We start from the raw sequence: 288,358 nt of genomic DNA on the forward strand, positions 1-288,358 counted from the left end.
GGTGAAAGGCACATGCTCGCAGTTTTTTGGGCAGTACACTATTTTATGTACATAACCGGACTGAACCCCATCACAATCCTCACAGAACACACCCCCACCCAACTTTTACTGGACGGACGACTCAAGGACGGTACAGTCAGTCAGATTAGAGCAGCTGGATGGACCCTTCTTTTGCAGGGATGGGACATCACTGTTAAAAGGACAAAGACCCACACTTTTTTAGCCGACAACTTACAGTATCCCGGAACCCCCCATGAATGTGAAATTATCTCTCCACACCACAACACAGGCCCCTTTATTGCTAAAACACCGCCCAGAAAGATAGGTAGTTCACCCCAGAGCCCCAACCAAGCACACAGACACGTGCGAACCCATAAAGATATATGTAGATGGATCTTCCACAATATTAGAAGGGAAGCGCATAACAGGATGCGGTATTTACGTCGAGGACGCGCCCTAGAAGAAATAGCAATAAAACTTCCAGGACATTGAGGCGTGCAGGCGGCAGAACGTGCGGCCATCACATACATAGTGGAACACCCAGATTCCTTCCCCAGCCCAGCAGACATACATTCGCACAGCCTCTATGTCTGCAACAGCCTTACAGAATTCCTACCCCTGTGGAAAGCAAGAGGATTTGTTTCCGCAGATGGAAAACCCCTCCCCTCAACCCCATTGCTCAGTCACATCTTAGAGAGAGCACAGAACAGGACTTTTGGAATAGTCAAAGTTCGAAGTCACCATCGTTCCTCACCCCCTGGAAATGTGAAAGCCGACGCACTGGCTAAAGCAGGTTCCAGACACGGATATTTTTGGACACCCCGCGAAAGCGCACCAGTGAATGCAGTTCAGGTCTCGCAGACTAATATCGAGGATTTAGTGCAGGCCCAGAAGCAGGACAGCAATCTCAGGGAGATTTTGAAAGGAAACTATCCAGCACCCTATGAGAGGTTTAAAAATGCTCTGACCACACATGACGGTGTGGTGTTAAAAGACACACTTTATGTGGTTCCTGAACAGGACAGGAATCAACTGATTTGTTTATTCCATGACAGTCATGGACATCAGGGAATTGATCCCACTACAGCCCACCTCAGGCAGCTCTTCTGGTGGCCGAGTTTAAAGGATGATGTAAATCACTACATTGAGAATTGCCTTATCTGTGCCCAGAACAACCCGGACAGGTACGCAAAAAAGGCTCAGCTCAGTCACACCCGACCCGTTAATGGCCCCTGGACTAACCTCCAGATTAATTATATAGGACCATTGCCCCCTTGCAGGAATGGTTATAAATATGTACTCGTGGTGAGAGGCACGTTTACAAAATGGGTGGAAGCATTCCCATCCAGAACAAACACGGCAAAGACCACAGCCAAAATTTTAACCCACCACATCTTTATGAGATAGGGACTCCCCCGCAGCATTGAATCCGACCAAGGTTCCCATTTTACGGGACGTGTCATGAAGAACGTCCTCACGATATTTGGCATTACCCAAAAATTCCACATTGCATACCACCCCCAGTCGAGTGGTATCGTGGAGCGCATGAATCGGACCCTAAAACCAACCCTCAGAAAAATGGTCCAGCAAAACAACACCACTTGGGACTCAGTCCTCCCTTTTGCGCTGATGTTTTTGCAAAACACGGTTTCCACATCCACAGGTTACACCCCAAACACCCTCATGACCGGACGCCCCATGAAAGGCCCAGAATTTTTATTAGGCTTAGACTTGACCAGCCCCGAAGTGACGGCCCTCACACACAAGAACGCAGTCAAACAATTAGTGGAGAATGTTAAAACGGCTCAGCTAGCAGCCACAGTGAAATTGGGCACAAGAAAGAAACAGAGCAAGGCCTGCATTCGACTGAGTTCAGTGTAGGACAGCAAGTCATGCTCTCCGTATACAACCCCAGCACATTCCTGTCACCAAAGTATTCGGGTCCGTACTCCATTGCGGACAAAGCCCTTCCATCTACAAAATAAAGTACCCCAATGGAAAGACTGCGTGGTTCCATAGCGACCAGCTGAAGGCATATGGAACACAGTCGAACCACGCACATCACGTCATGCTCGACGCAGCAGACCACGCCCTGCTCACAGCCAACGTAACCCTACCCTCCCCCAACACGTCCAGCCCAGCCACGGACTCAACCCCGACTCCACCCCTGAAATATACACTCCGCCCCGGAATGCCCACAGACAGCAGCAGCAGTGACAGCGACTGGGACTCTGACAATAGCCACAGCACGCCTCCCTACTATCCCCATGCAACAGGACCCTCACCCACCAAATCTGAGCACGATTCGAGTGATCCCTTCATGATCACTTTCCTAAACAAACCCCACCACCGACCACCAATGACGACCCCGATTCCGTCCCCACAGAACTAGACACCACCGATTGGCACACAGATCATTCGTACAGACTCGTCCGGAACGACGAGAGCGATCCCAGATCACACCAGGGCCCTATCAGCCCTGATACACTCGAGAGTTTGGCATCCGGGAGAAGATGACGACTTTCAGTCTGACTCCCAAAACGTGAACCCCTTTGCGACCCTGTTCGCAACCAATAACTGAGGTGTCCAGATGATGTTTTAAAAGGAACCACTTGGGCGAAACGGTGTCCTTTCTGATGGAACCTGCAGCATGTTTGATGTTGTTTGTTCTTGTACTGTTAAATGTTGTATGTTAGGCCGGAAAAAAAATTTCTCCACAGCCCCACGCTCTTTCAGCCAAAACCTCTGAGAACTTGTCCGCAGAGACTTGTTAATGTCCCAGACGCCAGTTCAGCGGAACTCATCTGTCAACAGATACACAGAACCCCGTTCGTAACTGCCCTTCTGGTTCGAAGGTAGAACCAATAGGGCAACCCCCCATGATGACTACATTTCTTGCCCGTTCTTGTCGGTTGCTCAGGCAGTGGAGAAACGGCATTGGGACCCGCCCTGCCTGGGAACCCCCCCTCTGGTCAGCTACGCTCGGGTAGGGCACACACGGCATTGTTCGCCGTCCTACCCGGGGACTCCATCCAAATCGTACCCGTCGCGGCCCATACGCACCTCATTTCGGCAAGTTTTGTTCAAAAAGTTTTGTTTTGTTTTCAGGTAACCCTTAGGTTGCCAACCCCCTGCTATTTACATCCTCAAACATTTGGTTGGTAAACCGCACAGTCTGCGAGACGGCTCGCACTGGTTCAGTATTTGTAAGTGTGTCTTGTCCTGAAATTCAGTTTTTGAAAAAAAAAATGAGGGAGTCACACATAGGGACTAATTATAAAGGGAGTAATTGGCACTAAAGGACAGACAGGCTATCATACGAGATATTAAACCAAGATAGTAACAGACACTATGCTTGATCTCACAGAACTCCAGAACCAAAGAGAAGTGTGGAAGAAGAAGAACCATGAGGACATCCCCTGCGTGGCTCATAACCCGAATGGACATTTGGTTGCACGCGAATGCGAACCCCCTGACCTCAACTCCCCCAGCCATTAATGATTCACTCCCCCACAGTACCCAGAGCCCAGTCACAAGCGACACCACACCATCTTGGTGTGACAGGTTTATAACCTGGTACTCCCTGTCCTACGTGATAGAATCCCTATTGGTATTGGCGATACTCTGCTGCATTGTGCAGACTATTCGTCTGAGAAAATGGAGAAGGAGAGCCTACCGCGTTCACACCCCGGTATATAGAATAAGATCCACTATTTTCGGATAACGCCAGACCCCTGACCCCCGCGATCTATAATAAAGAGCATTTGTTTGCGATTTGTTGTAAATAAAGAATGTTCATGAGCAATTGTACAATCCTGAGCTTGACTGCCAAGCCAGAAAATGTGTATAAAACTGCTATGATTTTGTTTGTATGGTTTAGGAAGTTAGTGTGATGAAATGTTTGAGTGAGTGTAGTATATTAAGGATAGTTAGAGGTTCCGATTTTCTCGTTTTGTAATGCATGTCCCTGTTTGACATAGCGCCCCTCAGAATTGTCAGTTAAACTTTTTTTGTATAGTTATGGTCAGTGTAGATGCCATAGAAGAGTACTCGACGGGTCAGGGAATGAAAACCAACACAGTTATGTGATCCTTCATGCTTCGCGTTAGGATCACAAGGAGGGAGTCTAGCCACCTGGGTTGGCCAACTCCCAATGTAAAATGGAGATCAGCAAAGGATGCAGGGAAATTCAGCCAACACAGGCAGAAACCAGCAGGTGCAAGTTTACTGTGTAGTAAACTCTGCAAAAGCTCAGACAGCATCGATACAAGCAGCCATCTGCATAATAATGTAGCAGCCATCTAATAAGCGATCCCCGGGAACAATCACAACATTTGGGACAAACAAAGCTAAGCCAGACTCCGGCGCCAGCAGGAGCCAACACAAAAGAGGTTAACGGACACCTCAAGACCGCCCATCGATCAGGGAACCGCTGCAGTATTGGAGAAATCGAACCAAGCGATTGGAACAAAGTCCATTCACTTGGAACCAGGCACAGGGTCCGCCCCGAAAGGCGGGAAGCCCCTGGGGACTATAAAGTTAAGCCCCCAAGTCCAAATCGTTCTTCTTGACCGGGTCACTCAGCAACGCGAACCGACCTTGACCGTGACCGGTTCAACTGCCGCTGATATCCAGTAAGTCTTAAGTCAACGCTCGCTACGAGATAGGCGCTCCTAGCTACCAATCCGTACCAACTTCGAATCCCGCAGACTCAGAACCCGAACGAAAGGCTATTTGTTCCCCTGATCTGGTGGGCCAGTCCGAAGCCAAGTATAGGCCTATTAGTCGTAGAAGTAGCTTAGACGTAGAATTTGTGCATGAGTAGCGCTTACTGTGTATAATAAATGTGCTTTGATTTGAATCTTACTAATCGGTGTATTGAGTTATTGATCATTACTTGGACTTGAACCTCGTGGCGGTATCATAAAGATACCTGGCGACTCGAGAGCAAAGGTTATAAAACAGAGCCAATTGAACCAACCAAAAGTTAGCTACAAACATTGTCGCTCATTTCCGTGAGCGGTATCCCGTGCCTGGCGAACGTTTCTTTGCAGGCTTTGATGACCGCCTTCGATGCGAGGTCGGACAGTTTCACCACTTCTGGGTAACTGGAGAAGTAGTCGACCAGGAGTACGTAGTCACGCCCCTTGGTGTCAAAAAGGTCTACACCTACTTGGACCACGGAGAGGTCACTATCTCGTGCCATTGCAGTGTTTCCTTGGGTTGAGCTGGTTGAAACTTCTGACAGGTGGGGCAGTTGAGGACCGTGTTGTCAATATCCTGGTTAATGCCCGGCCAGTAAAACGCCTCCCGAGTTCTGCGTCGGCATTTCTCAATTCCAAGATGACCCTCATGGAGTTGACCCAGCACCATAGGCTGCATGCTTTGAGGAATAACGATCCTGTCGAGTTTCAGAAGGATTCCCTCCACAACCGTCAGCTCGTCTTTAACATTAAAGAATTGGGGACATTGTGCCTTCTGCCAGCCATGGATAAGGTGCTGCATCACACGCTGCAGTAAAGGCTCCTTGGCCGTTTCCTCATGGATTTGGACCACCCATTCGTCAGAGGCTGGGAGGTTGGTGGCACACAATTGCACTTGCTCTTCTATGTGGCAGATGAAGTCACCTTGTTCACACAGTGTGGTGATGGACCGGGATAGGGCATCTGCAATGATCAGCTCTTTGCCTGGCGTGTAGACAAGTTTGAAGCCATAGCGGCGGAGTCGAAGAAGAATTCGCTGTAACCGAGGTGTCATGTCATTTAAATCCTTCTGGATTATGTGGACTAGAGGCCTGTGGTCTGTTTCCACCGTGAATTTCGACAATAAACGTAGTCCTGAAACTTGACTATTCCTGTCAGGAGACCCATACACTCCTTTTCGATCTGGGCACACCGTTGCTCAGTGGGCATCATGGCCCTGGAGGCATATGCCACTGGAGCCCAGGACGAGGAGTCATCTCGCTGGAGGAGCACCGCCCCAATGCTGCCCTGGCTTCCATCAGTTGATATCTTGGTTTCCTTGGTTGGTTCGAAGAACACTAGAATTCGTGCTGTGGTGCCTTCAGCTCATACTATTCAGCTCATACTATTCCGCTTCATGTGTGGGCAGCCACTGGAATTCCGTTGACTTCTTGACGAGATGGCGGAGGGCCGTGGTGTGGGATGCCATATTGAGAATGAATTTTCCGAGAAAGTTGACCATCTCGAGGAAACAGAGGACCGCCTTCTGGTCCTCCGGGGTCTTCATGGCATTGATCCCCAAGACCTTGTCGGTGTCTGGCCGCACACCCTGCCGCGAGATGTGGTCGTCCAGAAAATTTATATCAGATTGACCAAATGAGCACTTGGCCCTGTTGAGCTGAAGACCATGTTCATGAATTCATTGGAGGACCTGCTTGAGGCGAGCGATGTGTTCCTGGGGCGTTGTGGGCCAAATGATCGTACTCCCTCGATGCCCTCCATCATCTGCTCCATGATGCGATGAAACACTTCGGAGGCAGATATGATACCGAAAGGCATGCGGTTGTAACAGTAGCGGCCGAACGGGGTGTTGAACGTGCACAGCTTGCGACTGGACGTGTCCAGTTGTATTTGCCAAAAACCCCGGGAGGCGTCCAGCTTAGTGAAGAATTTGGCATGAGCCATCTCACTGGTTAACTCTTCACGCTTTGGGATCGGGTAGTGCTCCCGCATGATGTTGCGATTTAGATCCTTGGGATCAATGCAAATGCGGAGCTCCCCTGATGGCTTCTTTACGCAGACCATGGAGCTGACCCAGTCTGTTGGCTCTGTGACCTTCGAGATGATGCCCTGGTCTTGGAGGTCCTGGAGTTGCTTTTTTTAGACGATCCTTGAGGGGCGCCGGCATGAATTACAGGGATGGCATTCGGCTTGAGCAGTATTTCGTATTGGTACGGGAGCGTGCCCATTCCATCAAATACACTGTGGTACTGCGTGATAATGTCGTCTATGTCGGCTTGCAAATTTCCATCGGGCGAGGCCATCGCTGGTGACGATGACATGGTGTGGATTCGCTGAACCAGCTTCAGGAGCTTGCAGACGCGAGCACCGAGCAGGGACGCCATGTCAGCCCCGACGATTTCAAATCGTAACGTTGCCTTGATCGCCTTGTTAGATACCCCTAGTTGACATGAACCACTGGCAGCTGTGGCATTGCCATTGTAGTCAAGGAGCTGGCAGGCGGGTGGAAGAATGCTTGGTCGGGCCCGGATGGTGTCAAGGTCGGATTGCGAGTTGAGGTTCGCAGACGTGCCGGTGTCCAGTTTAAATCGGATACGAGCCTTGTTAACTGTGAGGACAGCACACCACTCATCGTCGGGATCCACACTGAGGATTGAGAGGCGTTGCGCAGGTGTGGTGGAGGCCAGCATATGTGTGGTTATGATGTCCACCCGATATGGAGACTTGAGGCAGTCAGCATCAGGGTCCGTTGGGCTGTCGGGGTCAGAATCTGGCATGCCTTGTTGTATTGAGCGGATACTTATGCGCCGCAGCTGGAATCGCTGACTGCTGAGCGGTGGAGCGGATCTGCAGAGGGCTGCGTAGTGGCCAGGCTTGCCACACTGGAGACATCGGCGTCCTTTTGCCAGACAGTGCCGCTTTCAGTGGGCGGAGCCACAATTCGGACACGTAATGACACTGACGTCAGCGCGATCCGTGCGCCATCGCGCATGCGCAGTGTGGTCGGTCGACGAATGCACCTGCGCAGTCGGGTTTTCGGTCTCGTCGTCCGCTCGGTCGTGGCGCTCATGCGCAGGGATCCGAGAAAAGCGCGCGAAACGGTCACTCTCCTCGATGCTCAGGTCCTGCATCTGTGCAATGGCCTGCACCCTTTCTGCCTCGTGGGAAGCCAGCTTTGCTGTTACTGCCGCCCTGATGTGGGAGTAATGATGCTTGGCATGCTCATGGACAACGCATGTCTCGATAGCGACAGAGAGGGTCAACTGTTTGATTTTAAGGAGCTGCTGCCGCAGGGAGTCGGAGTGGACCCCGAAAACGATCTGATCCCGGATCATGGAATCAGCCATCGAGTCATAGTTACATAGCGCTAGGATGCGGAGATGGGTCAAGAAGGACTGAAAAGGTTTGTCCTTACCCTGAAGCCTCTGCTGGAAGATGTACCGTTCAAAGCTCTCATTCACCTCAATGGCGCAATGGCTGTCGAACTTCAGCAGGACGGTTTTGAATTTTGTTTTGTGTTCGCCGTCGGCGAACGTAAGCAAATTGTAGATATGGATGGCATGGTCCCTCGCAGTGGAGAGAAATAGCGTGATCTTCCTGGCATCCGATGCTGCCTCGAGGTCGGAGACCTCGATGTACAAGAGGAACTTTTGCTTGAAGATTTTCCAGTTGGCACCGAGGTTGCCTGGGATGCGGAGTTGCGGAGAAGGCTGGATGTTTTCCATTTCGCTGGATGGCTGCCTGCTGGTCGATGCGGATTCACTCGAGGTAGGTCCGTCAAGATCAATATCACTGGTACCATGATGTGTTAGGCAGGTTGGTTCGATGTGGACTGCACTCGATGCAGGGAAGTTAGAAACAGACGTCTAACACTGGAGAAGATCCAACACTGTTTTATTCAACTAGATGAACTGCTGTACATATTCAGCTGTAGATCGACACTGTACTGATCTGACTAGTGACCTTGTAGTAGCCTGACCAGACTTACGAGCGACCGCATGGTGTTTGTGCTTGCTCGCTCCTGTACTCTGTCTCAGTGGCTGGGTTCCGAGGGAGCGGGAAACCTAGTGCCCTCTGGCTTTATAGTGGTAGTGTCCTGTCTGGTGATTGGCTGTGCTGTGTTGTATGCTTACTGGTCATCCTATGTGTCAATCACTGCCTGTCTGCATCTCATTATATACATGAGTGGATATTATGACATGTTGATAAACCTATATAGAGGCCGATAATATTTCTTCATTTGTATATTAAGCCTTGTGGGTAACAAAAACAAAGCGGACTAAAACAAACAGCTAGAATATTACTCCTGTGGTCAGAAGAACATTTAAGATTGTTTACCAGCTAGCAACTTTGGTTGAGGAAGGTGATTGTTTGCGCGCCAGGCATGCTCTGCAAAGCGCTCGAAGGATGATAGTATTACTACTGTAGTAGCACAGTAATATAGATTGTGCAGTTCAGCTAAAGCATGAAAAAGTAATTAGGCTCATAAGTGCTCGTTCCACTTTTCTCTGGGCTCATCTCCATGTATTTCTTCTCCCTGCACCAGCTGAGTAAGGCAAAAAACAGAAACCTGTGTCCAACTTAGGAAACTTGTCTCTAAAAGTACTTCAAATCCTAAAAAGCAATCAGACAAGTCCCAAGAGATGCCAAACGTGTTTGAAAAATCCATCTCCTTTTTCTTCTGCTGTAGTCATATTGCTTTTCAAAAAGATATGGCAGATGCCTCCTTGAAGGGGTGCAGAGCCACTCCTCACTGCTACCTGTGGAATCTAGCTCCACAGGCCCATTAAACTCAGAAAAAAAGTGAACATTTTGAACCTCACTCCCTGCTTTCCTGGTGTAAATGAGTGGCCCCTTGTTCCTTCCGACCCCATTACTTTGCACAACTTATTTTCATGCTGTGATGCCTTTAACCGTAACTATACAGTTGCTTAACAGCTCCAGGCCCATGTTCAATTCCCGGCTTGGGTCACTCTCTGTGCTAAGTCTGCACATTCTCCCCGTTTCTGACTGAGTTTCCTCCGGGTGCTCCGGTTTACTCCCGCAGTCCAAAGATGTGCAGGTTAGGTGGCTTGGCCATGTTAAATAGCCCTTAGTGTCCAGAAAGGTTAGATGGGGTTACTGGGTCATGGGGAGAGGGTGGAGGTGTGGGCTTAAGTAGGGTGATCTTTCCTTGGGCCGATGCAGACTCGATGGGCCGAATGGTCCCCTTCTGCACTGTAAATTCTATGACCTTTCCACCGGCTGGAGCCAGTGGCTACCCCAACTTAGCCATTCTGGACCTCCTCACTCTGATTTAATGTCAATCAGAAACTAATCTGGTTGATCAAAGGTTCTTTAGCATCTTTAGGGTAGATATTCAGGTTGTCACTGCCGGTACTGTAGTAGGCCCAGGTTGTAGATCATCACTGGAGCCTTGAAGGAATGGTAGGTGAGGCAGGAGATCATGGTGTCGGGTGGAGGCAGTCTGGGGCTTCACTCATGTGCAGCCTTTGCCACTGACAGGTCTCTCCATTGGAGACCCCCCCCTCCACCAGGCACAAGGTTTAATAGCAGCGGCAGAGTGATGAGGCCCTAAGTGGCCATTTGATGGCCTCAAATAACTTCTGGGCAGGAAGGCCGTCGTTGACCTTTCTCACCCCGAACTATATCGTGGGAGTCAGGAGGGCATCCTTGTGGAAATTCCCGTCCCAAATGAGGCTCAGCAGTGATGTGCACCTTGGTCAAGCAGCCTTGTGAACACTCAGCGCTGAGCTTCAAAATGGGAAGATCATCAATTTACTTGTGATACAGTGAAGCATGATGAATTTGCAAGTATAACCCATCACCGCTTAGTCCATGTATAGTCCATACAATCTTTGATAAACCTGGAGTAAAAATTATTTTTGGGGGTGAAACATAAAAGTATAATTTTCCTTTTTACATTTGTCTAAGCCAAAATGAACCTCTTATTAAATTGCTAAATTGGCTGATATCAATTAAATAAAATTAATATAAACATTACTTGTACCAATGTGAAAAATGTGAAACTGAAATATTTTCAGTTAACATAGGCTATTAACCTAATTTGCGTTCATGTATATTCAATAATTAAAACAATACCAACTTCTGTAAATCTCTTGTATTTTTATAAGCAGATGTACAGTCAAAAAGAGCAGTAAAACATTTTTATTCCAAGATATTCACATACAAATAAAACCTGGATAAAATTTACAACGTTCAAGAACAACTATATCCCAGTTACATCAGCCCAACAATACTTTAAGCAGCTCATATTCTACTTCATATTGCATTGAGCAGAGAGATCTGCTAGGAAAGTCTGTAATATAATTGCAACATAACTCTATCTTTATGCAATAAATGACAAAAATCATTTAAAAAATATCAGAAATGTTTTTAAACAATTGAGCCTTCATTCATATTGCAAGTATTGTGCATCTAGTTAACTACCATTGATACATCAATGAGTTATTTACAATACAGTAAGAATTATGAAGTTTGAAGAGGATTGTAGACAATTTATTTTATAATTTAATTAGTGTGCCTTTGTGAGCTGAACTTACCTAGTACCCTGGTTGGAATATTAGTGAGGAAGATCATAGTAAAGTTATGCAATGTGCATTTCTCATTGCTGTATGAAACCATAAAACATGCACAGTATTTATAAAACATGGAGTTGACCCGGTGTATGGTGCTTTGATGAACTACAATTGGAAATGCTTCAAAAGTACTACCAATGATGGAGATATATTGGACTGCTTTCACAGAATGCAAGGATACAATTTATATAGATTGTGAATGATAAAAAGATAAAAACAGTCGGTACTGGAAAAACTCAGCAGGTCTGGCAGCATTCCATAGAATTTACAGTGCTGAAGGAGGCCATTCGGCCCATCGAGTCTGCACCGGCTCTTGGAACGAGCACCCTACCCAAGGTCAACACCTTCACCCTATCCCCATAACCCAGTGACCCCACCCAACATTAAGGGCAATTGTGGTTACTAAGGGCAATTTATCATGGCCAATCCACCTAACCCGCACATCTTTGGACTGTGGGAGGAAACCGGAGCACCCAGAGGAAACCCACGCACACATGGGGAGGATGTGCAGACTCCGCACAGACAGTGACCCAAGCTGGAATCGAACCTGGGACCCTGGAGCTGTGAAGCAATTGTGCTATCCACAATGCTACCGTACTGCCCCCTACTTTGCAGCATCTGCAAAGACAAACAGTGTTGACATTTCAAGTCTAATATGACGTTTCTTCAGATGAAGATCAATATAAACTCTCAGTAACAGATAAGTTCCATTATCAGTGGAAGGGAGAGTGGGAAAGGAAACAAAAATACAAACAGTACTGACTTAGAAAATTACAGGCATCTGCTCTAATATCTATATTAACGTAAAGTAGGGAAAATTATTCTAATAGGTTACATTCTAAGACTTCCCTTTGAAATTCCATTCTAAATGACCACAGCTCTTTCAGAAGAACTCAAAGTCAATGAAGACCTCGCTTACTGAACACCACCGTTAGCAGACGATGGTAATTCATACACAAAACTGAAAACATATTTTCTTTGGCCCTGCTGGACTGCTCCATCTCACTAGGGCAGGGTATATAAGCTAATGCTCGCCCCAGGAAAGCAAATTGTCTGCCCCTAGGATTCAGTGCGGGATCTTGGCCTAGGGTAAGACGAGTGAAAGTTCTGATCTGTCACATTTACCCCAGCAGATGCAATTTCAAGACCATAGCATTAGGCTAGGAAAGAAAGGAGTGTTGGGAAGAGACCCTGTTCTTGAATCCTGCTTCTAAAATATATTAATTAACCTAAATGTGTTTTCCAAAAATAAAACCAATATTAACAGGCTGCATATGAAGATTTGCAGAAAGATGGAGAAATGAAATTTAACACTAACAAATATATAGTGCGCACTGGTTAAGTAAAGGTGGTTTTTAAGTATACTATGTGCTCATTTGCATGGGGTTCATTTCTCAACTGCTGAAATTTAAATGTTTAGACATTCAGATGGCAACTTTCACGCACTGTAAACATTTAACATGAAGATGATTTAGAAATGCCCCAAGAATTGAAATTATACACACAGTGAGACTGCTTCCTTCAGGAGCTCTAACACTTAATTAGACCAAGATGCCAGCTTTAGTGTGAAACCTCAGCATCGCAGTTCGGCAAAACCTGCCATATAAATGGATTCTTAGAAAAAGACCTTGCAACGAAAGTGGTCATCACTTTTAAAGGTTAGATTACAAACATTTTTTAAATGTTAATATAATGCAAAGACACACTGACAGAACAGTAGAGTACAGGTCTATAAGTAATTACCTTAGGACTTTATAATGTACGGTCTCAGATCACACTTTAATGTTGCAGTTAATTCTGGTCATGCCACAAAATGTCTATGTCGAAAGCAGACAGGCAGATAGATACACACACACACAAACATACAGGTGAGGATGCAAAGGTCAGCAACATGCTTGATTCCCAAGTGTAAAAGGAAAGGGCTATAAAGAAAAACTTAAATCAAAACTCTGGAAAGAAAATGATTAAGGAGAACCCCATACAGGTACCTAAAATATTAAACGGCATAGGTAAACTATGCAAGGAATTTGACTTGAGGCTATGAGAATATTAAATTCAAATTGCTAAAAGCAAATTTAATCACCTTACCAAAAGAGTGACAAATGTATGGAATAATCAGTCAGGCAAATAGTAAAGCCGAAAATATTCAGGGCATTCAAGAAGCATTTGGATGATGTAGGAGAGTAAATGTACAAGAGAGCTGCGCTTCAATGAGCCAAATTAATTTTCATGAGCGTGACTCTTTTTCTTAAGTAGATTTTAAGTAAGATTCAGGTCCTCAGAGCAATCTGCTGCACAGCCCACATTTTTTGTTAAACAAAATTACAATTAAAGTTGCTTGTTTTTCCAGATCAATACAACGTTGCCTTTTGTTATTTTAAGTGAACTTGCCGTTTCTGTCAATGCTGAATTACATTTAAACACACTGCTCTATAAATTAGACTTTTGATAGTTGTGAAGTACATATCTGATTCAGTTGCACCATCATTTTAAACAAAATGGTGAATATCCTCTCATAACTCAATTCTGAAAATCATACTCAAATGTGTGGTCCAACCTCTTGGATCTCTGCAGTCGACAGTGGCTGCCTTGTTTCTCAGCATACGGTAATGCAGTCAGTCCGTGAAGTCTTTTACTGTGTTGCTGAGATGGTTGCTGTCAAAACGAAGTTCCTGAGAAAGAATGGGCCTGTGTGAACGAAGCAGGATTGCCAAATGTACTAATATGGGGATGTGACGGGATCACTGAACTGCACACATTGAACTTCTCGGAGGGTTCACAGTTCTCACCACAGGCTCCTGGCTGTAATTCACAATATCTGCCTTCACTACACGCTGTCAGAAAATAAGAAGTAGAGATGTTATGGATCATTCTGCAAATTCAGCATAAAATACAAGTCAAAATAGATTTATTCGAGAGGGGATAAGTATGCTAATACAAGTCCAGTAAAACGTTCAATTACATATGAAGTAGATAATGTATTATTGCATTGCTGAGCATTGAGGCAATAAAGCAGAATTAGCTTAATACCCTATAAAAATAAATGTACAAGCTTTAATAAACTGTCTCTTACTATGCGTGAGTTAAGTTTCAACAAACAAATGACTGAAGGGGATCTACTATAATATGACAACCACATGTTAGGGTTTTTTATTTCTTTAAAGGCACAATACTGATGCAAGAATTGCTATACAGAATGGGGGTGAATATGCATGAAATTATAAAATCAATATTTAATATTTCAAATAACTGTCTAAATGAGCTACATTTTTGCCCTTCATTTTATGAAAATTTGCTAAAAAGAAACTGATGGGTTCAAGTTTCTGTTGCAGTACCTGAATTATTGTATGGCACATACTTTACTCCGGCATGGTGCAGAGCTCCGTGATAGATTCGCATCATGTGGGTAATTTACCAACTCGGCCCTGACAATATGCTGCCAACAAAAAGATACCAGGACAACAAAAGAGTGAGGAAATAGAGGGAAAAAATGAAAGGAGAATGAAGACAGAGTTGAAATGTTTCACATTTTAAACGAGTAATGACGAAAGTGAACTTAAAATATAGCAAAGTAAAAAAAAACCCACAGATTTCTCAATTTACTTTATTTTAACACCACCAGCAACCCATTCTTCAAATAAATTATCAATGTTAAAATAATGTCGATCAGTATAATGTCGATCCGTAAATTCAAGCAATGAGGAAAACGTACAGAGCAGGACAGGAGGTAAATTAAGCCAAAGGACATAGCTTTCCTTTGTAGAATAAAGATCAAATTTAACCCTATATCTACAAACAAAGTCGAATTGCAATAGTTTATAAAGTATTAAAAAGCACATAGCTAAAGAGCGGTATAAAATTTTTAAAGAAGTTTTAAAAAGTGATATCTGGATGGAAAAAAAACATTAATTATGCACAGAAAATGTTTGAACATAAAGTATAGAGAATAACTGTACTCGACTAGACCAAGGAAAAGTAACATATTGCAGGTTTGCCTCCAGAGTTAATCCTTTAAAAAATGACATTGGTGGGATTCCCATCCCTGCCTTCTGGGCTTCACTGGGATGAGATTGAAGGAAACCTCAGACAGCTTTCAGTTAAGTGATCAAAATATTCAAGTAACGCCTTGATCCCGGGTGAGCTCACTTAAGTAGGTTTAAATCCTACTTAAGCGAGTGCAGTTTGGTCACGCCTATTGTGGGTAGAATCCCGATCTCGACACCTTGTGAGATCTGCGTAGATCTCCTGTGGGAGGCTTCACCTGGCAGGCATCTACCAGCCGCGCCACACTCTTGTTCGACCGTGATGCCGCTGGTAGATCAGGCCCCATCACATTTCACCAGCCTCTCTAACTTTACATAATGGAATACTACTCACTTCACCATTAATTCCACATATTACCACCTTTTCTGGCTATGCTCCTTCTGATCTACATATCTCCTTATCTCTTGCCATTAAATATTGACTTGCTCTTGTATCCCTTAAGATTTTAACCTCCTTACCTACTCCGCCTTGTACATGAGTAAACCTTACCCTCAAAAATGAAATCTTAAAAAAATTTGACACCTGTTTGTCAACCAACCTCTGAACAGACTATACACACTTTTGCACCTCTTTAGCTGTAACCATGGTTTCCTGTGCCACTATAATAAACCCCACTGGCTTATCCTGTTTTAAAGAGCCTGTATTCCCAGTACTTTTCTTAAGCAACCGACACTGAGACTTTGCATGTCCAACTTTATGACAATGAAAACATCAGAGTTTTCTTATCTCTCTTTCACTCTCATGTTTCTTTTTTAACTGGAGGCAAAATCTCCTTTGCCTTGACCACCTGTGGATTTTATATTATCACAGTTTCTATCCTTCACAGACTGAAAATGTTAAAAACCAAACCTTGATTGATGAACATATTCAAAATCACCTGCCATTTTGCAGCCTGTCTTACAGTCTTAATCCTTTGTTCTTCCACAAGAGTTCTCACTACTGCGGAAGTGAATCTTTAAATTCCTCCAGAATAATAATTTTCCCAAGAGCTTCATATGTTTGGTCCATTTTTAATGCTCTTATTCACATTGCAAAATTATTTTGCTTGATTCTTTCAAATTCTACATAGGCTGGACCGGTTTCTTTCCTTAGATTCTAAACTTCAGTCTATAGACTTCTGGCACTAGTTCGTACACACTTAAAATGGCTTTTCTCACCTCATCATAATCCTTCGATACCTCCTCTGACAGTGACACAAGCACTTCAATAGCTCTACTTACTAATTTTGATTAACCCAATAATACCCACTAGGCTTTTGGCCAATTTTATTGTTTAGCTACTTTCTTAAGACATTTTTAAAAAATGCTTCTGCATCCTTCTCGTCAAACCTTGGCAATGCTTGAACATATTTAAACTTATCCCCACTAGGATTTGGACTGGGAAGGGTTAGTCCTTCCTCTGGACTTGCCTCAGCTTCTGCCTTTCACTCCAACCTTTTAAGTTGATATTCTCTATGCCTTTTCACTTCCCTCTCCTTCAGGTCTATTTTCTGAAGTTCAAATTCTTTCTTCTGCTTCTAATTAAAGCTGTTTAATTTCTTTATCATGTTACAATTGTTTCATTTGTGATTGAATTTTAGCCAATTTCAATGATTCTTGCTACGACCCAAGCTGTGTCTCTGGCATTCCTTACAAATTTAAATTTGGAATAATCGCTTCAATTATCTCGACCTTCCTTGCCCCGACAGATAAATTCAACTGCAGCCTGCCCACCAATTCCAAAAGTTGTCTTTTAACCGCCTTTTGTAAACCAGCCCAAGTTACTTCTTCAAAACCCAAGAAATTCTTAGCCTCTGAAAGAGCTATTTGACAATCACTCCCTATTAAACTGACAGAGTAACACCACTTGAAAGCAACAGCGCCTCGCACTCGCTGTATTTAAATTCAACAATCTTAGACAAGGAATTATACTTTTTAAAAGACTCCAAAGGGCCCCTAATTGTTATGGGTCTGGACTGGAACACCAATTTTGGTTAAGATCCTGGATTTGAATTTGCATTTAGTAAAACTGTGAGGAAATGTTACTACACCACAGGCATGATAACACTGACCAGTAGACAGCTTTTATATTAATAATAATCTTTATTACTGTTACAAGTAGGCTTACATTAACAGTCAATGACGTTACTGTGAAAATTCCCTTGTCGCCACACTCCCGCATCTGTTCGGGTACAAAGAGGGAGAATTCAGAATGTCCAATTCACCTTAACAAGCAAGTCTTTTGGGACTTGTGGGAGGAAACGGAGCACCAGGAGAAAACCCACACAGACACAGGGAGAATGTGCAGACTACGCACAGACAGTGACCCAAGCGGGAATCGAACCTGGGACCCTGGCGCCGTGAAGTAACAGCGCTAACCATTGTGCTACCGTGGCACCCTATATTAAAACAAACTTTAATTTAAACACAGTATTAAGCACATTAGCAACAAAGAAATAGCTTGATAGTTAACAGTTACAACATCTTAACTTGCTTCCTGAAAACTGCCGTTACTTTCCAATTAAGCAAACCCATATATGCCACTTATGTATAAAGTTGACAAACAGGTTCTATTTGCTTTTCTTGGTGCAGAGTTCTTAGGACAGAGAAACTTTTTTTTTTAACCAAGCTGAAAATCTTCTGTTCAGTTAGGAGCCCTCGAAACAACTCCTCTGCCCAGGTAGAACTGGCCCCTCCCATTAGATACACCAGCTGCACTCAAAAGCACACAGGATTCCTTTTTCTCTTGTTACAAGATGTGACTCGAGTTGTTTGGCCAAGCTCAAACTGTCACAACATTATATTATCTACAAACAGGTAAAATGTTTTTTTAATCACAGCTCCAGCAGACATACTGACTGTAAGCATTTTTAAACTAGGCTTTTAAAGTAATTGTCTTAAATTCATCACAAATATCATTGTCCCTTTAATTAGAAACATTTATTGGAACAAAATGATTGCGTCAACCTGCTCACCGCGACCCCCCCAATAGGCAGGGAGCCAGAGATGAGATGCGAATGCCATGGCTTGGCAAAACAGCCTCAGCAGAGGCCATTTCTTCATCATTTGGATTCCCAACCTGAAAATGGTCCCGTTGTTCTGGCAGTGGCCACATCTAAACAAATTCCACCTGCTATTTCCAGCATTTTTTATTTCCGACTTAACACACCTATAATATTTTGCTTTTGAAGTAGATACCTTATTTGAAGTTTTAGGATTGAAAACCCACTTGAGCTAACTGAGATCTTGGTCCTGCTCTAGATCAAGCCGGATGAACTCCATTAGTGGCTCCATGTTCCTAAACTATTCATACCTCAGAGCGAGAGCATGATGCTAGCCACCCTCCCAAAACCTCTAGTTACCCACATCTGTGCGCCTTGCAATACTGCTATCTTTTTCCCATCCTTAAAAACTACCAAGAATATAATTGGCAGGGTATAAAACAGGCAAACAATCTGATCCTATTTGTTTCCCCGTGTGATTGTCCAGGACAGAGAGCAAGAGAATGAGAGAGTGCCCTTTGAGTTGGAATTACTTTCTTTTCCTTTCCTAATGCCAACAAATCCTTCTGCCCAAACCAACTCTTGGTTGGAGCAAAAGTAAAGCATCAATCTGGGCAAAAAAGTTCCATTGACTGCAGCTCTGAACCAAAGAAATGTTTGGACAATATTGCAGTGGGGTGTGGAATCAAACTTGAACTTTTCAAAAAATAAATTCCAAACAGCACATCAGTGACCTTTGGCTCCTTCAAGAGAGCAAGTCCTTAAGTAAATCTGAATAGTAGTTATATATTCACTAAGTAACTGAAATAAACAGAGCTTGGACTGAAATTGCAACTCTTGAGCTTTGGTTACACTGGAGAGGTGGGTGGGTTGGCTAGAATCTGTTATGGTCGTGGAAACAGAGAACTTTGATAATCAGAATAGGATTATGGAGTCAACACTGTTTAATGAAACAAAAAAATGTGTTTGACAAATCTATTCGGGTTTTTGAGATTGGTAGATAAGGGGAAAACACAAACGTAGTGTACAATTATTTTCAAAATGCATTCAAAAAGGTGCTACGGAGGATATTATACAAAATGTGTGTTGTGCATTTGGAAGTAATAGCATGAACTGAGGACTGGTTAAGGATCAGAGCAGAAGTGGTAATAAATAGTAATTTTCAGGTTGGGAATGTATAACTAGCAGGGTACTACAAGCAGCAGTGCTTGGGCCTCAGCTGTTTAAAATTTATAACAATGAGGTTGATGAGGAGAGGGAGTATAATTCATCCAAACTGCAGACAACACATAGCTGTGAAAGCAAGCTGTGGTGAGGATGCAAAAGGAAAAAGACTGGTTAAATAAGTGAGCAAGAATAGGGGGCGGGATTCTCCCTTCTGGGGACTAAATCCCCATGCCCGCCGGAGAACGGGCGGGAATCACTCCGGACTTGTTCCTAGAAAGTCCGGGGTGTTTCTCCATCTTCAAGGGGCCAGGAGAGCCCCGGCGTGCGTCCCGCAGCTCCGGCTGCCGGTGGCCCTGCAGTTACGCCCGCGCATGCGCACCGCAGCCGGCCGCCGGCGCAATATGGCAGCGCCCTACAGGGGCCAGGTACGGAGGAACATAGGCCCTCCCCGAATGAGCGCGCCCACCAATCAGTAGCCACCGATCGCAAGCCTGCCCACCGTGGAGGCCCCCTCCAGAGTCGGATCCCCCCCCTTCCCCCACCAGGACGGTCCCCGCAGCCAGAAAGCCGAGGTCCCGCCGGGTGGGACCACATGTGAACCACGCTGGCGGGAATCAGCGGGCACTCAGCCCGTCGAGCGCGGAGAATCGCCGAGGGGGCCGCTTTCAACAGCCCCGACCGGCGCCGTGTTGATCGCGCGCAACTGGCAGCGATTCTCCGGTCGCCGGAGAATCACGTGCCGGCATGGGAGCGTATTTTGGGTAATTCTCCGCCCCTGCGCTGAGTGCGATTTGGCGCGGAGGGTTGGAGAATCCCGCCCATGGTCAATGGAATATAATCTCGGTGGGAGAGGAGATGTCACTGGATTAGTAATACCAAAGCCCAGGCTAATACCTTGGGGACATGGGTTTAAATCCAACCGCAGCAGCTGGTGAAATTTAATTAAATTAATAAATCTGGAATACAAAGCTAGTCTCGGTAATGGTGACCATAACAAAGATCATCGATTGTTGCCGTCTGATCTGCTAATGTCCTTTAGAGAAGTAAATCTGCTATCCTTACCTGTTCTGGCCTACTTGTGACTCCTTGACTTTTAGCTGCCTCCTGAGATGGCCTAGCAATCCACTCAGTTCAAGGCCAATTAAGGCTGGACAGCAAATGCTGATCTTGTTGTCCCTTTAATTTGAAAAACTTCCTTTGACAAAATGGACATGTCATCCCACTCACCCACCCTGAATGATTCAGAACAAGAGTGAAGAAGTCTAACTACAATTGTACAAGGCCTTGTTGAAACCACACCTAGAATACATATATACAGTTTTGGTGTCCTTACCTACAAAAGGATATATTAGTTTTGGTGGAAATGCAATGAAGGTTCACCAGACGGATTCCTGGGATGCACGTATGACCTAGAGGACAAAATATGGACTAGGCCTATAATCCCTACAGTTTAGGAGGATGAGGGGTAATTTCATTGGAATTTATTAAATTCTTAACAGGTTTAACAGTGTAGATGCTCAATGGAGTCTGGAACTGAGTCACAATCTCAGAATAAGAGACAGCAATGAGGAAGGATTTCTTCACTCCCAAAGTGTTGTGGATATCTGAAATTCTCTACCCCAGAGACCTGCCAATGAATATATTCCAGACAGACACACAGAGATTTTTGGATACGCAGGGAATTAAGGAATATGAGGATAGTGTGGGAAGGTTGAGGTTGATCATTCGTGATCTTATTGAATGGTAGTGCAGCCATGAAAGGTCTAATCTTTGTTTTTTAATACTTTCATGAGATGTGGGCGTCACAGGCTGGGCCAGCATTTATTGCCCATCCCTAACTACCCTTGAGAGGGCAGTTAAGAGTCAACCACATTGTTGCCATATGTAGGCTAGACCAGTTAAGGACGGAAGATCTTCTTCACCAAAGGGCATTAGTGCACCAGGTGGGTTTTTACGACAATTGACAATGGTTTCATAGTCTTCATTAGTCTTTTAATTTCAGATTTTTACTGAATTCAAATTTCACCATCTGCAGTGGCGGGATTTGAACCTGGATCCCCAGAGCATTACCCTGGGTTTCTGGTTTACTAGTCCAGTGACAATACCACTATGGCATCCCCTCCTACTTCTTATTCTTATTTCTTATGTACTTGTGCATGTGGGACATACTGTGAATGCCAAAGTGCAAACCCTCCATCCTTCCTATTCAGCCCCCTACAGAGTTGCTCATAGCGGACCCAAATATATAAATCTTTTACTTTGGAAAACTCCTGGGGAATTTGGGAAGGTTTGCATGAGAAAACAGTTCCATCATCTAGGGACTGTCACAATGTGATAATGAGCGTCTTAACATCTCATTGAAACTTACAGAATACTGGGAGGCCTAGATAGAGTGAACGTGGAGAGGATGTTTCCACTAGGAGAGACGAGAACCTGACAGCACAGCCTCAGACTGAAGGGAAGATTCTTTAAAACAGAGATGAGGAGGAATTTCTTCAGCCAGAGGGTGGTGAATCTGTGGAACCCATTGCCACAGAAGGCTGTGGAGGCCATGTCAGTGAGTGCCTTTAATATAGAGATAAACAGGGCAGCACGGTGGCACAGTGGTTAACACTGCTGCCTCATGGCGCCGAGGTCCCAGGTTCAATCCCGGCTCTGGGTCACTGTCCGTGTGGAGTTTGCACATTCTCCCAGTGTTTGCGTGGGTTTCGCCTCCACAATCCAAAGATGTGTAAACTGGGTGAATTGGCCACGCTAAATTGCCCCTTAATTGGAAAAAATGAATTGGCTACTCTAAATTTATTTTAAAAAAGAAAGAAAAGAAAAAAAAAGGATATAGATAGGTTCTTGATTAATAAGAGGATCAAGGTTTATGAGAAGAAGGCTGGAGAATGGAGATGAGAATGGGGCAGCACGGTACATTGTGGATAGCACAATTGCTTCACAGCTCCAGGGTCCCAGGTTCGATTCCGGCTTGGGTCACTGTCTGTGCGGAGTCTGCACATCCTCCCCGTGTGTGCGTGGGTTTCCTCCGGGTGCTCCGGTTTCTTCCCACAGTCCAAAGATGTGCAGGTTAGGCGGATTGGCCATGATAAATTGCCCTTCGTGTCCAAAATTGCCCTTAGTGTTGGGTGGGGTTACTGGGTTATGGGGAGAGGGTGGAGGTGTTGACCTTGGGTAGGGTGCTCTTTCCAAGAGCCGGTGCAGACTCGATGGGCCGAATGGCCTCCTTCTGCACCATAAATTCTATGAAACATATCAGCCATGATTGAGTGGCAGAGCAGACTCAATGGGCCAAATGGCCTAATTCTGCTCCTATGTCTTATGGTCTTGTGGTCTAACATCAGATACTCTTTTTAAAAACTGAACAAACAGGGATGAAGATTGTCTCATAAGCCATCTGTAAAGAGTCATTTCATTGACTGATTCAAATTCAATTGTCTAACCTGTGAAGCCATAATATCTCCACCTAGATTGATTACATTTTGACAAAGTGCCAAGCGAACAAAGTCTTGTTTGACTTTCGAAAAAGCCAATAAAAATAATCACTTCTTTGAAATGGCTGAAACTAACTGACAGTTCCCACAGAGCTGAAACTCCACCTGCAAACACTGCTGTTCTCAGGCCACAATAAGAAGCTCGCTGTAGACTTGACAGTGCCCAGTTTATTCCACAGATCTTGGCATTTTTTAATACAAGTACTTCACAAGAAAAACATTAGGTTCTTGTTAAACATCAAAGGGGTCAATTTCTTCAGCGGTTCTGTGGCTGTTTTGCAAGAACAATGGAAACTTTGTTTACATTGGGAAAAGGGTTTCTGCCCAACTTCCACTTAAATTACCATGACTAGTGGGAAAAGCCCCAAGAAAACCACCCCTTCATCCATCTGCAGAAACATAGGGTTGAATCATTAAAAAAATACAGGTAGTTTGGGGCTGAACGGGTTTTCCTGCACAAAACTACATCCAAATTGCCCATTTTGGTTTTAAGTGAAGCCGGAAGGTGGAATGCCGACTAATCTAATCCAAGGAGTTGGATTGCAACTTTAAATATGATAACGAGTCTGGTGTAGGGAGGGAATTTCAGTGCTTCGTGCCTCGGTGACTGATGCCACAGCCACCAATGGTGCTTTAATGATGATTGGGAGTCACAAGAGGCCCGAATTAAGAGTAGCACAGATATCTTGGAGGGTTGAGGTTCAAGGAGAGAACAGGGGCAGCACGGTGGCACAAAGTCACATGTTGCCTCGCAGTGCCAGGAACCCAGATTCCATTCTGACCTTGGATGACTGTCTGTGTGTAGTTTGCACTTTTCCCCCCATGTGTGCATGGGTTTCCAATGGGTGTTCCGGTTTCCTCCCACAGTCCAAAGATGTGCAGGTTAGGTGGATTGGCCATGCTAAATTGCCCCTTAAGTGTCCAAAGATGTGCAGGTTAGATGGGGTTACAGGATTACAGGGATAGGGTGGGGGAAGTGGGCCTAGGTAGGGTGCTCTTTCAGAGCGTTGGTGCAGATGTGGTGGGCCGAATGGCCTCCTTCTGCACTGTAGGAATTCTATGGTTCCCAATGATAGAGAAGGGCATGAGGATTTTCTAATCAAAACGTTGCTTGACCAGTGAGCACAGGGTTATTAGGAGAATGGGACTCACTCAAGCTTTGGACATAAAAGTAATTTTTCTACTTTGAAATTATATTTTGTGTTCTTCCATGGTTGAAATAAAGCTGCTCCATCTCACCCAAAACTGCTTCAATCTCCCCCTTGAATCTTCCAAATGCAATTACACAATAGGATCCTACAACACTTTATTTTCATAGAATTTACAGTGCAGAAGGAGGTAATTTGGCGCATCGAGTCTGCACCGGCCCATGGAAAGATCATCCTACCTAAGCCCACACCTCCACCCTATCCCTGTAACCCAGTAACCTTTTTAGACACCAAGGACAATTTTATGGCCAATCTACCTAACCTGCATATCTTTGGACTGTGGGGGGGAAACCAGAGCACCTGAAGGAAACCCACGCACACACGGGGAGAACGTGCAGACTCCACACAGACAGTGACCAAGCCGAGAATCGAACCTGGGACCCTGGAGCTGTGAAGCAACTGTGCTAACCACTGTGCTACCGTACCGCCCGTGGGCACAATCTGTTTGCCCTGCATAATGCAATGCTAATCCAACCTTTCACCTCTTGACCCGTGCAACCTTGCCTTTTTTCCCAATCTAAGATGCCACCTGCAGATCAGCCAAAAACAAATGGTCCATCATATAGTGGTCAGTCTCCCTTCTATCTATTCCCAATTCACAATTTCCAGTTTGAAACCTGCCACTTGCAAAACCACAGGATAAGCCTACATATTTTCCCATTATTCTGGGGATATGGGCGATGCTAGCAAAGCTGCATTTATTGCCCACCGTTTGTCATTATTTGTACAATCGAGTGGATTATTAGGTCACAAGATGTAGTGATGGCTAAAGATAGATGTAAGCCATATGGATTCATTAATGTTTGTAATAACAATGCACACATATACATATAAAAACATACATGCATGTATGTATATGCACACATGTACACATACATTTATAGGAATATATATAATAAGAACATTTGCGGGATAAATACATAGACAAATATTGCCACAGTTAAGGAGGCTATAAAACAAATTACAAAAAAAATTCAATTTACTTAAATTCCAATATTTAAACATTCATTTCTTTGAATCAACTTTTTGTTTCTGTCTTACCCAATTTTGTGTTTTGCAAAAGGCACTTATGATTTAAGTTCAGCAAAATAGTAGTATAAGATTAAAAAGTAGTACCCCGACATTTCTACTGGCTAAACACAGTAATGCCGAACATGCGTCCCCATTTTGCCACCTCAAACATAAGAGCTGCAGCTGAAATAATGCCACAAAAACAGAGAAATTGGTTTCAGTAGAGGCCTCAATTGACTGATACAAGTTTAAAAACCCCTGAACCAGCAGACTCAACCATTAAGTAGACTTAGGTTTGTCTAAACGGTATACAAACTGGCTTTATCAAAAATGTGGACCACTGTTGTATATACGGCCGTACCGCAGTGCAGTGTTTAGAATCTTAAAAGAAACCAAAGCTTACCATAGGGAGCCAAACCTCAACCAAAAAGTGTGTCAGCAAGACTGTGTGCCTCTTTATATGTATTTACATAAGAACATAAGAACTAGGAACAGGAGTAGGCCATCTGGCCCCTCGAGCCTGCTCCGCCATTTAATGAGATCATGGCTGATCTTTGCGGACTCAGCTCCACTCTCCGGCCCTTACACCATATCCCCGAATCCCTTTATTCTTTAGAAAGGCATCTATATTTTTCTTAAAAACGTTTAAAGAAGGAGCCTCAACTGCTTCACTGGGCAAGGAATTCCAGAGATTCACAACCCTTTGGGTGAAGATGTTCCTCCTACACTCCGTCCTAAATCTACCTCCCCTTATTTTGAGGCTATGCCCCCTAGTTCTGCTTTCCCCGACCAGTGGAAACAACCTGCCCGCATCTATCCTATCTATTCCCTTCATAATTTTATTTGTCTCAATAAGATCCCCCCACATCCTTCTAAACTCCAATGAGTACAGTCCCAGTCTACTCAACCTCTCGTCATAATCTAATCCCCTCAACTCTGGGATCAACCTAGTGAATCTCCTCTGCACTCCCTCCAGTGCCAATATGTCCTTTCTCAGGTAAGGAGACCAAAACTGAACACAATACTCCAGATGCGGCCTCACCAACACCCTATACAATTGCAGCATAACCTCACTAGTCTTGAACTCCATCCCTCTAGCAATGAAAGACAAAACTAGATTAGCCATCTTAATCACTTGTTGCACCTGCACACCAACTTTTTGCGACTCGTGCACCAGCACACCCAGGTCCCTCTGCACAGCAGCATGTTTTAACATCTTACCGTTTAAATAATAATCCATTCTGCTGTTATTCCTCCCAAAATGGATAGCCTCACACTTGGCAACATTGAATTCCATCTGCCAGACCCTAGCCCATTCACCTAACCTATCCAAATCCTTCTGCAGACTTCCGGTATCCTCTGCCCTTTTTGCTTTACCACTCATCTTAGTGTCGTCTGCAAACTTTGACACATTGCACTTGGTCCCCAACTCCAAATCGTCTATGTAAATTGTGAATAACTGCGGGCCCAACACTGATCCTTAAGGGATCCCACTAGTTACAGGTTGCCAACCAGAGAAACACCCATTTATCCCCACTCTCTGCTTTCTGTTAGTTAACCAATCCTCTACCCATGCTACCACTTTACCCTCAATGCCATGCATCTTTAGTTTATGCAGCAACCTTTTGTGTGGCACCTTGTCAAAAGCTTTCTGGAAATCCAGATATACCACATCCATTGGCTCCCCGTTATCTACTGCACTGGTAACGTCCTCAAAAAATTCTACCAAATTAGTCAGACACGACCTACCCTTTGTGAACCCATGCTGCGTCTGCCCAATGGGACAATTTCCCTCCAGGTGCCCCGCTATTTCCTCCTTAATGATAGATTCCAGAATTTTCCCTACAATCGAAGTTAAGCTTACCGGCCTATAATTACCCGCTTTCTGCCGACCTCCTTTTTTTAAACAGTGGTGTCACGTTTGCTACTTTCCAATCCTCTGGGACCACCCCAGAGTCTAGTGAATTTTGATAAATTATCACTAGTGCGTTTACAATTTCCCTAGCCATCTCTTTTAACACTCTGGGATGCATCCCATCAGGGCCAGGAGACTTGTCTACCTTTAGCCCCATTAGCTTGCCCAATGCTGCCTCCTTAGTGATTACAATCATCTCAAGGTCCTCACCTATCATATCCTTATTTCCATAAGTCACTGGCATGTTATTTGTGTCCTCTACTGTGGAGACTGACCCAAAAAACCTGTTCAGCTCCTCAGCCATTTCCCCGTCTCCTATTATTAAATCTCCCTTCTCATCTTCCAAAGGACCAATATTTACCTTAGCCACTCTTTTTGTCTTATATATTTGTAGAAGCTTTTACTATCTGCTTTTATGTTCTGAGCCAGTTTACTTTCATAGTCTACCTTACTCTTCTTTATGGCTTTTTTATCATATCAACACTTGCACAAGTCTGACATAAAATTGCTTTAAAAATTGTTCCTTATAGACAGTTCTAAGACTGTACACTACAATGGAAAGGAAATAAGAGTCTCCGAAAGTTCTCTTTTTCAGTGCAACTGCTCCATAAGTTGTTGATTGCATGCACTACACGTATTAGTATTCAATCCAAATTATGTTTTTGTTCAAATAGTCATCAGTTCAAGTGGTGTAATGCTAAACCAGAAAATAGCTTTAGACTGCAGAGATGAGTTCAGTACCATAAAAGGCAGACTTTGCCCGTGATGCTTAATAATGAGTGCTCTGCTCAGGTTTCAATTGATCACCATCACTTCATCTTATCTAAAAATCTAAATTAATTAAAGCTTCCCTTCTGATGCGATCACAAAATAGGTCACTAACTTTCACCTAAGATCATACAGGCTGAAGACTTTTCAGCAGTCTTATCTAATCTCAAAATTTCTGGCCTCTTCATCCAGCAATCCATGCAATCCACCCCAATTAACTTCCAAAATGTTTGTTTAAATTGCAAGATCCAATCATACACAATATTTAACAAAAGAAGAAGAATCCTTTTTAAGTTAATATATTTAATTAATTAGAATGAGATGAATTCAAAATGCACGTCAGATACAAATCACATTAATACGATCATACACCAGTCAGGGGCATGCTGCCGATCTCCCATAATAAGCCACTTCCTAGAGTTTCCACCAATCCTATGGCAAAATTACGGTGGTACATCAGGAACTGTTTAGAGAATTACTACACTATTGTGTCCATTTGGATTTCAATTACAATCTTTAAACTTTATATCCTAGCTGAAATTCAAATGGACACCGTGCTTATGTGAAAACCATGTCTATTTATATAATTTGAGCTCATAGTTTTAAACTGCAGCAAATTTGGAAGAAGTGAATGAAGCATTCCACTTTCCGTTATCATATTTGAACATTAATGATAACAAAGAACATTGACCCCAAAATGTTAATCCATCTTGTCCCTTTTTGTTGGAATGTCATTGAACGAGTAATCCAGAGAGCCAACATAATGCTCTGGGGAAATGTGTTCAAATCCCACTACAGCAGCAGTTTAATTTGAATTAAATTAATAAATCTGGGATGTAAAGCTAGTCTCAGTAATGGTGACTACGAAATTATCATCGACTGTCGTAAACTTCCATCTGGTTCACTTATGTCCTTTGGGGAAGGAAATCTGTTCTTACCCAGTCTGGCCTACATCTGACTCCAGACCAACCGCAAGATGGTTGACTCTTGAACTGAACTTTTCAGAGTTAAGGACAATGAGGGATAGCAATTAGCGACGCCTACATTTTATGAATGAATAAAGAACCTCTGTCAGTTCAGGGAACTGGAGGTCGACTGGAAATTTCCAAAATAGATAGCTTCTAGAAACTGGCATCAGATGGCACCAAAGACGTTCAGACTCTGTCCACCACCATTCCTGCCCTTGGTGGACCTGAAATTCAGCTTTATGAAAGATAGATCTTTCTGTTCCCAAATAGACATCCATTTCACTGGGTGCAAAGATTTGGTTGTATTTTAGGTGGATCACTTATTCTTTTTACATTTCCTTGAGATTTGCCGTGTCTGAGGTGGCAAAGCTATACCCAGGCACATTACAGCTTTGTAAATGTGACAGTGTGGGTCTGCTCCCAGCACCCATCATTTCTTTGCTGGGGACTACTGAATTCAAAATCCAGTGCATGGGCACCAAGTGAAATGTGACTTGATGGCTTATCTCTCAGTACAGTCTGTCAAATGTCATATGATAGCTCTTTATTCTTACTTACAGGTGGAACTCCATGTTAAGCTCCAATGATAACTATATAATAAGAACTAGGAAGCAAATCTGGATTTCTTAGACTCCAATTTTATTTTCTTCATTAATCACTTCTCCATTAACAAAACAGTGCCACCTATATCCCCTTTATATACTGGTGTAGTCTATTAAACAATTAAAACTCCAGTTCTAACTTGAAATTATTAGGGAACATTAGCTCTTTCTTAACAGATTCCCCTCTTAAAAGACAAAAAATCATTAAGTTTGATGTAAATTACAATATACAATAACATAAATGTTTATATATATATATATATATATATATAAATAATTTTCTTCTGCAAAAAATGCATCCTTTTCCCAACTTTTTCCACTCGCATATCTCTTGCTTATAGGGAAAGACCCCCCTTTAAATATTGCTTTGTTTAAACATTACTTTCTTCAGGAGGAATCAGGAAGTAGAATTGGCAATTTTTATTAAGTGTTAAAACACGGAATTCCAATTTTATTAAAGTTGGAGCTCTAAAACAGAATAAAACATTAAATAAGACAGACCCAAAATTCTTCATCTCAGCAAGTAGCTTTCAGTCAGTTTCTATTTGCAGATATTGAATGTGAAAATATGCAGTTATTTTTAAGCTCTTCTGATATTATTTGCAATCAGAGATTAATCTAATAATATTACTGCAAGGTAAAAGGTACAACAATTAAAATTATGAAATGAAAAACCAATTTGAAGAAATTTGGAATCAGCTTAAAATTGTCATATTGAGAAGTAATTAAGAGTTCATACCCATCAAATAAAACACTGATGCAACTTGGTGCTCCAAAGCACTGGGGAAGGAACTGAGCAACACAGTGTTTAAGCAGTGCAAATGATTCTTTTAAACAGTGGGCAACAAATAAAAAATATTAGCTGATGTCACCTAGGCATTTCACATGCATCTCTTTGCAGCTGGCTCAAGGCCATCACTGTCAGAGACCTGGGAGCAGATTGTCTGCCCACCCACTTAGCTGGGAAATACTGCATGACAGGCAGAGATGTTGAGGGAGTGGGTGGAGGTTGAGACAAATTAGATATGACAGGGTATGGAAAAGGAATCTCTCAATAGAGGTTATTAGCAGAAAAATGTATTACCCGTTGATAACTAATCAAACTTTCAGTGCCAAGGTAACTGTTTAACTGAAATAAAACTAGATACTTCATCATCCAAAAATAAGGTGCTGAATCTGCCATATCACCCTAGTACACTTTGGGGGTGTGAAGAGGTCAGGCTGGATGACAACATACTGAATGACCCCCACATTTTCCAGAGCCAACATGTCTCCACCAAAACAATCCCAGAAAAAGACTAATGGATTCTTAGGAAGCTAGGGAAACATATCATTAAGGCCCCAGACTTCCCGGATAACATATCTATTTGGGAGTAAATGCTTGTCACTGCAGCACATACCTAAAATCAACATCCCAAAGTATTAGAATGTTCTTGCTGTCTACTGAAACTACATTTTTGTGAAAAATGCATTCATAAGTGATAGTCTATATTTATTTTTTCTTAGTATCACCTCTTTCAGTCAACAAAGGAATGTGCATTGCTAATTTACAGAACCACCTTCTTTTGAATAACTACATTTTCGTTATTTTTCTTACACCTGAAAACTTTTTTTAAACACTACGGTATAATTGTCAATTGCCCTTTCCAACTACACTCAATAAATCCTGACCATGGTAAGTTTATTTTCAAAAAAATCTTCCTCTCTCCCATGATTGATAGCTAATACTGGGCATGGTTACTGAAGCAGCCTTCTGTACCTTGTCTAAACAACTTCAGTATTCTTCATAGGTGAGCCTATAAATTGTATGTCAGCAGGTTTTTATTTACAGGGGAGAGAACATGACAACAAACTGCATCCTGACCAACAAAACAGAGCTGAGCAGCAGAAATCAATCAGCAATTAATAGGACAAAACTCCTGCTCCCCACTCCCACCGCCCCCTCATCTAACACTGTAATGAATCACCTCTCCCCTAGCTAAAGTAAGTTAATTCAGCAGAGTCCATGGATCAAAACTGGACCTGTCTACTCAGAAACATTCAAAACTAAAGTGACTTTACAAATTTTAGGTTACCACTCAATAATCTTTCAGGTTTGATGTCCCCCATTTTTCCTATAAGCTGATCCTTATGATCACAAATTGCTCTGTAGCCCAATATCTGGTCACATGATTGCATTACCCAAGGATCATAACCATAGAATTACAGAGAATAGACACCACAGAAGCAGGCCACTTGGCCTAACAAGTTTGTGTAGGTGTTTATACTTCACTTGAGTCCCATCCAGTCTATCCACCTTATCTCAGCCTTTCAGCGGATCCCATTATTCCCTTTACTCTCTGGTTTCCATTTTGAAATGATCATTTCTTGTGTGATACAGTGACATCCCACGGCAGCCATCATTGCTGGCTGCCCTGTGGGAGAGATCTTGCAGTTTGTCGTAAAGCCTTCCACTTCACCAAGGGAAGAGAAATGTCATGGGTGAGTAGATGACATTGGTTGCATTGTCTCTGTGCCTCGGTCTGGGGCTCCCTCAGTAGGGTCAGTAGCCATTGCTTCAAAAGATTTTCCGTATTTCCAAGGATCCACCCTCACACTTTAGGGGTGGAAATGAAGATTGGAGGCAGCCTGAACGAACTGAGGATGAAGAGGTCATGGCAGCAGCCAGGGTAATGCTCGCACACATGGAGGAAGCATTTGTTGTGGTCAGAGATTGGTCGACGATTGAGGGAATGCAAGTCTTTACTGTAGATTGGTCCCACTGGCCGGTTATTGAGTGCCTTGATGGGCACATAGGTTTCATTCTGCTGCACCTAAGGGAACCTAGCAATGGAGGCAAGGCTCTGCAGCTGATCCTTAGAAATACCCGGAAGTGAAGAAATCCAAGGCCCAATGACTTTTATGGCCACTGACAGGGCATGGTAACCAATTCTGTGAGGTGCAAGGTCTTCGGCTTTGGGAGCACAGGAATCTATGATCATCTGCCGGAAAAGTCACAGGCTCTGCCGCAACATTTTTCAATCACCTGTGTTGAGGATTTGGCTCCATTGCCTTGCTGCCCTCCTTTCCTCTCCTGTGTCCTCTTGATGCCCAATGCCCTTCCTGCAGGGAGCATTGTCCCTCATCGTCACTGTGCCCAAAATGAGAGAGCTGTGCCCCCGTTGTTGGCTAAAGCCTTCCTTGAGGCAGGTGGCCACAAAATTGTCCTTGACATTCTTGCTCTCTTTTCCAACAATGGGGGAAGGGGGAGGTGATTAGGGAGCTGGAGTGATACCCTGGGACAGTCATGACTGGCTCTCCATTGATTTTAAACTATTCTAATTGACCTGAATTGGAAAGAGAGCAGGATTCCTGCCCCACTCATCCCCCCATGCAGCTCATTATTCCTGGCAGTGATTGATACCGTGACATTGACATTGTTGAAAGGAAAAATGGCTAACATTGTGTCGTGAGGGATGATAGTAAAAGAGGCTAACAGTGAGGCATGATGGTAAATGAGGCTAACAGTGAGGCATGATGGTAAAAGAGGCCAACACACAGTGAAAACTGCAACTCAGCATAATGAGTTTTGTGAGAAACAACTTGTACATCTGGACACTTCACGGATCACATTTTGTGTTGAAACAGCGAAAACAAGACTCCCCAAAGACAACTGGGGCGGGATTCTCCCATCCCGCGGCAGAGTGTCCACGCCGTCGTAAACGGCGTCGCATTTTACCCCAGTTCACGCCGCTCCATCTGCTGATCCTGGCGTGACCTGGGCGCCGCGGGATCCGCACTAGCGCAGTAGCACCGGCGCCAATGCGCGGTGGCCTCCTTCAATGCGCCGGCCCCGACGCAACATGGCGCAGGACTACAGGGGCCGGCATGTAGGAAAAGAGGCCGGGGGACAGAGAGGCCGGCCCGCTGATCGGTGGGCCCCGATCGGGGGCCGGGCTGCATCGGAGGCCCCCCCTGGGGTCGGAGCCTCACTACACCCCGCCCCGCGGGCGGGCTCTGCGGAGAATCTCGTGCCGCCGTCGGGGAGGGGGGGGGGGCGTGGCCCGGTCGCAGGGATTCTCCGGCCCGGCCCAGGGCTGAGTGTATCCCGCCCCTGATGCCTACGTGGCAAAGGATTGTTTGTAAGAAAGAACTATAAATGAAAAACTTACAAAAATAATCTTCCGAGATGTAAGCAGTGATAACCCTGCAAGCAACATTCGCAAAAAGGGACCTTGAGTTTGGAAACTCAGAACTGAGCACACCTCCAGAGCAGGCTTGGTCAGTTCTCTCTATTGGGCAGCATTTTGAGTTCAAGTTGTGAGTCTTGAAACTTATGTAACTGTTCAAATAAGCACATAACTAAAGTCTTAGTGAACTGAATAAAGTTTGTATTGAGTATAATCCCCATTATGACTGATTTGTCTGTCTCGTCAGCTGAAGCTAGTAGAGGGCGACAATAACATGCTACCGAGTGCCAGTATTTTCAGCACCATCCCCGCTTCCGTTCCCATGTTCAGCGTCTATGAAAATTCAGCAACTAGTTTTGGATTCGATCACAAGTAAAAACAGTTTGTGCACATATATTCTGAATGACCCATACACAAAAGGCTTTTTATCCAGTCACCACTCCTCTAAGTCTTACATTTTCTGCAGAAATAAGTCCCAACCTGTTCAATCTTTTTCAAACCTGTAATCTCTTGTAAATAGCACACTTTCTCCGGTGCTTTCAAGTCCTTTTTATTTAAAGTTGGCAGAGCTGCACAGTACTTCAAATGCTGCCTCACCAACTCTGATATAACGTCATTACTTTTGAATCATTCCCAATGCATTGTTAGCATGGCTGAGGTTGCCCACTCACTGGCTGAGGTGGCACAGACAGAGAGTGATGTGGTGCAGTCCCAGACAGAGATGGCCCACTTCCTGTGTTCCATGGCCGCGAACGTTCAGACCCTTGTCGATACCAGAGAGAGCCTTCAGGACTGGCAGCGGCAGGTGTCGGGGGGGCCTCAGGGGGTGGCTCCGCTCGCACCCCCGTCCCATGGAGAAGCCCAGGGGCCATCGGGCACCCCAACGGAGGAGGAGATGCTGAGGCCCGTGCTGGTGACTCCTGCAGGGGTGGTGTCGGAACACCGGAGCACCTTGAACGCCCCCCCACACCTCCTGTCCCTGGTGCATCTGGTGGACAGTGGGCATAACAGGGCGACACCACGCTACCCAGGATGCCCGAGGAGAAGCTGGGCCCATCCAGGCCGGGCTATCCCAGGAGACGGGACGCCAACGGGAACCCTCGACGCAAGGCAGGAGTCACAGCAGTCCGCCTCCACTCCTGCTATACACTTCCTGTCTGGGGAACCACCTAGGCATAGTGTTGGGAGCCCGTAAGGCCAGAAAGTTAAACAGTTAAGTTGGCACGGGTGCAGGGCACAGTTTAGTTACAGGGGCAGGCTGTCTATATTTGTTCGCAATAAACGCATGTTCATACCATTCAAATCTGCCTTGGTGCTCTCTCTGATGGGTATGGGTGCGGGGATGGGGGCGGTCAGTGCTGGCCAGTGTGAGTGGGGGATGGGGGACGAGTGAGGCCCAGTGGGTGGACCGTGTAGCACTCTGACCGTCCCCAGCATCCCCTCCCCAAACGTTCATCGAATAGTAGCCCTTTCTGTTTGCGAACAACGACCTGTTATCCGCCAGTAGGCGTAGGGTGACATGCATCCAGTCTATCCTGGTGACGTCAACGAACCCCGCCAGCAAGAAGGCCGCCGTAATGGCGGTCGGTGCCTGGATACTGCCCCTGTCCTGTTGGGGGCTCCCCGGCTGCTCGGCCTATCACCCCCGACCCCCCCCAGCAGAAATCATGGCCGGTGTCCGATCCGGAAGCCCGCGGTCACCCCACGCCACTTCCTACCTCCTCTCTCTGCCGCCGCAGCCAGCACGCCAGGTTCACATATTTTTATAACACATTAGAAACACGCCGTCGCAAATTCGGCCCATCTGAAGCGCTGAATTGTGGAGGCCCTGGAGAATCGGTCATCAGGACCACTAATGACATGCCCTACTGTACTTTCAGGTTCGCGGCGGGTGTCGCGATTTCGACGTTTTTCAGGGGGCTGCAGAATCCCGATTTGGCATGAAACCGGCGTCTGCCTCGATTTCACCGTCGGAATCTATTCTCCGCCCGATCGCATTTTGCGATATCGGAGTCAGCTAACGGAGAATCCAGCCCCATAATTTTACTTTGAGACATAAGGGGCGTCATTCTCTGACCCCCCAGAGGGTCGGAGAATGGCCGTTGGCCGCCGTGAATCCCGCCCCCGCCGGTTGCCGAAGTCTCCGAAGGGAGAAAAGTCGGCGGGGCGTTAATGTCGCCGCTGCCGCGGAGAATGTCACGGGTCTGCGCAAGGCAGCCGATTTTCGGCCTGCCGATATTCTCCCTTCCGGATGGGCCGAAGTCCCGTCGACTTGATGACCGTTCACGGCGACGTAAATTAAACCTCCTTAATTTAGCGTGGAGGTGCATAACGGCCTGGGAGGTTGGCTCTGGGCAGGCGATGGCGTGGCCGCAGTCTGAAGGCGTGAGGAGAGGTGTGTCTCGGCTTGTGTGCGGCGGGGGGGTTAGAATAGGCTGGGCTCAGGGGGAGCGCCGGGAGGGGGTCCGTGCCGGGGAGGGGGATGGGGGGGGTCCGTGCCGGGGTGGAGCGGGTCCGTGCCGGGGAGGGGGATGGGGGGGGGGGGGGGGGTCCGTGCCGGGGAGGGGGATGGAAGGGTCCGTGCGGGTGGAGGTTGGGGGGGGGGGTCCGTGCAGGGGAGGGGGATGGGGGGTCCGTGCCGGGGTGGAGGTTGGGGGGGGGGGGGTCCGTGCCGGGAGGGGGATGGGGGGGGTCCGTGCCGGGGTGGAGGTTGGGGGGGGGGTCCGTGCCGGGGAGGGGGATGGGGGTGTCCGTGCCGGGGTGGAGGTTGGGGGTGTCCGTGCCGGGGTGGAGGTTGGGGGGGTCCGTGCCGGGGAGGGGGATGGGGGTGTCCGTGCCGGGGTGGAGGTTGGGGGGGGGGGGGTCCGTGCCGGGGAGGGGGTTGGGGGGTCCGTGCCGGGGTGGAGTTTGGGGGGGGGGGGGTCCGTGCCGGGGAGGGGGATGGGGGGGGTCCGTGCCGGGGTGGAGGTTGGGGGGGTGGGTCCATGCCGGGGAGGGGGATCCGTGCCGGGGTGGAGGTTGGGGGGGGGGGGGGGGTCCGTGCCGGGGGTGGTCCCTGCTGGGGAGGGGGATGGGAGTGCAAGTGAGTTGGTCCACCTGGCCAGGTGCCAGCCTCCAACAGTTGGACCCATGCGGTCCATGCCACCTGGCTGGGGGGAGGAGGGGACATGGGCAATGATGACATGTTGTCGTTCCCCTCCCCCCACCAGGCCGTCATGTTTTCAGATCATCCAGCGATGTTGGCCGCCGTGGCGGCAGCCGCTCATGTCTATGTTGCCCTGGATGAGGAGGAGGAGGAGGAGGAGGAGCGTGCCAGAGAGGAGGCGCAGGCTGCTGCAGAGGGGCAGGCGGCAGGGCGGAGTGGAGGAGCAGCAGGAAGAGGCGCAGTCCTCCCCAGATGAGGGGGATGGGGGTAATGGTCAGGGCAGACGGGGTAGACACAGGCGGGTGGCTGTCCACCGTTACTGGCTGGCCCAGCGGGCACGGGACAGACTGATAGACGCCCGCTTCACTGACTAGATGGGCGTGGGAATTGGGTAGTATGGCCACAGACCGCACACCATGGCAACAGCCGACCACCCCCACCCCCCACCCATCCACCCATCCAGCACCCTCACCCCCCTCCCCAACCCCACCCACCCCACCCGCATGCACACCACCACCCCCCCCATTGCCGATCCACCTGCGGCACAACGGGCTGGGCTCACACAGTTGCGGGTGGACGCGTGTCTATCGCAGGCCATGGAGGATGATGACAACCCGCCTGCGGTGAGCTCCTGGCTCTACATCGTTGGACTATGTCTGACCCATGGCCACAGTACCACCATCCACCCGGACCATCCCTGCATGCGGCTGTGACACTGCAGCGCACGGTCCCGTCCTCTGCCCGGGGGGATGTTGATGAAGGCCCAGGGGGAAGGGGGCAGACTCACCTGGGGCTGAAGTAAGACCACCCCTCACACACACACTTGCGCTCAACGTACATGACACCCCCGCACACTTTGGACAGAGCACAAAGGCAGCTTCTGTAGGTGTAACATTGACTTTAATAACCAAAGGAGTTCATGCACGTACCCTAGCCCCTAAAACTCATCTGTGCCCTGCAACTGTGCCAACTTACTCAGTGTCTCATTGTTTGGCCTTACGGGCCCTTTGACTACGTCTACGTGGTTCCCCAGACGGTACAGCAGAACTGGAAATGGACTCCTGTGATTCCTGCCCTCTGACACTGGATCCCTTTGGCGGCCGTTTCCTGGGGCGTCCTGGCCTAGATGGGCCAGGCTGCGGCCCGGGCGACTGGGATGGCGAGCTGCCAGCCTGTCCTGCCCGTTGCCCACCCGATGCACCTGGGACGGAAGGGGGGGGGGGGGGGGGGGGGGAGTCCGAGGTGTCGCGGTGTACCGGGACCTCCCCTACAGAGGGAGCCGGGACGGACCACACCACCTCCTCCTCCCTCGGGGTGCCCGATGTCCCCCAGGCCTCTACATGGGTGGGGGATGCGAACGGACTGGCCATCCGACGCCCCCCCCCCGACATCTGGGGCTGCCAGTCCTGGAGGCCCATGCTGGTATCGACAGGGGTCTGCAGGTTTGCAGCCATGGAGCCCAGGGGGTTGGCAAACCCTGTCTGTGACAGTGCGACGCCGGCTCGCACATGGCCACTGGCGCCGTGCCCTCAGCAATGGCCTGCAGAGACTGGGCCATGGCCTGCTGAGACTGGGCCATTGCCTGCTCAGACTGGGCCATTGCCTGCTGAGACTGGGCCATGGCCTGCTGAGACTGGGCTATGGTGTTGAGCGCCTCTGCCATCTGGCGCTGGCACTGGCTCATGGCCTCCTGTGAGAGGGCAGCCATTTCCTGGGCCACAGCCTCCGCCTGCACGGAAAGCCCCAGGCCTCGCAAACCGTTCCCCATGTCTGACACCGTCGCACCCATTGCCTCCACCGCGGACGCCACCCGTGCGGTGGCGGCCTGGGTGGCACGCATGACCGGCACCACTCCCAGCTCCTGGACGCGGGTGGACTCCTCCACCTGCGACCGCAGCCGCCGCAAGCCGCCCGTCACCCTCTTCGCTTGTCTCCGGGTCGGTGGTTGCATCGGATCTATGTGTGGGTGTGGTAACTCCAGGAACCCGGGATCCATCTGGGCGGCAGATGTTCACTTGGGCTGGGCTGCTCTCCGACCGCCCGGCCCCTCTGCTGCTCCTACCTCCACCTGCTGTACCGGGACGGCTGTGTTGTGCGCACCAGTGAGTGTAACAGACGCCTCATCACTAAAGTGCCCAACCGAGGTGAGTGTTTCTGCGATGGTGGAGGGTGTTGGTGACAGCAGTGGCGTTGTGTCGTGCTCTTCGTCCCACTCTGAGTCCATGGCACTTTGGGGTGGGGGTTCGTCTCCACCCATCCACTCTGAGTCACTGTCCGGTATTTCGTCGCCCTGGGTAGTGCTGTCCCGGGTAGTGGTGTCCCGGGTAGTGGTGTCCCGGGTAGTGGTGTCCCGGGTAGTGGTGTCCCGGGTAGTGGTGTCCCGGGTAGTGGTGTCCCGGGTAGTGGTGTCCCGGGTAGTGGTGTCCCGGGTAGTGGTGTCCCGGGTAGTGGTGTCCCGGGTAGTGGTGTCCCGGGTAGTGGTGTCCCGGGTAGTGGTGTCCCGGGTAGTGGTGTCCCGGGTAGTGGTGTCCCGGGTAGTGGTGTCCTGGCTCGGATGTGACGGGGGCCTGTGGCTGCCCCCCTCATCGCTGGGTGGTCGCTCCCGCACGTGACGGGGGTGTCGTCTCCCTGTTGCTCCAGGTCTCTCCATCTCCCGTGGTGTGCGAGGAGCATCCTGCGGGCGTTGCATGCCGGAGGGTCCGGGTCTCTCCGTCTCCCGTGGCCTCCGAGGGGCATCCTGCGGGCGGTGTGCATCTGCGGGGATGGGTGCCTCGACGTTTGGTCCTGCGATACACAATTAAGCATGCATGTTTAGATATCAGGCAGTGATCAGGTGATACGGGGGAGGGGGATATAGGGGAGGGGGGATATGGGGACGGGCTGTCGGTGGCTCACTTGCTACTACGCCCCCGACCTCTGCATCAGCAACCTCCCGGTCCTCAGGTCCACCAGCCAGTTCCAGGGCCCTTTCCTGGTGTTCGGTCAGTGGCCTCTCATCAGCGGGGCCTCCTCCAGTCCTCACATGCTCCCTATTGTTGTGTGCGCGCTTCTCCTGTGGTTGGGGAGGGGGGGGGGGTGGCAGGGGTAAAAGGCAACACTGTTAGGCAGGTATATGAATGCACGCCATCGGTTGCGCGTGCATTGCAGAGGTTAAGGTTAGGGCTGGATTCACTTGGGGATATGGGGGAGGGGGGGATATGGGGGAGGGGGGGATATGGGGGAGGGGGGATATGGGGGAGGGGGATATGGGGGAGGGGGGATATGGGGGAAGGGGGATATGGGGGAAGGGGGATATGGGGGAGGGGGGATATGGGGGAGGGGGGATATGGGGGAGGGGGGATATGGGGGAGGGGGGATATGGGGAGGGGGGATATGGGGGAGGGGGATATGGGGGAGGGGGGATATGGGGGAGGGGGATATGGGGGAGGGGGGATATGGGGGAGGGGGGATATGGGGGAGGGGGGGAGGGGGGGATATGGGGGAGGGGGGGATATGGGGGAGGGGGGATATGGGGAGGGGGGATATGGGGGAGGGGGGGATATGGGGGAGGGGGGATATGGGGGAGGGGGGATATGGGGGAGGGGGGATATGGGGGAGGGGGGATATGGGGGAGGGGGGGATATGGGGGAGGGGGGGATATGGGGGAGGGGGGGATATGGGGGAGGCTCAGCCTGCCTGCTCTGACGAGGTCGTTCACTTCTTGTGGCACTGGGTGCCTGTCCGTGGTGTCAGGGCCACAGTGGTGACAGCCTCTGCCACTTCCCTCCACAGACGGCAGCTGTGGCGTGGGGCAACTCTGCGGCCGTGCCCGGGATACAGGGCGTCCCTCCTCTGCTCCACCGCGTCCAGGAGCGCCTCCACATCGCGTGACTCGAATCTCGGGGCTGAGCGACGGCCAGCCATCCAGTCGGGTGTTGCGGTCGGGTGTTCCGGTCGGGTGGGGGGGGAGCAGCGCGGCCTTATGAGCCGTCACGCCGTGCAGCGCGTATGACGCTGCACGGCGTGAACCACTGCGCAAGCGCGGATCCCGTTACGTCGCTGCTAGCCCATTTCGGGCCGGAGACTATCGACCCATTTTCCCGACGTGACGCAAGTCGGATTTGCCCCGTTTTTTGCGCCGATCGGCGGACTTTCCGCCGATAACGGAGAATTTTGCCCAAGATTTCAATCATGAGAATTGCCTCATGCAGTGAAAATAGAAAATGATAAGTGGGTAATGTAAACATGGACTGGAGTTCAAGGTGATCAAATGTTTCTGTCACTGAAAGGCATGCTTCAAATAAAATAGAAGATCTAAAATCTGAGAGGTTTACAATGTGGTAGCAATTATGGAAACCGGGCTGTAGCTTGAACAAAACCTGGAACTAAATATAACTGGACTCTCCTGTCCATCTCTCCAACTTAAGTTTTACAAAAAATATTAATTATGAATATAATAAATGCTTTAAAAAGCTGACTTCAAACATTGAAATAAACTCTGAATTTTAATTGAACACAGTAATGTTTGGAAGACATATACCAGAAAAATGGGAAATATTTAAGAACAAGCTGCAATCAGGTGCTGGTTTTATAGGCCAGTTGAGTTGGCAATTTCCAGGCATGAAGCCTTGCGGTCAGATCAGAGGTCAAGCTTTTAATTTCAAACTCATTTAAGAAATGATGTGGAGATGCCGGCGTTGGACTGGGGTGAGCACAGTAAGTAGTCTTACAACACCAGGTTAAAGCCCAACAGGTTTGTTTCGATGTCACTAGCTTTCGGAGCGCTGCTCCTTCCTCACTTGAGGAAGGAGCAGCGCTCCGAAAGCTAGTGACATCGAAACAAACCGGTTGGACTTTAACCTGGTGTTGTAAGACTTCTTACTGTGCTCATTTAAGAAAGAATAAGTGGGAAATTGTCATAGTCTGCTGACAGCTGATAATCAAACTTTAAGCTTCAAAGTGGGCAGTTTGGGGAAAATTAGAGGTTAAATAACAGATTTAGCTTGATAACAGTGCTAGTATATTTTGATTTGTTTTGCAAAATAAATTAAAATTCACTACAAATTCACAAATTATTTGTAAAGTAAATCTGCCGATTGATATTTAATTGCCTCAATAAAATATTCGTCAGTCCACCATCCCGAAAAAGTACATGGCAACATTTATTAAATTGTAACATCCTGATGAAATTTAACGTGCATAAATGTGAGGCTGAGAAATAGAAACATCACCTGATCTGACCCCAAGGCTTCATGCCTGGAAATTGCCAACTCAACTGGCCTATAAAACCAGAAGGCAAGATGGCGGTGTCTTGATAATGTCACCGGACAAGTAAGCCAGGCGCCTATCTCTGGGGACATGGGTTCAAACCTTCTCACCATGGCAGCCGGTGGAATTTTAATTGAATTAACTAAATCTGTGATTGAAAGCTATTCTTGGTAATGGTGGCCATGAAACTATCAATGTAGAGACTCCAAACCCACAGGAATGTGGTTGGCTTTTAACTGTCTTCTGAAATGACCTTGTAAGCCACTTAGTTCAATAAGGGATGGACAACAAATGCTGGCTTTCCCAGTGATGCCCACATCCCTCAAAGAATAAAAAATAGTCAAGAAATTGAAAGAGATAAACAGATCATTTAAAGCAGCTGGTTAGCAAGGCAGGTTTGAACGGTATGAACATGCGTTTATTGCGAACAAATATAGACAGCCTGCGCTCGAGCCCTTGTAACTAAACTGTGCCCTGCACCCGTGCCACCTTAACTGTTGTCTAACTTTCTGGCCTTATGGGCTCCAACACTATGCCTATGTAGACGGAAAGTGTACAGCAGGAGTGGAGGCGGACTGCTGTGACTCCTGCCTTGCGACGAGGGTTCCCGTTGGCGTACGTCTCCTGGGACGGCCCGGCCTGTGAGTGGGCCACCTCAGCCCGTGAGTGGGCCACCTCAGCCCGTGAGTGGGCCACCTCAGCCCGTGAGTGGGCCACCTCAGCCCGTGAGTGGGCCACCTCAGCCCGTGAGTGGGCCACCTCAGCCCGTGAGTGGGCCACCTCAGCCCGTGAGTGGGCCACCTCAGCCCGTGAGTGGGCCACCTCAGCCCGTGAGTGGGCCACCTCAGCCCGTGAGTGGGCCACCTCAGCCCGTGAGTGGGCCACCTCAGCCCGTGAGTGGGCCACCTCAGCCCGTGAGTGGGCCACCTCAGCCCGTGAGTGGGCCACCTCAGCCCGTGAGTGGGCCACCTCAGCCCGTGAGTGGGCCACCTCAGCCCGTGAGTGGGCCACCTCAGCCCGTGAGTGGGCCACCTCAGCCCGTGAGTGGGCCACCTCAGCCCGTGAGTGGGCCACCTCAGCCCGTGAGTGGGCCACCTCAGCCCGTGAGTGGGCCACCTCAGCCCGTGAGTGGGCCACCTCAGCCCGTGAGTGGGCCACCTCAGCCCGTGAGTGGGCCACCTCAGCCCGTGAGTGGGCCACCTCAGCCCGTGAATGGGCCACCTCAGCCCGTGAGTGGGCCACCTCAGCCCGTGAGTGGGCCACCTCAGCCCGTGAGTGGGCCACCTCAGCCCGTGAGTGGGCCACCTCAGCCCGTGAGTGGGCCACCTAAGCCCGTGAGTGGGCCACCTCAGCCCGTGAGTGGGCCACCTCAGCCCGTGAGTGGGCCACCTCAGCCCGTGAGTGGGCCACCTCAGCCCGTGAGTTGGCCACCTCAGCCCGTGAGTAGGCCACCTCAGCCCGTGAGTAGGCCACCTCAACCCGTGAGTAGGCCACCTCAACCCGTGAGTAGGCCACCTCAGCCCGTGAGTAGGCCACCTCAGCCCGTGAGTAGGCCACCTCAGCCCGTGAGTAGGCCACCTCAGCCCGTGAGTAGGCCACCTCAGCCCGTGAGTAGGCCACCTCAGCCCGTGAGTAGGCCACCTCAGCCCGTGAGTGGGCCACCTCAGCCCGTGAGTGGGCCACCTCAGCCCGTGAGTGGGCCACCTCAGCCCGTGAGTGGGCCACCTCAGCCCGTGAGTGGGCCACCTCAGCCCGTGAGTGGGCCACCTCAGCCCGTGAGTGGGCCACCTCAGCCCGTGAATGGGCCACCTCAGCCAGTGAATGGGCCACCTCAGCCAGTGAATGGGCCACCTCAGCCAGTGAATGGGCCACCTCAGCCAGTGAGTGGGCCACCTCAGCCAGTGAGTGGGCCACCTCAGCCAGTGAGTGGGCCACCTCAGCCAGTGAGTGGGCCACCTCAGCCAGTGAGTGGGCCACCTCAGCCAGTGAGTGGGCCACCTCAGCCAGTGAGTGGGCCACCTCAGCCAGTGAGTGGGCCACCTCAGCCAGTGAGTGGGCCACCTCAGCCAGTGAGTGGGCCACCTCAGCCAGTGAGTGGGCCACCTCCCTCTGGGAGTGGACCATCTCAGCAAAGGTTAATTGGATGGATTCCTGAAATGAAAGAGTTCTTCAATGATGATAGGCAGAGTAATTTGAGCCTTTACTCCTTCATGTTTAGATGAAAAATGATTGCTAGATTCAGTAGGGGCTTACCAGCATTGCTGCTAAGAGGTTGTTCCCTTGGTTGGGGAATCTAGAACACAAGGGTACAGCCACATGACAGGGGTCCATTATTGTGGGTTGAGATGAAGACAAATTTCTTCAGAGTTGTGAACCTTTGGAATGCTCTATTCCAGAGAGTTGTGGACGCTCCATCCTCTTGAGTGTGCATCAAGGCTGGGATAGATAGATTTTTGGGGCAGGATTCTCCCTTCTGGGGACTAAGCCCCACGCCGGCGGGAAAATCAGCGCCAATCACTCCAGAGTCAACGAAAGTGAGGAATTCTCCGAATTTTCGGGGGCTAGGTGGACGCCGGAGGGGTTGGCGCCAGTCCAGCCGGCGCGGGTTCTGCATGCGCGGAATGGCCAGTTTGATCTCGTGCATGCGCGGACCGGCCGGCGTATTTTCACGCATGTGCAGACAGGCCGGCGTATTTCAGCGCATGCGCAGACCGGCCGGCGTACTTCCGCGCATGCACGGGGGTTCTCTTCCCCGCTGTGTCCCCCAGGCAATATGGCGGAGCCCTACAGGGGCCCGGCGCGGAGGAAAGAAGTCCCCCCACGGAACAAGCCCACCCGCAGGTCGGTAGGCCCTGATCGTGGGCCAGACCACCATGGGGGGCCCCTTTGGGGTTGGATCCCCCCGCCCCCGCACACTTACCTTCCAGGTCCCGCCATGTGGGATCTGAGTAACACACGCCAGCGGGACTGGCCAAAACTGGATGGCCGCACGGCCCATCGGGGCCCGGGGAATCGCCTGGGGGGCCGCTGTCAACGGCCCCCGACTGACGTGGCGGGAATCCGGCTGCCACCTGAAAAACGGCGCCGGAGAATAGGGCAGCCGGCGTCGGGACGGGATACGCGCCTCCCCCCCAGGGATTCTCCGACCCGGCGGGGGATCGGAGAATCCCGGCCCATATCTCTCAGCGAAACAAGAAAGTGGAGCGAGTCAGATCAGTCATGATCTTATTGAATGCCGATACATGCTCGAGGGGGTATATGGTCTATTCATGCTCCTATTTTGTACAATTTCATTAAAAGGCAGCGGCAGATAACACAAGGTTTACAAACATAAATTAACTCCTGGTGCAAGATTAACAGTGCGAGCTTTACTCAATCCAGAGATGTTCTACAGCTTTGAAAAGTGTATGTTATAGTAGGCAATAAACGCAACTTGCTTGTATCCCGAAAACTAATGTGCAGAAGTACAATGATTTGCATGGTTTCTAAATTTAATTTACTACAGTTTTGAATTTTTTTTCATTGCTTTTGGATGGCAAAGGGAATGTTTAGCTCCAATTTGTGCACTGTTAGCTTAAAAAAGTGATATCACCATTTATTTTGGTGGACATAAGGCAAAAAAGATAATTTTATGCCAACCTAAATGGATATTAACGGATTCATAAACACGTCACTCGTGACTGAAATTATGTTTCTCATAGATGGACTTCAGCCTTGACCAAATCAATTCTGGGATAGCCCCACAAATTATATATTAATTTATTTATTTGTTAAATCCTGACAAAAACCCTTAGGGAAAGTGAAAATATTGAGTAAAGTGAAAGAATTTAACAAATAAACATTAGGTTTATGTTACAATTCATTCATCAGTGTCTTTACAATACCTGTGACTGTTCGATTTCTGCTTTATTTAGCTTGATACCAATTATGTCAGCTGCAAACCTTTGAAAACAGAGGAAGACCTGCAAAAAAGAACAGATTAAATTATCAGAAATAAGCAAACAGATACAGCAGGCAAAATACCAGATTCATCCCTTTTATCCCCCAATCAGTAGACATTTATAAGACCATAAAATGTAAGAGCAGAATTAGCCTATTCAGCCCATCGAGTCTGCACCAGCATTCGATCATGATAGATATGAAGGGGTAGCACGGTGGCGCAGTGGTTAGCACTGCTGCCTCATGGGGCTGAGGACCCAGGCTACTGTCCTTGTGGAGTTTGCACATTCTCCCCATGTCTGCGTGGGTTTCTTCTCCACAACCCCAAAAAATGGTTGATATGTTCCTCATCCCCATTCTCTTGCCTTTTCCCCAGTACCCCTTATTAATCAAAAACACCAGATTTGTGCTTGAGGTGCTGTTACCCACAAGCAGACAGACCAAGAGCTGGAAGGTGGAATTTGACAGAATAGTTATCTCTTAGAACACAAGAACAAGACGCAGGGGTAAGAAATTTAGCGACTTGAGCCTGCTCCACTGCTCAATAAGATCATGGCTGATCTCATCATGGCCTCTTCTCCACCATCTTACTGTTCTCCGGAACCCTTCAACCTATTACTAATTAACAATGTGACTAACTCTTCCTTAAATTTACTCACTGTCCCAGCATTCACCACACTCTGGGGTAGCGAATTCCACAGACTCACGAACCTTTGAGAGAAGTCGTTTCTCATCTCGGTTTAAAATTTTCTACCACTTATCCTGAGACTATGTCCTGAGATTTTGTTTATGATCCTGAGACTACGACCACTCATTCTAGAAAGCCGCACAAGAGGAACCATTTGCTCCACGTCTACTTTATCCATACCTTTTACCGTCTTATATACCTCAATTCGATCTCCCCTCATTCTTCCAAACTCGAGAGAGTATAGAGCTAAACTGCTCAATTTCTCTTCGTAAGACCCCTCATGGAATCCCTACAGTGCAGAAGGAGGCCATTCGGCCCATCGGGTCTACACCAATCCTCTGAAAGAGCATCTTATCCATGCCCACTCCCTGCCCTCCCAGCTGAAGGTGGTTATATACGTCACCCAGCCAGGTCGCTACCCCCAGTGGTGTTACTGACCGCCCCTCCAATAAGATTTGTCGCCGGGCAATCAGAGAGGCGAAGGTCACAACATCGGCCTTCCTCCCCTTCATCAGCTCCGGTTTCTCAGATATCTCAAATATCGCCACGAAAGGGTCCGGCTCCACTTCCTCCCCCACTATCCTTGCTAGCGCCGCAAACACTCCCGCCCAGAATCTCTTCAACTTTTCGTAGCCTCAGAACATGTGTGTGTGATTCGCTGGTCCCCGCCCGCACTTCTCGCACTCATCTGCCACCCGCTGAAAGAACCCACTCATTCTTGCCCAAGTCATATGTACCCTGTGTACCACCTTGAAAACTATTAGGCTCATCCTTGCACACGAGAAGGTTGCATTTACCATTCCGAGCGTCTCACTCCATACTCCCCAGTTTATCTCCCAACCCAGCTCCCGTTCCTATAGTTCCTTAATCTTCATCACCTGCTCACCTCCCTGTTCTCCCAGCCACCTCTAAATGTCTCCTATCTTACCCTTCCCTTCCCTTGTGAGCAGCACGGTAGCACAGAGGTTAGCACAGTTGCTTCACAGCTCCAGGGTCGATTCCCGCCTTGGGTCACTGTCTGTGTGGAGTCTGCATGTTCTCCGTGTGTCTGTGTGGGTTTCTTCCGGGTGCTCCGGTTTCCTCCCACAATCCAAAGATGTGCAGGTTAGGTGGATTGGCCATGCTAAATTGCCCTTAGTGTCCAAAAAGGTTAAGTGGGGTTACGGGAATAGGGTGCTCTTTCCAAGGGCCGGTGCAGACTCGGTGGGCGGAATGGCCTCCTTCTACACTGTAAATTCTATGACTATGACTGTCCCTGTAACCCCATAAGCCCACCTAACCTTTTGGACACGACAGGCAATTTAGCATAACCAATCCACCTAACCCGCACATCTTTGGGTTGTGGAAGAAACTGGAGCACCCGGAGGAAACCCATGCTGACAGGGGGAGAATGTGCAAACTCCACACAGTCATTTGGGGCTGGAACCCAGGTCCCTAGCGCTGTGAGGCAGCAGTGCTAACCATTGTGCCACTGTGCCGCTCTCTCTGTAATCAATCTCGTGAAACTTCTCTGAACTGCCTCCAATGCCACTACATCTTTCCCCAAATAAGGGGAGCAAAATTGTGCACAATATTCCAGGTACAGTCTCACCAATGCCTTGTATAGTTGCATCAACACTTTCTCACCTTTATACTCTATTCCTTTAGCTATAAATGCTAACATTCCATTTGCTTTCTTTATTACCTACTGCACCTGTATGCTAATTTTCTGCGACTCCTGCACAAGAACATCCAGATCCCTCTGCAGCGGAGCGCTCCAAGTCTCTCCCAATTTAGATAATAAGTTGCCTTTCCATTTTTCCGAACAAAATGGATGATACTTATCCACATTAAACTCCATCTTCCACATTTTGGCCCACTCTACTAACCTATTCCTCCTAACCTATCTATCATCATTTGTAAGGTTCTTATTTCCTCATTGCAACTTACTGTCCAACCTATTTAAATTAGACCTAGACATATTGGAAGTTTATGATGCGCAGTATTTTACATATCAAGTACTTTCTCCGCATCCTAAATGTCAAGCCTCTGAGTATCCTAATATGTCACAATAAGGTTGCCTTTGCTTCTTCTAAACTCCAATCAGCAAAGGCCCAAACAATACAACTTCTCATCATAAGAAAATCTCACCATGCTCAGGATCAACCTAGTGAACCTTCGTTGGACTGCCTCCAATAACAGTATGTCTTTCCTTAGATAAGGAGATCCAAACTGTTCACATATGCCAAATCCAAAAAAAGTTGATTGATATGAAGTGTGTTCAACCACCATTAAGACCCAATGTAACATGGAAAGGTTGAGGAAGGAATGACCTGCAGAAATTACTTTGTTTTCTAATGCAGCATAATGCAAGTCAATTTTGTTACATGTATTTTCTTATAAGCGAAATATAATTTGGATCCCAATATCCCATAATGAGTCATTCATTGCTACAGCTGATTCTGCCACAACATATTGACAGAGTTGTTATTTGAACCCGGTGCTGATTCTAAACAGACCCAACTTTTACTGCAGCAAGGGTCTTATCCCACAGTAGGGGAGGTACAATTCTTTGGAAAGGTTGTAAATACACTTGAAGGGCGGATAAGGTGTGTAAAACTGTCAAGCTACCAAGTTATTTAAATGGCCAGCCCTTGAAAAAATTGAAAAAAAGGCTGTCATGTGTTAGAAAGAATTAACAAAACTGTTCTAGAAGTTTTAATAGCTGTTCGTTGATATAACTTCAAGTATTTCCACTAGAAAATTATTAATGCTTGGCCACTTTCTTTAACCTACCATCATCATAGTGGAGGGTTAGAAGTTCGGAGTATGATTGACAGCTCAGAGGGTTTTAAAGGATCACTAACTTTGATATGACGTTATGAATGCAAATAAGGGAATAAGCACTTGAGAGGATTTAAATTAATTAAATGGGCATTTTGTTCAACTTTATAATAGACATTGAGAACTTTATTTAATCTCAGAATAGCTCTCGAGGTCTACCTATGGTGGTGAACTTTCCATATTCAAGCTACCCGATTCAGTAGCAAAAGTTCAGTTCACAGTAACCATTTAATGTAGGATATTTGCTAATTCATATTCAACAATCCCAACAGTAACGTAAAACCTGGAGTGGGGCTGGACCCCAAAGCCTTGTGACACATAATGTAATAATAAACATCATTTTAGTTAACCTTGAATTGTTCTGAAAGTATGAAGAATGAAAAATGCAAAGCTTCAATGTAACATTCAGAACTTGTATGATAATAAGCATGATAAGTATGATAATAAGTGAACTAAAATGCATTCTAGCTTAATAGAAACTAGCTCAAATTATAATATTCTACCGAAAAATAAATTCTGACTTTTGAGAGGCAGTATCAACATGTGTTGTGGAATGTGTCCTTCAACTCCCTGACTAAAATCCAAGCCCAAATTGGTGAGGGTCATTTTTTTTTTTTTTACAAAATATGCTTCAGGCCCCTTAAATAAGTAACTGAGGCGTCTATTACCTATTTTGGACTCCCTGACAGAAATTGCTTTGGGATGAGGAGCCAGGCCTGTTCTGCTCAGAACATATTAGTAGCTGCTGTGGCCAAAAGAGTGGCTATTGCCAAAACAATAAGTTTAAAAAAGTCTAATCAAAATCATTCCCATGGAATCAGTAGGAGCAGGAATGCTCCCCCAAATCCATAATAGACGAATTGATTCCACCCCTTGTTGGCCTCAGGACTTACCTTTGAGTTGCTGTTGGCATGAGAGTCGCTGGCAGCTGTGTTAGATAATGGCCACGAGACCAGAGGCCTAACTTCAAGCTGGCCCTGAACCTCCTAGTTGGTAAGCATGACACACACCAAATGGGCCAAAATGAATTTCTACCCCATGTTGCCTTGTACCAATGAAGCAAACATTTAATAGAAACATAGCAAATAGGAGCTTAAGGTGGCCATTCGAGCCTGCTCCGCCATTCATTATGATCATGGTTAATTATCCAATTCAATAGCCTAATCCCGCTCCCCCCCCGCCCCCCCCCCCCCACCCCCCCATTATCCTTTGATCCCCTTTGAGGAATTGAACTAAAGAAAAGAGCATTAGACTGGGATGACCAGTTAGAATAGTGCATCATGGACATTAATTCAGGTTGCAGGGAGTGAACAAAGAGATGGGCAAAGCATGGCGAGAGGGGGAGGGGTGGCTATCAGGACTGGCTCTTTGCACAAAGGATGCTACAAAGGATGCTGGGAGGTAGAGTCCCAGAGGAAGGAAAGGAATGTGTAATGAGCCTGTCAGAATCAGTGGCAGTTAGATTATATGACCAGGTCAGGGAAAGGGCCTATCGGAATCTTGTATTCGTGTATGTGGAACTTGATACTGCATGAATGTACATGAGACCACATGTGTTGCCTCCCTTTGTCTCACTCGCTCTGGGAGTTTCAAGAGACATGGATCTCCTGCCTTCATCAGAGGGAGTGTAAGCTTGCAAGCTATTTGAAATAAATTAAAGGACTTTCTAAATCCGAACTCAGCCTTTTGATTGAGACCAGACTGGACAGAAAGAACTCAATTTCTTCATTTGGTGGCAGCGGTGGGATTTCTACAGTCGACCACCGGTCATCTGTGAAATTAGAATTAAACTGATCTCGGACAGAGAGAGGAAATGGGCCCATGACGTGAGTAGCTGTAAAATGACCATGTCGGTTTTCCTCTGTCTCGTAGTCTGATGAAGTTTAATCACTCGCACATGGTCAGGTAAGGTCGTCTCGACGAAATCAAAGGTCAGTCTGGCGGATTAGAAAACTAATTTCAATCGATATAAGAACGATTGAGGGCTATTTAACTGAGGGAATTCAAGGGGACATTTCAGCTAGGGCTTGAGGGAATGTGCCTCGGAATTCAGTTTGCATGTTGAAAATTAAAATTGGTTTTATTGAATTACACTTTAATTTGGTTAAGAACTTTAATGGGTTGAGGGAATGTTACAGACAATTCAGTTAAGACCATTGAGGGAATGTTCTGGAGACAATTCAATGCCGTACAATTAGAATTGATTAAAGTTGAATTTTGTTAGGGGAGATATGTCTTATGAGTGGAAAAGTTGGGAGATGAATGGCCACTAGGGGAAACCAGGGACTTGGAAAATTCAGAACAGTATCCGAAAAAAGGAGGTTTCAGGAATGTTTAAATTTACTTTACAGTTTTGAAGGGGAAAAAACATGCAAAGTCAAAGTTTTATTGTCCAGTTGGTTGAGATGAATGAAAGTATGATGCTTTGAATTCCTTTCGTTTGAGTGGAGATCTTGGTGAATGAATGAGTGTGTGTGTTTAATAAGAATTTGTTAACTTCCTCTGGTATTCCTAGTTTTTAAAATGTTGTGTTTTGCAAAACGAAGTTGTACATCAATTAGGAGGTATACAGGGGCAGTTAAAAGTGAGATTTAAAATAGGGTAAGAATTTGAAAGGTCTTTAGAAAATCAGTAATAATGATTAACATTGTGGAAGTTATTTAGAACACAATTCTCAGGAAGTAAACAAAAAGCAAAATCAAAATGTATAAATTGGGATTTGTAAATGATTAGTTGAACTCGGCATAGTCTTGGTCGGTTAAAAAAGAAAAAGAGGAGAGAACAAAGGAATCTAAAATTGAAATGCGAAGACTAGGCATTCGGTGAATTGAGGCCATGTGCTCCTTTATTAGAGGCAGCCATGATGTATCTACATTTAAACATTTTGCTCCATGAGTTCCAAATTGTAGAGATTTCCGTATTTTCTCTGTAAACTTACTACATATCAAATTTAAGATTTGGGGATTTTCATATAGCAAAGACTATGGATTTTTAAAACTTTATTTTAAGATTACACGGGGAAAGGAAGATCCCAGTAGAAAGGAAGGCGGCCATTTTAGAGATTCCCCAAACCCCAAATCAGTTAAAGAGGGGTTAGGCAAGTACTGGGGACTATTCGACTACTGTAGGGCCTTGGTGTATAAGCACTCAGAACTTGAGGGGACGCTGCAAGCACTGACCCCAGGGGGTAGGCAGTCCCGAGAGCAGGTAGAATGGGGACTGTAGCAGGATATCGCTTTCAAGAAAAAATTAATTAAAACATGCCCTCGCGTTATATTGGGATAGTGGAGAGCAGCATTGTGGCAGTAAGGGGCTAGAAACACGGGGACCAATGAGACCAGTATTAGGAGGTAGTCGGTGGAAGTGATATGGCACAGCTCCACTGGATCCTAGTGCCCGCTGAGTTGCAAGAAAGTCACTAGCAGAAGAAATGAAATTTAGAATGTTAACTACATTGCAGGCAGAGCTTTAGGGAATAAAGATATGGGACCGGAGCTTAGATTAGGAATATTACTTGCAGTATCAGGAAATGAGAATCTGATGGCAGGGAAAGATTAATAAAAATAGATGCAAACATTTTTTTAAATTAAGGTATTAAAACCAGTTGATAACGTAAAGGAAATAAGGAAAGCAAACCTAGCAATAGAAAGAATGACACAGTGTTAATCAGCACACAATTCCAGCACACAATCCAGGGACACAATACAGGCCGTAAAATAAATAGCTCTTGACCCGAGGTGCCAAATGCGAGCTGGAGATAATGATCAAAGAGTTAGAACAGCAAGGAATCATTCAAGAAGTCACATATGCATCGACAAATAGCCCACTTCAGGTAGTTAACAAGCCTGCTGGTACATTTAGAATGGTAACGAATTACAAAGCATTAAATAAGGTTACAAAAAGAAAAAAAGAGAAGGATAAACGATATTTAATAAATCCACAAACTATATTGGAGAAGGTGGCAGGCAAAACTTATTTAACTAGTATAGATTTAGCCAACGGATTCAGGAGTGTTCCGTTAGACCCAGACAGCAGGGAAAAGACAGCATTTACCTTTGGCACTAAACATGACATATACTGTAAATTGCCACAAGGATATGTTAATTCCCCAGACCACTTTCAGGCAATAGTAAGGGAGTTGATTAAAGATGATTTGGCTTTAGTATATATTGATGATGTGTTAATTGGAGATGATGATCAGGGGGACACATGTTGAAAGAGTGACCAAAATTATTAAAACACTTAATGAAAAGCAGGGTTTAAGATAGGGCTAGAGAAATGCCAGATTGGCAGGAGCGAAGTCGATTATCCAGGGTAGTCAGTGTCCAGGGCAGGTGGGGAAGCCAGTGTTGGGATGACAGAGAAAGTTTCTAGAATCGCAGCGCCCGTTTCACGAAACGGGGATGAGCAGAACTAAGAAAATTACAGCACAGGAACAGGCCCTTCGGCCCTCCCAGCCTGCGCCGATCCAGATCCTTTATCTAAACCGGTCACCTATTTTCCAAGGATCTACTTCCCTCTGTTCCCCGCTGTTATATATCTGTCTAGATGCATCTTAAATGATGCGACCATGCCCGCCTCTACTACCTCCGCTGGCAAAGTGTTCCAGGCACCCACCACCCTCTGCGTAAAAACTTTCCACGCACATCTCCCTTAAACTTTCCCCCTCTCACCTTGAAATCGCGACCCCTTGTGATTGACACCCCCACTCTTGGAAAAAGTTTGTTGCTATCCACCCTGTCCATATCTCTTGAGATTTGTCCTACTTTCCCGATATTACTCTGAGAGTTTGGCTCAAGATAGAATAGAGCTCTATGGGAAAATAAAATGTCAAATAGAGCTTTGTGTCAACTGGAAATTCAAGGCTTTGTAATCGCTTCTGCTTTTGCACCAGACAGTTTGCAGTAACAGCCTTGGGAATGGTTCCTAATTTTAAAGATAACTATAACTAAGCTGAAAGCAACAGAATGCTGTAATTTAGGCCTCCTATAAGGGGGCTGTCCTCAGAAAAGAAACAGTGTCATATATTGTATATAAGTTACCGTCGGATGTATTAACTTTGGCTTGCTGCTGTACCTCCCCGAGATACAGTGGTGCAGCTCCGGCCGTGAATAAACGTATGTTAAAGTGACTTGGTGTTCGATTGATCATTTCATCCGGACTGAAAGGAAACAAATTCTCAGCTCCAAAGCTTCATCAGTTTTAAGTCGCCTAGATCTTATGTATGCTTCCTTTTTCATCTTAGCTAGTCTCACAATTCCACCCGTCATCCATGGTTCACTAACCTTGCCACTTCTATCCCTGATTTTCTCAGGGACACGCCTATCCTGCACTCTAATCAACCTTTCCTTAAAAGACTCCCACATTTCAAATGTGGATTTACCCTTAAACAGCTGCTCCCAATCCACATTCCCTAGCTCCTGCCGAAGAGACCAGTTAAAAACAGCTGTAGCAACATCCGGGTCATTTCAGGAGACATGAAGAGGACGACTTGAGCATTAAATTTGATTTGTACGCAAATGGATATGGTATGGTGCTTGTTAATCAAAGTACTCAGACACCTATCAAACATTGACAGGAAAGTGGTCAAGGGCTGAACAAAAGTTTTTGGACATTGCAAAATGTTTGGCAGCCATAACAAAAAGGATAGCAGAGATTGAAAGTTCATCAGCCGGAAAGAAAATTTATGTCACAAATGAATTTTTAGAATTGACAGAGTTGACCAAGAGACAGGGTTGCCAGCAAGGCGCAAATACAGTTCGATGGGAAAGATGGGAAACCATTCTTTTAAACCCTGCCTTAATGTTTATTTGTAACATTAAAAAGGGACAGAAACTTGATAAATCAGTTAGCAGAACAGAGTTGGTAAATGCTTGGGTGATATATATGGATGGTAGTAAAGTTAAGGAGGATGAGGGACAAGCCAGGGGGGCATCCATTTTTTAAAAAAAATTCAGGAAAGAAAATGGAGGAGAAACAGGGAGTATAGAAACAGGGAGTAATCATATGAAACCTAGGAGAATGGCAGATAGAGCATTCAGGTGAGTTGATATTGCATTTAGAACGACAGAAATGGCTTCAGCTCCCAGAGAAATTTGGGGAATTCAGTTGTCATGATGGTTTTGTGAAACATCAGGCAACACTGATGATCGAAGGTTGTGACCACATGATAGCTTTTGACCATGGGATGGTGTGATAATGATAAATTGTAATTACTGCAGAGAAAACCAAGCTGACGACAGAGTGATTGGGAAAGGATGTGTAGGATTGTGAAGAAGTGATAAACTTGTGGTACCAATTAGTGAGGGAGTACGTAGTTTAAGAGGTGTTGGGATGACACGGGGGTGTAAATTTAGCCTAACAGTGTTTAGAGACTGTATCACTGCAATGATGCCGTGCCACAGGATAGATCATATCCCCAAACCGCTCGGACAAGGGAAAAGGAATGTTTGGTTGTGAGTGGCAGGGGATAACTGCACTTACTAGTATAATGAAATCAGTGGAGCTGGATGCCAGGGAATTGAAACCTGTTAACAGCATCGATAGGACAGATGATAAAGTGAAAAATGTCGTGGTTGGAAATTACTTTCATAGAAATCCGGTCGTAATCAAAATGAAAGGAATTAAAGTACATGCAGTAGCAATATCCGACATATATCAGGGAAAGTTTCAACCCGCTTGGATCACTGAGTTAGTAAAAGAGGCGTTTGAGATTCTTTGAGTCTCACTCAGGGGTGCAACGATAGGAGGAGACGGCTTAACAGGCCTTAATTGTATGATGTACGTCAAGGATGAGAAGGGAATTAAATGGAAATTCGGACGTCCTGGAGAGGGCACTTCTGGAACATCGAAACAAGAATAGAAAGATACATATTAAGGAATAGTGCCCTCTCCGCCTTTGACCTGTTCATTTGGTTTTCAGATGAAGCAAAAATAACACAGACAAAGAACGAGAACTACACACCAGAGAAGAATGTTTTAGACAGTATGGGGGGGAAAACTAATGATACAATTGGCGACATATTTGAGGGAATTAAATGACAGAGCCCAGAACGAAAACCTTCCGGATTAGAAACAAATCAAAATACTAAATTATTCCTCAATAGTGAAACCTCCGGTCAGGCATCTCGAACTGCACGTTAGCTGATGGATGATCTGTGGTCTCCACGGGGTATGTACTACGTGGTGGAGTTATTCAGGGTCTTGGCAGACGGCTGCGACTGATGAGGAACCCCCGCATTTTGAATGACAATAGTTTAGGAATTTTGGCAGTTTGATGCCACTGCGGGAAATTTGTAACCAATGCAGCAAACAATATTGCACTGGAGAGTGTAATAGTTATTACGGATGAAATGTCCTGTAAGTTGTTAGAGACTGTTATGTATGGATTCAATTGGGCTGTAACCCCAAAAGTTGACTGTATTAAATGTGCAAGTGGTGTTATTGCAAAGTAGAAAAACAAGCAAACAAATAATGGCACGTATACACTCCATGCTGTAAGGAAAATGATAATGGACAAAAGGGATTTGAAGAAAACTGAGTATTGTCTCATGTAAACCGGGGCTGGCAGACTACATGGTTCAGTACAATGTTAGACGTTAGTGTGAGGAAGTCAGGAATAAAAACAGGACTGATTGAAGCTTCTGCAATTCATAAAGCGAGATAATCAGTGGATAGTACGTGATATCATAATTTACCATTCCAATGTGAAACGGAAAGCACTTCCTTAAAAAAAAATAATAATAAAATACCAGTGAGGGATGAAAACCTTTTTGGTCGCTGATGGACTGAGTTGTGTGCTGTTTCTACGGGACATGAGGAAGCTTTTACGGTGCTGCTACCCCAGGGTAATCAGATGCCTTGGAGGAAGTGGAACACACGGATATAGCTATTGCGTTACCTTCCTGAGTAGCGACAGACATGGTTCACAGTGATTGGACTTGAGGCAAGAACAATACGAAGAGTCTATCGCCACTGGTCTGCGGGATGGATGAATTTACAGTTGATTTCCGTACACAGTTTACAAATCACGACATGTATACACACACATGACAAGGATTGGGGATAGCTGCTAGTCAGTATGACTAGAAGGGGGATATAAACCCTACAGTAGGATTCAGCTCAGAGTCAGCTCCCATAGCTCGGTCATGGGGTTTTACCTGATGTATGGATTGATAATACTTGTTATTATAATTGTATACTGTATAATCATTGGATGCCTTAATATGTGTTGTAAGATGACTATGGCTCGGATGATGCCGATAGACTCGGCCCATCACTACTCACCAAGATGACATCCCGTTACTGGCGACCATCAAACCAGACGGAACCCGGACGGAGAGCCAGTGGCTGTAAAAATGTGATGAGGTGTTTATGTACGGAATGTAATGAATTGCAGGATGGTCTTTCAGACCAGACATTGATGCAGGTTGTTAACCCGGGGATGTTTATAATGGACACTGGGAGTTGTATGCCTAACCAAACTCCAAATTTGGACCGAGACAGCAACAGGACTATTGTTGGTCTGGCAAATTGTTAGCACACTTTTTGATCATTAGGGAGAATACCTACCCACACCTTTCTCTAGCGATAGAGACCCTCGTGGCAGAGGTGACAAAAAATATAACATGTTTGTTCTCCACCTGCACGGAACGGAGGTGTAGCGTAACCCAGACGTCAGGCCAATGCACCTGCCACAACGCCACCGGTGTCCCGTTGTCGGCGGGTAGCGGAAGGAAATGTTGGTTAGGAGGTGGCATAGTACTTATCATAGAATGATAAAAGGAGAGAATGAGGAATTGAACTAAAGAAAAGTGCATTAGACTGGGATGACCAGTTAGAATAGTGCATTATGGACATTAATTCGGGTTGCAGGGAGTGAACAAAGAGATGGGCAAAGCATGGCGAGAGGGGGAGGGGTGGCTATCAGGACTGGCTCTTTGCACAAAGGATGCTGGGAGGCAGAGGCACAGAGGAAGGAAATGAATGAGTAATTAGCCTATCAGAATCAGTGGCAGTTAGATTATATGACCAGGTCAGGGAAAGGGCCTATCGGAATCTTGTATTCGTGTATGTGGAACTTGATACTGCATGAATGTATATGAGACCACATGTGTTGCCTCCCTTTGTCTCACTCGCTCTGGGAGTTAAGAGGGAGTGTAAGCTTGCAAGCTATTTGAAATAAACTAAAGGAATTTCTAAATCCGAATTCAGCCTTTCGATTGAGACCAGACTGGACAGAAAGAACTCAATTTCTTCACCTTCGTCCTCAGTACTATATCTAACTGCTTCTTGAAAAATACAATGAATTCCAGAGGCTCACCATTCACTGGGTGAATATATTTCTCCTCATCTCTGTCCTAAATGGTCTACCCCATATCCTCAGACTGTGAACCCTGGTTCTGGACACACCCATCATTGGGAACATCCTTCCTGCATCTACCCTGATTAGTCCTGTTAGAATTTTATAGATTTCAATGGGATCTCTCCTCATTCTTCTGAACTCCAGAGAATATAATCCTAACGGATTCAATCTCTCCTCATACATCAGTTCCACCATCCCAGGAATTAGTCTGGCAAACCTTTGTTGCACGCTCTCTAGAGCAAGAACATCCTTCCTCAGATAACTTCACACAATATTCCAGGTGTGGCCTCACCAAGGTTCTAGATAATTGCAGCATGGCATACCTGCTCCTGTACTCGAATTCTCTTGCAATGAAAGCCAGCATACCATTTGCCTTCTTTACCGCCTGCTGTACCTGCATGCTTACCTTCAGTGACTGGTGTACGAGGACACCGACGTGTCATTGCACATTCCCCTCTCTTAATTTCTGGCCATTCAGATAATAGTCGCTTTCTCGATTTTGCTACCAAAGTGGTTAACCTCACATTTATCCAAATTAGACTGCATCTGCCATTCATTTACCAACTCATTCATCTTGTCCAAATTACACCAAAGGATCTCTGCAATCTCTGCATATTCCTCATAGCTCACATTCATTCCATAGCTCAATACTTGAGCTTGTGTAAAACCACTCCAGATGTGGAAGCCAATTCGCCATCTTTGAATGATGAAAACAAATAGAGGTCCTAGCAAAAGCTATATGGGACTTCGTACAAGATCATTGCTGTAGAGGCTCTGGTTACAATCAGATAGGTAAGAGCGTTGAACCAAGCAAATGCAATTCCACTGAGCTAGACTCCTTTTTGGTCCCTTTTGAATGAATACAGGATGATTTTGTTTGAGACAATAGGCAGTCGGCCGTCTATGAGGCAACGCATTAGCCTGGTTTAGGACAATATATAGTATAGTGTTTATTTTAAGTCCGGCTAGACTCAAGCAACTGTATTCGTACGTGTGTACGGTTACTCAAAGACAAATTGTACTTCTATGCAAAGTGAATCCAAGCACATTTATTGTTTCATATGTTCACTTGTTGAGAAATAAACCAGCTGAAATTTGTATATGATTGCATCTCACCAAGTCTTTCTTCAATTCACCAAAGTGTTGAAAAGGTACATGCATGAATATCTAGTTCAGATCGTAAAGAGATAATATAGTTAAACTTTTAGATCATGTATCATATTGTTAGATATTGTGCAACATATCCTTAAATACAAGGCACCTGGACTGATTAAGGAGTAACTGGAACCACTCTACCCATGAGAATAATCAAGGCAGGGTGTTAAACTTGTAGTTTTGAACTCCACATTACAAGGAATGATTTTAAGGCAACTCGCTTCCATTGCACGAAATTTGTGATCGAGGGATAAAGTTTTCACTCAAAATTGTGGTTAAGACATAAGTTAACTTAATAAATCCAGTCAATCTGCTGTTTAATTGTACCAGTAATAACAACACATGCAAGCAGTCCATTAAATGTTAGGTAGAATTGTTAAACAGCATATGATACAAAGTAGGGAATGTGGTATGTTATTGGTTTAATTTGTAGTGCTTCATGTCATGAGTTCCATTTTTCACCTATGATGACAGGAGGTAAACGGATTGGAACCAAGAGACATAAACTCACTGGAGAGAGAGAGCGGTGTGGTATAATGCTAGTTTGATACACATTTCATAAAATTACAAAACTCATAAGATTAATTTTTGCTGTGAGAAGTCAGTAAATTAAATTGTACAGATCAGGAAGCAGCCTGATAGACCCAATATGCAGCAGTCACACATTATTAGATTGATGCATTAACCTCTATCAGAAAGAACAAATATTGTGGAAAGACAATATTAAGAAAACAGAAGTCAAGTGAGCTACTTCAAAGAACAACAAAGAACAAAGAAATGTACAGCACAGGAACAGGCCCTTCAGCCCTCCAAGCCCGTGCCGACCATGCTGCCCGACTAAACTACAATCTTCTACACTTCCTGGGTCCGTATCCCTCTATTCCCATCCTATTCATGTATTTGTCAAGATGCCCCTTAAATGTCCCTATCGTCCCTGCTTCCACCACCTCCTCCGGTAGCGAGTTCCAGGCACCCACTACCCTCTGCGTAAAAAATTTGCCTCGTACATCTACTCTAAACCTTGCCCCTCTCACCTTAAACCTATGCCCCCTAGTAATTGACCCCTCTACCCTGGGGAAAAGCCTCTGACTATCCACTCTGTCTATGCCCCTCATAATTTTGTAGAGCTCTATCAGGTCTCCCCTCAACCTCCTTCGTTCCAGTGAGAACAAACCGAGTTTATTCAACCGCTCCTCATAGCTAATGCCCTCCATACCAGGCAACATTCTGGTAAATCTCTTCTGCACCCTCTCTAAAGCCTCCACATCCTTCTGGTAGTGTGGCGACCAGAATTGAACACTATACTCCAAGTGTGGCCTAACTAAGGTTCTATACAGCTGCAACATGACTTGCCAATTCTTATACTCATTGCCCCGGCCAATGAAGGCAAGCATGCCGTATGCCTTCTTGACTACCTTCTCCACCTGTGTTGCCCCTTTCAATGACCTGTGGACCTGTACTCCTAGATCTCTTTGACTTTCAATACTCCTGAGGGTTCTACCATTCACTGTATATATCCTACCTTCATTAGACCTTCCAAAATGCATTACCTCACATTTGTCCGGATTAAACTCCATCTGCCATCTCTCCGCCCAAGTCTCCAAACGATGTAAATCCTGTGACAGTCCTCATCGCTATCCGCAATTCCACCAACCTTTGTGTCGTCTGCAAACTTACTAATCAGACCAGTTACATTTTCCTCCAAATCATTTATATATACTACAAAGAGCAAAGGTCCCAGCACTGATCCCTGTGGAACACCACTGGTCACAGCCCTCCAATTAGAAAAGCATCCCTCCATTGCTACTCTCTGCCTTCTATGACCTAGCCAGGTCTGTATCCACCTTGCCAGCTCACCCTGATCCCGTGTGACTTCACCTTTTGTACTAGTCTACCATGAGGGACCTTGTCAAAGGCCTTACTGAAGTCCATATAGACAACATCCACTGGCCTACCTGCATCAATCATCTTAGTGACCTATTCGAAAAACTCTATCAAGTTAGTAAACTTCAAATGTTCTTTCCACAGCTAGGCTTTTGTGTGCAATGCGGATTCTATTTTGTGCTCTTCCAGCACTGGACTGGTTAAGAGAAATATCAGAAAACAGCTGCCTGAATGTCAGGTACCATGCAAGATATTCTATCAAGCTCAAAGGCTTCACTACACAGCTAGCCTCCATTATCAGGCACAGTAACTTACAGTAAATTCCAGTGGAAATGTGCCTTTGAGGTAAAGGTACTTAATCCTTCAAAGAGACCTCTGCACAATGTACAAAATCCATTTAGTTTGGCCAGTGGATTTCAATGTCATTTGGGTCTGATTTTTAATTATCACCTGTGTTGCTAACAACGTGAACATGTGCACTGCCAATCAATTTGTTGTCCTTAGGTGTAATATTCAATATGACTGATTCATCACTTATTGGAGTCATATCTAATAGCATATAGAAAGATGGTTGGGGTTTTGAAGACCAAATATTTTTATTTTATTCATTCATGGAATGTGGGGGTCTCTGACTAGGCCATTGTTTATTGCCCATCCCTAATTGCCCTCGAGAATGTGATGATGAGCTGCCTTCATGAACCACAGTACATGTGGTATAGGTAGACTCACAGTGCAGATGGAGAGGAAGTTCCAGGATTTTGGCCAATTTTGTGACAATGAAGGAACAGTGATATATTTATAAGTCAGGATAGTGATTGGCTTGGGAGTGGAACCTCTAGGTCAGTGGTGCTCTATCTGCTGCTCTTGTCCTTCGATTGTAGGTTTGGAGGTACTGTCTAAGGGAGCCTGGAAGTGTTCTTGCAGTGCATTATGTAGATGGTAAACACTGCTGCCACTGTGTGTCAATGGTGGAGGGAGTGAATGCTTATGAATGGGGTGACAATCAAGTGGGCAGCTCTGTCCTGGTTGACGCACTCATCCAGCGCCATCACACTCCTGACTTGTGCCTTGTAGATGGTGGACAGACTTTGGGGAGTTAGGAGGCGAGTTACTCTCTGCAGGATTCCTAGCCTCTGAATTGACACATGAAGTCACCAGTCTTTTTATGGCTAGTCTAGCTCAGTTTCTGGTCAATGGTAATCCTAGGATGTGGGGGATCCAGCTATGGTAATGCCACCGAATGTCAAGGAGCGATGGTTAGATCTCTCATTGAAGATAGTCATTGCCTAGAGTGAAGGTTAATTGCTACTTGTCAGCTCAAACCTGGATATCGCCCAGCTCTTACTGCATTTGGACATGGACTGCTCCATAGTGTCCGAGGAGTCATGAATAGTACTGAACACTGTGTAATCATCAGCAAACATCCCCACTTTTGAGTTTATGATGGAAAAATCGCTGCACTAGTTCCTCGGGATGGTGCCCTAGACCCAATCATCTTCAGTTGCATTATCACTGAATCTCTCATCAACATGCCGGTGGTTACAATTAACCATAAACTTAATTGGACCTGCCATATAAATACTGTGGCTACAAGAGCAGGTCAGAGCCTGGGAATTCTTCAGCAAGTAACTCACCTCCTGATACTCACAATGTACAAGGCAAGAATGGTCTCCATTTGCCTGATTGTTCAAGCTCTTATCGACAATGTTGTGTTCAGTGATACGAGTGCAGCTGATGATTCTCTGGACATTGGAAAACATATCTGGAGTTCTGAAGGACCTTGTTGCTCTCTTTTGTTGTTGTTGGCCAGTGGTGAATGTTTTTTATTCTAATTGTTTATGGAATGTGAGCATAACTGACAAGGGCAGCATTTATTGCCCATCCCTAGAACTACCCTTTAGGTAGTGTGAGCTACCTTCTTGAACCACAGTTTCCCATGTGTGGGTATGCTCATATTGCTGTTAGAGAGTGGGTTCCAGGATATTGACCCAGTAGCAGTGAAGGACCAGGATTTATAGTTCCAAATCAGGATATTATTGGACTTGGGAGGGGAACTTGCATATGTCCACTGCTTTTGTCCTTCCAGCTGATAGAAGTTAAAGGTTTGGAAGATGCTAACCAAGGAGCTTTTACAAGTTGCTGCACTGCATCTTAAAGATAATAGACGCTGCTGCCATAGTGTGCTAGTGGTGGAGTGCATGAATGAGTGGTGGATGGAGTGCCGATCAAGTGGGCTGCTTTGTTCCGGATGGTGTTTGTAGAATCCCAACAGTGCAGAAGGAGGCCATTTGGCCCATTGAGTCTGCACCAACCCTCAGAAGGAACACTCCACTTAGGCCCACTCGCCCTATCCTCGTAACCCCCACCTAACCTACACATCTTTGTAGACACTAAGGGACAATTTAGCATGGCCAATCCACCTAATCTGCACATCTTTGGACTGTGGGAGGAAACCAGAGCAGACAGGGGGAGAATGTGCAAACACCACAGTCACCCAAGGCCTGAATTGAACCTGTGTCCTTGGCGCTGTGCCACCTTGCCGCCCATTGAGCGGTGTGGGAGCTGAAACCACCTAAATGGAGACTATTCCATCACATTTCTGCTTGTGCCTTGTTCATTGTGGACATGTTTGGGAGTCAGGTGAGTTATTTGCTGAGCCCGTGCTCTAACCTGCTCTTGTCGCCACAGTATTTATATGGCTGTTCCAATTATATTTCTGGTTAATAGTAATCCCTAGCATGTTGATGAGAGGTTTAGTGATAGTAATGCCATTAAATATCAAGGAGAGAGAGTTGAATTCTCTCTTGTTGGAAATGGTTATTACCTGGCACTTGAATGGAGTGAATGTTACTTGCCACTTGTCAGCTCAAGCTATAATGTGTCAAGGCATCCATGCAGGCATAGAGTGCTTCAGTATCGGAGGAGTTGTGAATGGTACTTAATACTTTTTAAACCTCCATGCTGATGCAGTACGTGACAACCAATATTTCTCATTGGAATGCATCTATTCTATTTCGGGTGGCCCGGTGGCACAGTGGTGAGCACTGCTGCCTCACAGCGCAAGGGACCCGGATTCGAGTCCGACCTCAGGTGACTGCCTGTGTGGAGTTTGCACTTTCTCCCAGTGTCTGCATAGGTTTCCTCCCGGTGTTCCAGTTTCCTCCCACAGTCCAAAGATGTGCAGGTTAGGTGGATTGGCCATGATAAATTGCCCTTAGTGTCCAAAGGTTGGGTGGGGATACAGGGCCAGAGCAGGGATTGCGCCGAGATAGGGTGCTCTTTCGAAGGGTCTGTGTAGACTCGATGGGCCAAATGGTCTCCTTCTGCACTGTAGGGATACTATGATAGTCTGTGTATTCTGAAATATCCCCTAAAATGTCTGCCATTTTATTTCAATTGACCTATTCCTTAATCTAATTTTCCTGGTCACTTTGCCAGCTCTGCTTTCATGCCTTTAAAATCCTAGCCAGACCCACACTTCTCTCCCTCAAACACAACCATATTATGATTCCTACTACCTCAGGGTGCCTTCAATAGAGGTTATTGATTAATCTTCCTGCTACTTTGGCCCATCTGATTTTCCCAGTCTATAAATAGATTAAAATCCCCCATGATTATCACTGTATATTCTGGTAAGCTCCCATTATCTTTCTTTATACTCTGTCCTATTGTGTAGTTACAATTAGGAAATGAAAAAATGAAATGAAAATCGCTTATTGTCACAAGTAGGCTTCAAATGAAGTTACTGTGAAAAGCCCCTAGTCGCCACATTCCGGCGCCTGTTCGGGGAGGCTGTTACGGGAATCTAACCGTGCTGCTGGCCTGCCTTGGTCTGCTTTCAAAGCCAGCGATTTAGCCCTGTGCTAAACAGCCCCTGTACATCAGCCCCGGTACAGGCCTGTACATCACTCCAAGTGACTTCTTGCCTTTATAATTTCTCCTTTCAACCCAAACTACTTCTACATCCTGGTTTCCTGAAGATCATCTCTCTCCAATGTGCTAATACTATCACTATTTAACAGAACTACCCGTCCACCTTTTCCTAACTTTGTCCTTCCTAAATGTATTGCAAAGGTAAATCCTGGCTTCTTTTCTCTGTGGCAAGTTGCCTTCTTAGAATCCAGTCCCATCTCCACCAGATTATGATCAGATGATCAGCTGCTACTGCCACTACCACCGCTCTCCCTTGCATGAGCCCACCAGGACAAATTTCCTCCAAAATTCCCCTCTGCCGTAACCCTAAACTTGTTTATCTTCTTGCTAATTTCTCACTCATCTCTCCTCATGCACCTCCAGAACTCATCTTGTCCATGAGACCCACTTCTTGTCTTCTCAATTCTATTCCCACTAAACTACTGACCAACCAACTTCCCTTCCTTGCTTCCAAGTCAGCTGCTATTGTGAAGACGTCTCTCTTCTTGGGTTATGTCACACTCTCCTTCAAATATGTCATCCACTAACCCTTTCCAAAGCAACTATTCTTGATCCTTCCGATCTTGGAAACCAGCACCCATCTCCATTTGTTTCCTCTCCAATGTCATTGAACGTGCTGTCTTGTTCCATTCTTATTTATCTAATCACAGTCAGAGAATTGCCAGTGGTTTCTGTTCCCATGCCTGTGTATTTAACTCGTGTTTCCCAAGGATGTATCCTTGACCCCCTTCCTATTTTTCACCGCTATATGTCTCGAAGACATCATCCAAAAATCCAACATCAGAGCTTCCTGCAGAGATAGAGAATTGTGACAGGGTATGACAACTGTCACGTGGATAATACAACCTGGTCAATTTCATCCCCACTTGATCCAGAGTCACAACACAGGTTAAATGATTTTATTTAAAAAACCCAAGGTCCTTGTTTCAGCCCAGTAAACTGCAGTCATCAGGTTTGTAACTTTAAATTACAAATAACCTTTTATTATGTACAGTATTATAATAAAACGGACAGAAAATGTAATTGACTAGCTATTACTCCTTTCCCAACACACACACACACACACCATAGATGGGAAAGAGTAGTGGAAAGGGAAAGAAAATATTAAAACAATAAAAGGATTAGGATCTTTTTGATGTACTGGGATGTCTTCTAGTCAACGTCTTTCTGAAGTTTTGCTACTTCTTCTTTCTAGGCTTGAGAAGATTTTTTCTGGCAAGGTTGTCCATCTTCTCTGCAGACTCAGCGGGCACAATTTACCGGCCGCGTTATGCCCGAAAGGCAGCGCAGTGGGTTGATGCCGGGAGATCCCTCTTCCAGGATCTACCCAACTTGCCATGCATTGCGAGATCTAACGCGATCTCACGAGACGTCACAATGTGAATCCCACTCACATTTTAGCGAATCTGCAGAGTGAGACAGCTAGTCTCATTCTAATATGCACATCCACGATCTACCCAGGTTTTGGGATCTAATCCCTTCGCCTCGGAAACCTTGGGCGAGTGTCATTCAGTGCTAGTCTTGACAATGGGGACTAGAAAGAGCGGAACCCAGGGAATCAGAGGCCGCTAGGTGCTTGCTCTCTGGGCAGGGTGGCACCCTGTCAATGTTGGTGCAACCCAGGCACCCTGACAGTGCCACCTGGTTGTTAGCCTGGCACTGTCATGGTGCCCAGGTGGCACAGCCAGCTGGCAGGGGTGCTACCAGGTTGCCAGGCTGGCGGTGCCAAGCTGCCATTTTTTACTGCGCCGGGGATCTTTCCAGGGGTGCCCTGCTTCTAAAAACAATCATTTGGGGCTTCAGAAATAATAATTCTGTACAAAATGAAACGTGACTGGGGAAATTGCAGGATAGTTGCGAAAAGCTTTGAAGAGGTAACCAAGGGTTGATGAGGGCAATATGGTTGATGTGGTGATACAGCACCGCACAACAGACTTGTGAACAAATTTAGAGCTCAAGGAATAAAAGGGACAGGAGCAACATGGATATGAATTTGGCTGAGTGACAGGAAACAGAGTAGTGGTTAACGGTTGTGTTTTTGTGGGCTAGAAGGTTCACAGCGGTTTTCCCCAAGGCTCTGGACCCCTGCTTTTCCTGACAAATATTAATGACACAGGTCTTGGTATACAGGGCACAATTTCAAAATTTATGGCCAATACAAAACTTGCAAGTATTGTGAACGGTGATAATAGTGTCGACTTCAAAAAGAGCATAGACAGGTTGGTGGAATGGGCAGACAAGTGGCAGATTACATTTAATAAACAGAAACGTGAAGTGATTGATTTTGGTAGGAAGGACCCAGAGAGACAATTTTTTTTAAAGGGTCCAATTCTAAAGGGGGTGCAAAAGCAGAGGGGTCTGGGTGTATATGCGCTTAAATCATTGAAGGCAGAAGGACATGTGGAGAGTGCAGTTAATAAAGCATATGGCATTTGTGTCTAGGGGCAGAAAGTATAAAAGCAAGGAAGTTATAACAAACTTGTATAAAACACTGGTATGACCTCAACTGGAATACTGCACCCAGTTCTGCACACCACACTTTAGGAAGGATGTAAATACATTAGAGGTGGTGCAGAAAAGATACACAAGAATAGTTCAAATCCCTTCATGACCTCTCACCTCTCCATCTCTATAATCTTCTCCAGTCCCACAACCTTCCAAGATCTCTGCGTTCCACCAATTACAATTCCTTGCGCATCCCTAACTTTAATTGCGCCATCATTGGTCACCATGCGTTCTGGAAATCTCTCCCTAAACATCTCCAAGACTCTATCTCACCTTTCTCCTTTAAGGCATTCCTTAAAACTAGTTCTTTGACCAAGCTTTTGGTCACTTGCCATAGTATCTCCTTATGTGGGTCAGTGCCATATTTGATTTATGTTGTTCGCCATTCAAGGTGAACTTGACCACGTCCTTCACCTGGAGTGTTTGGTAGGGTTCCAGTGGGTGCGTAGGTGACTGTGCCAGAAGGTTCTGCAGCAGAAGGTTCTGTTGCAAATATAACAGGATACTACAGATAATTGAGTTTTGAACGAGTTGTTGGCTCAGAATCTCCTCTCTGTGCATTTTCTCTTTGTTTCAGCTATGTGCTTGCTTCCAAGGTTGCATCCTTTATTTGGTTGTCCCAGGTGCAGTGATCCTTGACCAGCTTTTCCCAGAACTCGCAGTCAATATTAAAACTCCTAAGCAAAGTCTTCAGAATATCCTTGTAGCTCTTCCTTTGACCGCCATTAGAGCGCACCCTAGGCTCGACCTCTCTGCCTGTGTGAATATCTTGGGATTTTTTATTAAATGTGTTTTGTAAATACAAAGTGTTGTCGTTTCTAATAATTTAATTGCCTAAAAAGTGTGGCAATGACTGCCTGTTATAATTCACACCTTAGGGCTATGCATTGCAAAAGTTCAATGTGCATTCTGCCTGCTCCTTCAATGTATGCAGTACCCTGGGAGATGGCGAAGAGGTGGAAAGGCCATAAATGGAGTGCCTTCACAACCAGAGTCTCACAACAGGACTTTGCAATATGTGGTCAGCAAAATTGGCATTTCTCACTCTATAACATCCAAATTGACAGCAATTTGCTCAGTAAATATTTGGATTTGCCTTTCCAGTGCTATTTTAGCTGCTTAACTGCCATTTAATTACAATTCAAGTGCTGGTCCCTTTTTACAAGCTTTCCCCTTATAAGGAAAATATAGCCCATGTTTTTGCTCTCAGATTGAAAATCGCACAATCATGAGTAAACAAGCACTCTTGGTTACTTCCAACAGTATTTACTGCACCAACAATAAATTATATGTTTTTATGCATTTGATGACAACTGTGCATTTATTTCCTGGAGGGCTGTAGTCAAATCTGACTAGTTTAGTCAAACATAACTGCATTCATGTAGTACACAACATTGCTCTACCCTCCTGCAGCCCTACAACTAACTCTCTTCCCCGTCCACTTCATGACAACTAATTTCTCTGACTCTAGCCTTGTGCATTCTACTCATCTTCCCATTGCCCCACCATTAGCAGCTCTGGAGTTTCCTTCTGAAATCTCTCCACCTCCCTTTCCTCCTTTAAGGCCCTCCTTAAGGCCCACTTATTCAACCAATCCTATTTCGCTGCACAAAGCGTGTTACGATAGGAGACTAGGAACGGGATTCTCCAGCCACATCCGCCCGGCGACTGGAGAATCCCATCTAAGGTCAATGGACTTCTCCATTGTCCGTGGCTAGCCTGTGGCGTTCTTGCGGTGGGCGGGGTGGAAGAATCCAGCCCTTGGAGTTAATAACAATTTATAAACTGATCTGTATTGAGATGGTGTGTTTTTCATTAGTTACTGTATAATATGATGCACAGTTAAATGACAATTTTTAAAAAAAGGTTGCGGCAAATGTGGCCTTTGTCTACTCAGTGCCTACCACAGCAAATGTTAATCAGCAATTTATCAGAAACATCCGTCCATCTTCCTTTGTCCTGATTTGTTTGCATTATGATGTTGATCCAAGACATTCTTACTCTAGTCTGATTTGTGCAGATATGGTATTATTGACAACTCAAATACACCATTTTTTTTAAAGCACTGTTAACAAATAAAATAATCTACACATCAAGTAAGTGACAGTGCCTTCCATATTACTACTTCTGTGCATATCTGGCTTCAATCTCAGTCTGGTCATTTTACCATTTGCCCATTTCTATTATAGTCAGCTGTTGCAAAATGGTTTATATGTTTTGAAGAGGCAGTTCAAACTTACAGAGTCTCCAGTTTTGGCAGAGACAAAATAACCACTGATGTTATTTTCCTGGCAAAATCGTTGATGCTTGTCTGTCTTCACAGTTCGAATATGTTCCAAGTCAACTGGAGAGGGGGGGAAAAAAATTGAGAATTTGGTTATGCATTTAGTGGACACGTTTTAATATTTAACCATACACCTGTTTCATTCAAGAAACTAAGCCAATTATATAACTAGAACGGTGTTTTGTCTTTTGTTTGCCAAGCATGTACTATAGAATACACAATTCATACTGACGCAATTATCAGCATCAAAATGTTACTGAATCACTTATTGTATATGATCTGATGACTGAAATAATGCAGTTCTCCTTTCAAAATGTGAAAAGCCCAGAATTTTAAATATTTTCACTATGCTTCATTGCTTTTTCAGTGCAATTTGCCCAGATTTGCCCAAAGGAGCACAAAAGATTCCAGGATTTTAAGTGTACATAATGCTCAGGACATAAGGATTCCATGAACTTTTGTGCTGATTTAAAAATATATCGGCCAGGATTCTACAGGGCCGCTCGCTAGCCGAATGATTCAGTGGGTCTACCCCTGCCGCAAGTACAATACTAGCGGGGGACAGAATTGGGCCCCTAAAAGTGCCCGCATAAGGGTCTCAATAGGCCCAAGAGCAGGCAGACAGCCCCCCCCCCCCCAATAAAATTTCAAATGACAGGCATATGGTTGGAATGCCACCCTCTGGATTTCATGTGCAACCCCCTACCTTCAAAGTAGAGAAGCGTAAAATCTAGTCCATAGTGCGGGCTTTGAAGCAAACAGAATTCTATGATTTCAACGTTTTCAGACTGAACAAGTGTCTGAGGAGGGAGTAGAGTCATTATAAAAGGGGAGTTAAACCAGGGGCTGAAAAATGGCTTTGATATTTCCCCAAGTGCAGTTAAGAAAGTCACAATTCCACCACATCAGATATGCAGTCTTACAGCACAGAAATTAATTAGGGGTTATGGGGAGAAGGCAGGAGAATGAGGATAAGAAACATATCAGTCATTGAATGGTGGAGCAGACTTAATGGGCCAAATGGCCTAATTCTGCTCCTATGTCTTGTGATGTTAAGTGATTGTACATTGGAGAGATAGAGATGAGCTCCTTCAGCATATAGGAAACAAAGTTCAATTGAACTTTTGATTGATGATACCTGTCTGCAATTCATGTACAGGGTTTTGTGCCTTTCATTAATTGTACACTATTGGTGATTTTTGAACACTGGAAAGTCAGTAAGTTCCAAAATACGTTTCAGTCCCATTGATGCTTCAGTGAATAGTTTACTTAACTTAATTAATTAGAAGCCCATAGGATCACATTTTTATCACAGCCTACTGTACAATGTCCCATGCAAAAACTGCAGTTTTATAGTACATATTTAACAGGAATAGACTGATTGTTACCTAGATAAAGTCTTAACAGAGCACAATCACACACAAATCATCTGCTGTGAGTTACAAATGTCACTGTTGAAATAAGAAACTGCATCATCAACAGTGTAGAAGATATACATCTGCAAGTTTCAAACAAAAATGGTCAGTTTCAATGTGAATTACTAAACGATGCATAAACATTCAAGTTAAAAAGCAGTCTGATATCGAACATTATTACACCGTGATCAAGTCAATTAAATGGACAAAATGTATCACAAAGCACCATCAGATGCAAATGCAGTAGCTTTCACTAGATGGGAGTACTGTTCTGACAGAATTTTCAAAATTGCTAATGGTTCAGCAAGATATAGACATAATTCATAGCTTTGTAATGCAACAGTAGTCAAAAGGGCTGCTTATTTCTTTTTCAGTGTGCACTAAATGACTGGCATAACTATTAGAATTGGATTCAATTACATGAAATGTACATTTTTTCCAGCAACATTTTATTCTCTAGAGAATCATACCAGACGAAAGCAGGTTAAGTACTGTATGAATCTGTATACTTCCAGGCCTACAAGCAATAAATTTATTTAATAATATATTTTGCTCAATCACTGCTTTCAGTATTGCTCCAGTTTGAAGCTGGCCAGAGACATGCAATGAGTGTCAGAATTTTCATGTTTACAGAAAACTCAAAATGGTCTTGGATTCATTAGCAGTTTGTTTATGGAGCCTGTTTAGTTGTATGACAAACGGATTGCTCTTAGTCAGGAACATTGAGAATCGATCCTGGTTAGCAACCGCCTATGGAAGGATAAAGCATTTATGCATAATAAACACAATGCTACTCTGACGATACCTAAATGCCCAACCTCAAAATTTTCTATTAAATCAAGAACAGGAGGAAACAGAGCGCCACTATGAATAACCTCCACACCACCATTAGTACTGAAGCCAGCATGCCTCATAGAATATTTAATAATTTCAATATATATCCATTACCTCCAAACTCCTTACAGAATCAATGTTACAACAAATAAAAATAAGTTTATTCAGCCATCAAATTTGTAGATATTTTTCTCCACGAACTACGTGGTCAAATTCCAAAAGTAGAATACAGCAGATGCTGGGAAACTGAAATAAAAACTAAAAATATTCAAAATACTCAGCAGGTTGGGCAGAACCTATGGAGCGATTGAGTTCTGATTTTAAAAAAAGGCCATTGACCTGAAAACTATATTTTCTGTCTACAGATATTGTTTAACCTGCTGTGTTTCCAGAATTTTCAGTGATATTATCTCACTCTTTTGCTCACTTTCCAGATGTTAATGATCTGCCCAAGGCAGGCCCTGTGCTCATTTCTCCACATCTCATGGCTTTGAGCTTTGTTGCTCGTAGTAGCCTCTCATTTTCAGTTTCAAGTTGTTGAACATCATTATTGTTCTCTCTTGGTCTACATCCTTCTAATCTTTCTTCAATTACCTCTCAACAAGTTCTCATATCTTGGAATATGTTCAAGTCAACAACATTGCCTTTTCTTAATTATATCTACTAACTACCCTTTCTCCTCCACCATCCTCAGATCTTCATTTCTCCCAGTCCCTCCAACTGACCATTTTCTTTTCCCGCTGGCAGTGAACCCCCGCCCGCGGGTTTCCCGGTGACGTGGGGTGGCTTCAATGGGAAATCCCATTGACAAGCAGGTGGACCGGAGAAGCACGCAGAAGGTCTTACATGGACTTGTTATCGACAGGGAGAGGTGGTGGAATAACTTTTCCCCTGTTTCCTCAACTCTCAGCTGATCGCAGTATATATATAGTGAAAAGGAGATTTCTAAACTTTGAGAGTGTTGTGGCTTTAAAGAAAGACACAAACAAGGTTCAGTTAACAAAAGAACAGTACAGCACAGGAACAGGCCCTTCGGCCCTCCAAGCCTGCACCGATCATGTGTCCTACCTAGACCAACCGCCTGTATCCTTCTATATCCCGTCTGTTCATGTAAATAAGTCTTAAAGGTCGCTAACGTATCTGCTCAACCACCTCACTTGCCAGTGCATTCCAGGCCACCACCACCCTCTGTGTAAAAAAACTTCCCTCGCACATCTCCACTGAACCTAGCCCCCCTCACCTTGAACTTGTGCCCCCTGTAATTGTCATTTCTGCCCTGGGAAAAAGGCTCCAACTGTTTACTCTATTTATACCCCTCATAATCTTATAAACTTCTATCAGATCGCCCCTCAGCCTCCGTCTTTCTAGGGAGAACAATCCCTGTTTATTCAATCTTTCCTCATAGTTTATACCCTCCGTACCAGTCAACATCCTGGTAAACCTTTTCTGTACTCTCTCCAAATCCTTCTGGTAGTGTGGTGACCAGAAATGGACACAGTATTTTAAATGTGGCCTAACCAACGATCCTCTAACATAATTTGCAAACTTTTATGCCCGATGCCCCATCCGATGAAGGCAAGCATGCCATATGCTTTCTTTACCACCATTTCCATGTGTTAAGTTTAATTTGTTTAAAATTAAAGGGATGTGGCATCCACACAAAGGATGTGGCATCGCTGGCTAGACCAGCATTTATTGTCCATCCCTAATTGCACTCGAGAAGGTGATGGTGAGATGTCTTCTGGAACTGTTAAGTCCGTATTGTGTAGGTATACCCTCAGTGATATTAGGAAGGGGGCTCAAGGATTTTGACCTAGCGATAGTAAAGGAATGGAGTGCTAATTCCAAGTTATGTTGGTGTGTGCCTTGGAGGAGGACTTGCAGGCGGTGATGTTCCCATGTGTCTGTTGTCCTTTTCCTACTAGGTGGTAGAGGTCTCGGTTTTGGAAGATGCTATTGAAGGAGGCTTGGTGAGTTACTATAGTGTACCTTGTAGATGGTACACATTGCTGCCATTGTGCATCGATGGTGGAGGGAATGAATGTTTAAACGAAAAGAAAGGGAAAATGTTTATTGACCCAACATCCTAAAAGTAATACAACAAAACGCCCATCATTTAAACACACAGTAATACAAGAAAAGATGAACTCTAGAGATGAAATATGCACTTAGATTACTAACAAACAAACATTCTCTCTGATGGTCGTTTGAAGATAATGAGGTTGGAAGTTTTGGGGATTTTCATACAATATTACGGCTGTGCTTTTGTAGAGAAAAAACGTATAATCTTGCAGGTGTAAACAAATTAGCCTCTTTCACAGTCTGAGATGGTGGTCTTTCAAAGGCAGATTTTATTTTCTTCTTTGCAAAGTGTCATCCCTCTATGCTGTTGTCCCAGACTACCTCTCTGGGTTGTTTTGTATACAAGGTTTTGGCTGGCTTTGGTCATGTGATGACAGTTTCAATGCGCCTCAATTTCCATATAATAGGTTGAAGCCGAGGTGATTGCTGCACAATGTGGTTGGGGGCACGGAAAGAGGTGGTGGCAGAGGAGGATTGGTATCCTGTCAGCATACCAGTTATGCACATTCTCCCCATGCCTGCGTGGATTTCAACCCCACAACCCAAAGATATGCAGGTTAGGTGAATTAGCCACTCTAAATTGCCCCTTAATTGGAAAAGAACCAATGGGTACGATAAATTTAAAAAAATATATACCAGTTATGATTAGCTCACTGATAGACCTTATTTGACATTCGATCTTCGGGCGGCACGGTAGCATAGTGGTTAGCACAATTACTTCACAACTCCAGGATCCCATGTTCGATTACAGTGCAGAAGGAGGCCATTCGGCCCATCGAGTCTGCACCGCCCATTAGAAAGGGCACCCTTCCTAAGCCCACTCCTCCACCCCATCCCAGAAACCCCATCTAACCTTTTTGGACACTAAGGGCAATTTATCATGGCAATTTAGAGTGGCTAATTCACCTAACCTGCACATGTTCGATTCCCGGCTTGGGTCACTGTCTGTGCGGAGTCTGCACATTCTCCCAGTGTCTGCGTGGGTTTCCTCCGGGTGCCGGAGTTTCCTCCCACAGTCCAAAGATATGCAGGTTAGGTGGATTAGCCATGATAAATTGCCCTTAGTGTCCAAAAAGGTTAGATGGGGTTTCTGGGATGGGATGGAAGAGTGGGCTTAGGTAGGGTGTCCTTTCCAATGGGCGGTGCAGACTCGATGGCCGAATGGCCTCCTTCTGCACTGTAAATTCTATGATTCTATGATTCATGGTGTCGACAGATCTGGTAGCCATTGTCTCTTAAATCCTTTGCATTAAAATGGTGAGCGGCAATCAGTTTGTACCAACTTCTGAGACATTTTAAGCAACTTCCGAGACATTTTGTTTCTGTCTGTCCAGAAACCACAAACCGAAGTTACCGGACTTTCCAGAAACCATTCTGAGAGTACACAGTGCCATTGTTCCATGTTGCTTCCTTTTTTTTTTTTAAAAAAAGAGCCCTCTACCCAATTATTTTTATGGGCATGACATGACCATCACTGACTATACAACACAGCAACAGGCAAAACTCACAGATGAAATTTGGCTAAGGCTAGACAGTTTCAGATATATGTGATCATGCTTCTGATTCAATCCGTTCTAGACGGCAGTCAAGAACTTCATAAATCCCATGATTGCTTTCTTAGTCCCTACAATTTAAATTTTACAGTGATTATTGACCCTCACAGTGTGCAAATTGGTACAATTTTCTAATCATCACAAGTGCGTTCATCCCTCTGCTTCACTCTCTTCCCCAATACACGAATGTGTAGCTAAAGCAGCTACATAAGAATGGAAAATAGTAATATTTGTCCTCTCCCAGGAATGGACAAATAGCAAATGGCCTTGGAACATGTGATGCAACATCCTCCTGTCATGAGAATGTCGCTTTAAGAAATGGTTAGCTGCTCATGTTACTGCAATGATGTCAGAGTGTGGGTGGAGCTGAGCTCTGGTTCTGCTTTTTAGTTTCACTTTGACAAAAGCGTGGCTGTGTCGCTGTCTTTTTGGTTTTGTTTTTCAGTGTGTTGCAGCTGAAGTCAGTCAAAGCAGCTGTATTGTTGAGCTCTCTACCATGAAGGACTATCTCTTGATCATTTGGTGAATTCAGAAATTTAAATGTTTTCAGATTGAATGTAAACCCCGATGTGCTTCTGTTTAAAGATTGTTCATTCTTTTGGAAGTTAAAAGGACAGCTTAAAGGATTACTTGGTGTTCTTTGGGGGTTATCTTTGAATTAATGGTTGCTAAGATATTCACTGTTTGTTTTAAAATGTTAACTTGAGTTCATGGAATAAACATTGTTTTGCTTTAAAAAATACTTTGCCATTTCTGCTGTACCACACCTGTAGAGTGGGCCGTGTGCTTCCCATACCACAATCTATTAAAAGTTGTGGGTCAGGTGAACTCCGTGATACACTTTGGGGTTCTCTAAACCCTGGCCCATAACAATTGGGGGCTCGTCTGGGATAAAAGTCTATCTATTGGATTGGCTTAGTGAACTTAAAGACAGTGAGGGGTGAGCATATTGTGGTTGCTTTTCAGGTGTGGTATTTTAGTTTTAGTAGGGAGTGTGTTGTGGACAATGGCTCTTTCAGAGGCTCAGATGATTTTGGGGGTGGAGACGGTAACACGCAGTACCTTACGGACAGAGACTAAAAGCAGACTGTTAGATTTGGCAAAAACATTGCAGTTAACATTACCTGACAAAATGCGAAAAGATGAGGTAATTATGGCGGTGGCTAAGCATTTAAAGTTGCCTGAGATACAGTCTGACTCATTCTAAATGGCAAAGATCCAGTTGCAGATTAAGAAACTTGAACATAAGAATTAAAGCAGCTTGAATATGCAATGAGAGAAAAAGAAAAGGAGAGAGAAGAAAGAAACAAACAAAGAATAGTCCTAGCAGAACAAAACGAAAAAGAAAGGAAGATACAGATCAGGGAAAAAGATAAAAAGAGAGAGTTTGAACTTCAGAAAATGGCCATGTAACATGAAAGTCAGTTAAAATTGGCAGACGTTAAGGGAAACGTACAGTTGGATGATAGTGAAAAAAATCCATCTTAGGTGCATATGAACTAGTGCCTGAAGCTTACAGACAAAGGTTTAGAAATTTAAGGAAAGAATTTGGTCAAACATATATGGAGTTTGAAAGGCTCAAACAGAGTAATTTTGTTAGGTGGATAAGGGCTTTGAAATTAGACCAAACGTATGAAGCTCTCAGAAAAATTATACTTTTGGAGGAGTTTAAAAATTCAATTCATGATATAGTGAGAACTCATGTGGAAGAACAGAGGGGTAAAACTGCGAGGTTAGCAGCCGAAATGGCAGATGATTATTAATTAGTTCATAAATCAAAGCTTGGTTTCCGACATCAGTTTCAGCCTGTGAGAGATAGAAACTGGGGACATAAGATATACTCAAGTGGTAAAAGTAAAGGTGACCTGATGGGAGATAATAAGGAGAGTGTACCTCAGACTAAAAAAGAAATCCCGGATGATGGAAGAGACATGAAAATGTTCAAATGTTTTCATTGTAATAAACTAGACCAGGTAAAGTCGCAGTGTTGGTGGTTGAAGAAAAGCACTGGGAAGGCTGATGTGGTAAACAGGATAAGACAGTGGGGTTTGTTAAAGTGGTAAAGGAAAGCCCAAGTGAAGCGAAGGAGGTGCAGACTGATCGAGAGGTGATTGATAAGAAGGTTCCAGGTCTCTTTAAAGAATTTACTTGTGTGGGTAAAATTTACTCATGTGTATCAGGAGGAGCAGGTAAAGAAGTCACAACTTTAAGAGATAAGGGAGCTAGTCAATCTTTAATGGTAAGAGATGAGGAATTATGTAGTTTGGGAAAGAATGTTGCCAGAAAAGGTGGTAATATGTGGAAATCAGGGTGAGAGGAGTAGCGTTCCTGTATATAAGGTAAGGTTGGAAAGTTCAGTGAAGAGTAGTGAAGTGGTAGTAGAAGTAATAGAGAAACTATCTTGTCCAGGAATACAGTTTATCTTGGGTAATGATATAGCTGGATCGCAGGTGGGAGTGATGCCTGTGGTTGATAAGCCAGTGGAAAATCAGACAACTGAAGTGTTGAAGGACGAATATCCTGGGCTTTTTCCGGATTGTGTAGTAACAAGATCACAAAGTCCCAGGTTAAGAGAAGAGGAAAAATCAAAGAGTGAAGATGAAGTTGAAGTGCAATTATCAGAAACGATTTTTGATCAGATGGTTGGAAAAGAACAAGAACAGGTGGAGGATGAGGCGGATATTTTTAGTTCAGGAAAATTGGCGGAATTACAACAGAAAGATATAAAAATAAAACGGATGTATCAGAAAGCATATACGGAAGAGGAATCTGAGTGTATACCAGAGTGTTATTACCGTAAAAGTGATGTCCTGATGAGAAAATGGAGACCTTTACATATGCAGACGGATGAAAAGTGGGCAGACGTTCATCAAGTAGTATTGCCGGTAGGGTATAGAAAGGAGATGTTGCGAGTTGCACATGAGGTACCAGTGGGAGGTAATTTGGGGATAAGGAAAACCCAAGCTAAAATCCAGAAACATTTTTATTGGCCTGAACTACATTAAGATGTAGTTCAATTTTGCCAATCATGTCACACATGTCAAGTGATAGGGAAACCTCAAGCAGTGATAAAACCAGCGCCCTTAACGCCCATTCCAGCAATTGAGAAGCCTTTTACAAGGGTCCGAATTGATTGCGTAGGACCGCTTCCTAAAACATAAAGTGGGAATCAAAATCTTTTGACTATAATGGATGTGTCCACTAGTTTTTCAGAGGCCATTCCAGTAAGTAATGTTACAGCTAAAAAGATTGTGGAGGAATTACTTAAATTCGTTACTAGATATGGACTACCCACAGAAATACAATTGGATCAAGGATCAAATTTTACATCAAGGTTATTCAAGGAAGTTATGGATAGCTTAGGAATAAAACAATTTAAATCAACTGCGTACCATCCAGAATCGCAGCGAGCGTTAGAAAGGTGGCATCAAACATTAAAGACAATGTTGAGGGCTTATAGTCAAGATTATCCAGAGGATTGGGATAAAGGAATTCCATTCGTACGGTTTGCAATTAGGGATGCACCTAATAAGTCCAGCAAATTTAGTCCTTTTGAACTAATTTTTGGTCATGAGGTAAGAGGACCACTTCAATTGATTAAGGAAAAATTGGTGGGTGAGAAATCGGAAATTACATTATTGGATTACGTGTCAAATTTTAGGGAACGATTAAATAGAGCAGGTGAATTGGCTAGACAACATTTGAAAGTTGCACAAAATGTGCTGAAATGGGTCACGGACAAGAAATCCAAAGTTCGTAGTTCTGCCAGTGGAGATAAAGTTTTAGTGCTGTTACCAGTGGTAGGTGAGTCTTTAAAAGCTAGGTTTAGTGGACCTTATCAGGTAGAAAGGAAATTAAGTGAGGTGAATTATGTGTTAAAAACCCCAGATAGAAGGAAGACTCACCGAGTGTGTCATGTGAATATGCTTAAAAGGTAATTTGAAAGGGAAGGAGAGAAAAAGGAGGAGGTTTTAATGATTCTAACTCAGTGATGAACCAAATCCAGGTGACTGTGAATTTGACATACCTCAAATTAAATTGGAAAATGAGGATGTTCTTAAAAATTGGGATAAATTGTTGCGCTATCTTCCAGAGGAAAAACAAACTGATCTGAAAGAGTTACTGATATCACATGGGCAGGTTTGTGGAGATAAATTGGGAAGTACTAAAATGGCTGTACATGATGTAGATGTGGGAAATGCTGTTCCAATCAAACAACATCCATATAGACTTAATCCTTTAAAATTGGCACAGGTTAACAAAGAGATTGAGAGTATGCTTAAAAATGGCATAATTGAAGTGGGTTGCAGCCAATGGAGCTCACCCATAGTGATGGTACCTAAATCAGACGGTACCCAACGGTTGTGTGTGGACGATAGAAAGGTTAATGCAGTTACAAGAACGGACTCTTATCCTATCCCACGTTTGGAGGATTGCATTGAGAAAGTGGGACAGTCCGCTTTTATTTCCAAATTGGATTTACTTAATGGTTACTGGCAGGTACCTTTATCCGAAAGGGCGAAGGAGATTTCAGCTTTTGTGCCTCCAGATGGTATATACCAATTCAAAGTTATGCCATTTGACATGAAAAACCCCCAGCCACATTTCAACGGTTAACTAACAAAGTTGTTTCAGGATTATCCAATTGTGCGGTATACATCGACGATCTGATAATTTTCAGCCCGGCATGAAAGAACAGTTAAAACATCTGATGGAGTTATTCGATCGACTTCGGGAGGGGGGTTTGGTGATAAACCTAGCCAAAAGTGAATTTGGAAAAGCCCAAATCACTTTCCTTGAGGGGTTTTCGATACCCTCAAGACAAAGGGAAATAATGTGATTTCTTGGCATGAGTGGATTTGATCGAACATTTTTGCAAATGTTTTGTAGCGCGATTGCTTCACTGTTGGACTTGCTGAAGAAACGTTGAAAATTTCAATGGACAGCGGACTTTCAACAGGCATTTGGAAGCCTGAAAGCTGTGATAACCAATGCTTCTGTGTTGGAAAATTGCAAGGGACTCTGTGATCAGATTGAACTAAAGTATCTGACTTTAAAGAGAAATGCCGAGGCGTAGAGAAATGGACGGATCGTGCAGAGACCTTCTTGTTCAATCGGGAAAGATTTCAGTTGGAGGAAGAACAAAAAAAAAGGACTATTATTATACATGTTTGCGTGTTGTTTTTTTTTTGCAACGATAAAGTATAATTACTTTGTGCATTTCTTAAAGGATGGTGAAAAGGTGAAAAATGAAACCATCTTGAAGTTGATGGGTTTCTTTTTCTTGTGGAGGGGGGGGGGAGGTGTCATAAGGTTGTCGCTTTAAGAAATGGTTAGCTGCTCATGTTACTGCAGTGATGTCAGAGTGTGGGTGGAGCTGAGCTCTGGTTCTGCTTTTTAGTTTCACTTTGAGAAAAGCTTGGGTGTGTCTCTGTCTTTTTGGTTTCGTTTTTTAGTGTATTGCAGCTGAAGTCAGTCAAAGCGGCTGTATTGTTGAGCTCTCTGCCATGAAGGACTATCTCTTGATCATTTGGTGAATTCAGAAATTTAAATGTTTTCAGTATTGAATGTAAACCCCGATGTGCTTCTGTTTAAAGGTTATTAAGTCTTTTCGATGTTAAAAAGACAGCTTAAAGGATTACTTAGTGTTGTATTCTTTGCGGGTTATCTTTGAATTAATAGTTGCTAAGATATTCACTGTTTGTTTTAAAATGTTAACTTAAATTCATAGAATAAACATTGTTTTGCTTTAAAAAATACTTTTCCATTTCTGCTGTACCACACCTGTAGAGTGGGCCGTGTGTTCCCCATACCACAATCTATTAAAAGTTGTGGGTCAGGTGAACTCCGTGATACACTTTGGGGTTCTCTAAACCCTGGCCCATAACACTCCATAAATACTGTAGCACATCAATTTAATGTTGGCGATACAAGGGGATGATGCAAGTGGAAAAACAACATGGCGGCTATGACGTTAAATCGGAGAACCAACAAGCCTCAAAGCCCTTTAAAAAAAGATTTCAAGTTACTTTTGTCCAACTGTCCCTCGGATCCCAACAGAAATTTGGATCTGTGCAACATTCAAAACCCTGCAACAATATCGAGCAATTTTATTCACAATGTAAGAACACCCACTAACAATGACTCAACTAATATAACATTTTACAAACTAAGATACCAGAAATTTTGGACCCAATCACACAATATACAAGAATATATGCAGCACTTTTCACAACCTCATGTCCCAGAGATTTATAGTCAATTAATTACTTTTAAATTGTAGGCACTGTTAAAAGGCGAGAAATGTGGACTCATTGTACATAGCAAGGACCCACTAATAATCATTAGATAATGACCAAATAATCTATTTTAGAGTTGTTGGTTGAGGGACACAAAGGCAAACCACTTCAAAAGAGTGCATGGGATCTCTTTTACATCCTCCTGGGAGGGCAGAAAGGGCCACAGTTGAACATCTCACCTGAAAGACTGTGAAGGATTTCCTTAATACTGTAGCGCAACTCAATTCTATGCACAACTGCCTGGAGCGGAATTTGAACGCACAATTTTCTGACTCTGGGGGGCAATGTTACTAATTGAGACATAGTCGACACCCCATGAACACGGACACATCCTGTTCATTGTACAAGGGACATTTCCTGCCAAAGATGATTGAGTCGATCTTTTATTCTGGAATTTCATTTCACTTTTTTTGATATCAGCATACTATTTATTTGGATTGGTGGGAGGAGGTGATGTGGTAGAAAGCAGAATGGAAGGAAGAGAGATAAAATCCCAGGTAGGAAAACCGCAACTAACTGTTTACTTATCAATTATGGAAATTGTCCACATTCTGTAGAGAAAACGTTTCTAATCACACATGATTTTAGTTTGCTTTTAGCATAGGTGTGTCTGAATGAACCAACTGCATTCCAGCTAAATGACCTTTGATTTGGGTGAGGGTCAAAGAGAGAATGTGAAGACGAAAATTTATTTAGCCTAAATAAACACATTTTCCTAAAACTGAAGGAAGGAGGGGAAAAGGGAGTCATTAAAATCTAATCCAGAAGACACTTAGTAGTAATTATTAGGAGTTCTGTCATTGCTTACAAACAACATTTCATGAAGATTGATGGATATTAATATGATGGAAGCCATGCCAGGATGGAGGTTACAATTGATTTCAAAATACAAGGCTTTCCCAGCAAAGTGTTTACAGCTGTGCATGTTGCTGACTAGATCACAACGATCACAGAACACTACCACTAAAGGAGGACACTTTCTGTACATTCTTTCCAATGATTTTTAAAGAGCTGCATAAACAAAGAATCATCCCACATGAGTTGGCTGTGCTTAGTTCCTTTAAGCTGAGAAGTACAATTAGTTCATACCTAGTTTTCACCCTTTGTAATTATGCGGCATCAGGCAAGAATCTTGTTCACTGATCTGGTTTTGCTCATTTCTAACAAACTGCATGTCACATTAACTACCCCCAGGAAGTAATTCCAAACACAAAATAAACTGTTTATGCCTTTGCTCAGATGCCTATGGCAGATTGCTATTAGTTGAAAACAGATGAAGTACATTCATTTAACTACTCATATTTGTTTATCTTAAGTACCTTTATGTACAATATTGTGAAGTGCATAGCAACCTTAACACTAAGTAGTACAAACTATTGAAACAGGAGGCACAGTAATACTCAGTCATATAAATTTGAAAAATGTGCAGCTGGCAGAGACCTGTTCATAGAAACATTAAAAGACAAAAACTACTGAAAGTATGAGTACTATTTAACACAGATTTCACAGCATTTTGGCTTGTTCGCATCATAAGTCTGTTATACACTTGATGGACAAAGTGAGTTTATGGTCAGCACATCAACAGGTTGCCTAATACACTGTCACAAAACTTGAAGCTATTCAATGCATTCTATGATTGTGAAATCTGATCATATTACTATAATTTGAAGAGTTCAACACGTTCTCCTGGATCACCACAGATCATAGAGTGATACAGTACAGCCGTTCAGCCAACTGTGCCTTTACTGATTCTTTGAAAAAGCTCAGCAATTAGTTCCACTCTCCTGATTTTCCTATAGCCCTGTAAATTTTTATAATTAAAATATACTCCAATATTATACTCAATTGAAAGTTATAATTGAATCTGATCACACCATATTTTCCGGGCAGTCCATTCTAGATCACGGCACAATCATTTTCTCTTCTCACTTCTAGTTATAGGGGCTGGTTTAGCACAGTGGGCTAAAACGCTGGCTTGTAATGCAGAACAAGGCCAGCAGCGAGGGTTCAATTCCCGTACCAGCCTCTCCGAACAGGTGCCGCAATGTGGCGACTAGGGGCTTTTCACAGTAACTTGATTGAAGCCTACTTGTGACAATAAGTGATCATTATTATTTTGCCACTTCTTTGCATTAAATTTCCTCCGTCACTTCAACCCTCCTCATTGTTTACTAAATTTCTGAGTTTCATATAATCTGCAGACTTTAAAATTATGTCCTCTATTCCTAAATTCAGGTCATTAATCTGAAAGAGCAGTGGTCCCAGTACCAACCCCTCAAGGGTACAACTGTCCACTACCAACTCTTCACCATTACACTCTGCTTTGTTCCTTAGTCAATTATGTATCCATGCAGACAATACGTATTTAATCAAATGGGCTTAAATTTTTTTAACAAGTCTATTGTGTGAAAGTCTACATACACAACATCAACTGCACTAGCCTCATCAATCGTCTATTACGTCATCAAACAATGCAATAAAGTTAGCCAAACACTATTGGCCTTGAACAAAATCAAGTTAGCATTCATTTATTAACTCAAATTTTTCAAATTGTCAATTAATGCTGCCCTGGATCATTGTCTCTAAACAGGTCTCTGCGCCACCAATGTAAACTTGCGAGGCTGTAATTGCGAGGTTTATCCCCATTTCTATTTTTCAATTCTTTAAAGGTTGTGGGCATTTCTGGCCAGGTCATCATTTATTGCTCTCAGGAAGGTGGTGATGAGCTACCTTATTGGAACTGCTGCAGTCCCTGTGGTGGAGTACATCCACAGGGCTGTTAGGGAGGGATATAATATTTGCAATCCTCTAATCCTCTGGCACCACCCCCATATTCAAGGAAATAGTAAAATTGTGACCAAAGTCTCTACAATTTCCACCCACACTTGGCTCAGCAACTTCATCATTACCATCATTTCCACCTCGGTCACACTGGACTCCACCCATGCTTCAGCTCATCTGCTGCTTGAACCCTCATCCATGCTTTTGTTAGCTCTGAGCTTGAATATTCCAACACACATCTTCCACTCTCCATCAACTACAGTCTACGTCTAGACCAGAGCAGGACCACCATCCTTGCGGACAGTTTGTTACAGTTGTTGGGAGGAGTTTAAACTAATTAGAGATGTGGGAGAGTTTTAAAGATCAACAAACAAGTATGTAGAAAGAAAGAAATTAGTAATAGCGAAAGCGAACATGGATCCCTCAAGAGTAAAAAAAGGGAAAATAAAAGAGACTTGGAGCAGGGTGTTGGAACAGGTTTATCAGGCTGGGTCAGGGGTTCAAGACTGAGTCTGGGCATTTAAATAATTCCTCGGAATTAGAATGGATTTTTTTCCTTCTAACTCTTCCAGAGTAATTATCAGGGTACAACTGGCAGAACCAACCAAAATTAGCGATTTAAATATTTTCTGTCAGACGGTTCCCAGCCCAACGCAATTGTCCAAGGGAAGATAGCACTTCTGGCTCCTGCAGTATGGCTGACCAAGGAATCTGCTGTTACTGCCTGCCATAAGGTGTATTGGAAAGATTTATAGGCTGATAATCAACCTGTTTGGCCAGGTTATAAGCACACTTTCCATGGCTATCAAGCCCTGAAGTGGATCTTGAACTGGGAGCTGCTGGCCCAGAGGTAGGGACGTTACCATTCTGCCACAAGACGTCTAATAACCTGTCCAATATACTTGCCACAGAGGGATTGCAATGAAGGTTCACTACAATGATTCTTGGGATAAGATAGTTGTACCAGGAGAGATTGAGTAAATTGTGACAATGATGTTTGGAGTTTGGAAGAATGCAGATGATCACATTAAAATGTATAAGATTCTAAGCGGACTTGACAGGATCAATACTGTGAGGCTGTTTCCACTGGTTGAAGAGTCTTTAACTAGGGGGACATAGTCTCAGAATAAGGGGTTTGAGAGGATGGGACTTTTTTCATTCACATGGTGACAAATCTTTGTAATTCTCTACTTCAAAGTTAATCACATTTACTATCCTGTTCGTCTGTAAAACAATATATCCCAAAATCTAACGAGACGGATTTCAATGAAACTTGGGATACGGATAGGGTATGACACAAGGAAAATTTGCAAAGATGCGGATGCAGATCCTGGAATTATTTAAGAATCCATTAACATTGTGAGATATGGTAAATTAACTGTTTCTGTTTAAAGAGCATTGTGGATTGATTGAGAATGTCATGGATTGATTCAGTTGCTGTGGTGGAATTTGTCACAGATGTCAAAGTGTGGGCAGAGTTTTCAAAGCATGGTGTAGGATGTGGATTGGTCTGAAGCCTCCTCAGTGAGATAGAAGTTCTTAATCAAAATATTTATTTTTCCAGGCTTGTAGTTATACAGCATTAACCAGGCAGAGAAAAAAACTTCAAGCAAGAGCTGCATAATTGAAATAACACTTAAGTTAACAGAGTGTGAAGGTATGTGCCCTCCTCTATTCAAGACTGATTTAACTAGATTTTTGGATTATTATAAAAATCTTTTGTTATAATGTCCTTTATTGTCACAAGTAGGCTTCAAATGAAGTTACTGTGAAAAGCCCCTAGTCGCCACATTCCGGCACCTGTTCGGGTATACAAAGGGAGAATTCAGAATGTCCAAATTACCTAACAGCACGTCTTTCGGGACTTGTGGGAGAAAACCAGAGCACCCAGAGGTAACCCACGCAGACACAGGGATAACGCGCAGACTCCGCACATCTGAGGGAAGCAAGGGATATGAGGGGAAAAAGAATCTCGGGCAGGAAAATAGAATAGAGGTTGAGGATCAGCCACAATCTTATTAAATGGTGAGCAAGTTTAAGGGACCTGATGATCTTCTACTGTTCTTATTTTCTATATTAACGGGCGCGATCCACCGACCGCGTTGCACTCTCGCTCGAGGGCAACGTGGCCGTTGATCCTGGGCAGGCTTCCTGACAGTCTTTACGAAGTCCCACGAGGCATCGGAATCAGAATCCCGCCCTAAAGGGGAGTCACCAAATGGCACACGCCTACATAGGTTTTAAACCTACGCAAGCTTACATGGAATTCACCAGCTTCCCAGGATCTACCAGCTTTCCACGGTAGCACAGTTGCTTCACAGCTCCAGGGTCCCAGGTTCAATTCCCGGCTTGGGTTACTGTCTGTGCGCACGTTCTCCTGTGTCTGCGTGGGTTTCCTCCGGGTGCTCCGGTTTCCTCCCACAGTCCAAAGATGTGCAGGTTAGGTGGATTGGCCATGCTAAATTGCCCTTAGTGTCCAAAAAAATAAAAGGCTGGGTGGGGTTACTAGATATGGTGGAATGTGGGGATAGGGTGGAGGTGTGGCTTAGATGGGGTGCTCTTTCCAAGGGCCGGTGCAGACTCGACGGGTCGAATGGCCTTCTTCTGCTCTGTAAATTCTATGATTCTGTGATTCCCCAGAGAGGTTGCAGCCGGGCGCCGTTCAGTACCGGTCCACACAAAGTGAACCAGGCGGAACAGGAACCGGTAGCCTCCATAGCCATCCAAGGCCCCTGGGTGGCCACTGATAGTGCAGGGCGAGTCCCTGGCCCTACCATGGAACACAGGTACCTTGGCACTGCCCAGCTGACACCTTGGCACTGCAGGTGATGGGTGTGAGCGAGCACTCATTAGACAGGCAGGGCTCAGATTATGGCATAGATTGAGGAGCACCGGCACTCAGCTCTGAGGGTTATCACTCCTCTGCCCTCGGCAGTGACCCGCTGACACAATCCCAGCATCCTGGACTGATATGAAATGAAATGAAGACCGCCTATTGTCACAAGTAGGCTTCAAATGAAGTTACTGTGAAAAGCCCCTAGTCGCCACATTCCGGCGCCTGTTCGGGGAGGCTGTTACAGGAATCGAACCGTGCTGCTGGCCTGCCTCGGTCTGCTTTCAAAGCCAGCGATTTAGCCCTGTGCTAAACAGCCCCTATGATACATACCCTGGGAGGGTGGAAAATGGGACTGGGCTTGGTCCCTGTCAAAGACTATGTAGTTTTCTTCAGGGAATACAGGGCATCTGTGACCTGTCAGATGCACCGGTGCCCTGCGAGATGCCACACAAGTCCCCGCTCGAGCCGAAATGATCCCGAGGTGTAAAAGGTCAGAACTGCGGTGACCTTGACGGCTACTGGGACGCGGGTGTCCTCCTCCTCATCCATGTGGTGCCAGGTCCGCGAGGACATGGCACAGGTGTCGCACTGCGGCCTTGTTGAGGCAGAGCCTCATGCGGCACGTGCTGTCCATCATCTGATCAAAGGACCAGCGACGCCTGTACACCCTGGGCCATCGCATGACTCCCCCTCTGGGTCCCTCCCAGGCCTGGTGGTCTGCCGGGTTCTCATGGTGTGGGATGGTGTCTGGCACATCGACCGCTGCCTCGAGCAGCTGCAGACACTGCTGCTGCCACCATCTCCAGCTTCTAGCCGCCCGGCCTAGCAGCAACACCACTAGGGCAAATTCGGCATCCAATATCCTTGTCATAGCTTTCAATAGCTGATTGCATTGGGACAGAGTGTTCGACTGACAAACAGTGATGGCTCCCACCCCTTTCCGCTCCCCACGCCCCCGTCGGTTCTCGTTTTTGGTCTCTCCCGCTAGTCACCGGCCTCGTTTTGCTTGTGCGAGAACATAACGAGCCGGAGATTCACACCCAAAGTGTGGGCTAAACCGGTGAGAAACACCCCAGGATACAAAAAATGACTGTGTCGTTTGATAGCGGCGAGGAACTCGCCGGCAGAGCCGGTTGGAAACTCCCTGCAAAATCTGCCACAAATGAACATAGAATTGCTTCCATTAAATTCCGCCTATATGTTCTTATTGAAGACAAATGCAATGTACATTTTGGTAACAACCATGCCCTTTGCCTCCATTTGATCATCATGTTCGTCTCAAATTGGCTCAACCCTTCTTTTAAGTATCCTTAGATACAATTATTTAAGAAAACTATTAAAAAGCTTCTGGGCTCTCTGGTACCTGCTAACCTATAAATGATCATATTTGAAAATGTGAAGTTTCAAGTGAGTAAAGTCAAAAGATGTTGATTGAGATAGTGCTAATAAAGTACAGCTCCGCCTGCAAGGACACATTATGCGCATGAACAACAAAAGAATTAATGTGGCAGGGATTCCAGAAGTGGACAGATAGAATTGAATACCATCCTGCTCTATCATACATTAGGCTGCTTTGAATGCAGAAGCAGAATAAAATGTGACGCCAGGAACAACTAAGTGACTCAAATAGGCTGCTTATATAAACACTGCAGGGAAGTTCTGGTCTTCATGGGATTGGATTGAACGGTTATGAATGAAAACAGGAACTTCCGGTAGTAGCGATGTGCTGAGCGGTCGCACAAAAGGCTCTCCCTGGGAAACTTCTATTTAGTCCTGACTAACTTCTGTTTAGTCCCCATAAATCGGATACAAAAGTAACAAAAAAAACACCCTCACCCCAAACTATCAACCATCGAAGTAAGCGCCTTTGAACCAGCCAGGGAACCAGAAAACCAGTAGCAATGGATAGAGCTTCTTTCAATAGAGCTCCAATAACACAGAGACCCTGGGCACGATTCTCCAGCCTCGTTACGCTCTCGCTCAAGTGAAACGAGGCCGGTGAATAGCGGGAGAGGCTGAAATCGAGAACCGCACCAGGCACCAAACAGTTTGTGATGCAACCGGCCAGCTCCCCAATATGAAAATCGGGATCGCGCCGCAGCGTGGTGAGAAGCCAATTATCACCACTTAAGCCCTATTTCCATACAATCAATTGGAGCCACCCCAAATCAAACGGCCTTCTGGCATTCAGCGGCCTCCCCAGCAAGTCATGCTGGCACCGATGAGGACTCCTTTTACCCCATAACGTGAACCTGGCGGAAGGGCTTCTGCAGGGAGCCGAGGAGGTGAGTAGCCACCTTTGCTCACAGGCAAAGAGCTCGGGGGCGCTGAGCTTGCACCTCAGTGCTCGTCGGGGAGCTGGAGGACCCTCGGCTGCAACCACGCGCAGCACCACCATGCCACCCCCTGGATCATGTACCCATTCCAGGGGCAACCCTTGGCCCTGCCCGTCTGTCCCGCCGACCACCCATAACTCCCGCTGACTGCCGAGGCCTCTGGATGTACAGCTGAAGGTTATTGATAATAGGGAATTGGGAATCGTGGTTGAGTCAGCACTTCACACAACCCAAGTGGATTCCCGTAGGTGGGCGGGCCATGTAGTGGGCGGGCCATGTAGAATGTGTGAGTCATTGTGAGTCTATCAAACTGTGATGCAAGGACACTATGCTTGCAAATTGCCACACACGCAGCAGCCAACATCTGAACACCAAGGGGTTGGGACGCAGCTCCGGGGGCAAATCCACGCCGGAGGGTGGGTGAATGTTATGGGAAGGGCCAGGATGCCTGGAGAGATGGGCCAAGGGTTCGGAGGTCAGCCCGTAGAGCGGAAAACAGTGACAGAGGCACCTTACTGGTTGTACGCAAGGATGTTTGTGTTTAACAATTCCCCACTCTCCGGATGATGCTGCCCCCCCCCCCCCCCCACACCCCCACCCCCCCACCCCCTACCACCCTCTTCCCCCTCCTCCAGTGCCCTCAGTGAACCTCTATGTGCTGCTCACGTAATCCTGTGGCCTTCGATGCCCCTGGCAGGTATCCTCTGGGGCCGGAGGACCCCGGCGCACCTGTTGGCGGCACATGCTCACCTGCGACTGGGGCAAGCTCCAAAGTGCCTCGGCCATTCCCATCTGAGAGCTAGACATGTCCCGCAGAACCTCATCAAGGTCAGCCTGGTACTGGGTAACATGACTTTCTGCCGAGACCCTCAGCCATGGTCGTCACCAGCTGCACAAAGCCTTGGACACCTTCACTAGTGGTGCCAGCATCGTGCACCAGACTCTCCAATGACGAACGCCAGTCCAGCAGTTTTGGCCTCGATGCCATGCATTGCCAGCGACATCTTCTGCGCCCACAGCCTCTGGGACTCCTCCAATCAGCCATGGATCTGCTGGAGTGTCGCTGATATCTCCCTCTGAATGTCCTGACCGCTACCTATCGGCTCCATCAGCCCCCGGAATACCTCTTCCATAGGCTCAGCATCAGGCTTGGACCCAACTGGGTGTTTCACTTGGGGTTCCTCCCTCCACCTGATGGGCATTAGCAGCAGTGTGGTGCTCACCAGATTGTGCCCCAGAAGCCTGACCACTAACATTTCCCACCAAGGTGCATGTACCAGCAAGGTGCGTGTACCTGCGCTGGTGGAGGGTAGGGATGACAGCTGTGATGCCTTGATCGTGTCTTCCTCAGAGGTGTTCTCATGGGAGATTGGAGTGGGTGCCAGCGGGGATGCGCCAGCACAGTCGGCTGGAGGACCTGTGGGGAAATGGAGATATGGTCAGTGGGAGGGATGGATCAGTCAGTATGGCAATAACACCCACATGTTCTGGTCTTGCCCTAGACTTGCCGGGTAGTTCACCGCCTTTTTCAAGGCCATGTCCAAGGTTGTGGGAGCGATGGTGGAGCCATGCCTTATAGTAGAGGTGTTCGGGGTATCGGAACAGCCAGAGCTCTTTACGGGGAGGCACTGACCCCCCCCCCCAGCTTTCCCTTCCTGATCGCCTGTCAGAAACTCCTGCTCAGTTGGAGATCAGCACAGCCACGAAGGCCGAATTCCTCAAATTGGAAAAGATAAAATTCACCATCAGAGGATTGGAGGAAGGCACGGTAGCTAGCACAGTTGCTTCACAGCTCCAGGGTTCCAGGTTTGATTCCCGGCTTGGGTCACTGTCTGTGCGGAGCCTGCATGTTCTCCCTGTGTCTGCATGGGTTTCTTCCGGGAGCTCCGGTTTCCTCCCACAGTCCAAAGATGCACAGGTTAGGTGGATTGGCTATGCTAATTGCCTCCAAAAAGGGTAGGCAGATTACAAGAGATAGGGTGGAGGTGTGGGCTTAGGTAGGGTGTTCTTTCCAAGGACTGGTGCAGGCTCAATGGACCGAATGGCCTCCTTCTGCACTGTAAATTCTATGATCTATGAAGGCTTCCGCAGTACATGGAAGAAATTTACCAACCCGCTCGAGAAGTGAGGAGGGAAGACATTACCCAGAGTACAGGGGAAGCGGGGCAGAAGAACCAAAGGGCACCAAAGGGAGGAGTGCCCATGGGTGCAGCCATGCACCCATGGGAATGCTTGGGTAGCCACAAAAAACACCCCTGTATGTTTTAATAACAGGGGACACATTAAATGTAAATAGTCAAGCAACATGGTTGTGGTAACCGATCACTGGGGGCCTAATGCAAACAGGCCTCGTGGCTATATATGTGTTTCTTTATGCATTCATACCCAAGTTCTCTGTTGCCCCTTTTCCGTTTTAGTTTTCAGTCTGCATTTTTAAAATTCTGTTGTCTTTGTTTAATATTGCATAAAACAATAAAAATAAAAATAAATTTTTTAAATGAATGAAAACAATTTCTTTAAGCATTCATCTTCAGAATCAACCACAATGAAATGCTTACCTAATTCATATTTCTTGTTATTTTTATAATTTGCGATCTAGCAAACAAGTAGGAGGAAGAAAGAAACATGAAGGAACAGAGAAATAGTTGGAGGCAGAGCACATGCCCATTTACCAGGGAGTGAGTCAGAGAGTGAGAGACAGCACTGATTCCAAAAATTAACCATAAAACACATACGCACTGCATAACATTACTATTGAATTTAGCCATATGACAGCCATTGAGAAAACAAACACTGAATGTTTTTTTTTAAATATAGTAAGACAATATTTCATAAAAGAAATGAGGAAAGCCAATACATTATTGCAAGAGGCCTAATGCATGTATGTCTTAATGTGCTCACATTAGTTGTACAATCAAATGTGATGATTCAGTAGTTGCTTAATATAAAAGGGGTGAGTTTAACAAGTAACAACATCATATGCTTTTAGCAACAAATTAGTTACCAAAACATTTTATGTTGTTGTGTTTCCTCAAGATCCCATTTACTACCAAAGGAGATTATTTTAGCCAACTCATGCAAACTCTTCATTTCTCCAAATGTGATAATCCCTCTTCTTACATATTAAATTGTACAAAGGGGTAATGTGATGCCCAGAACAGGAAACAGAAGATATTAAACCCTTCAAAGCTATATTTTGAAAACTGGACACCAAAAACTGAAAGGTGGCTGTATCAAATGACTTGACAACTCCACAAAGTCCTGAAACTCAAGCAAATACCTAATTAAAACATGGACAATCACAGATAACTGTGAAATTCACATGTCCCTTTTGTGATGGATGAGCCATCAACAAAAACGACCATGGACACAGAAATATTGAAATGTATTGAAACAGCATGGCAGCACAGTGGTTAGCACCGTTGCTTCACAGCTCCAGGGTCCCGGGTTCGATTCCCCGCTGGGCCACTGTCTGTGCGGAGTCTGCACGTTCTCCCAGTGTCTGCATAGGTTTCCTCCAGGTGCTCAGAAGGTTTTCTCCCACAGTCCAAAGATGTGCAGGTTAGGTGGACTGGCCATGATAAATTGCCCTTAGTGTACAAAAAAGTTAGGTGGGGATACTGGGTTACGGGGATAAGGTGGAGACGTGGGCTTTGGGGTGATTTAGCAGTTTGGATCAGAAATTGGCTAGCTGGAAGAAGACAAATGGTGGTGGTTGATGGGAAATGTTCAGACTGGAGTCCAGTTACTAGTGATATATCACAAGGATCTGGTTGGGGGCCACTGCTGTTTGTCATTTTTATAAATGACCTGGAGGGCGTAGAAGGATGGGTGAGTAAATTTGCAGATGACACTAAAGTCGGTGGAGTTGTGGACAGTGCGGAAGGATGTTACAAGTTACAGAGGGACATAGATAAGCTACTGCGCTGTGCTGAGAGGTGGCAAATGGAGTTTAATGCAGAAAAGTGTGAGGTGATTCATTTTGGAAGGAATAACAGGAAGACAGAGTATTAGGCTAATGGTAAGATTCTTGGCAGTGTGGATGAGCAGAGAGATCTCGGTGTCCATGTACATAGATCCCTGAAAGTTGCCACTAGGTTGAGAGGGTTGTTAAGAAGGCGTACGGTGTGTTAGCTTTTATTGGTAGAGGGATTGAGTTTCGGAGCCATGAGGTCATGTTGCAGCTGTACAAAACTCTGGTGCGGCCGCATTTGGAGTATTGCGTGCAATTCTGGTCGCCGCATTATAGGAAGGATCATGATCATAGAATTTACATAGGATCATAGGATGTGGAAGCATTGGAAAGGGTGCAGAGGAGATTTACCAGGATGTTGCCTGGTATGGAGGGAAGACCTTATGAAGAAAGGCTGAGGGACTTGAGGCTGTTTTCGTTAGAGAGAAGGTTAAGAGGTGACTTAATTGAGGCATACAAGATGATCAGAAGATTGGATAGGGTGGACAGTGAGAGCCTTTTTCCTCGGATGGTGATGTCTAGCACGAGGGGACATAGCTTTAAATTGAGGGGAGATAGATATAGGACAGATGTCAGAGGTAGGTTCTTTACTCAGAGAGTAGTAAGGGCCTGGAATGCCCTGCCTGGAACGGTAGTGGACTCGCCAACACTAAGGGCATTCAAACGGTCATTGGATAGACATATGGACGATAAGGGAATAGTGTAGATGGACTTTAGCGTGGTTTCACAGGTCGGCGCAACAGCGAGGGTCGAAGGGCCTGTATTGCGCTGTAATGTTCTATGTTCTATTAAGTAGGGTGGTCTTTCCATGGACCGGTGCAGACTCGATGGGCCAAATGGCTTCCTTCTGCACTGTAAATTCTATGATTCTATGATTCAAAGGATACTACACAGTTATGAAATGAACCTCAGCAACCTTTCATCTTATTAATATGGCTCCTTATCCAAAATACAAAATCTTTGGCTCTTTGAAAGTCAGTGTGAGAAAAGCCAGGTAAGAGGATGTTTACTGGTCTAACAGACTACCTTACTTAAAAGGACTTGTAACATAGCTCATGGAGAAGGCAGCCATGTAGAGCTGTTCTAAAACAGATGTCATCAGAAATACCGTCTAAGCTCCAACTAACTGCTTGTTGCAAAAACCCACCTGGTTTGCTAAATGTCCTTTAGCCAAGGAAATCTGCCATCCTTATCCAGTCTGGCCTACATGGGACTGTAGGCCCACAACACTGATAGTTGATTGCTAAGTGCCATCTGAAATGGCCTAGAATACACTCAGTTCAAGCACATTTAGCAATGGGCAACAAACACTGGCCTTGCCAGCAACATATGATCAATGTTCCATAAGAATCCTCTTATGGATTCTTATCCATAAGAATAAGAATGGATTACAAAAACAATCAAACATTACTTTGAATCATATTCCAAGTTTCTTTGCTAAATCTCCATGTATCCTTTTCTGATGCAAAATGACAGTTTTGAAAAGTAGGACATTACTTGCATTACTTAGTGATATGATTGGCTATGATTGGAAACGTATGCAATCAGTAAAGAAAAGTCCTGTGGAAAAATAATTCATACAAAATTAGCTCTTGAACCTTCTTCTGGACAACCCCATCATTTCAAATAATGAATTTATACCAGCCAGACTAAACACAATAATGGTTCTCAATTGGGTTAATATTCTTTCGTATTTCCACACTGTGTACAAAAACAGATTCATAAGTATTCAAAATGCATCTACTACAGTGACAGATGGCTATAAAGTTGCTGAAAACCATGTATTCATGTCCAGGAAGCTATTTAATTGCTTTCAAACCTGAAGGCACACGGAGTTGATCAGTTTGAGTGGAATACTGGATGTATTTTCAGATGAGTTTCTAAATTAATTTTAGAAAGGACAAAAGCTGCACTGTCGGAAACCCATGTTAGTAATAGTTCTGATATCGTAAAGCTAGAGGGCACATTCAATAGATCAGCTATGCATGCAACAAATTATGTACTGAAAACTAGAATGTCTAATTCGGATGGTGAAATATCAATTAAAAAACTTATTTTATATTAGTAGCAGTTATGTATCGGCATCATAATCTTAGATAATTAGCATACATAGGCTTGACTTTATACTGAAATGATAAATTCCTGGCGCCATTGAGTTTTTATTTTATGCATGGTTCTGCTGAACAGGCAGAGGAATTAGTCTAATAGTCTTTCTCTAATCACTATCAAAAAGCCTTCATAAATTTTAGTTTCTCAGACTTATCACAATTTTAAGGAACTAATGTATTTGGCTGCCTAAATTTCTCTGTCTACAATCGCCAGAATCCATCTTTTGAGTACATAATGAATGCAAGAATGTAAGAATCAGAAGAGTAGGCCTTGAGCCTGTGCCACCATTTAACATAATCATGGCTTTGCTTTCCCACGTAACCTCCATATCTCAGGGTCAGAAATTTAACAATCTCAGCCTAAAATGTACTAAGCTCCACGATGTTCTGACATCGAGAATTCCAAGGCACAACCTCAGAGTGAAGACGTTTTAGTCCAAAATCCTTATAGCAAGACCATGCCCCTGGTTCAAGACTGTCCAGCCAGAGGAAACTGCTCTCAGCATCTAAACAGTCAAGCAATCTCAGGATCTTGTGTTTCAATGAGTTCTCTGCTCATTCTTCCATAGGCACATTCTGCTCAATTCCTCCTCAGAAGACAAAATGTCATCCCAGGAGAAATCAATTTAGTGAATCTGTTCTGCACTCCCCAAGGAAAGCAAGTATATCCTTCCTGAGGGGCAGAGGCCAAAACTGCACACAGTTCTCCAACCATGGTGTCATCAAAGTCCTGTACATTTGCAAAAAGACTTCCGTATTGTCCAAATGATTTGATGGACCTACATGTTTAACATACACGTTTGCTTTGTGTTCTTGTACAAGGACCCCCAAATCCCTCAAACACCAACATTTAATAGTTTCTCACCATTTAAAGATTATTTTTTCTATTCTGACTTTCAGAGTGAAAAACCTCCCATTCCCCCACATTATGCCCCATCTTCGTCTCACTCACTTAGACCATCAATATGCCTTTGCAGACGTTTTGCATCTTCCTCACTTTCTCACCTAGTTTTGTATCTTGGACACATTACACTTGGTCCTTTTGCTTAAATCATGAATACAGATTGTAAAAGCCGAGGTCCAAGCACTAACCCTTCCAGCACCCAACTGGTAACAGCTTGTCAACTTGAAAATAACCAGTTTATTCCTACTTGGATTGCTGTCCTTTAAATAGTCTTCCACCCATGTTAATATACACCCTTAAATCCATGTAAATTATTCAATAAACATTTGTATGGCACCTTAGGGCAGCACGGTAGCATAGTGGTTAGCACTATGGCTTCACAGCGCCAGGGTCCCAGGTTCGATTCCCGCTTGGGTCACTGACTGTGCTGTCTGCACGTCATCCCCGTGTCTGCATGGGTTTCCTCCGGGTGCTCCGGTTTCCTCCCACAGTCCAAAGATGTGCAGGTTAGGTGTGTAGCCATCTGGGATGGCCACTTACAATAAGGAACATGGAAGGTCGCAAAGCATAGCGGGAAAAATGGACAATGCAAGGTTCAGGCAGGCTCAGAGCCTGAATGTATATTTGTGAGTGAAGAATCCAGACGGTATTGAAACCCCCAACCGATTAGCATTTTGATGGCCCATCTCTGTAAGACAAAGGACTGGTACTTGAGCGACCGATACAATCCCAGACATTTCGGCGCCACTCGCTGTACTCAGGAAGCGTAAACAACAGGGTCAATGACCGCTTAGGACATGCCCAGCCATCAAGGCACCCGCCCCGTTATTGGTTCAAATCGAACACAGTAATCAAGAATTACCCAATTAGTGGGGTCCAAACTGAAGGACCGCCCAAAAGAGCTCGAAAACCCCCAAGGATAAAGAGAGAGACCACCATGTGTTCGGCCTCTCTTGGACCTGACGCTCCGGCAACGTCTACCTCCAATTGCAGCACCACCAGAAGCAAGTTTTCAAGTTCAATGCCCGCTACCAGACGGATGAGCCCAGCTGAGCAGCAGTTACTTCTACAGACCTGATAGACCCAGATTCGAAAAACGGCCACTGTTCCTCTGACCTAAGCCGGGTGCCTGAAGTTAAGTACAGGTTGTCATAGTTGATAGTGTTTACGTTGGATGATAATTGTGTGTAAATAAAGTACCCCTGATCTTGAACTAACTAACTGGTGTTTGGCTCTTTGATCAATATCCGGTTGAACCTTGTGGTGGTATCATTTGATACCTGGCGACTCTGAGCAATATAATATCGATATCCAAAGAAAGAAGGGCAACCTTACTGATTGCCATATTTACAGTAAGTAAAAAAGGCAACAGGTGGATTGGCCATGCCAAATTGCCCTTAGGTTAGATGGGGTTGCAGAGTTACAGGGATAGGGTGGAGATGTGGGGTTAAGTAGGGTGCTCTTTCCAAAAGCCGGTGCAGACTCGGTGGGCCAAATGGCCTCCTTCTGCACTGTAAATTCTATGATTCTATGATTATTAAAAACCTTTTTAAAATCCAAATACACATCCACTGATCCTTGTGCTGTGCCAGGAAATTCCAGGCCATCAAATCTCGCAGTAAATTTACACTACTAGAAATTCAGGAACAAGTTTACACTTCAATAATGCTACATGATAATGCCAGATCCGAAGAAGTCTTATTGGACTTGAAACATTAACTGTTTCTCTCACCACAGATGCCGCCAGACCTGCTGAGTTTTTCCAGCGCTTTGTTTTATTTTAGAACTCCAGCATCTGCAATATTTTGAGGGTTTTTTTTCGGGCAGCACGGCAGCATAGTGGTTAGCACTGTGGTTTCACAGCGCCAGGGTCCCAGGTTCGATTCCCGCTTGGGTCACTGTCGGTGCGGAGTCTGCACGTTCTCCCCGTGTCTGCGTGGGTTTCCTCCAGGTGCTCCGGTTTCCTCCCACAGTCCAAAGACGTGCAGGTTAGGTGGATTGGACATGATAAATTGCCCTTAGTGTCCAAAAAGGTTAGGAGGGGTTATTGGGTTTGGGGGATAGGGTGGAAGCGAGGGCTTAAGTGGGTCAGTGCAGACTCGATGGGCCGAATGGCCTCCTTCTACACTGTATGTTCTATTATTATGCAATACTTGGCTGCTCAAACCCATAAAAGGTGTTGCTTCAATGTGGCTACACAAGGTACGAACTGATAGTCATTGTCAGCCCCTCAAAACGAGGATGACATCTGCCACACTTCATGGCAGGTTCCACAAACTCATACATCCTATACAGTTGACTATGTTTTCAAAAAAACAATGAATGTACATTTCTGCTAGTTACATCACATAAAAGGTTTCTTATTGAGGTAATACATTTTACAATGTATTAATTTTGCCAATTGTGGGTTTCATTATTAATATGCCAACTAGAATTTCCCTGCTTTCCCCAGCAAGAATCTATTGCATGGTCTGGCACCAAGGGGGCAAAAAAAGCAGCAATTTGTAAGAAAGAGAGAGATGGTGTCAATGATTCAGAAATTGAATATCTGCTCCTCTTCTAGAATTTGGAGAAGAGATAGACTGGTCAGGAGGTGGGATTAATTCTCCTTGTATTTGCAAAATGATGTGTGTATGCCACTGACTGTGGCAACTTCGAACCTCAAGAGTCGAAGTTAAAGAATTCATTAAAGAATGGGATAGTTTCCTGAATGCCAAATTTGTAATTAAATATGAAAATCAATGTCAGTAAAGGAGGGTGACTAGCTTCTCCTCCTGCAAAAAGGTCTTAACAATATATTTGTTTGAAAAAGAAAGACTGGAAAGCAGAGCATTTGCCTTTTGGTGCAACTGTGCATCGGTTTGCCAAGGCTGCTGAATGATGGTAATAAAATAATTTGCATATATTAAAACATTCTCTGGCACAAAGGACAGTGGAAATGCTAATTTTCACCCCATGAATGATTCAACTACAAAAGCCAGGAATACTTAAAACATTTTCAGTACATAAATGCATGAAATTTAAACAGTAATTCTTCTAAGTAACTTAGCGTAAGACAACACAAAACTATTCCATCATCATACTCCAATTCAACAGATTTTAATGGCCAAAGTTACAAAATCAATTCACTCATGAGTGAAGGGAATGGTTCACAACTAGCAGTACACCCAGAAACCAGGGAAGTGGAGTACTCTGTATCCCATATTTTCTGGAGCATTACAGCTTTTTTTCAAAAAAGATTAGCATGGAATTTTCTATCAGCATAATAATTTATACAAGTGGCATCTGCTCGGTTGAGACAATTACGGAGCTTGTGCATATCTTGTCGAGCATGATAGCTTTAAGTTCCTGGGGATCACCATCACCAACAGTCTGTCCTGGTCCACTCACGTTGATGCAACAGTCATAAAAACCCAACAACGTCTCTACTTCCTACGAAAGCTAAAGAAATTTGGCATGTTTGACCGACTCTCACAAACTTCCACAGATGTGCGATAGAGAGTATCCTATCCGGCTGCATCTCAGCCTGGTATGGTAACTGCTTTGGTCCAAGATGCAAGAAACTGCAGAGTGTGGTGAACTCAGCCCAATGCATCACACAAACTTGTCACCCTCACATTGATTCTGTATACACCTCTCGCTGCCTCAGGAAGGCAGACAGCATTATCAGAGACCCCTCCCACCCAGGCATTGCCTTCTTCCACACGCTTCCATCAGGCAGAAGGTATATCCAGACATAGGGACAGCTTCTTCCCCACAGCTACAAGACTCCTCAACGACTCGCCCTCGGACTGATCTGTTCCCTGTAAGAACACTATTCCCGACGCCCTATGCTGCTCTTGCTCATGTATTTGCTTTGTTTGCTTTGTTTGGCCCCTTGTTCCGCACTGTAACCAATCACTGTTTGTCAATGTACCATTTGTCAATGTTCTCTGTGGATTATTCTTGTGTCTACTATGTACTACTGTGTACGTTCCTCGGCTGCAGAAAAATACTTTTCACTGTACTTCGGTACATGTGACAATAAATCAAATCAAATCAAAATCAAATCAAATATCGGAGTTTTTTTTATTAGACTGTTCATCTTCAAGCAAAGTGTGAAACCAGCCAGTCAAAGCAAGTTTACTCACGAATTCTACTGATGAGGCAGGAGGGCAGTAGAGGCTTACCACATTTTCACATATCAAGACAGAGGCCTCACACCAACCGTATTAATTGGCTTTCAGTGTTTCCTGTCACTTAAGTTAATGGAGGAACAAAGAGAAGAACAAAGAGGGCCCATCAGTACTGTCAGAAAATATTCCATTCAGCTAAAGTTCAGCCAATGGCAATTTGTGAGAGTACGATATTTGTCGACCCTGATTAAGCAAGGAGTTAAGTGCAGAGCTGTACCCTCTGCTTCAAAGTGACTTGCAGTCAACCACTTTCACAGGGACAGTACTACAATTTTTTAATGCAACCAACTCCTTAAAGGCAAGAATACAAAACAATCAATCTGCTATCCAAACTTTCTTTTAAAATGTATTCATTCACAGGATGTGGGCGTCTCTGGCTGGCTAAGCCAGCATTTATTTCCAAACCATAATTGCCCCCAAGGAGATGGTGCTGAGCTATCTCGAACCACGGCAGTCCATGATCTATCTTTTTTTTATTCGTTCTTTGGATGTGGGCGTCGCTGGCTAGGCCAGCAATTGTTGCCCATCCCTAATTGCCATTGAACTGAGTGGCTTGCTCGGCCATTTCAGAAGTGGGCAGTTAAGAGTCAACCGTATCACTGGAGTCACAAGTAGGCCAGACCGGATAATGATGGCAGATTTCCTTCCCTGAAGAACATTAGTGAACCAAATGTTTTTTTTTTTTTTTTTTTTTTTTTAAACGATAATCGGCAATGGTTTCATGGTCATCATTGTACTTTAATTCCAGATTTTGTTTTATTGAATTCAAATTTCACCATTTGCCATGGTGGAATTTGGACCCGGGACCCCAGAGCATTACCCTGGGTCTGTGGATTACTAGTCTAGCGACAATACCACTACACCACTGCCTCCCCATCTGGTACAGGTAAACCAACAGTGCTGTTAGGGAGAGTGTTTCAGAATTTTGATGGAGCAACAGTGAAGGAACATTGATATTGTTCCAAGTCAAGATGGCATGAGGCTTGATGGGGAGCTTGCAGGTGCTGGTGTACCCATGCATCTACTGCCCTTGTCCTCCTCCATGGTAGAGCTCATGGGTCTGGAAGGTTCAGTCGAAGGAGCTTTGGCAAGTTGCTGCAGTGTATCTTGTAAACGGTACACACTGCTGCCACTATGCATTTGGTGATAGAGAGGGAGTGTTTAAGGTGGTGGATGGGGTCCCCATTAAGCTTTCTCCTGCGTGCCGGGAATTGTTGGAGCTGCACTCATCCAAGCAAGTGGGGAGTATTGCATTACACTCCTGACTTGTGCTTTTTCGATGGTGGACAGGCTTTGGGGAGTCAGGTGGAGAGTTCCTCTCCACAGAATTCCCAGCCTCTGGCCTGCCTTTGGAGCTGGTTCAGTTCAGTTGAACAAGGCAACATTTGACCAAGTGTGGCATTTGGTTATATTGTTCCGACAAAAGTTTATAAAATGTCTTACTTTGTTTCTCCTCCAGTAGATTCTTCACTCACTCTAATCTGACCTAGTTTTCAGTATTAGCATCTTCGACACAGTGACTTAGTTTACAAGAATCTATTATATTAAAAAATGATTTCATTCCTAGATCCACCGATAGCTGTATTAAACAGATTACCACTGCACTGTTCAGTGGGGCCAATACCTCTCTTTTCCTAGTGAACAGAAATAGTTACATGAAAAGGTCTACCTTATTTAACAGCACTGCGGGATTTTCCAATGAAAAGGAAGCCAAGTGTGGCGCGGATGCTCCATCCAGCCCCCAGGAAAAGTACAGTGCTCAAAATGAACATAGGCCTTCTGCTCTTACTCATTGTGTAGCTGATTACTGACAACCAACACTGTTGCATCAATACCGACTCACCAGAAATCATCCACAATATTTTCATTTAAAAACAATTATCTGTACTAGGTTTACTTGAAGGAGAGCAAAGATTTAAAGGAACAGGAAGACTGACAGGATGCAGTCCTCAAAATCCAAGCATATAAATTTTTGCCCTAATTAAATCATGTGATCACAAAAGAGTGCAGATACAGCAAAACCTGTAACTGAACCATGGAGGAGGGAGCAACTCAAAAGCAAAAAATGGAGTAGTATGCAACACTGATCACAAGGGCAGTTGCAAAAGGACCAGTGTCATTCAGGAAAACCCTAACACAAGCGTTCATCAAAATGACTGATTGAGCTTTTCCGGCAAGGAACCCTGATATCCACACAGCTCAAAGAGATACTGCATTTCTTCAACGATCAATGGCAATAGCCGTGTTGGGCTGCCATCGCAGTAATCATCCAAAAATCTGACAAAAGTTCAAATGGGGATGGATGATCAATTCTGGAGCCAGAGTAGAATCGCTTCTGATCCCCAATGGTGCGAGGAGCTGTGCCCAGGAGCAATTCACTCCCCTTCTCCATGCAAATTTATGCATGAAGGGGAACTTTCCCGGTATCGGGTCACCATTTTGAGCAGGCAGCCTGATACCAAGGTCCAGTGGCTGGCCCCACTTCCTACTGCCACAATGCAAATCTTGCACCCTCCTCCCCCCATGACAAGTAGGGGCATCCTCTTTCCACCCCCCCTCCCCACCATGGGAATTCCAGGTCACCAGCCCTCCCCATAGCATGAGGGTGACCCAAACCCCCTCCCCACCGAACCCCACCCCCACTCAGAGACCCCCCACCAACAAGAGACCCTCTTCCCCCCCACTCACCCCTGGCCTGAAAGCTGAAGAGCAATCCAGGCAGTAGGTTGAAAATCACTAATTTCACTTATCCTTTCCCAATATCTGCTGCCTCAGACAAAAGTGCTCAGAGCATCAGTTTTTACAAGTGATGGAGACTTCCTCTAAAGCTCGGTACACTTCAAAAAGGTTGAAATCCCTTGGTAGTCTTTGAATTAAAGATGTTTCATTCAATTTCATGTCGCAATACATTGCATTAGCCAGGGATTGACAGTTTTATTACTTGGCGGGTTGTTCATTGATCTGTCCATTCATGCTTGAATGCATCTCCATTACCCTGCTTTGATGCTAACCACAATGTCTATAAACTCTCTTGCAACAATTGATAGGCTTGCACCACATCAAAAGCAGCTACGTGCTTTGACTTCCATCTTTTTCACAGCAGGAAGCACTTAGCTTTGCACCATTTGCATCCTTGCACCAGTGTGGGGAGTGCCGTTCACTGCCGCTGCTGGCGGGGGACTGGAGCATCGGAATGGGATCAGTGCCTGTTTTAAACCCGATGTTTGATTCTCCACCGGACCGGGAACCCAGCAGCCGGCAGCAGGCGGTGGAGAATCCAGTCCAGAGTGCAATTAATATTAACTTGCTTTGTGTCAAGACAGTAATATAATTCATTCATTTCTCATGTACCTTCTCTATACATTTGCTGTTGTTTGTTTGATTTGTAACCATGAACCAGTTCTTCCTAAATCGAATGAGTAACTGTGCTGACTTTCTGTGGAGGCCAGTTGAGGTTCAAGTCATAATCATGCACAACATGCTCCACGAATATCTCTGTCAGATCCTATAACATATTAATATTGGCAAGAAAGCCCAACATCTCCAAAGTAGTCGAGTGTTTGTGAGATTAAACACCTGAAACTTATTGCTTTGTTGCAGATGTCCCTGGACTTAATCCATTTTCATGGCAGATTACTGATAGACAATCTCTCATCTACAATGATTCAGACCCAGCTAAGAACTCCTCCACAATTCTAGTCTGATCTTGCACAACATTTTGGACAGTCTCAATTGACTCTTGTCGGCCAGCCTGTTCTGGCAGAAACCTATTTTTCACTGAAACCAAAGTCTGGGAACTGCCACTGAGGAAGAAACTGAGCTGTCCCTTTTCTACTACCACCATTGCTGCTCCTCACCTGTGCACTGTGATACAACTGGTACTATCTCCTCAAGCTCACTATGTAAATCCTCTGGGTTTTGTGTAGCTCTGAAAGTTGGTGACAGTGACGCAGCATGCTAAGGGTGCTGGCATGTTCAGAGCAACAGGTTGTTCTTCCAGGCCTACAAAAACAGAAGAGGAACACATGTCATAATACTAGTTCCAAGAGATCTTCAATTGCAATATGCCGTATGTGATATTTTTATGTTGAATAATCATGTGCCATCAAGTGCATGAGTAAGACGAAAAGATATAAAAATAGATAGAAGTTGTAACAGGCCATTTAACTCAATAAGATCTTCCTGGCAATTGTTTTTAGAGTGGGTGGGCAAATATTTTTCATAAAATTTACTTGCTTTGTTCCCATATCTATTTAAACAATTTTTTTCATTCATCAATCTAAAATAACTTTGAATGGTGACATGGTTTCTATCTCTAACAGAAACTGGGGGCTCAGTTGGCTGGACAGCTGGCTTGTGATGCAGAGCGAGGCCAACAGCGAGGGTTCAATTCCTGTACCAGCTAAGGTTATTCATGAAGGCCTTGCCTTCTCAAACTTGCCCCTCACCTGAGTCAGCTCTCCCGGTCAAAGGGGAAAGCAGCCTATGGTCATCTGAGACTATGGTGACTTTAGTTATTTTCTTAACATTCTCAGAAACTGCAAAATTAATTTTTGTCTCTCAATTCTGTGGAAAAAAATGATCTTGCCTTTTGTTCTAAATCCTTGAATTTAATCTTCTATTACCGCTTATTCTCAAGAACTCAAAATATCTACATATTCTATTTTATCCTTTCAAAATTTAAACATTTCTATCGTGTACACCATATATAGGCACAGAAGCCAATACGTCATACAATCTGAGAGCTTAAAGTTTCATATAGACTTATCACCTCCTCTTGGCACTTCTTGGTATAACCTAATCCGGTCTTAACCCAAAGTGCTGCCTTTAATATCCTGTGAGTTTGCATACCTTCTGCTCTTCCATAACACTAAGCTCACATCTACTCAGGGTATAATTATTGATGTCATTTTCTTCATTCAAAATATACCTTCTCACACTTAGAATTCATAGAATTTACAGTGCAGAAAGAGGTCATTCGGCCCATCGAGTCTGCACCAGCTCTTGGAAAGAGCACCCCACTCAAGCCCACACCTCCACCCTATCCCTGTAACTCAGTAACCCAACCTAACCTTTTCGGACACTAGACAATTTAGCATGGCTAATCCACCTAGCCTGCACACCTTTGGACTGTGGGAGGAAACCAGAGCACCCGGAGGAAACCCACGCAGACACGAGTAGAATGTGCAGACTTCGCACAGACAGTGACCGAAGCCGGGAATCGAACCTGGGACCCTGGAGTTGTGAAGCAACTGTGCTAACCACTGTGCTACTATGCCGCCCACTTCACAGGATTGAATTCTGCCACCTTTTATTGCATTCCCCATTTTATCAATAATCCCCGTGGTCTTCTAAAGAAGGGCTTTTCGAACTGTAGGTCATGACCCACGGATCATTCGCGGGTGTGTATCGGGATTGTCGGGAAACGATCGGCTGCGGCGTTCCTGATCACGGGAGAAGCGCCCAGTGGCCGCAACTGGCTTTTAAATTGAGAATGCCAGCCGAGTCCAGCTTTTAAATGCAAATGATGCAGTCTAGCCACCAGAAGCGGTGGCAGGGAGCAGGTCACATAACCAGCACATACATAGACGTCATGTGCCCTATATGTACGTGCTCAGTAGAGCTCATGGCAGGACAAAGCAGTGCTAGTGTGAGCTTTATACAGATCTCCAGGGCCTTTGGTGTACAGCCTAAGAAACAATTGAAATCGGGAACAAAGCAGATAAAGATGTTTTCTGAGGTATGGCTTTGTTAACTATGCCAATACAAATCAAGATGAAAAGCCAATGTGTGTTATGCGCAAGAAAGTACTGGCAAGTGAGTTTAAAACCCTCACAATTTGAATTTGAAGACTTAGCATGTCGAGTTAGAGGACAAACCTCTTGATTTTTTTCAAACGATGCAGCGAGAAGTAAATCAGCTGAAGTTCTTAACAGAAATGTAACACTGAATGACAAGGCAAATGAGATTGTGTGGACCAAGCAGGCTCATGTGTTGCATTAAAAGGTAAGTAAAATGGTGTGTCACAAAGGTTGGCCGGCGTGGGTCGCGAACATTAGCCAGTTGGTAAAAGTGGGTCCCAGGAAAAGAAGTTTGAAAAACACTTTTCTAAAGTATTAAATATAGGGAACATAGACTACAGGCATTCAGAGAACCATAAATCATGGCATTGGACTGACCACTCCAGTACCATTTGTTTCAAGCAGTCTATTTCTAAAATGTAAATTTGAATGCTATAGCATATAACAGATCCAATTTTGAGGTGCCACTGATCAAAGTAGATACCGAACATGCTCAATCCTTTGGTGCTAGACCCAGAACATCTTAGCAAAGCTAAAAAGGGCTGTTCAGGTCAGTCCAAAACTAGGCAGATTTATGTATTTCATGTACAGATTTTGCAGGACCAGTGCATAAAACCCTTCTCACCCAGTCTCGACTGTCTATGCCCCCAACACCTTAACTGGATTCTCCCCAAACCTCATAACATTTAACTTAGCCCACAGAAGATTACCCCACAGAGGAACCATCAGATTTCTTAAACTGTGCTATGGTTATAAAGTTCTCTGTGATTATTTGTTTGAAATGTAAATAAGACCTAGCAATTAAAACGGCTTGAGCTACTTGCCGAGGACATCATGTGCAGCGGGCACACTGCTGCCCAATGTCCCGGCAGTGAAAAATCGGTCCCGTTGCCTCTTATTTTGGCATTCCCTGCAGAAGTTAACGTCGCTCCCTCAAGCATATGTCCAAATCATTGTTCAGTGAACGTAAATGGCCCCAGAACTCTACCATCTGGGACATCGCAAACACACGAGCAATGAACAGTAGGCCATTCAGCCCCTCGCACCTGCTCCACCATTTAATAAGATGAAATGTTCAGAATGGAGTTCAGTTACAAGTGGCGTACCACAAGGATCTGTTCTGGGGCCGTTGCTGTTTGTCATTTTTATCAATGACCTAGAGGAGGGCGCAGAAGGGTGGGTGAGTAAATTTGCAGACGACACTAAAGTCGGTGGTGGTGTCGACAGTGCGGAAGGATGTAGCAGGTTACAGAGGGATATAGATAAGCTGCAGAGCTGGGCTGAGAGGTGGCAATTGGAGTTTAATGTAGAAGTGTGAGGTGATTCACTTTGGAAGGAATAACAGGAATGCGGAATATTTGGCTAATGGTAAAGTTCTTGGAAGTGTGGATGAGCAGAGGGATCTAGGTGTCAATGTACATAGATCCCTGAAAGTTGCCACCCAGGTTGATAGGGTTGTGAAGAAGTCCTATGGCGTGTTGGCCTTTATTGGTAGAGGGATTGAGTTCCGGAGTCATGAGGTCATGTTGCAGATGTACAAAACTCTGGTACGGCCGCATTTGGAGTATTGCGTACAGTTCTGGTCACCGCATTATAGGAAGGACGTGGAAGCTTTGGAGCGGGTGCAGAGGAGATTTACCAGGATGTTGCCTGGTATGGAGGGAAAATCTTATGAGGAAAGGCTGATGGACTTGAGGTTGTTTTCGTTAGAGAGAAGAAGGTTAAGAGGAGACTTAATAGAGGCATACAAAATGATCAGGGGGTTAGATAGGGTGGACAGTGAGAGCCTTCTCCCGCGGATGGAAATGGCTAGCACGAGGGGACATAGCTTTAAACTGAGGGGTTATAGATATAGGACAGAGGTCAGAGGTAGGTTCTTCACGCAAAGAGTGGTGAGGCCGTGGAATGCCCTACCTGCAACAGTAGTGAACTCGCCAACATTGAGGGCATTTAAAAGTTTACTGGATAAGCATATGGATGATAATGGCATAGTGTAGGTTAGATGGCTTTTGTTTCGGTGCAACATTTTGGGCCGAAAGGCCTGTACTGCGCTGTATCGTTCTATGTTCTATGTCTGCCCTGATAGTAACTTCAAATCTGCATCCAGCCTATCGCCGATTAACCTCATTCACCAAGCATCTAGCTCTGCCTTAATAATATTCAAAGACCCTGCCTCCAATACCTTTTCAGGGACAGAGCTCAAAAGACTCATGACCCTCAGATATAAAAAACAATCTCCTAATCTTGTCTTTATATTTAAACAGTGACTCCCTAGTTCTAGATTCTCTCACAAGAGGAAATATCTTCTCCACATCCACCCCATCAAGACTCCTTAGCTCAGGATCTTACATATTGCAGTCAAGTTGCCTTTTGCGGTTCCAAAACCAGCGATACAAGCCTACCCTGTCCAACCTTTCCTCACAAGACAACCCGCCCATTCCAGGTATTAGTCTGGTAAACCTTCTCTTAACTGTTTCCAACGTACTCATATCCTTCCTTAAATAGGGTGACCAATACGGTAGAGTACTCCAAATAAGGCCTCACTAGTCTTCTGTACATCTGAAGCATAACCTCTGCACTTTTGCATTTAATCCCCCTTACAATAAATGATAATATTCCATTAACTTTCCAAATTACTTGTTGTACATGCATACTAGTCTTTTACGATTCATGCACTAAAAGTCACTCAGATCTCTGAGCTCTGCAATCTTTCTCAATTTAAATAACATGCTTCTTTTTTATTCTTCCTGCCAGCATGGACAATTTCCCCACATTATACTAAATTTGCCCGATCTTCGCCCACTCACTTAACCTATCTATGTCTTTTTGTAGCCTGAAGTCCTCTTCACAATTTACTTTCCTACCGATCTTTGTCATCAGCAAATTTGGTAACCATCCCATCGATCACTTCACCCAAGTCATTTATATAAATTGTAAACAATTGAGGTCCCAGCACCGATCTCTGAGGCGCATCACTCGTTATATCTTGCCAACCTGAAAAAGACCCATCTGTGCCTGCTGTTTTCTATCAATCAGCCAGTCTTCTATCCATGCCAATAAGCCCCTAAACTATTTTCTGCAATAACCTTTGATTAAGCTCATTAATCAAATGTGTCCTGGAAATCTAAGCATAGTACATCTTCTGGATCCCTTTATCCACAACACAGGTTACTTACTCAAAGAACTCAATATGTTGCTGAAACATGATTACCCTTTCGGAAAACCGTGTTGATTTTTCCCTGACTACCTTGAACTTATCCAAATGCCCTATTGTAACAACTTCAATAATAGTTTTGAATATTTTTCCTGCGACAGATGTTAAGCCACCTGGCTTGTAATTTTCCGCTTTCCGTCTCCGTTACATTTGATATTTTCCAATCTAATGAAACCTTCCCCAATTCTAGGGCATTTTGGAAACTAGCAACTTCTTTTAAGACTCTAGGATGAAGTCCATCAGGACGCAGGGATTTGTCAGCTTGTGTAGCTCCAACAAATTACTCAGAACCACTTCGCTGCTGACTAAGTTACCAGAGTTCCTCCCTCCCTTCGATTTGCTGATTTATAGCTGCGTCTGAGATGTTAGTTGTATCCTCCATAGTGAAGACTAATGCAAAACACCTGCTCAATTCATCTGCCATTTCCTTGCTTTGCATTATCAATTCTCCAGACTCACTTTCCATCGGACCAAAATTGCTAACTTGTTTCTTTTTAAAATATTGATGAAAACTCTTACTGTTTTAATTTTTCTGGCTAGCTTTCTCTCGTATCTAACTTTGCCCTTTATTAATCTTTTAGTCATCCTTTGCTGTTCCTTATATTCTGGCAAATAATTCTGACCTCCCACCTATCTTTGCACAATTATGTGCTTTTTCTTTACGTCTGATACAATTTAATCTTTCTAGCTAACCAACTGGTGTGTCCGACCCTGGCTCTTTTTCTTACTCACCCATATTTAGCTCATCTGCTTCATTACTCATAACCAGATCTAATGCATTTGATTTAACTTTATCCCTCTACTTCATATACTTTGTGAGAATGTGGGGATTTTGCCCGAATAGCACCCCAGCTTATTTCTGCTTTCACTACTAATTCATCCGGTGATGAATGTATGAATTTCAGATGTAATGTATTATAGGTATTTGGTGCAGAAGGGATTAAAAGCTTTGGTTAGTGTGTGTGACTGTTGCTATCATGTTTTGAAAGAAATCCTAGTTTGAAAGGCAAGTATATTTTGGGAGTCAGGGATGCAATTAAACGATCGTAAAAAAGCTTGGGCTCATGAATTTTGTTTTGATTAAGGAGATTCCCTGTGGAGTTAATTAGGCACAGTGGTTAGCACTGTTGCTTCACAGTGCCAGTGTACTAGGTTCAAATTTCGACTTGGGTCACTGTCTGTGTGGAGTCTGCGTGGGTTTCCTCCCACAAGTCCCAAAAGAATTGCTGTTAGGTGAACTGGACATTCTGAATTCTCCCTCGGTGTACCCGAACAGGCGCCGCAGTGTGGCGACGAGGGGATTTTCACAGTAACTTCACTGCAGTGTTAATGTAAGCCTACTTGTGATAATAATAAACATTATTATTAGATTTCAGTTTGATTAGATGATGTTGTTGCTGGGTGGAACTAAAGCATCAGGAAATCTGAGAAAGCAGTTCAGTTCTGAGCTCAATAAAGCTGTGGCCAGACGTGAAGCAGTTTGCTCTCACTGCAGCTCAGTTAAAAGAGATTAATCATCTTTAAAGCAGTGCAGACTTGTTTGAAAACAAGGGGGAGCAGAAACAAGCTGAGAAGCATCTTCTGAAGAAATGCAGCCAGAGTTTCTGCTGCATTTTCTTTTCTTTAAAGCAGTGTCAAGAGATCTCTTTCTCAAAAAACATCTCAAGCAAGTATCCCTATGTGCCATTGGTAGATTGAGAGCCAAGATAATTTTTTTTCTTGTTGGTTAAGTGGGAATAAAGGTAGCAATTAAGGGTATTGTATTCACTGTATTGAGTTGTAAGGTTTAAGGGGTAATTGTAAGTGTGATTTTAAAATATGTTAATACTGTGTTAATAATAAAGTCTGTTTCAATATATCAAATTCCCATTTCTTTGTGCAATCACTCCAGGAGTGAAGTATTCTTTCTGCACAGTCTTGTAAAATTAAAATAAAATACTAGGGTTTCTGTCCAGTATCCTAGCCACTGTTGGGGTCTGGTCTGGAATTATAATAATCCTCATTAGCTTTATTTTTTTAGGCACCACTTCCCACCCCTCCCACCCATCCCCCACTTAACCCTATCTTCTGATTTTAAATACCATGGGAGAAAAAATAGGAAAAAAACAGGCATGGGATCATGATCCACAATTCATTACAGTCCATTCTCTGTGATGCAGGCAGCATGCAAACGTCATTCTGCCTGCTAATTTAATAGAAAGTAGCATGCTGCCCAACTCTAAACAATGCTATGTAGTTTCACACCTCAGTAGGGGACCCAAGTTTGTGCGAGTATTACTTGAAGTTAGCTTGCAATACCTAAAGTAAGTCTACAGCTCGTAAAATAAAAGTCAATTCTGGGTGCAGCAGGTGCTAGAAGTGGCTGGGGAGATCTGTCCAAGGAGGGCAAGGAGTGAGAATGGTGCAAAAGGGATGGAAGCATACTCCAAGATACTCTCACGCAGCATTGTAGGTATTGGTGCTGGAAATGGAAAGGAGGGGTCCTTTGCTCACAGCAGGTCAGAAGATCCTCCACACAGACATTGACTGTCTACTTCCATTGGCTTCTCATCACTGCGAATGTAAGCAATGTAACTCAAAATGCAAGACGCAGTGCGGGAATAAATTTAATGACCATACAAGTGATTATATTCTAATGCCACACCTTTACAACTGAACCACCAATCTCATACTGCTCCATTCACGACAACCCCTTCAGCCAGCTACCAATACCCTATATCAAACATAGCTCCCATCTAACACTCAGAACCTGATCTCACACAGACTGAGATATAAGCCTCACATCCATATCTCTGCTTGCACATACTGTCAGCAATTCAACTGTGACAGATACATAACCCAAATACATTGCATCACACACACTATCACGCTTCCCTCACTCTTGGTTTCATGTACATACCCCCATAGAGATGACAGTGGTGGCCATCATTGCTGTGGGCATGACTGAGGTGATGGACAGTAACAAGACTGAAAGCACTAAAGATCAAATATGATCATTCTTCTTCAGCCCACAATTTTTCTGATTTACAAGTGGCAGGTGTTGTAAACTTGCACCTTTTGATCCTCGCAACCCTTCCCTCACTACAACATTTCCCTTGTGCATTTTTCCGTTCACATGCCCAAGAACTGCAACCATATCAGATAAAGGCATGGGAGTATAAAATCCCATGGAAACAGGAAGCTAATAGTAACGAAAGGCCATTACTCAATTTCACATTTGCAGGCATCAGCTCAGATACTGGAATTGCACTTTCTTTAGAAAGTGGTAACAAATAACAGAAGCAGGATCTACATGTGCAGGGTCACTAGGCAGGAATGAGCTGCAGCCAGGGCAAGGAGAAAGGATTGTGCAGGTGCCAGCACCTCAAAAGGCAAGGTCACATTCTAGTGCTGGTGCAGGGGTCACAGATGAGGGCTTCAGTGGAGCAGCATACACAAAGAGGTTGATAGGCATGCACAATCAAACACTTGGTGTATTGGCAGGCATATCAGAAAACTGCTGACATTGTCCAGGAGTATGGAGGAAGCTGTCACTGGGCTTTGCATGTGGAATTGGTGGACCACTTAGAGCATACAGTGCAGAAGGAGGCCATTCGGCCCATCGAGTCTGCACCGACCCACTTAAGCCCTCACTTCCACCCTATCCCCATAACCCAATAACCCCTCCTAGTCTTTTTGGACACCAAGGATAATTTAGCATGGCCAATTCACCTAACCTGCACATCTTTGGACTGTGAGTTTCCTCCGGAGGAGGAGGAAACCACACAGACATGGGGAGAACGTGCAGACTCCACACAGACAGTGACCCAAGCCGGAATCGAACCTGGGACCCTGGAGCTGTGAAGCAACAATGCTAGCCACATGTGCTACCATGCTGCTCACTTCTTCAGGATACTTGCAAGCCCAAGAAGGATGTAGCATTTGATGGCCTAAGTCTCAGCTTCCAGTACAATACAAGCAGTTGCCATCCAATGTTAGAGTGCCGCAGTGAAAATATACATCTTGCCATCAAAGTTTGCTGCCATTATGGTTGCTATATGGGACACTGCAAGCCTCCTTTGAGTGCAGCAAGCTGTCCGCAAACAAATTACTCAAGACTATTAGGGTCTGGAATGCACTGCCTGGAAGTGTGCTGGAGACAGGTTCAAACGAGGCATTCAAGAGGGCATTAGAAGATTACTTGAACAGAAAAAAACATGCAGGGCTTTGGGAAAAAGACAAGAGAATGGCACAAAGTCATGATGCTCGTTTGGAGAGCCAGTGCAGGCACGTTCTGCCTCCTTCCATGCCATACAAATTCTGTAATTCTGAAGCACCAGGGGAGTTGTGGTGGCTCCTCTCAGAAAGGTAGAATTCATCCTCCTGCCCTTGCTGTTGCCAGTCTGACAGCCAGCCCAGGCGGCTCACCCACACAGAGAAGTGCAATCTGCAGATGGGCTTTCTAGGAGCAGAACTGGCTGCAAAGGCAGGGAGAAAGGATCATGGCGAATAGGTAACAAGGCCACCTGCAATCTCCCCCACTTAAAAGTCAGCAGCATTCTGCCAACCATGTTGCGATTACCTGGGTAGTACTGCGTCAGACCACAAGGACAGGCAAATGCACAAATTGAATACATGACAGTGACTAGATTTCCAGAGAACAAATGAAAATAGCAAAAAGTTGTTATCCACAGAGTTAAAAAGATATAGAAAGGATGAATTGGTAAAGAAAATAGAAATCTTGGAAAATGGTTAATGCTCTTCAGTTTTTACAAAAGTGTGGCTTCGCACAGAAAAATGTAGTTGAAGAAAAAATGTATGTCAGAAGAATTATAATAATACAAAAGTAGATAGGGCACTGGATATAATAACCATAGATATGTAGTTCGGAAAATACTGTTGGAACTCAAAAATGGAAAATGGTTTCGATAGCATATATTCAATCATACCAAGAGAAAGCAGAGGGAAAACAGCAGAGACATTAACCATGATCATTCAAAACATCTTTTGCTATGAAAGCTGTTTTAGGGTCCATAGACTGCAAAGCTTAATATCTATTGTGGATTTATTGCCAAAGTCTGTAATCAGGAATAAAATTGAGATGCATTGATTAAGTAGCCTTTGTAAAAGGCATGACATTTCCACCAAACTGAATAAATACTTTTGAGGAAACAAGAATGCATTAATAAGAACATCAGAAATAAGAGTAGGCCACACAACCATCAAATCTGCTACAACAATAACGCAGGCCACGGTTAAACTGCACGTTCCTACATTATCTCTATTTCCCTTGGTTCCTTTAGTGTGCAAAATCTAAAGCTCGTAGTCTTGAATACAAGTGTCAGAGCATCTCCAGCCCTCTGAGATAGAGGATTCCAAAGATTGTGGTAGTCTGTGTAGAGGTATTACGGTACCTGGTAGTGCTGGAACACCATTGGTAGATATTGTATGTTTCCTATTGGTCAAGCTGTATGGTAACTCCACCCTGCAAGGCGGGGTATAAGAGCCCATGCCGCCCCAGCAGCCTTCTTTTTGTACCCGAGCTGCTGGGGGAAACATCGAGCTTATTAAAGCCTTCAGTCGGACTACAGCCTCGTTTTCATGGTCATTGATCGTGCATCAATTTAATAAGCTAGATTTAAAAGGATGGAGCTCCGAATCCGCTGGAGTGTCTGCAACTCAGCCCCCACGCGGCGAACTCAGCGGCAACGTTCAAGCACTGGCTGGCGTTTTTTTTAAAGGATATCTCGGAAAGGCCGAAAACACACCCACGGGAGAACAGAAATTGCAAGTCCTGCACTCGAGGGTGAGCCCGGAAATTTACACACTCATCGAGGACGCGGACGACTTTGATGCAGCAATGGAGCTGCTAAAAGGACATTATATTTGCCCGGTAAACCAGGTCTACACCTGACATCTGCTATCAACGAGGCGACAAATACATGGGAAATCGCTGGAAGAATTCTACCGTGCGCTCCCGGTGTTGGGGAGAAACTGCAGCTACCCGCAAGTTTCGGCGAGCGACCACACAGAACTTTTGATCTGGGACGCTTTTGTGGCAGGTATGATGTCCTCCCAAATCCGCCAGCGATTGATGGAAAAAGACACCCTAGGCCTCAAGGAGGCACGGGCTCTTGCAGGCTCCCTGGATGTGGCCTCAAGAAACGATCCGCGCTTAAATTCCCGACCGTGCGACAGCCCCTATATTCAGTGGCCCTATACTCCCTCTCACTGTCTCACTCAAGGTCGATCCGCCTTCCCTGTTTGCGAACTTCACCCCGGATTGCAAACCCGTCGCCACCAGGAGCAGACGGTACAGTGCCCAGGATCAGATCTTTATTAGGTCAGAGGTCCAAAGGCTACTGAGGGAAGGAGTCATTGAAGCTAGCAACAGTCTCTGGAGAGCTCAGGTAGTGGTGGTAAAGACCGGGGAGAGGCATAGGATGGTCATCGATTACAGTCAGACCATCAACAGATTTACGCAGCTGGACACGTACCCTCTCACCCGCATATCCGACCTGGTAAACAGGATCGCACATTACAAGGTCTTCACCACGGTGGATCTTAAGTCCACCTACCACCAGCTCCCCATCCGCACTAGTGACCGCAAGTACACTGCCTTCGAGGCAGATGGGCGGCTCTACCACTTCTTAAGGGTTCCCTTCGGTGTCACTAACGGGGTCTTGGTCTTCCAGCACGAGATGGACCGAATGGTTGACCGGTACGGTTTACGGGCAACGTTCCCGTATCTCGATAATGTCACCATCTGCGGCCAAGACCAGCAGGACCACGACACCAACCTCCAAAATTTCCTCCAGACCACAAAGGTCCTTAACCTTGCGTATAACAAGGATAAATGCGTGCTTAGCACCGACAGCCTAGCCATCCTCGGCTATGTGGTGCGAAATGGAGTTTACGCCCTGACCCTGAACGTATGCGCCCCCTCATGGAGTTCCCCGTCCCTCACTGCTCCAAGGCCCTGAAGCGCTGCCTAGGGTTTTTCTCTTACTATGCCCAGTGGATCCCCAACTATGCGGACAAGGCCCGTGCCCTGATCCAATCCACAATTTTTCCCCTGTCGATAGAGGTCCGGCAGGCCTTCAGCCGCATCAAAGCAGACAATGCAAAGGCCACGATGCAAGCCATTGACGAGTTCCTCCCCTTCCAGGTCGAGAGCGACGCGTCTGACGTAGCTCTGACGGCCACCCTCAACCAAGCGGGCAGACCCGTGGCCTTCTTCTCACATACCCTCCATTCTTCCGAAATCCGCCACTCCTCAGTCGAAAAGGAGGCCCAGGCCATAGTAGAAGCTGTGCGACATTGGAGGCAGGAGATTCACTGTCCTCCAAACCACGACCAACCAAACACCTCGCGAACGTCTCCATGTCTTCCCTAGGAAGTCCTCCTCTGGGACCTCACTCCCGACTTGGCTGGCAGCTCCCAGACCCATCCTGCTCCAAAAACACGTGCAGGCGCACAAGTCGGACCAGTTGGTCGAGAGCGCCCATCTTCTCCACGCTAACCCCCAATACGCCTACGTGGCGTACCCCGACGGCCGGCAAGATACGGTCTCCCTACGAGACCTGGCGCCCGCCGGATCCCCACGCACACCCCAACCACCAGTCCCACCCTCCCTCCCACTGGTGCACCTTACAGCCGCCCCTTTCCCAGGAAGATCGGTCCTTCCGCTGGCCCCATCTAGGCCCCCCCACCCACTGATGCACCCCGCAGACGCTCCCTTCCCAGGTCAACTGTCTTCCCCACCAGCGCCGTCTATGGGTGTTGAAGCTGCCAGAGATCGAGGCCACGCTCCTGGAGCCACAGACGCCCGAGCCTCCACCGGCGTCACCACCAGAGCTTCGACGACCACAGAGGACGACCCAGGGCCCCCGATCGACTGACTGCTTCATTTTAAAGTGTATATAGTTAATTGTGAATCTGTAAATAGTACGACAATAAGACAAAATACTGTACGGAGGTATTACGGTATCTCCATAACTATAATTTCTACCACGTTACCATTTTGTAATATCAAGCCACCACCCCTGCCGGACTCTTTCTTTAACAGGGGGTGAATGTGGTATTCTGTGTAGAGGTATTACGGTATCTGGTAATGCTGGAACACCATTGGTAGATATTGTATGTTTCCTATTGGTCAAGCTGTATGGTAGCTCCGCCCTGCAAGGTGGGGTATAAGAGCCCGTGCCGCCCCAGCAGCTTTCGTTCTGTACCGGAGCTGCTGGGGAAACATCTAGCTTTTTAAAGTCTTCAGTTGGACTACAACCTCGCTTCAGTGATCAATGATTGTGCATCACAGAGTAAAATGCTTTTTCCTGGTCTTCCCTTATCCTAAGACTATGGGCTGGATTTTGGCTACCAAGTTGGCACCTTCAGTCAGGGCAGACGCACCTCAGTTTAAGGGGCCAGAATCAAGCAATTTTCACTCAGAGAAAGTGGCACAGGGTAAAGTTGGGCCAGCTGACGCCAGAAGCAGATTTTAGGTGGTCCCAGGGATGGGCGGGTGTTAAGACAGGATAGTAGAAGGTATGCCTTGGTTCTCTGGGACCAGAGAACCAAGGCATACCTTGGTTGCCCACCATCCACTCCCTGTGACCCCTCATATCCTACATGCCAGCAGCTCAATGTCTACTCATGCCCCTCCCCCCCACCCCCACCCCACCAGCCACTCCCATGGCTCCTTCCATGTCTTTTCCACGAGGTAGAAAACCAATGAGCCATGTAAAAACAATAGCAAAAGTGGAACTGGAAAGAAAACGCATTCAGAAATGTCCCTTGGAAAAAAAACTGCTGTCCTTACAAACGTATTCAAGTGTTTCTACCAACATAATAAAGTATCAGACAGCTCATTTTAAGTATGAATAACAGAGGATTGAAACACTGACAAGAAGTACAGAAATAACTGTTATAAACACTTAAAGATGTAAATCAAGCAAAATCAATACAAATAGGGTATAAATTTAACTAGAAGCTCAAATTTAATCTCCCAAATCTTTATGTTCTTTGTTTCAGTCTCGGAATAACTGATTAGATGTTGCAATTCAAAAGTGGTAACAAGGCATTGGTCCATCATCAGGACAATAATTTGCTGTAGTTGCCTGGGCAAACCTCCGTGTCCAATTAGGTTGCACATTTAACTATTAGGACATTCTAGTTAATGTTCCCCCTGATACTCTGCACCCTTATACTAACATAAAATTGAAATGCTGCAGGTGCTGGAAATAAGAACATAAGAACTACGAGCAGGAGTAGACCATCTGGCCCCTCGAGCCTGCTCCGCCATTCAATGAGATCATGGCTGATCTTTTGGGGACTCAGCTCCACTTTCCGGCCCGAACACCATAACCCTTAATCCCTTTATTCTTCAAAAAACTATCTATCTTTATCTTATAAACATTGAATGAAGGAGCCTCAACTGCTTCACTGGGCAAGGAATTCCATAGATTCACAACCCTTTGGGTGAAGAAGTTCCTCCTGAACTCAGTCCTAAATCTACTTCCCCTTATTTTGAGGCTCTGTCCCCTAGTTCTGCTTTCACCCGGCAGTGTAAAAAAATCTGCCCGCATCTATCCTATCTATTCCCTTCATAATTTTATGTGTTTCTATAACATCCCCTCTCATCCTTCTAAATTCCAACGAGTACAGTCCTAGTCTACTCAACCTCGCCTCGTAATCCAACCCCTTCAACTCTGGGATTAACCTAGTGAATCTCCTCTGCACACCCTCCAGTGCCAGTACGTCCTTTCTCAGGTAAGGAGACCAAACCTGAACACAATACTCCAGGTATGGCCTCACTAACACCGTATACAATTGCAGCATAACCTCCCTAGTCTTAAACTCCATCCCTCTAGCAATGAAGGACAACATTCCATTTGCCTTCTTAATCACCTGTTGCACCTGTAAACCGACTTTTTGCGACTCATGCACTAACACACACAGGTTTCTCTGCATAGCAGCATGTTTTAATATTTTATCATTTAAGTAATAATCCCTTTTGCTGTTATTCCTACCAAAATGGATAACCTCACATTTGTCAACATTGTATTCCATCTGCCAGACCCAACCCATTCACTTAACCTATCCAAATCCCTCTGCAGACTTCCAGTATCCTCTGCACTTTTTGCTTTACCGCTCATTTTAATGTCATCTGCAAACGTGACACATTGACTTGGTCCCCAACTCCAAATCATATATGTAAATTGTGAACAATTGTGGGCCCAACACAGAACGTATGAGGGACACCACTAATGACTGATTGCCAACCAGAGAAACACCCATTAATCCCCACTCTTTGCTTTCTATGAATTAACCAATCCTCTGCCCATGCTACTACTTTCCCCTTAATGCCATGCATCTTTATCTTATGCAGCAACCTTTTGTGTGGCACCGAGTCCAAGGCTTTCTGGAAATCCAGATATACCACATCCATTGGCTCCCTGTTATCTACCGCACTGTTAATGTCCTCAAAAAATTCCACTAAATTAGTTAGGCACGACCTGCCCTTTATGAACCCATGCTGCGTCTGCCCAATGGGACAATTTCCATCCAGATGCCTCGCTATTTCTTCCTTGATGATAGATTCCAGCATCTTCCCCACTACCGAAGTTAAGCTCACTGGCCTAAAATTACCCGCTTTCTGCCTACCTCCTTTTTTAAACAGTGGTGTCACGTTTGCTCATTTCCAATGCACTGGGACCACCCCAGAGTCTAGTGAATTTTGGTAAATTATCACGAGTGCATTTGCAATTTCCATAGCCATCTCTTTTAGCACTCTGGGATGCATTCCATCAGGGCCAGACTTGTCTACCTTCAGCCCCATTAGCTTGCCCATCACTACCTCCTTAGTGATAACAATCATCTCAAGGTCCTCACCTGTCATAGCCTTATTTCTATCAGTCACTGGCATGTTATTTATGTCTTCCACTGTGAAGACCGACCCAAAAAACCTGTTCAGTTCCTCAGCCATTTCCTCATCTCCCATTATTAAATCACCCTTCTGTAGCCACCTGGATTGGCCACTTCCCGACTTAAAATGGAGGTCCGCAAAGAATGAAGGGAAATTCAGCCAAGTCAGGAAAGACTAGCAAGTGCAAAGTCTCCTGTGTATTAGAACTTGCAGGAGCCCAGACAGCACTGAAACTCACAGCCATCTGCATACTAATGAGCGATCCCCGGGAACAATTGAAACATGTAAGGTGAATAAGGCCAAGCCAGACTCCTCGGCGGCAGCAGGAGCCAAGACAAAGGAAGGCCAACGGACACTCAGGGACCGCCCAGCGATCAGGGAACGGTTCCAGTCTTGGAAAAATCGATCCAAGTGATCGGAACCTAGTCCAATCACTGGGAACCAGATACGGGGTCCGCACCGAACGGCGCAAAGCCCCTGGTGACTATAAAGTAGAGTCCCCAAGTTCAAATCGGTCTTCTTGGCAGGGTCACTCAGCAGCGCGAACCAACCCTTGACAGTGAACTGCCTAGCTGCCGCATCAACCAAGTAAGTCTCCAGTCAACGCACGCTACGAGATAGGCGCTCCTAGCTATCAGTCCATACCAGCTTTTGAATCCTGCAGACTCAGGATCGAACAAAAGGCCATTTGTTCCCCTGACCGGGTGGGCCAGTTCCGAAGCTAAGTATAGGCCTTTTAGTGTTAGAGATAGTCTAGTAAGTAGAGTTTTATGCATGAGTAGTGATTTACTGGTTATAATAAATGTATTTTGATTTGAATCTGACTAATTGGTGTGTTGAGTTATTGATCAGTACCTGAACTTGAACCTCGTGGCGGTATCATAAAGATACCTGGCGACTCTAGAGCAAAGGTTATAGAAACAGAGCAAATTAAGTAAAGACACAACGGGCAACAAATTAAGGGCTAACCAAAGTTAGCAACACTTCTCATCCTCTAAAAGGACCAATATTTACCTTAGCCACACTTTTTTGTTTTATATATTTGTAAAAACTTTTATTATCTGTTTTTATATTCGGAGCACGTTTACTCTCATAATCTATCTTACTCTTCTTTATAGCTTTTTCAGTAGCTTTCTGTTGCCTCCTAAAGATTTCCCAGTCCTCTAGTCTCCCACTAATCTCTGCCACTTTGTATGCTTTTTCCTTCAATTTGATACTCTCCCTTATTTCCTTAGATATCCACGGTCGATTTTCCCTCTTTCTACCGTCCTTCCTTTTTGTTGGTATAAACCTTTGCTGAGCACTGTGAAAAATCGCTTGGAAGGTTCTCCACTGTTCTTCAACTGTTTCACCATAAAGTCTTTACTCCCAGTCTACCTTAGCTAGTTCTTCTCTCATCCCATTGTAATCTCCTTTGTTTAAACACAAAACACCAGTGTTTGATTTTACCTTCTCACCCTCCATCTGTATTTTAAATTCCACCATATTGTGATCGCTCCTTCCGAGAGGATCGCGAACTATGAGATCCTGAATCAATCCTGTCTCATTACACAGGACCAGATCTAGGACCGCTTGTTCCCTCGTAGGTTCCATTACATACTGTTCTTGGAAACTATCGCGTATACATTCTATAAACTCCTCCTCAAGGCTGCCTTCACCGACCTGGTTAAACCAATCAACATGTAGATTAAAATCCCCCATGATAACTGCTGTACCATTTCTACATGCATCAGTTATTTCTTTGTTTATTGCCTGCCCCACCATAATGTTACTATTTGGTGGCCGAGACTACTCCTATCAGTGACTTGTTCGCCTTACTATTCCTGATTTACACCCAAATGGATTCAACCTTATCCTCCATAGCACCGATGTCATCCCTTACTATTGACCGGATGTCATCCTTAAATAACAGAGCTACACCACCTCCCTTACCATCCACTCGGTCCTTCCGAATAGTTTGATACCCTCGGATATTTAACTCCCAGTCGTGACCATCCTTTAACCATGTTTCAGTAATGGCCACTAAATCATAGTCATTCACGATGATTTGCGCCATCAACTCATTTACCTTATTCCGAATACTATGAGCATTCAGGTAAAGTACACTTGTTAGCTTTTATACCTCGGTTTTGAATCTTAACACCTCGATCAGTAACCTCTCCTAAGTTAAGCTCAAGGAGGCAGAACTTGAGGATCATGGAGCTGCCCGAAGGCATTGAGGGGACAAGAACCATGGAATATATGGCCAGGATGTTCAAGCAATTAGTGGGGGAGGGGGTCTTCAACCGCCCTCCTGAAGTGGACTGGGCCCATCACTCGTTGAGGAAGAAGCAAGAGAGTTGGGGAACCACCAGGGGCAATTATCATGGGGCTAATCATTATTTGGACAAGGAAAAGATTCTGAAGTGGGCAAAGGAAATCTGTGCATGTAGCTGGGAAGGTCATACTGTTCCTATCTATCAGGACTTGGGAGCGGAGGTGGCTAAGAGAAGGGCTGGGTTCAACAAGGCCAAAGCTGCTCTTTTGGGAGCAACGTGCAATTTGGCATGATGCAACTGGCTCACTTGTGGGTCATGCATAGAGGACGAGAACATTATTTCGACAAACCGGGAGGTGAGCAACTTTTATAAAGGACCATGGACTGAGGGACATTTAAGGATTCTGGGTGAGTGCCTCGGACATGAAGCAGTTTCTGGATGGCTTGGACTTCCCGGTGGTGGGAAAGCGTAGGGGCTGGGTTCTCCACTTGGGCTGGAGGAGGTGATGAGTTGCATTGGTTGAATGCAGTTTGGGAAGACTCCGGGCCCAGACGGATTCCCAGCAGAATTTTATAAAAGATTCGCGAGGGAGTTGGGGCCTCATCCAATGGAAATGTATAATGACTCGTTATCCAGGAGGGAACTCTCATCCATGTTGGCACAAGCGTCAATCTCGTTCATTTTGAAAAGGACAAGGATTCAGAGGAGTGTGGTTCTTATTGACCTGTTAAATGTGGATGCAAAGTTGTTGGTCAGGGTGTTGGCAATGCACCTGGAGGACTGTGTGTCGGGGATGACAGTGGAGGATCAGACGGGGATCGTGAAGGGGAGACAGTTATCATCCAATATTAGGAGGTTATTGAATGTGGTGACGACGCCCCCGATGGGTCAGGAAACGGAGGTGATAATACCCACGGGCGCAGAGAAGGTTCGATCGGATTGAGTTAAAGGAGTGTCTTTTCAAGGTACTGGGGTGGTTTGCTTTGGACCGGGGTTTATGAGTTGGATTAGGTTGTTGTACAGGGACCCTCATGTCAAGTGTTCGCCCTAATGCAATAGGTTTGGGATATTTTTGTTTACGGGGGGAACAAAGCAGGGATGTCCACATTGGCGATTGAACCGTTGGCAATGGCGCTTAGGGCATCGATGGAGTGGGGGGGAATAGAGAGGGGTGTGCAGAACATCGAGTGTCCCTATATGCGGATGACTTGCTGTTATATGTGATGGACACGATTTTGAGTACGATTAGGATTATGGAGATGCTGACTAAATTAGGGATGTTTTCGGGGTATACATTAAATGTAAGGAAAATTGAGGTGGGAGGTGTTCCCAGTAAGCTCCCAGGTACAATGGAGGGGCCTGGAGAAGTTGCAATTTTGACTCATCAGGTTGAGTTTTTGGAATCTGGGAATACGGGTTACACATAGTTAGGTTCTGTTGCACCAACTGAACATGGCCAATTTGGTAGAGGGCGTGAAGGAGGATTTCAAAAGTTGGAATGTTCTGCAGCTATTGTTGGCAAGCCAGGTCCAAACTGTGAAAATGACAATCCTTCTGAGGTTTTTATTTATTTTCCAGAATCTCCCAATTTTATTTTGGGATGATAATTTTGGCTTTTGTGTGGGCAGGTAAGGGGCCACGGATTCGGAGAGCATTTTTGCAGAGGGACAGACGATTGGGTGGGGGGCAGGGGAGGTGTTGGCTTTGCTGAATTATTATTGGGTGGCGGAGAAGGTTCGGAAATGGGTCAATGGGTCATGGAGAAAGGGTTTGTCTGGGACTGGATGTCTATAGGGATGAGTCCAAGGGCACTGGTGTTGGCTCTGCCTCCGTTCTCGCCGGCCAGATACTATAAAAGTCTGGTGGTGGTCGCTTCATTAAGAGTATGGAATCAGTTTAGGTAACATTTTAAGTTGGGAGGGCATGTCGCAGTGAGTGCCAATTTGTGGAAATCATAAGATTTATTCCAGCAGGGTTAGATACAAGGCTTGGAAACGGGAAGAGATAGAGAGGTTTAGGGACTTGTTCATAGAAGGTAGATTTGCAGAGTTGGGGGAACTGGGAGAGAAGTTTCAGTTGCTATGGGGCAACAAATTCCTGAATTTGCAGATTAGGAGTTTTGTGAGGAAGGAGCTCGCCACGTTTCCGCGATTACCGTGCCCTCTCTCTCATCAGTTGTGGCAAGACTTAAACAACGTAACGTGCTATAAAGCAAATCTTTTCACAATAACTTCATTGCAATGTTAATGTAAGCCTACTTGTGACAATAAAGATTAACAAAAGCCGAGGAGAATCTCCGGCAGCAACGCACCCCTCCCCGATGAACTCGATCAAGAAAGCATCAAACCATCGTCAACTGCCCCAGCAGCCTCGGCCATGGACATACCCATACCCACCGTCACAGCTTCCGAAGTCAGATCAGCCTTCTTGAAAGTGAACCCTCAGAAAGCAACAAGTCCTGAACGAGTCCCTAGTCGTGTTATTTTTCACTGTACCTCGGTACTGCATGACAATAAATCAAATCCAATCAATTCTTCATTGCTAGAAAAGATAGCGTCTAAGGATGAGATGGGGAGGGCAAGGTCCCTGATATCTGTGGGCCGTTAGTTAATGGAGAGAGAGAAGGCTTCGATGGAGATAAAGTGGAAGTGGGAGAGGAGTTGGGTGGTACATTTGAAGCGAGGGGGGGGGGTTTGGATTGAGGCTTTGCGCAGGATAAACTCGGTCTCCTCACGTACAATACGGAGTTTAATTCAATTTAAAGTGGTGCATAGAGCACATATGACAAAGACGCATATGGATGGTTTTTTTTTCAGTGGTGGAGGACAGATGCGAGCAGTGCTTTAGGAGGGCCGGCGAACCACACATGTTTTGGTTCTGTCCGAAATTGGTGGGATTTCGGGGTCAATGTCAAAGATCTTGGGGGTGAAGGTGGCCTCGAACCAGAGGGTGAAGATATCTGCGGTATTGAAGGATCCTGGAGGGCAGATGGGGAGAGAGGCTGACATGTTGGCCTTTGCCTCCCTGATAACCCGAAGGAGTATCCTCTTAGGGTGACAGGCTCTGGAACCGCCAAGGGCAGTGGGATGTATGAGTGACCTGGCAGAATGTTTACACATGGAACAGTTAAAGTTTGTTATTAAGAGGTCGGAGGAGGGGTTCTACTCATGGTGGAGGCTGTTCATCTCCTTCTTTAAGAGTTGGTTAGAGTCAGCAGGGGGCGGGGGGGTTGTTTTGTTTTATATTATAGTTATAAGTTCAAACTGTACAATGTCAGATGGATTATTGTGTCCTGCATATAAAATGTAAAATATCCTGAATAAAAATATTTTTTTTTTTTTAAATGGGAACTGAACACCATGGGGAGCAAGGGGGCAAGTACCCTCTCTAAATGCATCTCCAGGAAACCGGAAGGGCTCGGGCCTTTGCAGGATGGGGGCAGTGTAACAAGCCTTCTTTCTGTAGTGTTGAAAACCTTTCATGTTTTCCCAGCATATCAAGTTCAAAGATCTGTCAGATGAAGGTAAATATTTTCCCTCTGATGCGTTTGAAATCTTTGAAGTGCTTTTTTCACATTCAATTTCATCCCCAACTTTTTCAAGCCGGTGGGCTTGCTGAGAAGTCTAAAAGCTTTGAACTGCATTGTTTACATTCAATTTCACAGTCCATTACTTTTTACAGGCCTCTTGATTGACAGGTCCAGGCTAATTCAAAGGAGAGTAGAGTTTGTTTTCACGGTCCATTAACTCTGAAGTGCTTCCTATTTTGAGCAGGTGTTGTTTCTAACTGCAGTGCTACAGACTGTGCTACCGTGTCTGCTACCCACTGTGCTATTGTGCCACGAATAAGTTATATTTGCAAAACAGAGAATATAGGTATAACAATCTATAGCTTAATGCATTTCTCACTTGAACTTCGATGGATTGTGTTTTACAGCAGCAATGCAAAGTGTATTAAGCTGTATACGGCAGAGAAAAGGCTATTTCTGGATTGTGTTCCAAGTGGCAAGATTTAGTGATTGGCAAATCAGGAATATTCTGGCACCTGTACCCCACTCCTTTAAGGAAAATAGATTTTTATTGACTAAATGGAGGATAAAGAGGAAATAAAATATGTTAAAACACAAATCAAAAATGGCTACAAAGAACAAAAATATTTTGTAAAACAATTAAAAATGTCCTGAATAAAAAGTTAAAAAGTTACAAAATGGATATTCATGTTAAAAATTGTTTCAATTAGTGCATTTTTCAGGAAACCACTAGACTTTTAACTACATTTTGCATACAAAATGATCAGGGGGTTGGATAGGGTGGACAGTGAGAGCCTTCTCCCGCGGATGGATATGGCTGGCACGAGGGGACATAACTTTAAACTGAGGGGTAATAGATATAGGACAGAGGTCAGAGGTAGGTTCTTTACGCAAAGAGTAGTGAGGCCGTGGAATGCCCTACCTGCTACAGTAGTGAACTCGCCAACATTGAGGGCATTTAAAAGTTTATTGGATAAACATATGGATGATAATGGCATAGTGTAGGTTAGATGGCTTTTGCTTCAACATCGTGGGCCGAAGGGCCTGTACTGCGCTGTATTGTTCTATGTTCTATGTTCTATGTACATACTTTTGTAATTGGGTTTCTTGGCTTATATAAAGAGTTGCTACTACAAAATATAAAGGCATTTATTTTGGAGGCAAGATTTATTTTGCATCGTCATGAAGTATATATTGATAGCAATGAAAACAATAGTAATGTGTTTTAATCTAAACTACAATGCAAGCTGACCAGTGATCCATCATACAAAGGGTTAAAAAAAAAGGTATTCAAATCGACTTTAATATACTATGGCAAATAGTCCAAACGTCACATTAATTATGGATTTTGGCCCAGTCATTGCAACATCACCTAGTTTAAGGGCAGCACAGTAGCATTGTGGTCAGCACAATTGCTTCACAGCTGCAGGGTCCCAGGTTCGATTCCGGCTTGGGTCACTGTCTGTGCGGAGTCTGCACATCCTCCCCGTGTGTGCGTGGGTTTCCTCCGGGTGCTCCGGTTTCCTCCCACAGTCCAGAGATGTGCAGGTTAGGTGGATTGGCCATGATAAATTGCCCTCAGTGTCCAAAATTGCCCTTGGTGTTGGGTGGGGTTACTGGGTTATGGGGATGGGTGGAGGTGTTGACCTTGGGTAGGGTGCTCTTTTCAAGAGCCGGTGCAGACTCGATGGGCCGAATGGCCTTCTTCTGCAGCACTGTAAATTCTATGATAATCACTACATTGGTAGTGTGTAATTTTTGCTACTGCTTAATTAAACCACCCATTCAATCCTACTTGTAGTCATTCTGTATTGGTGTTCCAGCAGAATGACAATATAAAAGCATACCAGAATATCTAAAAATAGAAACTGCAGTCTATTTTCCTCCAAATAGAAACTTAAATTTAGCCTCACAGTGCTTAAAAATCCACAATGAGCAAAAACAAAAATTATCTTGCACTTAATGTTTGGACTCAAAAATATGCATCTCCTGATTAGTTCATAAAGTGACATGTTACAACTCTACATCTATTGGTAAATTAACAGTTACAAACTCCATGACTTGTCTGATAATCTTTTTCAAATTCCCAGTGAAAATAATATACCTCCATGCTTGAAAAGAGCAACTCTCTTGCCTGCCTCCTTAATCTTGTATAAATGATTGCAGCATTTTATATCTTATCCCGTTTGACCATTAATCTTCAACCACAAACTAAAGAGATTCCACAGTAGTTATCATAGCCATTACCACAAATCAGCGTGCTGTGCTGTTCGAAGAAAAGCCTATTTGACTGCAATGATACAGCCAGACTGCCACAGATCAGGTGGTTACTCACAGTTAATGATCTGTGACATACCACACAAGTAGTTATAAAAAGACTTCTTATACATAGCACATGTAACAATATTTGCTTTCTGGATGGTTAAATGAATGAAGACATTGAATGGAACTGTAAATGTTAAATCAAAAGAAAACTTACAAGAAACATGTTTTCTTTGAGTAATGCAAATGTGAACATTTTCCATTAATACTTAACCTTTTTGCGCAGGACAGTGACCACAAAGAGCAGCCTAACCAATGAGACAAATGTTTCTTTTAACGTATTAAATTTACAAATTGCAAAAATAAAGTGCCTGGGGACCCGAAAGAGGGATAAATTGCTGGATTATAATTATTTTTTTGTTAATTATTGCACTAATGCATTAATAAGTATTACAATGCTGGAATACTATTTTACGTCTTAGCGTGAGACATGTTTTGAGGCTACCTGAAATTTACGAGTAATGCTGAGTTATGTAAACAATCATCCACCTCAAGAGATGTAGAGTAGAATATTGAAGTGTTCCCACTGAATGGGCTACTACAATACAATTTAATTAAAATGATTACCTTAATTATGCACTTGTTAGGCATATTCACAGAATAATAATATTTAATTTCAAAGGAACTCTTCCTGTTGTCAAAACATTTGTTCTCTGGAAAACTTGATATGGTTTGGTTTAGATTTTGTTGTGCTAAAGGCGGTGAAATAGTCAGTGCTCATTATTATTGCACTGGCAAGGCCCAGCAAGTTCAAGCATATGCATATACACTGTTACATGTAAATCCGGAAGTTGTCGCTTTCTGTGGTGATCGAGAGGCTTTGCATTTGCACTCATTGACTTCCAAGGTTAAAAGGGAAGAAATGCACTGACCGTCCACTAATAAGCAAAGCATTTTCGCGACAATATTTTAGGGTTGATTTTTCCAGGCAGAAAGAGTCTTTGGAGTCACTTATAGGAACAGGAGTAGGCCACTCAGCCTCTCAAGCCTGCTCCGCCATTCAATGAGATCATAGCTGATCTATGGCCTAATACATACCTGCCATTGGCCCATATTCCTTAATAATTTTGCTTCACAAATATTTATTTATCTCAGATATAAAATTCACTCATCTAGCATCAATCGCGTTTTTGGAAAAGTGTTCCGAACCTCTACCGCCTTTGGTGTGTAGAATTACTTCCTATCATCTCTCCTGAATGGTCAGGCTCTAATGTTTAGACTATGCCCCCTAGTTCTAGAACCGCCAATCAGTGGAAACAGTTTATCTTAATCTCCCCTGTCTTTTCCTATTAATATCTTGAAGGCTTTGATCAGATCACCTCTAAACCTTCTAAATTTTAGAGAATGCAGGCCTAATTTGTATAATCTCTCCTCATAGCTTAACCCTGAAGTCTAGGTATCAAACTTGTAAACCTATGTTATACTCCCTCAAAGGTCAAAATATCCTTCCTACGATGCACTGCACAGTACTGCTCACAGTACCCAGAGGTCAAACTAGGGTTTTGTAAACCTACAGCAGAACCTCTGCCCTTACACTCGAGTCCTTTAAATTTAAAGGCCAGCATATAATTGAAGGGAATCAGCTATTTCAGATAGGCAAAAGGGTCATTGATTTAGCCATTGTAATGTAAATACTAAAGCCCAGTTTGAAATCCATTTTAAAATGGATTTCATCATAAAACTTCAAACAGAACTTAGATTACAAAAACATACAGCTTGCAGTAACAAAAGCACAGAATTTGAAACATCTACAGGCTAGCTAGAAGCTAACGAAACATTTTTACTGAAAGGTTAAATTGACATTATAAACTATCCATTGTTCTAATGAACAGAATTGCAGAAGTTATTAAACTGTACCACAATCTGATCAAGGTCAAAATAAGCACCATGACAACATGAATCCACCATTGTTCAGAATATGAATAATATAGTAGTCAGCAGAAAAACCAGTAGAAACCAGAATTGATTAAAAGTATATGTCACATTCCAACACACAACAAGCATCTAAAAAGCAACATATCTACAGCGATGTTGCATATTGATGATTGACAATTGACCATCCAACCAAATGCATTTGAGACTCATCCAAGCCAATCAGCACATTACAGGGGTAGGGACAGATGGAGTCAGACTGATAACATTCTCCTTAAACATAGAGGTCCGGGCAGCCATTTTACATTCCGGGATCATTCCATATTATTTACCTAACTACTTGCTATTCTTATTTCGTATTTTCATATTTCCACTCTAACTCTTAAAGTCTGTTCAAGCTGCTTTTGCTTTGAGCAAGAAACCATTACTGTATTTTGAAAGTTAAATCTGTTTGTAAACTACTAAGTCGATTATATCTCTTACAAGTCTTCTGCTGGCAGGGCTTTATTGAGAACATTTGATTTGTAACCACAAGAAGATCTCAAACTCTCAATTATAATCAATAGACACAATAAAAGATTTTATTTCGCACCCGAGACGTGTAACTTAAATTTCTACTGAGTCCAAAGTGTATACGAGACTACACTTAAACCGCATGGTAGATTTCTACAGTTGGTGTAGTACGGCAAAAGGGGAGGAGCGCTGAGTCGACAATCGGAGAGAGTCGGAAAAGATCGGATCGGAAGGATTCAGAGGACATTGGAAGACCGAAGATCGTACCGTTAGCGGAAGCCCAGAAGGACGGAAGAGCCAAAGACATCTCTGAAAAACGGCTAGATTGGGGTAAGAAAATCTCTTTTTTCACCCATTAAAAGTCATGAAGCCCCACTACGAAGCAAAAGGGTTAAAATTGAAAGTAAGGAGACAAGAGAGAAAGTAAGGAGACAAGAGAGAATGAGATAACATCTACAAAATCTGAATATGGCCGATATTGGATACATGAGGTTGCTGACCCTGATAAAATAGACAGATGGTCTAAAGATCTCACGCACCCCAAAATGGGAGACATGACCACATGGGAACAACTCCATCGATTACAAATCATTTACCATCTTCACCCATTAGATGTGCAAATTTTGTCTATTATGGTGACAGTCAAATTCGCGCGGATGAAGTAGATGTTGCCCTTGGAGATGATATGCAAAATTTGGAAGCTGGTTAGATAGCGGTTAAGAATTGGCTATTAAGATTCCACCCACCTAGGACCAATTGGTCAAAAATTACATCCTGTATTCAAAAAACTAGTGAAGATATACAAGATTTTGAGGACAGATTTATACATGTCTGGATAGAACTCCAAAACAAAACAGATACTTGGGATGCAAGTACTTTAGGACAAATTAAAACTGCTTTTGTTGCTGGTTTAAAACCCGAAACATCTAACGCCTTAAACCTGATCCTACCTAATTGGGCTTCAGTCGGTACATACCGAGAAACAGTTGACCGATGTATTCAAATAGATCGCGGCATGCATAGTCAGACAAACAATAACCCTCCTGCTGGCCAAATTCAGCCTGTGCCAGCTGCCGCTCCAGCGGCGGCTGCTGCAGCTTCTGCAGGGATATCAGCCGTAAATACAACTTCTCCAGAAGCATCGGGTTCCACATGCTCCCTTGCCCCATTAAAAGAATATAGGATACCTTCGCAATGTCTTTATTGTGGTAAAACAGGACATTGGATGAAATCATGTTGTTACAAACAAGACAAACAAAGAAATAATAGTTCTGGTATCAATTCGCCCAGTGAAATGTCCAATGACTCATACAATACGTTTCCGCCCCGTGGCCAGCCACCTCATGCGTACAGACAGGACACGCCCAAGGTTGCATTCCAACAAGGCATGTACGGGAACCTAGGCCCATCCAGCTGTTCCCTGGTAGGAATGCACGCAATGACGACAATGAAATGACTGACATGTTCAACAGCTTAACCCCAATACATGCATGCACTGCTTGCACAAAAAAAGGATGGATTATACATTTCACTAAGAGTGGGAGGATAGAATATCGATTTTCTTTTTCATACTGGAGCTGAACATACCTGTGTTACTCAAGACGATGCTGATTTATTTCCCCTAAATGCAGGAAAGATTAACGCTTTTGCAGCAGGGGGGAAATTCTTTTACCCTCCGAAAGACTGAACCAATGCTGTTAGAATTTGGACCACATCAACTGATGGCATCAATTTGGGTAGGTCCGGTTACACAGGCACTTCTAGGCATGGACATCCTATCTCAACTAAATTCTTAACTTAATTTTAATAACGGAAAAATCACCTGGTCCATTAGACACATCAAAAAGAGCGAGATACAAAATCACTCAATTTGGGCTAAAGACAGAAATGATTGTGGCTTATTAAAAATGGAACCAGTCGCCTTCATGGATCTGCCCCGCCTTGTCCCAAACAGTACCCTATTAACAAAACTTCAATTCAGGGAATACTGCCTAGAGTACAACAACTTGAAGAAAGGGGAATCTTAGTGCGCATTCACAGGTCATCAAACAGCCCAGAGTATGGCCTGTCAAAAAGGCTAATGGTACATGGCGCCTGACTATTAACTATAGAAAAGCCAACCAATTCATTGTCAGGAAAGCTCCTTTAGTGGCAGATCCATCTGCAGTCTTTAACTCTTTAAACACCAGACCTTCAATCGTTTTCGGTCATTTACATGGCAAATGGTTTTTGGTCAGTACCACTAGCTAAGGATGTACAACCATGGTTTGCTTTCACCATCAATCAACAACAGTACACATGGACTAGACTACCACAAGGTTTTCACAATAGCCCTACTGTTTACCACGTGGCACTACAAAACCACCTCAGGCAACTACCTGTTCTGCCTTCCACCATTATCCAGTATGTAGATGCTATTCTGATAGCATCCATTAATAAAGATGATCACGAAAAAGACTTATGTTTGGTTCTGGGTCACCTTAGTGATAATGGACACTAAGCTAGCTTTGCCAAAGCATAAATTTCCCAGGATGAAGTTATCTACTTGCGTCAGAAAATATCCAAAGGCAAAAGGGAACTTACTCAGGACAGAACGGCTGCCATCAAAGCCGCCAAAGAACCTACAACTGTCCAGGAAGTGAGATCTTTTTTGGGACTGTGTAATTTTAACAGAAATCGGATTGATTCTTTCACTCAGATAGCTCAGCCATTGAATGATCTTTTAAAAGATAACCGAAAATCAACACTCAGCTCAGAACCAAAGGAATCATTCTTAAATCTGAGACAGGCTCTATGTTCAGCTCCAGCTCTAGGAATTCCAAACAATGGAAAACCTTTTACCATGTTTGTTCATGAAAAAGAGGGTTACATGACTGCAGTACAAGCCCACGAACATGGTGATCAGTTAAGACCAGTTGGATACTACTCCATTAGACTTGACAACGTGGCACTAGCATTTGGCAGCTGTTTAAGAGCCTTGGAAGCCACGTGCCGAGCTGTAATGGCAACATCAGGCCTTGTCTTAGACCAACAATTAATCATTAAATGCCCACATTCAGTCCATTCTCTACTATCCATAAACAGAGTATCACAAGTTACATCAGCGAGATGGACTAGATGGACAGCAGTTTTGGAAGCACCCAACCTTTATTTTCACAGAGCCAGTCCAGTAAACCCATCATCTTTGGTCCCACTTCCCGAGGAGCAAAAGGGAGGAGAGGCAGAAGGACATGACTGTGTGAAAATATTAGAGGAAATGGAAGAGGTACGCTTAGTAGAACCACTACAGAACCCAGATTTAATCCTAGTCACAGATGGTGCCTGTTTTATTGACAAGGGTGTCAGAAAATCTGGGTGGGCGGTCACAAGCCCATATGAAGTATTAGCTGAAGGAGGTTTATCCCCAGGTACATCAGCTCAACAGGCCAAACTAAAAACATTAACAGAAACATGTCATGTGGCAAAAGATAAAACTGCTAACATCTATACTGACTCCAGATATGGTTTTGGAGTGGCACATGATTTTGGCCACCTGTGGAGAAAAAGAGGATTTCTCACAACAGCAGGTACACCTATCCGAAATGGAAAGGAAGTACGAGATCTCCTAGAAGCTATGGCCTTGCCAAAAGAAGTATCAATTCTAAAATGCAAAGCCCATACTCGTGAAGACACCATGGAAGCAAGAGGAAACGCTCTTGCGGACCAAGCAGCAAAGGAAGCTGCCTCTGAATGGTATGAGGAATTCAATCACTTTTACAAATTGGGAGTGACCAACTTATTACAGGATCTACGTGAAATGCAACGTGATTGTACACAGAAAGAAAAATGGACGTGGTTAGAATCAGGTATTCAGTTGTATGATGATGATATTTGGAGACAGGTTCAGGCTAATAAACCAGTAGCACCACAAGCACTGATGCCCTTTCTGGCACAACAAATCCATTCATGGGGACATCTACCACCCCAGCAAATGATGGATCGATTCCAGAGGAGTTGGTGTGGTAAAGGATTCAAAGAATATGCACAATTGGTAGCAAACCGTTGTATAACCTGTCAAAAGAATAACTTGGGACCTATAACATCAATGCCTCAATTAAAAGCTCCTGCAGGGCCGTTCCAGGATATACAGGTAGACTACATCACCCTTCCTAAATGCCAAAAGTACAATGATGTCCTTGTAATAGTGGATAAATTCTCTGGATGGGTAGAAGCTGCTCCAGCTAGGAGAGCCACAGCCGCCCATACAGCCAAAGTGCTATGCAAAGACTTTATCCCCAGATGGGGAGTACCAGCTAGCATTGACTCAAACAATGGGACCCACTTTACAGGTGCTGTTTGTAAGGAAGTGTGTAGATTACTAAACATTGACTGGAATTTACACTGTCCTTATCATCCACAATCATCAGGACAAGTGGAACGTATGAATCGAACTTTGAAAGAAAGATTGTCCAAATACAACCGAGAAGGCATGAATTGGGTCCAAGCCTTGCCAATAGTATTGTGCAGTATTAGAGCAACACCAAACAGAACAACAGGCTTAGGTCCATTTGAAGTCATCACAGGCAGACCAATGTCTCTGCCAGGAACTATTGATTTACGAAAGGCAGACTGTCATTTAATGAGTGATACTTTGCTGACTTATTGTCAAAATCTAACAAATGCTGTTAGTTCTGCTTCTCAACAGGTGTTGGCCGCCTGGGGAGACCCCCCAGAAGGTGGGCACGATCTAGTGCCCGACGAGGAAAGCTACGTAAAAAAGCTACAGAAAAAACCTCTAGGATCAAAGTGGGAAGGACCTTTCCTAGTCCTTCTCACCACCCAGTCGGCTGTAGAACTGAAAGGAAAGAGAAGTTGGATCCATGCGTCACATGTGAAGCCCGCGTAGAAGTATTAAGATCTGTAAAAATGTTTGCCATAATATTCATTTTCAGTTATATAATTGACCATGTAAACATTGTCCCAGAGCCAAATGAAAACACATTCCTTTACACATCTAAGATTTATGCTAGAAATTTCAATATTTCCAATTGTTGGGTAAGCATTGCAACCCCCACGCACTCAGAAGGCATCCCTTTCTTAACTATACCTTTTAATGCTTCAGAAACAGCAGAATTGTACATCTACCAAAGCGTGCCTCGCTCTGCAATATCCCGGCCTGGAGCAGTTTCATGTCAGAAAGGAAGGTACCAAATTTATTTAAAGCTACTTACTAATTTATGGAAATTAGCAGGTTATCCACTAAACACTTTTTCAGGATGGTATCAACCTAAATAGAACACAAATAAAAATTCTCCACATATTAATCTCCAAAATACTCTTGAACAAGAAGGATCAATATGTCTCACTAGTAATGACCCCAGAGGGATGAAGACGGGCCATAGTATTTGTACTAATTATTTTGATGTTAACACAGTCTATAAATGTACCAATAATCCAACACACCCTCAACAATAAAAGGTATACATAATATGATAAGTAATAAAACATTCATAGACCAGGGGCACAATTCTCCCATCGGGAGACTAAGTGCCGACGCCGGAGTGAAAACCGGAGTGTTTCACTCCGGCGTCAGAGCCCGCTCCCAGCCCCCTATTCTCCCGCCGCCGGGGGGCTAGGAGCGGTGTTGCGTCATTTACACGCGCCGGGCCTTGGCGCCGCGTAAAAGCGACACCGCGTAAATGACGCGGCCGGCGTCGCATAAATGACGTCACCCGCGCATGCGCGATGGCCGTCCTCCCCAAGGCCGCCCCGCAAGAAGATGTCGGATGGATCTTGCGGGGCGGAGGAAAGGAGGTCCTCCTTCAGAGAGGCTGGCCCGCCGATCGGTGGGCACCAATCGCGGGCCAGACCCCATTTGGGGCCCCCCCCCCCCCGGTGCAGGAACCCCCCCCCCCAGTGTTCCCGCACTGTTCCCGCCGGCAGCGACCAGGTGTGGATGGCGCCGACGGGAACCCATCGTATTGGGCAGGCCGCCCGGCCATCCAGGCTGGAGAATCACCTCCCGCCCGTGGCAAACGGCGAGCACTGATTCTCCCAGTGGCCAGCCGTGATTCTCACCGCGCCGGTTTGTGGGGGGGTTGGAGAATCACGTGCGGGCGTACGGGCGGCGTGGCAGGACACGCGCGCCATCCCCGCAATTCCCTTCTCCCACCCGGCGTGGGTGGGGGGAGAGAATTCCACCCCATTGGTCCTTGGAAGATATTTACCAATATTCGGCTTATAATGGAACATATTTTATCTGTGATAACAAAGCATACTCCTGGCTTCCAAAATTTGGGTCAGGATCTTGCTATTTAGGCTATGTAATACCTGCTATACGTCATCTCCCTCATCTCCCTTATCTATCAGAACCAATTACTCGAAGAAATAAACATGCTATCACATTACGAGGTGCAATCTATGCTAAAATTATTCCTTTTCATTGGGAAACAAGGGTAGCCAATGAATTAAATAAAATAACAACCATCATACAAAACATAGCTGACTATACTACCGGTGCCCTAAATAAAATCTCTGACGAAATGTGAGCAATTCGAACTGTGGCACTACAAAATCGAATGGTACTTGATTATGTGCTAGCCGAAAAAGGTGGCACCTGCGCTCTGATTGGTGCGGAGTGTTGCACTTTTATTCCAGATAATTCAAAAGAAGTAAAAGATCTGGCAACACACATTCAAAAGGAAGTCAGAAAGCTTGACATACCCTCAGATATCTCTAGTTGGAGAAACTTTGCAGGTGGTTGGGACCCACACGAATGTCCACAGTAAGAATAATCTTTTCCTTCTGTGTAACAGGGTTCATCATCTACATGACATTCCTGGTGATCAAATGCGTTAGCCAACTATTCACTAAATGCAAGGGCCCACCAATCAGAATGATTCACACTAATTCCACTGCACCACCATTAGATGAAACAGAACTAAAATATTACTGTTGAACTGTTATTAACCTATCAATTATTTGACTGTATTACTAACATATTGCTAAAAGATTAATACTGAATCAGTAGAATCAAATTCAATTAATTGATTAATTGTTATTGTATAATAATTATTATTTTAAGAATCTTTGCTGTAATGCTTAAAATGCAAAGCTTGCCCGCTCTATTGTTGAAGGGTTGTTTTCAAACTAGGAAAACATCAAAGACAATTTGAATGAGTTCCTCTTCGTGCTTTTACTTATTCTATCGCATTTCTCCTTCCTTTTATTTTCTGATATATCTCGCTTATTCTTTCGCTTTATCAAAAGGAAGGATTGAAGGGAACCAGCTATTTCTGATAGGTAAATGGGTCATTGATTTAGCCATTTTAATGTAAATACTAAAGCCCAGTTTGAAATCCATTTTAAAATGGATTTCATCATAAAACTTCAAACAGAACTTAGATTACAAAAACACACAGTTTGCAGTAACAAAAGCACAGAATTTGAAACATCTACAGGCTAGCTAGAAGCTAACGCAACATTTTTACTGAAAGGTTAAATTGACATTATAAACTATCCATTGTTCTAATGAACAGAATTGCAGAAGTTATTAAACTGTCCCACAATCTGATAAAGGTCAAAATAAGCACCATGACAACATGAATCCACCATTGTTCAGAAAATGAATAATATAGTAGTCAGCAGAAAAACCAGTAGAAACCAGAATTGATTAAAAGTATATGTCATATTCCAACACACAACAAGCATATCTACAGCGATGTTGCATATTGATGATTGACAACTGACCATCCAACCAAATGCATTTGAAACTTATCCAAGCCAATTGGCACATTACAGGGGTAGGGACAGATGGAGTCAGACTGATAATATTCTCCTTAAACATAGAGGTCAGGGCAGCCATTTTCCATTCCGGGATCACCCTAGACTATTTGCGAGAGTTCGTATTTTCATATTTCCACTTTAACTCTTGTCTACGCAAGCTGTTTTTGCTTTGAGCAAGAAACCATTATTGTATTTTGAAAGTTTGTAAACTACTAAGTTGATTATATCTCTTAAAGTCTTCTGCTGGCAGGGCTTTATTGAGAACATTTGATTTGTAATCACAAGAAGATCTCAAACTCTCAATTATAATCAATAGACAAAATAAAAGATTTTATTTCTCACCCGAGTCGTGGAAACTAAATTTCTACTGAGTTCAAAGTGGATACGAGACTACACTTAAGCATGGTAGATTTTTACAGCCAGCATATAATAATAATCGTTATTGTCACAAGTAGGCTTACATTAACACTGCAATGAAATTATTGCGAAGAGCCCCTAGTTGCCACATTCCGGTGCCTGTTCAGGTTCACAGAGGAGAACTCAGAATGTCCAATTCACCTAACAAACACACCTTTCGGGACTTGTGGGAGGAAACCGGAGCACCCGAAGGAAAACCACGCATACACAGGGAGAACGTGCAGACTCCCAAGCCGGGAATCGAACCTGGAACCCTGGCGTGTGAAGCAACAGTGCTGACCACTGTGCTGCCGTGTTGGCCAATGGAGTGGGAGAAAGAGAGAGGGCAAAATAGAGGGTAGGAGTGTGTTATATAGTGGGAAAGAGAGACAGAGGAGGAATTAGAGGACTGACAACATTGACGAAGGATGGAATGAGAGTAATTAGGGAGAAGATTAAGTGTGGGAGAGAGAGAGAAAGAGAGAGAGAGAGAGAAAGCACAAAAGGAAATATGTTTAATGGTGATATTATAAAGTTGAAGAGCGAGCAAGAGGGAATATGTACCCCATTAGCCTTTTAATTACTTTCTGCACTTGTGGCATTTTAAAGATCTATGCACCTGAACCCCCAGGTCTCTTTGGGCATCCACTGAATTTAGTTTCATACTATCTAGAAAGTACCCTGATCTATTCATTTTTGATCCAAAATGGATAACCTCATACTCACTTACATTGAAATCCATCTGCCAGTTTTGCCCATTCACCTAGTCTATCAACACCCCTTTGTACATGATGTCATCCACAAGGTCTACAATGCCACCCAACTTTGTGCCATCAGCAATTTAATTTAAAGTCTAGGCTAATGAAAATGCTGGTAGTGGAGCGATTTCATCTTTCAAACCACCATGAGACATGTAAGGGCCCTTCATATTGATTCCGTTATTTCCCATTTCTTTATTTTTGCTGTTATCATTTGGATCCATGTCTTAATGGATACATGTCTTTCAGTTGAGCAGCGGAAGTGAGGAACTCAAAGGTTGTACAAGGGAACACCTTGCTAGCCTTTGGGTAGCAGAACTCAGACTTTCTGGGCACCCGAGAGATTGGTGGGACTCAGTACAAATGGGCGGTTGATGATCAATGAATTGGCCAAAAGCCCTTATTCTGCCTGGCAACAGGCAGTGATTGAGGGCTACCCAAGTGGGATGGTTTTCAGAGTAGCAAAGAAAGGACAGTTGAGTCCTGGATGCTCAGAAGAAAGGACCTGATCTCGCTCTCTTTATCCAGAAAATCTGCACAGTTGTACAGAGACCTGAATGAATCTACAGCAAAAATCATTACCGATTGAAAGCAGAAACCTTAAACTGAAAGCGTAAATTGAAGGAAGGTGTGCTAGAAGACAACCATCTGAAACAAAGACTCTTATCCTTTTTATTTTAATTATTATTTCACACCCCTCTTTTCTCCTCTGCTTTTGCCTGTCTTGTGTTATAGGCTAAGGTTTAGAGAACACCAAAGTATATCATGGAGTTCACCTGACCCACAACTTTTAATAGATTTTGGTTATGAGGTGCACAAGGGTCCACTTTCCAGGTGTTATGCAACAGAGATCTTAAGTAGTTTTAAACAAAACAATGTTTATTCTATGAATCCAGTTAACATTTTATAAACACACAGTAAACATCTTATCAACTACCAACAATGACACCCCCCCCCCCCCAAAGATACAGTACTCGGATAGTTAACCCATCGTAACTTTCCTAACAACATCCATAAGTCAAACACCCTTTTTTCCTACAAAAACAGTAGGTTAGCATTCCTTACAGAAACAGGTATTACTTTGAAATTATCAAGTGATCTGGAGACATTCTTTAGCATGCAGAGAGAGAGAGAGACCAAAACACACTTCTAGAAGACAAACATTTCTTAAAGTGACATTCCCATGACACTTGCGTGTGTGTCTATATAGAGGGTACAGAGAATTTTTTTAAGTGGGGGGTTATGAATTAGATACTAGTTAACCTGTTGTATTTGCTGCATATTTATTCATAGTTATTGTTATTAATAAAATTAATTGCATTTAAATTTACAAAACTGGTGACTGGAGTTATTGGGCAGCCAACGGCCAAAGACGGTGGGTGTTCTAAGAATTATTTATTAATTTCACTTATGTTGTGACTCCGGGTCAAATGGGGCTGGAATTGACCACGCACTAGCCCGGGGAGACGTAATAGGGGGGTCCTGAATTTTTTAATGGTTTAAAGACTTTATTATTTTTCTGATAACTCAAACATAAATTTATTATCTGGAAAATTTATCTGACTTTAAAATGTTTTGTTCCAATGGCTCACCACCAACCACCACCTTCTTACGGGCACTTAAAATGGGCAGTAAGAATACACAAACATAAGAACTAGGAGCAGGAGTAGGCCATCTGCCCAATCGTGCCTGCTCCGCCACTCAATACGATCATGGCTGATCTTTTTGTGGACTCAGTTCCAATTACCCGCGTGCTCCCAGTTTATTTAATTAGTGTTCAAAAATCTATCTACCTTTGCCTTAAAAACATTTAATGAGGTAGCCTCAACTGCATCACTGGGCAGGGAATTCCAGAGATTCATGATCCTTTGGGTGAAGAAGTTCCTCCTCAACTCTGTCCTAAATCTGCTCCCTCTTATTTTGAGGTTATGCCCCCTAGTTCTAGTTGCACCCGCCAGTGGAAACAACCTCCCTGCTTCCATCTATCTATTCCCTTCATAATTTTATGTTTCTATAAGATCCCCCCCTCATTCTTCTAAATTCCAATGAGTATACTCCAGGTCTGCTCAGTCTCTCCTCATAAGCCAGTCCTCTCAACTCCGGAATCAACTTCTGCACCCCCTCCAGCGCCAGTACATCCTTTCTCAAGTAAGGAGACTAAAACTGTACACAGTACTCCAGGTATGGCCTCACCAGCACCCTATACAGCTGCAACATAACCTCCTCCCTGTTTTTAAACTCCAACTCTCTAGCAATGAAGAATAAAATTTCATTTGCCTTCTTAATTACCTGCTGCACCTGCAAACCAGCTTTTTGCGATTCATGCACAACGACACCCAGGTCCCACTGCACAGCAGCAAATGCTGGCCTCCCTCGGGACACTCGCATCCCACGAACAAATAAAAATAGTTGAACATGAATCTTCTGTGAAAGATACTGCAGTCACTATAATTTTTTTTTAAATTATATTTTATTGAGGTATTTGAAAATTTTTATAACAGTAACATAAACAATGACATCAACATGGTAAAATAAACATTTCCCCCCCCCCCCAGCCCAATCTTCATACACCTCAACCATACAACAACAATCTGCCCCCCCCCCCCCCCCCCCCGCCCTTGGAATACGGCATCTGCTGACATTTTAATTTTCCCCGAGGAAGTCGATGAACGGCTGCCACCTGTAGCCATCTGGGATGGCCACTTCCAACTAGGTACAGAGAAACTCGCAAAGCCTGGCGGGTAAAATGGACAAGCCAAGACTCAGGAAGGCTCAGAACCTGAAATGCATATTCGTAAGCAAGAAGTCAGACGGTATCGAAACTCCGTCCAATTAGCATTGTAACAGGGCCGATTCGCATTTGATGGCCCATCTTCACCAGAACAAAGAACTGGTACTCAAGCAACCGGGATAGTCCCAGACATTTCAGCGCCACACCCTGGTCAAAGGAAACGCAAATGGGGTCAGTGACCGCTTGGGACACGCCCAGCCATCCAGATCCCCGCCCACTTATTGGCTAAGGAATCGAATGGAGTGATCAGGGATCATCCAATTAGTAAGGCCGAAATCGAAGGACCGCCCAAAAGAGCGCAAAAAACCCCCGAGTATAAAGGAAGAGTTCGCCATATGTTTGCTCTCTCTTGGCACCTTCTTGGCCTTGGTACCCCGGTCACGGCCATCGCCAATTGCAGCAATACCAAAAGCGAGTCCAAGTTCAACGCCCGCTACCAGACAGATGAGCCCAGCTGAGCAGCAGTTACTCCTTCGAACCCGAGAGATCCAGAATTGAACAGCGGCCACTGTTTTCTGACGTAAGCCGGGTGCCCGAAGTTAAGTACAGGTTGTCTTAGCTGATGGGTGTAGTTAACTAGTAGTGTTTATGTTGCATGACTAATTGTGTGTAAATAAAGTACCCTTGACCTTAAACTAACTAACTGGTGTTTGGCTCTTTGATCGATAGCCGGTTGAAATTTGTGGTGGTGTCATTCGATACCTGGCAACTCTAAGCATTAAGACATAGATAACACAGAAAGAAAGGCACACTCACTGATTGCCATAATTGGAACAGAGCCACAGAAAAGACACAGTGAAAGAAAAGGCAACAGTTATTGGCGACATCGGACGGGACTCGACCCAGGCCGTGTCACTCCAAGAGAACCCACAAAAGTATCTGAATTAGAATCCAAATTGGCAAAAAGAAACCATAAGCGAAACCAGTATCAATCAAACCTCCAGAATTCAGAAGTGTGTAATTTGTATGCGTATTAACAAAGGGATATAAGGTAAACTCGATAGATTTTGTTGCATGAAACTTTTGGGAGTTGCGTAAACCGGAAAATAGCTTGAGCCGTACCAGTGTTTGCACCACCGCTTTATTCCCCCTTGTTCCAAATTTCCGGGAGTCAGAAGTATTTGTAGGGATGGCCATGAAGGCAATAGAACACCTTATGCATCCACAAGAGCCTGAGGTCGCAGCAACCAATAGATCAGAACAGTGTCCCGTATGGGAAGAAGAGATCAGGAGATACCTAAAGGGGAAAGGATGGCCTCTATGGTCTGCGCTTTTGCGCGAATGAAGAGACAGGTCCTGACAACATAGGACAGACTTGGTGGGACAGCCTGACCGAGATCCAAATAAAAGATTTTGACTAAGGTTCGTAAGCCGATGGCAATCGTGTCCTGTCTGGCACAATTGCGAGGCACGAGGAGGTCGTGAGGACGCTCCGCAAGCAGCTAAGGGAAAAGGAGAAAAGTAGAGGGGGAGATTTAAGTGAAAGCGAGAGATTAAATGTACAGCTCCGGGAGCAGTTAGCAGCGATGGACAAGGAAATGGATCATGTCAAGAGGGCACATCAATCCTGTCTCGCCCACCTTAGCAGCTTCCAAATCCAATAAATGAAGGCCTACCAGGACACACAACGTGCTGTAATGGTAAAAGAGACAGAGAATCAGGTACAGCAGTTAAAGAAACAGTGCGATGTTCTAAAAGCAGCCCTCTGAGTACTCCACAGTTCCACCATGGAACAGAGGCAGAGTTCAGTGGACCATGCCAAATGCAGGCAGTAAATTGCAAGGTTGCAATCCCTGCTATCAGTTCAAAATGGGTTTAGAGACACCTTTGGCCCACAGCTAGACCAGGAAGATGGCCCCGATTGACAGGAACTCAGTGAAATGGCCCAACGGTACGTAAGCAAGACCGAGAATCAAAACAGAGCCCCCCAGGCCCTGAAAAGAATAGCACCCGCAACACCGACTGCACAGGCAGCACCCAACCCAATGAACCCCATTACCACACAGCGTAGCGTTACCACAGAAGACCAACCCGATTTTGTGTACACCACACCATTAACGATCACCCAGTTACGAGATGCCCACAAGATGATAGATACTTTCCACCCCACATCAGACCCACATCACTTTTTTGAGTTAGTGAAACAACAAACCCTCATGTATGGTTTAGACGAGCCGGAACAGGTTAAGCTCATAGTTATGTGCTTAGACCCCTCATTTAGTTCAGCCCTTCCCGACCCACAAAATGTAGGAGGAGGTAGCCTCCAAGAAAGGAAAACGGCCATTTTAGACGCCATAGGATTTAACAGAGGTGTCCGGTAGACAGACTCAACCGGTGCAGGCAGAAAAAGGGAGAGTATCGAACAGCGTTTGCTAGACCCAGTTGGATCCATTTTACTGCGGTATTTGGTGAGTTAGCCCGCGCCCATTTATCAGCAGACAATACGGCTAAATACACCCGTACGTTGGTATCCCATGCCACAGAGGCAGGACAGTGGTATCCCATGCCACAGAGGCAGGACAGAAGGCTTGCGCCAGTTACGACCCCTCAGACCCAGCACACAATGAAGTGTGGGTTCTGAAACGATTGTCCAGAGCTTGGGAACAGTCTGTACAGAAAAAGACAGAGCATGAGAGAGTAGATGCCACAATGAATCCAGTAAGGGCACACCAAGACCCCGCACGGGTAAATGAAGGCAGAGGTACAGCACAGCACCCCAAGATACAGGAATGCCATAATTGCCGACAGAAAGGACATTACGCCCGAGAATGTCAAGCCCCCACCGAAGCAGCAAAGGAATCAGCACCCAAACGCGCCCCCCCCCAGAATCAATACTCGACCCATTCAAAGCGTTAGCGCCCGACCAGATAATTCGGCCATGAGTGGCACCGATTGACGGTGTTCGGGCTCCCCAACTTGGGTCTGCGATACCCTTTGGGATATAAGTCCGGAAGACCGGTCGTTGCAGGCACAGTCCGGGGTCATCCCGTAGAGATCCTTTGGGACACAGGAGGGTCCCGAACCACGTTAAGGAGATATGGCCCACTATGGATACCATTACCCTTAGTGACTTTACAGGTCACCTCCAGCAAGGACACATCACAGCTCCTGTGGACGTACAGCTCGGTAATATTAGGACAAAACATTTGGTTCTTTTAGGAGACTTGCCCCAGGCAGAACACATGCCAGGCATCGATTTCATGAGCGCGCACAACCTTTCATTCGACCCAGTCAACCGATGCATATGGAAAATGGCTAGAGAAGCACGAGCCCCCGCCATACTCAAAGTAGGAGATTATGCCCATAGAATCAGCTCAGTGGGAGAGTACTGGTTTGATCCACAAACCATTACCACAGACAAAGCAGTTAGAGAGATCTTGAAAAGACATAAAACAGCATTTGCCCAGCACAAGCACGACTGCGGCATAATCCCTGGTGTAGTAAACATCACAGGTCCCGATCCCAAGCCCCAGAAACAGTACGGCTTCCCCCAGCAAGCCGAGGGAGAGATAGCCAAGGTAATTCAAAGTTTATTGAATCAAGGCATGATTCGACCCGTTGCATCGACAAATAATGCCCCGATTTGGCCAGTAAGAAAACCCGATGGATCATGGCGACTGACCATCAACTACAGAGAATTGAACAAAGTGACTTCCCTAGCAGCCCCCACCGTTGCCACGAATCCCAAGACCATGTTGAGACAGGGACTCCAGTCAAAATTTTTTTCGGTATTAGATATCAGTAATGGCTTTTGGTCCATACCACTGGACAAAGCATGCCAGTATAAATTTGCGTTTACCTTCCAGGGACAGCAGTACACGTGGACATGCCTTCCACAAGGCTTCCACAATTCCCCCTCCATTTTTCACAGACAATTGGCAAACGGATTATCTAAATTTTCCTGCCCTGAATGCCTTGTTCAGTATGTGGACGACTTGCTCCGACAGACGGACACCAAGGAAGAGCACATCTCGCTTCTTTCTGAATTATTAGAACTCCTTACAACGATTGGATGCAAAATTAACCCCAAGAAAGCCCAAATCCTTCAGGAAAAAGTCACATATTTAGGAACGGTCATCACGCATGGGAAGAGTGAAATAGAACTCAAACGCATTAATTCCATTGTAAATTTGCCCTTGCCCCAAAACGTTACGACACTCCAGTCATTTTTAGGACTGGTTGGATATTGTCGGAACCATATAGACGGATTTGCCACAAAAGCAGCCCCACTTTCCGAGCTACTAAAGAAACAGACCCCATGGAAATGGCTTCCACAGCACACGGATGCCGTGGACGCATTGAAACGCGCCCTGAGCACAGCCCCCGCTTTGCAAGCTCCAGATCCCCACTCCCCATACGCAATAGAGGTAGCGACCACAGACCGAACCCTTTCGGCCGTACTCCTGCAGGAAAGGCACCATCATCTAGGACCTGTAGCCTATGCCTCACGAGTCTTAGATCCGGTGGAACACGGATTTTCAGCCTGCGAAAGGCACCTGTTAGCAGTTTTCTGGGCGGTCCAGTACTTCTCGTACGTAACCGGACTCAACCCAGTAACCATTTTGACCGAGCACACCCCGACACAGCTTTTATTGGACGGCAGACTAAAAGACGGCACGGTAAGCCAAATTTGAGCAGTGCGATGGACCCTACTCCTACAGGGACGCGACATCACTGTAAAACGGGCAAAAACGCACACGTTTCTGGCTGATAATTTGTATTATGCAGGAACTCCACACGAGTGCGAGATCATAGCCCCAACGCACAGCACAGGCCCCTTTGTTCCCAAGTCGGTACCAAGAAAGACAGGTATCGGACCCCAGCCCACAGACAAAGCACTGAGAATTTACGGAGATGGCTCCTCCACAGTCCTTGAGGGAAAAAGAATAACAGGCTATGGTATTTATGTAGAGGACGCGCAGGGACGCGCTTCAGAAGAGATAGCTTTAAAGTTGACTGGAGACTTAGGTTTGCAGGCAGCCGAGTTAGCGGCCATTGCTTACATTGTCCAGCATCCCGATTCATTCCCGACCCCTGCAGACAAATATTCGGACAGTTTGTACGTCTGCAACAGCCTTATGGAATTCCTACCCCTGTGGGAATCGAGAGGAATTATTTCCGCCGACGGAAAACCTCTACCCTCAGCCCCACTGCTCAAACATATCCTTCAGACAGCTAAAGGCAGGAAATATGGCATCGTCAAAGTAAGAAGTCACCATCGTCCCTCCCCACCCGGTAATATGAAAGCTGACGCCCGAGCGAAGGCAGGCTCACGACATGGCCACTTTTGGCAACCCCCCGAGAGTGCCCCAGTACACGCAGTTCAGGTCTCACAGACTAACATCCAAGACCTAGCCCAGGCACAGAAAGAAGACGAAGCGTTAAAAGACATTTTAAAAGGGAACTTCCCAGCTCCCTATGAAAAGTTTAGGAATTCTTTGTTGATCCATGAGGGAATAGTTTTAAAAGATGGAATTTATGTAGTCCCCACCCAGGACAGGAACGAGATAATCTGTAAGTTCCATGATGGACATGGACACCAAGGGATTGAATCCACCCTTGCCCACCTCAGACCCCTCGGCTGGTGGCCTGATTTGAAAACCGACGTGTCCCATTACCTCGAAAACCGTTTAATTTGTGCTCAAAAAAACCCCGATAGGTATGCGAAAAAAGCCCAGCTACGCCAAACCCGCCCTGTAAATGGCCCGTGGACAATCCTTCAATTGGATTATGTTGGTCCCCTCCCCCCCCTGCAGAAACGGATACAAGTATGTATTAGTGGTGATAGACACATTTACGAAATGGGTCGAAGCATTTCCCTCGAGAACAAACACAGCAAGTCCACGGCGAAGATCTTAACAGAGCAAATTTTCACGAGATGGGGTCTCCCCCGCAGTATTGAGTCAGACCAAGGGTCCCACACTTTATGGGAAGGGTCATGAAAAGTGTGGTGATGATGATATTTGTATCAGGCAAAAGTTCCACATTGCCTATCACCCGCAGTCCAGCGGCATTGTGGAGCGCATGAATCGACACTAAAGGCCACACTTAGAACAATGGTGCAGCAGCACAACACAACATGGGACACAGTGCTCCCATTCGCACTGATGTTTATTAGGAACACAGTGTTGAGCTCAATAGGATATACCGCCCATACCCTCATGACCGGACGATCCATGAAGGGTACCGAATACTTATTCTAACTTGATTTGGTCAGCCCCGCAGTCACTGCCCTGACCCATGAGAAAGCAGTCCAGCACATGGTAGAGAATATTAAAGCAGCACAACTCGCTGCAGCTGTGCGACTAGGCGCTAAACGAAAGCAGTGTAAGGCCTGCTTTGATAAAACAGTATACACGACAGAGTATACAGTCGGACAGCAAGTAATGATCACCTTGTACAACCCTAGCTCATTCCTCTCCCCTAAATTTGCAGGACCCTATTCAATCTCGGACTAAGTAAGCCCCTCGGTTGATAAAATCACGTATCCAAACGGAAAATCAGGATGGTTTCATGTAAATCAGCTTAAGGTTTATGGAACACAGTGCAGCCACTCGCACCACCTCTCATTGGTGATGGCAGACAATGAGGACCCGCCCATTGACAACCCAAGTTCCCCCTCCCGCAGCAGCAGCAGCACTTCCACAGACACGACCTTGACCACGCCCCCACAATCAAATTTCACCCTGACGCTTGATTCAGCTGATAACGACAGCACTACTGAAGCCCCTGAGAGACCCGAACGAAGATCCCACAAACTAGGCCTCAGGCACTACAGGCCCAGAGACCCCGATATGCTCAGCGTCTTTGAAACAATTTATTTGCCCACACCGGAACCTGACCCGCTACCCGACGATTGCGACGGCCCCCTTGCAACTTCCCTATGGAACATGAAGCACTGGCACCGTGACAATTCCTGTCGCCTGACGAGGAATGATGAAATGGACCCCACATCGGCACACGCCACGTTAGCACGCAAACTCCATGAACGAGTTTGGCACCCGGGAGATGGTGACAACGCCGAGTCTGACTCCCACCATGGTAACCCCTTTGCAAATCTTTTTGAAATGGGATCTTGAGGTGTCCAGATGATGAGAGTCAGGAACCGATTGAGATTTACGGTGTCCTGATGGAACCTGCCCACTTTTATGTTTAGTTTGTTTTAAACGTTGTACGTTCTCTCTTGTACGATTTTGTGTCAGCCTCACGGACACTTTCTTGATCCGACGCCTCATGGCAGTTAGTGAAACAAGTTTGTCTGGAGCCCATATAGTTACAAATTCTTACCGCTCTTGGAAGATCACTCAGGCAGTGGAGTAACAGCACTTATCCCCGCCCTGCCTGGGAACCCCCTATACATTTGGTCAGCCAAGCTCGGGTAGTGGAGCAACGGCACTGATCACCGCCCTACCCGGGGATCCCACCCATTCTTGCTCTGCCGTGGATCATACGCACCACCCCATTCGGATACTTGTTTTCAAAACTCTTTTGCTGTTCTTTTCTAGTCCTGTGGTTTAAAGAATGCTTTTTGCCACAACTTTTGCCCTTTCCGGCAACTCTTCGGTTGCTATCCCCCATATACTATACATGTCAGAAACATTTGGTTGGAAAAACAAGTTTGCAGAGGACGGAGAAATTGTCCACCCACTCAGCCCATCGACAACAGGCTGCGAGAGTGCTCGCAGTGAGAGACAGAATTTTGTTTTCGGATAACTTGTCTCCGCAAATGGTTGTTTAAAAAAAGAAATGAGGGAGTCACATATGGTGACGATTATAATGGGAAATTGACATGTAGGAGAAATAGACAGACATAGGAGATGTTAAACAACACGATTATAACAGATACTATGCTTGTTCCCCTAGAAAGATACAAAGATACTCGACGGCGAAGGAAAGCCCAAATAAGATGAAGACGACCCTGATGATCGGCATCATGATCGTCACTGGAACAGTCCAGTTGCGCGCGTTACCCACCTCTTACCCCCCCCCCCCACACACAGCACACAGGCCCCGAACAAGACTACCCAACACAACACCCCCCCCCACACACACACACCACACGCCTTACTAGTGATAGCCATATTGTACAGTGTCATTCAGACAATTAGATTGCAAAAATGGAGAAGGAGAGTCTCCCGCCCTCCAGTATACACCTTTAGAGCTCCTTTCCTCGGACTGCAGCAAACCCCACACTCTTTCTGAACCTTTCTCCTTAATACATTCCGCGGTTGTTGTTTTGTTAATAAAGTTACTTCTCTGTATGTGAATGTTAGTGACAGGGAGAAATGTGATGCTGCTATCGGATTTCTTTTGCATTGTAAGATAAGTTCTTTGATTATTAAATAGCAACATGAGTGTAGTCTAGTTAGTGACAGTTAGAGGTTCCCCTTCTACTGAATGTTAAATGGCCCCCTAGAAATTATTAGACGTGTGTTGTTTAGGGAAAATTAGGCAAATGTTTGGGTCCCATAGGACAGAGTAGAGTAGAACCTGTCCTTGGTTAAGGGTACCTTGCATTTCAGACAACAAAGACGACCCAGTATTGTGATGGCCCATCGAAAAAAGTCGATGAGAGAGTATACCTTGTGGACATGTGAAAAAAAGGGAAACGACTTTGTCCTCGACCGTGCAAACCTCCATTTGTCTACTCCCCACCCCCCATCTGTTCCATAAAACCCTTCAATTCCTTTGCCGCAGCCGGCCTCCTCCCTGTCCTGGATTTTGACCAGTCCACTTCCGGATCAATGACTGTATTGAAATCCCGTCCCATGATCAGGTTACGTGACTAAGACTGGGATCTTACCTAACACCCACCTCATAAATTCCACATCGTCCCAATTCAGAGATTATATGTTCACAAGTACCACCCGCACCGCCTCCAGCTTCCCACTCACCATTATGTACCACCCCCCTTGTCTGACACGATTCTCCCTGCCTCGAATGCCACTCGTTTGCTGATCAAGATTGCTAAGCCCCTGGTCTTTGAGCCCAGCCCTGAGTGGAGCACTTGGCTAACCCACCCCTTCCTCAATCTCATCTGGTCTGTAACCTTTAGGTGTGTCTCTTGTAGCATTGCCACGTCTGCCTTCAGTTCCCTCAAATGCGCGAACATACGAGCCCTCTTGACCGGCCCATTCAGTCCTCTCACATTCTATGTGATCAGCCTGGACCCCCCCTGCCAACTAGCCATCACCATTTTTAGGCCAGCGTCGAGCTCGCGCCCTCGAGTCCCCACTCGGGTTGCCGCCGTTCCCGACCTCCCATTTGTCCCCTAGTAACAGTTCCTCCCCTGTCAGCAATGCAGCTCTCACCCCTCCTTCCCTCCCCCTTAGCAACAACACTATAAACCCAAACCCCCAAGTCAAGCTCCAGCTTAACACCTGCTCACCAACCACTGCGCTTCCAAGAGTCAGCTGACCCATGCTGACGTGGTACCTCCCGCCCCTGCCACCAAGCAGTCTGTCTCCCTATTGTTTTCTCCTCTCTCCCCCCAACATGAATAAACATTTTAAAAGCATCACATTCCCCAGTAAACAAACATCAGAAAAAACAGTGAAGAAACAGTCACTTTAAAAAAATAGTCACCCAAAAAAGCAGAACCATATTCAAAGCCCATCCCCCTTCTAACAATGTCCCTGCAAGACAAAGCAACCTTTAACCATCCACACAGCCCATTATTTCACATAGAGCTACTTACATTTATACAATCCAGCACCACAAATCGCCACCACAGTACTTCTCCAAGGCTTAAGTGTATTTTAATTCACCTCCAGCTTCATTTCTTTAATAAAGGTCCATACTTCGTCTGGCGTTTCAAAGTAGAAGTCCCGTTCCTCGTGTGTGACCCACAGACGGGCTGGGTTCAGTATCCCGAACTTCACCCCCTTCTTAAAGAGGGTCGGTTTTGCCCGATCAAACTCAGCTCGTCACTTGGCCAAATCCGTTCCCAGGTCCTGATAGATGCGCAACTCACAGTTCTCCCACTTGCTGCTCAGTTCTTTCTTGGCTCACCTCAAAATGTGTTCCTTGTCCATGAAACAGTGTAAACGTACCACCATGGGCCTCGTCGGCTCATTCGCTTGGGGCTTCCTCGCGAGGGCTCTGTGCGCTCTGTCCAATTCCAGGGGCCGGGGGAACTCCCCAGCCCCCATCAACTTCTCCAACATGTCCGTCACATATGCCCTCGCATCCGATCCCTCACTGCCTTCAGGAAGGCCGAAAATTCTGAGATTCTGCCTCCATGACCTATTCTCCAGGTTCTCCAGCTTCTCCTGCATTCTTTTTTGACGGTCATTCATCACCCCTGCCTTGTTTTCCAGCACGGTTATATACTCCTCGTGCTCGGACAACTTTTGTTCCAGCTCCTGGATCGCTCTCCCGTGGGTTTCCTGATTCTGAGCCACTTGATCAATCGAAGCCTTAATCGGCTCCAGCGTGTCCTTCTTCAGCTTGGCGAAGCAAACCTCAAAAAACTTCACCAGCTGCTCCGGCGACCACTGCGTCGCCTCCACACGGCCCTGCTGCCCCGCCATGCTGTCCCGTGTTATCAGCTCTACTTGCTCTCCCTTATTGGACTTTGTTATCTCACACGGCTACTTCTGGTCCAATTCTCCATACACCAGAGGGGGATTTCTCCTTACTGTCTCACGCTTCACCGATTTATCCCATAAAATCCGAAAAAAAAAAGGTCCAAAAGTCCGTTACAGACGGGAGCTATCAAATGTGCGACCTACTCTCCTCGGAAGTCTGCAGTCACTATAGTTTTAATGTATTCTTTTTGTGTGCCTTCCATTCACTGCACCACATGATCTGTCCTTTTCACCAACATTGGAGAATGCTGCTAAACCACTGCCCCACACCAAGATGAAATCTTCACTCCTTGCAAGTGAAATTCTGATGTCCTCTCACACCACCATCACCCCAGCATTAAACAAGCTCTCTCTTTACTTCAAGGTCAGTGGCAAGCTGAGTACAAAATCTAGGCCATACAGTTCACATTGCTACAGCTTGTCTGTTGTAGCCATATAAGAAACTTGGGAATATTTTAAAGAAAAATATGCTTTACTAAACTATTTATATAAACTGACATTTTTTTCCTCAACTTTCCACAAAGAAAGGAAACACCAGAGGCGGGATTCTCTCACCCCGGGCCAGGTCAGAGAATCAGCAATTGTGCCGTTTTTTTACGTGATGCCGGTCCAATGCCGTTCCGCCATTCTCTCAACCAGCGAGAACGGCGTCATCGTGATCAGCGACGCGCTGCCAGAGAATCGCCCGAGGAGGCAAGTTCAGCGATTCTCCGGGCTCCCTTGGATTCTGCAGCCCGGAGGGGACGAAGTCCTGACAGCGTGCTGGCTGACGATGCGGGAGAGGAGGTGAGCGGCCGGCGTTTGGGGGGGTTACTGAGTCTGCCAGGACGGCCACGGCCGGTTACGAGGGCGAGGAGGGGGCCCCCATGTTCGGGAGGGGTGGGCCTCCATGTTAGTGGGGGTTGGGGGCCATGTTCGGGGGGTTGGGGGCGTGGGGACGACATGCCAGCCGGCCTGAACCGGCCCACCATGGTTGGGCGGTGTCAAAGCCACGGCCACCAGTATGGCGGGCAGACTGATGGGCACCGACCTTGGGCGCTGGCTGCCCACAAGCCACCCGGCCGTGCCCATGGGTGCCGTACCCCCCAGGTGCCGGACCTCCCAGCAGCCGGCAACCATCGGCGGGATGGGCCAGGGCCGCACCCATGGCAGACCCCCGTGAGGGCATAGCCATCCTACGATGGCGCTTTCAGGAGGGACGGGCAATAGTGGGCGGAGCACGGTGGGTGTGGGCTGGGGTCTGGGTGCATGCGTGGCTGTGGCGCAAAGAGCCAACCAGGGCAGACATGTATCCCATGCCACCTGGCTGTAGGGGGGCCATCCGCCATCCCTAAACATGTTGTATACCCCCCATCCCCTGCATAATGTTTGGGCAACAGCCAGCGATGTTGGCCGCCATGGCGGGAGCCGCTGCACTGCATGTGGCCCTGTGACAGCGTCGGCACAGGCAGCTCAGAGCGGCTGCGGCAGCGGTGGCTGCAGCAGAAGGACGGGCTGCAGAGGGCCAGGTGGCACCCGCTCAGACTGCAGCGCAGCCTGCTCGACGGGTGCAGGAGGCGGCGCCGGACGACGAAGGCAACAACGAGGGGAAGGGACAGTATGAGGACACCGATGTGGATGAGGAGGAGGTGGTAGTGGTGGTGCCAAGGCGCCGGAGGGGCCCCATGAGGCCTTGTGTTTACAATCGGCGCATGTCCTTCGAGGACCTGCCGGACAGGGCTTGCAGGAGAAGTCAGGAAACCGTCGCCCATATCTGCCACCTGATGGTACACCTGGCACCGCGTGGCACTGGGGGAGGACATGCTATCCCGGTGGCCGTCAAGGTTACAGTGGCTCTGAACTTTTATGCGACGGGGTCGATCCAGACACCGAGTGGGGACCTGTCCGACATCTCCCAGCCATCGGCGCACCGGTGTTTAGGTGCAGTAACTGACGCCCTGTATGACATCGTGGACCGCTACATCCAGTTCCCTGTGGACCGTGCCCACCAGAATGCCCGAGCAGCGGGATTCGCTGCCGTGGCCAGGATACCCATGGTCCAGGGGGCGATCAATGGGTTGCACGTCCCATGCGGCCACCAGCGGAGAACAGGGACATGTCCATGAACAGGAAGGGGACCCACTCCATGAATATTCAGGTGTTCTGTGACTGCCACATGAAGATCATGCACCTCTGGGCCGAGTACCCAGGCAGTATGAATTACTAATTAATCCTGGCACAATCGTTCATCCCCGCCATGATCGAGGGACACCCCCTCCCCCCAGCTGAGGGGCTGGTTGCTGGGCGACAAGGGTTACCCATTGCGGTCGTGGCTGATGACGCCTATATGGAGGCCACAGACCGAAGCGAAGACCTGATACAATGAGGCCCATGCTGCAACCAGGGGCGTGATCGAGAGGTGCTTTGGCCTGTTGAAGATGCGCTTCAGGTGCCTGGACCACTCTGGAGGGGCCCTCCAGTACCATTCGGAGAGGTTCGGCCGCATCGGTGTGGTCTGCTGCGTCCTGCACAACACAGCCCAGCAGAGGGGCGATGTGCTAGAGGAGGAGGAGGAGGCAGAGGGGGAGCCCGCGGAAGGGGACGCCTCTCCAGATGAGGAGGATGGGGGCAACAGGCGCGACATGGGGGCTGTATATGGACGGGAGGCTGCACGACGCCACCAGCTTGGACAGCGAGCACGCGAGGCGTTGATTGCCGCACGTTTCACCAACTAGGGGGGTAGGGGCTCTCTGAGCAGGGGCACTGACACCACTGTACCGCCCACCTCACCACCCAGCACCCCCCACACAACCCAACAACCTTAGCTCCCACAACACCACATGCACAGCACCCCTCCACCTGCGACACACCTGGGCTCAACGTTCCATCGCCCTTCGACCACAGTGGCACTCAGTCCCCTACACGAGCCCGCAGGCACCGGGCATAGCACAGAGGCATTCTACATTGGTGTAACAGTGAGTTTAATTGGAACAGTAACATACAAATGCCCTAGCCCCTATAAATAAACTGTGCCCTGCACCTGTGGCAACTTACTAGTTGTTAAACTTCGTGACCTTACGGGCCCTACCACTACGTCTCGGTGTTTCCCCAGATGGTACAGCAGGAGTGGAGGCGGACTGCTGAGACTCCTGCCAAGCGACCTGGCTCCCGTTGCCAGCTTGGATGGGCCAGGCTGCTCCGCAGGCATGCTGGATGCCGTGGTGCCACCCTATTCTGCCCGTTGCCCACCAGTTGCACCAGGGACAGAACGGGGGGGGGAAAGAGTCTGAGGATCCGCGGTGTTCCGGGACCTCCCTTGCAGGAGTCACCGGGATGGTCCCCAGAACCTCCTCCTCCCTTGGGGTGCCCGATGGTCCGTGGGCCTCTCTATGGGACAACTGTGCGAGCGGAGACAAGCCCCGAGGCACCACCGACACCTGGCGATGCCAGTCCTGGAGGCCCGCTGTGGTATCAACCAGGGTCTAAACGTTAGCAGCGATGGAGCTCAGGGCGTGGGCCATCCCATTTCATTTTTCATTTCATTTTTCATCCCAGTCTGGGGTTGCGCCACTTCCCTCTGCGCTTGTGCGACGCCATCCAGCATCTGGGCAAGGCCGCTGATGCTCTAAGCGATGGCCTGCTGAAACTGGGCCAAAGGTCCTGCTGAGACTGGGCCATGGCCTGCTGAGACACGGCCAGACTGCGGAGCTAGGCTGAGATGTCCAGCTGGCTCTGGCACATGGCTGCCTGTGAGAGCGCAGCCATGACCAGCACCACTCCCTGCTCCTGGACGCGGATTGACTCCTCCACCTGCGTCTGCAGCTGCTGGAAGCTGGCCGTCATCCCGTTGTCTAGTCCTTGGGTGTCCAAATTCATTGGATCTGTGGGTGGGTCTGGAAAGTCCAGGAACCCGGGAACCGTCAGGGCAGCAGCTGGTTGCTGGGGCTGGGCTGCCCTCCGACCGTCCGACCCCTCGGCTGCTCCTACCTCCACCTGCTGTACCAGTACAGCTGTGTGGTGCGCACCAGTGTCCCAGAAGCCTTTTCACTAAAGTGCCCAACCAAGGTGAGAGTCTCTGCGATGGTGGGGGGTGAGGGAGACAGCAGTGACGCAAGGTCCATGTCCTCATCGGAGCCAAAGTCAGGGGTCTCCTGCGTCGAGCCTTGGCCCGATGTTCCTTGTGTCGCCTCCATCTGAGGATCACTGTCCAGTCAGTCCGTCAACTGTGTCGCCGTCCTCTGTGTGTCACTATTCTGGCTATCGTGTTCATCTGTGTCCAGCGTCTCCGTGTCCTGGTTCTCCATGTTCTGGGTGTCCGTCCGTGTCCTGGGTGATCGTCCTCTGTGCGTCCGTGTCCTGGGTGACCGTCCCCTGTGCGTCCGTGGCCTGGATGACCGTCCGTGTCCTGGGTGTCCGTTCGTGTCCTGGGTGTCCGTTCGTGTCCTGGGTGTCCGTCCTCTGTGTGTCCGTGTCCCGGGTGTCCGTCCTCTGTGCGTCCGTGTCCTGGGTGTCCGTCCGTGTTCTGGGTGTCCGTCCTCTGTGCGTCCGTGTCCTGGGCGACCGTCCTCTGTGCGTCCGTGTCCTGGGTATCCGTCCTTTGTGCATCTGTGTCATGGGTGTCTGTCCGCTGTGCATCCGTGTCCTGGGTGACCGTCCATGTCCTGGGTATCCATCCTCTGTGCGTCTGTGTGTGGGTCCCAGTGTCGGTGGAAGGCCTTTCTTGCTATCTGCCCTCCCCGCCGTGGCGTGCGTCCCTGGGGCATCTGGACCTGCCATTGGTCGTGGGCGAGTTACGCCAGACGGGCCAGGATGACTGGCGGCAAGTCCTGAAAGACACAAGACAACATGTAACATTAGAAACACGGACTGGGGTGAGGGGGTGGTTTGGTGTGAGGGTGTGGAGCCAGGCAGGGGAGTCTCACTTACTGGTGCGCCTCCAACCTGGCAAGGGGCAACCTCCCGGTTCTCAGCTCTGCCAACGAAGTCCAGTGCCCTCTGCTCGTGGACTGTGAGGGGGTGCAGTATAGGTGGACCCCCTCCGGTTCTCACGCTCCCTATGGTTGTGGGCGGTCTTATTCTTGGGGGGGGGGGGGGGGTTGGGGGGGTAGGCAAAAGCATCAGAGTTAGGCGGTCCGCAGCATCCCACGCAGATGTTGGCTAGATGATGGCATGGGAGCATTGGGCTCCCGGCCAAGGCGGCTCTCAGGGGTGTGTGCAGCCCATGTGTTTCAGGTGCGGGGTTTCGCCCCCTCCTGTGGGGGGGTTACTATCACATGTGTGGGTGGTGGGGGTTGGGTGGTGCCAGGGGCACGCCCCGGTGTACTCACCCTGGCTGCCAACATCAGGTCATGCATCTTCTTCCGGCACTGTTCGCCGGTCCGTGGGGTGTGCCCCACCGTGCATACGGCATTGCCCACCTCACGCCAATTACATCGGACTGTGCTGCCCAGGTGCCAGTGGCCCCGTCTCAGGCACAGGATCGCCCTCCTCTCCTCTACCGTGTCCAGCAGCGTTTCGAGGTCATGGTCCTTGAACCTCGGGGCAGCACGGCAGGGGGGGGGGGGGGGCCATCTCGCCGGTCTCGGGGCTTTGCGCCGCTCGCGCACCTTAAGCGATGCAGCGCCGCGTCATCAGGGCATTGCGCGAATCTGATGCCGGTCTGGCACCATGCCCCCCACGCTTCTCGTGGCGCCCATGCTGGCCCCTTTTGCAGGCCACAATCCATCCTCGGAGCGGCCCGTCCACGTCGTCATAAAACGCGACGCCGTTTACGATGGCGTGGACACTCTGCTGTGGGATTAGAGAATCCCTCCCCATGTACTTAAACATTTTAGATATTCAAAATTTTAAAGTACTGAAAATAGATTATTTTAAGGTTCTTTTTTTAGAAGCGGTTCTCGAGGATGATTAGTGCTGAAGAGATCCGACAAATTTTAAATACTGGGAAAAAAAGAATGTTAGAGGTATGCTGATGGCAATGAAGTAATACTATGGATATAAAGAGAAATGTACTCATAGTCATGCTTTAAATATAAAAATATAAAGAATTTTAAAAATATATTATAGTAACGACAAGGGGAGTCTGTCAAGTTCACAAGGAAACATTTATTCAGCTTTACAGCGGCACATATATAGGGCCCGGTTACACATTACCGTGTCCTTACTCCTTTCTGTCGGCAATTACAGAGGCCGCCCTATTATACAATACTGGTTAATTTCCGGTCCAATCAGGACAAGAGAACAATCATCCCAGCTGGATGAACCTCATGCATGTCACATGCAGGTTATTACATATAACCTGCATGTGACATACAAGATTTTGCTAAACGTTTTGATCAATACTTTCCAAAATAACTGACAATGTAGCAGGCTTAAAATGTGTTCAGTTTTTGATGGCGTTATCAATTTTGTAATTCAGGAATGATGATGCTACATTTCACATCAATTCTAATCATTGATTTTAATTTTAAAATTAAAAGGAAAACACCACACCATTGGCTCTCAAACTTTGACTACATGCTGTGTTGGTTGCAATGAAGCAAGTCAGGCACAGTTTTACATCCAGTGTCAAACTGCAAAAATCACAAATAAACTGTGATATATAAGTTGGAAAAAGGTGTGTGAAGATGGAATTTACTCACTGGATTAGAGTACTTCAGATAATGTGAATCAAATTATTCACAACTGAAATATGCTTCAATCACTCTTGAATATTCATCATATTCTTTCATTCAGGTTCGATGTTAATGGCCTTTTTAATGCTCCTACATCATTCTGGTTTTGAAAGCACTGATGAGGAGTTTTATCAGACTGTTTTACAGAGGAGACATACCAGCAATTGTAACACTGGCCAAGTAAACCAGAGATGCAAAACCCAGTTTATGCTGGCTCAGCATGGGCCAGAGATCTAACCTTGGTCCTTCCTGGTCAGTATGTGTTGTCCACTTTCTAGGTCAGGGCTTTTCAAACTGGGGGTGCGGCCCGCATGGGGGTGTGTCGCAGAGCGTTCATGGTGTTCCTGATCAAGGGAGAAGTGCCAAATGGCCACAACCTACTTTTATGAATGACAGCCACCACCTGCTTTTATGAATGACAGCCACCACCGGCTTTTAAGTTGAGAATGCCTGCTACAACCGGCCTTTAAAACGTTGGAGTCTTCCCGCCAGAAGGAGCAGCAGAGAGCAGATCACACACACAGCATGCACATTGATGTCACATGCCCTGTACGTCACGTCTGTGCTTTGGGCGCAAAATCAAAGAGGAGAGATTCTTCCATTTTGTAGCTGCCAGAATGCAAGCAAACAGGTTTGTGAAAAGCTGAAGATGGGTCATTTTGTAATAAGGAAGAGAGGACCAGAGACCTCAGAACTGAATTTGATGGAGAGAGCTGCCCAGGAGAGTCCACGGCAGTGCTGGTGTGAGCTGGAGACAGGGCTCCAGGGCCTCTGGTGAACTTTCCATATTAGAAGAAACTGAAATCAGGAACAAAGCAGTATAAAGATGATTTCTGGAGGTATGGTTGTGTTAATTGCACCAATGCAAATCAGGATGTAAAGCCCATGCGTGCTATATGCAGGAGAGTACTGGCAAATGAGAGTTGAATGCTAACAATATCTTACCTTGCAGACATCGTTTCAATTCTAAACAAACTGAACCTCAAATTGTAAGGGAAGGATGATGCACTGTGTTAGCACTGTGAAGAATTAGACGCTTTTCAAAAATCATTGAGTTTGGCAAGTGCAAACACAAAGCCAAAACTACTACATCTTCCCCACACTGCTACGACACATCAAAAACAAAAAACACGTCAGTAAGGGAACTGTCAAAAGACTGGAAAGCCTTACTCAATCGCATTTGGCAGCACTGAACAACAGTTTTTGCCGCTACTTTCCAGTGACAAGTTACAGATTTTGAAAGAAGAGGTGGCAAAAAATCCTTTTGAGTTCGAGACCCCAGAGTCAATTATTAATTTACAACCAACTCCAAATGAGGAGACTGAATGTTAGCACCTCACCTATGGCAGCACATTAAAAACACGCCAAAAGTCCATGAGGTTGTCAGCATTCTGGAGTAGCATTTCTGAGGAGTATCCCGTGCTGAGTAAATCAAGCATTTTGTTGCTATTGCCATTCACAACGACCTACATGTACAAGATTGGAATTTACGTCCTCACAAAGAAGACAGCAGAAAGGAACCAGCTGGACACTGCACCCGATGTTTGCATTACCCTCTCTTCCTGTGAACCCGTGAGGTCCAAGCAGGCTCACCAGTTGTATTAAAGGTAAGCGGAAATGGTGTGCTGTGAAGGCCAGCTGGCGTGGGTCGTAAACATCGGCCAGCTGGATAAAAGCGGGTCCTGGAGAGAAAAGAAAATTTGAAAAACACTGTTCTAAATAAACCTAAACCCATTGGTTAACTTCCTACCTCAGTGTTACAATGAAAACATCCTTTCTGCATTTTTCTGAGTCTGCAGAAAACAAATATTCAGGCATGCAGTTTAAGGCTACTAATATTAAATGTAGGAAAACATTTTTTTCTCACTAGAAATGATTTTCCCCCCTCATCTTTCTTCATAGTAAACTATTTTTTTTTATTATAGCCAAGTTAGGATTTAGACAATCCAAGTGTCTGCCCTATGCTGCCAGACACGGCAGACCTTCAAACAATTTCTATTTAAACTTAACCCAATTCAGTGCATCACATCTTGTTCGCCATATGTCTATTATAGCATTGCTATTCCCAATAGCATAATAAAAGGCTTTGTAATATAATAACCAACAGTTGTTAAATGCAATCTAGAGCCAGAAACAACACCCTTAGTGAACCACCATCGGAAGTCAATTTAGCTTACATGTCAGATTGTGTAGCCATCCCTTTATTACAACATACAGAATCATAGAATGATTATAGCATAGCAGGAGGCCATTTTGTCCTGCTGGCTCCCTGCAATAGCTGATCAGCTAGTCCCACTCACCAGTTTTTCTCCCTAGCCTTGCAATGTCTTACTACCCAAAGAGCCATGACTGCATTTGCTCAGTCTGTGCATTCCAAACCCTAACCAATTGATGCATGATAAAAAGGTATTTGTTGTTGCTGCTGTTTCTTTTCCCAGTCACCTTAAATCTGTGTACGCTGGTCCTAAACTTTAAGTTCTGCCAATGGGAACAGTTTCACCCTATGTGTTATGTCTAAGCCCCTCATGATTTTGAACAAATAATTAGGCCTGTCAGATGTATTCCATAGTTTTGTAGTTCCTGCATTAAGCTTCAGTTTTAAATAACCATTTCTTCCACTGATTATGTCAATCCAAACACTGGAGTTTCCTTAGTTTCGGAACACAAATATATAATAAAAAACTAAAATGTATTGAAATGCATTAAACAAACTAAGACACTGAATAATTTTCTGAGAATCATGTATCCAGCACATTGCATTATACAGCAATGTTGAAGAGACCGGCCTATTTTATATACTCTCTCTTTTATGTTGACATGTTCTTGGGGGTGAAAGTAGGTTGGGGTCAGGAAAAAGGCCTTACCTGATCCCTCAAGGAGCTTAAATAGTTACCCACTGTGTTTGGGTGGTTGACCAGTGTACAGTGTAATGATCTCTGTATATTAATATACATGATCAATGTATGTAAATGTAGTACAGTCAATTCAACACTAGATGTCTCACTATCAGATGGTATAAGAAAGACTTTCCTGCTCTTTCTGAGAGAGTGTGCTTCAGGAGAGTGAACAGAAAAGACAGATTAGCTAGAGAGAGAGAAGTTTATAAGTTATTTCATTATTACATTGTAAAGTTGGTTGGTTATCTTTAGTGTATTTTATTTCTTTTACTAGTTGAGTATTAAGTGCATAGGACTCACAAAATATTATTTATATTACTCATTAAATTAGTTCATCTTTAAAAGACTATTGTTTATTTCATCAACTCGGCTGGTTCAAAGAGTAATTTATATATTACATCAAGTAATATAACATACAGAACTTGCCAGCTCTTGCAAAAAAAAGTCACTGATAGGGAAGACCAAGTTGGAAAGTCAATACGCCACGCAGGAAAATGAAATTGCAGTCTTGCAACCCTCTTCAGCCAAATGAAAATTCAGCCTGATATGTCAATTTGGCATAGTTTGTAGCACCTGCCTTAGGGTTTCAGACCCATATATGCGTGCCCATAATCCAGTCTGACATTTCAGGCCAGCACCAAGTATCTCTTTTGATTGAATATGTTCCACTTGCCGAAAGAATGTAGCGATAGTTGACAAAAGCAAGGGCTGGCAGCATAAACAGAAAAAGGGATAACTGTGATTCAATTAGTAGTAACATTGGCCAGAATTTTTCAAAAGGCAGGTATTCCCACTGCTGGGACCCGACAAACATCCGGATTAGGAGGAGTTGACCACTCGGCCCCTCAAACCTGCTCCACCATTCAATAAGGTCATGACCTTACCGTGGGCAGTACGGTATCACAGTGGTTAGCACTGTGGCTTCACAGTGCCAGGGTCACAGGTTCGATTCCCCGCTGGGTCACTGTCTGTGCGGAGTCTGCACATTCTCCCCATGTCTGCGTGGGTTTCCTCCGGGTGCTCTGGTTTCCTCCCACAGTCCAAAGACATGCAGGTTAGGTGGATTGGACATGCTAAATTTCCCTTAGTGTCCAAAAAGGTTAGGAGGGGTTAATTGGGTTACGGGGATAGGGTGGAAGTGAGGGCTTAAGTGGGTTGGTGCAGACTTGATGGGCTGAATGGCCTCCTTCTGCACTGTATGTACTATGTCTGATTGTAATCTCAACCCCATATTCCTTACTACCCTGATAACCTTTCACCCCTTGTTAATCAAGCATCTATCGAGCTCTGCCTTTAAGATATTCAAAGGGTTCTTCTTCCACTGCCTATAAAGAAATGAGTTCCAAAGATTCACGATCCTCAGGGAGAAAAAACATTCTCATCTTTATCTTAAATGAGTGACCCCGTATTTTTAAACAATGACCCCTATCTAGATTCTCCCACAAGAGGAATCATCCGCTTCACACCGACCCTGTCAATACCGCTCAGAAACGTAAAGATTTTGATCAAGACACCTTATTCTCGTAAGCTCCAATTAATACAAAGAAAACCTCTCCAACCTTTCCACATAAGACAACCTGCTCATTCCATGCATTAGCCTAGTAAGCCTTCTCTGAACTGTTTCTAACACATTTTCATCTATCCTTAGATAGGGAGACCAGTACTGTGCATACTACTCCAGATGTGATCTCACCAATGCCCTATACAACTGAAGCAAAAGCTCCCTACTTTTGCAATCAATTCCCCTCACAATAAACAAAATCATTATCTTTCCTAATGACTTGCTCGTATACAGGCTTTTGTGATTCCTGTACTAGGACACCCAGATCCCTCTGCACCTTAGAGCTCTGCAATATCACACCATTTCGATAATAAGCATTTTAATCTTCCTTTCAAAATGGACAATTTCATATTTCCCACATTCTCTATTTACAGTTTTTGCCCATTCACTTAATACTACAAAGGGAAACAGGTTATATGTTCTCTTCACAATTTACTTTTCTACCATCTTTGTGTCAACAACAAATTTAGTGACCATACCTTTGGTTCCTCCAGTCAAGTAATTTGTACAAATTGTAAAAAATGGAGGCCCTAGCACTGATCCTGTGGCACACCACTCATCACATCCTGCCAATCAGGAAAAGATCCAATTTGCCAACTGTTTCCTGTTAGCTAGCCAATCTTTTATCAATCCCAATGTTACCCCTACATCATTTTATTTTTTTGCAATAACCTTTGATGTGGAACCTTCTGAAACGCCTTATGAAAATCTAAGGGTATTATATTCACCGATTTCCTCCTTTCAAAAAACTCTAAATAAATTGGTTAAACATGATTTCCCTTTCACAAGACTATGTTGACTGCCTTGATTTCCCCCCCTCCCCCCCCCCCCCCCCCCAAAGTATCCTGCTATCACATCTTTAATAATGGCTTCTGACATTTTCCTTTCATGCAACCCCACCCGAAGGGGCAATTTAGAATGGCCAATCCACCTAACTTGCACAACTTTGTGGGAGGAAAACAGTGCACCCAGAGGAAACCCACGCAGACACGGATAGAACGTACAAACTCCACACAGTCACAGGAGATCGAAATTGAACCCAGGTCCCTGGTGCTGTGAGGCAGCAGTGCTAACCACTGTGCCACCATACTGTCCTATCTACATATATGAAGATTAAAATTGCCCCATGATTATCATCAACCTTTCTGACAAGCTCCCTTCACCTCTTCTTTCATACTCTGTCCTACCACGTAGTTACAATCAAACGGTTTGTACACCACTCCCACAAGTGACTTCCTGCCTTTATTATTTCTCATCTCAACCCAAACGGTTCTACATCCTGGTTTCCTGAACTTGGGTCATCCCTAACTAATTTGCTAACACCACTATTAATTAGCAGAGCCACCCCTCCACCTTTTCTCAACGTCCTGTCATTCCTAAATGTCACATACCTTTCAATATCCAGGTCCCAATCTATGTCACCCCATAGCCATGTTCTTGTAATGACTATCAGATTGTACCAATTAATTTCTATTTGTATTATCAGTTCATCTGCTTTGTTTCGAATGCTATGTGTGTTCAGACACAGAGGGCGCGATTCTCCGCTCCCACGCCGGTTGGGAGAATTGCCTGGATCGCCAAATTTTCCCGCGACACCGGTCCAACACCCTCCCGCGATTCACGGAAGCAGCCAGATCGGCACAATCGTGTTTTGCGCAGCGCGGTACAGTGAATCGCCCGAGACAGCCAAAATGACGATTCACCGGTACCCCCCTCGATTCTCCGGCCCGGATGGGCCGAGCGGCCTGCCCAAAACGGCGGGCTCCCCCCGGCGCCGTCCACACCTGGTCGCTGCCGGCGAGAACAGCGCGGGAACGCTGGGGGAGGGGGGGGGTGGCCTGCGGGGGGGGGGGGGGGGGGGGGCGGGGGGAGATCCTGCACAGGGGGTGGCCTCAAATGGGGTCTGGCCCACGATTGGTGCCCACTGATCGTCAGGCCGGCCTCTCTGAAGGAGGACCTCCTTTCTTCCGCAGCCCCGCAAGATCCGTCGGACATCTTCTTGCGGGGCGGACTCGGAGAGGACGGCAACCACGCATGCGCGGGTGACGGCAGTTATGCGGCGCCGGCCATGTCATGTATGCGGCGCCGCCTTTACGTGGCGCCAAGGCCTGGCGCGCGTAAATGACGCGGCGCCACTCCTAGCCCATTATCGGGCCCTGAATCGGTCGGGATAGGGGCCGTTTCGCGCCGTCGTGACCTCGACGGTGTTCACGACGGCGCGAACACTCTGCCTCGATTTCGGAGAATCCCGCCCCCAGACTTTGTTTTTATCCTTTTATTAGTTTTGTAGCATCTAGCTTTACCTGATAATTTACTCTTCGATTTGTAATTTCAGTCCCTGCCTACCACAGTCTGTTTATCATTTCCTGTATTAGTATTTTCCTCTTGCCTGGTCTCTACACCTTGGTACACCACATCATCCCCAATTCGGTCCCTTTCCCCACTATTCAGAATAAAATTTTCTCCAATTCCCTAAACAGTTCGCAAGAACATCAGCCCAGTTCGTCCCAAAGGTACAGATCCCACTTTCCCCAGTATTGGTGCCAGTGCCCCACAAACCACAACCCACTTCTCCAGTCTTTGATCCACGCTTTCATTTCTCTAATCTTATTTGTCCTATGCCAATTTGCACTTGGCTCAGGTAATAATCCAAAAATTATTACCTTTGGAGGTTCTGATCTTAAATTTGGTCCCTAGCTCCTCATACTGAGTATGCAAAGCTCTTCCCTCATCCTGGCAATGTCATTGATACCACCAGACCAAGACCACTGGATCCTCTCCCTCCCACTACAAGTTGTGATCCAGCCTGGAGGAGATGCCTGAACTCCAGCACTGGGCATGCAAGACAACCGTCTGGACTCTCGCTCCTTGCTACAGAGAACAAAGTAAATTCTCCTCACTATACTGTCCCATATTACCACTACATTCGATGTGCTCCCCCGGCTTGAACGATTTCCTGTACGACAACGGCATGGTGAGTCAGCTCATCCACCCTACAACCTCTCCTCTCATCCAAACAAACAGCTGGAACCTCAAACCTGTTGGACAATTGCAGAGATTGAGATCCTGTGCTCTTGCCCTCTTACCTGTCTCACTAGCAGTTACACTCTCCTGTTCTTGACCACTGACCAAATCAGAAGACCCTATCCTAAGAGGCGACTTCCTCCTGGTACAAAGCAGCCAGGTAACCTTTCCCTCTTCCTTGATGTGTCACAGAGTCTGTAGCTCAGTCTCCAGCTCAATGACTGAGCCAAAGTTCCTCAAGCTGAAAACACTTGGTGCAATGTTCCCAGGAACACAATGTTATCCAGGAACTCCCATTTGCTGCAACCTTAATACATCACCTACCCTACCAAATTAGTGTTTTAAACAACTACTTAAAATATTTACTTATTTATGTTTTTTATATATTTTATTAATTTCACCACCAAGTTGAGTAGTTTTAAACCTTAGGGATAGAGTAGAATTTACCCACTTACCAGATTCCCATCAAACAGTTAACTCCTTTCCATGTAGTAGAGCAAGAACCAGTCCTAAAGGACAAGAGAGAAAAAGCGAAGGGAAACAAAATCCCCCACTTACCAAACTCCAAGTTTGCACTCTATCTGAACTGAGTTTATAGAAAACTGAACTGGGATTACAGTAACCAGATTAAACCAGTCAACTAAGTAACTACTCAGCTTCCACAGCTGAGAGCGAGTTTACCTTGTCCAAACTGCCAGAAAGAATGAGCCTGCTTACAGTACTTTCCAGGTACTGCTAATTGCAGACTAGATTAGATTTTAATAGTTAAATTTTAAAAGATTAGCAATTTAAACTGCCCCATTTCCCAAACTCCAACTTTGCACTGTTTTCTTACTGCATTCTGCAGGTGCCAAAAAAGTGGGCGACTAAAATAAGAGACTGCCACAGGACGACTGTCCAATTGAGAAGCCGGGCCGTCAACTCAGATTTGGCAGCATTACTGACAGAGGTATTGACTGATCAGGCTGCAGGAAGAAGAAGAAAGCATCTCCATAAGGAGATGCAATAGAAGACCAAGTAAGTTATTTTTATTTATCATGCCTGGACGAGGCAGGCCAAGCCATCATGTAGGGGAGTAAGTAGGTACTTGCTCCAGAGGTGGTGCTGCAGACACCTGGTGGGCGGCGAAAGAAGAAGGAGCCACCATCACCCAGGGGCCCTCTCCATATGTCATAAAGTAAAAGAGGCTTTCACACCAAAAGAAACTGCTGGAAGACACCATGGTCAACCTGGTGTCCTCCCCATGCACATCAATCTCTCCTGATGCCAGTTGTTAAGGGCAGGAGAGCAATGGTAGGATGATTCTCCTTTTTTCCACCTTTTGAATGAGCACAAAGGGAAAGAGTGTTTTAGCCCCTTGAATGTTGGACCTCAAAGACAAAAGGGCAATTTTCTTTCCCTTCATCCTGAAGTCAGAGAGGTTCTGGTACACCGTGATCCTCCCTAATTAAAAACCTTTCCCACCTCCAAGCTAGCCACCAGAGAGCACCCAAATTTCCATTACACTTGAGCCTTTCCCAATGGATATTTAAAACATTGCAGGCCTGTTGATTTCCTTTTGGTTCACTGAAGAAATGAAGGTTGGAAGTTTCTGGTGATGAATTTGCAGTGAATTGTTATTCATAACCACATGGTAGCACGGTAGCATAGTGCTCCAGCTCCACAGCTCCAGGGTCCCAGGTTCGATTCCCGGCTTGGGTCAATCTGTGCGGAGTCTGCACGTTCTCCCCATGAGTGCGTGGGTTTCCTCCGGGTGCTCCGATTTCTTCCCACAGTCCAAACATGTGCAGGTTAGGCGGATTAGCAATGCAAAATTGCCCTTAGTGTCCAAAATTGCCCTTAGTGTTAGGTGGGGTTAATAGGTTATGGGGATAAGGTGGAGGTGTGGGCTTGGGTAGGATGCTCTTTCCAAGAGCCGGTGCAGACTCGATGGGCCGAATGGCCTCCTTCTGCACTGTAAATTCTATGAAATCTATGAGGTTTCTGATTTTGCTCTGGTTCAGATGCAGTTGAGCTCCTGTAGTGAGGGTTTGGTTTGGTTCTTCAAATTGGCATGTTAAAGGCTAGCCCCACTTCTCTGCTGGTTAGTGGATTCTAGGCAGTGTCTTTCCTTTCCTGGGTGAGATCTCATCCCTCTAAGTCTCTTTGTCTCCCACGCTGACTGAAATAAGTGTGTTAATAAGTGTGTTAATAAATCATTCTTATCACAAGCTGGCTTCTGTCAAGTGACCATAGTATCGGTTTCCCATTGCCCACAAAGGATTTGAATTTTGGCATTTGCATCTCCAAACGCTAAAAGTGGGTTTGCATACACACGGTTCTTATGAATTCCATTCTGCAGCCGAAAAGGCTGCAGGGACGATAGGGCACTGGTTTCTGCAGGTATCTGGACACTGAAAAGCTGATGGTGTTGGGAGTAGGTGAGAGTGTTGCAGAGGAAACAGACCCTTTGGAACGCTGAATAGGGATATTATGCTTTCTTCAAGGAATTATCATAAATCAAATGCAGACAAATGCTCCAAATGCTGAATAGTGAATAGGAATAGCATGGCGTATGTACTCTAGTTACTGGATTAAGCTGAATTCTGTAAGAATATTTTTCATCCTGAATATTAATAATTGACTGTGAATGAAAATCCAGTTCTGATATTAAAAAGTGAATTGTATATAGTTCAAAGTGAATGCATTTGTGTAAGCTCAATTTGTCCATGGTAATGCTGTCAACATTCATGGGCACCCACAACTATTTAACAAAGTTTACTGCTGGACCCTAGACTGGAGCTAGGACTCTAGAGCCTACCTAACCCTGGCTGCAGTCATCAAGCAATTGCAGGAGCAAGGCGCAGAACCAGTCATTCTATTATCCAGCAAGATCCAATAAGAGTGAAGAACACACAAATCTTAATTCCTTCATTGAATAACCATTTAAACAACCCAAACGCTTAATTGTGGCACTAATTGTGCATAGTCTATGTTATTTTTAAATAAAACCTGTATTAATTCCTTGTATACTTCATATATAATATCACAGGGATGATTAACAGTTGAAATAAATCTTAGCTGCTAACACCAGCAACTTTAAAATTGTTGCTATCACCAGCAACTTTAAAATTGAAGATAATGCAGTTGGGTGGCGATTGGTACATTTGACCAACAAATATGACTGACTATTTTAAATGTGGTCCTTTTTAGTAAGGGCTGTAGAAAGACCTACAAAATACTTTTCATACACAGTAAAATTTATGGATAATACGAAAATATAATTAAAGATTTTTCTTGATCCAGCAGAGCAGTATCACTTCCCATCCAGCTAATGCTGGCCTTGAAGCAGGGCTGCGGATTCGCCATAAAATGTCTGCACATTCAGCAGTCATGACCAAAATACCCATTACTTCTGCTTTTCAGCAACAGTCTCCCCATATTTTCTCAGATTGGTCTAGTTTTCCTCCTTGTAAGGGTCATGGCATCATTACTGTGATATCTTCTAATCAGATGTCCTGTTAACCTAACTAAACTATAACTAAACTATAACAATCACTTTTGTTTAAATATCTAGGATATTGGAGATCCCGTTGTTTTCTCCTTTCCTCCAACTCTGTTTCCATTTAAAGTACCTTGGGTGGGATTCTCCGAAATGGAGGCAGAGTGTTCGCGCCGTCGAGGTTCACGACGGCGCGAAACGGCCCCTATCCCGACCGTTTCAGGGCCCGATAATGGGCTAGGAGCGGCGCCAGGTCAATTACGCATGCCAGGCCTTGGCGCCGCGTAAAGGCGGCGCCGCATACATGACGCGGCCGGCGCCGCATAACTGGCGTCACCCGCGCATGAGTGGTTGCCATCCTCTCCGAGTCCGCCCCGCAAGAAGATGTCAGACGGATCTTGCGGGGCTGCGGAAGAAAGGAGGTCCTCCTTCAGAGAGGACAGCCCGACGATTGGTAGGCACCGATCGCGGGCCACACCCCATTTGAGGGCCCCCCCGGTGCAGGATCCCCCCCTCCCCCCCCCTGCCCCCACAGGCCGCCCCCCCCCCCCCCCACCCCCACAGGCCGCCCCCCCCCCCCCCCCCACCCCCACAGGCCGCCCCCCCCCCCCCCACCCCCCCAGCGTTCCCACGCTGTTCCCGCCGGCAGCGACCAGGTGTGGACGGCGCCGGGAGGAATGGCTGCTCGGCCCATCCGGGCCTGAGAATAGCAGGGGTGCCGGAGAATCGCCATTTTGGGTGTCTCGGGCGATTCTCCGGCCTGCGCCACGCGGAACTCGACGGGGCCATTCTCGCCGCTTGGGAGAATCGCAGGAGGGCGTGGGACCAGCGTCGCGGGAAAATTTGGCGACCCAGGCGATTCTCCCAACCGGCGCGGGAGCGGAGAATCGCGCCCCTTGTTTGCAGAGCGAATATTACTTATTTATTCCATTTCAGTTTGAAACAGAAATGCAGTATTGTAAAGTAGTTTTCAAATGTGACAAGCAGCAAAAATGTTTGGTTCCCATACCTTGTTTTTAAACCACTACAGGAGCAGGATTTGTAATGCTAGTAGCCATTCTCTTCAGCATCCTATTACTGGATTCAATCAGAATGCAGGACATATATTTTTCATTAAAATATTGCAACATACACACACACATCTTAAAGCTAAAATCATAAATACATTAGTTCCAAGAGTTCTTTAGAGACTGAAAATTAAGCTACAGAAATTGGAAAAATTGAGAAACAATTTTAACCACAAAGTGTCCCCAGTTCCTAACTGTGGTTAAAAATTAAATAGAAAAATGATCCACAGATAAAACTGCATTATGCTCCCATGCCAACAATTTTCAGTTTTTTTTTTTAAAATAGCATTAGTTTTCACAGTGAGCCTTAGAATTGAGCTTATTTCCCCCCCCATCTAAAAGGTGAAATAAAGCAATAATTATTAGTACTTTTCCCTCCAATTTCTTTCCTTCACCCTCCCTGCTTTCCTGAAAAATGATCACTCAGACAATTGCATTGGTAATGGTTAATCCCCAGTACTTTACCCACAGGATAGTCAACCATCACAGCAGTGCCTGATCCTGCCCTCATGCAGGAATCATTTTCCTGGCAATTAGAAACAAACAGAAACTCTTGTTGTCTTTTCCCTAATCTAGCCATTAGACTGAAATCATTGGAACTTCCTTTTTGAAAATGACAGAAATAAAGTTTCAATCATTGCAAGCAAAAATCAGAGTGTATCTTTTAACCTGAGTAACCAATGATGTAACAGAAGAAAGATTTCCTGAAAAAGCATGAATATTAATTTTAACACTTTTCAATTGACCTGCCCATTTGATAATCAAAGTGTTTCAAGAAACACAAAACTTGCAAAGAAAGTGGGATACACGTGAAATTGGAAAACAGAAAGCAATTTTCCCCAGACATAAAAAAGAACACTTTTTTAAAAATTGAATGTTGACACTAGAACATTTAGCTCAGTAGAAGTTAGTAATTTAAGATAAAAAGTGAAACATCCTGCAAAGGTCCAAAATTTACAATATGGAAAGGAGGGCTACTGTTTGCAAAAGGCTTCTGAAATCTTTTTTTTTTTTTTTATAAACGCATTCATAAATGAAAAATTGTAAGATTTATGAAATGCCAGAGCTCTTATTTATTACTCCTTGGTGAATCAGGTTTTGCTGCTTTTTTATACATAAATGCAAGAGTAAAAATATACAGATGTTACCTCCTATTGCTGTCCTGGGGGAAATTAACTGAATCATACTGGGTTTATAAATAGATTACAGAAATAGCTTTACCAAACGGTGTCACTGTAAATTCTGAAGCTAATGCATCACCACCAACAGCAGTACACACAAATTAAAACATACTTTAAGATTTAACCTTTCACCTAGCAATGTATCACTGCATCATTTCCTGTGTAGAGATAGCACTCCTGTACTAATCAATCACAGCTAAAGAGAACATACAGTCAACATTCTTAATTAGAGTCTATCCACTCTCCTCCTCGCTCCCATCTGTCACAAGCACTGTTTAAAAATAAGTGTTATTAGTCTTTATTTGGGAGTAGATCTGGTTAACATCTCCATGTCTCAACAGCAGAAATCATTCATCCATCTGAAGTACACTGGTGCCTGATAATTCATACCCCTGCATAGAAGCTGCAGATAACCAGAGCCCCAACCCACTTGAGTATCATAAATCACAATGTATGCAGCTCCCATGCAACCTGGGTTAATTTCTGTTTGCAATAAATCTGCTGAGAAAGTTCGTTTGACACTCAAGGAGTCTGGTTTCAAATCAGATGGTGGGAAAAGCAAAGAAACCCGACACAAGCTCCAACCAAGCTAAACGTTTTGCCTTGGGGATGCATGAAAACTTGGATGACATTAACAAAGGTTGATACAACTGTAAAAGATGACAGACTTCAAAGCAAAACAATTGTTTCAAGTAATTTACTGTACAGGTAAACATGGACTAGTGATAATGAGTGTTATGCCTCTCTCAAAGGATACACAAATTCTTAAATAATCTCAGGAGTGTTAACACAAAGTCTGAAGCATTAGCTACAATAGTTAAAACCAATATACACCATACATTATTTCCTCAGCCATTTCCAGCAAGCATTCACACTGCAACAGATTGTGTAACTTTAACTGCAATTAAATATTGCTAATATTTTCCGAAATAGTACAGAGCAATTAACGTCCAAGATACATAAACAAATAAGCCTAAACAAATGCCAAGTTACACTTCATTAAGTATATATATTACACACACATATATATATATACACCTCTAATTGATAACATTTCAAGAACAATCTTAACATAAATCTGATTTTAACGTTGTAAATTACATAACAAATAATAAATGTCAATGTTCAAATTTAAATCTGTGAATCTTCTTTTCAAAAATGGTTTCTGGGTTCCTATTATTATTTTCCTGGGCTTGAACTAATTTTATTTTATACAGTAACACATTTATTGGATTTAAGGAACTTATAGAATGTCACCAAACTCTCCTCAACATCACAGCTATTACTGCATGAATCTTATAGATAATAATAACTGGTATGTAAACCAAAGATATGAAGGTTAGGTGAATTGGTCATGCTAAAATTGCCCCTTAGCGTACAATGGTGTGCAGGTTAGGTCGGGTTTATGGGATAGACAGGGGAAGTGAGCCTAGGTGGTCTGCTCTTTCAGGGGATCGGTGCAGACTTGATGGACCAAATGGCCTCCTTCTGCACTGTAGGGATTCTATCACAAGGATAGCAAGTGAAGCGCAACATATGGTGAACATTAAAAGCACAATACATGCCCAAAACACAATAATAACATACATGATGGGTATATAATTTGGGTGAAATGTGTCTGGCACTTTGAAGAACAAAATCATCAATACTGTAGTGCAAAATTCATGTACCACCATTCCAGCACAAGCTTATTTTGGAAGAGGGATACATAATATGTTCAGAATCATAGGACACCTTTTCTGTGCCAAAACTCTTTTTAAATTCCAAGAAACATCAAAATGATCTTTATCAAATTAAATAATTTCCTTCAACTTTTACATTTGCATACAAAATTGCTTCACACAAAACATTAATATATACAATTAAACAATAGTTTTATCACAACATAAAATATTACTAATTAGTTATTTCAAAGTCTTCATCAAACAGGGTACATCAGTTCTCCATGTCACACAAGAGTTTTTTTCCAAACTTGTAGATGGATTCATTGATTTTAAAAGCTACAATTTAAATCAATGTGATGTAATATCAAAAATGTACCTTCAACATTTAAAATTAAGGAAACATGCAGTATGGAGTTGATCATACTTCTAAATCTAAATAAGGAAGCCTGGAGCAGGTTTATTCAAAAACTTTCTGGATCCAAAATTAGTAATGCCTTGCATAGAGTAAAACAAAACATTTGTGTAGAGCATCTCTTCCCATGACATGAAAAAGCTTCGTCCTTGGATATAATGAACGCTGCTCTGAATTGTCGGTATTGTTCCCTATTCACAACGTGAGACAAGGTGGCCAAAGGTTTGCTTCCCATGATATCTTGAAATAACATAACCCAAATAATTTTCATTCTGCCCTTCCCCCTTTTGTCCTTGTTCATCACCATGCAATCTTTACCATATCCATGAGCTTTCGACACCAAGATAAGTTTGCACAAGCAGTTTCCATTATGAATGCGAACATAAAAATTAAAAGAGTTGCCAGGAGGTGCATATGCACTCAGATATTTAACATACATATGATGGATTTTTTGTAGCATTGTTCACATTAAGCTGAATTTTTCAGGAGTAGGATACAATGTAATTCACAACACATTATTCCCCGAATGGTCTGCCTTTCTTTCCTTAAAAGGGTGGCACGGTGGTTAGCATTGCTGCCTCAGTGCCAGGGACCCAAGTCCAATTCCAGCCTTGGGTGATTGTCTGCACTCTCTTCCAGTGTCTGCATCGGTTTCCTCCGGGTGCTCCAGTTTCCTCCCTCAATCCAAAAATGTGCAGATTAGGTGGATTGGCCAATCTAAATTGCCCCTCACATGTCCATGGATGTGAAGGTTAGGTGGGGTTACAGGGTTGGGGTTGGGGAGTGGCACTTTTCAAGTGGGTCAGTGCAGAATCGATGGGCCGAATTACCTCCTGCGCTATAAGAATTCTATGGTTAAAACATGGTTGTAGTTTAAAAGAACTTGACAAAAGATTTTAGAACTCATTTTAACTTTTGATTGGGGCAGAAAACAGGCAGAGTGGAATGGCTGCTGCCCATTTTACAGTCATCAATTTAATGCACAGCCCAAAGTTAAAATCAGTGCTTTGGACTCCCATTGATACACTTAAGTCCAAGCTTGCATGTTCCTCCTCTTTGTCTGCAATCTGATCTTATCAATGCTGAGTTTAGAATGGTACAACAAACATGTCATTCACACAGAATAGAAAGCTATAGGGTATCCCTTAAACGGTGTACAAAAGTAAAGTATATTGTATAAGACATATATTGACTGATGTTTTAACCCAGTTCAAATTTTTTAACTCAAATTGATCTCCTGTAAGACCCTGTATTAAACGGGTAATGGGTTTGGCATCTTCCTCGGGGTGGAGTTGCTGCTTTGGGTACAATGGCTAACTCCAGTGCAAATTGTCTCCATTTTGAAAGCTGGCAAGAACTAACACAATTGGTAATTGTTTTATAACATAATTTTGAAAGATCATAGAATCCCTCCAGTGCAGCAGGCCATTCAGCCCAGACTCTGCACCGACCCGCTGAAAGAGCACTCTACCTAGGCCCACTCCCTCACCCTATCCCAGTAACCCCACTTAACCTGCAAATCTTTGGACACAAAGGGCCAATCCACCTAATCTGCACATTTTTTAACTGTGGGAGGAAACCGGAGCACGCAGAGGAAACTTATGCAGACACTGGAAGAACATGCAAGCTCCACAAGGCCAGTATTGAACCCGGGTTCCTAGCATTGTGAAGTAGCAATGCGAACCACTGTGCCACCCTATATTTTCTATATATAGGTTAACTTGACAAAGTTTGATTAATACTGCTGAAAATAGATTAATGACAAAAAACATATGCATTTTCCATCAGTGTCAGTCTGCAAATAACCAGATTTCAAATTCCTGGAAATGATCAAAAAAAAACACCTCTTTTCTAGTTAGATTGGGATATATAGTAAATTCCTTAGTAAGTTTAAAAATAAAAATTCTTCCAAAACCTATCAAAAGTGTTCTTTCACCTGAGGTTCCAGCTTAATTTCTGGATCCTCCTCGAAAGCCTGTAAATGAGTGGAATTACCAATGATAATAAGTGGTGTGGGGAATTTTGTGTGCAGACCTGCTTCCAATACGGCGTTCTTGGAAATAACCAAAAGATCATGGCGATTTACTCTTCGATATCTGTGATCTTTTGCAACAGTCACCATATTGGGGAAACGTGCCAGAGGAATTCTCCATCGGCAGGATCTTCCGGCCCGTTGGCAGCGCACCCATCCTTGCGGGTTTCCCGACAGCGTGGGGTGGCCACAATAGGAAACCCCATTAGCTGGCTGCAAGAACGGAGAATCCTGCTGTTGGCAGGGCACACCAAGCTGGAAAACGCAGCTGGCGGACCAGAGAATCCTACCCCAGGTATGTGTACAGACAGCACATGGCTGTCAGTAATTCAGAAAATACTCTTCATTCAGTCCTGCAAATTAAGCATCTCAAGGTGGAACCTATTTAGAAATGATAGAAAGGGAAAAAGGAGGTGAAGGAGTCAAGCTCCTGCATAATCTTGAATTTTCAATGAGATTACCTCTCATTCTTCTGAGCTCCAGAGAATATAGACGCAATTTACTCAGCCTCTCATCTTGGCACAACCTTCGCTGTGCTGTCTTCAATGAAATTATATCCTTTCTTAAATGTGGAGATCAAAATATCAGATAATATTCCAGGTATAGTCTCACCAAAGCCCCATATAATTGTAGCATGAAGCTGTTATTCTTGTACACCAATCCCCCTTGCAATAATTGCCTGGCTGGCTGTACCTATATTCTAATTTAGTGTTCCTTGTAAGTATACCCAAGTGTCTCCGAACATCAACATTTTCAAGTTTCAGAAAATATGCAGAATTTTTATTCTTATGATCAAAGTGAACACCTTCACACTTTCCCACATTATACTCCAACTGCCACCTCATTGTCCACTCACTTAATCTCTTTGAATGCTCTTGATGTTCTCCTCCTTGAATTCTAATCTAGCTTTGTATTGTCAGCATACTTAGATACATTGTTCACTGTTTTTGTCTATGTCATTAATATAGATTGTAAATAGCTGAAGCCCCAGCACTGCCATTTGCGACAGTCCACTAGTTACAGCCTGCCAACTTGAAAATTATTTTTTCATGGGTAAGGGATATGGGCGCCATTGACAATGCCAGCTTTCATTGCCCATCGCTAATTGTCCTTTAACTAAGTGATATACTGGGCCATTTCAGAGGGCATTTAAGAGTCAACAACATTGCTGAGAGTCTGCAGTCACATGTAGGCCATACGAGACATGTGGTAGAAGGTAAATGACACTCAAAGAAACAAGTCAAAATCTTTGGAATTTACATTTAATGAATTGAATCTGGAATTAAATGCTAGCCTCAGTAATGGTGACCATGACAACAATCATCGTTTGTCATAAAAACCCATCCGGTTCACTAATATCCATTAGGGAAATAATTTGGAAATAAATGTAAATTCTACCAGCTGCCCTGGTGGGATTTGAACCTAGTGTGCCCAGAGTATTAACCGGAGCCTCTGAATTACTAATCCAGTGATATTATCACTACCCCATTGTCTCTCCCTCCCCTGGGATTATCACTACTCTGTGCACCCTGTCCGTTAACCAATCCTTTATCCATGCTGCAACACATTACCTCCAACTCCATGAGCACTCGTCTTCTTACTGATTTTGTGTGGCACCTTATCAAATGTCTTTGGAAATCCAGACATACTACATCTGTGGTCCATTTGTCAAGCAGGATTTCCCGTTTGTGATACCATGCGGACTATGCTTTTCCACACTTCCCAAGAGAGCAATGCATGGATCTTTCATACTTAATTTTTGTTTTTCCAATGGAATGTATTTTTGTTGAAGATTTTGACTAGTTTCTTTGAATGTTCATTTACCTTCTACCACAACATTTAGTCTATTTATCCAATCAATTTTGCCCAGCTCACCTCTCATACCTATGTAATTGGTTTGGTTTGTATTCAAGGTTCTTGGTTGTGATTGGATCTGTAGTTTTCAAACTTCATATGGAATTCAGTTGCATTTTGATCACTATTTCACTATGACATTACTAATGAATTCTGCCTTGCTGCTCAATACTGGATCTAGCATACATTTTATCTCTAGTTGGTCCCACAACATAGTGCTCTCCAAGTGTAGTGGGTTTCTTCCAGGCACTCTGGTTTCCTTCCACAGTCCAAAGATGTGCAGGTTAGGTGGATTGGCCATGCTAAATTGTACCTTATTGTCCAGGGATGTCAGGTTAGATTATGGAGTGGACCGGTGCAGATTCGATGGGTCCAATGGTCTCCTTCTGCACTGTAGGGATTCTATGATTTTTTAAAAAACTGGCACAAAAACAAATCAACAAACTCATCGCTCAGACCACCTTTGCCAATGTGAATTGTCCACTCTATATGGAGAATAAGTCCCCCAGAACTATTACATTACCTTTGTTACAAGCTTCAATAATTTCTTGTTTAATGTCCTGTCCGGGTGTAACTACTGTTAGTGGGCCTGTAAACCACTCCAACCAGTGTTTTAAGATCCTTGCTATTCCTAATCCCCACCCGAAAGGATTCCACAGCCTGACTTTCTCAGCCAAGATCCTTTCTCACGTGTGTCCTAATGTCATTCTTTATTATAAGGGCTACGTTCCTCCTTTCCATTCTGCCTGCCTTTTCGAAATGTTGCATACCCTGGAATTTCCAAACCTTGGTCACCTTTGTTAAGAAAGAGAGATAATTTAAGTAATTTGTGTGAGAAATAAGGTGCAAGTTTAATTTGTGTTTCTGTATGTGTGCTAAGAAAAGGTTAAAACTTCAGTTTAGATTCATGTTAAACAAAGGTGCCTAGTTGATCACTTTAAACTTTGTCTGCTTTGCAATTAAGATTTTATGACGTAAAAACAATTACAGGGGTTAAAAAAACTTCTTTAGCAACCAGAGGCTCACACTGAAAGGCAGATGCAATGGAGTTCAGTTGGAATCAGGAATAAGCAAGAAGCTTTCTACAAAAACTGCCAGTATAAACAGGACAATACAGAAGAACATAAAGCAAGTCCCAGAAGCTAAAGAACAGTTAGAAATCAGGGAATGAGAGTTCCAAGAAGCTAAAGGAACAAAGAGAAATCTGGAAAAGGGTTCTATTTCAGAGAGGCTTGTAGCAAAAGACAGGGCTGCAAGGTACAGACATGGAGACATCAGCTAGCGAGAGCCACACATCAGAGGAGGTACCATGGGTGGTAACACCTTAATACAGCCTGTGAAACAGTGATGTTCAGTCAGCGTGGTTTTGTACCTCAAGAGAGAGATTGTGTGGAAGTTTGAATGCACATGGTGTTCCGTGGAAGAGGAACAGTGAAAGGAGAGGCTGAAATCCTGGATGTGGATCCTCGGTGAAAGCATCCAAGAAAAAGGGTTGTTTGGGGGAAGTTTCCAAACGTGTTCCACAAAAGAGGAACTTGGATACCCTTATGTGAAAGTCAAAGATCCAGTGAGAGCAGTTGGCTCATCAGTGTGACAAGCATCTGGGTTTGTTTGATGAGTAGGCCAATCCATAGGCATTGTTTTGGGTGTCACTTGGTTTCAGAGTGTGGTGGGTCTGACCACATTCCACTTATTGGTTTACATGGACTCTGTACTGACTGAGAGCATTAGTTGGATTGGATTCTAATTGGGTTTGTTTATTGTCATGTGTACCGAGGTACAGTGAAAAGCATTTTTCTGTGTGCAGTTCAAACAGATGATTTAGTACATGAAAAAAAAACAGGGCAACACAAGGTACACAATGTAAATGCCTAGACAATGGCATAGAGTGAAGCATACAGGAGTGTAGTATTAATCAGATCCATAATAAGGTCATTTAGCAGTCTGGTAACAGCGGGGAAGAAGCTGTTTTTGAATCTGTGCGTGTTCTCAGACTTTTGTATCTCCTGTCCGATGGAAGAAGTTGGAAGAGTGAGTAAGCCGGTCGGGAGGGGTCTTTGACTATGCTGCCCATTTTCCCAAGGCATTGGGAGGTGTAGATGGAGTCAATGGATGGGAGACGGGTTTGTGTGATGGAGTAGGCAGTGTTCACAACTCTCTGAATTTTCTTGCAGTCTTAGGTCGAGCAGTTGCCATACCAGGCTGTGATGCAGCCAGATAGGATGCTTTCTATGGTGCACCTTGTAAAAGTTGGTAAGAGTCAGTGTGGACATGCTGAATTTCTTTAGTTTCCTGAGGATGTATAGGCACTGTTGGGCTTTCTTGGTGGTAGCGTTGACGTGGGTGGACCAGGACAGATTTTTGGTGATGTGCACACCGAGGAATTTGAAGCTGTCAACCATCTCCACCTCGGCCCCCTTGATGCTGACAGGGGTGTGTACAGTAATTTGCTTCCTGAAGTCAATGACCGGCTCTTTAGTTTTGCTGGCATTGAGGGAGAGATTGTAGTTGCTACACCACTCCACTATCTCCCTCCTGTCCCTTCTGGTTACCATTAGCTGTATCAGTACCCTGCACTATTGTCTTGTCTTTTCTTCTAAATTTCCCCTCATGTAAACCCTCCCCTCCATTATTTAGATTAAAGCCCTCTTTACAGCTCTATTTATACAACTCGCCAGGACACAGGCCCCAGCACTGTTCGGGTGAAGACCAGTCTAACAGTACAGCAAGATGGAAATGGAATCCACGTAGAGATAAAAGATAATAAAGGATTTATCACATCAGTAGAAATAAGTCTACATGAATACTGCAAAAGAAATATCCTAACAAATTAGGGAAATTAGCATAAAAAATCATGAGTGATTTCAACTATCCTGAAATTAATTGACCAGAAGAAGGAGGTAACATGGATAAGGGAATGAGGTCCCACAACGTAATGTGTTTTCCAACAGTATGCAAGAAATCCCAACAATGGAGGATTTACTCCTGGATTTGCTAATGTGGAATGTGTAATAAGTCCACGGCGGCAAAAGTCCCATCACCAGAATCCTTTTATTAACAAAACCAACAGCAGTACAACCAGGTGCATTCAGCTTGCCATCTACACTGGGAGTGCAGAGGAACTGACACTCCTTGTTATATACAAAGAGGTTCCCTGATTGGCCCACTAATCAGGGAACTTGTATTCCAATTGGCCAATCTCAAAGGCCTGGTCTAACACATTACAGAATGAACCAGAGCAGACAGGAGAAGGAAAAATAGGGAAACATCCAAGTAATATTGAGCATAATATAGGATGGTTTAAAATAATAATTGAGCATGATTCGAACATAATAATGGCCAGGATAATAAACTGGAAAAAAGTTTGATTTTGAGGGGTTTACAGTAGAACGTGGAAAATAAAAATAATATTGGCAAACAAGGATGTAGAACACACTCCAAGAAAATATATTTTGCTAATAACTCTAATTTCGCATCAGGGATGAATAAAGGCAGAGGGGAAAATTGAGGGTAAGGAAAGAGGCAGACTGAGTACATGAACAGCTGGGAGGAGCATGACTGAAGGAAGAGTATGAGGAAATTAGAAGAGAAGTCAGAGAAACAATTAGGAAAGCAAAAAGGAACTATGAAATTAAATTATCAAGAAGCATGAAAAAAAATATTCTACAGGAATATTCATTTTTAAAAAAAGGTTGGGATAGGAAAAAAGGTGACCAAGGGGTAGATGAGAAGATGAGATTAGAAATAATGGGCGGGAAATTCCGGTTCCGTGCCAGCGCACGAGTTTCCCGGCGATGAGGGATACTGTCACCTGGAGATCCCATTGACAATAGCGGAGTCGGTAGATCCCACTGGCGGGCCGCCTCCACCACCGAAAAACACATGGGGCGGGATTCTCCACTCCCGCGCCGGAGTGCCCCACTCCCGCGCCGGAGTGCCCACGCCGTCGAGGTTTACGACGGCGCGAAACGGCCCCTATCCCAACCGATTCAAGGCCCAATAATGGGCTAGGAGCAGTGCCGTGTCATCTACACGCGCCAGGCCTTGTCGCCGCGTAAAGGCCGAGAGTTCTCACTGGAACGAAGGAGGTTGAGGGGCGACCTGATAGAGGTCTACAAAATTATGAGGGGCATAGACAGAGTGGATAGTCAGAGGCTTTTCCCCGGGGTAGAGGGGTCAATTACTAGGGGGCATAGGTTTAAGGTGAGAGGGGCAAGGTTTAGAGTAGATGTACGAGGCAAGTTTTTTTACGCAGAGGGTAGTGGAACTCGCTACCGGAGGAGGTGGTGGAAGCAGGGACGATAGTGACATTTAAGGGGCATCTTGACAAATACATGAATAGGATGGGAATAGAGGGATACGGACCCAGGAAGTGTAGAAGATTATAGTTTAGTCGGGCAGCATGGTCGGCACGGGCTTGGAGGACCGAAGGGCCTGTTCCTGTGCTGTACATTTCTTTGTTCTTTGTTCATACATGACATGGCCGGCGCCGCATAACTGGCGTCACCCGCGAATGCGTGGTTGCCGTCCTCTCCGAGTCCGCCCCGCAAGAAGATGGTGGATGGATCTTGCGGGGCCGCGGAAGGAAGGAGGTCCTCCTTCAGAGAGGACGGCCCGACAGATCGGTGGGCACCGATCGCGGGCCATCCCACATTTGAGGTACCCCCCAGTGCAGGATCCCCCCCCCCCCCCCCGCAGGCCGCCCCCCAGCGTTCCCGCGCTGTTCCCGACGGCAGCGACCAGGTGTGGACGGCGCCGGGGGGAACCCGCCATTTTGGCCTGGCCGCTCGGCCAATCCGGGCCTGAGAATAGCGGGGGTGCCGGAGAATCGCCATTTTGGGTGTCTCCGGCGATTCTCCGGCCTGCGGCCCACGGAACTCGACGGGGCCGTTCCCGCCACTTGGGAGAATCGCAGGAGGGCGTCGGACCGGCATCCCGGGAAATTCTGGCGGCCCAGGAGATTCTCCCAACCAGCGCAGGAGTGGAGAATCTCGCCCAAGGTGGGGTGGTCGGTAAATCCTGCCCAATATAACACTTAAAATACATAGGAGAAATAAGATAATCAACTTGAGAGTACATCACCCCGGTCCTGATGAATTGCATCTATTTATTTTAAACAAATCCAGCAAAGAGGTAGCAGAAGGACTATTAAATATATTTAATCATTTATTAGAAAAAGATCTCATGCCAGAGGACTGGTGGATAGCTAAAGTTATATCAATATTTAAGGGAAACAGAACATGTCCAAGCAACTATAAAACAATTGACTTAATATAGTTCCAGGAAAAGTAATGAAATGTCCACTAAAGGGGAAAACTCAAAAATTCTAATGATGAATTTTAAAATGGGGAGATCACGTGATTGACGGAAATCTGAAAATTGTTCAGTGGCAACTTTACAAGTGATCTCTCAATTAAGTTTGCTCAAATATGCTCCTGGTAACAATTGTCTAACTGGTAACAATGTACCAATAACATATGGAAATTCTGTGACTGAAACAAATCAGACCTCCAACCATGCATTGCAATAATAATAATAATAATAATAATAATAATAATAGCTTATTGTCACAAGTCGGCTTCAGTGAAATTACTGTGAAAAACCCCTAAGTGATACAATTAGCTGTCCTGTGAAGTAGAATTGGTCCATAGTCTCTGGAGTTTAGAAGAATGAGAGGTGATCTTGCCAAATCATATAAAATTCTGAAGAGGGCTCAAAGGGGAGAGGCTGGCAGACTGGCTGTAGATTCTAGAACTAAGTCCTAATCTCAGGATAAGGCACCAGCTGTTTAGGACTGAGATGAGAACATTTTCAGAAGGTTGAAGCTTTGGAATTCTCCATCCCAGAGAGCATATGCTCAGTTAATGGATATATTCCAGGGAACAAAAAAAATGGATTTTTAGGTCTGAAGGGAACCAAGGTAAGGCAAGAAACTCCAGCCACAGTCTTATTGAATGGTGGAGAAGGCTTGATGGACCACATGACCTTCTCCTGCTTCTATTTAACGTTCTCCTATCGGAGGAAAATTTATGATCAATTTTAAAGATCATTATATCAAGTTCTCTTTCACCACTCTGCTAACCAGTTTAATTTAGGTATTGACCGGTCTTTAACTGGTCTTTACGCTTTACGTTCCCTTTCCTCACTGGACAAGGTTCGACAGAAATAGTGGTCCAGATTAACCCTTTTTATTCCACTTAATATTGTAGAACTTACTCAATGCTCTAGCTGCCCAAAGTCCCATCTTCGTCATCTTCCTTAAAGTTGTAGGATTTTTCATATTTTTCTGATATTAAAGCTTGTGTTCACAGGATATGTTCAGATGAAGGTCATTCAACACAATTTGCCTCCTCCCCGAATAATAAATCTTTTTATTAAAATATTTAGTTGCATTCGAAAGTAGCGTATTCCATTGCTTTTTCCAATAATCTAGTTGATTATCCTCTATAGTATTTCCTGGTATCCATCCTAAATTTTCCATTTATATCCCTGAACATGTGCCCTATAATCTTGCTGCTTTAGTGTGTCTGAATTGTCTAACCTTCTGTATCCAAGTAAGTGTATATAGCACTGTGAAGTCCTCTTTCTTGAAGAACCCCAATTTAGAGTCATCCCTTATTCTTCTTCCCTTTAACAGTGGTCAGCCTCATTGCCTTCCTCTAAGCTGGCCTTCCTCTACGCTGATTGTAGCTCTACACTGATTCTAGCTCTTGAATGGTTCCCGAATGTCATTGTGATTGGAATAGAGGCGGCACGGTGGCAGTGGTTAGCACTCCTGCCTCACAGCGCCAGGGACCCAGGTTTAATTCTGGCCTCAGGTGACTGTGGAGTTTACACTTTCTCCGTGTGTCTGAAAGGGTTTCCTCACAGTCCAACGATGTGCAGGTTAAGTTGATTGGCCATGTTAAATTGCCCCTTTGTGTCCAAAAGGTTGGTGGAGTTACAAGGATAGGGTTGGGGTGTGGGCCTTGGCAGGGTACTCTTTCCAATGGTCGGTGCAGACTCAATGGGCCAAATGGCCTCCTTTTGAACTGTAGTGATTCTATGAATGCTTAGATGCAGCCTGACTAAAGCAAAACACAGCTTCATCATGATCTTGAGGACTTATTCGCCAGATTTGAAAATATAATCCAGCATCCATTTGCTTAACAGCTAATGCTACTGATCAACCCAGGTGCAAACTTTGCTTACGTTATGTACAAATTTTAAGCTTTGCAGAGGTAATACTGCAATTCCAGTTCTTTCAAATATACATACTAGGAACCAAACTAGTCCAAACACATTGCTCCGTGTCATCCTACGTAATGTTCACCACTATTGCTATCTTGGTTAGCCAGTGAGTCATTACTTCACAAGGAGGTACAGGGGACAGACAGGCAAGTGGAGACTCCTGCTCGATTTCCCATGTACCTTACTCCTTAATGATTACCACAGCCTTTCTTTTTAATAGATTAATAATCCAACTCTTATCATAGAGACCAAATGACCTCACTTTGCAAAGGTGTCTTTCATGTTAAAACAGGCATATTCAGGACAGGCCAATTCCAGTCCGAGAATTTACAATTCAGTCCAAGGAGCTAAGGCTAGTCAGTTCTATTTACATTTGCATATTTTGCTTGGTGGTTTGGAACAGGGTGGTTCTTTTGTACCATTACTGCAATTGTAAAATTAACCCAACCGCAGAGATCCCCAGCTGGAGATCAATTGGAATGTTGATTAAAACTATGTGTATGATCCATAAGCCTCAAGATATGCACTTCACGTATTAGAATTTGTTTTATGGGCTACTTACATGATTGAAAGGCTAGGTATTTGCACTTGTACCAGATCAATTTAAATTCTTGAAGTTATAGAGGCAGGGTTGGCGGGGTGCAGGAAAGCTCAGGTAGGATTTCTGCTCTTCATAGTTATCTAAGGCCCATGCTGGTACCCCATGCTCAGAAAGATTTGGCTTGGTTGTAGCCTCCTTTCTGAAGCATACGAGAAATTGAGCCATTCACAAAACACCTGGAAAATCAAGGTCCTCTTCCAACCATCATTGGCAGCACAATGCATCACCAAGATCCAAGAAAACATTGGCATATTTCTGTATCCAAATGTCTGCCTCCAATGTACCAGTTCAGCCTCTGGCCAACTAAAAAAAAGAATATTTGAGCATCAGGATCTCAAACCCAAGAGAGATGATAGTGGTGATTTACTGGATAGCAGTGATCCTACATTCTATGGAGTCCTGAACAACATACAGTAGGCACCTCAAAGCATTCAAAAAGTGGTACCGTCACATGATCCTCCAAATCCGGTGGCAAGAAAGGCAATCCAACAGCAGAATACACACAAGCCAACATCTCCAGCATTGAACCGCTAATCACTCAAAACCAGCTCCACTGGACTGAGCACGTTATTTGTATGCCTGACACCAAACTCCCGAAGCAACTGTTCCCAGGAAGATAGCAGAAACACTTGGGGATATTCGGTCAGGAACAGGCAACGGTGAAATGAAAGCACGGAGTGCAAAAACCTTCAAACAGATCTACCCAATCCTTCAAGTACCATCTGCTCCCCAAGTGGTAGAGTCTACAAGCTCTACATTGGACTTAGCTCAGAGTGGAAGCAAATCATCCTCGATGCTGAGGGGCTGCCCAAGAACAACAATCACCTCATGATAGCAGCATTGACTAGCTGGCCTGTTTAGGTTTGAAATTAAAACATGGCAACTTGGCAAAGCACGAAGCAGTAATGAATAGGGTGATTGAATTTATTGAAGGCAGAGTTAGATATATTTTTGATAGACAAGGGAGTCCATGGTTATGGGGGTGGGGATGAATGGGCAGGCAGGCAGACAGGAAAGTGGAGTTGAGGCAGGTGCAAAGAAAATGCAGCACACTGTTGAGTATAGAATCCAACCCAAATGCAATGCAGATATGAAACTTTGAAAATAAGACCAAATGTACTGTAGTCCCCAATGCCAACCTTCTTCTCATTGGTCAGAACAAATATCAGGCAAAACGTCAAGACCAAATGCATAGCACAGTTCATCACAGCAGGTGGATTTTACTGCTGATATAAATACAGATTAATGGATTTATAGCAGGTAACAATAAGCATTTGTATAACATGAAAGAATCTTATTTTGAAAGTTCAGTCAGAAGTCAACAAGGAAAAGGTTTTTGACGTATCCATTGAGCATATATGAAAGTTAATTGCAAAGTAGTTACCAAAGTAAATATCAGATTTCAGGCTCCATCAGGTGGGTAATGCCAATTTTGGAGTATGCTAGCCCTACCACAAAACAATGTAGATGCATCAGAAAAAGAGAGAAAGCTGACCAAGGTAAATCTGGCTTTCATGGATTAAATTGAGGCCAGCAAATAAACTATGAATTGAGGGAACACAGGCCTCAAAAATAACATTGAAGCAAGCTATTTAAATTGTACAGCACATATAGGTCACAAGCACAAATTTACAAACCTTAAATTGGGGGAAAAGCTTTTATTTCACCACTGTACAGTAGACACGAGGAAACAATGTGATTCAGGGTCAGTGGACATCATTAAAAGTGAGCTGGAATGATCCTGATCTCGAAGGTTGAAGATATTAGGAAATAAACAGTTTGATTTTTCTTTAGAAGTGAAATATAATGAAAACAGGCTGTATAATAGCCCAGCATTTGCAGCGCTGAAGGATATCCTCTGCTACTGGATTCGTTATAAATGTCCTTCAGTTCAAAATTGGCATATAATTAGCACAGAACATATCCCAATGGAATTCTGATCCGCAACCTCCGATCCAAATGCATTCTGAAATGTATGGAGCCCCCATCTCAAAGATATAGATTCTGTAATGTCGGACTTGTTCTTGCAAGGTTTTCCATCATCGCGGTCACACTGCCTTTGACATGCTGTATGCAAGGGTGTGCACCACTTTGCCATGGCTTTATCCTTTCAATGTTTCTTTTTGTACAAATGGAAGCACTAGGCATAATGTTAAGCTGAACCAGCTACAATGGTGCCCTCCTGTCTTTTTCTGTATTCATGTATGGTGAAATATTCATGCTGTACTGTACCAGTTGTAAAAAATGGAAAAACTCAATTTTTTGAAAAATGTGAAATAAGGAATTCTCAAATCAATAGGTGGGAGGTATTAAATGATAGTATGTTTTATTATCTATGAGGAACAGGCATGCTGAGTCACAAAAAAAAACCTTCCTGACTCTGGATTTCATATATTTAAAGACATCAGATAATACTCAGTGTACTATAAGTGAGTTTGTATGATAATGTTATCTACTATACACAAAATAATTTCGCTATTTAATAAATTACTTACTTTTATTTCCAACTAATGCAACTACAGGTTGTTGGTCAGATTCGTCATTTACTTTCTTCACTACAGCATACCAATCTTCAAGGTTTTCAAAACTCTGGTAGTTTGTGATGTCATATACCAATAAGATGCCCTGTGGGAGGGTGGAAACAATAAAACAGCAGTTCAGTCACTTCAAAAGTCTCTTTAGCGTTGGTGCAAGAGAATGTAAAACATAATAAGGCCCTACAAAGATGCACAAGTTTGCACTAGCAATAAACCCAAGACCTTTTTATCAGGTTAAGCATTTGATAGTTCTGCACAAGAATCATCAGGGCCAACACTTGCTTCGAAGCACAGATCCTTTGGTAATGATTGCTACTGTCAGTATACTAATAAAGACTTTTAAATAATATTAACTACAGTATGATCTTAAAGTTATTAGAACACAACAGTTGGCACTGTTTTAGCAGTTTATTATTGTGCATATTATGGGCATCACTGATCACCAAACAAAAATGTCAGGCAGCATCGGGACTTCTCCAATAAGTCCGTCCTGATTTTCTCAGTAAATTTCTAGATTCTTTATGGATCATGAGTTAATAAAGACTGATTTCTTCACAAATTCGAGGGAAAAAAATTAAAATTTCCAATGCTTTATTTGCTGGAGGTCCAGAGATGCATACAGATCTTTCCATAATATGACTATGCATGGTAAAAATACTTAATGACTACTGCATCTTAGTAACTAAATACATACAATGATGTAGCACATGATGAAACATTAGATATTAAAATTAACTCTCATATTTCAATCGGACTTTAAACAACTTAGTAATGCATAATATAATGGAAGTCACAGGCTACTTTAAACATGCATTTTAACATTCAATATTTTTCAGTGCAGTTGATTAGTCCTGAACAAAAAGGCAGCCAAAATGTTTCAAGACGCAACCTCATAATGCTTGACATGATGAGCATAGGACATAGGAACAGGAACACGTCATTTGGCCCTTCAAGTATGCTCCACCATTCAATAAGATCATGGCTCATCTGGCCAGTTTCAGCTGCATCTTCCTGTCTGCCTGCACATCCCCCACCCCCAACCTCCCTTGCATATCAAAAATCTGTCTAACTCTGCCTTGAATAAATTCAATAACACATCCTCCACTGCTTTCTGGGTAAGAAAAATCCTCAGTGAAGGATCAGAGACATCCTTAGTACTGCTCTGATGTTAGTCTAAATTTAGTGTTCAAATCACCAGAGTGGGACTTGAACTCTCAAACGTTAGGCTCAGAGGTGGGTGTACCATCACTGGGCCACAGCTGCCAGTATACTGAAAAAATGCATTGGCAAGCAGGCTGATCAAATATGGGGAAACTCGAAGCACTGAACACAGCCATGTGACTAGAAATGATAATAAGGTCCATCGCAGGGGTGGGATGTCGGCCATTTGTCCATCTCCAAGGGTGGCCACTCCCATTATGAACGTGGGGCAAAATTTTCCCATAATGGTGTCAAGATTCTGACTGAAAACTGGCGTGCATCTCCCCAGATGCACTACCGAGTTTTCAGACCAGACCTTCAGCCGCATGCCCAAACAAAATCTGGGGATATGGTCTGCGGTGTCGGACTGGTGGGGTGGGGCCTGATAGAGGGGGCAAGTATGGCTCCACAGACATAGGAGCGGATCAGGATGTCCGGCTGAAGTTATTCAACCCCCCTACTCCCCAGCGGACACAAAAGACCCCGACCCTCCCACAAGCATCTGGACAGCCCCGCCACGGAGATATCAGCCCCTACCCCACCCTCCAAACCCCACCATCACCACGGCAGTACCACAGGCACTCTCCCCCTTCACTGGCAAGTCTCTCTCCTCCCCCACCCAACTCCCGTCAATGGCAGGTTTCACCCCCTTCACCTGTGCCAGGGGGCTGTGCCAAACTATGCCACATGTCCCTCTCTTCCCCCCTCCGTCTTTGATCTATAATTCTCTAGCAGCCCTGGCAGGATCCCCTCGACTGATTCCCATTCCTAAGCAGCTGTTGTAACCTTCCCGATGTGAATATTTAGTGAGGGGGTGGAGGAGATTTGTACATTAGGTGGACTGGCCGCGCTAAATTACCCCTTAATTGGAAAACAAAATTGGGTACTCTATTTAAAAAAAAGAATTTACAATTTAAATAAATTGATATTTCTATATAATCTATTAATTTCACTAAGTATCAATGGTATCACCCAAAAAATTGTGCTTTCTTCCATGCATATGCAAAAACTACTTAAAAGATGCATCCTGTTGATTGATTTGGTGTGAACCATCCAAAATTTCATAGATATGGGAATTTTTTGTGCCCACAAAGAAATATACTCCCAAAATAATTCAATCAATCTTGAGAGTTTCAGAAACAATACAACAGCTTTATTTATCTGAAGCTTTAAACGTATGACAGTTCTTTAGTATCTCAATGTAGCTGCTACTGCTGGAAAGATTGTTTGATATTTTGCATTTTCACAGTTCTTATAGGTGTGGCACAATTTGTTTGCCTTAAAGTGACTTTTAAAAAAAAATTATTCCAGTTGATTTAAAGGTTTTATCTTAGTGTTAAAATAGACCCATTTGCACCAATATAATAGCTTAGGACATTTACTGGGGTTTGCAGGCTTTAGCAATGCAATTTTCATGAAATCAGCTGAAGTCACGCAAAGGATCAAAACGTTTTAAGTGCATGTTGAGCATGAATTATGTTCTTGCAATTTGCCATACTGGTTTAAAAAGCATTGTTCCCTTCCTGGTGCATTGTGATGTAACTACTGAAATGGCGAGATGGCTCACCACCATCTTCAAAGGAAATTAGGGTAATAAATGTTTGGTCTTGCCTGTAATGCTCACAAAATAATTTCTTTTAAATTACACTGGAAACCAGCCCGTCCACAAAACTGGCACGCCCTTATATGAAAATAATCAACATGGTGAATTTCTATCAAGTCTATTTGAAAAGCCTCTTCAAGCAAGTATTTTTTCTGCTGTAAAGGCATTAGCAGATGCATTTTAAAAGGTTATATTAAAAATCTTTAATTTATTAAGAAATGAACCAACGCAACACAAATTAAACTAATAGCAGGTTCAGTATAATTTTTAAAATAATTTGCAGCAATTTAAAATCAGGTTCTGGACTAGACATTTTGTGGTAAACCTATTTTCTACTGTATTAATAGAAATGCAACGTGGACACCACATCCCACCCCACTCAAGCACCCACACATGCAGCCCACCACCTAACTTCTACTCGCCATCCCAACACATAAACCCTGCTCCTTGCCCATAACCCACCCCCCTGTCACAAATAACAACCCCACACAGAACCCACTCTTTTAAAAAAATCAATTCCATTTTTGTCATAATTATGTTGGAATGTCTCCCGCTATATAAAAACTACTACACTCCCTCTTTCCAATTCCCATACGATGAAGGGTCTTTTGTGATACTGTTTGCCAGTGCAGTTCAAAAACATCCAGTTGGTCCAAATAAGAAAATACAGTACTATTTTTTTCTAGTGGACCAGTGAAAGACTGGCAGTTAAACATTATAACTCATAAAAGGCTGCAATGTTCAACTCCCCAAAAGGATATTTTGTCAATTTATGCTTAATTAGGGATACACAGTAGTACGGAACATTTTTTGCCCTTAGAAATGGTAGTATTAACTGCCTCTTAGATAGATGGATTTCAAGTTTGTTCTACTCCGAATTCTCTATCTATCTTTTAAATGTTTTTAAAAGGTGACTGAAAGTCTTGATTCGCAATAAAGCAACTCAATTAATGATGTATGTTGATTAAGTTTGCATTTTCTCCAACCTCTCCAATAAAATAAGTTCATTTTCAATGATTCACTTTTTCTACACATCTTCTTCTTGGGCAGTCCCTCAGCGTCGAGGATGGCTTGCTTCCACTCCGGGCTACTCAGAGGAAGCTGCACACTGCAAGTGATTTAATTCAAAAAGCTGCTGTGGAAGTTGCCACATCTATGGAGCTAGTGACGAGAGAAGCTTTGCAGTTAGGGGCTGGAGTGAAGATCCACAAAGTGGATACCTCAAGGAACAAGACTGCAAAGTTGCAACCATGTCATTGTTGTACATGATGGGTTGGACACTCAGCGGGGAATGCTGGAGTAAAACAAATACATGCAAAAACTGTGGCAAGAAAGACCACATTGCCAAGGCACATAGCGCTCAGAAAATTTCTCCTACACCAAGAAGGTGCTAGAAAACAATAGTCAAACAATTTAGTTGCGTCTACAAATTAGTGGATGAAGCTGAAGACCACAGAAAATGGAGCTACTGCAAGAGCTAAATCCAGGTGTTTTGTCAATGTTTTGCGGCATATCCAAAACTTGAGGGTCATGAAATTAAAATGAAAGTGGACATGGTTGCACCAGACAATCAAAGCGGAGGCATCTGCCTTTAAAACTGTCAAACGTGATCTTGCGGATGCACATTGAAGGGGTCGTACCATTAAAACTATGCATTATAATGAAAGTAGAAGCAAAAGAATAGACTAGTGTGTAGTTGCCTCTTCATGTTGTCTGTGGATTTTCCTGCTCTATTTTGCAGAATATGGTCAGCTAAGGACTTAACTTTCCCAGCTTAACTGGGAAACAGTCAATCAATTAGTGCAGTGTTTTTCAAACTCCCCTCCTACCCCCGCCCCAAACTCACTTTTGCCAACCAGCTGACCGTTGAGACCCTCACCACGTTCACTCGCCTATAATGTGAAAGGGAAGCCTACTTGGTCCTCTATCTCATTCCAATCAGGTTCACAGAAGACAGCAATGCGCAGGCTTCAGCCAGTTTTCACCATTGCGAGACAGAAAATCCAACCTCACACATGTTGGTCATCGTGAAGGGCAATAGAAGACAATTCGTTTTACTCAGCACTGGATATTCCTGGGAGATGCTACTCTGCTGACAGCCTCATGGGCTTTTGGCGTGTTTTTAATGTGCTGTCATCGGTCAGGCACAACAGTTTAGTCTTTTCATTTAGAGTCAGGTGTTAATAACTCTGGGGTTTCAACCTCAAACGGAATTTTTCACCCACCACTCCTCTTTCATAATCAGAAACTTCTCTCATTTGTCAGTACTTTCCTGCACACAAACACATGGGCTTTCCATCGTTATTTGCACAATTGACAAAACCGTACCTCAAGAAATCATTTTTGTACATATTTGTTCCCAAGTAGTTTCTTCTTTGTAGGCTGTTCACCACAGAGCTAACACTAGTACTGCTCCGACCTGCCGTGGACTCTCCTGAGCTGCTCTCTCCAGCAGACTGAAATGTGAGATTCTGGCCAATAGCTACACTGACCATTTGTGTGTCTGGCCGACTTTTTCTTGATTCAACTTCACAGTCGTCTTGCTTTCTTGCAGCGAGAAAATGGAAGCTCTTCTCCATGTTGTGGTACAGAAAATTTCCTTTTGGAATAACATCTGCGCCTGCTCTTTCTCAAAGATCCATGGAACAAATTCGGAGTGGGTTGAATGGAGTGCAATGTTATTTAGGTGACATACTCATCACCAGTGCAAGTGAACAGGAACACTTGGAGAATTTGGAAGCTACCATGAAGTGGTTATGGACCACAGCCCGAGAGTTACAAAAGAAAAAGTATCACTTTTTAAAGTCATCCATAAATTATTATGGTCATATCATCAAAAAACACAAGGACCCACAATTAAGGTAGTTTTTAGCACTGGTCAATTATTATGGTAAATTCATGTCAAATTTAGAAATACAATTAAAGCGTATACACACTTTGCTACGTGTCAAACAAGCATGGCACTGGTCAGAAGCATGTGAGACTGCATATGAGAAATGAAAGAAGCTTTACTGAAGTCAGAATTGTTGGTTCATTATAATCCCAAGATGAAGTTGCAACTTGCTTGACATCTGGGATTGGTGCAGTCATCTTGCACATTATATTTTTAGTTATCCACTAAGCGCTAAAACTTCTGTATCGAACTATATTACACACACAAGCCGTTTAACTGAAATTGTTAGCCTTAAAACATCAGCCCAAGGACACATCTTGCTGCTCCAGGAAAGAGAAACAACAGATGCTCGTTATCAATGATAGCAATGAACAATACAGGATTTTTTTCACCATTTATGTTGGTGTCAAGTTGTCTGGAGGAAAGAGAATCATACAAAATTGTTATTGCAGTGGGCATTTTTACCTTGGGAAGGCCATTATACTTAGGTGGTGGAGGGGATTTATACATATTCTTGATATTCGAGAACTGGTGATGAACATTAGGACACAGCATTAACATGTCTTCGCACTGATTGGATATTATAGTTAAGTAAGCATGCATGCACTTGTTGTAAGTGATTAATTGTTCTCACATACTATGCATGATGTAAACCTTAATCGATTGTCATGATTGGATATAGATAACTAGTAACAAATGATTGGTTATATGGTAATTTCATCTTCTCTACCCCTGTGACTGGGGGGTGGGGGGTGAGGTCACCAGTTAGACCAAAGGCACGAGGTTTAAAGCGGCCTGTCAGCAGCATGCGTAGCCGCACAACTGCCTTGCCGGCTGCGGCAATGGTGTTTTATATCTGTCCACCCTGAGCCCACAGCCCACATCCTGGCCACCCCCCACTATTCTCCCCAGCCCTGGCAGAAGCCCCCCGGCCATGGCATGGCTGTCAGTATGGTGGTTCTGGACACTGCCTGTCTCTCTCTCAGCAGCAACCACGCCAGGTTCACGATTTGTGAGAACACACGTGTACCACGCCGTCGGGAACTTGGCCCGTCGGAGGCAGAGAATTGCGAGAGTGCCCACTGATGATCTGCAAACAGTGCTGCAACTACTCCTGTTCATGCCTCTCTCCCTTCTTAAACAGAGGGGTTATATTTGCTACTTTCGAGAATCTAAAAACTTTGGGAAATTAACACCAACGCATCTACTACCATCCATGATTGCCATTCTTTTATCACAAGCATTTCTTCCTGTATACTTTGTCCTACATTGTGGTAACGGTTAAGGAGCCTGTAGAACACTCCCACGAATGACTTTTTTCCCCTACTATTCCTCATCTCCACCCAAACAGATCTACATCCTGATCTCCTAAGCCATCATCTCTAACTATTGCACCAATGCCTCTTTTGCTCAACAGTGTTACTCCTCCACTTGTACCAAGCTTCCTATTCTTCTGGAATGTCACATACCCCTCGATATTCAGAACCCAATCCTGGTCGTTCTGCCGCCACATCTCTGTAATAGCGATCAGATCACATTTATTTACTTCAATATGCACTATCTGTACATTTATTTTAGTAATACCATGCGGATTTAGATAAAGAGCCTTTGGTTTTGTCTTCTCATTATCTTTGTAACATCTAGTCTTAAATATTGGTACATTCATTAGGTTTTATCTCTGTCTCTTCCCATTATTCTATGACCATCATTTACCATATTATTCTGGTCTCCTACTTTGAATATACCCCTTGATTTGCTACATCTACTCGAGCTTGATCCCTCACCCCTCTTGTTTAGTTTAAAGCCATCTCTACTCATCCCAGCATGGTTCAGATCCCAACAGGAAAGTCCCTACTTTCCTCAGTACTGGCGCCAGCATCCATGACCAGAACCCACTTTGCCCACACTATTCTTTGAACCACACATTCATCTCTCTGTCCTTATTTTCCCTATGTCAATTTGCATGCAACTTCGGCAATAATTTGCAGATTATTACCCTTGAGGGTCTGCATCTTAATTTGAGACATAGCCTCTCATTCTGACTGTGCAGAATTTCTTTCCTGGTCGTGCCTATACTGTTGGTGCCTACATGGACCATGAGTACTAGATCCTACCACTCCCATTACAAGTTCTGCTCAGGGCTGATGTCCCAAACCTTGGTACCAGGCAAGCAAAACTCAGCCTCTGAACTCTCCACCTTTGCTGCAGAGAACAGTATCTATCCCCCTCACTATACGGTCCCCTACTACCACTACATTCTTGTTTGCTCTTCTATACTATGGTGCCATGGCCAGCCTGCTCATCCACCTTTTAAACCTTACCTTTGATCAGAAAAGAATGCAACAAGGTAAGCAAGCACAAATACAGCAGCTCAACACAAGAGTGCAGCTAGTCAGATTGTGAATTTGGTAATTTGGTGAGTTCAGTGCAAGGAAATAGGTAAGTGAAGTGTATTGACGTGTATTTCGCTCATTTGTCTTTCAAAACTTTTAATTAGTAATTAAGAGGTTTTGTTAGTAGGTCACTAACAGAAGTTATTATAATTAATTTACTTAATTTTTCATAAAGATGGCTGAGCAGGTGATGTATTGTGACTACAGAATTTTGGAGTTCCTGGATACTGGTATAATCCAGAGAAAAGACGTCTGTTGTTGTTGTCAGTGGCGGCAGCTTGAGGAGCTTTGCTCAATCATGAGTTGGAAGCTGAGCTGCAAATACAGCGATGCATCAGGGAGGGGGAAAGTTACCCGGAAACTTCATTCCAGGACGCAGCCACATTCCTTACATTATGGTTTTTTGGCATGGTCATGGCCAGGAACGAGAGTGTGTCTGCAAGTGAGGCATGTGAGGGAATTGCAACGGTAGAAGAGGAACGGCCTCAGTCCTGGCATCTGGCCAATAGATTCACATTTCTTGCAACTTGTGGGGAGACAAAAGCGAGCGCTGCAGGACAAATGAGCAAACTGGCCATGGCACTGGAGTACAGGACGTCATTCAACTGTGGGGAGTTAATAGGAATGCAGTGGAAGTAGGGGGCAGTATAGTCAGGGAGATTTGCACAGTTCACTGCAGCAAAGAGAGAGTCCAGATGGCTATGGTGCCTGCCCGGTGCCAATGTTAAGACTCTTTTCAGGGCTGTAGAGGAACATTCAGTGGGAGGTGAAGCATCTAATTGTTGTCACCGTTGGCATGATAGGACTAAGAAAGAGGTTCTCCTTAGAGATTTTGAGCAGCTATGGGCTAAATTAAAAAGCAGAACCTCAAAAGCCAATAATTCCTGGATTATTTACCTGAGCCATGAGAAAATTGGCAATAGGAAATATTTGACTCGAGTAGATTTTAAAAACGAATACAAATTTTGAATAAATCCTTTAAAATCAGAATTCTTGTGTTTTTCTTTGCTCTTCAGGAATATTAAACTGATCTGAAATTTTGAACTGCTTTTGTTGAACGGTATTTTTTCTTTTAAAAATTACATTGCAGAAGGGTTATCACGATGGTATATTTTGAATCCTGTCCTCTTAAATTCAGAAAGGGAATGTCAAACACAAATTCAAAAATCACAAAATTTGTATATATTTGAAAATCCCTTTTGACCCCTTCAAAGCATGTTTCCAGGATGAATACAACAACAAACTTCTCAACAGTGCTCGAGTACAAGATTTGATGCAAAATGACATTTTGATAGCTTTTAATCTCACTATTCACAATCAATTTTAAAGGGGTAGCACCAAATAAATCCTAAATGTGAACCAAGGACAGTGGTCTAGAAGCCTGTGCTACACATAAGTAACCTATGGCCCACCTCCATCATGGGTATCCCACTTGCAGTGCCTGTAGAAGGTCCACAGCTGTTCTGATCTTTAATGCTCCCAAGGACATAATTAACATTAGTGAGTCAGCTTTGTACAGAGGCACAGATTGCGAAAACAAGACTGTTCATGGATTTTGCCATGGCAAACGGACAACAGCATTGTCTGAGCACTGTCATTTTAGAGTGTGACTATGGAGGATTTCACCTATATGGTGTAGCTTGCATCAAGGAAGCACACAAGATCAAGAAATAATTCCACAATCTCATTTGCAACAAAAAGCATGTCATCATGCAAGTGAATGCTTGCTCTCCTGGGTGAATTTCAATCCGTTCATTTTAAGAGGGTCACATGGTGGTTAGCACAATTGCTTTACAGCTCCAGGGTCGCAGGTTGATTTCCGGCTTGGGTCACTGTCTGTGCGGAGTCTGCACGTTCTCCCCGTGTGTGCATGGGTTTCCTCCGGGTGCTCCGGTTTCCTCCCACAGTCCAAAGATGTGCAGGTTAGGTGGATTTTGGCCCTTAGTGTCTAAAATTGCCCTTAGTGTTGGGTAGGGTTCTCTTTCAAAGAGCCGGTGTAGACTTGATGGGCCGAATGGCCTCCTTCTGCACTATAACTTCTATGATACCACCAATTTTTTAATGAATTTGGAATACCCAATTTTTATTATTTTTCCAAGGGGCAATTTAACATAGGCAATCCACCTAACTTGCACATCTTTGGGTTTGGGAGTGAAACCCTCGCAGACATGGAGAGAATGTGCAAACACCACACACAGTGATCCGGGGCCAGGATCGAACCCGAGTCCTCAGTGCCGTTAGCAGCAGTGCTAACCATGTGCCACCTTGCTGCCATATAAAAGCAAATTCAACCCATTTCAGGAATATCTAGAATGATAGAATCCGTACTGTGGCCATTTGGCCCATCAAGTCTGCACCGACCCTCCGAAAGAAGGCCCTAAGCAGGCCAATCCCCCATCCTATCCCCGTAACCCCACCCAAAATTTGGACACTTAGGGGTAAATTAGAATGGACTCTTAGAGGCAATTTATCATGGCCAATCCACCCAACCTGCACATCCCTGGACTGTGGGCAGAAACCAGAGCACCCGGAGGAAATCCACGCAGACACGGGGGAATGTGCAAAATCCGTCATCTGAGGTCGGAATCAAACCCAGGTCCCCTGGCGCTGTGAGGCAGCAACACTAATCAATGTGCCACCCCTTCCAATTTCTTCCAATCTAGGGCATAGTGCATATCCCAGACCCTTTACAAAAAATATTATTTTATGTTTTACAATTTAGAGATCATAACCATATTATAGCATTCAGGAAGATTTGTTTTTAAAGGCACAAATTCTCACCTGAGCTCCATAGATGTATTTGTCCAACATCTTTCCTCCGATGGTTTGTCCACCAATATCCCAGACTTGCAGCGTAACATTTAAATTCCCTGCAAAAAACAAGTGACTGATTTCAGTTAAATTTCCTATGGTGGACTTCCAGTGGCGGCTATGGAAGAGTAAGTCACACATTTGGTGGCTCCCGCTCTGGTCGGACTTTTGGACCTTTCCCCCGGACTTTTTTCCGGTTTTAAACGGCAAATTCGAAGGCTGAGGCAATTGGACACTGTTTCCATGCATCGGTGTATGGAGAAAAGGACCAGAAGTGCACAAAAAAGCAGAAACAAGAAGTCAGTAATGAGCTGTGTTGAAGCTGCAATGGGAAACAGTATGGCCGAGGGCCAGACCTCTGGGGTGGCAACGCAGCGACCAACGGACCCAGTGATGCAGGCATTCAGGATGGCTTTGCCAGGCAGAAGCGGGAATGCTTGGACCCGATCAAAGAATCAATTGATCGGTTATAGAGCAGACTGGACGCCCAGGACTGGGCGATTCAGAAGGTGGAGAAGGTGCTGCATGAACAAGAGGAGCATCAAACAGCAGTGGGGCTGGAGGTGGGGATGCCTCGCAGAAAAGGCTCCTGGAGAAGGTGGAGGACCTTGAGAACCGGTCCCGCCGGCAGAACCTAATAATTGTCGGGCTCCGGGAGGGAGCAGATGCTGGGGCATATGTGGCGGGTATGTTCGAAAAGCTGCTGGGGAAGGGGGTATTCCCCCGACCGTTGGAGGTGGACAGGGCGTACCGGGCGCTTGCTAGGAAGCCGCGGGCAGGGGACCCTCCGAGGGCAATGGTGGTGAGATTCCACAGATTCCTGGACAAGGAATGCATTCTTCAGTGGGCCAAGCGCACGCGGAGTTGCAAGTGGGATAACAGCATCCTGCGGGTGTACCAGGACCTGAGCGTGGAGGTGGCGAGGAAGAGGGCATGCTTTAACCAAGTCAAAGCTATTTTCTTTAAGAAGCAGGTGAAGTTCGGTCTGCTGTATCCAGCGCGTCTTTGGGTCACTCATGAGGACCAACATCACTATTTTGAGTCGCCCGATGAGACACTGGACTTTGCGAAAAGAAAAGGACTGGTGGGAGTCTGAGAACTCTCGGACTTAGAGACAACTTGTTGGCCTATATTGGGCCCTTTTTGTCTGTTTTTCTGTGGGGGGGGTTTTCTTTTCTCCCCCTTGGTTTTTGGTGGGTTTTGTGTTCCTGTTTTTAAATTGGTTATGCCTTCTTGTATTATTTTGTGTCTGTTTTTTGGAACTCTGCTTAGGGAAAAGAGGGGGGGGCGGGGGGGGAGAGTCGATTTTTCAGGTGTTTTTGGTTCTTTTTCTCGGTAGATGTTGGCAATGTCCCTTTAGTGTATTATCTTGTGTGTTTTTATTGATATGCACTTTTGTGGGATGGAGGCGTGCCTGTCTGAGTTTCGGTGGGTGGTGCTTTTGTTTTTGTGTTTTCTTGCTGCTGGGTGTTTGTTTGGGGATTGTTAGATGAGGGTATTTTTTTACATGGGCGGGGGGAGGGGAGCGAGGGAACAATAGGTGGGAGACTTCTTGGCACCAGGGGCGGGGGCCACCAAGCTAGCTGGGTGAGCTAGCTCAGCGAAGTACAGTGTGGGGGGACGGGGGGTGTATATGCTTAGTTCATTAGATGGGTTGGATTTTAGAGTAGTGTTGCTGGGGGGGGGGGGGGGGGGGGAAAGAGGGGGGAGATGGGTTCTGCAGACGTGGGGGGTCGTCGTTGGAAGGTCACTGAGGGGGTCGGGGACCACTGTGGGGCGGGCCAGAGGAGGAGCAGTGCATGGGCTGGAGGCGGGCCCAAGAAAGTGAATGGCTGACCGGCGGGGGGTGGGGGGCACATTGCATGCCTGCCTCCCCCCGCCCCCGCCCCCCCCCCCCCCCCCCCAACAACTAGGCTGGTCACCTGGGATGTTCGGGGACTAAATGGGCCGGTAAAGAGGGCACGTGTGTTTGCGCACCTGAGGGGACTGAAGGTGGACGTAGTAATGCTGCAGGAGACACACCTTAAAGTAGTGGATCAGGTCAGGTTGAGGAAAGGGTGGATTAGTCAGGTTTTCCACTCGGGGCTGGATACAAAGATTAGAGGAGTTGCGATTCTGATTAACAGGCGGGTGGTATTTGAGGTGGGGAGAATAGTTTTGGATGTGGGAGTTCGATATCTCATGGTTAGTGGCAAGCTGCAGAGGATGAAGGTAGTGCTGGTCAATGTATATGCGCCAAATTGGGATGATGGGGATTTTATAAAGAGGGTGCTAGGGAAGATTCCGGACCTGGATTCGCACAGGCTGATTATGGGAGGTGATTTTATTAGGTTATTGATCCAGGCCTGGACGGTCATGCTCGAGAACGGGCAAGGTGCCAGCAATGGCAAAGGAGCTGAAAGGTTTCACGGAGCAGATGGGAGGGGTGGATCCATGGAGATTTAGGCAGCTGAGGGCCACGGAATTTTCTTTTTACTCCCACGAACACAAGGTGTATTCCCGGATAGATTTCTTTGCCGTGGCGGGGGTGGTAGACACGGGGTATTCGGCGATTACGATCTCGGACCATGCTCCGCACTGGGTGGACCTGCAGGTTAGTATGGACAGCAAGCAGCACCCACAATGGAGGTTGGATGTAGAGCTATTGGCAGGCGAAGCGGTGTGCGAGAGGCTCAGGAAATGCACGTTGAACTACCTGCAGGTAAACGATACGGGGGAGGTCTCAGGAGCGGTGGTCTGGGAAGCGCTGAAGGGAGTGGTGAGAGGGGAGCAGATCTCGATCCGGGCTCACAGGGACAGGACGGATAGGGCAGAAACGGACCAACTGGTAAAAGAGATTCTACGAGTGGATAGGAGGTATGCGGAAGCTCCAGAGGCAGGGCTTTTAAGGGAACACCGAAGGCTACAGGCGGAATTTGGTTTGTTAACCACCGGGAGGGCAGTGGAACAGCTCAGAAAGGTGAAGGGGGCGATTTACAAGCACGGGGTTAAGGCCAGCAGGATGCTTCCACAGCAGCTCAGAAAGAGGGAGGCAGCTAGAGAAATAGGGAAAGTTATTGATGGGGATGGGAACTTAGTTGGGGACTCGGCGGGGGTGAGCAAGACCTTTCGGGATTTTTATAGCAGGTTGTACAGGTCGGAACCCCCTGTGGGGCCAGAGGGGATGAGGCACTTTTTGGATGGGTTGACTTTCCCGAAAGTGGATGGGGAGCTGGTAGAAGGGCTGGAGGAGATAGTGGAGGGTCTGAAAGCCATGCAGTCGGGCAAGGCCCCGGGACCGGACGGGTACCCAGCCGAGTTCTATAAAACGTTCTCTGGAATATTGGGCCCGGTGCTGATGAAGGTCTTTAACGAGGCTAAGGAAAGAGGGGCTCTGCCCCAGACGATGTCACAGGCCATGATCTCGCTCATTCTGAAAAGGGACAAGGAGCCGGAGCTATGTGGGTCTTACAGGCCGATTTCCTTGCGGAACGTAGATGCAAACTTCTGGCCAAAACCTTGTCCTCCAGGATTGAGGACAGTGTACCAGACGTTATAGTGGAGGATCAGACTGGATTCGTTAAGGGCAGGCAGCTGGTGGCCAATGTGAGAAGGCTGAACGTGATCATGGTGCCCCTGGAAGGTAGGGAAGTTGAGGTGGTGGTCGCGATAGACGCGGAAAAAGCCTTTGACCGGGTCGAGTGGGATTACTTATGGGAGGTGCTGGAGCGGTTCGGGTTTGGGAGGGGCTTAGTTGACTGGGTTAGGTTGCTGTACCGGGCTCCGGTTCGAAGTGCACGGACAAACAGGACGGCTTCGGACTATTTTAGACTGCACCGGGGGACGAGACAGGGATGCCCCCCTCACCCCACTGCTGTTTGCGCTGGCGATAGAGCCGCTGCCAATTGCTCTGAGGGCCTCAAGGGGCTGGAAGGGGTTAGTCCTGGGGGGGTGGGGGGGGGGGGGGGGGGTGGAGCATAGTCTCGCTGTATGCAGATGACCTACTGCTGCATGTCTCAGACCCAATGGAGGGGATGGAAGAAATTATGGGAATTTTAGGGGAATTCGGCAGGTTTTCGGAGTATAAGCTCAATATGGGGAAGAGCGAGATGTTTGTGGTCCAGGCGAGAGGTCAGGAGAGGCAACTGGGGGAACTGCCGTTCAGAGTGGTAGGGGACAGTTTCAGGTACCTGGGTATCCAAGTGGCGAGGGATTGGGACAGGCTACATAAATTGAACTTGGCCCGGTTGATGGATCAGATGAAGGAGGATTTCCAGAGTTGGAATGCGCTCCCGTTGTCTCTGGCAGGCAGATTGCAGTCGGTAAAAATTACGGTCCTCCCAAGATTCCTATTCGGCTTCCAATGCCTCCCCATTTCATCCCGCGGTCCTTTTTAAAGCGGATCAACAAAATTATCGTGGGCTTTGTGTGGGGGGGCATGTCCCCGCGTGTGAAGAGGACAATGCTCAAGCGGAGTCGGGGGGATGGAGGGCTGGCGTTGCCGAATTTCAGCAATTACTACTGGGCGGCTAACATAGCCATGGTGAGGAGGTGGCTGGTGGGGGGTGAGCCGGCGTGGGTACGCATGGAGGCGGCTTCTTGTAAGGGCACAAGTCTGGGGGTGTGGTAACGGCACCTCTGCCGTTCCCGCCAGCGCAGTACTCCACCAGTCCAGTGGTGGTGGTGGCCCTGAGAGTCTGGGGGCAGTGGAGGAGACATGTGGGAGCAGAGGGGGTGTCGGTGTGGTCCCCAATCTGCGATAACCACCGGTTTGCCCCAGGGAGGATGGACGGGGGGATTCCGAATTTGGCGGGGAGCAGGGATCGAGAGGATGGGGGACTTGTTCATAGAAGGAAGCTTCCCGAATATGAGGGCACTGGAGGAGAAGTTTGCAATTGGCGGGGGGAAATGAACTCCGATATTTACAGGTACGGGACTTTTTGCAGAAACAGGTACCAACCTTCCCACTCCTGCTGCTAAGGGGGATTCAGGATAGGATGGTTTCTAGAGGATGGATAGGAGAGGGGAGCGTCTCGGACATATATAAAGAGCTTATGGGTTCGGAGGAGTCGCAGACCGAGTAGCTGAAGCAAAAGTGGGGGGAGGAGTTGGGGGAGAGATAGAGGGGGGCTTTTGGGCGGACGCGTTGGGTAGGGTCAACGCAACCGCAACTTGTGCCAGGCTCAGCCTGATCCAATTTAAGGTTGTTCACCGGGCTCACATGACAGTGGCCCGGATGAGCAGATTCTTTGGGGTGGAGGACAGGTGTGCAAAGTGCGCGGGGGGGCCAGCGAACCATGTCCATATATATGTTCTGGGCATGTCCATAACTGAGGGGGGTTTTGGCAGGGGTTTGCCGATGCCATGTCCAAGGTATTAAATACGAGGGTGGCATTGAGTCCAGAGGTGGCGATTTTTGGGGTAATCGCAGGATCTGGGAATCCAGGAGGAGAAAGAGGCGGACCCTCTGGCCTTTGCTTCCCTGGTAGCCCGGAGGCGCATTGTACGCATGGAGGGACTCAAAAGCCCCCGAAGTCGGAGACCTGGCTTTCGGACATGGCTGGCTTCCTCTGCCTGGAGAAAATTAAGTTCGCCATGAGAGGGTCTCGGTTAGGGTTCGTGCAGAGGTGGCAACCATTTGTCAACCTCCTCGCAGAGAATTAATCGTCAGCAGAAGGGGGGGGGGTTAGGTTAGCGTAGATTAGGGGGGTAAGCAATGGTAGGACCTGTGGGAGACGGAGGCGGTATTTGCACTATGTTTATATTTTCCTTGTTACGTTCATTGTTGGTACCTCAATAAAATGTTTATTTAAAAAATTCCTATGGTCCAGTGTTAGCAGAGTAGTGATAGTTAAAGTGCCATCAACAATGTAGACACGAGTTGCTTCCTTTTGATTGCTTGATCTCAATAAAAGATGCACACCTAAAACATGAAGTCTATCTATTAAACGTATTTGAATAACTATGAATATTACACAAGGAAGATGCCCATTTACTTTGCCTCATCTCTCAAAATAATTTTGTCTTAAAACAGTGGTTAGCAATGCTGCCTCAATGCGCCGGGTTCGATTCTGACCTCGGGTGACTATGTGGCGTCTGCACATTCTTCTTGTGTCTGTGTGGGTTTCCTCCGGGTGCTCCGGTTTCCTCCCACAGTCCAAGGTTGTTGAGGTTAGGTGGATTGGCCATGCTAAATTGCCTTTAAATGGGGTTACAGGGATAGGGTGGAGGATTAGGCCAGGGTAGGTTCTCTTTCAGAGGGTTGGTGCAGACACGATAGGCTGAATGGCCTCCTTCTGTATTCTCGGGATTCTATGATTTACCAGTGTTTCTCAGGCCCAGTTTATAATGGGGAGTCCAAAATACGACATTATACAGGACTACCAACTTTTCGCAATCTCCTGCGAACTATTTAATAACTATTCAGCTTTGCAATTCCCGTGTTAAAAAATAACATTTTAGTAGTATTATCCAGCTAAGGAGTTATAAAATAACCTAGACCCGAATTACATTAGAAAATTAATATATAACAAGCATATTTGGAACCAGTTCAATTTCTGAAATACAGATTGACCAAAATCAATATTTATAAGTATAGTATCACATTTTTCAGCAGTTTACACATGGTTTCTACAGTCAACAAATTATAGAGCAAGTATTTATCAAATACATACTAGAGATCTTTTTAAGACAGTTTCAAGGAAGGTCTCGCCTCATCACCATACATTACAGGAAGAAAGTGACAAACAACAGCAATGGAGGAAATAAACAAAAAAACTACAAATTTAACATTGTATTTAAAGAAAACCAGGCCAACACACTGACGAGTTCATACTGGGCAAAATTTAAAACCACCATTGGGATTTAACAGTAACCTTGTAAAATATTTTTGGCATAACTCTTAACCTTATTTTAAGTGTCAAAAGCCAAGGAGGGAACTAAAACATTACTTTGGCCATTTGTCATTAAAAAGACTGAAATAATCCATTCAGTGGGATAGACCCATTTCCTGGATGCCACCCGAACGACTATTAAAGCATATTTTACAGTAGATCCTTTAAGAAAGAGTTATTTTATAATAATCAAAACGTGAAAACATGCAATGTTGAGACAATCACAGATTTGTTTCAAGCTAGTACCAAGGTTCCTCAGTTTTGAATACTTTATTGCAAAAGGACTGTACACAGGATTTTAAAATGTTCACATTCAACTTTGAGTGTTAGTATTTCTCACCAAAGTTGGTTTGGGCCTTCCGCGTTGTCAATCACTGAACAAGGGCGCTTCAAATTTCTAACACATTAAGAAAATTTCACGGCCATATTATTTTGGGAAACAAATTATTCTCCAAAACCCTTTGATTTGCTTCAGAAAAATGAACTGTCCAAAACCTACATTTTCAAGAGGTTTGAATATTATTATTAAAATAAATAAATTTAGCACCATAGTAATACGGTGTGCAGCAGCACCAAGAAGGGTTTGTCGCAAAATATTCACAACTCTGGCAAGGTCACTTCAATTGCTAATTTTTGTCACATCCTTTCCTGGGAGGCAAAACAAAGGTGTGATTTGGTGATGAGGGCCATATTGTCACAGTAGTGGTTTAGAAGGCAAAGCTAGTGGAGAGATAGTCCGGTGAGTTTGGGACTTCAGTAAAGGGCAAGGTATCTCCATTCATGAGCCAAGTTTCCTTTTAAAGCCATAATCACAGAATCGTACAGCACAGGAGGCGGCATTTCATCCTGTCATGTCTAAAAGTGTTGTCCAATTTAGTCCCACACATAATTTTCATCATGTCCAATTGCCATTTGAAAGTTCTTCTGAATTTGATTTTTTTTACCCCCATATTTTAACCTTCTGTGCAAAGAAATTTCTGCTGGTTCTTTTGTCAATTACTTTAAATCTACGAACTCCGATGATGGACCCACTTAATATTGGACGCGATCTACCGAACACGTGCCCGAAAAGCAGCGTGCCATGGCGCAACGTGACTGGTAAATGCTGAGAGACCCCGCACCCGGAATCTACCCTGCTCGCCATGCCTCGCTAGATCTAACACAATCTCGTGAGACTTCGCGTTGTGAAGCCCACCCATTGTGGGCAGGATCGCTTTTTGGAAAATCTGCACATTATAGCAAGACAGCTTAGTCTCAATCTTAACATGCAATTTCCGGAGGTAACAAAGGCGTTGGTCTCCAAGGCAAAGGGTATAGATACCTCCCACAAACGCCGAACAGGTGGAATCGCACTCATGCAGATCTCCCAGATGATCGGATCTCGTGTCCGGGGGTCAAGAGATCAGCATATCATTTAAAAATGGTGTCCTCAATCTCTCTCTGCACTGAGGAGTTTCATCAAGCAAAGCTCCTCAGTGCAGGGTCGCACATTCCCCGCTGAGCCCCATATCTAACTGGAGCCGTGTTAGATGGTGTTGTGTTTCTCAGTGCTGTGAGCGCTGGGAAACACACGGCTAAATGTTCTCGCTATGGGACTCTGTTCCCATTTGGTTCGATTGCGTCCAGTGTCTCCAGCTTGCTCTATCAAAACCACGATCATTTTGAATGTCTCTTGGGTCTACTCTTAACCTTCTCTCCAAGGGAAACAAACCCAGCTTCTCAAATCTTTCCATATAACTCAAGTTCCTTAGTCCCAGTGTCATTCTACTAAACCTCCTACGCAACATCTCCAAAGCCTCGACGTCCTTTCTAAAGTATGAAACTTCGTGCCTGCTCCGTCACTCAATAAGATTATGGCTGATAGTTTTGTGGACTCAGCTCCACTTACCCGCCCGCTCGCCATAACCTTTTATTACTTTTAGTGTTCAAAAATCTATCTACCTTTGCCTTAAAAACATTTAATGAGGTAGTCTCAACTGCTTCACTGGGCAAGGAATTCCACAGATTCATGACCCTTTGGGTGAAGAAGTTCCTCCTCAACTCAGTCCTAAATCTGCTCCCTCTTATTTTGAGGTCATGCCCCCTAGTTCTAGTTTCACCTACCAGTGGAAACAACCTCCCTACTTCTATCCTATCGATTGCCTTCATAATTTTATATGTTTCTATGAGATCCCCAACATTCTTCTAAATTCCAATGAGTATAGTTTAGTCCCAGTTTACTCCGTCGCTCCTCATAAACCAGTCCTCTCAACTCCGGAATCAACCTAGTGAATCTCCTCTGCACACCCTCCAGTGACAGTACATCCTTTCTCAAGTAAGGAGACCAAAACTGTACACGGTACTCCAGGTGTGGCCTTACCAGCACCCTATACAACTGCAACATAACCTCCCTGACTTTAAACTCCATCCCTCTAGCAATGAAGGACAAATTCCATTTGCCTGCTGCACCTGAAAACCAACATTTTGGCCATTCATGCACAAGGACACCCAGGTCCCACTGCCCAGCAGCATGCTGCAATGTTTTACCATTTAAATAATAGTCCAGTTTGCTGTTATTCCTACCAAAATGGATAACCTCACATTTACCAACATTGTACTTCATCTGCCAGACCCTTGCCTACTCACTTAAACTATCTATATCCCTCTTGAAGACCTTCAGTGTCCTCTGCAAACTTTGCTCTACCATTCATCTTAGTGTCATCTGCGAACTTTGACACATTACACTTCGTCTCCAACTTTAGATCATCAATGTAAATTGTAATCAATTGCGGACCCAACACTGATCCCTGAGGCATACCACTAGCCACTGATCACCAACCAGAAAAACACCCATTTATCCTCATTCTTTGGTTTCTGTCGGTTAACTAATCCTCTATCCGTGCTAATACATTACCTGTAACGCCATGCACTTTTATCTTATGCAGCAGCCTTCTGTGTGGCACCTTGTCAAATGCCTCTGGAAATCCAGATACACTACATTCACTGGTTCCACGTTGTCCACTGCGCTCGTAATGTCCTCAAAGAATTCCACTAAATTAGTCAAACATGATCTGCCTTTCATGAATCCATGCTACATCTGCCCAATGGGACAATTTATATCCAGATGTCTCACTATTTCTTCCTTAACGCATTTTCCCCACGACAGAAATTAAGCTAACCGGCCTATAGTTACCCGCCTTTTGTCTAGCTCATTTTTTAAACAGTGGCATGGCATCACAGCTGTTTTCCAATCTGCCGGAACCGCTCTAGAGTCCAGCGAATTTTGGTAAATTACCACGAGCGCATTTGCTATTTCTACCACCACCTCTTTTTGTACCCTGGGATGCATTCCATTAGGGGCAGGAGACTGGTCTACCTTTAGCCCCATTGGCTTGCCCAACACTACCTCCTTAGTGATAATGATCGTTTCTAGGTCCTCCCCTGCTAAAGCCTCCTTGCCAACTGGGCGAGGCGTTTTCAGAACCCCAAAATCATGGAGCTCAACCAACCTCTCCCTTTAATGGATTTGTTGCTTTTCCTAGCACACAGCTTTTCCTAGGTGTGATATTACAATTATGGACACGTGGGTTTTTAAACACAAAACACTGTTTATTCACTGAACTCAACTTAACATCTTAAAGAAACATTGGATCTCTTAACACCCCTTACTTCAAAGATAACTCAGAAAATATTGCAACAGTAAATACGTCCTTAAAATGTTCCTTCAAACTGCCAAGAGATTTAACACCTTTAAACAGTATCATCAGGTTAAAGGATATATATATTTTCTGTAGAATGGCAGAGATATATTAGCTTGGTTTCCTTCAGCTCCAGCAAAACAGCCAGGCACTTTTAAACTGCTCTCAGCAAAAACAGCCAGGCACTTTCCAAACTGAAACTAAACCTGCAAAACTCAACTGCAAAATGGCTGAACTGAGCTGAGCTTCAGCCACTCTATGACATCACTGTTTTCCTAAAGGTACATTGCTGAAACAGCCAGTTCTTAAAGGCACTCTCGCATGACACCTCCCCCAAGAAAAATAAATAAACCATCAACTTCAAGATGGTTTCATTTTTCACTTTGGCACCATCCACTAAGAAATGTACACAGTAAATATACCTTTTGGTTTTAAAAAAAAAACAACACATGCAAACAGGTATAATAATATAGTCCATTTTTATTTGTTCTTCCTCCAAACAAAATCCTCTCAATTGACAGTCTCTTTGAACAAAGTCTCTGCACGATCCATCCATTCCTCTACTCCTCTGCATTTCTCTTTAGAATCAGATACTTTAGTTCAATCTGAGCACAGAGTCCCTTGCAATTCTCCAATACAGGAGCATTGGTGATCACAGCTTTCAGGCAGTCAAATGCCTGTTGAAAGTCCGCTGTCCCTTGAAATTTTTGACGTTTCTTTAGCAAGTCCATCAGTGGAGTAATCACGGCACAAAAACTTTTGCACAAAGGTTCGATCAAATTCATTCATGCTAAGAGATCGCATTATTTCCCTTTGTCTTGAGGGTATCGGAAACTCCGCAAGGAAAGTGATTCGGGCTTCTCCAAATTCACTTTCTGCGAGGTTCATCACCAAATCTGCCTCCTGAAGTCGATCGAAGAACTCCATACGATGTTTTAAATGTTCTTTCCATGTTTGGAAGTTGGAAATAAAAGCAGATTGTCCCACTTTCTCAATGCAATCCTTCAATGGTGGGACACGATAAGAGTCCGTTCTTGAAACTGCATTCACCTTTCTATAGTCCACACACAACCATTGGATACCATCTGGTTTAGGTACCATCACGATGGGTGAGCTCCATTGGCTGCAACCCACTTCGATTATGCCATTCTCCAGCATACTCTCAATCTCTCTGTTAACCTGTGCCAATTTTAAAGGGTTAAGTCTATATGGATGTTGTTTGATAGGAACAGCATTCCCACATCTACATCATGTATAGCCATTTTAGTACTTCCCAATTTATCTCTACAAACTCGCCCATGTGAGATCAATAACTCTTTCAGGTCAGTTTGTTTTTCCTCTGAAAGGTAACTTAACAATTCATCCCAATTTTTAAGAACATCCTCATTTTCCAATTTAATTTGAGCTATGTCAAATTCACAGTCATCGGGATTTGGTTCATCACTGAGATAGAATCATTAAAACCTCCTTTTTCTCTCCTTCCCTTTCAACGTACCTTTTAAGCATATTCTCATGACACACTCGGTGAGTCTTCCTTCTATCTGGTGTTTTTACCACATAATTCACCTCACTTAATTTCCTTTCAATCTGATACGGTCCACAAAACCTAGCTTTTAAAGGCTCCCCTACCACTGAAACTTTATCCCTACTGGCAAAACTACGAACTTTGGATTTCTTGTCCGCTACCCGTTTCGTTACATTTTGTGCAACTTTCAAATGGTGTCTCGCCAATTCACCTGCTCTATTTAATCGTTCCCTAAAAATTGACACGTAATCCAATCGTGTAATTTCCGATTTCTCACCGACCAATTTTTTCTTAATCAATTTAAGTGATCCTCTTACCTCACAACCAAAAATTAGTTCAAAAGGACTAAATTTGGTAGACTCATTAGGTGCATCCCTAATTGCAAACAATACGAATGGGATTCCTTTATCCTAATCCTCTGGATAATCTTGGACAATAAGCCCTCAACATTGTATTTAATGTCTGATGCCACCTTTCTAACGTTCCCTGCGATTCTGGATGGTACGCAGTTGATTTAAATTGTTTTATTCCTAAGCTATCCATAATTTCTTTGAATAACTTTGAAGTTAAATTTGTTCCTTGATCCGATTGAATTTCTGTGGGTAGTCCATATCTAGTAAAGAATTTAAGTAACTCCTCCACAATCCTTTTAGCTGTAATATTATGTACTGGAATGGCCTCTGGAAACCTAGTAGACACATCCATTACAGTTAAAAGATATTGATTCCCACTTTTTGTTTTAGGAAGCGGTCCTACACAATTGATTAGGACCCTTGTAAAAAGGTTCCTCAAAAGCTGGAATGGGTATTAAGGGCGCTGGTTTTATCACTGCTTGAGGTTTCCCTATCACTTGATATGTGTGACATGATTGACAAAATTTAACGACATCTTTATGGAGTACAGGCCAATAAAAATGTTTTTGGATTTTAGCTTGAGTTTTCCTTATTCCCAAGTGACCTCCCACTGGTACCTCATGAGCAACTTGCAACACCTATATACCCTACCGGCAATACTACTTGATGAACTTCTGCCCACTTTTCATCCGCCTGCATATGTACAGGTCTCCATTTTCTCATCAAGACATCATTTTTACGGTAATAACACTCTGGTATACTCTCAGATTCCTCTTCCGTATATGCTTTCTGATATATCCGTTTTATTTCTACATATTTCTGTTGTAACTCCGCCACTTTTCCTGAACTAAAAATATCCGCCTCATCCTCCACCTGTTCTTGTTCTTTTTCAACCATCCGATCAAAAATAGTTTCTGATAATTGCACTTCAACTTCATCTTCACTCTTTGATTTCTCCTCTTGCCTTAACCTGTGACTTTGCGAACTTATTACTACACAACCCTGAAAAATCCCAGGATATTCGTCCTTCAACACTTCAGTTGACTGATTTTCCACTGGCTTATCTACCACAGTAGACATCACTCCCACCTGCGATCCAGCTATATCATTACCCAAGATAAACTGTATTCCTGGACAAGATAGTTTATCTATTACTCCTACTACCATTTCACCACTCTTCACTGGACTTTCCAACCTTACCTTATATAATGGAACGCTACTCCTCTCACCCTGAATTCCACATATCACCACCTTTTCATAGATCATAGAATTTACAGTGCAGAAGGAGGCCATTCAGCCCATCGAGTCTGCACCGGCTCTTGGAAAGAGCACCCTACCCAAGGTCAACACCTCCACCCCATCCCCACAACCCAGTAACCCCACCCAACAATAAGTGCAATTTTGGACACTAAGGGCAATTTACCATGGCCAATCCACCTAACCTTCACAAGTTTGGACTGTGGGAGGAAACCGGAGCACCCGGAGGAAACCCACGCACACACGGGGAGGATGTGCAGACTCCGCACAGACAGTGACCCAAGCCGGAATCGAACCTGGGACCCTGGAGCTGTGAAGCAATTGTGCTATCCACAATGCTACCGTGCTGCCCTAAAAGGATTCCCATTGTTTTTCTGGGAATGTACAAGCTCTCCCCGTCGGGGAATTGAACCCCCGTCTCCCGCGTGACAGGCGGGGATACTAACCACTATACTAACGAGGACTATACAACATTCTTCCCAAATTACATAACTCCTCATCTCTTACCATTGAAGATTGACTAGCCCCTGTATCTCTTAAAATTGTGACTTCTTTACCTGCTCCTCCTGACACACGAGTAAACTTTACCCACACAAGTAAATTCTTTAAATACATCTGGCACCTTCTTAACAATTACTTCTTGAACAGGCTGTACAATCGTTTGCACCTCCTTCGTTTCACTTGGGCTTTCCTTTCCCACTCTAACAAACCCCACTGTCTTATCCTGTTTTACCACATCAGCCTTCCCAGTGCTCTTCTTCAACCACCAACACTGTGACTTTACATGGCCTAGTTTATTACAGTGAAAACATCTGAAACTTTTCATTTCTTTTCCACCCTCCTGGATTTCTTTCTTAATCTGAGGGACACACTCTTTATTGTCTCCCATCAGATCACCTTTACCTTTACCACTTGAGTATTTCTCATGTCCCCAGTTTCTATCCCTCACAGGCTGAAGCTGATGTCGGAAACCAATCTTTGATTTATGAATTAATTCATAATCATCTGCCATTTCCGCTGCTAATCTCGCAGTTTTAACCCTCTATTCTTCCACATGAGTTGTCACTACATCAGGAATTGAATTTTGAAACTCCTCCAAAAGTATAATTTCTCGGAGAGCTTCATACGTTTGGTCTATTTTCAAAGCCCTTATCCTTTCAAACTCCATGTATGTTTGACCAAATTCTTTCCTTAAATTTCTAAACCTTTGTCTGTAAGCTTCAGGCACTAGCTCATATGCAGTTAAGATGGATTTCTTCACCTCCTCATACGTTCCAGATACCCCTCCGGTAGCGATGCAAACACTTCACTAGCTCTATCTACCAACTTTGTTTGAATCAGTAATACGCACATGTCCTGTGGCCATTTCATTTGTTTAGCTACCTTCTCAAATGAAATGAAAAAGGCTTCCACTTCCTTCACGTCAAACCTTGGCAATGCATGGACATATTTAAATAGATCCTCACGTCTTCGACTATGACGCTCTGTCTCATTATCCTCATCCATCCCCTCCAACTGTACGTGTCCCTTTACATCTGCCAATTTTAACTGATTGTCATGTTTCATGACCATTTTCTGAAGTTCAAACTCACTCTCTTTATCTTTTTCCCTGATCTGTATCTCCTTTTCTTTTTCTTTTTGTTCTGCGAGGGCTATTCTTTATTTTCTCCTTTCTTCTCCCTCCTTTTCTTTTTCCTCTCTCTCTCTTTCCTCTCTCTTTTTCTTTCTTTTTCCTCTCTCTCACTCTCGTATGCAAGCCGCTTTAATTCTTTCTCATGTTCCATTTGTTTAATTTGCAACTGAATTTTTGCCATTTCCAATGAGTCAAACTCTATCTCAAAGAACAAAGAACAAAGAAATGTACAGCACAGGAACAAGCCCTTCGGCCCACCAAGCCCGTGCCGACCATGCTGCCCGACTAAACTACAATCTTCTACACTTCCTGGGTCCGTATCCCTCTATTCCCATCCTATTCATGTATTTGTCAAGATGCCCCTTAAATGTCACTATCGTCCCTGCTTCCACCACCTCCTCCGGTAGCGAGTTCCAGGCACCCACTACCCTCTGCGTAAAAAACTTGCCTCGTACATCTACTCTAAACCTTGCCCCTCTCACCTTAAACCTATGCCCCCTAGTAATTGACCCCTCTACCCTGGGGAAAAGCCTCTGACTATCCACTCTGTCTATGCCCCTCATAATTTTGTAGACCTCTATCAGGTCTCCCCTCAACCTCCTTCGTTCCAGTGAGAACAAACCGAGTTTATTCAACCACTCCTCATAGCTAATGCCCTCCATACCAGGCAACATTCTGGTAAATCTCTTCTGCGCCCTCTCTAAAGCCTCCACATCCTTCTGGTAGTGTGGCGACTAGAATTGAACACTATACTCCAACTGTGGCCTAACTAAGGTTCTATACAGCTGCAACATGACTTGCCAATTCTTATACTCAATGCCCCGGCCAATGAAGGCAAGCATGCCATATGCCTTCTTGACTACCTTCTCCACCTGTGTTGCCCCTTTCAATGACCTGTGGACCTGTACTCCTAGATCTCTTTGACTTTCAATACTCTTGAGGGTTCTACCATTCACTGTATATTCCCTACCTGCATTAGACCTTCCAAAATGCATTACCTCACATTTGTCCGGATTAAACTCCATCTGCCATCTCTCCACCCAAGTCTCCAAACAATCTAAATCCTGCTGTATCCTCTGACAGTCCTCATCGCTATCCGCAATTACACCAACCTTTGTGTCGTCTGCAAACTTACTAATCAGACCAGTTACATTTTCCTCCAAATCATTTATATATACTACAAAGAGCAAAGATCTCAGGCAACTTTAAATGCTTAACCACCGCCATAATTACCTCATCTTTTCACATTTTGTCAGGTAATGTTAACTGCAATGTTCTTGCCAAATCTAACAGTCTGCTTTTCGTTTCTGTCCGTAAAGTACTACGTGTGACAATCTCCACCCCAAAAAACTTCTGAGCCTCTGAAAGAGCTGTTGTTCACTACACTCTCCCCACTTAAACTAAAATACCACACCAGAAAAGCAACAATCCTTCACTGACTTTAAGTTCACAAAAGCGGGACTGGTGGCCTGAAGTGCATATGTTTTAATGCAAGAAATATAACAGGTATGGCAGATGAACTTAAGAACTTGGATTAGTACTTGGAGCTATGATGTTGTTGCCATTACAGATACCTGGTTGAGGGAAAGACAGGATTGGCAGCTAAACGTTCAAGGATTTAGATGTTTCAGGCGGGATAGAGGGGGATGTAAAAGGCATGGAGGAGTTGCGCTACTGGTTAGGGAGAACGTCACAGCTGTACTGTGGGAGGACACCTCAGAGGACAGCGAGGCTATATGGGTAGAGATTAGGAAGAAGGGTGGAGTCACAATGTTGGGGGTTTACTACAGGCCTCCCAACAGCCAGCGGTAAATAGAGGAACAGAGAGGTAGGCAGATTTTGGAAAGGAGTAAAGGCAACAGGGTTGTTATGATGGGAGACTTTAACTTCCCCAATGTTGACTGGGACTCACTTAGTGCTAGGGCTTGGATGGGGCAGAGTTTGTAAGGAGCATCCAGGAGGGCTTCTCAAAACAATATGTAGATAGTCCAACTAGGGAAGGGGCTGGACTGGACCTGGTATTGGGGAACGAGCCCAGCCAGGTGGTAGAAGTTTCAGTAGGGGAGCATTTCTGGAACAAAGAAAAATTACAGCACAGGAACAGGCCCTTCGGCCCTCCAAGCCTGCGCCGATCCAGATCCTCTGTCTAAAACTGTCGCCTATTTTCTAAGGATCTGTATCCCTCTGCTCCCTGCCCATTCATGATACATCTTAAATGACGCTATCATGCCCGCCTCTACCACCTTCGCCGGCAATGCGTTCCAGGCACCCACCACCCTCTCGTAAAGAACTTTCCACGTATATCTCCCGGAAACTTTTCCCCACTCACCTTGAACTCGTGACCCCTAGTAAATGAGTCCCCCACTCTGGAAAAAAGCTTCTTGCTATCCACCCTGTCTATACCTCTCATGATTTTGTGGACTTCAATGAGGTCCCCCCTCAACCTCCATCTTTCTAATGAAAATAATCCTAATCTACTCAACCTCTCTTCATAGCTAGCGCCCTCCATACCAGGCAACATTCTGGTGAACCTCCTCTGCACCCTCTCCAAAGCATCCACATCCTTTTAGTAATGTGGCGATCAGAACTGTACGCAGTATTCCAAATGTGGCCGAACCAAAGTCTTATACAACTGTAACATGACCTGCAAACTCTTGCACTGAATACCACTTCCGATGAAGGAAAGCATGCCATATGTCTTCTTGACCACTCTATCGACCAGCGCAGCCACCTTCAGGGTACAATGGACCTGAACACCCAGATCTCTCTGTACATCAATTTTCCCCAGGGCTTTTTCATTTACCGTATAGTTCGCTCTTGAATTGGATCTTCCAAAATGCATCACATCGCATTTGCCCGGATTGAACTCCATCTGCCATTTCTCCGGCCAACTCTCCCATCTATCTATATTCGGCTGTATTCTCTGACAGTCCCCTTCACTATCTGCTACTCCACCAATCTGAGTGGCATCTGCAAACTTGCTAATCAGACCACCTATACCTTCCTCCAGATCATTTATGTATATCACAAACAACAGTGGTCCCAGCACGGATTCCTGTGGAACACCACTGGTCACAGTTCTCCATTTTGAGAAACTCCCTTGCACTACCACTCTCTGTCTCCTGTTGCCCAGCCAGTTCTTTATCCATCTAGCTAGTACACCCTGAACCCCATACGACTTCACTTTCTCATCAGCCTACCATGGGGAACTTTATCAAATGCCTTACTGTGACATCTACAGCCCTTCCCTCATCAATCAACTTTGTCATTTCCTCAAAGAATTCTATTAAGTTGGTAAGACATGACCTTCCTTGCACAAAACCATGTTGCCTATCACTGATAAGCCTATTTTCTTCCAAATGGGAATAGATCCTATCCCTCAGTATCTTCTCCAGCAGCTTCCCTACCACTGACGTCAGGCTCACCGGTCTATAATTACCTGGATTATCCCTGCTACCCTTCTTAAACAAGGGGACATTAGCAATTCTCCAGTCCTCCGGTACCTCACCCGTGTTCAAGGATGCTGCAAAGATATCTGTTAAGGCCCCAGCTATTTCCTCTCTCACTTCCCTCAGTAACCTGGGATAGATCCCATCTGGACCTGGGGACTTGTCCACCTTAATGCCTTTTAGAATATCCAACACATCCTCCCTCCTTATGCCGACTTGACCTAGAGTAATCAAACATCTATCCCTAACCTCAACATCCGTCATGTCCCTCTCCTCGGTGAATACCGATGCAAAGTACTCATTAAGAATCTCACCCATTTTCTCTGACTCCACGCATAACTTTCCTCCTTTGTCCTTGAGTGGGCCAACCCTTTCTCGAGTTACCCTCTTGCGCCTTATACATGAATAAAAGGCTTTGGGATTTTCCTTAACCCTGTTTGCTAAAGATATTTCATGACCCCTTTCAGCCCTCTTGATTCCTCGTTTCAGATTGGTCCGACATTCCCGATGTTCTTCCAAAGCTTCAGTCGCCTAGACCTTATGTATGCTTCCTTTTTCCTCTTAGCTAGTCTCACAATTTCACCTGTCATCCATGGTTCCCTAATCTTGCCATTTCTATCCCTCATTTTCACAGGGACATGTCTGTCCTGCACTCTACTCAACCTCTCTTTAAAAGCCTCCCACAAATCAAATGTGGATTTACCTTCAAACAGTTGCTCCCAATCCACATTCCCCAGCTCCTGCCGAATTTTGGTATAGTTGGCCTTCCCCCAATTCAGCACTCTTCCTTTAGGACAACTACCATCTTTGTCCATGAGTATTCTAAAACTTACGGAATTGTGATCACTATTCCCAAAGTAATCCCCTACTGAAACTTCAACCACCTGGCCGGGTTCATTCCCCAACACGAGGTCCAGTACGGCCCCTTCCCGAGTTGGACTATTTACATACTGCTCTGGAAAACCCTCCTGGATGCTCCTTACAAATTCTGCTCCATCTAGACCTCTAACACTAAGTGTATCCCAGTCAATGTTGGGAAAATTAAAATCTCCTATTACCGCTCCTACATCTTTCCATAATCTGTTTACATATTTGTACCTCTATCTCACGTAGTACAGCCCCAACATTGTTACCGCACCCTTCCTATTTCTGAGCTCTGCCCATATTACCTCACTGCTCGAGTCCTCCATAGTGCCCTGCTGTGATATCCTCTCTGACCAGTAATGCAACTCCTCCACCCCTATTACCTCCCTCTCTATCCCGCCTGAAGCATCGATATCCTGGGATATTTAGTTGCCAATCATGCCCTTCCCTCAACCAAGTCTCAGTAATAGCAATAACATCATACTCCCAGGTACTAATCCAAACCCCAAGTTCATCTGCCTTATCTACTACACATCTTGCATTAAAACAAATGCACCTCAGACCACCGGTCCCTTTGCGTTCATCATCTGCTTCCGGCCTACTCTTCCCCTTAGTCACGCTGACTTCATGATCTAGTTCCTTCCAGGTTTTAGTTACTACCTCCTTACTGTCCACTAACCTCCTCATTTGGTTCCCATCCCCCTGCCACATTAGTTTAAATCCTCCCCAACAGCATTAGCAAAAGCACCCCCAAGGACATTGGCTCCAGTCTGGCCCAGGTGTAGACCGTCCAATTTGTAGTAGTCCCACCTACCCCAGAACCGGTCCCAATGTTCCAAAAATCTGAACCCCTCCCTCCTGCACCATCTCTCAAGCCACACATTCATCCTGTCTATTCTTTCATTTCTACTCTGGCTACCACGTGGCACTGGTAGCAATCCTGAGATTACTACCTCGGAGGTCCGACTTTTTAAACTTGGCTCCTAACTCCCTAAATTCTGCTTGTAGGACCTCATCCCGTTTTTTACCTATATCAATGGTGCCTATATGCACTACGACAACTGGCTGTTCACCCTCCCCTTCTATGTTCTGCAGCCAATCCAAGACATCCCTGACCCGTGCACCTGGGAGGCAACATACCATTCGGGAGTCTCGTTTTCGACCACAGAACCGCCTATCTACTCCCTTTACAATTGAATCCCCTACGACTATAGCCCTTCCACTCTTTTTCCCGCCGTTCTGTACAACAGAGCCAGCCACGTTGCCATGACAGCATACGGCTACTGCTGCCTTCCCCTGGTGAGCCATCTCCCCCAACAGTATCCAAAACGGTTGTTACCAATCATACGATAAAAAGAAATCAAAATAGAAAAACCTTACCTCATCAACACACCACAGTCTTTTTTTTGGTTAGAGGAGGAGGGCGGGTGGGAGACACTACACGTGTAGTGTCTCGAGTTCAGCCGCTGCCCAAATATATCAGTTCACTCACCTTCCCAGAGCGCAATTCGACCGCTCTCACTCAGCTCCTCCCTCTCACCGCTCTTGTAAGGTAAGTTTTTAAAAAGGGAAACTTACCTTCCCGACGGCCCCCTGGTTACTGCTCTCGCTGCTACCGTTGAAAAACTGAAGGCCGCTTCTCCTGTAAGGTAAGTTTTTAAAACGGGAAACTTACCTTCCCAACAGCCCCTTGGTTACTGCTCTCGCTGCTACCGCTGAAAAACAGTGACCACAATTCACTAAGTTTTAAAGTGCTGGTGGACAAGGATAAGAGTGGTCCGAGGGTGAATGTGCTAAATTGGGGGAAGGCTAATTATAACAATATTAGGCGGGAACTGAAGACCTTAGATTGGGGGCGGATGTTTGAGGGTAAATCAACATCTGACATGTGGGAGGCTTTCAAGTGTCAGTTGAAAGGAATTCGGGACCAGCATGTTCCTGTGAGGAAGAAGGATAAATACGGCAATTTTCAGGAACCTTGGATAACGAGAGATATTGTAGGCCTCGTCAAAAAGAAAAAGGAGGCATTTGTCACGGCTCGAATGCTGGGAACAGATGAAGCCTGTGTGGAAGATAAGGAAAGTAGGAAGGAACTTAAGCAAGGAGTCAGGAGGGCTAAAAGGGTTCACGAAAAGTCATTGGCAAATAGGGTTAAGGAAAATCCCAAGGCTTTTTACACGTACATAAAAAGCAAGAAGGTAGCCAGGAAAAGGGTTGGCCCACTGAAGGACAGGGGAGGGAATCTATGCGTGGAGCCGGAAGAAATGGGCAAGGTACTAAATGAAAAATGAAATGAAACTCGCTTATTGTCAAAAGTAGGCTTCAAATGAAGACTGTGAAAAGCCCCTAGTCGCCAATTTCCGCCGCCTGTTCAGGGAGGCTGGTATGGGAATTGAACCGTGCTGCTGGCCTGCCTTGGTTAAAAGCCAACGATTTAGCCCAGTGTGCTAAACCAGCCCCTTAAATGAATACTTTGCATCAGTATTCACCAAAGAGAAGGAATTGGTGGATGCGGAGTTTGGAGAAGGGTATGTAGATAGCCTGGGTCACATTGAGATCCCAAAAAACGAGGTGTTGGGCGTCTTGAAAAATATTAAGGTGGATAAGTCCCCAGGGCCTGATGGGATCTACCCCAGAATACTGAAGGAGGCAAGACAGGAAATTTGAGGCCTTTTCAGAAATCTTTGGATCCTCACTGTCTTCAGGTGATGTCCTGGAGGACTGGCAAATAGCCAATGTTGTTCCTTTGTTTTTAAGAAGGGTAGCAAGGATAATCCAGGGAACTATCGGCCGGTGAGCCTTACGTCAGTGGTAGGGAAATTACTGGAGAGAATTCTTCGAGACAGGATCTACTCCCATTTAGAAGCAAGTGGACGTATTAGCGAAAGGCAGCACGGTTTTGTGAAGGGGAAGTCGTGTCCCACTAACTTGATGGAGTTTTTCAAGGAGGTCACAAAGATGATTGATGCAGGTAGGACAGAGGATGTTGTCTATATGGACTTCAGTAAGGCCTTTGACAAGGTTCCTTATGGCAGACTGGTACAAAAGGTGAAGTCACACGAGATCAGAGGTGAGCTGGCAAGATGGATACAGGACTGGCTAGGTTATAGAAGGCAGAGAGTAGCAATGAAAGGGTGCTTTTCTGATTGGAGGGGTGTGACTAGTGGTGTTCCGCAGGGTTCAGTGCTAGGACCTTTGCTGTTCATAGTATATATAAATGATTTATAGGAAAATGCAACTGCTCTGATTAGTAAGTCTGCGGACGACACAAAGGTTGGTGGAATTGTGGATAGCGATGAGGACTGTCAGAGGGTACAGCAGGATTTAGATCGTTTGGAGCATTGGGGGGAGTGATGGCAGATGGAGTTTATTCCAGACAAATGTCAGGTAATGCATTTTGGAAGGTCAAATACAGGTAGGGAATATACAGTGAATGGTAGAACCCTCAAGAATATTGACAGTCAAGAGAGATCTAGGTGTACAGGTCCACAGGTCACTGAAAGGGGCAACACAGGTGGAGAAGGTAGTCAAGACAGCATACAGCATGCTTGCCTTCATTGCCCAGGGCATTGAGTATGAAAATTGGCAAGTCATGTTGAAGATGTATAGAACCTTAGTTAGGCCACACGTGGAGTATAGTGTTCAATTCTGGTCGCCACATTACCAGAAGGATGTGGAGGCTTTAGAGAGGGTGCAGAAGAGATTTACCAGGATGTTGCCTGTAATGGGGGGCATTAGCTGTGAGGAGGTTGAATAAGCTTGGTTTGTTCTCACTGGAGCGAAGGAGGTTGAGGGGCGACCCTCATAGAGGTCTACAAAATTATGAGGGGCATAGACGGAGTGGATAGTCAGAGACTTTTTCCCAGGGTAGAGGGGTCAATTACTAGGGGGCATAGGTTTCTAAGGTGCAAGGGGCAAGGTTTAGAGGAGATGTACGAGGCAAGTTTTTTTTACACAGAGGGTAGTGGGTGCCTGGAACTCACTGCCGGAGGAGGTGGTGGAAGCAGGGACGATAGTGACGTTTAAGGGGCATCTTGACAAATACATGAATAGGATGGGAATAGAGGGATACGGACCCCGGAAGTGCAGAAGATTTTAGTTTAGATGGGCAGCATGGTCGGCGCAGGTTTGAATGGCCGAAGGGCCTGAACCTGTGCTGTACTTTTCTTTGTTCTCTTTGTACCCGAACAGGCGCTGGAATGTGGCGACTAGGGGGTTTTCACAGTAACTATCATAAGGAGTGGTGGCAATAGGAGCAAGTGGCTGAGGAGAAGGGCTTCGCAGGACTCAAGACAGTGAACGAGAGATCGCAGAAAGCTGCAGGAATAAGGAAGTAGTGTTCTGGGTGTATACTAGTGTCTTGAGTGATGGCAGGATAGGTTGAGAGGGCAGTAAATAAAGTATACGGTATCTTAAGCTTTATTAATAGAGGCATAGAGTGCAAGAGCAAGGAGGTGATGTTGGACTTGCATTAGACACTAGTTAGAACTCGGAATACTGCATGCAGTCCGGGGAAGCATTTTAGGGAGGATGTGCAGAAGATTCATGAGAATGCTTCCAGGAACTTAGTTATGAAGACAGATTGGAGAAGTTGGGACTGTTTTACTTGGCAAAGAGAAGGCTAAAAGAGATCTGATACAGTATTCAAAACCATCAGGGGTCTGGAAAGAACAGATAGGGAGAAATCGTTCCCACTCACGCAAGGATCAAGAACAAGACGGCACAGATTTAGAGACACCAAAGCAACATGAAGACAAACAGTGGTTGGGGTCTGCAATGCACTGCCTGAGTGTGTGCTGGAGGCAGATTCAATTGAGGCATTCAAAAGGGAATTAGACTGTTATCTGAAAAGGAAGAACATGCAGGGTTATGGGGAGGTGAATTGTTCATTCAGAGATGATGCAGAAGCAACTGGCCTAATGGTCTCGTGCCCTGCGTCAATTCTGTGATTGCGAAATAGCTCCAATAATAGAAGCCTCACTGAAGACAACAGCACCACCTGCCTTGGAGACCATGTAACAAGGAATACATTTCAGAACCACTATTTATTGTGGATAAATAAGACTCATCCACTTATTTTAGGTTTGACATGTGTGACAGAAGAATCTTCTGGCAAGTATGCATCATCTACAAGACTTAATATTTTTACTAGATCAGCCATGACATTTCTCATAAGTGAATTGCAAATGCCATTTTATTACAATTAACAGTGTGTGTTGTATTATCAGTGTGATTGATTTATGACAATTAAATAAGTCAAGTTCCATTTTTATTGTGGAGAACAATTCTTCAACGCTGTCCATTTTCACATACACCAGTAACTTCTGATTATGTGTTCCTTTTTCTACAGTAAGAAGTCTTACAACACCAGGTTAAAGTCCAACAGATTTGTTTCGAATCAGCTTTCCGAGCACAGCTCCTTCCTCAGGTGAATGAAGAGGTGGGTTCCAGAAACATATATACAGACAAAGTCAATGATGCAAGACGATACTTTGAATGCAAGTCTTTGCAGGTAATTAAGTCCTTACAGGTCCAGACGGAGCAACTGGAGAGAGGGATAATTACAGGTTAAAGAGGTGTGAATTGTCTCAACAGAGCGTAACAGACATCTACAGACGCTGAAAGATGCCCTCATATGAACGGGATATGGCGCTCCACTCCTCAATTGACAGTTCAAACGCGCCACAGCAAAACACTGTACCGACCTCCTCAGAATACAATCATGGGACAGATGCCAAGGTCATCCCCACACCCCCAGTACTTGCCTTAAAACCGTGCAACCTCAAACAGACCATTGTTTGGTGCAAACTACCCAGCCTTCAGTGCAGCGACCACGACACCACACAACCCTGCCATGGCAATCTCTGCAAGACGTGCCAGATCATCGACACAGGTACCACCATTACACGTGAGAACACCACCCATGAGGTACGTGGTCATACTCGTGCGACTCGGTCAACTTTGTCTACCTCATACGCTGCAGGAAAGGATGTCCCGAAGCGTGGTACATTGGCGAGACCATGCAAATGCTGCGACAACGGATGAACGGACATTGTGCGACAATCGCCAGGCAGGAATGTCCCCTTCCAGTCGGGGAACACTTCAGCAGTCAAGGGCATTCAGCCTCTGATCTTCAGGTCAGCGTTCTCCAAGGCGGCCTTCAGGAGGCACGACAACGCAGAATCGGCGAGCAGAAACCTGTAACCAAGTTCCGCACGAGTACTGCCTCAACCGGGACATTGGATTCATGTCGCATTACATTCACCCCCCCACCATCTGGCCTGCGCTTGCGAAATCCTGTCAACTAACCTGGCTTGAGACATTTCACACCTCTTTAACCTGTGATTATCCCTCTCTCTAGTAGCTCCGTCTGGACCTGTAAAGACTTAACTACCTGCAAAGGCTCGCATTCAAAGCATCGTCCTGCATCATTGACTTTGTCTATGTATGTGTTTCTGGAACTGACCTCTTCATTCACCCGAGGACGGAGCTGTACTCCGAAAGCTAGTGATTCGAAACAAACCTGTTGGACTTTAACCTTGTGTTGTAAGATTTCTTACTGTGCTCACCCAAGTCCAACACTGGTATCTCCACATCATTCCTTTTTCTATGTTTCTTAATACAAAGGGAGGTGGTAGGCAGCATGCTGGAATATAGATACGGAGCTCGATTCTCCGGCCCGCCACGCCACTTTTCAGCCTCGACCCGCCGGCGGGATTCTCCGTAAATCCGGCCAGTCAATGGGGTGTCCCATCGTGGGGCAGCCCATGTCGTCGGGAAACCCCCGGGCGCCGGCAAAACGGAGAATCCCGCCCATGATGTAGGAGGCACTGGTTGTGTGATTTTGGAAGACTGGCTGTTTGGTGTGGGGGGGGGGGGGGGGAGAAACAGGTGAATGAAGTAGTTGTTAAACGTGTGGTTGCATTGAGCAGTGGTTCTGGAGCATGTCAGTATTGTGGAGGGTATAGCTATGGTTTGGGGCACATTCTAGTTATAGTACTGAAGTGTCAATGAAAGTACCTTTAAGAAATGGATGTTTAAGCAATGTACCTTTAAGACATGGAGCTGATCATATTACTGAAGTGATGTCAGAATATGGGGGGAGCTGAGCTTCTGCTTCTGCTTTTTGAGTTTCAGTTTGAGAACGCAGCTGGGAGTGTCTGTGTGTTTTGCTGTGAGCTGCAGGAAGAAACACAGAGCTGGTCTGTTGATTTCTGCAATCCAAAGACTATAAATATATTGAATGTAACCTAATGTGCTCCTATTTTTGAAACTTTGAAGTCTTTTGGATGTTTAAAGGAACAGTTTGAAGGATTATTTAGTGTTGTAGTCTTTTGGGGTTATCTTTGAAGTAATGGGTGTTAAGATTTTCAATGTTTGTTTTTAAAAGGTTAACTTGAGTTCATCGAATAAACATGGTTTTGTTTTAAAAACCACTTGTCCATTTCTGCAGTATCACACCTGGAGAGTACACCGTGTGCTTCCCACACCTATCTATTAAAAGTTGTGGATCGGTATCGTACTTTGTACTTTGTGTTTTCTACTGTGTTTATTATTGCTTAATAGGGGGTTTGTATATTGGGGGAATTCGTGATGTAGTTGTAAGATGTTTATTTATGTGTTCTTTGTTTTTCTTTTTTCTGTAAGGGCGGGGGGGTTTGTTGAAAAATGTAAAAATTTGAATTAAAATTTTTTTTTAAAGTTGTGGGTCGGTTGAACTCCATGAAAACACTTTGGGGTTCTGTAAACCCAGACCCATAACAGAAGGCATGTGCTCCGGTTCAAGTCAAGCTATTCCAATTGCAGCTGCAACACTGGCATCTCCCTGACAAAGCTGAAACATTGTCATCCTGTCCGTATATCAGGAAAAATACAATCTAGGCAAAAATAAAAGAAGCCCTTGGGGCATACAGAAGGTACAAGAGGGAACTTTTAAAAGGAAATTCGGAGAGCAAAAAAGGGACATCAAAGGATACTGGCATATAATCCCAAATTGTTTTACAAGTACATGAAGTATAGAAGGATAAATAGGGAAAGAGCAGGGTCCATTCAGGACCACAGTGGTAATGTGTGTGTGGAGCCAGAGAATGCCGGTTTCGCTCACTTGTCTATACAGCTGGTTCGTGATGTAGAGAAAGGCCAGCAGCGCGAGTTCAATTCCCGCACCGGCTGTTATTCATGAAGGTCCACCTTCTCAGCCTTGCCCCTCACCTGAGGTGTGGTGATCCCAGTCAGCTTTCCCCTTTGAGCCAACGGTCATCTGGGCCTATGGCGACTTTACCTTTACCTAGGTAGGGTTCCAAATGAATACTCTGTGTCGACGTTCACGAGTGAAAGGGCCAGTGTGTGTATAGAAAGCAGGGAGAAGGACTATGAAAAAATTAAAGAAATTAACATAGCCAAAGAGGAGGTTCTGAGTCGTCAGTCACATTTAAAAGTAGACATATCTCCAGGGCCATTTAAATGCATCCCAGGCTGTTGAGTGAGGAAAGAGATGAAATAGCAGGGGCACTGGTAATAATTTTCAATTCCTTTCTGGCCACAGGAGAGGTAATAATAATAATAATACTCGCTTATTGTCACAAGTAGGCTTCAATTAAGTTATTGTGAAAAGCCCCTAGTCGCCACATTCCGGCGCCTGTTCAGGGAGGCCGGTACGGGAATTGAACCCGCACTGCTGGCCTTGTTCTGTCTTACAAGCCAGCTGTTTAGCCCACTGTGCTAAACCAGCCCCTAGTGTCAGAGGACTGGAGGATAGCCAATGTGGTACCACTATTCAAGAAGGGAGGAAGGGATAAACTAGGAAACAACAGGCTAGTCACTCTAATCTCAGTGGTGAGGAAACTATTGGAAGCAATTCTGAGACAGAATTGATCTGCATTTGGAAAGGCAGGGACCAATCAAGAACAGTTAGTGTGGTTTTGTAAAAGCAAGGTCATGTCTGAGCAACTTAATTGAATTTTTTGAAGAGGTTACCAAGTGTGTAGATGAGGGAGATGCTTTTGACGTAATCTACTTGGACTTCAAGGGGAGGTGGTTAGATTTACTTTGTTCGAGATGGTCATTGCTTGGCATTTGTGTGACATGACTCTTAATTGCCACTCAGTTGAACCACAGCTTGAATATTATCCAGGTCTTGCTGTACACAAGCATATAGACTGTTTTGTTAGAAGAGTTGTGAATGGTACTGAACACCGTGCAATCAGTGAACATCGCCATTTCTGACCTTATGATAGAAGGTCATTGATGGACTGAAGGTGGTTGGGTCACGGACATACCCTGAGGAACTCCTGCAGCAATGTGCTGGGACTTACCACAACCATTTTCCTTCTGCACTAGGCATGACTCCAGTTATGTGCTTAAATCCAAATAAAATGGAAACTATCATATCCCAAAATGGATAAAATCAATTTACAACCATTCTTTGCATGGAAAGAGTGATACCTGGTGGATAGAAGTCAGTCGAATTTTCTTCCCTACCAGAGCCCTTGAGTTTCATAATGTGTTATATTTCATTGGAAATCTCTTGAAAATCCTATAATTATATGCCTCATCCTCTCTCCTCCCAACCCCTCCAAAAAAAAACAAATCCTTCCACTTTCTTGAACAAGGGACATACACCATTTGTCGCTTTCCATCATCATAATTCCTTTTTCCAAATATTGTCATGCCTTTACTATCTCCTTCAGTACTTTGGGATTCATGCTATGATACTTTTTGTATTCTAGGGCCATTGACTTTCTTAATACATATCTTCTCTAGTATCTCTCACACAATCGTCCTCTGCTGGATCAACAACAGGAAATTAATAAAATCATTACTTTAGGCCACACTGGAGAGACAGCGAAGAGTGTTTAATGGATAGTTTCTTCCACTGACAAAACACTCAGGTAAAATTATATGATTAGATGTTAAGAAAAGCTATGTCTCAAAAAAAACTAATTAAGCTGGACACAATACACCATCCTCCAATGACACCAAGGCCAGGTTCACATCTTTTTAAAACACAGAGAATCTAACCCAACAGGATTCTAGGCAGGTCCTTATATTGCCCAGAAGCTAACCGGTAATGTATAAGCTTTGTTTTCAGAGAGAAATTGAGAATCTTGTGAAGCACAAAACTAAGTGATTACCACGGCTAGAATGAAGCAGAAGCTTAATTCCCACCAGGAAATTCCAATTTCCTGGTAGAATTTGCACCAACCTCTCTAGAAAGAAATGATACATTTTAAATACAAAACAAATAATAAGTAAAAAGGTGTAAAAATTAATTCCTCAAAAACAGATGAGGTTAGAAACAACTCTAGTTCTTACGTTGAAGACAGCAATGATCAAAATCACAAGAACATTTTCTTGCATGCAGATTACTTTTCTAGGTCAGGGCTTTTTTGTTATCATTAGGTTTCGCAATTCTATACTGTATTTGAAAGCTTACTCAATTTGATCAAGAATACATAAAGAAAAACAACGATCGGAAGGGGAATGGGCTCCTCCTTTAAGGATGCACAGTGCAGGCAGCATGGCGACACAGTGGTTAGCACTGCCACCTCACAGCACCAAACCTAAGAGAACCACTAGCCAACCCCGTGTTCCCGCAGGTCGAAAGATCAAGAAAGAAGAAGTCTCAGAGATGATATAGAAAGATCATTGTGTGCTTTCATTGGGTAAGGATCCAGAATGCAGTGAAACCTGGGCTAGATTCTGGCGTTGGGTGACTTTGTGTGGAGTTTGCACATTCTCCCAGTGTCTGCGTGGGTTTCTCCAGGTGCTCCAGTTTTATTCCACAGTCCAAAGATGTGCAGGTAAGGTTACGGTGATAGGGCAGCGGAGTGCGGTAGGGAGCTCTTTCAGAGGGTCAGTGCAGACTGGATGGGCCAAATGGCCTCCTTCTTCACTGTAGGGATGTGTAGGGATTCTATGGATTCCAAGGTATAAATAGATATATTGTATATTTCGGTTTTCAGTTTTGAAATCGAAAAGTTAAAGTAAGGACAATGAAAACAAAAAAGTGGGGGGGGGGGGGGGGGGGAGAAAGAGGAAGACAGCAAAAAAAAAAAAGCAAAATAGCTTGCAGTTTGAAAGCACTTGACGACCAGGATGTCTCAAAACAGGAGGTACTTTCAAAGTATAGGCACTGATGTATTCTAGGAAACACAGCAGTCCATTTGTGCAAATTCAGAAAGCTCCCAAATACAGCAATGAGATAAGGACCAGATAATGTTAAACAGAGGCCATGTCTACCCTCTCAGACAGATGTAAACGTTCCCATGACTATTCCAAAGAAGGGCAACGGCATTCTCCCTGGATTCTTGATCAATATTCCTTTCTTAATCAATTTTTTAAAAAAGAATATCTGGTCATTATCTCATTGCTATTTGTGGGAACTTACTGCAGAACAACTCTAGGAGGTCATTGCCTGAAATATTAACTCTGGGCTGGATTTAACATTTTCCCACCAGTGGATCTGAACATCCTCAACAGGCCCCTGTCCCCATTGTGATCCAGCAGTAAGGGCGATGACAGGTAGCCCACCCACCAATTTAGGTCTGAAAATAGGCAACGTCCACTTAAGTGCCTCATCCCACCATCACTGAAATTAAATCAAGGGCGACAGAGGTCCATGCCAAACAGCCAGCCCAGCAGATTTTCCTTCCCCATGATCTCTCAGATCCCAGAAAACGCAAATGCATGTGTACCACCACCACGGAAAAGTGACAATTACAATGCGACAATGGACATTTTCCACTATCAATATGGACACAGGAATTTGTAATGGTACAGGAAGTTCGCGCAAATGCAAAATCTATCAATAATGTACCTATTCCAATTAACACTTTTTTTACACGTTGTACAGTGCAAGTTTGCTGAATGTTCTTACCTGGCAGAGATATCCTTTTCAGAAAAAAATCCAACCCAATTGTTTGCTTGTACTGTTTCCCAAAAGCTTCCTGGGCGAAACGCATTGCCAAAGAAGTCTGCAACAGAAACCACGCGTTAACTAACACACAGGATCAGCGATGGTTCACATCAATCTTCACTGTTGGCAAAAGCGAGGACGACCCCAGGACAAGCCTCGGTGCCCAGCTTGCGAATGCCGGCCCGGCCCGCGATCCCCGCCCTCCTCACCTTCCCCGAGGCGCCGTCCCCTAAAATGACGATCTTCAGCTGCCGGTCGTGAGTTTCGTCCTCGGAGTCGGACATGGTGCGGCCCCGCGCTCCCCGGGTCTGGGGCTCCTCCTGCCGCCGCGCTCCCCGGGTCCGGGGCTCCTCCTGCCGCCGCTGTCCCCGGGCCCAGCTCTGCGCCGATCCCCCCTCTCTGCGTCCCTCGGTGCCCCACTTTCTCTCTCTATAATCCCTCTCCCTCTCCCTCTAACCTGTCCTTCCCTCCGTCCCTCCCTATCCTTCCCTCCGTCCCTCCCTATCCTTCCCTCCGTCCCTCCCCTCCGTCCCTCCCTATCCTTCCCTCCGCTCGGCTTCGCCGTTGCCAGGAGCCATTTCTCCACCGGGAACAGCGCAATGTTGCTGGGGAAGGGGGATCTTTCCACAACACATCTCCTCCGACATTTAGAGAGAGGGAGGAGGGGATAGCGGACGGGAAGAGCAGGAATGGCGGGATGTTCAGATAAAGAGTTTCGTGAAGCCATCGCCTGCAATGGCTTACTTGTATTTATCGGCTGATTCATTTGTGTGTGTGTGTCCCCTCGTTAGTGATGGGCTCTTCCGATCCTGACGCAGTTTGGTAGCTAAGGTAAAGGTTAGAGTTCAGTCTGACAGACCAAACGGTGAATGCCTCCAGTTAAACACATCAGTCCCAGCAATGTGTGGTCACTACTCTGGCTGAGATTCATTATTACTAAGGGCAAAGAATAGGAAACTCCATCACTGGCCCATTGCGGCGGCGGTGTGTTTTATTCAGACATGGACGAGTGACTAGCCAAACTGCGCAAACTTCACCCTTAGTTTTTAACTTTTTTTAAATCCCTTCATGGGATGAGAGTGTAACTGGCGAGGCTAGCATTTATTGACCATCCCTAAATCCCCTTGAGAAGGCGGTGGCTCTGCTACAACCATGTGTTGTAGTTACACCACGGAGAATGCAGAACTTTAAAAGAACATAGACAAGTTGGTGGAGTGGGCAGATAGGTGGCAGATGAAGTTCAATGCACAGCGATGTGAAGTGATGCATTTTGGTAGAAAGAACGTGGAGAGACAATATAAAATAAGTGGTAAAATTCTTAAAAGGGTGCAGGAGGAGAGGGACTTGGATGCATATATGTACAGATCATTAAAAGGTGCAGGACGGGTGGAGAGCACAGTTAAAGTATAGTATTCTGGGTTTTATTAATAGGGGCATAGAGCACAAGAGCAAGGAGATTATGCTGAACTTATACAACACACAAGTTAGACCTCAGCTGAAATATTGTTTGCCCTATTATGTATTTTCTTTTCAAGTACAGAATGATCTCTCTGAGCTGCACGCGGAACAATACACTGTACCTCGGTACACATGACAATAAACAAATCCAATCCAATCCCTACTGGATGCCACACTAGGAAAGATGTGAGCACATTGGAGAGCGCTCAGAAGAGGTTTACAAGAATAGTTCCAGGGATGAGAAACTTCAGTTATGAGAATAGATTGGGGAGGTTGGGATTGTTCCCCTTGGAAAGAAGAAGGTTAAGAGGAGATTTGATAGAGATGTTCCAATTAAGGGACTGAACAGTGTAGATGGGGAGAAACTGTTCCCGCTCCTAAAAGGATCAAGAACGAGAGGGCACAGATTTAAAGTGATTTGCAAAAGAAAAAAATTAAATGTGAGAAACAGCTTTTTTGTACAACGAATGATTCAGCTCCAAAATGCACTGCCTGGAAGTGTGGTGAAGACCGGTTCATTCGAGTCATTCAAGAGGATATTAGGTGATTATTTGGATAGAAACAATATGCAAGGGTATGGGGAAGAGGCAGGAATGTGGCACTAAGTCATGATGCTAGTTTGGAGAACTGGTGCAGACACGAAGGGCCAAATGGCCTCCTATGACATAACAATTCTGTAAATTAATGCTGCTTGGTAGAGTTACAGAATTTTGACCCAGCAACAGCAAAGGAACCAGTGATATAGTTCCAAGTCAGGATGATGTGTGACTTGGAGAGGAATTTGCAGGTGGTGATGGTCCCATTCACTTCTCCCTTGCCCTTCCAGGTGGTAGAAATTGTGGGTTTGGAAGATACTATTGAAGGAGCCTTGGTAATTTTTTTTTAAACTGATTTACAGTAATTTGAAAATCCTATAGAATTAATGCATCTAAGTTTATTTTTAATTGCTTTATTTGTAGCAATGAGACAAGCAAAATCAAATTGCAGCCAGTCCCTATAATTCTTTGAAACTTAACAGATGTGAATCTTAATGTGTTATATTTATGATGGTAACAGCATTGAGTTACGGAAGTGTATGCCAAACCAGTAACCACGGATACCCCATATACATAAGTATAGTCTGTTGTTTCTATGGTGTAATACAAGAAGGAGAATGTAATAACATAACTAATCCACCTCTATGCAATGAATCCGTCACGCTTTATTGAACAGTTCCTAAAATTTATTTTTCATCTCTAACTGACACTAGTCATAAGAAAGTAGGCCATTGTGAAGTGCATTCAATCTATTCAGTCCAACATTAACACATAGCTAAGTGCAAGCTAAGAAAATTGAAGAAAGTGTTTGTGATGAAGAAAATTTGTTTATAACTGCCGTGTCACACTTTGTCTCTCACAAACAATTTGGTTGCGTATTCATACAGTCACAAATTTGTTCTCATTTGATCAAGGGATGTCAGCATCGCTGGCAAGGCCAGTATTTATTGTCCATTCTTAATTCCTGTGAGAAGGTGATGATGCCTTCTTAGACTGCGGTAGCCCATATCGTGTAGGTATGCCCACAGGGTTGTTGGGGAGGGTAGTTCAAGAGTTTGACACAGTGACAGTGAAGGCACAGTGAAATATTTCCAAGTCAGAATGATGTATGAAATGGGAGGATCTTGCAGGTGGTGGTATGAGCCTTCTGTCCTTCAAAGCAGTAGAGTCACAGATTTGGATGGTGCTGTCAAAGAGGCCTTAGTATGTTGTTGCAGTTCATCTTGGACACATCCAAATATGTACCATATTGGTCACCTTCTCAGAAAATTGATACCACTCAGATATTTATCCAGAGAGAATTACTGGTCTTTGCTTTTGTCTGGGAGATAGCTAGTAGCTTAATATTGCAGGCTATTCTTTGAAGTGGTTTCTGCCTTTTTATCTGTACAAGCATCATTATTCAACAGTGCAAGAAAGAATATCGCGACTGTTCTTTCAAATCAGCTCATAAACTGTCACTGCACCCATTGCAAGCTGCCAAACTTAGTGTAGAATACCAATCTGGTTGTCATGGTGGCACAGTGGTTGGCACTGCTGCCTCACAGCGCCAGGGACCCGGGTTCAATTCCAGCCTTGGGTGACTGTGTGGAGTTTGCACGCTCTCCCGTGAATGCGTGGGTTTCCTCTGGGTGTTCCGGTTTCCTCCCACAGTCCAAATCTGTGCAGTTTAAGTAAATTGGCCATGCTAAATTGCCCCTTAGTGTCCAAGATATGCAGGTTAGGTGGAGTTACGAGGATAGGGCGAGGGAGTGAGCCTAGGTAGGGTGCTCTTTCAGAGGGTCGGTGCAGACTCGATGCGTGAAATGGCCTTCTGCACCGTAGGGATTCTATGGTTCTATTTTATGGTCTGAAAAACACTATTTTGTTATGAGGACTACAGGCAGGAACATTAACATCTGTTGCTCTCTTTGGTTGGCTCTGAATATGGCGGTCAATATGGTCGCCTTCCTTAATCCTAATTATGTTTGCTCGAGAGTCGCCAGGTATCTTTCAATACCGCCACAAGGTTCAAACCCGAATACTGATCAAAGAATCGGTACACCAGTTAGTTAGTACAAAGTCAATACTATTTATTTACACACGCAGTAATATCTACTCATGCACAAAATACTACAAACTAAACTATCACTACTGCTAAAAGCCTGTACTTAGCTTCGGGCACCCACTCAGTCAGAGGAACAATGGCCGTTGCTCGATTCTGAGGCTGCTGGGGTCGAAGTGGGGAAACAGCTAAGGTCGTCCGTCTGGTAGCGAGCGTTGACCTTTGACTTACTTGTTTCTGGTGCAGCTGGTGGACGGGTCTCTCCTCTGTGAGAGCCGAGTCCAAGAGAGCGATTCTCATTTGGGACCGCCTTCTTATACCTGAAGGGGCTTCGCGTGCTTTTGGGCGGGCCTTGAACTTGGCCCCAATCAATTGGGCCGTATCTTGATCACTCGTATTGATCTTGACCAACAAAGGGGTGAGTGCCCTGATGGCTGGGCGTGACCTAGGTGTCCATTGGCCTGCTTTGTTTCCTGCTTTTGGTTTAGAGAACTGGCGCCACGAGGTCTGGGGCCAGATCGGTTAGTTAAGTATCTTCCTTTGTTCCCGGAGATGGGCCATCCTTATGCTAATGGGCCTACAGTTTCAGTCTTGTCTAGGACCTGCGGCTCCAATATGTAGACAGGCTCTGTGCCTGCTTGCTTTCTTAACATTGTCCACTTTTCCCTGCAATCTTTGCAAATGTCCATTTTGTATTCTGGAAGTGGCCATCCCAGATGGCTACACTCCTTCCTTGTGATCCTCAACGCGAAGCTTGAAGGATAAAATAACCGCGTCGTCTTCGTTCTCCTCCCAAGTTGGTAACCCATAAGCACTTCATAGGCTCTACACTGCTCTGTCCTATGAATTGCAACTTTTACCAAAATTATTTATGTACATACATCATTACAAAATTCTACGGGACGCTATGACATTCAGGCATGCATTACAAAATAAAAAACTGGAACCTCTAACTATCCTTAACTAAACTATCCTTACACAAACAATCAAAAGAATTTACACCATTTTAAACTGTACCAATAGCAGCAACACAGCTCTCTCTGGCTTGGCAGTCAAGCACAGAGTTTTACATTTCTTTTTATTGGAACAAACAAAACACACATAAAAAATGGAAGCACTTTAATTCACTTAAAGGGGTTGGGGGGTTTGTTGAAGTCCGAAAATCGGGGATCTGAGGGTGTATATCGGAGTGCAAGTGCGGGAGGCTTTCCTCCGCCATTTCCTCAGTCTTAGAGCATGAACGACACTGCAGAGTATCGCAAGTACTAATATTGATTCCACAACGTAGGATAGGGAATGCCAGGTGATGAACCCGTCACACCAGGTCGGTGTACTGGTAACTATCTCGGGATTTAGGGTATGGCATGGGAAACATTCACGGCCTGTGTGGTAGGGGTCAGAGGGGTAGCGTCCACGCGCAACTGGAGGGATCGCGCTAAGATCCAACTGTAGAGCATGATGGCTGTCTTCATCTTCCCTTCTTTCTGTCTTTTTTCTTCTGAGGTTCCTGAGATTCCGAAGTTCTATGGACACAAGCATAATATGTTATTATCTTGCTTAAGATCTTGTATGTCTGTCTGTCTGTCTGTCCTCTTATTGCCAGTTACCCATTATAATTGGTCACCATCTGTGACTCCCTCATTTTTTTATTTTTTAAACCAAATATTTTGACAAGACATCCGAGAAAAAAACTGACACAGTGCGAGCCGTCTCGCAGCCTGTGCGATCTACCATCCCAGTGTTCGAGGATGTAAATAGCATTTGGAAGCAACCTAAGGGTTGCCATAAAGAAACAAAAGAGTTTTGAACTTAACAAGCTAAAATGGGGTGCGTATGGGCCGGTAAGAATGGGTGGAATCCCCGGGTAGGACGGTGACCAGTGCCGTATGTGCTCTACCCGAGCGTAGCTAACCAGAGGGGGGAGTCCTCAGGCAGGGCGGGGACCAGTGCCGTTTCTCCACTGCCTGAGCGACCGGCAAGAACGGAACGAATATGTGATCGTCGGGGGGCTGCCTCTCGTGATTACCTTCAAATCAGGAGAGTAGCTATGATTGGTTGTCTGCCGACAAACTAGTTTCTCGAACAGCCATTGGGCGTCAGAAGGGTAGTTCTGCCTGCATCAAGACGTGGCGTGGGGCCATGAAACTTTAAATTAACAAACAGCATTTAACGTTCACAATAACGAACAAACATACATAACAAACATGGTGCAGGTTCCATCAGAAAGGAAACCGTAACACTCCATCAGTTCCTTTTTACCATCATCTGGACACCTCATTGCTCAGTAGCGAACAGAGTCGCAAAGGGATTCATTTGGTGGGAGTCAGACTCCATGTCATCATCTTCTCCCGGCTGCCATACTCTTGACTGGAGCTACTCTTTGCTAAAGCTGCGTGGGGCGAATTGGGGTCCATCTAATCATTCCGGATGAGCCTGAACGAATTGTCTCGGTGCCAGAATCTTGTGTCGAGGTTGGAGCTGCAAAGTTTTAATCCATAATCGTCGGGCGGTGGGTCTGGGTCAGGGGCTTTAATGTACGTTATGTCGAAGTGGTCACTGGAATCATGTTCGGAATTGCTGGGAGTGGGGCCTGGTGCAGGGGTATAATCGTAATGTGGTGTGCTGGGGCTGTCGTCATCGCTGTCGCTGCTGGTTGAAGGAAGGGAGAAGCGGAGTCGTGCCTCTGGGGGTAGAGTCAAAGTCGTGTCTGAGGACGAGCTGGATTGGTTGGGGGAGGGTAGGAATACGTCATTCGTGGGTGGGGCGTGCTCACCTGCTGCTGCAAGCGCGATGTGGTGTGCATGGTTGTTCTGCGAGCCATAAGCCTTAAACTAGTTTATGTGGAACCACGCAGACTTGCCATTGGGATATGTGATCTTGTATACAGAGGGGCTGACTTTGTCAGAGATGGAGTATGGTCTGGAAAATTTGGGGGAAAGGAATGAACTGGGGTTGTAAACTCGGTGGCGTGTACCATTTAATCAAAGCAAGCCTTGCTTTGCTTCTTCCGTGTCCCAAGTCTAACAGCTGCTGCGAGCTGGGCTGCCTTTACATTATCAATAATCTGGTATACTGCTTTTTCATGCATGAGGGATTCCCTTCAATGTTCCCTTCAATAAAAATGTTGTTTAAATGCCTGCCCAGAATTTCTGTTAAGCTGGCCACGCCATAAAGGGGTGAGGCTGTACTGCTCTTATGCCACGCTGGAGTCTGGGCAGACCGGGGTGCTGGAAGCCCGAGGATGTTGCAGGGAAAGGAAGGTTGGACACATCATCCGAGCGCAGGTAAATACGCAGATTTCCCTACTAAAATCGGTGGCCTGTGGCTTCCCACTGCTATATGGAAGTTCAGAGAATCTTAGAAACCACACAATGCAGGAGGCCATTCGACCTATCGAGTCTGCACCGACCCGTTGAAAGAGCACCCTATCTAGACACACTCCCTCAACCTATCCTCATAACCCAGTAACCGCACCTACCCTTTTTGGACACCAAAGGGCAATTTATCATGGCCAATCCACCTAACCTGCACATCTTTGGACTGTAGGAGGAAATCGGAGCGAAACCCTCGCAGACACGGGGCTAATGTACAAACACCACACAGACAGTCACCCAAAGCTGGAATTGAACCAGTGTCTCTGGCGCTGTGAAGCAACAGTGCTACCCAATGTGCCACTGTGCTGCCCTTACTTTTTGTTCTCTACTGCAGGTTGTCACCATAGGATGCGAAGGCCCAAGCTCATAGAAGAAAGTGACAACTCCACCTCTGATGATGAAGAACAAGAACACCTGGAGGATACACTGTCATCTGCCTCTCTTTCCTCCCCCACCAGTGTAGTTACACTCACATGGGCCTTGGAAAATATGTGCATAGAATCAGGGCATTTGCTGATGAAGATAGGACAGTTAAAGAAAGCAAGTACTCTTGACAACGCTACCTTTTGTAAACACTAATACTTTAAACCTGAAAATCTCAACAGAACACTTCCTGTTCTACTTTTATTTCTACTCAAGAATCCCCATATACTTTACAGGATGTTGAGGGTTCCTTCATTTTTTCTAGGACCAAGTCAATGGGCTGGATTCTCCAAATTGAAGACTAAGTGCTGACGCCAACATGGAAACAGTGGCGTTTTACGCCAGAGAAAACGGTGCAAAAGCTGCACCGATCGTCCGTCTGGTGGGGGGCTAACAGCCACGCAGCAAAAATCCCAGCTTTACCTGCGGATACTGCCGGAGAATTGCCGGGTCCGTGGCCGCGCATGCGCATGGCCTGCAGCAGCCGCGCCGTGCAACATGGCGTCGGCCACGCACGGACCCGACCGGCCAGATACTATCCCACAGTAATCCCCCAGACCACCCCCCACCAGTGCCCCCAGCCCCTGGCAAAGCCCCTCCTGCCATGGAATGGCTCCCCCCCCCCCTCCCAATTGTGGCGGTGCTGGACTCAGTCCGCAGCCGCCACGCCGGATTCATGAAAGAAAATAGCATGAGTGACCCACGCCGTCGGGATCCTGGCGCATCGGGGGCGGAGCATCAGGGGAGGGCCTCAGGTGATGTCCTGAGGCCGTTCATACGGCGTGTGGCGTACTCTTGGATTGCGCCATTTTCGAGGGGGCGGTGCATTGCAACAACGGCGCCACCTCCGATTTCTGCGCAAATGCTGATTCTCCGGCTGATCGCCGAACGCAATTTCGGCAACAGCGACCAGAGAAACCCGCCCAATGTGTGCCAGACCTCAAATAAATTAATTTCGACTCACTTTGGTGTTCCCACTTTTTCTCCAAGGAATGAGATTTCTTGAGGTCTTCCCACTAGCATCTGGCTGAGCAAACACTCCAACTCCCCTTCAACACCGCACGATTGTGGACTCCCCAGCTCAAGCACAGACCTCACTGCATTTTTGCTTAGTAACACCAAATCAGAAACACTCCTGGTTTCTGATATCTTCTATTACTGGGCAGCATGGTGGCACAGTGGTTAGCACTGCTGCCTCACAGCTCCAGGGTCCTGGGTTCAATTCTGGCCTCGGGTGACTGTGTGTGGAGTTTGCACTTTCTCCCCGTGTCTGCGTGGGATTCCTCCGAGTGCTCTGATTTCCTCCCATAGTCCAAAGATGTGCAGGTTAGATGGATTGGCCATGCTAAATTGCCCCTTAGTGAATGAAATGAAATGAAAATCACTTATTGTCACAAGTAGGCTTCAATGAAGAGACTGTGAAAAGCCCCTAGTCGCCACATTCCGGCGCCTGTTCGGAAAGGCTGGTAAGGGAATTGAACCGTGTTGCTGGCCTGCCTTGGTCTGCTTTAAAAGCCAGCGATTTAGCCCAGTGTGCTAAACCAACCCCAGCGTCTAAAAGCCAGCGATTTAGCCCAGTGTGCTAAACCAGCCCCTTAGTGTTCAACGGTTAGGTGAGGTTACTGGGTTACAGGGATAGGTTGGAGGCACGGACCTTAAGCTGAAGTAGGGTGCCCTTTCCAAGGGCCGGTGAAGACTCGATAGGCCGAATGGCCTCCTTCTGCAAGGTAAATTCTGTGATTCTATGATTCTGCACTGACACTCTGAAAGAGCACCCTACCCAGGCCCATGCCCCACCCTAACCCCATAACCCCACATCGCCTTTGGACATTGAGGGGCAATTTAGCAAGGCTAATCCACGTAACCTGCACATCTTCGGACTGTGGGAGGAAACCGAAGCATCCGGGGGAAACGGCAGCAGCACAGTAGCACTGCTGCCTCACAGCAAAAGGGACCTGGGTTTAATTCCGGCTGTCTATGTGGACTTTGTATGTTCTTCACGTGTCTGCATCGGTTTCCGCCAGGTTCTCTGTTTTCTTCCCACAGTCCAAATATGTGCAGGTTAGGTGGATTGGCCATGCTAAATTGGCCCTTATTGTCTGGGGATATAAAGGTTAGATTCGAGTGATAGGGTCGGGGAGTGGACCTAGGTGTAGGGTGCTCTTTCAGAGGGTCGGTGCAGACCTGATGGGCTAAATGGTCTCATTCTGCACTGTAAGAATTCTATGGCTCTATTCCATGGTTCTAGGAAACACATGCAGACATGGCGTGACTGTGCTCACACCACACAGTCACCCAAAGTCCGAATTGAACACTGGTTCCTGGTGTTGTGAGGCAGCAGTGCTAACTAATGTACCACCTTGTTTCTGCCTTGTTTATTTCAATTATCTTATTCATTTATAATCAACTCATAATTAAATATTGTGTTTTGATGTTTCAGTAAGACATTTGTAGAAGCTTGTAAAGTTTAATGTAAAACATTTACAAATAAAAATAATTTTACACATACAAAACTTTGAAACCAGTTAACATTTAACTTAATGTTTTACTTTATCAGCTGAACAACGACATAAAACCAGCTAAATTTTTTTAAATTTCTTGCAAATGTAAACACAACAGTCAATAAAATATTTTTCTACATAAACACAATGGTTCTGTCTATTTGTAAGGAGGGAGGGAAGAGAGGAGGAAGGGAAGAGAGGAGTGAGGAAAAGAGGAGTGAGGGAAGAGAGGAGGGGGGGAGGGTTTTGACATATCAATAGTTAATGTTACAAGCTCAATATCCGAAAGCAGCAGCTTCTGAAGCGCAGTGTCCTGGCACACATCTCCTCTGACATCATGTTGGCAGTATGCCCTTAGGGGTGGGTGATTGATTTGCTGCAATACCTGTCATAGAGATAGTTCACATTAGCTTACAGGATTCATATTACATCATGATAATACTATTCTTTATTAGTGTCACAAGTAGGTTTACATTAACACTGCAATGAAGTTACTGTGAAAATCCCCTGGTCACCACACTATGGTGCCTGTTCAGGTACACTGAGGGAGAATTCAGAATGTCCAATTCACCTAACAAGCACATCTTTCGGGACTTGTGAGAGGAAACTGGAGCACCCAAAGGAAACCCACGCAGACATGGAGAGAATGTGCAGACTCCACACAGGCAGTGACCCAAGCCAGGAATCGAACCCGGGTCCCTGTGAAGCAACTGCTAACCACTGCGCTACTGTGCCGCCCAATCGGGAGACTCTTAAACAACACAGCTTAAAATACATTTCAAAATCCAAATGTAATTTAGCTCTGAATCAGCTGGGCGGACAAGTATGCTAACATTAGTGCCCTTGAAGGAGTCAATAGCAACAGTATTGAGGTCATGATCATCCGAAACCAACTCCGCTGTGCCACCCATATGGTTAAGATGTCAAAGTCACAACTGTCAAAGCAAATCTTATTCACCCAGCTCAAGGAAGCATCCCGAACAAGAGGAGGACAAAGGAAGCTCTTCAAAGGCCTACCTCAAGAAATGGAATGTTGACGTTAATACCTGGGAAATCTTTGCTCAGAAGAAACCAAGTTGGCGGATCATTCTGATTGAAGGGACACAATTCTTTGAGAACACCCAGCAGCAAGAGGAGGTCCAGAAAAGAAGCCTGTGAAAGGCATACCCACGAATCAGCGTCCAAGGACCGCTCCCACCTTTTGGGAACCCCTGCCAAGTGACTGATTGAAGATTCAGCTCTATGATGGGCTCATCAGCCATGCAAGAACCCACAGAACCCCTGATCAATAACATGGAGTATCTTAGCTGGACAATCCGACTCAGCGAGTGATCATTCTCGCATTTCTATCATTACAGTTCCTTCAATGGTATTAACTTCCTCATGACAAACCAAAGTTAAAAATAAGGCATTCTTCCACCTTTTGTTACTCCAAACTCACTTAATACATTAAAGTTCCATTTTAATGGAATTACTAGCCTCATGACAAACCAGAGTTAAATAAAATAAAAATATATCGTCCTTTCACTTTATTTGCATTTTAAACATATTTATAAATGCTAAACATTAATAATATAAAATATTAACCTCCCAAAAAAATGTCCCCCGATGTCTCCTGCCACTGCTGGACAAAAAAATAAAAGCACAAATAAAAAGATGTAAAAACTCACTGAAAATCCAGGTAAGTGGTCCACGTTAGCACTGTAGCTGGCTTTTTCATTCAGAAGCTCGAGCGCAGCACAGGGAAATAAATCGGGCAGGAGTTTAAAAGCCGCACATTTCCAGCATACATGGCATTACACCCGCACTTCTGCGTTGTCACGCCGCACATTGTGTAGCGCACCAGTGACTTAAGTCGTGAATCCAACAGGACGTTACGGATTATGTTTGTCAGAAAACCATATTTTCATGCATGTTTTATATTCCCATGTCTCAAACAAGGTTAGAAGCATTCTCACTCTGCTGTCTGGCTAGTCCATCCTTGCTGTCTGTAATGGAATGACCTCCTTGCCCTTCCGCAATTTCCATCTCTTCTTCCTCTCATGGCATTAGAACCTTCGACTCGGAAACAAATGAAGTTGCTATCTAAGTGTTTGTAAATGACATGCTTAGAATCTTTGCTCAGACATGTTACTAAGTTTGGTTATGACCTACCACCCTTGCCCAAACATTTAACAAAGCTTTAAGTGACCATTAATCAATCAAGGAAACATTGTTTTACAGCAACACACTTGGGCAACCAAGACAAGAATCAACAACATAAAAACCTGTTGAGACATTGTTCTGAACATTTCTTCACACAATTTTCAAGCTGAATATTCAACAGTGTTATCGGAGGAAAGTCTCATTTTAACATTAAAACCTAACGGGTTGAAAATGAGCAAAACCAGATGGTGCTACCAAGATGCAAGAAAGAACCTGGGCCCAAATCTTTAAGTCTCTGAATCATCGGAAATGGGACGTAAAGTGGGAAATGCATGATAGGACCCCTTGGAAGTTCTGATGCACAGACGTATCCTGTAATTGCCTGTGAAGTTTAATCCCCAGATGGGCTGGTTTCCACTGCCCCGATCCTTTGTGAATCACTCCGAACCTGAGCTCAGGGTGGAGACTTGGGACAGATACACATACTTACCCTGGAAATTTTACACTGTTTAATCCTGGTATTACTCGGTGATAAGCTACGAAACTCAACTGAGCACCACACTGACCCCTCCAAACACCGATCCAAGCCAACCCGACCCAACTGCCCCTGACAACCCAACCCTACTACTTTCCCAACCACCTGACGACCCTCCAACCCGACTGTCCCACCCAACTACCCCCAACCAGACTACCCTCAACCCAGCTACCCACTCACGGACCTATCCACCTCAGCTACTCATCCACCTACCCATCTCACGAACCTCATCCACTCACCCATTAGATTCATAGATGTTTGCAGCACAGAAGGAGGCCATTCAGCCCATTGTGTCAATGCTGGTCGACAAAGATCTGACTACACTAATGTCATTTTCCAGCACTTGACCCATAGTTCTGGGGATTACGGCGGCATAAGTGAATATCTTCTTTAAAGTATTTTTATTGAAGTTTTTAATTTTAACAAATAATGCAACAAAACCACAGGAATGATACAGCTGGGCTCAAAGAAAAAGTCTCAATATGTATGGATACAGAGGGGAGCATGAGAACTGCAATATAATTGAATCAGTAGAATCATTGGGCACAATTTGCTATCAATACATGCCGCCAGAGAACACGGGGGAGAGGGGAAAAATGAAATGAAAATGAATGAATGAAAATGAAATGACCATGAAAACCTTCCCACGTAGAGATTGTTCATAACGACTACGAGACTTCAAGATAAATCTTTCACGCCACATTCAGGCACGCACCAGAACATAACTCCCTCAACTCCAGCCAACACCAGAGGCACCATCCCCTGAATGTCTGGCTCATATGTACCCGTGCAGGTGTTAATCGCGGATTCCAAAACCCCACTACAAAGGGAATAGGGAAATACAAAGAAAATGTGTGAAAACCCCAGTTCTAGGAGGATGTTTTACACATACCACACAAGGTTACATAATCCCAACCTCAGGCACAGTACAGAATGATCACCATTCCAATTATACAGAGAGAACTGGCAGCTATAAATTTGAATTATGGTCAGTGTACTCTGCGCTTACCAATACATTAAACACGACACAATTTAAAAAGTGAGAGCCACCAGGACGAAAAGTTCTCAGGATTAAAGAGGACCTAGATATAACCTTAAGTCCGTATTCCTCGAACACACGCCCACCCCCAAGAATGAAGAAGAGAAAAAACTGTTCGTTCATATCACTAAAAGGAGGTGGGCAACAGGATATCAGCCACAGTCCAGGACCCAGCTCAACCCCATGCCCTTGTGCACTTAGGAATCAATAAACCAAGGATAGACAAGCACATAAAAAAACTCAGGCTCTCAGGATGCCCCTAATAAAGGCCTTCAAGAAGAGACATCCCAAGCATAAGAGGGCAACAGGATATCAGTCACAGTACTGGATTTGGCCTCGTCCAGCATACTCTGAGACAATGGAGTCAATACCCCCAGGTCACCCAACACACCCCAGGAACCACCACCCAGCTGGTCTTGCACCTCACTGACCACTCCCAGGGCAGTGCATCAACCCATCAACCAAATCAGGACTTATAAACAGCATGTTGCTCACCTAGATGATGAAAAGAAAAACCCTCCCAAAGGAGGAATGCCTGAGTAAACCCAAGAACATTAAACAGACTAGCACTGTATGCTCTTACAAGAAGGACATTAGGGGACAGGGAAGCACCACTCAACAGAGACAAATATAGGGACAGCACGGTGACACAGTAGTTAGCACTGCTGCCTCACGGTGCCGAGGACCCGGTTCAATCTCGGCCCCGGGTCACTGACCGTGTGGAGTTTACACATTCTCCCTGTGTCTGCGTGGGTCTCACCCCCACAACCCAAAAGATGTGCCTGGTAGATGCATTGGCCATGCTAAATTGCCCCTTAATTGGAAAAAAATAATTGGGTATTCCAAACTAAAAAAAAGAGACAAATACACTGTCTCCCCATGGAAGACCCAACCACAACGAGCAGGATATTCAGGAAACCAATATATAAGACCACTTGGAGGAGGGTACCTAACGCCTCCATCATGCCTACCCCCAAACTGAAGAGGACATGGCATACAGTCTCTCACTTCAACAAGTCAAATCAGTGACGAACTGACCACACCCAGGCATGGACCACAATTCATTTCCCCCTACCCCAATAGTCCTAAAAATGCCAACCACAAAAAAAGAATTAGAAGGAATCCAGTCCTCGCCAGGATACATGGTCCGAACAGGCCGTCAGCGGAGACACGTATAGATTCTCAAAATTCAAAGCAACAAAAGAAAAGCAAAATGAAAACCTGGTACAATTAGTTCTAACTAGGGATATCCTCAATCCAAGTGACGATTAATCTAACCCCACCACCCACCACCATCCACCCATCACCTCACCGTGACTCTACTCATCTTCTCTATAAATGAGATAAGGGGTGTCTAAAATGCATGCCGTTCTCATGGATGCAAGATTGCAGTGTATTGAAAAAAAGGATAAGACCTTGTAAACATTTACCAATTTAATATGGCTTTACTAAAACGAACGATCCTTGCAACCGTGCTCAACATCGTACACCCTTGTCAGGAGAAACGACAACAACATGAAATCAACAGCATAATTACAAGGGAATAAAGTTCAAGATTATTAGAACATAGAGTGCAGAAGGAGGCCATTCAGCCCATCGAGTCTGCACCGACACACTTAAGTCCTCACTTCCACCCTATCCCGGTCACCCAATAACCCCTCCTAATCTTTTTTTTTTGGACACTAAGGACAATATAGCATGGCCAATCCACCAAACCTGCACATCTTTGGACTGTGGGAGGAAACCGAAGCACCCGGAGGAAACCCACGTAGTCACAGACATTGACCCAGCGGGGAATCAAACCTGGGACCCTAGCGCTGTAAAGCCACTGTGCTAGCCACTTGTGCTACCGTGTTGCCCATTGATGAACTGCAGGATAATAACACCATCTAGGTTGCTTGGAAAGACCAAGCCATGAGAGGATCGTCAAACAACACTCAGGATCTCTTAAAAGTTCTATCAAACAAAGCGTCTTCACCCCAACCACACCATCGCCACCATCGCCAGGCAGCCAGAAACCCAGGCGCCGGTTGGGAAGGATGACTCGACATGGCCAGCCACCTCCTAGCCCTCACAATTAACATCGCGGACAGAACAGCGTAAGTTCAAAGGCGGGGCCCCCACCTGACCACAGACCTTAAAAAACAGATACAATGTTCTCCATCGAACATTCTCAGTTCATTAAAGTGAGCACCAAAAACCTGCAACACAGAGCTGAGATCATCACCCAGAGCATCATTCACAATGGCGGTCATCACCCTGATGCATATAACACCGCCAACGCGTAGGCCCGCTCACCAGCAAAACTGTCACTGCCAGGGACATAGCACAAAACATAGAACCCAGAAATAAAAATTATGGAATGTACATTCAGATAAAATAAAGGATTAAAAGACAAGTGGAGACAGCTCCTGAAAACGTAGCCGCTCCCCGCAGGTGCATATCTAAAGACTTCTTAAATGTTAAATGAGTTTCTGACTCAACCACCCTTTCAGCCAATGAGTTCCAAACTCCCACCACCCTCGGAGTGAAAAAGTGCTTCCTCAACCACCCTCTTAACCTTCTATTTATTACTATAGTGTCCCCTCCACGAATGGAAAAAAGTACTTTCCTATCCACCCACTCTATGCCCCTCAATCTTATACACCTTCGCTGCCCCAAGGAAAACAGTCTCAACGTATGCAATAGCTCAGACCTCCAGCCCAGGCAGCACCCTGGTAAATCTCCTTTACACTCTCTCCAGTGCAATCACATCCTTTCGATAAGGTTTTCTGAGACGGGCGTCCGCCTCAAGTGGAGAAAGTGCGTTTTCTACGCCAAAGAAGTTACATACTTACGGTAACGTGTGGATCGGGATCGACTACACCTGATAGAGGAGAAGGTGTGGGCAATTAGGCAAGCCCCCACTCCATAAAACTTGACAGAGTTACAGTCATTCTTGGGTCTCGTAAAGTGCTATGGGAAATTAATTCCTAGCCTACTGACCGTCCTCACCCCGTTGTTGAAGAAGCACCAAAGATGGGCGTTGAGAGCGCCTCAGGAGGAAGTTTTGCAAGGGTGAAGCAGCTGCTAACTACATCCGTATTATTGACGCATTACGAGCCCTCCAAGCCTCTCTTGGTGATGTGCGATGCCTCTCTTTACGGAATCAGAACTGTATTCTCCCACCACATGGCTGGTGGAAGAGAAAGGCCAATAGCATTCACGTCAAGGACTTTGGCCATTGCTGAGCGCAATTATGCTCACATCATAGAATCATAGAATCCCTTCAGTGCAGAAGGTGGCCGTTCGGCCTGTGGCCATCTAAAATGGTCTCCCGCAAAGAACGCTGGGAAATTTGGCCAAACTTGAACACAGAAAGGCTGCAGCCTGCAAATATACAAACTGTAGCTCAGATTATGCAGAAACGAACACAGGAAAAAGGCCATTAAAAAGGTCTTCAGGAACAATAGAACTGTCCTGTCAATCACATCGTCTACCAGACGCAGCGGCACCTACGCCCTGCTCTGAACACTTCCAGGCATAGCCACTGAGTGCCCACCCCAAAATCAATGTGTCAGCCCCTGATTGGACTTGATCGATCAGGGCGATGGAGCCCTGATCAATTGATTGACAGTGACCCAGAGACTGCCCACAAAAAAGGGGCAGGGAAAATCCAAGCCGGTTAAAAGGCACTCGCAGCCATCACTCGTTCTCTCTCAACTGCAGCATCAACCGCTACCAACACCAACCAAGACCAAGGGCCCAAGCCATCCACCGAAGGACGATGACGATAACAGAACTACAAGAACGTCAGCCTCTGCCAGACTACTAGAACCAGATAAGGCCACATCTACTCTGTATCTGCCGGTCACCTGGAAGTTAAGTCTAGGTTGTTTAAGTGTGTTAGCTATAGTCCAATGTGCATGAACGTGTGATTAATTAAGTAAACAATCTTGTGTATGTCAAATAAACTATCGTTGTACTAAACAAACTTGTGTAATCATTTGTCCATAGTATATGGGTTAAACACACTGTAGTTATAAAAGAGCAACAGTTTCCTGGAGACTCTGGTGGGATTCAATTAGAAGTAACTTTGTTACTCCGAAGGATCCCACAAAATGTATTAATTAGTTTAAAAGCAAGAGACACAGGTGTGAACTTCGTATTGGACACATCATCGAAGAGGGATTTGGGCAGGAACATAGCCATAAACTGTACCGGCTGTCCAACTGATTCCCCATCCCCTTATTCTAAAAGTAAAAGAAAGGAAATGGCAGCTCAGTTGATAGAGAGGAAGATGAACCCGCAACAGACAGAAACAGAGGTAGTCAATGTGAAAGAGAAGTGTCCCGTGATGCACGATCAATTGCATAAAGACTAAAGTTGGGTACAACTGTGGCTTTATTACAGTCAGATGCGTGGCCCCCTGCTGCAGCTGGCGAAATGGCAGGGCACTGGAGGTCATGCATATTTATACAGTTCTCCCTGGGCGGAGCCAGCCGGCAGGAGCTACCGGTGATCCTGTAGTGCAGGTCCTACCTGACATCCCCTAATACAGTGGTTCACGACATTCCCTGTTAAAAATGAGTCCGGCGGGGGTGACGTGAAACTATATACAATTAGTGCAATTGTGTACAGTAGTAGGGGGGAAAAGTCCATGTAGACGGTCCGGAGTCTGTCAAAGGTTCAGCCGGTCCGGTGCTTTGGTGCTTCGTTGGGAGCGGCGTAACGGTGGCAGCGAAGTCGGTGCTGGCGGTGGTGGTGGTGGCACCGATGGCGGTAGTGGCGGTGCTGATGCTGGCCAGTCATCGGGGAACTCCGGGAGCGTGCCAAAGTCCTCTTCGTCCTCTTGTGCGGAAAAGGAGAGGGGGGGGTGGTCTGGTGGGGTCAATATTGGCGGCGTGGTGGGAGGGGGGGGCGCATGGGTGGGGGGGTTGTTGGGGTGGAATCTGACGGTGCCATGTCCCTGAGTGAGACAGTATCTTGACGGCCGTCGGGGAACTCAACGTCGGCATATTTAGGGTTGGAGTGGAGCAGGTGAACCCTGTCCACCAAGGGGTCCGCCTTGTGGAGTCGGACATGCCTACGGAGAAGGACTGGTCCTGGAGCTGCGAGCCAAGTCGGGAACGACACCCCGGATATGGACGTCCTGGGGAAGGTAAAAACACGTTCATGGGGTGTGTTATTAGTGGCGGTGCACAACAGTGACCGGATGGAGTGTAGAGCGTCAGGGAGGACCTCCTGCCAGCGAGAGGCTGGGAGGTTCCTGGACCGTAGGGCCAGCGGGGCGGCCCTCCAAACCGTCCCATTCTCCCATTCTGCTTGCCCGTTTCCCCGGGGGTTGTAGCTGGTTGTCCTGCTGGAGGCTATACCCCTGCTGAGCAGGAACTGACGTAGCTCATCGCTCATGAATGAGGATCCCCTGTCACTGGATGTAGGCGGGGAAACCAAACAGAGCGAAAATGGTGCTGAGGGCTTTGATGACGGTGGCAGACGTCATATCGGGGCATGGAATGGCGAAGGGGAATCTGGAGTACTCATCGACCACACTGAGAATGTACGTGTTACGGTCGGTGGAGGGGAGTTGCCCTTTGAAATCCACGCTGAGGCATTCAAAGGGGCGGGAAGCCTTCACCAGGCGCGCACGGTCTGGCCGGTAGAAGTGCGGCTTGCACTCCACACAGACCTGGCAGTCGCTGGTCACTGTCCTTACTTCCTTGACGGAGTAGGGCAGATTGCGAGGTTTGACCAGATGGTACAATCGAGTGACCCCCGGGTGACAAATAGGGCCCGGAGTTGGTCCACTTGTGCGCTGGCACATGTACCTTGGGAGAGGGCATCTGGGGGCTCGTTGAGTTTACCGGGGCGATACAAAATCTCTTAATTATAGGTGGAGAGCTCGATTCTCCACCGCAAGATTTTATCATTTTTGATCTTGCCCCGCTGTGTGTTATTGAACATGAAGGCTACCGACCGTTGGTCCGTAAGGAGAGTGAGTCTCTTACCGGCCAGGTAATGCCTCCAATGCCGCACAGCTTCAATGATAGCTTGGGCCTCCTTTTCGACGGATGAGTGTCGGATTTCAGAGCCATGAAGGGTGCGGGAAAAGAATGCCACGGGTCTGCCTGCCTGGTTTAGAGTGGCGGCAAGGGCGACATCTGAAGCGTCGCTTTCTACTTGGAAAGACAGTGACTCGTCCACTGTGCGCATCCCGGCCTTGGCGATGTCTGCTCTGATGCGGGCGAAAGCATGTTGTGCCTCAACCGCGAGGGGGAATTGGGTGGGCTGGATGAGTGGCCGGGCCTTGTCCGCATAGTTTGGGACCCACTGGGCGTAGTAGGAAAGGAACCCCAGGCAGCGTTTGAATGCTTGGGGCAGTGAGGGAGGGGAAGTTCCATGAGGGGGCGCATGCGGTCAGGGTGGGGCCCGAGAAGTCCGTTTTGGACTATATAGCCGAGAATGGCTAACCGGGTCGTGCTGAACACACACTTCTCTTTGTTATAGGTCAGGTTGAGAAGAGTGGCAGTGCGGAGGAATTTATTGAGGTTGGCATCGTGGTCCTGCTGGTCATAGCCGCAGATGGTGACATTATCTAAATACGGAAAGGTGGCCCGCAAACCATACTGGTCGACCATTCGGTCCATCTCTCTTTGGAAGACCGAGACCACATTTGTGACGCCGAAAGGGACCCTAAGGAAGTGGTAGAGGTGACTGTCGAAGTCCGTGTATGGCCGGTCCGACTTCTGGATGGGGAGCTGGTGGTAGGCGGATTTCAGGTCAATTGTTGAGAAGACCCGGTATTGTGCAATATGATTGACCATATCAGATATGCGTGGGAGGGGGTACGCGTCGAGCTGCGTGTACCGATTGATGGTCTGGCTGTAGTCCACGACCATCCTCTGTTTCTCCCCAGTTTTAACCACACCACTTGGGCTCTCCAGGGGCTGTTGCTGGCCTCGATAATGCCCCCCTTAAGCAGCCGCTGGACTTCGGACCTGATGAAGGTCCTGTCCTGGGTGCTGTACCATCTGCTCCTAGTGGCAACGGGCTTGCAATCCGCAGTTAGATTGGCAAAAAGGGAGGGTGGATCGACCTTGAGGGTCACGAGGCCGCAAACGGTAAGTGGTGTAAGGGCCCGCCGAATTTGTGGGTGAGGCTCTGGAGGTTGCACTGGAAGTCCAGGCCCAACAGGAATGCAGCGCAGAGATTAGGAAGGACATAGAGGCAGAAGTTACTAAATTCTACGCCCTGGACCGTGAGGGTGACTGTACAAAAACCTCGGATCGGGACGGAGTGGGATCCGGAGGCTGGGGAAATCCTTTGATTGGCAGGGTGGACCACGAGGGAGCAGCGCCTTACCGTATCTGGGTGAACGAAGCTTTCAGTGCTCCCGGAGTCCAGCAGGCACGAGGTCGCGTGGCCGTTGATTTTAACCGTCGTCGACGCGGTGGCCAGTTTGTGCGGGCGAGATTGGTCCAGCGTTATCGAAGCGAGCTGCGGGTAGCTGTCGGATGCTTCGGGTGGCGAGCGTGTGCGGTTCCGATGTCGGGATGTCCGGAGATCCTGTGGGGAACAAGATGGCGGCGCCCATGGTGCGCACATTGCGGGGTCGGCACAAGATGGCAGCGCCCATGGTGCGCAAATTATTGGGTGGGGACAAGATGGCGGCGCCCATGGGGCGCACATGGCCGAAGAGGGACAACATTGCGGCACCCATTGGTCGCACATGGACCCGGGAGGGGAAGATGGCGGCTCCCATTGTGCGACTTGCGTGGAGGGGGCGATAGCGGGCGCGATTGCAGCGACTGCGCAGGCATGGCAAACAGCCGCAAAGTGGCCCTTTTTACTGCAGGCTTTACAAACGGCAGTGCGAGCCGGGCAGTTTTGGCGGGGGTGCTTCTTCTGACCGCAGATGTAGCAACCGCAGATGTAGCAGCGGGGACCCCCGGAGTGCGCGGATCGGCTGCGGCGCAGGTGTATTGGGAAGGCAGGGCCCCAGCTGAGGAGGTTGTTGGCGTGGTCCAGGAGGGGTAGGAAGGGGTAGAGGGGTGGGCAGCACGGCAGGAGGGGTACGATTGCACGTTATGGGTTGCGACCGTCATGGAAAGCGCCAAGGCTTTCGTCTCCGCCAGTTCGAGCATGGCCCCTTCCAGTAATCGTTCTCGGATGCGGTCCGCGCAATCCCCGTCACGAAAGCATCACACATGAGGAGATTCGCGTGTTCAGCGGCCGTAACGGCCTGGCAGTCACAGTCCCGGATGAGTGGAATTAAGGCCTGCCAGAAGTCTTCGATGGACTCACCAGGTAGTTGCAAGTGGGTGGCGAGTACATGCCTGGCGAAGAGCGTGTTCGCCTTCTGCGCGTAGTGTCCCTTAAGGAGTTCCATTGCTTTTGTGTAATACGTGGCATCTTGGATCAACGGGAATACGCTGGAGCTCAGTCTGGAGTACAGAACGTTTATCTTCTGAGCCTCCGTTGGCGCAGGGTCCGCCGCGTTGATATAAGCCTCGAAACATGCTAGCCAGTGAGTAAAGTCTTTCCTGGCGTTGGGCGAGTGTGGATCCAGCTGCAGGCGATCGGGCTTAATTCTGATATCCATTCCGTGGAAAAATCTGACTGTAATTAATTGATGCACGATCAATTGCACAAAGACTAAAGTTGGGTACCACTGTGGCTTTATTACAGTCAGATGTGTGGCCTCCTGCTGCAGCTGGCGAAATAGCAGGGCACTGGAGGTCATGCATATTTATACAGTTCTCTGTGGGCGGAGCCAGCCGGCAGGAGCTACCGGTGAACTTGTAGTGCAGGTCCTAACTTACATCCCCTAATACAGTGGTTCACCACATCCCGTATGGGAGGATGTGTTAAGGAAATATCTTAAAGGGAGAGGCTGGCCCCTGTGGTCAGATTTCTGCACGAACACCGAGTCAGGTCCTGGGAAGATAGGACAAACTTGGTGGGAAGACGAGAGTCAGGTATATAAAAAATATGTGACAAAGTACAAAAAGCCAATGGTTGTAGTGTGCTGCTTGGCGCAATTGTGAGGAACCGAGGAGGTCCTAGGGACCGTCTGCGGCCAATTAATAGAGTAAAAGGAGGAAACTAAGAAACTAAAAGAGGAATACCTGAGGAAACTAGCTGACAAGGACAGGGAAATTGTGGATCTTAAACGCGCCCACCAAGCCAGCATAATACATCTCAGTAGTTTTCAGACCAGTACGTTAAAGCCTATCAAGAAACACAACGTGCTGTCTTGATAAGAGAGGAGGCCGAACATAAGGTCACTCAATTAAAAACGAGCAGAGACAGGTTAACGCTGACCATATGACCAGTGCAAAATGAACAGGTTAAAGTCATTACCCTCAGTTCAAGAAGGATTTATGTGTATCTTCGGGACAGTAGAGACGGAGGAAGAAGAGATGGCAGATTGGGAAGAGTTACAAGAAAGTGCTAAAATGTATGTCATACGAACTGAGAGCTGAGAGCAACCACCGCCACCCTCAGTAATAAAGGCACCAGCTGCACCCGCAGCATTGGTTGTACAGGTCACACCGACCATGCCATCCCAGACCCCAGTACTTGTTGAGACCGCTGCAGTGCCCATGAATACGGTCACTACAGAAAGAAGGATAGGGAATGCCTTGGGTCTCGCTATCACCTACACCACCCCACTCACAGTGACCCAGCTGAACGATGCATGTCACAAAATTACTACCTTTGAACCCACTGCTGTTCCACCCTGCTTTTTCGAAGAGATTCGGCAACAAAAGATCATGTACGGGTTAGATGAGAGAGAGGAGGTTAAATTAATAGTTATGTGCCTTAGTCAATCTGTTAGATCTGCTTTACCATCGACCCAGAATTGACCATCGACCTAGATGAGATGAAAGAAGCCATACGAACTGCCATAGGATATAATAAAAGGGATCCTGTGGACGGTTTAAATAAATGTAGACAAAGGAAAGGGGAACACCCGACTGCTTTTGCCGGTCGCCTCTGGATACATTTTAAAGCAGTGTATGGGGAATTAGAGCGCGCTGATTTAGATGCTGCCGACACCAGTAAATGGGCGTGCACTTTAGTATCACACGCCACTGAAGCAGGCAAAAAGGCTTGTGAAAACTTCGACCCAGCAGAACAGACACACAATGGGGCATGGGTGCTTAGACGTGTATCTAGGGTATGGGAACAGTCACTGCAGGAACAACCACCCCAGACTGGCCAGGAGGGTGCTATGAATCCAGTAAGGGCTAGTCAGGGACCCGCACGGGGAAATGAGGGTAGAGGGGAAGGCCAATACCCAAGGGGGCAATACACGAGAGAACAATACCCAAGAGAGCCTACTCCACCTTACGTGCCCTGGGGGAACATGTTACAACTGTGGGCAAACTTCAGAGGGGTTGATTCCCAATGGGTCAGAATGGAGGAGAGTTTGTGCAAGGGGTCGGGATTGAAGGCGCTAGCAACAGCGCCGCTTCCGATGGCTCCGGGGAAATACTCAAGGAATAATAGCTTCATTGAGAATTTGGAGGCAGTTTCGCCAACACTTCGGGTTGGGGGGTGGGCCAAGGGAAATGCCAATTCGGGGGAACCACAGATTTGAGCCAGGGAAGTGGGATAGAAATTTTCGGAAATGGGAGGAGAAGGGGATTAAGACACTAAAAGATTTGTTTCTTGGGGGTCGGTTTTGCCAGAAAGGAGATACAGAGCTTCCCGGTGGAGCCGGCCTCCACATTGCTGGAGGAGGTGCTGACGACAGGGAGACTGGAGAAGGGAGTACTGCCGGCGGTTTACGGAGCTATTTTGGAAGAGGAGAAGGCACCACTGGAAGGGATCAAAGCAAAGTAGGAGGAAGAGTCAGGAGAGGGTATGGAGGAGGGCTTCTGTTGTGTGGTGTTCTGGAGAGTCAACACCTCCACCTCGTGCGCGGGGTTGGGCTGATACAGCTGAAGGTGGCACATAGAGCACACCTCACAAGGGCGAGGATGAGCCGATTCTTTAAAAGGGTAGAAGATGTGTGTGAACGTTGCCGGGGGGGGGGGGGGGGGGGGGGGGGGGGGCAAGTCACATTCATATGTTTTGGTCCTGTCTAAAGCTGGAGGATTACTGGAAGGAGGTTTTTAGAGTAATCTCTAAAGTGGTGCAGGTGAAACTGGACCCGGGCCCTCGAGAGGCCATATTCGGGGTGTCGGACCAGTCAGGGTTGGAAACAGATGCGGAGTCAGATGTTGTAGCCTTCGCCCCGTTGCTCGTCCGAAGGCGGATCCTGATGTGATGGAGAGCAGCCTCTCCACCCTGTGCCCTGGCGTGGCAGGGGGACCTGTTGGAATTCTTGACTCTTCAGAAGGTTACGTTTGAACTGAGGGGAAGCTCGGAGAGGTTCTACAATTCATCGGCATTATTCATTATGCACTTTCAAGAACTGGATAACATCGAACATTAGTTGGGGGTTGGGAGGGTTGGGACGATGGGGACTGTATGTGTTAATGGTGACTATGGGTGATTCCTGATTCCTTTTTGTCATTTGTTTATGTTAACATGCGGGCTAATGTTTGGGGTTTGGTGGGAGGATGGGATCATTGTTATTGATATGGAGATTGACATTACATTCGTTACTGATTATTGTTTATTGTTGGTGAGTGCAAATTTGGGAGAAAATGTGAAAAAGGAGAATAAAAATATTTTTAAAAAAAGAATAATCACCCTGTAGTTTTAATCGACCTTCCCCCAACAGCAGAACACATTCTGGGGGTGGATTTCATGAACTCACACAATCTTTCATTCGACCCAGTAAATCGATGTCTATGGCAAATGGCCACTATAACAAGAGCCCCATCAACGGTATCAGTAGGAGCTTATGCTAATCGGGTCTGCACAATAGAGGAATACTGCTTTGATCCGTTAACGATTAGCACAGATCCGATCGTCAGGGAGATATTTGACAAGAACAAAGGGGTGTTTGCAATGCAAATACGACTGTGGACTTAATCGAGGGGCCAGACCCGAAACCGCAAAGACAATATGGTTTTCCCAGACAGGCAGTAACTGAAATAGCCAAGGTCATCCATGGCTTATTACAGCAGGGTGTAATTCGACCTGTCGTATCCACCAACAATGCCCCAATTTGGCCAGTTAAAGGCCAGACGGATTATGGCGTCTGACCATTGATTATCGGGAATTAAATAAAGTAACCCCACTCAGCCCCCACTGTAGCAACAAGCCCCGCAACCATGATGAAGCAGGGGGTGCAAGTGAAATATTTCACCATGCTCAACATTAGCAATGGTTTCTGGTCAAGGCCTTAGACCAAGTTTGCCAGTATAAATTTACTTTTACATTCCAAGGCCAGCAATACACTTGGACGTGTCTACCACAAGGCTTCCACAATTCCTCGTCCATTTTCCACAGGCAACTAGCTACCGGCCTGCCCAAATTCTCCCGCCCCGATTGTCTAGTTCAATATGTGGACGACTTGCTTCTGCAGACTAACACCAGAGAAGAGCATGTGGCTCTACTAGCTGAACTGCAAGCCCTGCTTCACTCAATCGGCTGTCAGGTCAATCCAATGAAGGCACAAGTAATGAAGGATAAAGTACTTTATCTAGGGACAGAAAGAATTATCACCCACAGAAAGAGAGAAATAGAGCAAAAACACATTGATACCATTTTAAAACTGCCCCTGCCCCGTAATGTGAGTGCACGCCCCTCATTTTTAGGATTAGTGGGGTATTGCAGAAATCATATTGATGGATTCGCCAATAAAGCAGCCCCACTCTCAGAACTTTTGAAAAAAGACGCCCCCTGGAAATGGGTTTCCCAACATACAGACGCAGTAAATGATTTAAAGCCCACCCTAGCCACAGCCCCTGCTTTACAAGTTCCTGACCCTGACTTGCCATATGCCATAGAAGTAGCAGCATTGCTACTGCTGAAACCATTTCAGCAGTACTCCTGCAGGAGCGACATGACCGATTAGGACCCGTAGCATATGCCTCCAGAGATTTAGACCCCGTAGAACAAGGTTTTTCTGGTTGTGAGCGACACCTGCTTGCAGTCTTTTGGGCGGTCCAGTACTTTGCCTACATTACAGGACTCAACCCGTTCACAATCTTAACCGAACACACCCCAACTCAGCTTCTCTTAGATGGGCAACTTAAGGACGGTTCAGTTAGCCAGGTTCAAGCAGCACGCTGGACACTACTACTGCAGGGCAGGGACATTTCTGTAAAGCGCACCAAGGTCCCCACATTTTTAGCAGATAATTTACATTACGGCGGAACCCCACATGAGTGCCTGATAATTACAGCCAAACACCACACAGGACCCTTTATTCCTAGATCACTATAGCCACGAGCAGGCAACAAGAAAACAGGTCTCCAACAATCAAGTGACACATTCAAAATTTATGTAGATGGCTCCTCCACTATTGAGCATGGGAATAGGATAACTGGGTGTGGTTATATATATGGAGGGTTCGCAGGGACGCCCACTGGATGAAGTAGCCCTCAAACTGCAGGACACCTAGGAGCCCAGGCCGCCGAACCTGCAGCCAGCTTTGCTGATACCTGCTGACATACACTCAGACAGTATGTCTGCTTGCAACAGCCTGACCGAATTCCTCCCCCTATGGGAAGCTTATGATTTTGTGTCCGCGACGGCAAACCCCTACCCTCAGCCCCTTAAGCATATCATTAAAAAAGCCACCGGCCACACATGCGGCATAATTAAAGTAAAAAGCCACCACCACACCTCCCCACCCGGCAACTGCAATGCTGACGCCTTCGCTAAAGCTGGAGCCCGCAATGGTCACTTCTGGCAGCCACCCGAAGGTGAACCAATTAATGCAATTCATGTGTCCCAAACGAACATTGCAGATCTAGCCCAAGCACAAAACGCAGACAAGTCCCTCAAGCAGATTTTGAATGGTACCTACCCAGCCCCTTATGATAAGTAGAAGGACAAACTCAATATCCAGGATGGTTTAATTCTAAAGGGAGGGAATTATGTAGCCCCCATCCAGGATTGGAATCAGCTCATACACCAGTTCCATGACGGACACGGACATCAGCGTATAGATACTACAATGGCCCATTTGAAAACTTTGTGCTGGTGGCCTGAATTAAAAACCAATGTGACCCATTCCATAGAGAACTGCCTCATCTGAGCACAAAAGAATTCCGACTGGTATGGAAGGAAGGGAAGGTTATGACGCATCCGTCCTGCAGAAGGCCCCTGGACAAATCTCCAGGTGGATTACATTGGTCTGCTCCCACCGTGTAAAAATGGTTTTAAATATGTTCTGGTCATCATTGATAGATTTACTAAATGGGTTGAAGCCTTTCCCACCCGCACTAACACAGCGAAAGCCACCGCTAAGATCCTGACCCATCAAATATTCACACGCTGGGGTCTTCCCCGCAGCATAGAGTCAGATCAAGGGACGCACTACACCGGCAGCGTAATGCAGAATGTAATGGCTATGTTTGGGATCAAGCACAATTTCCAACTAGCATACCATCCCCAGTCCAGCGGCAAAGTGGAGCGCATGAACCACACTTTAAAATCAGTCATCAGAAAGACTGTGCAGCAAAACAACACTATTTGGGGCACAGTGCTTCCCTTCGCCCTAATGATTATTAGGAACATGGTTTCCTGCTCCACCGGCTTTAGCCCTCACACACTCATGACCCTCACACACTCATGACCCTCACACACTCATGACCGGCATGCCCATGAAAGGGGTAGAATATTTTGTGGTGTTGGGTGTTCTAACACACAGAAGAGCCAACACAGTTGCATATGGTACAACACTTGTTTATTTAAACTCACTATTTACAACTTGGTCTTTGCACTCTGCACGTGGGGGGCTCCCTGCTTGTGGTGTTTCAACAGCTCTTTCATGCTTCCTTCTCCCCAGACCTACTGACCTCCAGGTGTCGTGCTCGTGCTTTTTATGTGGTTGGTGTTCTTGTCTGTGATTGGTTGTGGTGTTGTGTACTCTGATTTGCCTGTTAGTGTGTCCATCATGATGTGTGTGTTTGAATATCATGACATCCCCCCTTTTTACAAAGATATGTGCCTACGTGGTAATAAATATGATCGTGACGTGAGTGCATCTAAGAGTGTGTGTGTGTCGTGTGCAGCATGTGTCTATGACGGAACTATGTACATGGGGCGATGTCGAGTGCGTCACATGAATCCAGTTGTACCATAACATAACAGAAATGCGAACGAGAGAAGAAGAAAAAAAATTTTGAACAGTTGTCCAGTCAGACGACATCTGGAACGATAAACAACAACAGGTTATCATGTAAAATTGTCCAACTTATTAAACATATGAACTGTATTATAAGTCCATTCTAATGGGTTTGCGACGAATTCGGGTTGACCGCCTTAAGGGTGGATCAAGAACCACCGGCTGCTGTGCAGGCATGGCCATGGGTGGCGATGGAAAGGGCGTGATGTGCGGCAGCTCCACAAAGTCATCCTCGGAAGCCTGTTGAGGATCTGGCGTGTTGTGTGGCTGTGAACGTGGAAGTCGGCGAAGGGCGCGCCGATTGCGGCGACGCACGGAACCATCCGGCATGCGAACCAGGAACGAGCGGGGAGCCACTTGTCGGAGGACTTCGGCCGGTGCTGACCAGCCACCATACGGTTGATGGACGCGTACTTTGTCTCCGGAGGACAGGGGGGGCAGGTCCGTCGCTCGTGTGTCGTACCGACCTTTCTGGCGATCACGCTGCAGTTGCATGTCCCGAAGAACCGCCTCATGGTCTGTTGTCGGTGCCAGGACGGAAGGTACCGTCGTCCTGAGGGAGCGACCCATTAGTAGCTGCGCTGGCGAGAGGCCCGTGGATAACGGGGCCGATCGATAGGCCAGCAAGGCAAGGTTAAAGTCCGATCCGGCATCAGCCGCCTTGCACAGGAGCCGCTTTGCGATGTGGACACCCTTTTCAGCCTTCCCGTTCGATTGTGGATGCAGAGGGCTGGATGTCACATGAGTGAAACCATATGCTGCGGCAAAGGACGACCATTCACGGCTGGCAAAACAAGGTCCATTGTCTGACATGACAGTCCTTGGAATGCCATGGCGAGCAAACGTTTCCTTGCAGGCCCCAATGACTGCGGACGACGTCAGATCATGGAGAGGCATGACTTCCGGGTAGTTTGAGAAGTAGTCTATAATAACAATGTAATCTCTGCCGAGCGCGTGAAATAGGTCAACACCCACCTTCGCCCAGGGGGACGTCACCATCTCGTGTGGTAGAAGTGTTTCCGGAGGTTGCGCCGGCTGAAACCTCTGACAGGTTGTGCAGTTGAGCACCATGTTGGCTATGTCTTCATTAATACCCGGCCAATATACCGCCGCCCGGGCCCTTCGTCTGCATTTTTCGACACCCAAGTGGCCTTCGTGTAGTTGACGAAGAATCATCTGGCGCACACTGTGTGGAATGACGATCCTATGCGATTTCATAAGGACCCCGTCTATATTGGTGAGATCATCTCGCACATTGTAAAACTGGGGGCACTGCCCTTTTAGCCACCCTTCCGTCATGTGGCGCATCACTCGCTGCAGCAGAGGGTCAGTCGCCGTCTCTGCGCGTATGTGGGCCAGACAAGGATCATCAGCTGGCATATTTGCTGCTGTCAGAGTCACGTGTGCCTCAATTTGACGCACGAACCCCTCCGCATCTGGTGGTGTGCTCACTGCTCGGGAAAGAGTGTCCGCCACTATGAGTTCCTTCCCCGGAGTGTAGATCAGTTCAAAATCGTACCTCCTGAGTTTGAGTAAGATGCGCTGGAGGCGAGGAGTCATGTCGTTCAGGTCTTTGTTAATGATGTTGACCAGGGGGCGGTGGTCAGTTTCGACCGTGAATCGTGGCAGGCCATACACATAGTCGTGGAACTTGTCCAGTCCAGTTAACAAGCCCAGGCATTCTTTTTCGATTTGCGCGTAGCGCTGTTCGGTAGGGGTCATGGCTCGTGAGGCATACGCAACCGGGGCCCATGATGACGTGCTGTCTTTTTGCAGGAGTACCGCTCCAATACCAGATTGGCTGGCGTCTGTTGAGATCTTTGTAGGGCGAGTCGCGTCAAAGAAGGCCAGCACTGGTGCCGTGACCAGTTTGTGCTTGAGCTCCTCCCATTCCTGCTGATGCGACTGGTGCCAGTTGAATTCCGTCGATTTTTTTACGAGATGGCGCATGTTTGTTGTATGAGAAGCCAGGTTGGGAATGAACTTCCCAAGGAAGTTGACCATGCCCAGGAATCTTAAGACAGCCTTCTTGTCAGCCGGTCGTGGCATGGCTGTGATGGCGCTAACCTTGTCTGCATCGGGACGGACCCCGGACCTTGAGATGTGGTCCCCGAGGAATTTCAGCTCCGTCTGGCCGAAAGCACACTTCGCACGGTTGAGACGCAGGCCATTTTGCCGTATGCGGGTGAAGACACGTCGAAGACGATGCATGTGTTCCTGCGGAGTGGTGGACCAAATGATGATATCGTCCACATATACACGTACCCCTTCGATGCCTTCCATCATCTGCTCCATAATGCGGTGGAATACTTCAGATGCCGAAATGATGCCGAATGGCATCCGGTTGTAGCAGAATCTGCCAAAAGGGGTGTTGAATGTGCATAGTCTTCGGCTGGCCGGGTCCAGTTGGATCTGCCAGAATCCTTTGGACGCATCCAATTTAGTGAATATGTTGGCTCGCGCCATCTCGCTGGTGAGGTCTTCTCGTTTTGGGATGGGATAGTGTTCCCGCATGATGTTGTTGTTCAGATCTTTTGGATCTATACATATACGGAGCTCGCCAGAGGGCTTCTTTACACAGACCATGGAGCTGACCCATGGCGTGGGCTCCGTGACCTTGGATAGGACCCCTTGGTCCTGAAGAATCTGCAGTTGTGCCTTGAGGCGGTCTTTGAGAGGCGCAGGAACCCTGCGAGGTGCGTGAACGACAGGGATGGCGTCCGGTCTGAGTCGAATCTTGTACGTGTGTGGCAATGTCCCCATGCCTTCAAAAACCTCCTGGTTGTGAGCGAGGAGGGAATGGAGATTCGCGTGGAACTCAGCATCCGGGAAGTCGGATATCTCATCTGGAGAGAGAGACATGATGCGCTGTACCAGGTGAAGGACCTTACACGCTTGTGCGCCCAGTAACGAGTCCTTTGATGAGCCCACAACTTCGAAGGGGAGTGTGGCCGTGTACCCCTTGTGAGTCACCTGTAGCTGGCAAGATCCTACGGACGGGATAACGTTCCCGTTATAGTCAACCATCTTAAGCCGGGATGGTGTGATGAGTGGTTTGACCTTCATGGCCTGGACTGCAGAGTAAGCAATCAGGTTGGCGGATGCGCCGGTGTCCAGACGGAAGGCGACGCGCGATCGGTTGACCGTCAGGGTGGCACACCACTCATCGTCTGGATTGATGGCATTGACCTTGTTGACATCAATGACGGCAACTCTGAAGTCATCCTGGTCATCTGCATCACTTAACTGGAAGTCTTGATGCGTGGGCTGGACGGTCCTGACTCGTGTGCGAGGTTGTCGAGGATGCGCCGGATCCATGGGTTGAGCCGCACGACAGCGGGCTGCGTAGTGGCCTATCATGGCACATCTGTTGCACTGTTGGTATTTTGCAGGACATTGCCCTTTTAAGTGTAGACCTCCACACTTGCTGCACGTCATGACGTCACGGCGTTCGTTGCGCCACTGCGCATGCGCAGTGCGATCTTGCGGTGGGCGCGCCTGCGCAGTGCGTCCCTCGTTGTGGCCGTTATTTTTGGCGCGCACCTGCGCGGGAGACCGCGAAAAGTGCGGGAAGCGGCCGCTGTCGTCCGGGCCGTGGGGCGGGAAGAAATCGACGGCCTGGATGCGTTCAACGTCGTGGGCGGCCTGGCTTGCCGATTCGACGGCTGGGGACCCCCTCCGTGCCAACTCGGACGCCTGGAATCGGGCAAAACGGCAGGTCGCATTTTCATGGAGGACACAGGCTTCCACAGCAGACGCTAAGGTGAGGCTCTTTATTTTAAGAAGCTGCTGGCGTAGGCCACTGGAGGCAACGCCAAAAACAATCTGGTCCCTGATCATGGACTCTGTGGTGGTGCCGTAACCGCAGGACTGCGCTAGAATCCGGAGGTGCGTCAAAAAGGGTTGAAAAAGCTCCTCCTTACCTTGCAGGCGTTGCTGAAAGATGTATCTTTCGAAAGTTTCGTTTACTTCAGTTTGAAAGTGCTGGTCCATTTTGAGGATGACCGTGTCATATTTGGCCTGGTTTTCGCCTTCCTCGAACACCAGTGAATTAAAGACATCATTTGGGTGGGGGCCTGCGTAGAAGAGGAGCATTGCAATCTTCGAATCATCCGAGACATTCTGTTTTTCGGTGGCACGGATGTACAGGTCAAATCGCTGCCTGTAGAGCTTCCAGTTGGTGCCTAGGTTCCCCGTGACTTGCATCGGCTGCGGTTTGCCGGTGTGGTCCATGTCCAGAATGGCAGGTTGGTAGGCAGGTATCGATCCACTCCTGTACCATGTGGTGTTGGGTGTTCTAACACACAGAAGAGCCAACACAGTTGCATATGGTACAACACTTGTTTATTTAAACTCACTATTTACAACTTGGTCTTTGCACTCTGCACGTGGGGGGCTCCCTGCTTGTGGTGTTTCAACAGCTCTTTCATGCTTCCTTCTCCCCAGACCTACTGACCTCCAGGTGTCGTGCTCGTGCTTTTTATGTGGTTGGTGTTCTTGTCTGTGATTGGTTGTGGTGTTGTGTACTCTGATTTGCCTGTTAGTGTGTCCATCATGATGTGTGTGTTTGAATATCATGACATATTTATTAGGACTTGATTTGGCTGATCCCGCTATGACAGCCCTCACCCATGAAAAAGCAGTGCAGCAGATCACAGAAAACATTAAACCTGGCTGCTGCTGTCCGACTAGGCACGAGAAATAAGCAGAGTAAGGCCAACAGGGGCTGTTTAGCACACTGGGCTAAAACGCTGGCTTTGAAAGCAGACCAAGGCAGGCCAGCAGCACGGTTCAATTCCCGTAACAGCCTCCCTGAACAGGCGGCGGAATGTGGCGACTAGGGGCTTTTCACAGTAACTTCATTTGAAGCCTACTTGTGACAATAAGCGATTTTCATTTTCCTTTCATTTCAACTTCGACAAAAAGGTACACCAGGTAGAATATACAGTTGGGCAGCAAGTTATGATGTCGCTGTACAACCCAAGCTCCTTCCTATCCCCCAAATTTGTTGGTCCCTACACTATTTTGGATAAAGTAAACCCTACGGTTTACAAAATAGCGTACCTTAACGGCAATACTGGCTGGTTCCACATAAATCAGCTCAAAGCCTACGGAACCCAATGTAGCCATGCCCACCACGTCACCTTGGCAATGGGAGAGGACAACACCCCACTCAGCTCCCAACCACGCCTCCAGCATGACGACACCACTCTCTTTGCCCCACCCACACCTTCTGGCACCACACTTGAACTTGATCCAGATGACCTGCTGGAGTTTAGGGAACCTAGCGACCTACTTGATACTTTTTGAAAATAGCGACTTAATTGATCTAGTTACACTGGCTGACTGGCGCACCCTACCGGCTCTCCCTCACTCCCTTTGTAGCCTTGCTTCAGACAACCTTAACCCAGACCGCGACTGCCCAACACTCCGCCTACCCCCCAACACTCCACTGTGGGAACATGATCTTGTTAAGCGACTTGTTAGAACCTGAGTATTGGAGAACCAAACAGCGACTAACACTTCAATGGATGTTATAAATCGGCAGACGCAAGTCTGGCGATCAGGGGAGGCAGATGATTCAATGGATGAGCCTCTTCTTTGGATATTATTAGAACAGCTGAGGCACGCACTGTTCTAAGGTGTGTGGAGCCCCATTATTTGAGGTATCCAGTTGATGAAAATCGGACGCCTCTCAATAAGGTACACAATTTCTGATGGAGCCTGCCCCATCATCTGTGCTCCACGCCTGTTCCCGTTCTTCTTCTCTTCTTCCTCCTCGACAAAGTTTTTTTTTAAACCGCTCTTCATTCTACATAATACTGTCTGGAATAGCTTTCTTCACACTATGTGGACCAGGACAGGTCTTAATCTTCTCCTCAACTCCACTCCATACTTCTGATGAAGAATGTATCTCCATACCCGACCTTCTGATCTAAACCCTTTCTCTTTAATCCCTCTTACTTCAAGGCCCCTTCGGGCTGCTCCCACATGCTATTTACACTTAAACACCGATTGGTGATCGCTGCTGCTATGAAACAAGGGCTGCCCTGAAATTCGGCCCTTTTTACGTCGGAACCTCTGTGTCAAAATAAAATCCTCTGTGCTCCCAGGATGAAACTCAATAAAACTGGCTGTGCTAAAATCCAGCTGGTGAAGCCACACCTCAACCAGACATGGTCATGCAAAAGATGGAGATTGGTCGAAGACATATTCCGACCACTCTAAGCCTCAGCCAAAAAGGCTGTGAGAAAACGCATACTTCATTTTTTTTTCCACCTGCATTTCAATTTCAAGCTCTTGTCTCTCTCCTAAATGTATTTAAAACAAAAGGGGGGAGTCACGCATGGTGACAACCAACATAATTATAAAAGGGTATCTAGAATTAAGAGAAGAAGATTAATAAAATACAGATATTAGACGCAAGATAATAATAAGACACTATGCTTGATCCCCCAGAGCAACCACGGACGACAGACACAGCCACAGGTTGAACCCTGCAATCATCATCATCGGAATTGCTGGACTCAGACCTCAGGACAATATGAACTTTCTGTACCCAGGGTATCTATGGTTTGCCCCACCTAGTGCAGGGGAATGTGAGGTTGGTACGTTATGGATACACCCCAACAGAAGCATCCAATTCAGGTGTAACAATCAAAGGGCAATATACAAAAAGTCCAATGGGACCTCATCAGATTGTTATATTAGCACCACCAAAAAAGGGAATTGGTGGAGATTTTCAAGTGAAGGGTGGCCTGAAATTGGATGCTTAGCAAAAAGCCCTGAAAAAGGATTAGGAATTGGGCAGAAATGCCCTGGGACATTCACAGAGGGTAACTTTGCCCTGTACAAAATCAGGACAGGACCTAAGCCAGCCCCAAACACCCAACCATCTATTTGTCCTGAAGCCACCCCCGGACCCCAAAACGGATTGGTACTAAAACCCACAGGGAAAATCCAGATGAGAAACGGAACAGAGTAGGGGGGGGGACTAGTAGATGACACAGTGACAGTAGACAAAACAAGGATCTCAACCACAACCCCCCTAATTCGGCTGATTGGAATAGTAAAGATAGACTCCTGACCCGACAGGTCAAACAGACTTTAGACTCAACCCACAAACCCAATCACCAGGATGCCCGGGGAGAACTGAAAGGGAACGCAGCCCACCGCCACAGGTTAACTGCCGTGAGATGTGTGCACTGTCTTCCATTTGGAATGCTTAGCACCCGTTCGACGCCTGATGATTCGGCAAATTGCTAACTAATTTCTTGGCCATGATGCCTCAAACCGTTCTTGCACAACTCCCCAAACATTTGCATGTGGTTGCCATTCACAAACTGATCTGAAACCATATATAAAATACTGATTATTAGCTTTATTTTTCTTTTTGGCTTTTTAAAACCCAGGATATATTGGAGGACATCATGTTTGCTCCTTCGAAAAATACTGTTGGCCATTTTTCAGTTTGCTTAGCTGTGAACATGGATTATTCACTTCATGTCACTACTTCTGATTTATAGAATCCTGGCAGGAAACTTCCTATGGTTAAAGTTTGTTCTATTTTTTAAATTGGCCTTCATAGAACTCTAAACATCTCGTGTATTTAAACTGATACCTCAGTCTCAAAAAAGCTTTATCAGTTTTTCAGTGTTTTTAAATAATTTACCTGCTACCACAGAATATTACTTTGTTTTATATTTACACACACACATATAAACATATAATTTTGTTCTCACTGTAGTTTATATATTTTTTTAATCCCGCAAACTGTAATGTGGAAAACCCTGTGGTAGATAAAGCTTACAACATAAATAAAGATTTTCTATTTACAAATTTAAATAACGTTTAAATATTTGCATTCTATTTTTCCATTAGATTAGGTCTGGATTTTGAATAATTTCCAAAACCGCCTCTATCCACACTCTCTTGGCTCGGGAATTTTTTAAGTGTTGCTCACTTTTCCAGTAAAAATTCCATAGACAGCCATCCAAACCTTATGTTATGTTCCTGGATTTGAGCCTTATTACTGTTCTGAGTTCTTACTTCATGAAAAATGTTTTTTGTAGGTGTCATTTGATCTTGACTTAGTATTAGTAGCCAAGTTTGTTTAAAGCAGGATTCAGGATCTTTTAAGATAAAGCAAGAAGAAGGGCATAATTTAATGAAAAGCACCTACTACAGTATTTAATTCGCCATCACCCACTTCATTAAATTTGACAAGCTTACTTACAAAGAGTTCAATTTTCCATAGCTATATGGCTAAACTTTTTCCTGCCTGTCCCCAAACGCAAAAATCTCTTGAGTTCAAGTGCAGACGTCTAGCCTGTTTAAAAAGAAAACTTTTCAGTTCCAGTTAAGTTGGCTCTAACTTTGTAAACATCTTTACATCAAGCCTATTACTGTGTACTCATTCTAACATCCTATTTTGTGTCTCCAGCATCTGGGTCTTTTAATGATTTGATTTGTGTAGAATCAAAGTAAATATCCAATGTAGTAAACATTTTGTTGCTTTCCTCAGTTTTTCTTGAAATACTCATTCAAATGTCGTCTTGGTAAACATCCTGTGATGATATTTATAATAAATAACTTTAATATGTAATCTTACTATGCTACCAGGAAGGGCGTTGTTTGCTCTAATAGAGGGGAGGAGAGTACATCAGGGGCGGGATTCTCCATTGCCCGACGCCAATGTCATAATCGGCGATCGGGTGGAGAATCGATTCCGACGCCAGAATCGGGGCCGGCACCGGTTTGTTGCCAGTTTGCGAGTCTCCACCCCCTCCAAACCGGTGTCATCGTGATGCGCGCCGCGCGCAGTCGCAATGCCTTTGGCACCTCATCAGCCGACCCACTCGCGATGCTCCGACCCCGATGGACCGAGTTCCCAACAGCGTGGGACACATGCCCTCACAGAAATCGTTGCACGCCGTGACTGTCGCAGGTTGTCAGCCGTGCGCATGTATGGCCCGGGACCCGGCCATTTTCCGGCCGTTTATGGCACGGGAGGCGGAAGATTTGGTCAGCAACGGTGCTAGCCCCTCACCTGTACTGGAGTCGGTGAGGGGTTCGCAACGATTTTCTTTGTGTAGGCCTCCCGCGGATTCTCCGTTTGAGCTGACACTTATCACAGGAACGGAGAATTCCGCCCCAGAACTTCAGTTTCCTAATTTGCAGGCAAAATAATTGACACATAAAGTTCCTTGAATGGCCATTTCTATCAATGTCAAACAATTGGTCGACATGTCCAATTGTAACAATTTGATCTAAATGAAAGTGGTTTCAATTATCTCCTGAACTATTGTCTTCCTTGTGTTTGACTCCTTTATTTGTCACTTGTTGACTTTTTGAACTGCAAATAGCACTTCTCAATTCTCTCACGCCATTCACAATGATGTGCAGGACCTCAACTGTCAAATAGGCCTTTCAACATCTTGCTACCTCCATCACAATGCCAATTAATGCACTTCACATGCCAAATAATGCAGCATTGTTCATATGTTTACATGCTTATTAAGGAGTTTATGGATCATTAAGCAGTATTGTTGTAGGTTTGTTCCAATTAGCTGCTGTGTGTTAGTTCCAGTGCATCTGAGTTTCAAGAAAGCACATTGTACAAACCTGCATATTTAAGCAAGTTACAAAATTGAAGCAAAATTTACTTTCATTTAACATAAAAGTAGTGTACTAAGTGAAAATTAGACTACCAGCTTGAAATCCTGATTTAAAACCGGGAAATCCCCCCAGTGAAACTGACAGCTCAAAAACAGTCTTGAATATATTCCTTCTGACAGCGACACATGCCATGAGTGTTGCTGTGTCTCTGATATGTGGGTGTATGGCCTTCTTCATAAGACCATAAGACGTAGGAGCAGATGTTGGCTGTGCAGCCCATCGGGTCTGCTCCACCATCCAGTGAGATCATGGCTGTTCTGATATAATCCTCAACTCCACTTTCCCACCTTATCCCAATAACCCTTGATTCCCTTATTGATAAAAAGTCTGTCAATATCAGCCTTGAACATACTTAACAACCCAGCTGCTACAGCTCTCTGTGGTAAAGAATTCCACAGATTCACTCCCCTCTGAGAGAAGAAATTCCTCCTCATCTCTGTCTTAAATGGGCAACCCCTTGCTCTGAGATTATGCCCTCTGGTACTAGACTTCCCCACAAGAGGAAACATGCTCCCAGCATCTACCCTGTCAAGCTCCCTGAGAATCCTATATGTCTCAATAAGGTCACCTCTCATTCTTCTAAACTCCAATGATTACAGGCAACTTAACCTCTCCTCATAAGAAAATCCCTCCATACCCTGGATCAACGTAATGAACCTTCTTTGGACTGCCTCTGATGTTAGTATATCTTTCCCTAGATAAGGGAACCAAAACGGTTTCACAGTATACCAGGTGTGGTCTAATTAGGGGGTATACTCCATTCCCTTTGAAATAAAAGCCAACATTCTATTTCCCTTCTGCTCAACGTGCATGCTACATTTTTGTGCTTTATGCACATGGACCCCAAAATCTATCTATGCTGCAGCTTTCTGCCGTCTTTCTCCATTTAAAACATATTCAGCTCCTTTATTCTTCCTACCAAAGTGCATAACTTCACATTTTCTTACATTATATTCCATATGCCAATTTTTTGTCCACTCACTTAACCTGCCTATATTCCTCTGTAGACTCTTTGTGTCATCATCACCACTTGCCTTCCCATCTAACTTTGAGTCATCTTCAAATTTAGCAGTAGTGCATTCACTTACCTTGTCCAAGTCCTTGATATATGTTGTGAATAATTGTGGTCCCAACATGGATCTCTATGGCACTCCAGTAGTTACAGGTTGCCATCCTAAAAATGCCTTTCTTATCCCAACTCTCTGTCTTCTATCAGTTAGCAAATCCTCGATCCATGCTAGTATACTACCCCCAGCACCATTGGCTCTTATCCTATTAAGTAGCCTTTTGTGTGATACCTTATCGAACGCTTTTTGGAAATCCAAAGTATATTACATGTACTGATTCCCCTTCATCTATCCTGCTCATCACCACCTCAAAGAATTCTAATAAATTTGTCAGGTATGATTTCCCCTTCATGAAACCATGTTGACTCTGCTTGATTATGTTATGCACTTCTAAATGCTCTGCTATTCAATCCTTTATACTGGATCCTATCATTTTCCCAATGGCGGAAGTTAAGCAAACTGGCCGATAGCTTCTTGTTTTTATCACCCTCCTTTTTTGAATAAAGATGTTACATTGCCAGTTTTCCAATCCTCTGGGACTTTTCCAGATTTAAGGATTCTTGGAAGATTACTACTAGTGCATCCACTATCTCTTTAACTACTTCCTTTCATATCCTAGGATGCAACCCATTAGGCCCAGGGGACTTATTGGCCTTTAGCACCAATAGTTTTCCCAGTACTTATTCCTCAGTGATTGTTATTGTATTTATTTCCTCCCCTACCCCACATTTGCCCCTTGATTATTTAATATTTATGGAATGTTATTAGTGTCTTCCACTGTGAAGACTGACGCAAAGTATTTGTTTAATTCCTCTGCCATTTCCTGGTTCCCCATTATTATTTCCCCAGTCTCATTCTCTAAGGAGTCGACATTCACTTTGGCCTCCCTCTTCCTTTTTATATATTTAAAGAAGCTCTTGCTGTCCATTTTTATATTACAGGTAAATCGTGTTTTTACAAAATGGGCCATGGCCAATTTAATTCCTTAAAAAAAGGATTTCCCTTAAAACTGATATTGTGTAGTTCACTCTGAAAATTATAATAAAATAAGCAGAGAACCGTGATACGGTCAAATTAGGTCTGATACGGTCAAGCTAGTGCCAAACCATTCACAAAAACAAAGAGAAATCAGCAAACAATGAGATAAACTAATTTTCACAAGGGAATGCTTCAGCATAAGCGAACAAAGAAAAAACCAAAATAACACTCACCCCAAACAGACAACCAGTGACTTTAATTCTATAAAATCGGCTTTTCCAGTAAATCTGTATTATATAAATTCAGAATTTATCTGTACTTGCTAGAGTTTATCTTCTCCTTCTTTATTATGTTTTTGGTCATCTTTTGTTGGTTTCTAAAACTTCCCCAACTCATTCTTTTACAATTACCCTTATTTAAGTGTAGCACAGTTGTTTCTGACCTAAGCTTCAAACTCTCAAATTGAATGCTAAGTTCCACCATGTTATGGTCACTGCTTCCTCGGGGATATTGTACTGAGATTGTTTATTAAACCTGCCTTATTACACATCAATGAGAGTGTTGACCCTCATGGAGCGGAACATGGCATTGAGTGGACACAAGGTTTGCACATAGAATTGCAAAGAATCGCCTCTTCCAATAGAGATGTGGAAAAATGGTGGATTAGATTGACCATCTGTGCGTGTCATTTTGCCTGGAGCTGAATCACTCCAGGTCCCAGAGGTGAGCATGTGGCAAGAATTGGGCTGCGAACAAAGGGCTGAGATGTGGCAGGCCAAAGCTAGTGGGGTGGCTCTCAAGGTGCTTTGATCACTGAAGGCAAATAAAAAAATCATTCGTATTGGCCCAATGACTTAGCCAGCCCCTCCACAGATGCCAGGAGCCTCAAATGTGTCAGGCCTCTGTAGAGCTTAGATACCCAGAGGAAGCATACACAGCCAATTCAAGCACCAATTTAACTGAAGTCGCACTCCTCCTCCTCCTCCCGGGTCAGTTCTGCCACCATCCTTTTACCTGTAACAGTCTCACTAACTTCCCATGCTTAAGATGAATTTGCTCAAGCTTTAATATTGGACAGGCCAGAAATTAATTTGAAAAATTAGAAATGTTGGCTGTACTTGAAGTTGATAATTCATCAGGACACAATCAGATGTATCTAAAAGAAGTAAGGGTGAAAATTGTGGCGGCTCTGCCCATTATCTTCCAATCCACCTTGGATATAGGCACTGGTGAATTGTAAATTGCAGAGAGTAACAGTACGGCACAGAAACAGGCCATTCAGTAAAATCAGTCCATGCTGGAGTTTATGCTCCACCCTAGCCTCCTATACTTTCTTATCTAAATCTGCCGCTGTAACCATCTATTCCCTTCCTCTTATGCGTGTTTAGTTTCCCCTAAAATTATTTATACTATTCGCTTCAACAATTCCCTGTGATATGAATTCCACATTCTTACCATTCTTTGGGTATGAATTTTCTTCTGCGTTCTCTATTATATTTCTTGGTGACAATCTTATATTGATGGCCTTTAGCTATGCTCTTCCCATAAGTGGGAAATTCTCTGTATAAATTTTAACAAAACCTTTCATAATTTGATTTTTTTATTTTCTCAAGAGAGAAGAGAGCCAGCCTGTCAAACCTTTCCTGATATGTAAACCTTTGCTTTTCTGGTATCATCCTTGTAAATCTTCTCTGCACCCTCTCCAGGGCCTCTATATCCTTTTTATAATATGAAGAGCACACAGTAATCTTTTAAGTGTGATGTAAGCAAGCTCCGAAACAGGTTTACCATACCTTCCCTTATTTTTCAGTTCTATCCATTTAGAAATAAAGTTTAATGCTTGGGTTTTTTTTTTCATATGGTGCTGTTAACCTGTAGCACATCTTTTACCAATTTATGAATTGTACACCAAGATTTTTTTTTTTTCATATTCATTGATGGGATATGGGTGTCATGAACATTTGCATCTGCAGAAAGTAGCTAGTTGAGGATGAGGTCAAGTATGTTGGTATATTGGTTCCCTCACCACAGGTGCAGACTCGATGGGCCAAATTGCCTCCTTCTGCACTGTTAAATTTATGATTCAATGATTAATTCCACCCAACCCTTTTCAGATTGATGACCCATCATCAGTGTTCTGTTTTATATATTCATGATTGTTGCTGAAAAGAGAACATGTTGCCAAAGTTTTTCAGATAATCATAGAATTTACACACAGTATAAAATGTGAGCCAGCTACAGTGCAGACTTTCTTTTATTTAGTTAGTTAACTTAAAATTTGCTGTTTGGTTGAGAAGAAGGTGAATTTTCAATCAGCTTTAAACAAAGGTTCTACTTGTAGCTACTTGCAGCTGGAGCTTGTTAATTAGTTAATTGGATTAGGCCAGTTTTCAGAGGCTAGAGTCACAGTATAAATGTGAGCCAGCTACAGTGCAGACTTTGTTTGCACTGAGAACTGAATCTGGGTGCATTTGTGTGCTATAGTGAGAGTTTGGTGACTGAGGGAGTTAGGTGAGGTGGGAGTAAGGTGCTCCTTTCATTTAATTTCCTACATTTCCTCAAAGAGCGAGAAGGGAGCCTGGAGTTTACAGAGAGTGCAGCTGGCTGGGAGCAGAGACGGAGGGCAGAGTTCCAGTTGCTCCACAGTGCAGCTATATTCTGTAAGGTAAGAGGGGATGGAGGCTAGGACAGTTGCATGCTCCTCCTGTAGGATGTGCGTGGTGAGGGATACCACCGGTGTCCCCACTGGCTATACCTGTGGGAAGTGCACCCAACTTCAGCGCCTCAGAGACCGTGTAAGGGAACTGGAGCTGGAGCTGGATGAACTTCTGATCATCCGGGAGGCAGAGGGGCTAATAGAGAAGAGTTACAGGGAGGTAGCCACACCCAAGGTGCAGGACAAGAGTAGCTGGGTTACAGTCAGGGGAAAGCAAACGAACTGGCAAACAGTGCAGGGATCCCTCATGGTCGTTCCCCTTCAAAACAAGTATACTGTTTTGGATGCTGGTGGTGGGGTGACCAACCGGGGGAAGTCCCTAGTGGCCAGGTCTCTGGCACTGCGTCTGGCTCTGGGGTTCAGAAGGGAAGGGGGGCGAACAGAAAAGCAATATTGATAGGAGACTCAATGGTTAGGGGAATAGTTAGGAGATTCTGTGGTCACGAGCGAGACTCCCGGAAGGTATGTTGCCTCCCGGGTGCCAGGGCCAGGGATGTCTCGGATCGAGTCTACATGATTCTTAAAGGGGAGGGGGAGCAACCAGAAGTTGCGGTGCAAATAAGCACCAACGACATAGCTAAGAAAAGGGATGAGAATCTAAAAAGTGATTTTAGGGAGTTAGATTGGAAGCTAAGAAGCAGGACATGCAGAGTAGTGATCTCAGGATTGCTACCAGTGCCACGTGCAAGTGAGACAAGGAACAGAGAGCGAGTGCAGCTGAACACGTGGCTACAGGGCTGGTGCAGGAGGGAAGGCTCCAGATATGTGGATCATTGGGATATTTTCTGGGGAAGGTGGGACCTGTACATGAAGGACGGATTGCACCTAAACTGGAGGGGCACCAATATCCTGGGTGGGAGGTTTGCTAGAGCTCTTCGGGATGGTTTAAACTAGTTTGGCAGGGGGAATGGGAACCAGAGCTATGGATCAGAGGATAGGGTAGCTGTTGAACAGGCAGAAATAGTACGCAGTGAGTCTGTGAGGAAGGATAGATAGTTGATAAGGCAAAGTGGCACTCATGGGGAAGGGTTAATGTGTGTCTGTTTCAATGCAAGGATTGTCAGTCACTTAAGAGCATGCATCAGTACTTAGAACTACGATGTTCTGGCCATTACGGAGACATGGATTTCACAGGGGCAGGAATGGTTGTTAGATGTTCCAGGGTTTAGATGTTTTAAGAAGAATAGGGAGGGAGGTAAAAGAGGAGGGGGAGTAGCATTGTTAGTTAGGGAATGCATCACAGCTGCAGAAAAGGAGGTAGTTGAGGAAGGTTTGTCTACTGAGTAAGTATGGGTGGAAGTCAGAAACAAGTAAGCCCTGGCTGGAAGGATTAGGGAAAACCCCAAGGCGTTCTACACGTATGTGAGAAATAAGAGGATGATCAGAGTGAGAGTAGGGCCGATCAGGGATAGTGGAGAGAACTTGTGCCAGAGTCTGAGGAGATGGGGGAGGCCCTAAATGAATACTTTGCTTCGGTATTCACTAGAGAGAGGGACCTTGTTGCCCATGAGAACAGTGTGACCCAGGTTAATAGACTCTAGCAGGTTGATTTTAAGAAGGAGGATGTGCTGGAGATTTTGAAAAGCATCAGGATAGATAAGTCCCCTGGGCCTGACGGGATATACCCAAGGTTACTACGGGAAGCGAGGGAGGAGATTGCTGCACCATTGGCAATGATGTTTGCATCCTCACTCTCCACTGGAGTAGGACCGGATAATTGGAAGGAGGCTAATGTTGTTCCCCTATTCAAGAAAGGGAATCGGGAAATCCGTGGGAATTACAGACCCATCAGTTTGTGGTGAGCAAAATATTGGAAAGGATTCTGAGAGATAGGATTTATGATTATTTCGAAAAACATAGTTTGATTAAAGATAGTCAGCATGGCTTTGTGAGGGGCAGGTCATGCCTCACAAGCCTCATTGAATTGTTTGAGGATGTGACGAGACACATTGATGAAGATCGGGCAGTGAATGTGGTGTATATGGATTTCAGTAAGGTATTTGATAAGGTTCCCCATGGTAGGCTCATTCAGAAAGTTAGGGGGCATGAGATACAGGGAAATTTGGCTGTCTGGATACAGAATTGGTTGGCTGAAAGAAGACAGCGAGTGGTAGTGGATGGAAAATATTCCACCTGGAGGTCGGTGACCAGTGGTGTCCCGCAAGGATCTGCTCTGGGACCTCTGCTCTTTGTGGTTTCCATAAATGACTTGGATGAGGAAGTGGAAGGGTGGGTTAGTACGTTTGCTGATGACACAACAGTTGGTGGAGTTGTATAGTGTTGAGGGTTGTTGCAGGTTACAACAGGACATTGACAGGATGCAGAGCTGGGCTGAGAAGTGGCAGATGGAGTTCAACCTTGATAAATGTGAAGTGATTCATTTTGGAAGGTTCAATTTGAATGCTGAATACAGGGTTAAAGGCAGGATTCTTGGAAGTCTGGAGGAACAGAGGGATCTTGGAGTCCACGTACGTAGATCCCTCAAAGTTGCCACCCAGGTTGATAGGGTTGTTAAGAAGGCGTATGGTGTGTTGGTTTTCATTAACAGGGCGAGACTTCAGTAAAGAGCGCGGAGAGAGAGAGGTGAGACTTCAGTAAAGAGCGCGGAGAGAGAGAGGGCGAGACTTCAGTAAAGAGCGCGGAGAGAGGGCGAGACTTCAGTAAAGAGCGCAGAGAGAGAGGGCGAGACTTCAGTAAAGAGCGTGGAGAGAGAGAGGGCAAGATTTCAGTGAAGGGCACGGAGACAGAGAGGCGAGACTTCATTAAAGAGCGCAGAGAGAGAAAGTGCGAGACTTCAGTAAAGAGCGCGGAGAGAGGGCGACACTTCAGTAAATCTCATCTTCAGTAAATCGTAGGGGCAGCATGGTAGCATTGTGGATAGCACAATTGCTTCACAGCTCCAGGGTCCCATGTTCGATTCCAGCTTGGGTCACTGTCTGTGTGGAGTCTGCACATCCTCCCCGTGTGTGCCTGGGTTTCCTCCAGGTGCTCCGGTTTCCTCCCACAGTCCAAAGATGTGCAGGTTAGGTGGATTGGCCATGATAAATTGCCCTTCGTGTCCAAAATTGCCCTTAGTGTTGGGTGGGGTTACAGGGTTATGGGGATAGGGTGGAGGTGTTGACCTTGGGTAGGGTGCTCTTTCCAAGAGCCGGTGCAGACTCGATCGGCCGAATGGCCTCCTTATGCACTGTAAATTCTATGATAAACAGCGCGGAGAGAGAGAGGGCGAAACTTCAGTAAAGAATGTGGTAAGAGAGAGGGCGAGACTTCAGTAAAGAGCGCAGAGAGAGAAGGCGAGACTTCAGTAAAGAGCGCAGAGAGAGAGATGCGAGACTTCAGTAAAGAGCGTGGAGAGAGAGAGGGCGAGACTTCAGTAAAGAGCGCAGAGAGAGAGGACGAGACTTCAGTAAAGAGCGCGAAGAGAGAGAGGGCGAGACTTCAGTACAGAGCGTGGAGAGAGAGAGGGCGAGACTTCAGTAAAGAGCGCGGAGAGAGAGAGGGCGAGACTGCAGTAAAGAGCACGGGGAGGTAGAGAGCGAGACTTCAATAAAGAGCGCGGAGAGAGAGCGCGAGACTTCAGTAAAGAGCACGGAGAGAGAGAGGGCGAGACTTCAGTAAAGAGCGCGGAGAGAGAGGGCAAGACTTCAGAAAAAAGCGCACAGAAAGCGAGTCGAGACTTCAGTAAAGAGCGCGGAGAGAGAGAGTGCTAGACTTCAGGAAAGAGCGCGGAGAGAGAGAGGACGCGACTTCATTAAAGAGCGCGGAGAGAGAGGGCCAGGCTTCAGTAAAAAGCACGGAGAGAGAGAGGGCGAGACTGCAGTAAAGAGGGCGTAGAGAGAGAGGGCGAGACTTCAGTGAAGAGCGCGGAGAGAGAGGACGAGACTTAAGTAGAGAGCGCGGAGAGAGAGATGCGAGACTTCAGTAAAGAGCATGGAGAGAGAGAGGGCGAGACTTCAGTAAAGAGCGCAGAGAGAGCGGGCGAGACTTCAGTAAAGAGCGCGAAGAGAGAGAGGGCGACACTTCAGTACAGAGCGTGGAGAGAGAGAGGGCGAGACTTCAGTAAAGAGCGCGGAGAGAGAGGGCGAGACTGCAGTAAAGAGCACGGAGAGGTAGAGAGCGAGACTTCAATAAAGAGCGCGGAGAGAGAGCACGAGACTTCAGTAAAGAGCACGGAGAGAGAGAGGGCGAGACTTCAGTAAAGAGCGCGGAGAGAGGGCGACACTTCAGTAAATCTCATCTTCAGTAAATCGGAGGGGCAGCACGGTAGCATTGTGGATAGCACAATTGCTTCACAGCTCCAGGGTCCCATTTTCGATTCCAGCTTGGGTCACTGTCTGTGTGGAGTCTGCACATCCTCCCCGTGTGTGCGTGGGTTTCCTCCAGGTGCTCCGGTTTCCTCCCACAGTCCAAAGATGTGCAGGTTAGGTGGATTGGCCATGATAAATTGCCCTTAGTGTCCAAAATTGCCCTTAGTGTTGGGTGGGGTTACAGGGTTATGGGGATAGGGTGGAGGTGTTGACCTTGGGTAGGGTGCTCTTTCCAAGAGCCGGTGCAGACTCGATCGGCCGAATGGCCTCCTTAAGCACTGTAAATTCTATGATAAACAGCGCGGAGAGAGAGAGGGCGAAACTTCAGTAAAGAATGTGGTAAGAGAGAGGGCGAGACTTCAGTAAAGAGCGCAGAGAGAGAAGGCGAGACTTCAGTAAAGTGCGCAGAGAGAGAGATGCGAGACTTCAGTAAAGAGCATGGAGAGAGAGAGGGCGAGACTTCAGTAAAGAGCGCGAAGAGAGAGAGGGCGACACTTCAGTACAGAGCGTGGAGAGAGAGAGGGCGAGACTTCAGTAAAGAGCGCGGAGAGAGAGCGCGAGACTTCAGTAAAGAGCACGGAGAGAGAGAGGGCGAGACTTCAGTAAAGAGGGCGGAGAGAGAGAGGGCAAGACTTCAGTGAAGAGCGTGGAGAGAGAGGACGAGACTTAAGTAGAGAGCGCGGAGAGAGAGAGGGCGAGACCTCAGTAAAGAGCGCGGAGAGAGAGATGCGAGACATCAGTAAAGAGCGTGGAGAGAGAGAGGGCGAGACTTCAGTAAAGAGTGCAGAGAGAGAGGGCGAGACTTCAGTAAAGAGCGCGAGTAAAGAGAGAGAGAGAGGGCGAGACTTCAGTAAAGAGCGTGGAGAGAGAGAGGGCAAGATTTCAGTAAAGGGCACGGAGACAGAGAGGCGAGACTTCAGTAAAGAGCGCAGAGAGAGAAAGTGCGAGACTTCAGTAAAGAGCGCGGAGAGAGGGCGGCACTTCAGTAAATCTCATCTTCAGTAAATCGTAGGGGCAGCACGGTAGCATTGTGGATAGCACAATTGCTTCACAGCTCCAGGGTCCCATGTTCGATTCCAGCTTGGGTCACTGTCTGTGTGGAGTCTGCACATCCTCCCCGTGTGTGCGTGGGTTTCCTCCAGGTGCTCCGGTTTCCTCCCACAGTCCAAAGATGTGCAGGTTAGGTGGATTGGCCATGATAAATTGCCCTTAGTGTCCAAAATTGCCCTTAGTGTTGGGTGGGGTTACAGGGTTATGGGGATAGGGTGGAGGTGTTGACCTTGGGTAGGGTGCTCTTTCCAAGAGCCGGTGCAGACTCGATGGGCTGAATGGCCTCCTTATGCACTGTAAATTCTATGATAAACAGCGCGGAGAGAGAGAGGGCGAGACTTCAGTAAAGAGCGCAGAGAAAGAAGGCGAGACTTCAGTAAAGAGCGCAGAGAGAGAGATGCGAGACTTCAGTTAAGAGCGTGGAGAGAGAGGGCGAGACTTCAGTAAAGAGCGCAGAGAGAGAGGACGAGACTTCAGTAAAGAGCGCGAAGAGAGAGAGGGCGACACTTCAGTACAGAGCGTGGAGAGAGAGAGGGCGAGACTTCAGTAAAGAGCGCGGAGAGAGAGAGGGCGAGACTGCAGTAAAGAGCACGGAGAGGTAGAGAGCGAGACTTCAATAAAGAGCGCGGAGAGAGAGCGCGAGACTTCAGTAAAGAGCACGGAGAGAGAGAGGGCGAGACTTCAGTAAAGAGCGCGGAGAGAGGGCGAGACTTCAGAAAAAAGCGCACAGAAAGAGAGTCGAGACTTCAGTAAAGAGCGCGGAGAGAGAGAGTGCTAGACTTCAGGAAAGAGCGCGGAGAGAGAGAGGACGAGACTTCAGTAAAGAGCGCGGAGAGAGAGGGCCAGGCTTCAGTAAAGAGCACGGAGAGAGAGAGGGCGAGACTGCAGCAAAGAGGGCGTAGAGAGAGAGGGCGAGACTTCAGTGAAGAGCGCGGAGAGAGAGGACGAGACTTAAGTAGAGAGCGCGGAGAGAGAGCGGGCGGGACTTCAGTAAAGAGCGCGGAGAGAGGGAGTGCGCGACATCAGTAAAGAACGTGGAGAGAGAGAGGGCGAGACTTCAGTAAAGAGCGCGAATGAGAGGGCGAGACTTCAGTAAAGAGCGCGGACAGAGAGATGCGAGACTTCAGTAAAGAGCATGGAGAGAGAGAGGGCAAGATTTCAGTAAAGGGCACGGAGACAGAGATGTGAGACTTCAGTAAAGAGCGCAGAGAGAGTGAGGGCGAGTCTTCAGTAAAGAGCACGGAGAGAGAGAGGGCGAGACTTCAGTAAAGAGCGTAGAGAGAGAGAGTGAGCGAGACTTCAGTAAAGAGCGCAGAGAGCGAGAAGGAGAGACTTCAGTAAGAGCACAGAGAGAGAGGGCGAGACTTCAGTAAAGAGCGTGGAGAGAGAGAGGGTGTGGCTTCAGTAAAGAGCGCGGAGAGAGAGAGGGCGAGACTTCAGTAAAGAGGGCGGAGAGAGAGAGGGCGAGAATGCAGTAAAGAGCGCAGAGAGAGAGGGCGAGACTTCAGTAACGAATGTGGAGAGAGATGGCGAGAATTCAGTAAAGGGCGCGGAGAGAGAGAGGGCGAGTCTTCAGTAAAGAGCGCGGAGAGAGAGAGGGTGAGACTTCAGTAAAGAGCCCAGAGAGAGAGAGAGAGGGCGAGACTTCAGTAAAGAGCGCGGAGAGAGAGAGGGCGAGACTTCAGTAAAGAGCACGGAGAGAGAGAGGGCGAGACGTCAGTAAAGAGCGCGGAGAGAGAGGGCGAGACTTCAGTAAAGAGCGTGGAGAGAGAGAGGGCGAGACTTCAGTAAAGAGCGCGGTGAGAGAGAGGGTGAGACTTCAGAAAAGAGCGCGGAGAGAGTGAGGCCGAGTCTTCAGTAAAGAGAGCGGAGAGAGAGAGAGGGCGAGACTTCAGTAAAGAGCGCGGAGAGAGAGAGGGCGAGACTTCAGTAAAGAGCACGGAGAGAGGGAGTGCGCGACTTCAGCAAAGAGCGTGGAGAGAGAGAGGGCGAGACTTCAGTAAAGAGCGCGGAGAGAGAGTGAGTGAGACTTCAGTAATGAGCGCGGAGACAGAGAGACGAGACTTCAGTAAAGAGCGCGGAGAGAGAGAATGTGAGACTTCAGTAAAGAGTGGGGAGAGAAAGAGGGTGAGACTTCAGTAAAGAGCGCGGAGAGAGAGAATGTGAGACTTCAGTAAAGAGTGGGGAGAGAAAGAGGGTGAGACTTCAGTAAGAGCGCGGAGAGAGAGAGGGCGAGACTTCAGTAAAGAGCGCGGAGAGAGTGAGGCGAGACTTCAGTAAAGAGCGCGGAGAGAGAGAGGGCGAGACTTCACTAAAGAGCGCGGAGAGAGAGAGGGTGAGACTTCAGTAAAGAGAGCGGAGAGAGAGAGAGGACGAGACTTCAGTAAAGAGCATGGAGAGAGAGAGAGGGCGAGACTTCAGTAAAGAGCATGGAGAGAGGGAGGGCGAGACTTCAGTAAAGAGCGTGGAGAGAGAGGATGAGACTTCAGTAAATAGCGCGGAGATAGAGAGGGCGACACTTCAGTAAAGAGCGTGCAGAGAGAGAGGGCGAGACTTCAGTAACGAACGTGGCGAGAGAGGGCGAGAATTCAGTAAACAACGCGGAGAGAGAGAGGGCGGGACTTCAGTAAAGAGCGCGGAGAGCGAGAGGGCGAGACATCAGTAAAGAGCGCGGAGAGAGAGAGGGCGAGACTTCAGTAAAGAGCGCGGCGAGAGAGAGGGCGAGACTTCAGTAAAGAGCGAGAGAGAGGGAGGGCGAGACTTCAGTAAAGAGTGCGGAGAGAGAGAGGGCGAGACTTCAGTAAAGAGCGCGGAGAGAGAGGACGAGACTTCAGTAAGGAGCGCGGAGAGAGAGAGGGCGAGACTTCAGTAAAGAGTGCGGAGAGAGGGAGGGCGAGACTTCAGTAAAGAGCGCGGAGAGAGTGAGGCGAGACTTCAGTAAAGAGCGCGGAGAGAGAGAGGGCGAGACTTCATTAAAGAGCGCGGAGAGAGAGAGGGTGAGACTTTAGTAAAGAGAGCGGAGAGAGAGAGAGGGCGAGACTTCAGTAAAGAGCATGGAGAGAGAGAGGGCGAGACTCCAGTAAAGAGTGCGGAGAGAGGGAGGGCGAGACTTCAGTAAAGAGCGCGGAGAGAGAGGACGAGACTTCAGTAAATAGCGCGGAGAGAGAGAGGGCGAGACTTCAGTAAAGAGCATGCAGAGAGAGAGGGCGAGACTTCAGTAACGAACGTGGAGAGAGAGTGCGAGAATTCAATAAACAGCGCGGGGAGATGAGGGCGAGACTTCAGTAAAGAGCGCGGAGAGCGAGAGGGCGAGACATCAGTAAAGAGCGCGGAGAGAGAGAGGGCGAGACTTCAGTAAAGAGCGCGGCGAGAGAGAGGGCGAGACTTCAGTAAAGAGCGAGAGAGAGAGAGGGCGAAACTTCAGTAAAGAGTGCGGAGAGAGGGAGGGCGAGACTTCAGTAAAGAGCGCGGAGAGAGAGGACGAGACTTCAGTAAGGAGCGCGGAGAGAGAGAGGGCGAGACTTCAGTAAAGAGTGCGGAGAGAGGGAGGGCGAGACTTCAGTAAAGAGCGCGGAGAGAGAGGACGAGACTTCAGTAAGGAGCGCGGAGAGAGAGAGGGCGAGACTTCAGTAAAGAGCGTGCAGAGAGAGAGGGCGAGACTTCAGTAACGAACGTGGCGAGAGAGGGCGAGAATTCAGTCAAGAGCGCGGAGAGAGAGAGGGCGAGACTTCAGTAAAGAGCACGGAGAGAGAGATGGCGAGACTTCAGTAAAGAGCGCGGAGAGAGAGAGGGCGAGACTTCAGTAAAGAGCACGTGAGAGCGAGGGCGAGACTTCAGTAAAGAGCGCGGAGAGAGTGAGGGCGAGACTTCAGTTAAGAGCGCGGAGAGAGAGAGGGCGAGACTTCAGTAAAGAGCACGTGAGAGCGAGGGCGAGTCTTCAGTAAAGAGCACGGAGAGAGAGAGGGCGAGACTTCAGTAAGAAGCGCGGACAGAGAGGGTGAGACTTCAGTAAAGAGCGCGGAGAGAGAGAGGCGAGCCTTCAGTAAAGAGCGCGGAGAGAGAGAGAGGGCGAGACTTCAGGAAAGAGCGCGGAGAAAGAGAGGGCGAGACTTCAGTAAGCGCGGAGAGAGAGAGGGCGAGACTTCAGTAAAGAGCGTGGAGAGAGAGAATGCGAGACTACAGTAAAGAGCGCGGACAAAGATGGTGAGACTTCAGTAAAGAGCGTGGAGAGAGAGAGTGAGTGAGACTTCAGGAAAGAGCGTGGAGAGAGAGAGACGAGACTTCAGTAAAGAGCGCGGAGAGAGAGAATGTGAGACTTCAGTAAAGAGTGGGGAGAGAGAGAGGGTGAGACTTCAGTAAGAGCGCGGAGAGAGAGAGGGCGAGACTTCAGTAAAGAGCGCGGAGAGAGTGAGGCGAGACTTCAGTAAAGAGCGCGGAGAGAGAGAGGGCGAGACTTCACTAAAGAGAGAGAGGGTGAGACTTCAGTAAAGAGAGCGGAGAGAGAGAGAGGGCGAGACTTCAGTAAAGAGCATGGAGAGAGAGAGAGGGCGAGACTTCAGTAAAGAGTGCGGAGAGAGGGAGGGCGAGACTTCAGTAAAGAGCGCGGAGAGAGAGGATGAGACTTCAGTAAATAGCGCGGAGAGAGAGAGGGCGAGACTTCAGTAAAGAGCGTGCAGGGAGAGAGGGCGAGACTTCAGTAACGAACGTGGAGAGAGAGGGCGAGAATTCAGTAAAGAGTGCGGAGAGAGGGAGGGCGAGACTTCAGTAAAGAGCGCGGAGAGAGAGGACGAGACTTCAGTAAGGAGCGCGGAGAGAGAGAGGGCGAGACTTCAGTAAAGAGTGCCGAGAGAGGGAGGGCGAGACTTCAGTAAAGAGCGCGGAGAAAGTGAGGCGAGACTTCAGTAAAGAGCGCGGAGAGAGAGAGGGCGAGACTTCACTAAAGAGCGCGGAGAGAGAGAGGGTGAGACTTTAGTAAAGAGAGCGGAGAGAGGGAGGGCGAGACTTCAGTAAAGAGCGCGGAGAGAGAGGACGAGACTTCAGTAAATAGCGCGGAGAGAGAGAGGGCGAGACTTCAGTAAAGAGCATGCAGAGAGAGAGGGCGAGACTTCAGTAACGAACGTGGAGAGAGAGGGCGAGAATTCAGTAAACAGCGCGGAGAGAGAGAGGGCGAGACTTCAGTAAAGAGCGCGGAGAGCGAGAGGGCGAGACATCAGTAAAGAGCGCGGAGAGAGAGAGGGCGAGACTTCAGTAAAGAGCGCGGCGAGAGAGAGGGCGAGACTTCAGTAAAGAGCGAGAGAGAGAGAGGGCGAAACTTCAGTAAAGAGTGCGGAGAGAGGGAGTGCGAGACTTCAGTAAAGAGCGCGGAGAGAGAGGACGAGACTTCAGTAAGGAGCGCGGAGAGAGAGAGGGCCAGACTTCAGTAAAGAGTGCGGAGAGAGGGAGGGCGAGACTTCAGTAAAGAGCGCGGAGAGAGAGGACGAGACTTCAGTAAGGAGCGTGGAGAGAGAGAGGGCGAGACTTCAGTAAAGAGCGTGCAGAGAGAGAGGGCGAGACTTCAGTAACGAACGTGGAGAGAGAGGGCGAGAATTCAGTCAAGAGCGCGGAGAGAGAGAGGGCGAGACTTCAGTAAAGAGCATGGAGAGAGAGATGGCGAGACTTCAGTAAAGAGCGCGGAGAGAGAGAGGGCGAGACTTCAGTGAAGAGCACGTGAGAGCGAGGGCAAGACTTCAGTAAAGAGCGTGGAGAGAGTGAGGGCGAGACTTCAGTAAAGAGCGCGGAGAGAGAGAGGGCGAGACTTCAGTAAAGAGCACGTGAGAGCGAGGGCGAGACTTCAGTAAAGAGCGCGGAGAGAGTGAGGGCGAGACTTCAGTAAAGAGCGCGGAGAGAGGGAGTGCGAGACTTCGGTACAGAGTGCGGAGAGAGAGAGGGCGAGACTTCAGTAAAGAGCGCGGAGAGAGGGAGGGCGAGACTTCAGTATAGAGCGCTCCCGGGTAAGACAGCTGTTTGGTTGTTTAAAAAAAACGA

At 45.5% G+C, this 288,358-nt stretch overlaps 1 protein-coding gene and 1 non-coding gene across 4 annotated transcripts; both read right to left on the reverse strand.

Annotated features, from left to right (window-relative positions):
- Positions 1–10,856: 10,856 nt before the first annotated feature.
- rab28 (RAB28, member RAS oncogene family) lies at positions 10,857–233,706 on the reverse strand. Of its 3 annotated transcripts, XM_072496385.1 has the most exons (8): positions 233,455–233,699; positions 233,207–233,303; positions 201,669–201,757; positions 190,757–190,886; positions 70,555–70,658; positions 45,908–45,985; positions 14,638–14,738; positions 10,857–14,136 (listed from the first exon to the last, which is right to left on the reverse strand). In XM_072496385.1, the coding sequence occupies exons 1-7, from the start codon at positions 233,527–233,529 to the stop codon at positions 14,643–14,645; spliced, it is 669 nt and encodes a 222-aa protein (XP_072352486.1). In that variant the 5' UTR covers positions 233,530–233,699; the 3' UTR covers positions 10,857–14,136; positions 14,638–14,642. The 3 variants fall into 3 exon arrangements, with proteins under 3 accessions (XP_072352486.1, XP_072352487.1, XP_072352488.1); XM_072496386.1 differs by lacking the exon at positions 14,638–14,738 and having other exon boundaries at positions 233,455–233,697; XM_072496387.1 differs by lacking the exons at positions 10,857–14,136; positions 14,638–14,738; positions 45,908–45,985; positions 70,555–70,658 and adding an exon at positions 160,669–162,939 and having other exon boundaries at positions 233,455–233,706.
- trnad-guc (transfer RNA aspartic acid (anticodon GUC)) lies at positions 215,774–215,845 on the reverse strand. The gene has a single exon. It is a non-coding gene; the product is annotated as a tRNA-Asp (tRNA).
- Positions 233,707–288,358: the final 54,652 nt, after the last annotated feature.

The sequence above is a fragment of the Scyliorhinus torazame genome, chromosome 3 (assembly GCF_047496885.1).
Source record: "Scyliorhinus torazame isolate Kashiwa2021f chromosome 3, sScyTor2.1, whole genome shotgun sequence".
In the NCBI taxonomy this organism is placed as follows: Eukaryota; Metazoa; Chordata; class Chondrichthyes; order Carcharhiniformes; family Scyliorhinidae; genus Scyliorhinus; species Scyliorhinus torazame.

What these genes read in the sequence shown, in the direction of transcription:
- rab28 (XM_072496385.1), bottom strand. Translation starts at nt 233,529, where the DNA reads ATGTCCGACTCCGAGGACGAAACTCACGACCGGCAGCTGAAGATCGTC. An exon ending in AATACATCTATGGAGCTCAG is followed by an intron (nt 190,887 to 201,668) that starts GTGAGAATTTGT and finishes ACCCTCCCACAG; the next exon opens with GGCATCTTATTGGTATATGA. An exon ending in CTGCCAAAACTGGAGACTCT is followed by an intron (nt 45,986 to 70,554) that starts GTAAGTTTGAAC and finishes TCTTTTTTGCAG; the next exon opens with GTCTTCCTCTGTTTTCAAAG.